This window comes from Lepidochelys olivacea, assembly GCF_965140295.1.
Source record: "Lepidochelys olivacea isolate rLepOli2 genome assembly, chromosome: 9".
NCBI classification, from domain to species: Eukaryota; Metazoa; Chordata; order Testudines; family Cheloniidae; genus Lepidochelys; species Lepidochelys olivacea.
Window position 1 is genome coordinate 77880435 of NC_140419.1, and position 288358 is coordinate 78168792.

Genomic DNA, 288358 nt, shown 5'->3' on the forward strand with positions numbered 1-288358 from the left:
ATTATCCCTATTTTATAGAGGGGGAAACGGAGGCATAGAACAGTGAAGTGAATTGTCCACTGTCAACCAGCAGAGCTGGGAATAGAACCAAGGTCTCCTAAATCCCAGTCCCATACACTAGTCTGCAAGGTATATTACCCACCTCACAGTGGAGGAAGGGGGCTGTGAGGTTTAGTTCATTGTTTGCAAAGGACTCTGAGCCCTTCACATGGAAGGCACGGTGGGCTTGCAGAGTGTTATTATTAATCCTGTCCTGGCTGTTTCAAACTATTGCCCTAAATTGCCAAGCTCTAGTTTGCTCAAACCTCAGGGCACCCTATTGTCCAGGTGAAAGGCACCCTATTGTCCAGGGTCTGAAGGAGGAGTTAGCTAAGGCTCAGCACCTGACAGGTGCTCATATTCCAGCCCACAAACTGAGTGAATATGCCAATGCCCTCCTGGGTATTGCTTATCAGTAGGTATCTGGTGGGAGCTTTTATCCCCTCAGTATCCTGAGCTTCTTCACTGGCTCTCTGTAAAGGCCCAGAGTGCACCTGAATCCCGGCCTTGTGTAATGCAGAGGGCAGTGCTGCCACCTGGTATCTGCCAAAAGGTTCCAGGTCCAGCGGCAGTGCTAAGGTTCTTGTCGTCCTGGACTTGACCTGGATCAGCTGGTTGGTTCAGGATTATACTCTGACATTACACTATGGGCCAGATGGGCAACCACACCCAGCATCATGACCACACAAAGGTCAGGAGAGAGGCTGAGGTCTGAATACAGGGGTGGATAACGTCTGGAATGGCAAACAGCCCCCCATCTCTCAAAGCAGAAAGATGTAGGGATCACTGAGAGGCCAAGCCTCCTGTGGAGAGAACTTCCAGCCCAAAGCCCAGCAGGTTGGTTTTCAAGGCAATTAGGATGAATCTATTAACTCCCGTGAGTCACAACTGAGGGTGTTGACCATTTGAAAATCTGGCCCTGGCACCACGCCAGGCATTGTGACTCCTGTGGAGTTCAAAGTTTGTGCAGGTGTCAGTGACCTGCAGCCTTCCCCCTGCTCTCGAAAGCCTTTGGGGAGTGATTTCAGAGTAGCAGCTGTGTTAATCTGTATTCGCAAAAAGAAAAGGAGTACTTCTGGCACCTTAGAGACTAACAAATTTATTTGAGCATAAGCTTTCGTGAGCTACAGCATCCAATGAAGTGAAGCTCACGAAAGCTTATGCTCAAATAAATTTGTTAGTTTCTAAGGTGCCACAAGTCCTCCTTTTCTTTTTGGGGAGTGAGTGTGCTCAATGTTATTGCTCATGAAAGGACCCAAGAGTGGAACCTAAGGCTTGAGAGACAATATGTAGCAGGCTATGGGTGAACTCCCTCCCACAGAAACCAACTAGTGCATCTCAGACTGAACATGTGGCTATTTCCCCCTCCCCATGATCTGCCAACGTGTCTTTAATCTGGATTTATAGAACATTGCATATTCCAGGCCTGTCTTTATCCTCCCCTAGCTCTGTTGATGCACCTCCCCCCCCCCCACTATTCTACCCCTGAGAGAGAGAATGGTGCAGTATTTTTTTGCCACTTTGTCTTGGAACGAAGACATTGTGAGGTTTATAATTCCAACAATGTGGCTCTGAGCTAGGGAGATCTGACAGGTCTCTGATTAATGGACTTGCCAAGCTTAACAAAAACTATCACCTTCCCTCCCTGCTCCATTCCTTCCCCTGTTAGTGCAGAAAAGCTCAGTTGCTCTAATCATGCTGGTATAAATTACAGTGATGAATGGGGGCTTGGCCCCAGGCACCTTTTGAGGGAGTAGAGTGAAATGAATCACAGGGAATGGTTCATACACTCTGTTTACACGGGGTGCTGATGGGCCATGTGTTATACTGACTGGTGTCAGGGCTTATTTATGAGGCTTCTTCATCTTCAGAATTCGAGGTGGTGGCTCTGGCAGAAGATTTCCAAAGGGTGCAAGAGCTAAGAAGATGGAATGGCTTGCAGGCCTGAAGAGAGCATCTCTCTATCTCACTGTCTCTCTTGCCAGCCAGGGGTCACCTATCAAACTTTGATCTATGTGTAATATAGAGTCAATTTACTGATCTATATTTCCTGCTTATCTCTGTCTGCATGGTCAAGCACTGCTCTTAAATAGCATGGAGGGTCAGAAAAGTGGTGGAGAAGACCAGGAAGGTCCCACTGATAGGTGGGACAAAATACCCTTCAATATGTAGGCATGAAGAGAGCAGTTAGGGCTCAGGTGGGACCTCCAGATGAAGCCTGACCCTAGGAGAGGCACTCTTAAATGAGGCTGTTTGTGCCTATGGGTATTCGAGGGTAGACCGATGGTTTGTTTGCCTCTTATTTAGTAAACCAATACATTAAGAGCATTTGTTTAGCACCTGGACCCTCATGTTTCTATTATTTAGCTGATATGTTCATTTCCTTGGGCTTTTCTTAATCACAAAAAGAAACATTTCATGAAGGGATTCATATTTGCATATTCATTGTGCTGCATTGTGGTCAGATTGTCTCATTTGGACCTGAATCAGTCCCAATGGCCATCTATGAGAAACTCTGGCACATGAGGCTCTTCCTCTGAAATCAGGTACTTGCTTACGAGACAATCCAGTGGAAAGGGAAACCTGGGGATACTTTGGTTTGCTACCATTCAAATGGGGCCAATCCAGTGTCAATCCAAATCTGTGGGAAACCTCAGATTTGACACAGTTCCCTGCTGAAGCCTTCCTTGGGTTGAATGATTCCAGCTGCTTTTGGAGGAGTCCTATCTTAACGGTTCAGAAGAAAACAACGTATCTCCAAAATATTGAAAGGCCCAAGTTTATCCACAGGACTCTACAGCTGACCACTGAAGAAGGAGGTCCCTCGCTGCTGAGAAAGAGCAGGAAACATCAGAAGGCTATGACAATGCCTTTATTTCCCAGGTGTGAGCATCTGGCACAGGGTACTGCCTAAGAGACAGGACACATTTGCTAAATTCCAAACCATTAACAGACATGTATTGGGAACATAGCAACAAAGGCAAAACTGTGGGGTGGGGGTGATGGGTCTATCATAGGTCTGCTTCCAGGTGATGCCCCTTGGCACTACTATTGCCAGAGCTGCTCCTGGGAATGTGTGAGACACGCAGTCGCACATGGTATTACTGGGACTTCTCCTTCTGGAATCCAGACTAAGATCACCATACTCATTTCACAGAAAGCATGTGGTAGGAACTTCTTGTCATTACTGAGCTGAGCTAGCTTTGAACCAACAACCTTGACACAAAAGGCTGTATTATCACTTTCCTAGTGCTCTGAGAAACCCATTCCTGCTGCTGAAGAGTTCAGAAGCAGTCTACAAGATTATTAAATGCACATCCCCAAGCATAGACATGTCAGTGCCTCACGTTTTCCTGTGCATGGTGATAGTCACCCCATGATGCCAAGCCATGACCTCCATTAGTTTGGAAACAAGTCCCACGATTACCTTCTTTGGTTTCAGACCCCAGATCTAACATCTCACACATGAGCTAGAACATTTACAGCACCTGGTGGCTAGCAACATATTCCAGGTTGCTTCCCCTCAGAGCTGCTCCACTTCTGCTGCTCATTGCTTAGGTTTCAGGCCTGGCTTCTCTGCAGTTGCCTCCTACCTCTGCTGGAGGAAACTTGACTCACCTTTCATTGTGCTGAGACCTTCAAACACAGACTCCACCTGGACTGTAGTTAACGGTCTGCCCCTGCTCAGTGCTGTTGAGCGACTGGCAATGACATTGGGTGACTTTCCAGCACTGGAAGCCAGCACCCTTCAGCGCCTCTGTCCTCCCTCTTCAGCCTCTTCTTGCTAGGAACCCGCCCCCAGTGCAAGTTACTGGAGTCCATCACTGCCCCTTTGGGTTCTAGCCACATGTTGCAGGGCCCCTGCATTCCTTTTGGAGCTGTGCATCTTGTAGCTGTCACTGGCATTTAGGCTGTGAGATGGGGACACCAATGCCTCTGACAGCTGCTGGCTGGTGAATGTGCTGACTCCAGCACAATGGAGACCTTAGTGGCATGTTCTGCACACATTAATGTCCCACTCTGGCGGCGGGGGTGGACTGTAGTCTTGGGAGAGACACCAGATCATACATTTGTTTTTAAACAAACAGTGGGACTGGCTATTTCGATAAGGAGTTGGTGGGTGCTTTTTTCTGGGCCTTTCCCCCTTCGTACCAGGCCTCCAGGGCAAACATTCCAGGCATATTTGTCATGGTCGGCTCAATACTGCATCCTTAAAAAAATGCCAATAAAAAGAAAATCCGGTTCTTCCACTGTTCCCTTTATCTTCTCTTTTACTGTTAAGCTTTTAATTCCGGCTCTGAGCCACATTAACTCTTCAGAGGGAGGCATGAAAATAAGCAACAGAAGCCAACCTGAGACCCTGGGGAAAGGTGTGTGAGTGCATAGAGCTGTCCCAGGGCATTGTGTGGTGGTGGGGAGGGACAGATTGCACTGTTGCATATACACAGTGTATATCCCTGGACACATCTCACTGGCGTAGCTTCGGCCTTAATGGGACACAAAATGCCCCTGGCAATCACAAGCATGAGCTCTCTTAGGTTGGGAAGTTGATGTGCTTAAGCAGGTGTGCAATTTATTCTGGGACCTAGTGCCTCCAATGGTGTTGCAGGCTTCCTGGAAACCCAAAGCCAGGGGGAGGAGGAGGATTTGGAAATATCACAAGCGAGAGACAGCAGCAGAAGGGGGAGGGAGCCTGACCCAGAGTTCTGCCTTGCTCACTAATAGTCCTTTCCTTTCACTAAGAAAAATTACGTAAGGAAAATCTGGTTGCATGGAGGATTTATCTTACCTGGAGATCCAAGGCACAGATTCAGAGAGACAGCCTAGTTTAGTAGCGAGGGCTTTAAAATGTGAGTTGGTAGAGCTAGACTGTCCCAGTGCTGTCACTGATCTCCTGTGTGGCCTTGGGCAAGTCACAGACCACCATCTCTGTGCCTCAGTTTCCTCCCCAATGCCATGGGCAGACAAATAAGGGCTATAAGGATGAATCAATGAGTTGTATGTGAATCTCAGATATTGCAGTGGGGAGCGGCACTGATAAGCCAATTTATAGAAAAAGGTGTGACTTGAGCATAGCTCCAGACTTGCCCTTCCAAGAGGCAAATGCAATCCACAGAGTGACAATGAGGGCCCTGGCTCCAGACCTGCATGCTTTTTTCTCCAATATCCCAGGCAGTGTAAAGTTTTGTGTTGTCTCCAGTTAAACGTTTTACATTTCTGATGTCAATAATTTACAAGGATAAATAGTGAGCTAAAGGCAGGTAGGTGGGGCAGAGAGCAGTCAAGCTCCCAGATACGCAGCTTGCCTGGTAATGGTGGGATGGGGGAGGGAGAGAATCTGGTGAACTCCTGACAGTGCCTGGGGGTGAGAAGGAGCCCCAGGAGTGATGCTGCTTATGGAATAAACTAAAAAACTGTCTTGCCTTGCCAGTTCCTTTGAACAAGAAAAGAGTGCTGCAGAGATGGAAGGGCTGGTCTACGTCCAGGGGGTGAGGACAGGGGAGGGAGGAAGGAGGGGAGACAACTCTGTTGCCTTGTTTGGCAACGCCCTCCTCTGCTTCCCCCCACCCCGCCCTTCCCTCCCCGCTATGGCCCACATCTGCTAACCAGCCTTGCAAGGTACAGCCCAGGTTTTCTCCCCACTTTGAGTACATTGCAGTGCTCAGCATTTTTAAGAATGTTTGAGGAAGGAGGGGAATTTGGTGCTGGTGAAAGTTGTGGGGATGACAGTCCTCACCCAATGGTGGTATAGTGTGTATACAAACTGTGACAGCTGTCACCTGCCCTACATAACTCTGCCACCCCTATCCTGACCTGTAGCTACTCTGGCTATCCCACTTGTGCTTCACCCTGTCTCAGGTCTACCAGGGACCCTTCATCCTGCCCTGCAGCACTTCTGTTATTCTAATCCTGTTCCCCCGCTCTGCCAATGTCCCTCAGACTTGACATGCTGTACCCCAGTTGTCACAACCCTTGACCTCACCCCAGCACAGCTAGTTAATCCTGCCAGGCTGTGCAGTGGTTTTGTGTTGTGAGTAACTGATTTTCAGGGACTAGACTGTGGTCACCAAACGCTTTCATCTGTAGCACGATCCAGATGTGAACCCAGGTACCCTCAGGTGAAAAGCCACTAGGTTCAAAAAAGGGCTACAAGGATATCAGGTCTGGCTTGGGAAGTGAAGCAGCAGTGGGGTGTGCTGTGGTCTGATCTGGGGAGCAGGACTCTGATAGTAATGGGGTTTTACATTTGCATTTTTATTTGGGGTGAAACAGGGAACTTCCTGAGTCCCAATCACCAATCTGAGGATCCCTGAATTGTTCCCCACTTTACACCTTCATCCATGTGATCCCCACTTTATTGCTGTCATTGCTTTGGGCTAAAATGCACTGGATGGGACTTACTGTGAAGGCTACCAGTGCTATCCATCAGTCATCCACAGGCGGCACTGCTGGGTTACACAAGATATTGCCTCCCTGTTGCTGCTTCCGCACTAGGGGTATTGACCTAGCTCCTCTTTCTTCCATCTCGAGTCCTTTCATTTCTCAGTTCCATTCCCCCCCAACCCCATCCCCATTTGTTTTCTTTCTTCCAGCAAAGTAGTAAAAATCTCATTATAGCTATACTGTATATTCATATTTAAGGCCAGGACAGAGCAGAGAGTTTCCATTATTCAGGGCCGTTTGACAGCGGCATTTTGAAACTGTCTCATAAATAACCCTTTGATGATGGCCTGTGTCCCTGCCAACCCGTGCTATATCCATGTCGATGTGCAATCCAGAGCTCTCCTCTGGCAGGACATCTTAATTGTATGTTATTGGCCTAGATTCTAGGCCTGGGCTGGGGGAATTGGAGAGAGCCCTTCCTGCCCTCGCTTCATTGCGCTTGGAGCTGATGTTGCCTGCTCAGTTTAAAAGGGAACCTGGGCACTGGGCAATTAATATGGAGTTTCAGAGAGCTCTCTGAGCTTGAGAACAAGCCCCTGAGGCTCTTGAGTTGATCCAGCCATTCACACTTCTGAGGCTTATAGGAGCCCCTGTACCAGATTAGACCATTACTCTAGTGTCCTGCCTCCACCAGTGCTAGCTCCCTCCCTTGAAACAGACACATTGGGCACCTCAGTAGGTGGGTGGAGGGGCGTTAAGAGAGGGAGTGCTGGGTTTGTACAGGTTCTGATGGAAGCATCATCTGGCGGGGTTCAGAGACTGGTACAATGTGCCTCATTCTCTGGGAGACAGCGTGAGCTAATATAGTTATGTCTCTTTACTCAGTGGAACTAGATGTGACAGGGTAAGGAAGCAGGAGGAGAGAGGAGTACCAGTACCTGAAAGTCCCTCTCTGACACTCACAGGCCAGAACAGGGATCCTCAGGGCCAGAAGCAAATGAGCTCCAGCTTCCCAGGTATGCGCTGTGGCTGGCTGCATTTATCCTCAGGATATGTCCCTGGGGAAAGAGGATGTGTGTGCGGAGGAGGGCTTCCTTCTGCAGCTGGCGGTATTCTGTTGCAAGCTCTGGGATGCTCATATCCCGCCTCCCACTCCCTTGAAGGAAAGTGATGTTTTTGGAGGAGAACAAAAGGAAAGACAGCTAATGCTTACTGTGCTAATTCTGTCAGCAAGCCAAAAAAATATGAAGCTTCCCTTTGTTTTTTGAAGCAATTATCCTCTGCGATTTGGCTTTCTGTGTGTTTGTGTGTATGTGTGTGTCAAACTAGTCATTATATCCTCCCTTATCTCCAGGGAGTGCGCCTGCCTCCCTACCACTTTCTCCCCCCACCCTCTCCATCATCCCCAGTCAACACAGGCTGCTTCACGCTTGTCATCTCATTGTGTGGGGTTACGAATTGGGCCAATTCAAACCCAGCTTCCCCTGATGCTTGTAAATAACAAGTCCTCAGAATCAGGGTGGCATACAGTAGATGTATACTACTCCCCTGGTTCTTCTGGCTCAGTCTGTCCATCAAGTTCACAGCGTGCCCCATCCCCATTGTTCCTTTGGATCAGGCCCACCATGGGTGTCCTTCTCCATCTGGTCCTTGCTGCCTTCTATTCCTATCTCCACATCTTGGTAAAGCTCTCACACCACCATTCAAATGACCCCATGAGGAACTGAGCTAGCTGCTGTCTGGTATGCAGTGGTTCCGTCACCTTCCACATGTATCACAGGCCACTGGGAATGGGGTCCCTGGGCCGCTGCATACAGTGTAGTTAAGAATTCCCAGTTTCTCACCTCCCTGGTAGGAAGCCCTGTGAGATTGCTAGCACTTTCTGGTTTCATCTAGGATAGGAACTGGGGCTGTCAATTAATCACAGTTCACTCACGTGATTAACTCAAAAAATTAATTGCGATAAAAAAAATTAATCACACTGTTAAAAAATAGAATACCAATGGAAATTTATTAAATATTTTTAGATATTTTTCTACATTTTTAAATCTGTTGATTTTAATTGCAACACAGAATACAAAGTGTACAGTACTCACTTTATATTATTTTTATTGCAAATATTTGCATTGTAAAAATGATAAACAAAATAAATTGTATTTTTCAATTAATCTCATACAAGTACTGTAGTGCAATCTCTTTATCCGGAAAGTGTAACTTACAAATGAAGATTTTTTTGTTACATAACTGATCTCAAAAACAAAACAATGTAAAACTTCAGAGCCTACAAGTCCACTCAGTCCTACTTCTTGTTCAGCCAATCGCTAAGACAAACAAGTTTGTTTACATTTACAGGAGATGCAGCTGCCTGCTTCTTATTTACAATATTACCTGAAAGTGAGAACAGGCATTCGCATGGCACTTTTGTAGCTGGCGTTGCAAGGTATTTGCATGACAGATATGCTAAACATTTGTATGCCCCTTCATGCTTTGGCCACCATTCCAGAGGATATACTTCCATGCTGATGATGCTCATTAAAAAATAATGTGTTAATTAAATTTGTGACTGAACTTCTTGGGGAGAACTGTATATCTTCGACTCTGTTTTACCTGCATTCTGCCATATATTTCATGTTATAGCAGTCTTGGATGATGACCCAGCACATGATTGTTTTAAGAACACTTTCACAGCAGATTTGACAAAACACAAAGAAGGTACCAATGTGAGATTTCTAAAAATAGCTACAGCACTCAACCCAAGGTTTAAGACTCTGAAGTGCCTTCCAAAATCTGAGAGGGACGAGGTGCGGAGCATGCTTTCAGAAGTCTTAAAAGTGTAACACCCTGATGTGGAAACTACAGAACCCAAACCACCAAAAAAGAAAATCAACCTGCTGCTGGTGGCATCTGACTCAGATGATGAAAATGAACATGCATCTGTCTGCTCTGCTTTGGATCATTATCGAGCAGAACCCATCATCAGCATGGGCGCATGTCCTATGGAATGGTGGTTGAAGCATGAAGGGACATATGAATCTTCAGCACATCTGGCACGTAAATATCTCACAACGCTGGCTACAACAGTGCCATGCGAACACCTGTTCTCACTTTCAGATGACATTGTAAACAAGAAGGGGCAGCATTATCTCCTGCAAATTATAACCAAATTTGGTTGTCTGAGCGATTGGCTGAAGTAGGACTGATGGACTTGTAGGCGCTAAAGTTTTACATTGTTTTATTTTTCAATGCAGTTATTTTTTGTACATAATTCTACATTTGTAAGTCAACTTTTATATTAAAGAGATGGTGCTACGGTACTTGTATGAGGTGAGTTGAAAAATTCTATTTCTTTTGTTTTTTTACAGGGGAAATATTTGTAACAAAAAATAAATATAAAGTGAGACTATACAGTTTGTATTCTGTGTTGTAACTGAAATCAATATATTTGAAAATGTAGAAAACATCCAAAAATATTTAAATAAATGGTATTCCATTATTGTTTAACAACATGATTAATCGCGAGTAATTTTTTTAATCGCTTGACAGCCCTAGGAGGAACACCATAAGATTCACTTCCCTAGTGGCGTTTGGCTCTTTTGCTTCCTGTCTGAAGCAAGACAGGCCAATCAGTGAGAAAACAAAACAAAAACAGTTTAACAAAACTTATCTGAACTGGATACACCAGCCCTGGTGACACAGGGAGACCTTGTGCCTGGTGCTATAGTGCATGATAACTCTCCCCCTCCTCCATGGGACAACTATGCAACACATATGAAACAATAATTGTACAGAGAAATAGAGCAACAGTAAGTACAATCCTGAGCACTTGTGGGCACTAAAGTCTTGGGAATTTTCTCGAGAGTAAGGTTTCTATCTCCAGCATTGTGGCCAAATTCCAGCTTGGTCATTCTAGTCTGTCTCCCTGAACTTCCCCAGCAGTTTTGCATGTAGTTAGGATTCTTCTTCACTTCCTGCCCTAAACATTTGGGTTATGATGCTGTGCACAGCTGCTGCATCCCACCCCAGAGGTGGCTGGCCCTTGATGGTGAATCACAGCTGATAAAAATTGTTTGTTTATACTAGGGGTACAATATTTCTCAGTTACTCTGACCCTTCTTTCTCATCTGGGGAACTGTTGTGGCTGCAACAAGCTGTCTTGTTGCTGAAAAGGATTCTCAGATTAGCTTCCATTCCATCATACAGAAGAGGGTTTCCATCCCTTCTGTTCCTGAGGCTGGAACTTTGGGCTTGTCTACACAGGGACACTCAAAGAAAATTAATCAGAATTAACTAAAAGTGTGAAGTTAAAGTGGATTAGTTAAATGACATTTAAACCCCTGTGTGGACTCTTATTCAGAATCAAAGTAGCCTTAATTTGATTTTGTTTAATTCACCTCCTGAGTGAATTAAGGCTGCTTTAGTTCTGAATAAGAGTGTCCACACAGGGGTTTATTGCAGTTTATCTAATCCACTTAAAAAATTATTCAGATTAATTTTCCGGAGTATTACTGTGTAGCCAAGTCCTTTCTTGATATCTACCTACCCAGAATTAGAGTGAAATGCATCCCATCCAGTCTCCTGCTGACACGGGTGTCAAGGTTTCATTGAGTGACTAGGCCTCACTTGGCTGCCTGGCCTACCTCAATCTTCTGGCAGCTGCTGACAGAGTGGGACTCCTAGGCAGCCAAACTAAACAAGCCCCCAAATTGAAAGAAAACAAAATGACCATGTCTGCAGCATGATAGGCGCATTTACTGTGATCTGAAAGGAGAGCAGGGGTACTATTACACTCAATAATGGCTGCCTAGCAGAGCCCTGTTAGGAGTAGCAAGATGCTTCTCCCTCACCATGTCTTCCAAGATGATGGGTTGACCTGTCTCTTCAAATTATAAACAGAATCCATTTGCTGAGCACCTCCACCCACAAAAACCCCATGAGAAAACATAAAACATCAGTCCTGATCCTTGGCTGCAGCCAAGAAGCACACAGTACAACTCAGGACAGGGATGCAATGATGGCTTGAATCCTGGGCTGGCTGCATGCCAGCATGATATCCCATGGTGTAAATTAGAGCAGCCTAAGAGCTGCTGTATCTTGAGCTGGCTGCCAGTGACCCCATGGGGCTGTTACAGAAGCTGCAGCAGTGTCCTCTTTTCCCAGTCCTGACTCTTACACCAGCAGTCTGCAGGGGAGGTAGCAAAGGTGCCACTATACCAGCTCTACTCTATGGGACAATCTGTCTGTACTGGGCTGATCCTCCTGAATCCTGCTACTCCATGTTTAGGGCCACTTTGTGCCAGTGGTGTAGTGCAAAGGAGACTCCGGCCAATTATTCCTTCCTCGCACACTTTATTATAATCTTGATCAAACACATCACACAGAGATTGAAACTGTGTGTGACCAGCACACTGGGCCAGATCCTGCTATCACTTACCCTGCTATAACACTGTAACTCAATCAACTTGGAATTACTCTGGATTTGTGCTGCCATCCCTCAGGGAGTTTACATATTTTAAACATATTAAGCCACCATCTGTTTCTTCCGTATGGGAATAACGCACACACAGAGGAAACATGGTTCACTGCCCTGTCCATGAGCACTTTCTTTGCCTCTGTTTCTGCAGCTTCCCTACCCTCTCACTCTCATGGCAGAGTATAAATCATTCACAGGGGAAAGAAAACAGATCTACCCTTGTTTACTGACTGACATAATTCCACCTGCACCATGATTGGGAAGAATCTGTCTGGCACATTCCATAGTGTCTTGTAATCCAGAGCCCTGAGTTGTATGAATGGGGTGGGAAGCAGACAGGACCACGGAGCTTCTATGAAATTTTGAATTATTGTACATAGAGATGTACAGAGCATAAAGCGTCCTTATCCATGCCACGCTGAGAAGCCAGTCATGCTTGCAAAGCAAACACTAGTTCAAATGGGACTTGCTTTATTTCTAGATTCTTGTATGATCCTATCTCAGCCTTCCTGGTATTTATGGATTCATTCTCCAAACACCCCTCTGAGGAAGGGAAGATATTCCAATTTTATAGAAGGGGAACTGAGGTACAGCGAGATTAAGTGCTAGTTATATTTACCCATCGAAGGAAGGAGTATGATTTTGTGGTTAAGACATTGACATTGGACACAAAAGATGTGACTTAAATCCCTGGCTCTGCCATAAGCTTCCTGTGTGACTTTGGGCAAGTCTCATGATTGATGTGTACCTTAACTCCCTCTCTGTAAAATAGTGATCATAATAATAATTTGCTACCTCACAGGGAAAGATTGAAAAATAAGTACTTGGGAGTCTCAGATGGTATGGGAGCCATATAGCAACTTAGAAATACTGAGTTCCTTTTGGATAGGTGTTTGGGGAGAACAAGGGGAGGCAGAAGTAAAGATTTATCTTCTCCATGCCACACAAAATCCATTGATACAACCTTAGGGGAATCCTGCCTACATCCCAGCTATTCAATAGAGCAGGGGGATGCGGCTTATAAAACACTATGGAATGTGCACAGTGTGTTGGCTGATTCAGAAGAAGGTTTGATGAAGTTAATGCAGATTAGATATGAATATGGCAAAGAATATGGTCTTGAGTTGAATGTGGACAAGACAAAAACTATGGTGGTATGCAAGGATCCTGGGAAAACATGCAAGATAACAGAAGATGGAGGATCGGATATCGAAGTCAGCATCAGAATAGCTAGAGCAAAAGAGACATTCTGGAAGAATAAACATCTGATGAAGAGGGACATAAATCTGAAGACTAAAGTCTGACTCTTAAAAACTTACATTTGGTCTGTGTTAAATTAAAGCTGTGAAACATGGACATTTAAGCAATGGATAATAAAGAAACAACAATCCCTCAAATTATGGTTTTATAGAATAATTCTGAAAAATATCATGGATAGATCATGTAACAACTCAGCAAATGCTAGTCAGAGATCCTATGAAAAGAAAGATTCAATCTAAAGGGCACGTGTTAAGAGGTTCAGCAGGTGATGCATGTTTACAGGCACAGGAAGGAAAAGATGAGGCAGAAAAACACAAGGCAGAAAAAGACCTTGGATGAATGATGTGGTATCCTAGTCTGATCAAAAGGACTATTAATCTATCGAGAGATTAATAGGAGACCGTACAGAATGGGCTAGCAGGATTGCAAACCTCCAGTAATGGAGATGCCACATAAGAAGATGGAACGTGCACAAAGACCATCTTTTCTCCGTTAATAAGTTCTCACCACAATAGTGAGACCTTCCAGGGCATCTCTAATGTGGGGTTCTTTCTGAGCCATGCACTTCCCAGGATTCTGACTATCTTTTCTCAGGACTGGTACATTTTAAGAGGGGCTTTTCTTTTAAATTTTAAGCAAATTTGGTGCTTATGAAAACGAGTCATTAGAGCACCAGGCAGAGTCATGCTAATGCAGTCAGCTGCTGTAAGAACTTTCCCTATGTAGCTCTGCCAATGTCCCTAAATCCTGTCCTGCTGCACAAGTCCTGGGCTCTCCACATAACGCTGCCAATGCAGATCTCTCCGTATCCAGTTCCTGTTATTCTGTTACTACTCCCCCACCAGCTCTGATAGTGCCCCTCAGTCCTCACCCACAAGATCTCCTGTTGTTCTGTACTGGGTCATCTATGAGAAGAAACTAACAATTATGCCACAGGGTGGGATAATTTTCTCCATTAACCTGTAGCGTGACCAACTCTCCTCACTGTATCAGCCACCAATGCTCCTCTCTGTGCTGCTGAAACCTTATGGTGACTCTTCTATGCATTTGTAATGCCCATTTTGTACTATGTAACACTATCTGGATACTCAGAGGCAAATGATACAAGTGAACACAGCATCCTTGGCCTCAGTGGAGTTGCACCTGCCTAGACCACAGGTGAATTTGGCTATCTGTGCAAATAGTATTAAATGACTGCCCTATTGAAATGGGTTACCTCTTTAGCCCTTCAAGATGAAGAGCTCTAAGTGATTTCCAAATTAACCTTCACAAGCCTTATATCCCTGAAGGGAGGTAAGAAAATATCTTTATTCCCAATTTACAGGTGGCTAATGGAGGCTCAGAGAGGGGGAAATTCCTGCATTTGTGTCTGCAAATGAACTGTAGGTGAAAATAGGTAGTTAGTGACCCAGCTGTTCCTATATGTGCCCACAATCTAGTGCAGGTGCAAAGGGCATCCACACAAAGGGAGGGCTAAGGACCAGCGGCAGCAGGAAACAAATCCATTTTCTGCATGTTTGCTGGATGGGCTGCACATGCTGTAGATTTAAAATACAATGAGTGTATAGGAAATCTATTCCTCATAGGGGATAACCAGTGCTCAGAGTCTGATAAAAGTGAGCTCAGCTAGCATGAAAATTGGCCTCTTTGGCTGCCTTGAGAAATCCTCTGTGCAATAGACACAATGGCCAAAATTGTCCCTGCTGTCACTGCAGTAATGCTAATAAGTTACACCAGTCCTGGGTTTGGCTCAAAACTGCCAAACTGTGGGCCAAGGCAGTGCCTCCTCTTCACTCAGCATTGCTCCCTTCTGTGGGGTTCTTGGATACTGGTCTGTTGATGCCGGAGGCAGGGGCGTGATTCTGTGAGGCTTTCCCACTGTGTCTGTCCATCTGCTGTACACCTGGCATGGGAATTTATAAGCTTGTAGCTCAAGAACTCTCTGAAGAGGTAACGGCTTGAGACTTTCATATATAAATAGATCCTAGGCAACAAGTAAACTGGAGCATTTTTGTGTATCCCAATGCAGAGTTGAGCTGTGGGGGTCTGCGAGAGGGGGAGAGGAAGCAACAGTAATATAAACAAGGCTGGATTCCAAGGCCTACTGCATAAGCCCATCTCCAACGAGCATCATCATCAGAAAAAAACCCTCCTTCTCTCTCAGCTACAGCTGTCTCCTGTTTGCACAGGGATCTGGAGGCCTATAGTTGCTGCCTGTAAACCAGCTGGAGCTGAACAGGATGTGACCAGCTATTTTGGCCTCTAGACACAGCTAGCACTGGGACTGCACAATGACACTGTGGTTTCTCCGGGGGCAGGTGGGACATGACCAATGGCAGAGAAGAGGGCCTTGTCCTCTCAGGCATACCCCAGAGGAACCCCACATGTGGCAAGTTTGACTGTACTTTCAATAGTAGTGACAATCTGTGTGAAGGCTGCTTGGATCTCGGCTTAGCAGAGTCTGGCTACAGGAAGTCTGCTTCTAGGGACCACTTTATCCCTACAGTGTTCAGATCTCTCTCCTGGCAAGAAGATTCCCTTCAAGGGGTCCCATCCCTCTTTCAATCCCAGATGAATCCCTGATGGCTTGGAAAGAGGAGGTAAGGGACCCAGAGGAGCATTTATGTTGTCCCTACCAGACATTGCAATCTCAAGGAGTGAGGTGTCTCAGGGAGAGAGAGTTTTGGCAGGCTGTCACCTTGCATCTTGATCCTAGGTGCTATTCCACATGGCACTGATACTTGGAGAATAAATCTGAGATCCTCATTTATATTGTGGCTTCCTGCAGGTCACTGGTTCCCTTATAAAAATCTGCTACATTCTGTATCCTCCAGTAGTGGCCTAAAACACTGGAGTGACACTCCTAAGGCCTCATTCTCCTCTCGCTCACACTAGCAGTGTCACCAATTCTATTTTATTATGAGTCTCACAATATTTGGTGATTTTCTTAAAGCCCCAGCTCCAGGAGTTGCTTAATTACACGGGAATCTCAGCCTTCATTAAAGAAAATAAAAAGAGAAAAAGACAGTAAGATTTCATGATTGCATAGTAAAGCTTGAAAATGCAAACCCTAGAGCCTGAAAAAGCAGAAAGCATATAAAGAGAACTCAGAATTTTTAAAAAAAAATCTCATGTTTTCTGAGCCAGTCTCAGGTTGTTTTGCAATCTGACTCATGATCTTTGAACTTCTGCGGTTGGTAAAACAGCAGTAGTGTAAATTGGCAGTAGCTTTGTTATGCTGGACTTTGTTAATGGATGCCATCAAGTGGGTCTTTGATCCAGAGAGTACCAGACCCTGTTAAAGCCAATGAATGTGTTAAGCACCCTTCTTTCAGGCTAAATGGAAGAAGCCATTAAGCCCCTTCATGTAGTGAGATAGCTGGAAACAACAGAAGCTACTATTTAGACAACCAGATGCCTGGTGAGGCCTGAGCAAAAACCAACCCTGATACATTAACAGGGGTTTCCCTGGTTGCAAAGGTAGGGGCAGAGTTTGGATTGTCAGGCTGCGAGGGGAGAGGCAGGAACCAGGGATAGCGTGGTGAGTGTGACCTTGGAGAAAGCAGAGACAGAGCTGCCTGGGCACTGAACTTGCTGGACAGGCAGGCTTGGGGATTTCTGTGTGAGGAAACTGCCTGCTATTGTTTGGTTCTACTGGGATCAGGGAACAGGACTTAGTGTAAATTTTTTTGTAAGCACGATTGCACCAAAGAAATACCTGACTTCCTCTCCTGGAGGAACCAACACAGCAAAGCCCTGAATATTGGCTAACACTGGGGCCAAAGAGGTGACAGCTTCACTGAAGACAAAGGGGGTTACACTGATACAAAACTGGTGAGATAGGAGAATCCAGCCTGTAGCGCTTAGCTCATTCCTTGAGAATATTTTTGTTAGAGGGCTTCTATATCAAATGCAAATGTATATTCTCTTTAGAGGAGCAGAGGAACCTATGGCAGGTCTGGTTTCCTACTTAAAGATCGTCCAGGGCCTGTTGAATTATGGAGACTCCCTTCTGGCCACTGAATATCCATAATACTCTGATATAGCTATTCTAATGTACACAGATGTCAGTTCCTGGACTGCATCTGAAGGCAGCTCTGTGTCAGGTTAGGTTTATTCCAGGAGTGTATTCCAGGAGATCCCAGGGGACCTACACCAGATCCTGTTCTAGTTTTCTAATTTTGTTTGATGTAAAGGTGGAAACAAATAAAACCAGCACCTTAGAAAATGGCAAATCTTTGGTGCCTTTTCCCTAGCACTGTGTATGAGGATGTGGGCCTGACTGGCCATTGAGTGGCATTTTGTGTGATTTACAGCTGAACAAAGTGGGTATAAAATGCTCCCACTGGCATGGGAGTGGAGACTTCTGAATTGCTAGCTTTTAGGACCCCCTTGCAGTAGTTTTGGACTTGTGTAAATGACACCCAAAGTACCAGGGAGTGCAGAACCATCTCTCCATTGCTGCCCCTTCTCCTATGGTGTAACAAAAGCAAATATGCGTGAAAGCTGGGATTAAAAAAGGGGAAAAAAAACAATGAGAAGGATAAAGAGTGGGTTTTCAATGCCCAGGTCTATCCATCTGCACTGGTTGTTCCACCTGAAAGCAGTAAGGATTTGGCCTTTTCCAGAGGGAATTGGTTTTATAATATTATGTTTGGCAACTCTCTTGTTTGTAGTGACTGATCGTAATGCAAGACTTGCAAGTCCTATGCCGGGTCCACACCAAATCTCTGTTTTAGTCTTATTTCCAAAGCAGCATTTTTCTTTAGTCCTAGGTCAGAGCTTGGGCAGTGCAATGGGGGAATGGGGTCTATTTATGTAAGCTGCCTTCAGATCAAGAAAGCTTCTCCAGAAGATTGTTGCCGGCATAACTAGAAGAGGGCATTTCTAGCCTCTTCATTCCTGGGAGAGGGTTCCCCAAAAGTGCCCCTGCATCTTGCATAGCCAGTTTCTCCTGAACTGGGCTCTGGGCCTGATTCTCCACTGCTTTGCACCTTGCATCGACCTTTACACATGCACAAATTCAGAGTAAAATGCTGCCACCTGCATGAATGAGCTCCTGACTTGGAAGCACTGTCCATCTTGCTTAATATAAATGACCAGATAAGCTGGGAGGTAGTGGAGATTTGGACTGTGGATGTACTCATTTGGAGTCTACATTTTGGAATGTGTTGCAATATTTTAATGTCAGGTCTGGATTACTTAAGCAGGACCCTGTGTCATATGAGGGCCAGAAAGAGGCCAAGGTACACAAGGAGCTTGGATTGGGTGGGAAGGAAACAATTTCCACATATTTGTTAGACATGATGTGATGAAACATATTTCATTGTTTCTTTGTCTGTAGCAAATTTCTCCCAGAGTTGTTTGCAGTTGCGGTCTATGTGTGGTAAAGTGCATTACACCTGTATTAAACTTACAGAATAGATGGCACTCCTGGGACTGAAACTCTCATATGACCCATTATGAAAATTAGAGCTGGAGAAGGAATACTGATGTTTACCTTGTACACAGGCCTGGACTGTCGTCAGAGAAGGCTCTGGGTTGTTAAATGTCCTTAGAAATCTTTTCCCCTACAGGTTAAAGTTAGGATTTGGGATGGCCTCATGTTTCCCATGGGGGGAAGTGCTAGAAGTGTGGCTAGCTGGCTTTACCACAAGCACACAAATCTGCTCAAGGTAGAATCAGCTGTTCCAAAAGCAATTTCAGGCTTTATTACCTGTTGACTAATAACGGGTACTGCAGCATCCTCATGCCATTCAGTGTTTATTGATATATCTCACTGAGTCTGCTTGAGTTATTCTCCTCTAATCATTCAATAGAGGAGGGCAGAAACTGGCTGTGAGCTCAGCCCAAAGGGATGTTATCCTCAGGCCTTGAAGATATCCAGGCAGCCCTAAGGGACTCTAGGTCAAAGAGGGACAAAATCCTGGCTGAGAGAGAGCTGAATTTGGACTTGCCCCCAGGCTGTTATTTGGTTGAGGGCCAGGCCTAGCAGCTCGTGGACTGGAGCCTAGACAGTCATGTGTACTGCTGTGAGATGAGTAGCTGACTCACTGTGCCTTGCTCACCTCTGTGTACTGCTGGAGCGCTGAGAGGAAGCGCAGCCCACCCTGGACACTCAGAGGCTGCTAAGCTGAGCTCTCCTGGGGACATACATTCTCAGGAGTATTTACCTTCAAAAAACAATTTATCTAAGTGGTGGAGGCATGTGCTTCTATCCCAAAGGTGCTTTACACATCTATGAGTTAGATACCAGCAGTGCAGGGATTATTCTGCACTGAGCAATAACTCACACATGGCTTTGGATGTTAGATACTGTTAGATTTAGAGAAGGGTTGCTGGGCAGGCCAGGACCAGGAGACTGGGAAGGTCTGCAGCCTCTGAGATAAATGTAGGGTTTCTTGCTTTCATCACTGAGACTTTTATCTGGGTGTGTGGGAGCAACTAATTCAAAATTAATTCTGGGGCTGGGGAGCTGAACACATCTGTGAGTGTCCTCTCTCCTGCCAGGGTTACACCTTGAACGGCTGGTTCTGGAGCATGGCAACTTTGGCTTTGCTTTGTGCATGAGGATTTTCTGTGATCTGACTGACCAGTGCCAAGCTTAGTTACCCCACAAGTCCATCTTCCCCTAGTGTCAGGGCAAAAGGAGGGTGGGCAGGGGGACATTCAGGCAGAACTGGGTCCCATTCTGATTCTTGAAGTTGCTTTGCCAAGAGACCCTGGTACAACTGACTGAGCACTTTCACAGAAGGGCAATAGATCCTGGCAACCCTTTGCATCACCAGTGTGAAGTACATGGTAAGACTGCAGCTGTGCTGGGAACCAGAACATCATCACTCCTACTGGGGACAAGGAAAGGGTTACTAAGAACAGGAAGAGGAAGGGAATTAACTCTCAACATTACACATTCCTACAAAACCCTGGGCCTGGGCACCTAGGTTTCAGGATTTCTCAGTGATGATTCCAGAACATGATCAGGGTTACATTAATGTACAGATATACAGGCTAAATTCTGCTCTCAGTTATATTGTTACAAATTCATGGATTTAAGTGTAGCCACTCTGGATTTACGTTGTTTTCACTGAAAAGTGAATCTGGCTCACACAATTCTAGGGGATTCACTTCTTCTTTCTTCACTTTCAGGGAAGATGTGCATCTTTAACCATTCAAGAAGTTCAACAAACTTGAAGACATCTTCCAACAGTTCCCATCAGAATTTCCTTGTGATGCTCATCTCCTGAGCCAGGGGCTTGGGAAAGGGGGAGGAGGAGATAAATATTTAATAAATAGTCACTAAAGCCAGTAAGGAATGGGAATATGACTAAAGAATAAACCTGGAACATATAACACAAGGCTGGGGTGTGTGGGTGTGGGGGGGCAACATCTCCTCCAGATTGCATCAATTCAACAGAATCCACCACCCCTCACCACACAGTTAGCTCATTTTCTGGCCAGACATTCTCGTTCCCATGGTATTTATTTATCTATCCATCTTCTGCTTTCATCTCTCACAGATACTGAAGGCCTGGCTTTGGATTCTACCATGTTGGTGACCCCGAGCTGGATGGTCTGCAAAATGGGGGATGGGGTCTTATCTCTTGGTAAGGAGTGGAGAGTGACTGAGCCAAGGTAAACCAGGGGCTGTTGGCCTGGCCCGGATTTAAGTGTTTGGAGGGGGCTGACTGGCTGTTCACCCTGTTGGGGATGTTTGGATTATAATCAGGAGACGGGGTGACCTCAGCCTGTTTGTGTACTTTAACTCCAGAAGGCCTCCCAGCTCCTCACACGTCCCATGGAAAGGATCCAGCCGAGTACTGTCCCGTATTTTTAGGTGCTGGAACTAGAAGTGCTGGGGGTGCTGCCACACTCCCTGGCTTGCAGTAGTAATAACAACCCAAATACATGGTTTCTGCCTTCAGCACCCCCACTATAGAAATTGTTTCAGCACCACTGTCTGCATTTGGTACCTTCAGAGGATCAGTGAGAACCACAGGCATATCTGTGTACAGGAGCTGGGGGGAAGGTTGGCCAAAACTGCCCAATTATATCTTTCACTGGTTTTGAGAGGTGGTGGAAGATTCCTCAGATTCACTCCCCAGGAAGATCTGTCCCCCAGAAACAAAAAATACTTCAGCAAAGCATTTGTCACTAGGTGTGGCCTAAATGAATTTCTCTACCTGGACCTACTGGGAAATACCTAGACCCAAGGCACAGACCCTGGTCTGGGCCTTAAATGGGTAACTGTAGCATGTGAGCCTGATGGAGTTTTTGTTGTCCTGGGCCGTTTTCCAAGCTGATGGTAACAGCTGACCTGGTTTATGGTTAGGGAAGCACTCTCATCCTATCTCACTTGTTGCCAGAAGGGGTAACTGGATCTTTCCTCTGTTCCCCTCATTGTGATTTAGGACCCCCAGTGTCAGCCTTCCAAGCCACCATCTTTCCAGATAAGAAGGATTGGTTAGGGCTTTTTCTGTGAGCCAGCCAACTCTGCTCCTCTCTCCATGGCTAGGTAGCCATAGAATTATTTGAGCCTGTCATTGCTAGAGGCTAAGCCCCAGTCTGGTTGTTTTGTGACACTTCCATGATGCAAAGGAGCCAGAAAGCAGATCGCTCCAGCTGAGGATTCCCTTAGTGGGGACAGTCCCCAGCTGGCAAAAAGCCAGCATAGCCAGCTTCAATTCACCCGTTGGAAGCTCCCAGATGTAGGAGATGTACCAGAGACAGAGAGATTCCTGAGGAGGGAGGGATCCTGGCCAGATCTCATTGCATTCTAACAATCTCTTAGGGCCACAGAAAGTCTAAATTATCATGGGAGCTGAGCTGGTCCACGACCAACCCCAGGACCAGGGAGATGTAAATAGCTCCCCCTTCCTCAGATGTGCCCAACAGGTGCTAGGTGCAGCGAAGGCCTGAGGCCTCCAAATCCTGGGGTCTAACCAAGCTGTTCTCAGCACAGGGAACAGAGGTAGGGGCCACCTTTGCACTCCCCCAGCCCTAGGGATGGCTGGGGGGCTGGTTCAGTCCCCAGCAAAGTTCGTGCAACTTCAGTGCTTATGTCACACAGGACCTCGATTCCCACCTGTGATTCTCATACCCTGTTTGCCCAGAGAAGTCTTTGCTCACATTGTGCACCTGCCCCAGAGAAAAGAAATGTAGGTGCCTTGACATAAAAGTAGGAAAAAGAATTCTCATTACTGTGAGAAATGGGAACGCACTGACTGTGTGGGAAAATCCATATGTGGGAGAAGGCTGTCACAGGGATAAATGGGCTGACACAAAATTTCACCCTAAAAGACAATAAACAAAAAGAAACAATCCAGGGTATTCCCTTTGGCCTGGCATTTTATCTTATGACTTATCTTGACTTGCCATTTTAATTGTGGCTTTCCTTCTTAGTCGCTCACTCTGCCTCCTGATCCAGCTCTGTGTGTATGCTGATCACACACGCATACAGATAGTACATGCTAATCAGTATATATGTATTTTTCTATTTTGAATGTGAGTTTATGTCCTTCTCTAGAACCTTTCATTTAGGATCTCAGTGCTCTGTATAAACACTTAATTCTAGAGCTCGGTCAATGATGAAAGAATCAGATTCAGGAAGGTGTTAGTGAGTGAACGACTCAAATGTCATTTGTTGCTATTGGTGGTATTGGACTATTTGTAACATTAATATTTGGATAGCTCCTTGTGGCCATGAAAATGTTTGCCTTTACCAAGAGCTCCACAGATTTGTACCTTAAATCCATGATTCATCTTTTGTTATTTTCCTGCTAACAAGGTATGATTATCTAAGCAGAAAGCAGAGACAGGCCATGTGGCCATTCACACATGATGCATTGTGAATAATGAAGAGTGAATAGTTGCGGTGAACACTTCAAGAACTACCCAGATACTAAAAATTATTCATGCCAGATATTCATTGGATCATTACTAATAACAAAGACATGTGCAGAAATTGGGAACAATTTGTGAACCACAAAAAGACCTGAATTGGCCACATTTTTGCTTTGGTGAATATTAGTGGACCAGGTCTAGCTAATTCTCTCTAATTGCTGAGAGTTATTATCCCAATTCTCTAGTTGGGGAAGCTGAGATGCAGGGGTGAGGAAATCAGGTGTCAAATTGCTAGTGTTGTGAAGGGGTAAATCTCACTCACATGATTGCCTTCCAGTATCACTGTTGTGTAGGAATGAGGACTTCAGGAACACTGTACGCTAAACAAGGCAAGCCTTGAATTCAGGGCACCAAACCTGTGAGAAGGTAGGGGAATCAGGCCAGCTGAGCGAGGTAAGGTCTGCAGGAGGCTCCCAAAAGATCCATAGATTCATCAGTTCCAAGATCAGAAGGGGCCATTGTGATCATCTACTCTGACATCCAGTATAATGCATGGCCAGGGACCTGCCCCCAAATAATTCCCAGAGCAGAGCTTTTAGAAAACCATCCATCTTGATTTAAAAACTGTCAGTGATGGGGAATCCACCACGATCCTTGGTCAATTGTTCCAGTGGTAGAGTACTCTCACCTTTAAACATTTATACCTTATTTCCAGTCTGAATTTGTCTAGCTTCAACTTCCAGCCATTGGATCATGTTAGACCTTTATCTGCCAGTATGAAAAGCCCGTTATTAAATATTTGTTCACCCACATAAGTACTTACAGAATGTATTCAAGTCACCCCTTAACCTTCTCTTTGTTAAGCTAAATAGATGGAGCTCCTTGAGTCTATCACTACAAGGGATATTTCTAATCCTTTAATCATTCTTGTGGCTCTTCTCTGAACCCTTTCCAACTTATCAACATCCTTCTTGAATTGGAGGCACCAGAACTGGCCACAGTATTCCGCCAGTGGTTGCACCAGTGCCAAATACAGAGGTAAAATAATCTCTCTACTCCTACTCAAGATTCCCCTCTTTATACATGCCAGGATTGCATTACCTCTTTTGGCCACACCATCACACTGAGAACCCCATGTTCATTTGATTGTCCACCACAACCCCCAAATCTTTTTCAGAGTCATTGCTTCCCAGCATAGCATTCCCCTATCCTATAAGTATGGCCTGCTGTTTTTGTTCCTAGATGTATACATTTACATTTAGCCATATTAAATGTATACTGTTTACTTGCATCTAGTTTAGGCTAAGCAAGCTAGCTCATTCTGAATCAGCGACTTCTTCTCTTCATTATTTAACACTCCCACAATTTTTGTGTCATCTGAAAACTTGATCAGTAATGATTATGTTTTCTTCCAGATCATTGGTAAAAATGTTAAATAGCGTAGGGCCAAGAACTGATCCCTTCAGGACCCAACTGGAAACACACTTGTTCGATGATGATTCTTCATTTATAGTTACATTTTGAGACCTATCAGTTAGACATTTTTTAAGACATTTAATGTGTGCTATATTAATTCTATATTGTTCTAGTTTTTTAATCATAATGTCATATGGTACCAAGTCAAAAGCCTTACAAAAGTCTAAGTAGATTATGTCAACACTATTATCTTTATCAACCAAACTTGTAATCTCATCAAAAAGTGATATTAAGTTAGTCTGACAGGATTTATTTTCCATAAACCCATGTTGATTTGCAATAATTACATTACCCTCCTTTAGTTCTTTATTAATTGAGTCCCCTGTCAGCCGCTCCATTATCTTGCCCTGGATCGATGTCAGGCTGACAGGTCTTTAATTACCCAGGTCATCCTGTTTCCCCTTTTTAAAAATTGGCACAACATTAGGTTTCTTACAGTTTTTTGGACCTTACCCAGCGCTCCAAAGACCTATTGAAAATCAAGGTTAATGATCCAGCGAGCGCCCCAACCAGTTCTTTTAAAACTCTTGGGTGCATTTTATGTGGACCTGCTTATTTTAAAATGTCTAACTTTGGTAGCTTCTGTTTAATATCCTCCAGAAATATTAGTGGAACAGAAAGAGTCTTTGAGACTATATCATCTTTTTTCCCCAAATACATGGTAATATGTATTTAACACTTAAATATGTATTTAACACTTCTGCCTTTTCTGCATTATTATTGATAATTCTACCATTTCCATCTAGTAATGGACCAATACCATTGTCAGGAGTAATTGGTTAATTTGCAAAGCACACAGATGATAAATGCACAGCATTATTATTTGTGACCCCAAAGACCATAGTGACAATTTGGTACGCACTCAAGGACTTAAACTTTTATATTTAAAGAAAAGATCAGTGCATGGAACCCTGTTTACTGGGACTTTTATCTTCCTTGATTGTTGAATAGAAAGTGCTTGTTGGTAGAGTGGACAAGCAATAACACCTGCCCTTGGTCAAGTGTGAGAGACAAAACTGGCCAATGGGCACATGGGCATATAGGGCTCCAGGGGCCGCACTCTGTTGTGTGGTGTTGGCTATATGAAAACATCCAGAAAGACCTACATTTTGTCACCACTAGGCTTGATTGATGTGTATCAGCTCCTGGGGCTCTTTCACTGTGGGCAGAAAGAGACGCTGCAATTCAGGATCTAGGTGGGGTCGAAACAGAATCATTCGGCTGAGGGTCTTGTCCCCTAGCATGCAGAGCAGCCAGGTCCTGGATCCCTTAGTGCGGGGAAATGCAGCAGTCAGCCGGGAGCTTTTCCTGCTAAGCCCCGCATTCTAACAGATTCAGCCTGTGTTTATTTTTTTCTCTAATAAAAAACTAATAAAGGAGAAAATGAAAAAATAATTTTCAGGAATTTGGCTGTGTCTGCCCAGTTTCCTTTGTCTGCTCAGTGGGGGTGCGTGTGTGTTACCGTGTGAGTCTCAGGTCACTGCCGCCTGTCCTACCTCTTTACGACCCTCCCCTCCCTCTGTGAACAGAAAGGACCCTGGGAGGGGAGAGGCAGCCCCTCTTGGCTTCTCTGCTGCAGAGCACTCCCTGGAAAATTCCATGCAGAGTTGCTCTTCTTTGTCAGTAATTTATTTACACAGGGGGCATGTCAGTCATAAATGTTAATCTTCAACACCCTCCCCCCAGTATCAGTTGAGAGGATTGGGGGTATGTGTGGGTCATGCTGAATGAATACCCAAATCTGGCCACATATTACGTGCACTAAAGGATTGAGTTGAGAATCAACACACTCATGTCACTGACAGGATCTTCCAGCTGGACTTGGAGTAACCCAAGTTGGGGGTTACAGCTGAATACCCTGCACTGTTGGTTGCTGGAGCCTTGATCCCATCCAGAGTCAGCAGTGTCACACCCTGGTAGGGCGGGGGGAGTGGGCAGGGGCACTGTAGACACTCCCTCAAAGTGTGACCTTGGAAAAGCCTGACCATACCAAACACTCGAAGGAGTATTTGCATGTAAATTTCTGCCTGCACTGACATGCTGGGCTTTTATACTACAGTCCCTGATCCCCCAGCCTGGGATTCATCCCTGTTTTGTCTTCCACTGTGCATTGTGCTTTGCCTCTTGACTGCTCCTGGGCTCCATGAGCTATGGAATGACAGAAAGAGGTAGGGGGACTAATGTATGTGCATCTTAGATCACTGACTCCTGGACTGTGATTCTACACGGCATTGTACCTTGAGTGTCACTTACATCTGTGCACAGAGGGCAGCGTAGGTGTGAAATGCTGCTGCTAGGGTGTGAGAGTGGAGAACTCTGATTTGACCGTGTTTTTACATAGGGTATGCTCACTTTGTGCATGTGCAAATGAAACACAAGGTGCAAGGCAGTGGAGAGTTAGGCTTGTTGAACAGGGCTCCATGGGCTCAGGTCTCTCTCTTCCCCCTTTCTGTTTCCTCATTTCTTTGAAGAAAGCCTTCAGGTTGGAAGCTGAAGCCCTCCAACGCATAGAGGCTGGATGTTGAGAATGCCTGGAGGAGGTTAAAAACTGGTGGTTTCCCCAGGCAGCTTTCTTGGGAAGACCCTACATTAAAACACACTTAGTAGCAGCATTCCTCCTGCCTCCTTTTTGCTCCACTTCAACCATCTCATTTTGCTACTGGGGCCACCAGCTGCAGGTTTTCTTATTAGTTAGATGGAGCGAGCTGTTTCCTCTATTGCCATGAACTAGCCAACTGAGCTACTCTTCAAGTGATAGGTCCACAACTCCTTCCCTCCAGGATTTCATACCTTACCACATCAGCCATGGGTAGCATCTCCACTGCCCTAGGGGGTGAGTGAAGTGGCCTGGGCTGGCTCTACTTCTCAGCAGCTTTCTAGTTCTTACAATTTATCTTCAGCCCTGTTCCCTTTAATTTCCCGCTGCAGGCCCATTTCATTACCTTGATTTGTCACTGGTTCCAATCTATTTGGACCCAGACAATAATAGCTCTGCACTGATTTAAGGCTTTCCCTCTTCAAAGCACTTTGCAAACATTAACTAATTAATAACCCTAGACCTGCAGTCCTCTGTGGAGTGAATTGTTTGCATATGGAAAGCCATCATGTTGCCTCCCAGAATGCACTGCAGAAACACAGGAAGTGGCATCAGCTTGGCTGTGCGAGCTGCAAAAATGGTCAGGGCAAGAAGTCTGGGTCAACATCTCACAGCTTGTGTGTGAATCCAGGACATGGGGTTCCAGGGCAGCCATAAAACAGGCCTGGAGTGGCATGGGGATGCGTAAACATGGCTGAGCCACAGGGAGGCTGTGTCTTAAGAAAGTAGCCTTTCCATATCTCAAGTGCAACTTGAGGTCTTGGGTGAAATGAGTCTTGTGGGCCCTCAAGCTGGGTCTGTCATCGCCAGTGTAATCTCGTCAATTGTCAGTTGAGCCAAACCCGCTCTGATCCCCAGAAGGTCTAATGAGGTCAGGGAAGAGGTCACTGGCAGGGCAATGCAGCCTGCAGTGGAATCTGGCCCTGCTGCCTGCAGGATAAGCAGTTTCCCTTTTACTCCTGGTTTTAGTTGCCTGAGGTGATTTCCTTTTACAGCAAATAAAACAAAAGTTCAGTCCCCAAACTCCCAACCTGCCACAAAGGCAGCTCAAGAAAATTTAAAACAAAAGCTCAAGTTGGCTTCTGAGACTGGGGCAGAGAGCTGAGCTAGAGACCTAGTTAGAATGAGGGAGAATATCAGCTCTCTCCCCTGAGGGAATGAGGCCAAGCTGTGGAGCCCAGCACCAAGCTAGAAAGCATGGGAAAAAACTTAACAGGGGATTCATCACTACATTGCTGCTAAGGGTGGTACAAAGACAGGTTCCCACTCTCCATAACTTGCAGCCCTGTTGGAATGGCCCTCTGGTCAAAGTGATACAGAATCACCAGGGAATAAGAGGGCTTTTGCCACCCCAACTGGTTCCACATCCCCCACACTCCTCCAGGTGCCCACAGCCCACCTGAAATGCCCCTGGCACTGGGACCTCCTATGAGGGGCAAGCAGCTCCTGCAGAGGCCTCTTGCATCACAGTTATTCACCAGGAGATTGTGGCTCCTTTCCACTACCACAACCATGAATCAGGCCCTCAGAGACCCACCAATGAGCAAGCACCGCTGCTGGGCATTTCAACACAGCTCTGCCAATGCAACTTGCTTCTGTCCTGCAGTGCCTTGCTGTTCCAGTCCTTTCCCCTCTGAGCAGATGCTACTGATCATGTGATGTCTTTGTGAGGTGCACAATGTGGGGCTAGATGGATGCTGCCAACTTCATGTGCCTTTGCACATAATCCAATCTGATCCCCAACCTTCAAATGCTACAGTCTCTAGAGCATCCCAATAGCTACAGTCCATGGTGTGGCTTGTCTAACTGGTGATTGACATAGTCTGGATTAGGCATGAGAGGGAAACATTCGGCTTTACCATACCCTCCATCCTTTTTGGTCTTCTTGTGCATTGATGCTCTCACTATGAAAACAGCATCAGCAGTCAAAACTGATAGAAATTTGGGGATACCATGGGATAGTGGATAGAGCATAGTAATGGGACTCAGGGTACCCGGATTCCATGTCCCTGACTTGGTATGCTGCCCTGAAGAAGTCACCTTTTCCGTGGCTCAGTTTCCTCCTGTGCAGTGTGGATGGTTGGTGATTCTGACCCAGTTTGCAAAGTGTTCAGTGGTCCCTCAATGAGATGTGTGAGGTTATTCTGTTAAAAGGAGGAACCTCTGTATCATCTGCAGTATCTTTTTCAGTAGAAATCAGATGCTTCCCCTTCCCTCCCCAGCCACTAGCAACTCTTCCTCCCCGTGGCCTGTTGTCAGGAACTCATGGATTCTCGGCAGGGCAGCTGCTTTGAAGCTCCTCCTGCTGACCTCACAGCTGTTTTCACATCTTCTGAGCACAGTCGATTCTTACCCCATATGGAAACTTCTTTGCAAAAGACAAGCCCCCTTTGTACTTTCCTTGTTGTTGTTGGTCTTTTTGTTTCTGTAAGAGTTGAAAACCACCCGGTGTAAATCTCTTGGACTGGCCCATCCTGTGTTATTTATGCTCTCGATGGGGCCCTTTGCGCTCTTTTATCCTGCCTCTTTAATACAAACCAGAGATTTTTTGGGCTTAAAAAAGTCTGCTGTGTTCTCTCTCCCCTTCCTCTCCCTCCCTCCCCCCCCCTTCCTTGGAAGTTAAGATAAGGGAAAGATTTATACTGGTAAGGAAGGGGGTGGTGAGCAGGGGGTTAAGAGGGAGCCACTTTTGGGGGTTCTTTGAAGATAAATTTAACTTCATCTTATCTATGTTCTGTGCACTCAGGAAAATGTTAACACTGGGGGATGGTGGGAGTAGGGCCTGGCTGAGTAAGGTGGGGTCTGTTTTTAATCTTCACCCTGTTCCATTTTGGGTTCATTACGGAAACATATATCAGGCTTGATAAATGATGGCCAGGTAAATAACTCTTGGCTTTGCTATTGTCTCAGTTCCTTAGGGCTCCCAGCTCATCAGCTGGAGCATTCGAAGCCTGTTGGCAGATAAAAGTGGGCTAACCCCGCTGGGCGATTGCCCAAGACAGCTAATGGGGTGGTATCAGAGAAGCTATAAGCATTTGCAGGATGCTCTTTTATTTCACATCTCATCCATTAGAGGGAGGCAGGCAGGGAAATGTGGGGTGAGAGGTGTGTATATGGCTCTCAAAGGCTTTGCGGGGCACTAATCTAACACACATACCCATATCCGCTGACAGGCCTGGAGTGAGATCACGGGCTCTCCTGGCCCTGCTGCAGGACCAAAGCTCATTAATGACCCACATGCTCACAACAGAGAACAACAAAGCTAACCAGAGCTTGGCGCCAGGGCTGTTAAAGGGTTTGGAAACTGGGGTGAAGGGAGAGATGTTGAGGGATCATATCAGTAAGAAGGGAATTTTAAAAACTGGTTTATCAAAGTCCCCACATTTGCCTTTCCATAGAATCTACTGACATAAGTTTGTTCCACATGGATGAGCCATATAGCCCTGGCAAGAGATTCCCTCCACTCCCTGCAGGGGCCTGTATGGAAGTTCTGCACAATACAGCTGTGGCGCTGTATAGACTAACCCAGGTAACTTACACTTACGTTTGGCACTCAAGTATTCTGCTTTGCTTTTGAACTGTCAAATGCTTGGAAGGAAACAGACTCTAATAAAGTTCTTTTGGTTAGCAGCCCAATCCTGCGCCACTGAATGGGAGCTTTAATTCTGATTTCATCAGCTGCAGAATTGGGCCCCATGCTGGTCTCCTGGCCAACAGGCCCAGTCAGGGACACTGGACTTCTCTGCCACTGTTAGGGTCCTTTTTGCAGCAATATACCAGCAAGAAGTGCCAAAATGACGATGTCAGTGAAATGCTTATTGTGTTTACGCTCAGTGGGAAGAGCTGTTCCTTACCCTGTGAACTTCCTAGTCAAAAGGCTACAGCTTTCTTCTAAGGCAGGAGTTAGTTCGGCATCTACTACAGAAGAATTTGGGTGCAGTGCATGGAATACTGCCTCATCTTCCTTGCCTCATCTTGGTCAGGCCTCTGGGAACTGTGAGACATATATACTTATTTATTTCAACATGTCAAATGCCCTGATCAGCCAACCCCCTGCAGCATGAACAAGATAAACAATGCATCAGTTAGGAGCAATATCTGAGGCTGTTTTCCATGGGATGCTCAGCAAAGGACAGATGTTCAAAACCTACTGACACCTGGGTTTCCAAACTGACTCCTGGACTCTGCTAACAGAATGGCCTCAACAGCAGTCTGGCTATTAGGACTGACAGGTTGCAATTCCAGAGCAGTTCTTTGACCCTGGGATCCAGGGATGTACTGACCAGGGTTCGGGGAGGGGGCCCTTTTAGTCAGTCAGGTGAAGGATGGTGGTGAATACAGATTCACTACTGCTTAATGAATAACATATTGCACCCTCCTGCATGCAGGATTCAGTGGGATCCTCCACACTTAGGGCCGGATTAACACAGGGGCTTTAAGAGCTGCAGCCCAGGGCTTCGGGCTTAGGGGGCCCCCGCAAAAATAAATCCATAATTATATACAATTCACTGGTCACCAACCCATCGATTGCAATCGACTGGTCGATCCTGGAGCCTCTGCCAATCGATTGTGATCTCCGGGCTGCTAAAAGTCCAGTGGCACAGCAGGGCTCAGGCAGGCTGCCTGCATAATGTGGCCCCATGCTGCTCCCGGAAGTGGCCGGCTGCTGGCAAGTCTCTGCGGCCCCTGGCAGGGGGTGGGGAGGGGGAGGAAGTGGCTCCGTGCACTGCCTCCGCCCCCAGCATCATCCCGACAGCTCCCATTGGCGCCAATGGGAGATGCAGGGGCAGCGCTTGCAGGCATGGGCAGCATATGGAGACACGCTGTCCCCAAGGGGCACGCAGAGACATGCCAGCAGCTGGCTGCTTCCGGGTGCGGCGTGGGGCCACAGCATGCAGACAGGCAGCCTGCCTGAGCCCTGCTGCACTGCTGGCCGGGAGTCGCCAGTGGTAATCACCTCCCGGATGGACCTGCACGCCTCACTCTCTCCTGCACCTCAACCCCCTGCCCCAGGTCAGAATCCCCTCCTGCACCAAACTCCCTCCCAGAGCCTGCACCCCTCAGCCTTTCCTGCACCCCAACACTCTGCTCCAGCCTGGAGCCCCCTCCTGCACCCAGACTCCCTCCCAGAAAGACACTACTGTAATATAACAGGTGTTCTAAGGTAAGAAGTAGGCTATTTTGAATTTACTTAACCATATTCTACATGTTTTAAGACTGAAACGTAACAACAGAATGGCTTTATGTTAATTAAAAGGCAAGTTTAGTATAGTGTTAATAGCTTCAATGCCATAATTGTGATCATTTTGTTTTAAATTGGGAAAAAGACTTGTATATAGGGGCCCCACAAAATCTAATAGCCTTGGGCCCACAGGAGAGTTAATCTGGCCCTGTACACACCCACCTTGTATCCCCCTCATGAGACCTTTATGGAAAGGATTCTTCAGCAGCAATTAACCTTGTCCTGTAATTTAGGAGCTGGAAGCCACTGTATAGTGTGGCAATGACTTCCACATCCCCCTTCCTTTGTTGGTTATGTCTTTGTGGCACTCCCCACCCTGCCAGCTCAATATGGCCATGAATCAAACTCTGAGCTCCCATGTGGCAGCCCAAAGATACGCAGCACATTCTCAGCCAGTTGCAGGTTTGACGGGAGGAAAAGGCCACTGAGAACTCCCCAGGTTTAGTGCATTCATTCTTTTCTCTCATGGAGTCAGTAAAAATCAGAAGCTACCTTTAGACCACGGCTGGGGGTTTCCCCTTATTTTGGTTGCAGTGAATTTTTGCTCACACCATACAAACATCACTTGATTTGGCACAAGTAACAAAGAGCACTGAAAATTGGGATTGAGGTTCATTGTCAGAGCAGGGGTGGTGTTGGCAGGTAGGACTGGAATAGCAGAGGGAGCTGTAGGTCAAGGGTGAGGTGGATTGGACAACCTAAGGCCAGGAACAGAATAGCAGGCCATACTGCAAATAATAAATAACACGGCCCTTATATACCATAGCTAAATTGGGATAGAGATGCCTGCACAATGTCTAGCTCTGGCTACTAGTACCAGCCTCTCACACTTATGGGTACTAAATTGATCCCAAACTTGAAAGGAAAGACCCTTCTTCTCTCTCCTCCCAGATGCCTCAGGAATGGCTGGTATTTGCAGACATGACTGCTCCACTTGTGGGCTTTTGCTTTGAGGAGGCTGGGCTGCAAACTAGACATTGCTTGGCATTACTGTAGGCTACCCCTTAATGCCATGGCTCATGAAGCCATACACAGGCACCCTGGACAGTAGTAAGGAGCTGTTTAACTATAGGCTGAGCAAGTGCAAAATGGTGGTAGAATGTGCATCTGGATATTGAAAAGTGCACTGGCATAGTTTACTGACTCAGTTAGACCTCAGTGAAACCAGTATTCCCATTGTTATTGCTACTTGTTGTGTGCTCCACACTATGTAAGGGGGAGATGTTTTTGGTGGGGTGGGAGGTTAAGGCAAATTGCCTGGCTGCTGTTTACACTCAGCCAGGCACCAGGGTGATTAGAAGAGCACAGCAGGGCGCGCTGCGCATCAGAGAAGCTTTGAAAACCAGTTTCATGACTGGCCAGGCTACGGTGTGACAATTCTGTTTGTTTCTCCTTGATGAAAACCTGCCGCCTTGGTTCACTCTACTTCCCTGTAAGCCAGCCGCCCTCCCCCCTTCGATCACTGCTTGCAGAGGCAATAAAGTCATTGTTGTTTCAAATTTATGCATTCTTTATTAATTCATCACACAAATAGGGGAATAACTGCCAAGGTAGCTTGGGAGGGGTGGGGGAGGAAGGGAGGATGGAAGGACAAGGCCACACTGCACTTCAAAACGTATTGAATGCCGGCTTTCTGTTGCTTGGGCAGTCCTCTGTGATGGAGTGGTTGGGTGCCCGGAGGCCCCCGCACTGCGTTCTTGGGCGTCTGGGTGAGGAGGCTATGGAACTTGGGGAGGAGGGTGGTTGGTTACACAGGAGCTGCAGCGGTGGTCTGTGCTCCTGCTGCCTTTTCTGCAGCTCCACCAGACGCCGGAGCATATCAGTTTGATCCCCCAGTAGCCTCAGCATTGCATAATGCCTCCTTTCATCACACCGCTGCCACCTCTCCTCTTGTTTCCGCAACCTCTCATCTTGCTCGTCCCTCTTCTCCTCGCGTTCATTTTCTACTTTCCTGGACTCTGCCATTGTTTGCCTCCACGCATTGTGCTGAGCTCTTTCAGTGTGGGAGGACTGCATGAGCTCAGAGAACATTTCATCGCGAGTGCATTTTTCGCCTCCTTCTCTGCGCTAGCCTCTGGGACGGAGATGATGGGGGAGTGTTGAAACATTTGCAGCTGCGGGAGAAGAAAAAGGGAGAGTAGTATTGAAAGAGACACATTTTAGAGAACAATGGGAAGACTCTTTCATGGTGAACCAAGCTGTTAATATTACATAGCACATGTACTTGCAGTACAAGGTCGCATTTTGCCTCTTATATTGACAGCCTGCCTGTTTGGTGTGAGAGATCACACACGCAGGGCCGGGCAACAGAATTTGGCTTGCAGGTAGCCATGGTAAGCCACAGTCTTTCGGCTTCTTCAACCTTCCTAACATGTGGGAATGGTTTCAAACAGCAGTGCCCTCCTTTCCCATACCAAGCACCCTTCGGGTTGGCCGTTTAAAAGGAGGGGCTGCAGTTTTCAGGTTAATGTGCAGCACAAACCCAACTAAACCCTTCCCTGACCCAATTCTGTGGGATGATCACTTCACCCCTCCTCCCACCACGTCACTGATATCAGGGAAGATCCCTGTCAGCCAAACGCGAACAGCTTAGCGTGAACGCCCCTCGCCCCCACCGCGTGGCTAAAAGCGGGGATGATTTCTTTTCAGCCACAGGCAAACAGCCCAGCAGGAACAGCCACCTCTGAATGTCCCCTTAATAATGTCCCTGGAGGATTGCTGCTCCATCCCCAGACATATTAACAGACTTTTCCAGTAGCTGTACTGTGCCGCGAATGCATCCCAAGTCTTCAGGGCAAATTAATCATTAAACATACTTGCTTTTAAACCAGGTATTATATTTACAAAGGTACACTCACCAGAGGTGCCTCTTCATGGTCTGGGAGCCCGCCTTGGGAGGGTTGGGAGGGTATTGGCTCCAGGGTGATTAACAGTTCCTGGTTGTCAGGGAGAATGGTTTCTCTGCTTGCCTGTTGTGCGCTATTCTCCTCCTCCTCCTCATCCCCAAAATCCTCATCCCTGTTGCGTGAGACTCCCCCCTTGCAGGTGTCCATGGACAGGGGTGGGGTAGTGGTAGGGGCACCCCCTAGAATTGCATGCAGCTCATCATAGAAGTGGCATGTCTGGGGCTCTGACCCAGAGTGGTGGTTTGCCTCTTCAGTTTTTTGGTAGGCTTGCCTGAGCTCCTTAATTTTCATGCGGCGCTGCTGCGGGTCCCTGTTATAGCCTCTGTCCATCATGCCCTTGGAGATTTTTTCAAATATTTTGGCATTTTGCCTTTTGGAACGGAGTTCTGATAGCACGGATTCGTCTCCCCCTACAGCGATCAGATCCAGTACCTCCCGTTCGGTCCATGCTGGAGCTCTTTTATGATTCTGGGACTTCATGGTCACCTCTGCTGATGAGCTTGCCACGCTGGCCAAACAGAAAATGAAATTCAAAAGTTCTTGGTGCTTTTCCTGTGTACCTGGCTAGTGTATCTGAGTTGAAAGTGCTGTCCAGAACGGTCACAGTGGAGCACTCTGGGACAGCTCCTGGTGGCCAATACCATTTAATTGCGTCCACACTACCCCAAATTCAACCCAGCGATGTCAATTTCAGCGCTAATCCTCTCGTCGGGAGGGAGTACAGAAATCAATTTTAAGAGCCCTTTAAGTCGACAAAACTGGCTTTGTAGTGTGGACGGGTGCAGGGTTAAATCGATCTAATGCTGCTAAATTCGACCTAAACTCGTCGTGTAGACCAGGGCTAATTCTAAAGCTGAGCTGGTGCTGACATTAGCTCCACCCCCATGCAGGAAGCTGGGAATGCTCCTCAGCTCAGGGGTGGCTCAAATCTAGGGGTCTATTTGAAGCTTCCCAGGAGTGAAATCTCAGTGGCCTTGGTTGTGGGGCAGGAGGCTTGCCGTGAGTGTAGGTATCTGGGTGAGGAGGGTTGCAGTAGGGGTGTAGCTAGAGATGTCACAGGAGCCTTGGCAAGGAAAGCTGCAGTGGGCTGGTGGTGGCAGCAGGCAATGCTCAGTAGCTGAGCAGAAGCAATTCAGTTAGTCTTCATGCAGACTCCAAGGGAACTCTCTTTGAAATGGGATTTCAATGATGACACCATCACAGATCTTCTTGCCTGCATAGGGCAGGGCATGTTTGGGTTCACTGTGTGCTGGAATCCCCAGCCCTTGGGGAATCAGTACTGGGGTGTGAGCTGCAATCCCAGCATTGAAAATGGATTCCCCACAGAGAATACAGCCCCACCCAAGGGTATGAGAAAGAAACACCCCCAACACCTTGTGCCATTAATAGTCAGAACTTCCTTATTCTGTCTTGGAATGCCTCGTAGACTGTTTGGAGTCGAAGGCTGTGCCATGGGTCATTGGAAAGGTCATTTCCCCGAGGTTGGCAAGAAGGCCTCCAATCTGACCTATGACCTCCATGTCCGCAGGTATTAACGATCTCCTTATGCCAAACAGGCAAACAAACATACAGTATGGAGAGGAATTTGGTTACTTTACTGAGATGAAACTCAGAAAAGTTCTTTTTTTTTTTTTACAGTAGCCTTTAAAAACTAAATATCCACATTGCTTAGATAGGCAGCACCGTGTGTGAGTGTATGTATGTGTGTGCATACATTACTTCATTCTTAAAGATACTAGATCAGACACCGCCCCTCTGTTGTGTGTGTTGTGTGCTCTGTTGTGTCTGATACAGCATTTCTTTGACTGCCAAGTGGTCTGATGGACTGTGATCCTCACAGCAAGCCCAGCCAGGGCAGGTGTGGGGGCTTCAATATACCCCTCTCCTGTGGAGGTGAGAGAGGAGACAGGGAAAGAGTGGCAGAAGAAACAAGTGAAAGGGAAAGTGAAGCAGACTGGCTCTCGGCATGAAGGCATATGGTCATCTCCATATGTCCATGTTGATCTCTCTGGGCATCTCTACATTATGAGAGACTTTAGCACCAGGCTGCTGTAGTGCAGACATATCCTATTTCGATGGAAGGGTTTTTTTCCCCATTGATATAGGTATCCACCTCCCCAAATGATGGAAGAATTATTCTGTCGAACTAGCTGTGTCTATACTGGGACTCAGGATGGCTTAACTACAGCATTCAGGGTGTGAATTTTTCATATGATGTAGCTAGGTCAATCTAAGTATTAAGTGTAGACCAGGGTTTAATCCCACACAGACTTTACTCTCTGCTTGAGCTGCTGGACTGCAGGGATAGCACATATCTCAGATCTGAATCATTAATTTACATCCTGGGGGCTTTGCTTGCCAGGGTTGCTTTAATTTACCAGAGGACAAGAGGGCAGGGCTCTTCAGTCTGGCCATATATCTGCCAGGGGTTATCTAGGAATTTCAGTCCAGCTATCTCACTTATCTCAGTGATATAGAGCCCCCTCTTCGGTGACGTCTTGCCCTTTCTTAAGCCAGGTTCCCTGTTATCAATGGGATGAAATCCAGCCTCTTCCCCCCTCACCTCTGTCAGGTCAATATATGCTAGCTTAGTGCAAGGTTGTGGGGCACCTTTCACAAGGAGGGTGTGTGTGTGTGTGTGTGTGAGCACCAGATGCCACAGGAAAAAAGGGGCAATGATCATAGTGAGATGGAGGGTATGGCACTGGGTTGGGAAAGGCCAGATTTAAACAAATGCGATAACAGTTTTAACTCCTTCCCTGCTGTATTCCCCTATAGCTCCTCTGCTGCCCCTCTGGCAACTGATTTTCTACCATGCTCCCTTCTCATTCTTGTGTGTTGTCCCTCCTCACTCATTTAGACTGTGAACACATTGCTGTGGTGACTTGTCATTTTATTTGCTTGTAAAGCACTAAGTATGCCTCTCACGCTGCACACAGAATAATTACTCCTCGGGATATGCCATGGATGTTTGGCAGCAGGGGTAGGGATTGGGCAGTGATGTGTTACACATTAGCCAGATACACGCGGAAGATTTCATATACATAGGTCAAGCTCTGCAGGTTAATTCTTCTATTGTACAAGTACTGCATGCTATGAATTCACCTCCCCTACCCCAGGAAATTTGCAGACACTGTGTCTAGTTATGGTAATTTCACAAGGATATTCAGGCCGTGTTATTTCCTGTTCACAAAGTGACGTGGTGGTCAGTGGTTTCCAGGTCTGTGCAGACAGGTATTGGGAGGATTCCTATAGGGGCCATGAACCAAGGCAGAGGAGAGACTCAGTGAAGCTAAGGTGTGGGTGGGGCTGAATTGTTGTAATGTACATCTTCTTCTCCCTGGATTCAGTCCTTCTATTCCTCTGGTTCAGCCCACGAGTCCTAACACACCTCTTTTGAAAGACAAGTTGGATGAGGTAGTATCTTTTATCGGACCAACTTCTGTTGGTGAAAGAGACAAGCTTTTGAGCTTACACAGAGCTCTTCTTCAAATCTGTAAGCTCAAAAGCTTGTCTCTCTCACCAAGATAAGTTGGTCCAATAAAAGATACTACCTCACCCACCTTGTCTTTCTAATATCTTGGGACCAACCACGGTTACAACACTGCATACAACTCCTGTTTTGGTTTAGCTTAAATTTATAGATACACCTGAAAATGCCGGTATCACAGCTCGATTGGGCCAAGTGAATCTTCTTTTAGTAGCCAAGGCAGAATTTGGAAGGGGAGGAAAAGAGAGAGAAGGGGAAGGTGTCTGTCCCAGGACTGGCCAGTGTGTGGGTGTCAATGCATTTGTGCACTCACATTCAGCACTCAGGAGGCCATTTCAGCCCCACTCCCCCATCTGTATGTCTGGCCTGCATTGAATACTTACTGAGGTGATAATCCAGTTTATGCATGACAGAGGTTAACAATGTATCCAACAGAACGAACACAGTTGCCTCAATGAAATGTGACTGTGTGACTTTGGAAGGGTCATGGCATCTCATGGTGTGAGCAGTGTAGATGACAGAACTGAGCATTCTTGACACTCAGGTGCTGCTAGTTCCCTCCCTATAACTCTCCAACAAAAGCTCCCAGCTGTTGTGTCTCTGAGTTACAGTGAAGCACTTGGAGGAAAGGAAGGTGATCAGGAACAGTCAACATGGATTCACCAAGGGCAAGTCATGCCTGACCAACCTGACTGCCTTCTATGATGAGATAACTGGCTTTGAGGATATGGGGAAAGCAATGGACGTGATATACCTTGACTTTAGCAAAGCTTTTGGTATGGTCTCCCATAGTATTCTTGCCAGCAAGTTGAAGAAGTATGGATTAAATGAATGGACTATAAAATGGATAGAAAGCTGGCTAGATCATCGGGCTCAACAGGTAGTGATCAACAGCACAATGCCTAGTTGGCAGCCGGTATCAAGCAGAGTGCCCCAGGGGTTGGTCCTGGGGCCAATTGTGTTCAACATCTTCATTAATGATCTGGATGATGGGATGGATTGCACCCTCAGAAAGTTCATGGATGACATTAAGCTAGGAGAAAGGTAGATATGCTGGAGGGTAGGGATAGGGTCCAGAGTGGTCTAAACAAATTGGAGGATTTGGCCAAAAAAAATCTGATGAGGTTCAGCAAGGACAAATGCAGAGTCCTGCACTTAGGATGGAAGAATCCCGTGCACTGCTACAGGCTGGGGACCGACTGGCTAAGCAGCAGTTCTGCAGAAAAGGACCTGGGGATTACAGTGGACAAGAAGCTGGTTATGAGTCAACTGTGTGTCCTTGTTGCCAAGAAGGCGAACAGAATATTGGGCTGCATTAGTAGGAGCATTGCCAGCAGATTGAGGGAAGTGATTATTCCCCTCTATTCGGCACTGGTGAGGCCACATCTGGAGTATTGTGTCCAGTTTTGGGGCCCCCACAACAGAAAGAATGGAGACAAATTGGAGAGAGTCCAGCAGAGGGCAACGAAAATGATTAGGGGGCTGGGGCCCATGACTTATGAGGAAAGGCTGAGGGAACTGGGCTTATTTAGCCAGACACCAGGGCGATTAGAAGAGCACAGCAGGGCGCGCTGCTCATCAGAGAAGCTTTGAAAACCAGTTTCATGACTGGCCAGGCTATGGTGTAAAAGTTCTGTTTGTTTCTTGATGAAAACCTGCCCCCTTGGTTCACTCTACTTCCCTGCAAGCCAACTGCCCTTCCCTCCCCCCTTTGATCACAGCTTGCAGAGGCAATAAAGTCATTGTTGTTTCAAATTCATGCATTCTCTATTAATTCGTCACATAAATGAGGGGATAGCAGCCAAGGTAGCCTGGGAGGGGTGGGGCAGGAGGGAAGCACTGGGTGGGCTGGGGGAGGAGGGGAGGATGGAAGGACAAGGCCCCACTGCACTTCAAAATGTATTGAATGTCGGCTTTCTGTTGCTTGGGCAGTCCTCTGTGGTGGAATGGTTGGGTGCCCGGAGGCCCCCGCCCTGCGTTCTTGGGCATCTGGGTGAGGAGGCTATGGAACTTGGGGAGGAGGGTGGTTGGTTACACAGGGGCTGCAGTGGCGGTCTGTGTTCCTGCTGCCTTTCCTGCACCTCAACCATACACCGGAGCATATCAGTTTGATCCTCCAGTAGCCTCAACATTCATCACGCTGACTCCACCTCTCCTCTCGCTCATCCCTCCTGTCCTCGCGTTCATTTTGTGCTTTCCTGAACTCTGACATTGTCTCCCTCAATGCATTGTGCTGGGCTCTTTCAGCGTGGGAGGCCTGCATGAGCTCAGAAAACATTTCATCGCGAGTGCGTTTTTTTCGGCTTCTTCTCTGCACTAGCCTCTGGGACGGAGATGATAGGGGGAGCGTTGAAACATACAGTGATCAGATCCAGTACCTCCCGTTTGGTTCATGCTGGAGCTCTTTTGCGATTCTGGGATTGCATGGTCACGTGTGCAGAAGAGCTCTGCATGGTCACCTGTGCTGATCAGCTCACCACGCTGGCCAAGCAGGAAATGAAATTCAAAAGTTCATGGTGCTTTTCCTGTCTACCTTACCAGTGCATCTGAGTTGAGAGTGCTGTCCAGAGCGGTCACAATGGAGCACTCTGGGATAGCTCCTGGAGGCCAATACCGTCGAATTGCGTCCACACTACCCCAAATTGGACCCAGCAAGGTTGATTTCAGTGCTAATCCACTCATCAGGGAGGAGTACAGAAACTGGTTTTAAGAGCCCTGAAAGTCGGAAAAAATGGCTTCGTAGTGTGGACAGGTGCAGGGTTAAATCGATCTAATGCTGCTAAATTTGACCTAAACTCGTAGTGTAGACCAGGGCTTAGAAGCCTATAGAATCCATAAGGAATGATCTCCTTCCTGTAGGTTTGCTGAACCCTCCCACAGAATTTTCCGACAGGGATTTAATTCTCTATTACTATTGGTCTCTCTGTGTTTTTGTTGCATTCAACAGGATTTTTCCACAGATTGCGTCCCAGGTTTGGTCATTACTCTCTGCCTTCTTAAATCCTGCCTGCACTTTTAGTGGGATACACTCTTCTCTGATTCCTTTCCAGCTCTCTAATTCAGAGCCACACAGACCCAGCACAGGACTGGTCTTGCTCTAACTTATGCTGCCAGCACAAGTTCCCTGATATCACCAGGGAATCAGATGTAGGGAAGCTCAGCTTCATCACACCTCCTCCTGTCCTCAATATGCCCCCCTAGTCCTGGCACACTCCTTTCTCCCACATATGCTGGCGTGACAGGTGGTTGGCACAGGCTATGTCACCTTTGTATCAGCAGTGATTCCCTGTACGGAGGGGTAATTCTCTGCTGAACCAGGAGTATGTAGCAACCATTGCCATTTGTTTCATTATTTATTTGTATTACAGTAGCACCTAGAAGCCTCGCCTGAGATCAGGGCACTGTGCAAACATAGTAAGAGTCATCCTCAGCCCTGGGGAGTTTACAGTCTAAATAGAAAAGATGGTGGAAGGAGAAACTGAGGAAATGACTTGCCCAAAATCACACTGCAGGTCATTGGAGAGCCAGGAGCAGAACTCAGATTTCTTGTGTCTCAGTCCAGCGTCTTATCTACTAAACAATGCTGTTTCCTTACATTGCCATGCGCTTTGTGTGCTAAATATCTATGCAATATCTTTTATGAAAAATATATAGGAAACCATTTCCTATCCTTCCTCCTTCCCTTTGGAGGTAAATGCAGCATTAAATGTAGAGAAGAAGGGATTCATCTGGCTAAGAAGCTGTTTTTATGTTTCAGTTAACTGGAAATGAGTAAGTACCTGGGCAGTTGGACTGTGTATTCTGCATTTGGTTGTTGAAATTTCTAGTATATTTGGAGTGGCTTTTGTGTTTTCCTGCTATATTGAAGTCGTATATTATTATGAAGTCCAATTACCCTGTCCACCTAGAAAGGAGATAGGTAGGGATGTTTTTTTTTCTGAATTTGCACAGGCACAGTATAAGGAACTTGCACCAGAATGGCATATGCTCAGGGCCACTGTGTGGTCTTTCTTGCTTTTAGTTCTAAGGGAATTCCTCAGTAGGACTTGCAGCTATGTGGAATTGAATCCTTGGTCATCCAGTAAAATCTCAGTGTCAGTAAAGACATCAGTTTCCAGAGTCTCTGCTGCAGCACAGTGGTATGTGAGTGGTGGGGAAGTATGTCCCTTCTACTGTAGCCCCATCATAGGTAGGTGAAATATTCCCAGGTGGGCTCCCACAAGGCACTGCTTCCCATCACCATTCCTTCTTTGTTGTGGTCAGAAGGAGTAGAGAAATGGGTTATTGCATCCGAATGAGATGTAGGATGAGAGGTGCTGTGGGCCAGGCAAGCAGCAAGCCAGGGACCTCAGGAGCCCACTGAATCAGTAAGTGAGAACAAGAAGACTGGGACAGATGTACCCTCAGGGTTCCATTTGAGATGGCCACATGACCCTGTGATGGGAGATACAGGACCTACCTTCTGGTAGTTGGCAGGTGTCCAGTGTTGCTCCAGAGACTGCTAAGGAGACCAGCCGTGAAGGAATGAGACTGGGCTCAGCTGGCTGGCTAATAGTGAGGAAAAGCAGGAGCAATAACAAGGGAGTTACATGCTGTCCCTGTGGTCCATGACTGAGACAGGAACCACTCTGGGGCTATAAGACACCCCTTCACCCAGCCCTATGCACACAGTTGGAAGGATTGTGTCCTGGGCCTGATCTTGCTGAGTGACCTGTGCCATGTAAAAGTGAAGTGACTTGGCCCTTTGCCCACCTGTGTAAAGCACATTATGATCTCTGGCAAAATGCCTTGCTGTATTATTCTTTCATTAGTGTGATATGGAATGGGTGGGATAGGGCTGCGTACATGTGAGGAATCTGGGCTGTGCCCTGCAAGATGCTGAGCACCTCAAGAGGGAAGCAATTTTGCTTTTGTGTATTTGAGACCCACCTTCTGGACACAGATGTATGGGCAGGGACTCCTGCACTTGGGCCTGCCACAAGTCTCCCCTGGCCCTTGCCTCCTCAGTAGCTCTAGCTCTAAGGAGGAGACTAGCTGAGAAGCCCAGCCCCTACCCAAGAATTATTAGTGACATATGTGATAGACATGGTTCAATACAAGGTGCTATGAGACACATTTGCAATAGTTGCTTATCAGCTTGTCTCGTGATTTCTGTTGTAACCCTGCTCTTTCCAGGCCATTATCCACCACACATCCTTTGTCGTCCCTAGCTGTGCTAAGTCTAGCTTAAGGCCAAGCTCTGGAAGATGTTGAGCACCTTCTACTCCCATTAAAGTCATGTGGCATTGAAGAGGCTCAGCACGTTTGGTCCTAAGATTGTCAACTACTTGGGTCGGGGTCCTGTCTTTTTAAATTGTCTTTTTAAAGGACATTCAATGGGAAATATTAGGCTATTTTTAACTAATTTGAATCATCCAAGTGTTGCTAGAAACTATTTAAAAAAGACAAGCCAGGACCATGCCACTGCAAAGAAGATATCAACTAAATAGGAGATGGATCCTTTGGACTAGACACCAATAACCACCCTGTCACCCCTGGCCTAATCATACATGATGAAGCTCTAAGAAGAACTTGAGCCACCATGACGTGAAACAGATCCATGATGTCCTGCCCGCTAAAAGCCAACAGAGAGCAACTGTACCCCTGTTAACAGGAAAGATTGATAAAAACAACAAGGAGTCTGGTGGCACCTTAACGACTAACAGATTTATTTGGGCATAAGCTTTCATGGGTAAAAAACCACTCACAGACTAACATGGCTACTCCCTGATACCTGACACTGAGGAAAGATTGATGCCTCTTTCAGAGAGGTAAACCTGCCAAACTCACTGATAGTCCATCCGCGGTGATGCTTAACATAAGAAAGGGTGCTGGGAGCAGGTAAGAATTCCTAAAACAGTAAGGAAGCTAGTCAAAAGACCTGAGAGTCAAAAGTGAGGAAATGAAAATCCTTAGCCCCAGCATGGAAGCTACTTAAGCTATCATAACAGAATTGTAGAAGGCATGCAGACCCCTAAACAGAAAAGGAAACAGGATGGGAAGAGAAAAAAACTGTCTGGTTAAATGGCAGATGTCAAGAAGTTTATGCATATAGAAGGAAAAAGACTGCAGAAAATTGGTGCATCCATTCAGTGCCCCCGCCCCCCACCTCCCTGGCAGTAAAGGGAGCAATTGAGGAGAATGAGTGCATTGCAGAAAAGCTAAATGGAAAATGCCAGTTTCTCAAAACCAAAACTTTTCATGGGAAAGGATTGGTCTTGAGGAATTTTTTTACTCATTTTTTTTTAAGTTTAAAAATTGTCAGTGTTTCATTTCTACATTTTTAACTGCAAAATTCCAGCTCTTTCTTTCTTTGAAACAACTTTTTGTTTCAAAACGTAAGGTAATCAAAGTAAAAAAATAAATAAGAAACCCAAAATGTTTCAAAAATATCAAAACAATGTTTCAGTTGACCCAAAATAATTATTAATTATTATTATTATTTATTTTCAGATCACACACATTTTCAAGATTTAAAATTTTTGGCCCATTTTGGGACAGAAAATTTTTCTCTTACATATTGAAAATTTTTGTGGGATGGGAAAGCCGTCTCCCCACCAGCTCTAATACCAAAGCACGAGAGGATAGCACATATACTTATCTTTATAAAAGGTTAAACAAATCCTTTAGTGGCCCTCTTCAAAATCCTCAGGTCCTTGTTGTCATGGTGGAGAGGAGTCGGTTATGTTGGGAGGGGTGTATGGAGAAACAAATTGTCTCAGGTCAGCCCCAAAATTCTCTTACTGTCTCTGCCAGTTAATATTGTCAGCCCCCTCTGAGGTCACAGTTCACTAGGGAAATTCTCAGATGTTTCCCAAAGCCTAGGATGTCTGAGATATAAACAGATCTTAACTCCAGTGCTCTGTCTACCAAGTGCCATCTGTCCTCTGAAATAGAGTGGAAAAAATGAACTTGATAATTATGTGGAAAAATCTGGACATTAATGGAAAAACAGAGCTGCCTATAGACTGGATTAATTCAGTGATTGTAATTGAGAAGGCCAAATGAAGAACAGATATGAATTGCTCCTCATGATTTAAATAAAGCCATAAAATGTAAACAGTATCCTATGAACTGCTGAAGCCAAGGCAGTAAAGCTTTCAGAAGCAAAAGTATTCTTAGAATTAAATGCAGGAGGTGCACTTTGGCAAGTAAAGTTAGATGAGTTAAACTATAATGTGGCGAGTTTTAATGCACCTCTTGAACATTTCAAATGTAAAAAAAAATGCCATTTGGCATTAATTCTGCTCCCACACCATTTCAGAGAGTAAGTCCAAGGTCTCTGAGGTATTATAAGGCATTAAAGTTATAATGGCTTATGTTTTAATTTGGCTTAGGGTCCTTAAATAACTCAGTGAAAGACTTGGGACAGTTTTACAGAGAGAAAGTGAAAGACACCTTCACCTGCATACAATGAACCTATAAAAAGTCATTAATTGGTCTAGCAGAAATTATCTCTATTAGACATAAATTGAACAAAGACAGCTCAATTGCTAATTCAGATAAACTAAAAGTAATAACTGAAATGTCCAGTTCACAATGTAAAGTGGACCTGCAGAGAATTATGGGGATGATTAACCACTTGACAAAACTCATTCCAAATGATCATAGGTATCTAAATGTTACATAAGCCCTTATGGGCATAGCTGGAAAATGAATTTTCTTGGCATTGGGAAAAGAGACAGAAACAGGTGTTTGTGTGGCTCAGAACCGTGATCATGAATCCACCCATTAAAAAAAAATTGTGATTTAACTAAGCCAGTTACATTGTCCTGCGTGCTGAAGGAGGAGGTATATGCCTTATTCAGGAAAGGCAGCCAGTTGTCCTCGTGTAGAATCCTTTAAATGAGACAGAAAGAAACTATTGACAGAGATACTGAAAATTGTCTGGTCTTAATGTCCTTCAATATAGCATAATATACATGGGAGAGAAAAGGTACATACAGAAATTGATGATAAAATACTTAAGTTTGTTTTAAAAACATTTGCTTCAGTTGCAAAGCTATGATTTCCATGTGGAAGGTACATTGGGTAAGGATCTACATATTGCAAATATTCATTTAGCAGTGCAGTAAGCAGATCAACATGCCCTATAAGTCATATTAATGAATATAAAACCCCTATAATGAGGAATACCAGGCACAGTGGTGCATGCCTGTAATCCCAATTACTTGAGAGGCTGAGGCTGGCGGATCGCTTGGGTTCTGGGCTGCAGTGCTCTATGTTGATCAGGTGTCCAGTGCCACTGAGAAGCCTGGCCAGTGAGTGGCTAAAGAAATGGCTTGAATGATGTGTTGTGATCAGTGCTCTCTCTGTGAGGGCTGATGGACCAAATCGATCAAAGTGATAGAGAAATATGATTTATGACTACTTTATAAGTACCAGAATTTCAGACTGAAAGACAGTGAGATCTAATCTGACATTATGAGTTTTGTAGGGCTGGTCTAAAGAAAGAGCAGTTAGATCCCAAACTGGAACCACAATGGCCACTTAGTGAAGGAATTAGGGGAAGGGACAACGTTTTGCTGATTGATTGTCTCAGCAGCTCTGAGAAAAAAGACACTCACTAAAATATATAATAGTGATCCAGATATTGAAAAATGTAAGCAAAGAACAAGGTATATTTTGTTCTGGTCTGGCCTGAATACTCAGGTAACAGAAACAAGACCTTGTTGTGACATAATTGCTTCATGAAAAGAGCCAGTGCAGTGTCATAAAATCCCTGAGAGACCATGGTAAAGGCAAAGAAGGCATATAATTGAGTTTGACAAAGAAATCATTACTGTGCTTTGGTTAATATCCTGAATTCAGGGACATTTTAAAACTAAGAAACACAACTGGTGGTTACCCCTATCAAATCACAGTACACAAGGCATGGGATGCCAGCGGGTCTTGGAACTGACAATGGAACCTATTTCTCATTTGCCGAATTTCAGAAATTCACTAAGATTCACTGTTTGGCCACAACATCTATTCCTCAGGATACTCCAGAGTAATGGGATGGCCAAAAGCATTCTTCAGACAGTAACAAAGCTCTTAACGAAAGCTACCAATGGCAATAAAGAATTCTGCATTTAGCCCTGCAGTATCTGCACCAACAGAAGATTTAGCTTCCCCAGCACAGATGCAAATGGTCAAAGGAATAAAGACTTTCTTTCCCCCAAGACCACAGTTACTCCAACTTACAGAAATTTCACACTTGCAAATTCAGCTGGAAGAAAGACAGAAAAAACACAAATATTACTATGTAAGGTGTACAAACTGCAGCCCAGGCTGAGAATCAATTCACCTGAGCCCCTGAGCTGGTAACAGCTGTTCCCACCACAGCAGAGTCGCAATCAGAGGTTATGGAAACAGATGGTTAGAGGTACCAGAGAAATCAGTAAGATTTACTTTAAATGCTTGAGGCATCTCTCAAAAAAAGGTGAACCCTTGATTCCTCAAGGAGTCTGTCGCAGGGTCTGCAGAATCATTCCAGAGACCAGTGTTACCAAATGTTGCGTCATTACAGACACTAGCTTTGTCCCGGCTGTCAACCCAAGTAGCACCTGGCTAAAGCCACAGCATAATCAGCCTGCTGGGAGAAATGTTAGCAGCTGTGTTTTGAGAAAACCAGCCAGATACTTATTTACACTTTATTTCAGCCCTGTGTGTAAGTGAGGAACTTTGAAAAGTATTTCAGCACCTATCAAGCAGTTACCTTGTGTTATTATTTCAGTGTTAAAGTTGTCAGCTTGAGGAGCTAAGTGGCTTAAAAGGGAGAAGGTTCAAAAAATGAGTTTCAAGTTTCTAGCACGGGAGTGCCAATTCCTATTAAATGATGTGATGTTAGTATGGGAGTGACTAGGCTGACACCTGTTTTAACCTGTGAGCATGCCGGGGTGAAGGAGCTGTAGTTTCCAGAAGCACGAGTGGCTTCAGACTGAGCGGCATGCTTGTGGAGTTAGCAGAAGTGCTGGGCTTTCTCTTTCCTGCCAGATCTGCCTCATGTATAATTCGTTAAACACATCTTTGCATTTTTCAGAGTAACAGCCGTGTTAGTCTGTATTCGCAAAAAGAAAAGGAGTACTTGTGGCACCTTAGAGACTAACCAATTTATTAGAGCATAAGCTTTCGTGAGCTACAGCTCACTTCCTCAGATGCATATCGTGGAAAACGATATGCATCTGAGGAAGTGAGCTGTAGCTCACGAAAGCTTATGCTCTAATAAATTGGTTAGTCTCTAAGGTGCCACAAGTACTCCTTTTCTTTTTACATCTTTGCATTGTTATACACTTGAAAGCCCTATGGGAATGTTAGGATTGTTACAAGTGTAGTAAGGGACAGGCATGGTCACTGTAATTGGGGTGGGAATGTTCTAATGTTGCTGAGTAGGTGAAGGGTTGGGATGGTCTAATTGTGCCAGTCTAAAAGCTAAATACATGCACAATAAGCAAAATTCAAACATTACAAACAAAATAGAGCAATAGGAAAACAGTTCTGTGCCTTCCAATCAAACTGTCCCCATTGAGACTGTCATACCCAAGTGCAATACCCAGTCGGTTTCAGTAGGCTGGTATTGTATTTGAGTGTGTGCATAGGCTGGAGAGATCTGGAAGGGTGAATAGGCCCCCTTCATGCCCCATTTCTCTGCAACCCCCTTGCCTGCCTAGTAGAAAGTGAGGGCAAGTTTCAGCAAGCATCCTTGTCTATTAATATGGCAATGTGCCATGCTCACACACTTTGCTGCTAGACACAACACTGGCCCTTTTCCATAGTAATGAGATGTGAGATGCCAGCTCTTGAGGGGAAAAGAAGAGAAGAAATATGGAAGAGACGAGCAGCAGGGAAAGGAGAGCAAGAAGCTGAATGAAAACTAGAAAAGCTTCTGAATGGAGAGTGTAGAGATGGAGGGCCAGCTTGGTCCCCCCTGTGCATACAGGCCAGGGAGGCACTTAGATGAAGTGGTGATGTTAACAAGGATGGTCAGGAGGAACTGAAATGCTGTTTGTTAAGGAGCACCTAACAACCTGCAAAGTGCAAGGTCACATGGTGTGACCCAACGGGCCTTTTCTGGATCCCCATCTCTGGTTTTAGAACCCAGATTCTCCCTTCCTTCCCCTTCAGAATCTTAACGTTCAGACTTTCTGGTTTTGATGCCCTGTTTGGGGCCAGGAATTGCAGCTGATAACAGTGACTCCCAGCAAATGCTGAGAGCCGTTTGAGACCTAAGAGCAGTGGGAGTACACACCCTGGAGCAGCACAGCAGGTCTAAACCAACCAGCTGAACAGGCTTGGAGATGCAGCATGCACTGTGCTGAGCCACAGCATCTGCTCTCTCCAGAAAGAGTAAGATCACAGCCATACTGGGAGGTGAAAGCAGATTGTTTGCAAGGTGTGTACAAATTTGGGATTTCCCTCATTTCTACCAGTCACGGTCAGAATGAAGGTGGCAAAATTCATTCCCCTCTGAACCTCCCTGCCCGTGCAGGTACTGGTCATTTCTCCTGAGCGTCTCACCATTTTGGAGTCTATTTTGGGGAGACAGCACTTTCTTCTCTGTGGAAATCGGAGGCAAGTCAACCAGAAATGTTTCACTTCCTCATGAAATCAATTTTCTCATTGGCAGTGAGAATTTTTTCACGCTGCTATAGCAATAATGCTAACAGATCCAGGCCTACCCAGCCATTCCAGGGCTTGGTCCAGTTCTCTCTGGAGGTGGGGGAAGGGGACTGTGCTATAGCCTGAGAAGAAGCTCACTCCTGGTTCCCAACACCATTGATCCCTCCCTCTGAGACCTGTTAGCCTGTTTATTACTCACTAAGATGTGTTAGTGTTTGCATAGGAACTGTCACCAGATCCTATAGGCTAAGGATGGCAGATGTACAGGGGAGACTCAGACCTGATGAAATGCAGCAGTCTTGTTGTGTAATAAATGCCCTGGGAGTAGTGAGAAGGGTCCTGCTTTGCTAGAGGCTTGTTGTTTTAGACACTGATTGCTCTGAAGTGCTAACCTGACACCAACACCATGTGTGGAATGAAGCAGAAACAGGACAGGGGTCACATCTTTGCAGCTCTGACAGTGGGGGATTAGAGAAGATCTTGGGACCTCTGAACCATGTCTGGAACCATTTGTAATGCCTCAGCTGGGAATGGGCAGATGGGTGTTTGAAAAGATGCTTGTGAGGTGGGGGGGAAATGAAGTGATGAGATGAGCAGCATGTGTGCGGGGAATGCACAATTTAGCTGGAGTCATTCTTCCTGCTATGCTGCTGAGAGGCCGAGCGTAGCCTTCTGTACACCAGTGACCTGTAAGGGAAATACCCATGGCAGAGAGACAGGCCTTCACAAAGATTCATGGGACTGGAGCTAACGTTAAACACTGGTGAGCAGATGTGTGTATAGATGCATGGGTGGGGGAGTGCATGGGCGCATGTAGTTTTCTGGTCATGTGTGTATCTGTCTGCCTCTGTACTAGGTGTGTGCACTGGGCAGTTTGTGTATGCTGATGGATGCATGTGTGCTGTGACCGTGCATCACTGGTTTTATTTCAGAGCAGAAATGTAAGACACTCACACAGGCTCACATTACACTCAGTGTCTGAGTCCATATTGCAAATAGATATAATTTCTAGATGTACCATGGACACTTTTTTTGTCAACTTGGCATCTAAAATCTTTGCATTCTGATTGCTTCTTGAAAAATACCCATTTTGCAGGACCTCGTGCTAACCTAGTTTCAGTTACTCAGAGATGCTGCTGATTCGTTTGCTGCGAATAGCCTGAAATTCTGAGTGTGAAGTCAGGAGCTGTCTCCTCCAGGGCAATTGATAAGCTTTGCAAGTTTATACTTGTCTGACATTAAACTGATAAGATTCCCTGGTGCTCTGCAGACTACAAAATGCCCAGTAACGGAGAGCCTTGTTACAATGCAATAGATGGAGACGAGGCCAAAACCCCACAATTGCTCTATAAATGGGGTATATCTTGCAACATCCAAACTGCAGGGAACTAGCATAAGACAGTTATTTCCTATTTACTCTTGGTTCCAACAGAGTTTTATTTGTTTCCTATTAAATGTATATTTTGGAAACAAGCTTGTTTCAGTGTGTTAATCTGTACAGTCAGGCACTCAGGGTATGTCTACACAGCAATTAAACACCTACAAGAGGACGTTGTGTGTGTGTGTGTCCCAGAGCCCACTCCAGCCCAAGCTCAAACCTCAGCAGTATTACAGCCCAGCAGCCCAAGCCCTGTGAGCCTGAGTCAGCTGACATGGGCCAGCAGCAGGTGTTTAATTGCTGTATAGGTCATACCTTCAGTACTGAGTCAGTTACTCCTTCACCTAGACTGAAGAACTGGGTTATAGCTAAACTGATACTGTCTTCAGCTGTATCTCTTCAGCTAAACAGAAGAAGGCCTAGTCAGTATTTGGATGGGAGATGTCCAAGGAAAGCCAAGGTCCCTGTAAGCAGTGAGGTTATTCAGTAGGCAGTGCTCTTCCCTCTGAGTCAGTCTTGAAGCAATGCCGCAACATGGGGGTAGGGAGTGCTGTGCTGTGGGATGTGCCCTCTTTTAGTTAACCAGAGTCCTGTTGACATATTTGGGCCAGTTTGTTTATCTGCCATGTCTGCAGGTTCAGCTGATCGCGGCTCTCACTGGCCACGGTTCGCCACTCCAGGCCAATGGGGGCTGCGGGAAAGGTGACCAGCATATCCGTCGGCCCGCACCGCTTCCTGCAGCCCCCATTGGCCCGGAGCGGTGAACTGCAGCCAGTGGGAGCCGCGATTGGCCGAACCTGCGGACGCAGCAGTTAAACAAATCGGCCCGGCTCGCCAGGGGCTTTCACTGAACAAGCGGCGCCCCTAGTTTGGGAACCACTGCTCTAAGTGCATGACTTTGCAAAATTAAATTTTATCTCATTTCTATTACTCCAAATTTTCAAGGTCATCCAAATCTTCTTATATGACATTCTGGTCCTCCTCTGTATTGGGAATGCCTCTCAATTTTGTGTCATTTGCAAGTTTTATTAGCACACTGACTTTTTGTGCCAAGATCATGAATGAAAAAGTTAAATAAGATTGGTCCCAAGACCAATTCCTGAGGAACTCCACTAATAACCTCCCTCCATCCTGACAGTTCACCTCTCAGGATGACATGTTGTAGTCTTTAACCAGTTCCTTACCCATCTTTAGATACTTTTATTAATCTCCATCTTCTCCAATTTAACTAATAATTTCCCATGTGGAACTGTATCAAATGTCTTACTGAAATACAGGTCTACTGCATTTCCTTTGTCTAGAAAACCAATTATCTTCTCAAAGAAGGAGATCAAGTTGGTCTGGTATGATCTACCTCTTGTAAAACCATGTTTTATTTTATCCCAATTACCGTTTACCTCTATGTTCTTAACTTCTTTCTCTTTCAAAATTTGTTCCAAGACCATGCATACAATTAAAGTCAGACTAACGGGCCTGAAGTTTCTGGGATGACTTCCCCCCTCCCCCTCCCCTTCTTAAATATTGGTAATTTATTTGCAATTCTTCAGTAATAGGATATGACCCTTGAGTTTATACATTCATTGAAAATACTTGTTATTGATCTTTTGATTTCATGTGCCAGTTCCTTTAATATTCTTGGATGGGGATTATCCAGGTCTCCATTTTGGTCCCATTAAGCCGTTTGATGTCCCCCTTGGATGTGGTAATTTCTATTTCCATATCTTCATTCCAATTAGCCACCTTGCCACTGTCCCCCAAACTCCTCATTACTTTTATTAAAAACTGAGGCAAAGTATTCATTTAGGTTTCAGACCAAGCCTAGATTAGCTTTCATCTCCACCCCATCCTCTGTATTTAGTGGTCCTACTTTTTTTCCTTATTTTCTTGTTATTTATAGGGCTAATGAACCTTTAACTATTGGTTTTAATTTCCTTTGCAAGGTCCAGTGCTGGTTGGCTTTTGGCAGTTCTCATTTTTCCTCTACACTTTCTGGCCTCCAAGAGACCCTTGCTGATCCATCCCTTCTTCCATTTCTTGTAGGCTTTCTGCTTTCTCTTAATAACCTGTTTGAGATGCTTATTCATCCAATGTGATCTGCAACCCTTTCCTACAAATTTTTCCCCTTGCTTGGGATGCAGGCTTCAGATAGAATTATTTTAAGTTGAAGTTGCAGAAACAAAGCCTCCTCCACATTCAGACCCTTGAGTCCTTTAGTCAAGTGCACTTCCCTAACTAATTCCCTTCTTTGCTCTTTTGAAATCAAGGACCCTAGTTGCAGACCTACTTTGTTTATCCTTCCATTTAGTATAAACTGAATTAATTCATGATCACTCATACCAAGGCTGTCCTCTGCAACATGTTCTTCCATGTTCTTCTCACTAACCAATACTAAATCAAAAGTGGCATCACCTCTTATTGGTTCGGTGACTATTTGGTGAAGAAATCTGTCAGCTATCACATTCAGGAATATCTGGGCGCTACTTTTATTAATAATGCTCTGCTCCAGTCTAAATCTTAGAAATTAAAGTCTCCCATAATCACACAATTCGCAATAGTCTTTATTTCATTACAAATATTAGAGAGGTCTCTATCCATATCCAAATCAGATTATGAGCGTCTATTGTGGACCCCTAGTAGCACTATTCCAGTGGAGCCTCTGTTACCTTTCTTCCCCAAAGTGATTTTGACCCAGACAGATTGCTTTATGAATTCCATCTCTTCTAATTTCTTTATAGCCTACCTCATTATTAATATAAAATGCTATTCTACAACCTTTACTTCTTTCTTGACTACAATTCTAATATGTTTCCATTATTCCTACATCTGGTTTTACTTCCTGCACCAGTAATTCTAGTTCCTCCATTTTGTTATCCAGGCTCCTTGCATTGGTGTACAAACATCTGAGTTGTTTCTGCTTGGCTTCGCCCAGATTCTTCACACATTTTACTGCCAGTATTGCCTGCCTGACTTACTGTCATTGGTATTCGCACTGTCTTTCCTCTTGTTGTCCATTCTCATATCCTCTGTTGTTCCTTTCTCCATTGCTGTATCCTCAACCTCATTTTCAGTTCTAAATTGTTGTCATGGCATTATCTGCTGTTAAAACAGCTGCTGTGTTCCACCCCAGAAGTGGCTGCATTCCAGTGGATGGTAAGTGGGAATTTCCAGCTTCTAACAATCAACTTCAAAATACAGAGAATAAAATCCACTATCTCTACAGTGTACCTTATTCCATCCCTGTGCAGGGCAATTCCTGCCCAGGCTTGTACTGGAAAAGGGTGAACACATCCTTATCTCCTCTGAAATGAGACCAGTGTGATCCTAGCAGCATCATGGCTTGTACTGGGGAGCACGGATGTGGGGTGGGAATTCATTCTCAGACAGTAGAAGTTGGAAAGTTTGATTACCTAATCCAATATGGCAAATCCGATGGGAGTCCCATGATAACATGTGATCATAGGATTTGCCATATTGGATCAGACCAATGGTCATTTCAGTATCCTGCCTACTCAGAGGACAATAGCTGATGTTTCAGTTAACAGGAATTGTGCATACAAGTAAGCCTACATGGTGCCCCATCCAGAATGTTGCGATGGGAATAGGCTACCTTGTGCTCTAGGAGTATAGGTCACCAGGTAGATTATGGCAGAAGACATTTATGATGGGTGCTGCTACCCACAAATTAACCAAATTTATCCCTTCCTCCATCTTGGCTATAGCATCACAGCCCCTTCCATCCCCACTCACCCTAACTTCCTGTGAGGGCTCAGTGTGTGGGGTGGAAGGATAGGCTCTCTAGCCACTCTAGCAGGAGCACTTGCCCCTGAGAAGAACAGTCCCATTTTGGTGAGCCAGTGTAGCAGCTGGGGCACATGGGAATCGAGTGGGCTCAGAAACCTAAGCACATAATGCAGTGATGCTTTCTCCCTACAATGACTTGTTACGGGATTAGCCCCATGTGGCAGATTCCCTATCAATTCCTGCCTTCAGTGGCACATTCTCCAGGTAATGTGATCATGTTCTGCAGCAATAGGTGAGGCTGAGAACAAGGGATGAAGCTCATTGTGACAGGAGTGAGAGAGAGCAAGAGAGGAGTGGGACTGGGAAGTCTAAAGGGACAATGAGAGAAGGGGTTCAGAGAAGGCAGAGGGGAAAGCCACAAAGGGCAGGTAATAGCAGGCACCAATGTGTAGGAAAACATCGGAAAGCTCACTGCATGGGAGGGTATCGGTACTCAGTATATGGCCACAGAATGCACAGCAATTGTTTCTCAGTGCTATGGAACAGAGAGAATGAAGAGGTGAGAAAAACTGAGATACTGTGTGGAAGGGGCAGATATGGAGGCTCAGATTCTGGGGAATGGGGGAATGGTTCTGCTGCCCCCAGCACAGCTGTAAGCCAATCCATTTCTGAGGAACTAATTAGAGCAGCCTCAACCTAAGTAGTACCAGCAATGGCAGCCAAGGATGACCAGAGTGCAGCAGTGCTCTGGCCATGCTCCTGATGCTACAGCCTGATGTTTCCCCTATTCTTTGGGAGTCCCCAACAGAAGGGTTAAGGTGGCTTTCTGCCTGCTTTGTGCAGCCAGAGCAGCACATAGCAAACAGTACTGGGTCCCAGAATACCTAAAAGTTATCCGTGCTGGTTGTATCTAAAGCATCAGATAAGAGCAGGTTAGACAAACACCTGTCGGTGGTGGTCTAGATAAGATAATATTTAGTCCTGCCATGAGTGCAGGAGACTGGACTAGATGACCTCTTGAGGTCCCTTCCAGTCCTATGATTCTATGAGGTTATGGTTCCTGCTGAAATGTTCATCCACAGCCCAAACCCCTTTGTTCACATAAACAATTAATAGTATCAGGGCCAAATTATGCTCCCGCTTACACCAATGTGGAGTAACTTCAGGGCCATCAGTAGAGATACTAGGAAATTTACTGATGCAAATGAGACCAGAATTTGTTCCATCATTTTTAACAAGGTGCCTAAAAACTAGACTGCAACATTTTTGTCCCATTGAACAAGTAAGGGTGCCAATGAGATTTTATTTTATACAAGCCATATAACAGCTAAGATGGAGGGGAAACACCTTCCTTTGGAAGCCCCTAGGAAAGTGGTTGATAGACTGAACATGTAGAGAGGGAAGAACAAGCAAGTCTCAGATTTATTACAATTTATCTTGATTCTGACAGTGCCCGCAGTATATTAAGCACTGTCCACACATACAAAAAGATACAGTCCCTGCCCCAGAAAGCTCACAAGCTAAGAAGACAAACAACTGAACAGTGGTAGAGAACGACTAAACGTACAATCAAAGATGTGTCATTTTCGCTTCTCTTCCTAAACAATATCAATTGGTTAATTTCTTGCAGGTAGATGTGTGTGTGTGGGGAGAGGGGTGAGGGGTCCTGAGAAGAGGAGGAGAGATCAGATCAGATGGAAGATGCTGCATGTGTAAGGAGTGGCCTGGAAGAAAAAGCAAAGAGGTGGTCATATAAGAAGTGGACAAATCTGGGTTGAGGCTAGCAATACTGGCAGGGCAGAAGGGATGGGAAGTTAATGGGAAGTGAGATGCCCAATGTTTGGTTCTGAATTAAGCTGGTGGGGAAATGGGTTTAAGTTAAATAAGTAAGTTGTTTGTCTGATTGTCCTTTGACTGTTCTATCCTTTGCATTTTAAACGGGGTAATATTCTGAAGTCCTTTCTTACCAGAGCTGATCAGGAGGGGGAATTTCCAATTAAAATTAGTCTTTTTTATTAAATGAAAAACTTAATGGAAATGTATTGTTTCTTTCTATATTTCATGTTTGAAAACTGAAACTTTTTTTAAAATCAAAACTTCCCCAACAGTACCTTGAAAAATTTTGAAATTTGTTTCCCCCTTTCTTCCTAATTTTTCAGTGGAAGATACTTAGGTTTTCCAACCAGGGCTATCACCCCTCTTTTCCCAGGCTGCTCTCAGAAAGACTGGGAGTTTTGCCAGTACACTGAGAGATCTGACCAAAAACTGAGGAAGAAGCTCAGGATAAGGCTCACTGTAGAGACAAAATCTGTAAACTATGGAGGTGTGAGAGTACTTTGGAATAGTGAGGGGTTAATTAGGATTTACCCAGGAATGTGATAGAAGCTGGGAGAGGGTACAGGTGGGTATTAAGAAAGATCAGCCACCCAGCTGCAATACAAGGTCAGGGATGTCTTCCTACACCATCCCTGCTTATATATAATGTATGTACTGATATGTACATATGACTTACTAGTTACCTTGGATAAAGATCATCACCCTCCTTCCTGGAGCTATAAAAAACTTGCTCTGCCTCACTTTATGCAGACGATGCAGCTTCTAGGGTGCAAATACCGGTAGGCTTTCAGAGACAATTAGATACTCTGGCATCTCTGTGTGATAGGGCTGATCTCAGAATAAACACCAGTAAAACTAAAACGATGGTGTTTGGTGGAGAGAAAACAAATGGGACGTGCAGGCTGAAGGGAACAGGGCTTCAGCAGGTTGCCCAGCTCTGTTATCTCAGGAGTCTGTTTACTCCTAGATTGAACTGGAGTCTGCAAGTTACAAAAAGCTGAGCAGCGAGCCAGCATAGCTAGCAGCTCCTCAGTAGCTTTGAGGGCGATGCAACTCAGGAGGCTTGTGCATGACATTAATGTTAATGAGTGTTAATGCCATTGGGTTTGGGGATGTGGGGTTAGGAAGGAATTGTATGTATTCCTAAAAGGACAGCATGGTATGGGTTTGGCTGCCCGAGAAGCATTGTTCAGGGCCTGAGCCAGTGTTTAAAGTCTGATCAGATTGCTGGGCTTGATTTATGATTCATTATACCTTGCAGTTAATGAGCAACCAGAGGTCAGCTAGGCTATGGTGGGGTGGGATTACTGTGAGGGTGGCTCCCGAGAGGTCAGACTGGGGTGTGTGTGTGTGCAGATTAAAGCCCTATAGACTGAATGGGGTTCTCCTATGATAGTGAATTCTGTGTTTCTGTCTCTTCAAGAGATGAAGTGTTTCTTAAACAGAGAATGCGAAGTATTGGATCTCACACGGATAGAGCCATTTTACCGAAGACACAGTGCAGCCCATCATACAGTATAAAGAACTCCAGAAGTACTGAAAACTCCTAGGCTTTTGGCAGCATGTACAAAAACAAGTATTATATAGATGGGGAAGCTGAGGCACGGAGCGGGGCTGTCACTTATTTAAGCTCACACAGCTAGTCTGTAGCAGAGCCAAGGACTGAACTCAGATCTCCTGAGACCTGACTACAAGGCTGGCCCTCCTTCTGGCAGCATGACTGCAGCCACTCCACAGAACTATAAAATCTGGGGTGAGGGTTGTGGGCGGGAATGAAATCCTTCGCTGTCTGCTCCAAGAGGGGATGAACGGCTGCTCTGGGGGGCTGGCATATTCATGATACTAATACAGTAGGACAAAAAAGATCATAAATCTCTGAGTGGAGGTAATGCAAGGGAGCACTGGGGGGAATATTAATAATAATGAGGGGGGTAGTAAATAAGCTTTGCTTCATTAACTCCAGTGGACTACAGCCATCAGCACCAGTTGAGAATTTAACCCAGTGTGTCCAAACACTGGAGCTATCTGCTGCCATAAGGGGAATTGTACAAAGCAGAAGTAACAAAATGCAGCTTCTACTACAGAACAGTAGACGGAGCTGGGGGACAGAGTCAGGGACGGAAGGAGAAGCCGCTGCTGGCCTGATACAAATGGGAAATTGCTTAAGCAAAGAATGCAGTTTAATCCTAGCGGCTGCTGCTCACTCACACCCTGCCTGCCCCTTGCACAAGCTCAGCCGTAACAGCAGGGCCTACACAGGCAGGAGCTCAGCTTGCCTACGTAGCTGGGATTGGACACTGTAAGTAGAGCTGGGTGGGAAAAGATTGTTCGTTTCATGGAGCATTTCGACATTTCAAATGTAGTTTCATTCTGATTTGGAATGAAAAGCAAATATTTCAAAATTCTCCCTGAAAGGGAAGTCTGCCTGGCACACTGCCCTGGAGCTGTGGATCCTGAACGTTCTGGGATCCCCATCTCAGAGGCTGTTCGCATGGTGACTGCTGTGGAGCCAGGTGGGCAAACTGGCAGGATAGTTGCTTGATTCTAAACCTGCCTGGCACGCAGGATCCAACTGCATCTGCCTGGGTTTTGTCTGAACTTTGTTGAAATCAAACCATCTGCACAAAACGGTTCAGTATTCATCAATTGACACATTTTGAGAGAAGATGTTTTGGAGAATTTTTCTAACAAGCCCTGAGTGCAAGTGTCTCATGTGAAGGGATACACTTCATACAACGAAACCTGAAGCAATTAAACTTCCCTGCCTGGGCAGAAGGGGAGGGAGGAATAGTGTGAAGAGAGAGAATGCTGAGGATCGGGCAATAGGAAGGAGGTGAGAGGGAGGGAAGGATGGATTAGTGACGAGGGAGGGAAAGCTCCATGGGCAGCACAGGGCAGGGGAGAGGCAGTGACCCTTTTGTGGAAAGGGGTTGCCTGGTTTTGATTTCAGTGACCCTTGTGGCCTTTGTAGCCACAGGGCCCTGTGATAGTTATTTACAGGCCATCTGGCCTAGGGCTTTCTTTGGTGCAATGGCTCATGTCATTCCAGAGAATACACAGTCACTGCAGGAGGGGAATGACCATGTCCCACAAGGTGAGGGAGGCCTGGATGACTCTGAGTGGCTGTGGTTCAGCAAGGTTCATTATGGGTATGGGGTAGCTCATCCAGAAATATGGCTTCATCCAGCACTGGATGGTCTGGGCCCAACATATCTAGAACTCTAGGATGAGAACCGTGGTTGACAGTTCTGCTCCTCTGGCACAATGGACCACAAGAGCAAGTTCATCTGTGCAGGAGACAGAGCTTTCTCAGGGGCAGGCCTGAGATTAAAGACCATCCCAAACCTCACCACCTTGTGTTCCAAATGCCAGGCACATTTCTTCGGCCTCCCTTCTCAAACATAAAAACAGAGTAGTGTGTACATTTAAAAAAGCCTGCATCACAAAACACTCCACTGCACACACAATTCTTCATCTGGGGAGAGATTGCAAGAGAGAATGACTCATACGTGACAGATGTTAGTCACGTTGCTTAATGCACTTCTGGAAGAGGCTAAGACACGATGGTGCGGAGGGCAGGACCAGAATCTGTACAGAACAGAATAGACAATGGAAGAGCCGCTTTAATACAGTTTCTGTCCAGAGCGCCCCAACTACCTGCCTCAGAAATGCATCATGCTATTGTGCCCTGTGGGCTGGCAATGGGCAGTCACGGCTGAAGGAAGATACCACAAGCCACACTGCATACACATGCATATGCACATAGGCTCCCAATTCAGCCTGTGGGTAACTGGTCTGTCTCTTGGCTCCTCCAATCAGGAAGCGCGGAGTGTAGCAACTTCAGCTAGAAGGGCTGCAGCTGCTGGGATGAGTTCTCACCTCTGAGGGCAGCCATTAATGTTGCTTGGTCAAAGGGAGAGGCCTGTATGTGCTTGGGTATGGGGGAGGGACTATGGTGTAATTTCTCTACATGCAGAGAATCTCTGTGTGTCACTCCTGATTGCATGTGCCTCACAATGGCAATAGCACTGGCACATCCTATCCTGCTGTCCAAGCCTGGGCTGCTCGAGATCTGTGGCGGAGACTGACCCTTTAAAGGGTCTCACCGTGGCTTGACCTCCAGTCCTTCTGAGTGACTCTGTCTGGGTGACTAAGCTGCACCCTACCTAGGCAGACAGCACTGCTGGGGGGAGAGCACGGGGCTCACATTTCTGCCTTTAGGTTCTCTAAGGGACACTAACATTATCATGGTGACTTGCTACTCTAGCTGCCCTTGTTCCATCTCCAGGCTGTGTCTGGAGGGCCCATCAGCTTTGATTCGTGCCTTCCAGTTTGTATTACAGCGACCCCTGACCCCTGGCCCTGACCCAGCAAGGCGTGAGGTGGGACTAGCATCCATTGGCTGTGGAACAGATGTTCACAGCATGTGTTGGACAGAGATGACCATGAATCACTCCCCAGAATGGATCTGCAGGCCTGAGCCTTCTGAGGACATGCAGTGGCCCTGCCTGCCCTGGCCTCAGAGGGACACTGCTACAGGTCACTCATCATGGGAAAAGGGCACTGCCCAGGGCTCTTTCTGTTTGCATTAGAAAGTGTCTGTAGAATAATAACTCCTGTTGAGATATCAGATGAACCTGGAACTCAGTGTGTGCAGCTTCTGCACCTTCTGGGTTCTACTGTTACAGCCAGACAAGCAACACCACTCATTTCCAAACTGCAGCCTGGATGAATATATCTGCAGCTAAGCTGCTGAGACCTCCCATTTTTGCCCAATAGCTACGCAGTGAATCAGTCAGTGCATTTGCTTCTTCAAACTTTTGGTGCTTTCTCTCACGGCAAAAGGCATTTTAACCTCAGGCTGTGATTGTGCCAGCTCTCTCAAGCTAAGCAGCATCCAGGCTGCCTAATACTTGGGTGGGAAACCTCCAAGGAAAGCACAAGTGTTGCTGCCAGTGCTGTTTGTAATGCGTGAAGGGCAGAGGGGGTACTCTTCCCTCTCTGATGGTAGTAACCCCAGTGTTCCAGCAAAATGCTACAGGGTACGTGCTGCCAGAGATACCATCTTTCATGTGCAAAGAAAACCAGGGTCCTGTTCTTGAAGGATTTTGTGGCTCTTGCAAGAATCGGGGTGAGTCCAGCATCATGGCCAATTGCTTATGTGTACTGTGGTGTGGTCCCACTGCAGTAGGCACTGTACACTCATAATAGCAGGGACACACCCTGCCCTGCAGGATATACAATCTAATAAAACTCTAATCTGCGTAATTACATTCTTTGGTGCATGTGCCACAAGGAGGAGCTCCTGTGTGGTACAGGGTTGGAACTGGGGGGAGCCCTCTCACTCTCCATTGAAATCCTGGAGGTCTCTAGTCTTCAGAAAGAAAAGATGGTATTGAGTATATTGGTCTCTTTACAAATGGTACAATCCAGCCTGGGAGGTGAAGAGTGAGCTTGTTAGAAATCACTATTGAATTTCCCGTGGGTGAGAGGTTGTGGCTACGCTGCCCACACAGAACCTCATGTCCGGCAGGAGCAAAGTATGGGTATGGGAGAGGTTCACTCCCTGGGATGCCTCCAGAACGAGACCCCTTCTGTGCCAGCATAGGCATTCTCTCCTCACAGGAACTCTGTGCCCCAAGGGCCTCGCTTTGTGAATCATAGGCTCAGCCTTTCCCGCTTCTCTGTGCAAACACTCCCAACCCTGCCATGCAGTGCCAAGGAAATGCTGTGTGTGTGTCCCTGGACCAGTGCGCAGCTCTGGTTTGGCCTGACGCCAGGGTGCTGATGATCGCATGAGTGTTTTCACGCTAACAAAGTGTATAGTAAATAGAAGCTTCCACTTGGACATGATGTTTGAATCAAATAATTGTTTTATTCTCCTTATAAACTGGAGCTTGTTAACATTTGCCCGTGAACTGTTTTCATTAGTGAAGTTCTATAGAATAAGCCATTGTGATGCTGGAAAACAATTACAGACAACACGTTTTCATGTCAGACAAGCAAAGGAGATGGGAGGATGGAGAGTAGTTGCTACAATAATACAACAGCTTTGATTTGTATGAGATTGTGCCTGTTATACACACAATCATCCAAAGCATTTGGGCTCTGCAGAGATCAGCTAAGGGGGAGGCTTAAAGCTAAAGAGGGGATAGAGAGGGTTGAGCAAGAGAGCTTTCAGAGAGATGGGGCAGCATGAAAAGTGAACACCTGCCCTGTAGCGATGAAGTGTCTGGGAGAGAGGAATACACAGGAGGCTCAGCCTGGAGACGTGCAGGCCAGATGCAGGTAGCTGTCTGAGGGGGAGGGTGGCACAAGTCCTCAACAGGTTCAAAACCCAATAGGGCAAATAGATTGCAGTTGGTTTGGAGGTGCCTTCTATTTTAGTTTGCTGTCTGCGCGGGTTCAATGTTGTACATAGGGTGTGGAGAATGGGAAATCCTGAGCAAATTCTGGCTTTTCAGTGTCATTACCAGATAGTGACAATGCTTCACATAAATAACACTGACACTGTGCTTAACTGGCAGTCATGTATGTTCCCCTAAAGGGAACAATATTTCAGGGTACTGTAAATGCATCATCTGTCTTTTTTTTCTCCTTTGACCACAACACTCCTAGTATTCTCTGGAATAGAATATTCAACACTCTGTCCATCACTGGCAGGTTTGGAAGCTCTACTGTGAAACAGGTCTGGGAGAATAATGTGGCTTATGAAAGCTATCGATAAGGGCTGCTCCAGCCTCAGTTTCCTACCTACAGTGTGCTGAGTGCCCAGAATATGGTATCAGACTTCTTTCTGAGCAGAGAATGAAGTCTGAAATAAAGGAGCAGTATTCCACTTCCAAATTCCTCTTTCCTCGGAAAAAAATGCAATTCATTAATTAGCTGGAATCTTTGGGGCAAGTGTCTGAAAGCAAAGCAATACCCAAAGCAATGACTGTTGGAGGGAGAAACGGGGGTGACGGTGAGGGAGAGTGTGTGGAATAGTTAGCAATACGTTTGAGGAGATAGTGAGTGAGGCTGGTACCCAATTTTCCATAACAGGCAATTGTTTAAAGGTCAAGTGCATGTTTCAGCATAGTGAGGGTTGTGTGTTGTGCTCTTAAATCAGATGTAGTTCCACATCTAAGGGATCTGGAATGAATGAAAAGCCCTCTGAGCTGGCTGCTTTGCTCTCTGCTCTCTACAGTTCCAGGGCGCATGGGAGAGATTTGATTGTAATAGACTCCGAAAAACAACTTGTGTGCTTTTTTCCTTTCAAATTTCTGTTGCATTACTGTTTTTTTTAAAAAATCAGCACAAAACCCTACAACTGACCTGACTGCCCAAGCAGGAGCCCCTAACTCCAGCCAAGAGCCATCAGCGCATAGGACTATCCTGTACAGCTAAGGGGGATATGACAGTGCATCCCATTTCTGCACTTGCCTGTTTACCCTTTAAATACTGGACTCTACTTCAACCTTGGTAGGAAAGGCAGTTTCTTGAAACAGTGACATTTCACATAACTCAGGGCGAAGGGATGGATATTTCTGTTTGATGTGTTTGAAGGTTTTTCCATGGCGCTAATGTCCCTTTCTCAGGGCTTTATGTTTCAATAGACTCCACTGTTTTAGGAACACACAGGAAAGCGGGTCTAGTGCTTAAGGCACTAGCTTGGGACTTAGGAGTTTCCCTGCTCTGCCACAGACTTCCTGTGTGACCTTGGACGTGTCACCTAACCTCTCTGTGCCTCAGTTTCCTATCTGTAAAATGAAGACAATAGAACTTCCCTATCTCACTGGGTGTTGTGAGAATAAATACGTTAATGATTGTCAGGTGCTCAGATACTATTATGATGGAGGCCATATAAGTACATACAGGGAGGGATAATACCCAGGAGAGTGGTTAATTCCCCATCCTGTATCTTTGAGGTCAGCTCTCTCTGGGTTGCTGCCTCTCAGCAGAGGTTGGCAGCTTTACATAAAAGATAATACAGTAAAATACAGGAGAGCCCTGCAAATCTATTCAGGCCTAACTCCCAGAGGCCTGGACTGTACTAGCTCTCAACTAGCACTACTTCCACCATTGGTCCAGCTCCAATGTTAGCAACAATGGTGGAAGTGCTAGTGTGGAAAGGATGAAGTCATTTGTACATTCTGACGTCTCTAGACTTGCCTGGAGGAAGGTTAGATGACAGGGTGGTAACAAGGCCTGTGCCTTGCATCGCTCTCTCTACATCAGTGCTTCCACTGTTGCTATCACTACTGGAGCAGTGCCATTGCTAGACCAACAGTGGAAAAGGGCTGAAGATTCCCATTGGAGATTTACCTGGAATGATGATAGGAACAGCACAATCATGTCCAATCCACTAACACATACTTATTCAAATAACAAATTACTGGTCCTAGGACAGGGAACCCTCCAGTAAGTGTATATCGCACGGTCCATGTAAGTTTGAGAAGGCAGTCCAAGCTGCCTCTATAAAGCCCACGGATCCTGTATGTTTTCTTCATGATACATATTTAGGGAAACGAGAGAAAAATAGTTGGGGAGGGACCAAATTCAATTAAAGTCAATGACAATAACTCAGGGTTGTATTTGGCCCAAGGGTTAGCCACAAATAGAGCCTACAGGAAGGCATTGGCCTCAGAACTATTGGAGGAGTTACTATTTCAGAGGTCTGGCTACAACAAACTATACTTAATAACTGTGAGGAATTAGAGGGGATTTGGAGAGAAAATGTCCCTATTTTAAGTTAAATAGCAGTTTGATCTTGGCATCATTAAAAATCTTTCATGGGCTGCTGGGTTTTTTCTTGGCTACAAAAATCACTGTCAGAATGAAAAAGAAAAAGGAGATTTTGCAAGTTGTTTGTATAGTTGTTTGTATAGTGCAGATGGGAGCCCAAATTAGAGGAGACATGAGTGAATAAGTAAGGGTGGAGGGGAATCAGTGTGAGCTGTGAGCATTAACATCCCCCTTGTGTCTAGATGCCCATGATGAGGTGGGAGAAACAACTGGGCAGCACAGTTCTCTCTGGGGCACTTCAGTAGTGGTTCTGTTTCTGAGTATTTTCAACCTGGGAGATCAATACTGAAGCTCCAGATGCCTCAGAAAACCCTGGCCTTAGTGGGATGCTCACTTAGTGTGATTTGGTTGCAAGTTTTAACACCTTCCTGACAGAAAGGTGACATCCCCCTTTGCTGGGCTTCTCCCCTCCCATCAAGGAATCAGGGAAGAAACAGAATCTAAATCCTTGAGTTTCTCCCCATTCTGCTTCTCAATACCACAAGATGCCTCCATATCAATTCCCTTTAAAGTATCTCTTCTCCTTTATTCATAGAAAGAGAAGAATGAGATGGGAAGCCCTGAAGCTAGACCAAGAACCTCCCCCCGACCCTTTCCATCAGGAATCCATGGTCCATGCTGATTATCGTGATCAGAGTAAACACTCAAAGCCATCTTGATGAATGTCTGCCCATCCGTTTGCTGGGAGGCTGCAGGGCTCCCTTCACGGTATTGGGCCCCCTTCCCCTTTACTTGAATATAAATATGGAGTTCACTGGTGTGCTGCTTTCAGGTAATTCTTCTGGGATCAAGCAACCCCTGTGGACTAGCAATGGAGGATGGAAGCACAGAGCATCTGAAGCACAAAACATCTGTTCAGTACCCTTACTGTGCCCACCAGCCCAGTATATGGACTCTGGAGAGGAGTCATTCTCCCCAGAGTTGCTGCTTTCCCAGTGTCCTTCTAATTTTTTTTCTGTTTTAGAAAATAACCAATCTGAACATCCAGTTGGTTAAATATGAATTAAGAGGAGAGCTGTGACTTTGAATCCACTTGCCCCAGAGAAAATTCCTTGTTTTCCACAAAGAAACCCTGCCACCCAGAGAAAGATGAGCTTTCTCAATTGTACAGACCACCTGGCCTTTATGCAAACACTCTGAGGCCCATATGCTGTTCAGGCAGTGATGAGATCAGGAAGAGAGCCAGGTTACCCCAAAGTGAGGATGAGTCCCTCCACCCCCCAAAACAAGGTGGTACTCAGTTCCCCCCTCCCACATATGTGATGGGGAGTCTCATATACAAAAGTGACAGTAACTAAAAATACAAACGTTCTTTCAATCTCCTCCCACCCCTGCTACTCTATGTGTGTCTGGTTTTGAACCCACAATACTGAGGAGCAAGACTGCAGCATAGCCACCTATCTCCCTGCCCTGCACCCATCTTCCACCCATCAGGGTATTGTACACAGGATCTTTCCCTGAGGCTTTTAACCCACACTTGCTGGACTCCTGAAGTTTGGTCCCAATTCCCACACAAAAGAGAAACACTCCCAGCCTATGGTCCCTACCTGTATTACACTGCAGACCCAGAGAGTGTTTCAAATCCAGCCCTGTGCACATTGGCTCACATATTGATGTCCCTTTGCCAAAGTCAATATGATCCTGGCTGCTTGCTTAGCGAAGTTTCAGTGCCAAAAATCCTCCAAACCTTTATCAACAGGTAGGAAATAAATAATGTCAGAAAGATAAACAGAGTAAATACAGCTCCAGCTATTTTATTTCAGAAATACACAAGAAATGCACCCGTCTCGCTTGGATTATGAATCAGCTGCTAGGAGTTGGGTGTGGCTGTTTGTGTGTAGTGGTGGAGAGATGCGGCAGGGTGGTACCTTCTGTAGCTTAGCTGTGGATAGTCGTCTGTTGACACACTGGCCTGAAGTTTGGACTCCTGGTTTCTAACTCTTGGCTGTCTCACTGACTTGCTTTGTGACTGTGGACAAGTCACCCACTCTGTACGTACCCCAGTTTCACCTGCTGTCACAGAGATGCAAATTCATCAATGTTTGTAGGCACTTTTAGATTCCTGGACAGAACTAGTAGAGACAGCAGATTGTGATTTAGTCTGACTTCCCATCCTCAGATGTTCCTATGGTCCTACCATCATTCTATTACTCAGTCACAAACTTTGCAGTGTAGTATCTGGACTGGCCAATCTGAGTTGAACTAGTCTTTAGTTAGCCAGTCCCTAGCCTCGTTTGTTATGGATGGAGTGGGAAATCAATTCAGCCAGCTGGCTGGGTAGGGCAGCTGAGTTGTATTACATCTATTTTGTTATTGGTTACTTTAAGCACCCAATTTCAACAATTTTGGGCAAAGTTATGCATCTAAATCCACATTAAACACTTAGCTAAATGGTATGGTTTCCCAAAGGCCTGAGCACCCACAACTTACATCAAGGGGAGTTGTGGGTGCTCCACACCTCTGAAAATCAAGTGACTTATTGAGTGCTTAGGACCCAGGTTTGACAACGCTGTCCTTTGTATTTTTGCAGTTAATCTCAGGGAATAATGACTGTTAATTAGGGGTATCATTTGCTATGGGACAAGGGGGGCAGCTGCCCCCAGACCTTGGTTTGCCCGACCAGATTTTTCAGAGGTATATATACTCGATTACATCTTTCACTTTTTGTCCCCCTCCCCCCAAAACTTTGGAGGATAATATAATATAATAACATATAATGTTCTATATGCTGACACAACTTTGCCCCTTCAGAATTTTTCTAAAATGATGCCCCTGCTATTAACTTTCAGCAATCTGACTGGATGAGGGATATTTTTCAGGGAAAATAGTGACTAACATAATGATTTATCTTTCCTTTTTCTTAATTTTGCTTTTTCTTTCTCTCTTAGCATCTGACCACATGTGTTCTGTCACAGCTCCTGCTGCCAGCAGAGTCTCTGAGCCCAGAGACCATGTGTGCCCTGGTAATTGGCCATGATGAATGAGAGAAGGAGTGGAAGTGTGGCTCATGTCCCAGAATTGGGTCTCGGTGTGACAGTGACAGATGGGTCTCTCTGGATCAAGTGGGGAGGGTAGTCTGGGCTGCTTGTACAGATACAGCCTTTGAGACATGGAGAAGAGATTCCACAAAAGCATCAACCCCCTTACCCCCCATGACTCTCTTTGGGACAGACAAGAACAGAATCCAATTTGCAATGGCAGGTTGTTAACGCTGAAAAGATGATTTCCCAACTCACTTCTAGCTCTCTCTAATATGTGGAGTAACCAGTTTTGTAAATTAACCCCTTGGTGCCCAGCCAATATCATGCATATCATCCCCAGTAATGATCTGCATTACAAGGAATCCCCTTTTACAGCATTTGGAATGTATAGCTGCTCACTCCATTTGCCTCACAGCCATGTTCTGAGAGTTCATGGAACCACTGAGTTGCTGTGTCTCTTGGAAATAGAAGATTTTGTGTAACTCAGTGGGCCAGATGCTCAGCTGATATAAATTAATATAGTTTCAATGAAGTCAATGCAGCAGTGCTGATTTGCACTAACTGAGGATCTGACCCTCCATTTCTTTAATCTCCTGTTGGACCAACATCAGAGTTTTCATAGATTCCAAGGCCGGAAGGGACCATTGTGATCATGTAGTCTGACCTCCTGTATAACACAGGCCAGAGAACTTCCTTAAAATAATTCCTAGAGCAGATCTATTAACAAAACATCCATCTTGATTTAAATATTGTCAGTAGCAGAGAATCCACCACGATCCTAGATAAATTGTTCCAATGGTTAATTACTCTGACCATTAACAATTTACTTCCTATTTCCAGTCTGAATTTGTCTGGCTTCAACTTCCATCCACTGTATCGTGTTACACTATTCTCTGCTAGATTGAAAAGCTCATTATTTAATATTTGTTCCCCATGTAGATACTTATAGACTGTAATCAAGTCATCCCTTAATCTTCTCTCTGTTAAGCTAAATAGATTGAGCTCCTTGAGTCTATCACGATAAGGGACATTTCTAATCCTCTCATCATTCTTGTGGCTCTTCTCTGAAACCTATCCAATTTATCAACATCCTTTTTGAATTGTGGGCACCAGAACTGGACAGAGTAGTCCAGCAGTGGTTGCACCAGCACCAAATACAGAAGTAACATAACCTCTTTACTCCTAATTGAGAGTTTCCTGGTTATGCATCTTAAGACTCCATTAGCCCTTTTGGCCACAGTATCACACTGCAAGCCCAGGTTCAGCTGATTATTCACCACAACCCCCAAATCTGTTTCAGAGTCACTGCTTCCTAGGATAGAGTTCCCCCATCCTGTAAGTATGGCTTACATCACGGGTCGGCAACCTTCAGCACGCGGCCCATCAGGGTAGTCCGCTGGTGGGCCGCGAGACAGTTTATTTACATTGACCGTCCGCAGGCACAGCCTCCCGCAGCTCCCAGTGGTCGTGGTTCACCGTTTCCAGCCAATGGGAGCTGCGGGGAGCAGTGCAGGCCGCAGGAACATGCTGGCCGCTGCTTCCCGCAGCTCCCATTGGCTGCGAACGGCGAACCATGGCCACTGGGAGCTGCGGGGGGCCATGCCTGTGGATGGTCAATGTAAACAAAATGTCTCATGGCCCACCAGCAGATTACCCTGATGGGCTGTATGCCGAAGGTTGCCGACCCCGGCCCACATTCTTTGTTCCCAGATGTACACACTTACATTTAGCCATAATAAAATGCACATCATTTGATTGTGTCCAGTTTAGCAAGTGATCCTGATTGCTCTGAATCACTGACCTGTCTTCATTATTTATCACTTCCCCAATTTTTGTGTCATCTACAAACTTTATCAGTGATTATTTTAGTTTTCTTCCAGGTCGTTAATGAAAATGTTAAATAACGTAGAGCCAAGAGCCAATGCCTGCAAGACCTGACTGGAAACACACCTGCTCAACAATGATTCTTCCTTTCAAACTTACATTTTGAGACCTATCAGTTAGCCAGCTTTTAATCATTTAATGTGTGCCATGTTAATTTTATATCGTTATAGTTTTTTAATAAAAATGTCATGTAATGCCAAGTCAAAGACTTTACAGAAGCCAAAGTATATTATTGAAACACTATTACCTTTACCAAACTTGTAATCTCATCAAAAGAAGATATCAGGTTATTTTGACAGGATCTATTTTCCATAAACCCATGGTAACAGGATGGCTCAGGTGACTGGGGTGGGCCAGGGGAGATGGATCTTTTCACATTATTCCATTCTAGCTCAGGTTGCTTAGTATCCAGAAGACGTTACTATCCCAATGGCTGCTTGGTGAGCTGTGTTAAATTAAACAAGGGTCTCAGTGTAATTCCTAGTGGACAGGCATCATCAGCACAACTGGCACTAACTAGACCCCTTGTTTCTAACCTCAGTAGGGAGGCCAAGGACTGAATGGACCTGGACACTGAGTTCTTCTTATAGTTTAAGGTCAGATGGGATCATCTAGTCTGACCCCCTATGTACCACAGGCCAGGCCACCAACACCATCCAGCAACCACACACGAAACCCAATAATCGAAATTAGACCAAAGTATTGCAGCCCACAGGAGGCTAGACAATTATGTGATGCCACGGGCAGATAATAGGATGGACTGAGGTGTGTGAGTGCTTGAGGCCCCCTCAATGGCAGGGAAATGATTAATAATCCTAGAAATGACCTGCACCCACACACTGTAGATGAAGGCAAAACACAAGCAACCCCCCCCAAAGTCACTGCCAATCTGATCCAGGGGAAAATTCCCTCCCAACCTCACTCATGGCGATCAGTTAGACCCTGAGCATGTGAGCAGCAACCGGCCAGCCAAGCACCTGAGCCAGAGAATTGGTCTCTCCAATCAGGGCTGTCCCCATTCACTCTTTAGGGCTCTCAAGCCATCACTAGTTCCAGTGTGACCTTTATTTTAAAATAAAAAAAAAACAACACTCCCCTTGCTCTTATAAATATCCCCATTTCAAAAGGAAGGAGCTATGACTGTTGCATAATCACCCCAGTCCAAGATTTCAGCAGCAGGAAGCTGATGAGCCTTTTACCTGATTAGTTAAGCTTGTATTGAGATTTGATACATTGAAGGCCCCTGGATCCTAGGTGTTGTGAGGGAGGGAGCAGGTTAGCTTCTTTTAGCTTGTAATGTGCCAGAGCAGCACACCTGGCAGAACTCCTGAAGGTGTAGGCTGCCTAGTGGTTTGGCTTTTGATCTTCTTGCCCTTTGCTTTGCTGTAGTCACACAGAGATGAGTGGGAGAGGCCCTGCCTCTCTTTGTTCCCATTGCACACATTGATTCATACCTTTTGTTGTTCTTTCTACACTTGCTTACATACTTTCCCACAGCACAGCAGCACTGCACACATTCTTTCTGCTTGCCTTGGGGTTTCCCCGCCCTGCTGATAGCTTTAAATGTTCTATTGCCTGTGGGTGACCACAGAGTCTTTTCCCAGCTCTAGTTTGTGTGATATGTGATTTGATTTCCACTGGTCATGTAGGAATTCAGCCACAAGTTGGTTTGGGGGGTATCTGCGCTCTCAGAGGTTAGTCTGATTTCCTGCCTTGAGGCTTCTATTTGAAATAGAAGAGGGAGCATGGTCCAGTGGTTACATCATGGTATTATGAGTCAAGGGCTCTAGGTTCTGTTCCTGGTTCTGCTACTGACCTTCTGTATTAACTTGAACAAATTGCTTTGCCTTGGTTTCCCCATCTGTAAAATGGGAATAATGATTCTTACCTGCCTCACAGGTAAGAATTGTAGGAAATATTCAATCAGTTTTCTAAAGTGCTTTGAGACCCTTACTGGAAAAAGGTGCTATAGAAATACAAAGCATGAATAACAATTCTATTATTTATTAATATCCAGTATTAGTATTCATGTTTCTAATAGGTTTTACTACTGCACTCAGGTCTTCCACTCAACAGGGCAAAGGCTTCCTTTACCCAGTGCAAGAGCACTGGCGTGGCTAGGATTAGTGAGCAGGAACACTGAGTGGGTGAGTAGGCATTGTTGTGAGATTGAGCTGTTGCAGCAAGGCTAGAACAGAATAGGCAGGGAAAGCAGAAACGACCCAAGACATAACAGCACCCAGTACTGACAGAGTGGAAATGAAGGAGACCATTTTGCTTATTTTTGAGTTTAAAAACATATTTACTTCTCCTGAGTAATTCTTTCTGTGGCTGCTGAGAATATGTGTTAACTGAGCACAGGAGGGATAGTAACAAGGATATAAAGCTGATTGCATGGTAATTTGTGCTTTATTTGCACTGCCTCTTTAAAACCAGAAGGGATTATGGGAATTCCTATCACATACAAAAGGGCCTGGAAAGCCACCTAGCTTCATTTTGGCTCCCAGCCTAGTAGGGTTCCTATCAGGTTAAAGACTATTCTGAGTTTAGCAGATGCTAAGCTCTCAATGGCCATGTAAACCATGCTGTTTCCTCTGATATGTGCCTGACTGACTGCAATGCCTGAGATGTTTATTAATGAAAGGTTTTTGTTTTTAATTTGTGAATGTTTTCTGTTAAATTAGCAAATGTTGCTCTGTGTGTCTGAATGATGATGAGACTAAACACAGTCAGTTGTTGCAGATCCCTGCTGTTTTCAAATGTCTCTGTTTCCTTCACCCACACTCATCCCCTCATTATTCCCCCTGAAAAGTTGTAGCCACCACATTCCACAGATAGTAGAAAGCAGAGTGTGCTTCTTCTCCCTTGTCTTTCCAGGTGTCCTCAAAGATCAACAGATTCCCAAGGTTGCTCCAGAAAGGGTCTGTCACTGAGAAGCACAATATGTGTAGGTCAGATGGGCTAAGCCGTGTAGGCTGGAACTGAGTTCAAGCCTAAATCCTCCTCCTCCTCTAGAGTAGGGGTTGAACATGGTATTGAGATGTTCAGTGTGGCCCCAAGAGGCCAGATTCATAGTTGCCCTATGGACATTTTATGTTAGTTCTGATAGCCTTGAGAGCCCACTGGGGAATTTCCCCCCATGTAGTGGAGGTAGTGGAGTACATTTGTAGGAGAAAGGAGGCATGGCTGGGGTATTTCTATGCCTTGATATTCCTAGCAGCTGGAATGGCCCATAGGGGCTGTTGGCAGGCAGGATCAAGTTAGGGAAGCATTGTGGCTGCTCTTACCCATACCAGGACTGGCCCAGGGTAGCCTGAAGATAGGAGTGGTATACGGTCACCTTGGTCTCTCTTTGGTCCCTGGGTTGAGTAGAATATAGACACAGGGATGAACTGTCCTCTAGTGCACTGGGAATACCTACTTTAAAGGTGTGTTGATCCCCTATCAATTTGTAAATGGTAATGTAGCGGTGTCAGGATGGCTGAGTGGTCTAAGGCGCCAGACTCAAGGCTTAAAGTGCCTTCCTCTGTTGAGGGCTGGGTGTTCTGGTCTCCGTATGGAGGCGTGGGTTCGAATCCCACTTCTGACACATTTTTTGGGGGGGAGGGATAGCTCAGTGGTTTGAGCATTGGCCTGCTAAACCCAGGGTTGTGAGTTCAATCCTTGAGGGGGCCATTTAGGGATCTGGGGCAAAAATTGGGGATTGGTCCTGCTTCAAGCAGGGGGTTGGACTAGGTGACCTCCTGATGTCCCTTCCAACCCTAACCTTCTATGATTCTATGATATGGGTAGGGCTTGACGGTGGAGCTCTCGTGGTATGCACCTTCCATGGATTGCTGAATTTTTGAGAAGACCGTGATGCAGCCTGATCAATATCCATGGAAGGCACCCCTTGTGTGAATGAACTGCCCTTGCTGGCTTTCAGATGTTGTCTATAGCAGCATCAAGAAGCCTCACCAGGCCACCCTTGTCTTGGCCTTCTGTCTGGACCTGCAGCTGCTGGTATTTCTGCCTTCCATTGTTTTTTAATCTTATCATTATCAGTGCTGGGACATGGCCTGGGACAGGAAAACAAGGAGCAGCAGTGTGCCTGTGTATGTATGTGTGAGGAATTGCAGCAGGGTGAGACCTGGCTGGGAAAAGCAGCCAACAACCATTCTAAGCCTAGTGAGAAATAATAAATAAGGGAGAGAAGAAAGCTGTTGTGGCTGCTGTCTGTAAGGGTAGAGGGTGCTGTGGGGAGGGTCCTGCAGAGATAAGGAGTAGGCAGATTTTCTTTCTACTCTAAATATCTACTGAGAGTTGGGGTCAATTACTCTAATTGCATTTGTATTACAACACAGCCATGTGTAAGAAGAAATTTCCAGGCACAGGCCCAGCTGCCCCTCAGCAGACTGACAGCAGGGCACAAAAAGGGGACAAACCCACTACAGATGAGGAGCAGAGTAATGCTGGAAGAAACAAAATAGGCAGATGCTGAGCACCTCTGGCTCACAATGACTTCAGAGAGAATTGCTCAGAACCTCTGAAAATCACACTGCATTCATTTTGGAGACTAAATATAATTTAGGAACCTAACCTTATACATTTAGGTTTGGCCTTTACCTTTCTGTGCCTTACTTTTCACATCACCTTTGCTTGTTCTCCCTCTCTCTGCTACACTTATCCACTCTGTCTTTTCTTTCTCTCCTCTTCCTCCTTGGATTCCATCTACCCCCACTGCCCTGCCACAATCCAGTGCTCACCTGTGATGCATGAGAGCAGAACTGTGTATGCTAGTTCCCAGTCTGGGACAGTGGGTCTGCGTAGCATGCTGCCAGTAAGCTCACCACTCACAACAGTGCCCAGAATCTTTGACTGTGTGTATAGGCAGGTGAGCTTGAGAGGAGCTCACTAGGAAGCTTCATGGAGACAGTGGTGGTAACTTTATATGACTGACCTGGCGTGATCCCCAACATGCATAAGTGCTCACTCAGCCAGCTATCAATGTCACCAGCAAAGCTAGCCAACAGCCCTTTTAGGTGGCCAGTCTGCTGGGATTTGCAAAAACCAGAACAGACCATTTTCTATAAAAACCCAACTGCAACAGGCACTGAAAATGGGGGCATTCTTGGTCTGCAATTAGCCTGTAAAATTAAAAAGTAGGAGTTATTCATTCCTATTAATATACGGCGTGTGGGCAGGGGCGATTGAATATGTTTAAAGGTATTTTTGCAGAAATAGTAGGACAGGAGTCAGTAAAAACAAACATGTGGGTACCAAGCTGGCAAAATATTTTGCAGAGCTGACAGAAAATGTTAAATTTGGCCATGGAGGCAAAAAATGTAACTGTGGGATCCTGGTTGGCATTTTTCAGGATCCATAGGATGTTAGTTTTCAGAGTTCATCAAGATTCTCCTTCTGTGACGCCCAAAGATGTTTATGAAAGAGATACAGGAAGGGAGGAAGATCAAACCTGCTTTAGGGAAGCCTTTCTCATGTTATCTGTAGTTTATGAGGTGACCAGAGCTTGGCAGCTCTGTTTGAACTTGTTTTGAAGCCTGGCTGCGTTTTATGACTATTATTCTGAAATGTTTTGACATGATCAGCCCTCGCCCATTCTGGCTTCTCGGATGGAGCCTCTTTCACCCATTGTGGGGAATGTTAGGGGCACGAAATGCCTAGGCCTTCTCCCCTTCTGGGAGTGAGGAGAAAGACTTAAAGGGTCTGGGCCTAATTTGAACAATAACTGAGCTGGGATCTCCAGGGCTATTAAAGAAAGTAATCAGGAGAGATGGCACTGGCATAGAAATTATCCTAATGGAACAGAATAATGATCCATATAATCCATCTCTTGACGTAGCCCAAGCCTGATGACGCCTAAATAGACTGATGTAGTGAGGTGATTGTTGTGTAATAGCAAAAGAGGGGACAAGTGAAAATTAATTTGTAATATTTAGCTTTTCCTTCTCTCATTTGTATGGAAGGAGTTGGGGACTAGAGTTGAGCGCTCAGCAGAGCAGGTCAAACTGGAGCAGAATATCCAGGTTTATTTCTATTTATGTTTCCTCTTCCCTAAGGCTGTTTGCGTGACTCCAGTTACCTACAATTACTGAAACTGAATGACTGTCAAGATGGCACTGACAAGAACCAGGTGTCATGGAGGCAAGAGTTACATATTAGAGGTGTAGATCCCCTGCTGTAGAGGCTCCTAAGAAGAAATTTTTGGTGCCGCCTCTATGAGAAAAAGAGGAACTGAACTGAATTTTTACTAGTTTGCATCTGCAAGGCATGGATGCAACTATTTTGTAGATGACAGGATTGTTATTGCTAATTAAAATGTTTGTGAACAGGTGCCATGGAGTGTCTCTGGCAAGCACTTGTTACTAGGGCTGAGTGAAATATTTCCAACAAAGCTCTTTTTGATGGAGAATTGGGTTTTCAGCTAAACTCTGTGTGTGTTTGTGTGTGTATACGCTGCGAGAGAGAGTCTGTTTTTCATGGAAATTTTCACCTAAAAGTTTTTTCAGCTGAAAAACAACTTTTTGGCCAAAAGCCAATTTTTTTTGTTTTTTCCCCAACAAAACAAACTTACAATAGCAAATTTAAATACAAACTTTGTATATTTTTGGTTGAAATCTTTTGTGGAAAAAACAAACATTTTCCAACCAGCTCTAGTTGTTATTAGCACTGGCTGAATAGTGAAAAAACAGATTTGGGCATACTCATGAATAAACAGCTTAAACTGATTTCCTGCTATTGGTGGGATCAAATGCTTTAATGTTTGTGAACATTTGGATGGCTGCTGGAAAAATGTTCATGACTCCTGCGACTTTGCAGATTCACCCTGAAAGCCCACAATTTGCTATTCTCATGTTTGTCATCCAGTCAGGGAACAGAGACAATACCATGTGCTTAATCATACATTATATGCAGAATATAGTCACATGCAACAATTCCCAAATAACTGCATCCTGCAAATTACTCAAACTATTAAACAAAGTCTTACAAATACTGATTCAATTTTCAGCTGACACGGGAGGTTCTTGAATGATTTAGATGCAATGATGAAACCAAAATTTGTCACATATCATTTGACTAGCTCTAGTTTTTACTTAATTAGTCACCACACTTTACAAAAGGGCTCCAGGAAGATGCTGGCAGAGTCCTCCTCCCTGTCTTCAATTGGCTCAAGGCTGGCAACTTTAATCATATCATAGAATATCAGGGTTGGAAGGGACCTCAGGAGGTCATCTAGTCCAATCGCCTGCTCAAAGCAGGACCAGTAAACTGCTCTGGGAGAATTAGGAGTACACTAAGGTTGCCCAGGGGAGAGAAGCTAGACCAGACTGGAGTTATTTTAAGAAGCCAGATCAAGGTGTCTGTGGGTTACTTGGGAGAATGGGAGGAGCCAGCCCCAGGGCAACATGTCAGGATGCTCGTGGGACCAATGTGCCAGTAGGAGGTCTATACTTGAACCAGTTACTAGCAATCTGACAACAAGATACTGACTTAAGTACCAACTGCCTCTAGACCCAGTAATTATGGAAGTGTTCATATTACAAGTCTAATATCCGTAGCTTGTTTAAGGATGTTTATTGAATACAATGATCTGCTTTGTTATTAACCTTACATAGTGGTCAGTGCTCTGTGTAAGGGGTAGTTAGGACACAAGTGTACTTTGTGCCTGTCTTATGCAACCTTCTTTCCCTTATTTGACATTGTATGAACAGTGACCAGACCCCTCATTCCAGTTCCCCAGTATATAGCCCTGCAAATACATTTCAATCCTCACCTGTAGCACTCCCTGCACTGTCAGCCCAAGGGGCCCCAAACACCCTAACAGCTCTAACCATGCACCTCAGTCCTGATGTGCATCTTCTACTCTTCCAGTCCTCCTCCTCCATTAACTAGCAACCCAGTGCACCTCAGTTCTAGCCTGTGACAATCACATGGGATTAGAATGTTCCTTTCTTGTACATCTTTTAGGAATGTTTATGGGAAATTATCATTCTCTGGTTTGATTTTGGAGGGGAAGGGTGTGGACTGTACAGAATTAACGACAATTATGTTAATTTCACAGTGATCTTTTCCATGCACTTGGGGAGTTATATTTTGTATCCCAGGGATGAACTCTTCAATGAAATTGTGCATTCTAGGCTTCAGTTGAATTTGGCATATGGGTAACCAAGCCTGGTATATTGTGCTTTGGGGTTTGGTGGGAAGAGAGAGTGCTTGTGAGGAAGGGTGTGCCTCTTCCATCAAGTAATATGGAAAGATAAGTCCGCCATCATCAATTCTGGGCTCCAAGGCAGAACAGTGAATGGGCCCCCTAGAAAGGGATGGCTGAGGCTTTTGGGTGGTGCTGTGCCTGTACTGGCTGGTGCCCAGGGAGCTGCTGGTGGCTGCGCTGCTGGTGCCCAGTGAGCTGCTGGCTGAGCTGCTGGGCACACTCTTCCACCATGGCCAGGGTTTCCACATGCCCACCCGACTGCCTTCGCTGCCGCCGGTACCACCCCACATGAGCCTAGGAGCCCTGTGGCCCACCTGGGCAATTTAAAAGGGCCTGGGGGCTCCTGGTTGGCAGGCCCTTTTAAATTGTCCGGGCCCCTGGACAATTGCCCCCTTTACCCACCCCTGTCAGCGGGCCTGTGGAAGGAATACTGTCTAAATTAAGAAAACAGCAGCATCTGCCTTTGTCTCTCCTTAGTGTTTTCTTTATTAAAATGTTGTATATACAGATTCTCTGTCCTCGCTCAATATTTATTATTATTGAAATGGCTGTGCAGGTGCTTTTCTAAAGTCAATGAAAGGCTCCCTCACTTCTTCATGTACTTTCTGCTAACATGCTGCTCTATAAGCTCTTAAAGTGACAGTCCTCATGTGACCACATCTACCTCCTACAAAAACAACAAGGAGTCTGGTGGCACCTTAAAGATTAACAGATTTATCTGGGCAAAATCTACCTCCTACAGCAACAGTGGAAGAAAGCTCTCTTCTCAGTCTGTGATGGAGGAAGCACACCACTGTCACAAAAGGTTATTAGCTCTTGATGCTTTACACAGAGACCAATAGGTGCTGTACTCAGCAGGCAGGCTTTAAAAGGGCATCTCCTGACCATTAGGCAGGAGTGAGAATGTACCTGCTGTTACTGATCCAGCTGAAGTGCCCAGATATCTTAAAGTTTAATTAGACATCTGATCAAGTCCTTATCCGCTTCCCATAATGTTATAGAGAATCTGACAGTGACAGATAGAGCTTGGTAATGGGATTATCGGGTTTTTTTAGCCCTTGTACATGTGCAGGGCCAGGAAGAGGGAGGGATAAGGATGTGGGATGCGCTATTTTTTGTATTAAGACTAAAAGGTTTTGGAAGAAGGGCAGAGACCATAGGAATGGGACTATATTAGGCAATGATTCTGAACAACAGCTTCTAAACCCTGTTATCTGTGACTGGTGAAAGAGGAGGTTTCCCTCCGAGATGGTTACCGAGGCTTCTACCTTAGGCAGAATATCCCACAAAAATGCTGGCAGTTAGAGAGCAGGGCTTCCCTGATGAATTAAGGTGGGTACGATGCATACCTAGAGTACACCCCATTCTTGCCCACTTACATCTGTTACCTGCTGGACTCTGCTGCAGTCTTGGTGGACTGGGTTGAGCAGAGTTTCTTGAAAGTGACAATTCATTGAACTCAACAGCAATGAAAAATGATGGGTGTTTGGTGTTCCAAGCTGGATACATCTGAGTGCTTTTCCATGGTACTAAACTCCCTCTTTCATGGCTCTATTTTTCAGGAGTACTCACGAAAGCTTATGCTCCAATAAATTGGTTAGTCTCTAAGGTGCCACAAGTACTCCTTTTCTTTTTGCGAATACAGACTAACACGGCTGTTACTCTGAAATGTATTTTTCAGGTGATTCTGTAGTTTTACAGACAGACATGTGGGGAAGTGCAGGTACCTAGGGGATTGGTTTGTTTAACATCCTGTGCTTGTCAGAGACCCAGCTGTCTCTGGGATGCTGCACCTCAAAGAAGATTAGCACATTAAATTTTAGGTCTTCCTTTTTGAAAGGGCTTTTTTGCATTTCAGAGTGTGCATACATAGGCCGGGTGCTTCATTCTTTTCACAGGTCCAGCCCTCTGACAGGGTCTGGCTTTTAAGTGAGCTTCTCTGTATATGAAGTTAATTGTCTCTTTTTATCAAGGAATCCCTGTTTGTATTTGTTACTTATGTTCCTAAATCAATCTCGCTCAGCCATTCCTCAGATTCACCTTATCGCACTCAGCATTACTTCCCAGGCAATGGCTGTGGATAGATTATTTGCTAGTAATTACCATCTGCCTCGCAGATAGAGCCCCCTTTGATCTGCTGCCTCACTGGAAAGAACAGGTCTCTTTTTAAACATCATTTATCATGGAAATGGTGCCGTATGGTGAAGGGGTTTTTGGTTAGCAGGAAAGCACTGTCTTTGTCATCATCAAACCACCAGCTTCTCTCCTGTACCCACAAGCAGTCTCAGAAGGTATAACTGATAGACAAATTCATATTCAGAGTTTATGATCCCTTCTCCTCCCTAAAGTCTTTTAGAAAGATACACATACATCAGGCAGCATCTTTCTGGGCCATTAGAACTGGCCTTGCGGCTGAATGATTTTAAGTACCTGAGAAGGGAAGTAATTGGTGATAGACAAATATCAAAGGATTTCAAGTTTTGTTCAGAGAAACATCCCGAAGTTCAGTTGCTTCTCCAGACATGTCCAGACGGACTCAGTTTAAAAACTGCGCTACAAATCCCAGTGAGTTTAATATTTCCTGGGTCTGTTCAGTTTGCCAATAGCTCAAACAGTCTCGACTGCTGAGAAGTCTGGTTGAGGCGGAGACTAGCAAGTGCAGGATTGGTGGTAAAAGCAAAAGACCTTTTCAAATCTCCAGGAAAGGTTGGAGTTCTAGTTATATGCTCAGGTGGTTTTTCATTTTCTTAAGGTCGCTTCACTTGCTTTTGGTAATGATCAGTTCTCTATAGTATCTTAGTCTGTGGCCAGATAGAAACTTCATGGTTGTCACTATGCGGCACACTAACCCCTTGCAACTTCATAGCTATAGATAGGAAAAAAATTGAGATCCTCCTGCCCCCCCTAAGGTACCGTTTCCTGCCATTTCAGCTTGTGGAGAGTCTCCTCGAACTGTTAGAGATATAGGGCCTATGACTCATAGCTGAGCAGTTCTGATGATGTCCATTAGAGAGCAGGGGGGCATGGGTGCACACATGCCAGCTCATTACAGTATTTTCCTCAGTACAGCAAGCAGGAGTGTGTAAGGTAATGCTCCTTTAACAAGAGAAGGTTCTGTGGCAGTTGATGTGGGGGACCAGAAGGTTCTGTGGCAGTTGGTGGAGGGCCCGGAAGGTTCTGTGGCAGTTGGTGGAAGCCTGGAAGGTTCTATGGGAGTTCTAGAGAGTTGGAGGGGTCTGAGGAAAGTGCTGCGAGAGCAGCAGGACCCCCTGAGGAAGGGAGGGAGGGTTAACAAGTGTGTAAAGTGTGTGAGAAGAATTGTGTCTGGCAAGCTGTGAGGGAGGGAAAGGGAAAGGTGAAAGGGGCAGCCAACCAAACCAGAGAGTGAGAAAAGAGAGAGATGCTGAGTGAGAACCCCCTGAGAAGTTAAGTGAGCAGCCTCTGCTGATTCTCTCAGTGCAGGACCACATGCTGGGTTGTAGCTCTATAAAAATAACAACTGCATGTTTGCTATATTGTACAGAGATGCTGCTCCCATCGGTGGGTGGCTGCTTAGTCGTGGGCGGGGCAATATTGCTCCTGAGGCAACTGGACAAGTGGCGTGATGTCTCTTCATACATATACCACCAGCCCTGGTCTGCCTTCAGCTTGTGTTACCTGCTCCCTCTTTCTACCCTTCTTTTAGGGAACATCTCTTCTCAGCTGGATGTTCTTCAGGAGGTACCGTCAAAATAGGTGCTGCTCACTGATCTCCTTAATTGCTTTTAGTTGTAGATATATTAAAGAGCAAGGTTTAAATGTCAGGAAAAACCATACCAATTACCAGGGTGAGATAAAAGAGACTTTCTCAGGCTAGTAATAGAGGAGAATTGTAGAAAGGAATCCTCAGTAAAAGACTTCTCACATAACAAGCTCTGGCTTCCTGACGGGTTTGGATTTCCTAATGTTCCTCTCAAGGCTGTTTCACATCTAGAGTTAGGCAAGTTCTCAGAAGAATGTCCATAAATATTCACATAAATGAAAACTGCATTTACTTCAGCTTCCCACAAATATCCGAGAGGAGGAGTTTTCTGGCAGAGATGGATGAGAAAACCTCAAATTTTAAATGAATATGAAAGAATATTCAGGGAAAGGGCATTTGGTCTTGTAAAAGTTAGTGTTCATACTGAAAACTTGTTACGAAGAGTTATGCTCATCTAGTCCTGAAGAGGAAACAATGCCATGTAAGCTATATCTAGTCAAAGCAAGTGGTGTTTGTTAGAACAGCACATGCTGATACCAAGTACTCACAACAATCTGCTAACATCACAAACCAGCTGAGAATTCCTCTAAAAAAATGTTCTGGCATATAATTTTCACTGGTGACTAGAACTGAGAAAATCCTTAGATGCTTGAGGACAATTCACAAGCAGAAAGAGACCAAATTTTTCAAATGACTTGTTCTACCCTAGTCACAAATCAGCACAATCTGAGGACACGCAAATACTGGGTGAATTATGGGCACTGATTGGTGGAGGGAGGTCAGGAGATTCCTACTGACCAATCATGCTGCAAAGGGCCTTAGGAGGAGTGCTCATTATTTCCTTTCTCCAGAGTGATAACTGGGGTTAGTGAGTGCATTTTGGGATGGTGTCCGTTAAATCCAATGTGGGTCAATGGTTGGAGACTAGAACTAACCATAGACTAGTGAACAGCAGTGTCCAGGTGACAGGGTCTCTTTTGTAAGATGATAGATCCACACTAGGTCTTGAAATCCCTTTGAAGAATTGTCTGTTCCCACAGAAATGTGATTGCTGTAAATCACGTTTTCAACACTGGAATTTATGGAACTTGATGGTTAGCTGGATCTCTCATATCCTGAAACCTAAAACAAAAGAAGCAATTGGCCTTAATTATCTCCCTATGTCATAACCACAGCCACTGTATGTGTGTCTATCTGTCCATTTGTCATATCCGTTCAACTAGAGTGGGGGGGGCCTAATGTCACTTAAGAGGAGAGCACTGTGCAAATTACTTAAGAAGGAGGAAATGCCGGAGATGGACAGGAGAAGTATTGATGTTACCTCCAATAATGTCACCAGCCTACCACTTGGCAGTGAGCTGAGTTGTTCATAGGAAGGCACTGGCAGAGGGAGGAACCTGTGATGTCACAGTCTCACCACTTCACAAAGTACAGCTCATAGACCAGCAGTGGGTGGGAAAGGGAAGGTGTCAATGAGAAAAAGAGAACCAGAGAAAGAGGAGAATCACATGAACAGGGGGAGACATAGGCTAGGTAAGCTAAGAGACATGGAGCACTCATGGGACAAACTCAGTAACTGTGCCATTCTCCTGGGTAAAGACTAGCATCTCTCTAGTTCTCAGGTGAACATTAAGTTAGATGGAACCTGATGAAGATGCTGGTGGGCACCCAGTGATGTGGTACCACTCAGCGTCACTGCCAATAGAAAATGTAGCTGAAATTCAAGAGTTTTTGTAACAATTGGCTAAGCTCTAATCCTAGGAAAATTGGAATCCTATCGGATACATGCACAGTGGAACCCTCAACAGCCAGCCAGAATCTTTCTTTCATAATAGCCTTTTAAGAAATGAATATATCTGTCACAAATTCTCCCCTTCCCTCTGGTAACTAGGGTGAGTCATAGAGACTCTTGAGCACTCCCAAAATCCATCCAGTCTGACTACATAAATGCTTCAGCAAGATCGTTAGAGTTGGACAAGCAAATAAACAAACAAAGAATGGGACAGCCCAAGGAAAATGCATCTTAGAATCTAATTTGGATCTCTCTAGTTCCTTCTATATTCAAGCTGCCCTAACAAGATTGGCGCCAGTCCTAGAGGCCATAGCTGTGTTTATAGGAGCAAATGCAGCAGCCCCTCTGTGCTCTTGATAGCACATATGTTACAACTCTTCATATTTCTTATATATACTTCCCTTTATATTACAAGCTACTTCCCAGAGATTCAGCCATACATAGAGTAAAAAGTCAGGCATCTGGAGAGACCAGAGGGGAAGAAACAGTGGTTTGGAGGGGGTGACGCATTGTTAAAGGCAGCTTTGGATCTTAGAACCTGATTTTCATTGATACAGGATTGTAGGTCAGGACACTGGGTTGATCCTTACTCTTTCTGGAAAGAGCCATGACATGGGCTGTTTAACTTTCACCTGAACCACTCCCAGGAATAGGCAGGAAGGGTCTGGGTTTAGTGTCTCCTCTAGTTCAGACTGCTATATACAGCTAGCTAAATGACTGGCTGGAGGATAGAGAGACAGATCATTTGATAAAGATATAAAACTAAATAGAGAGTAAATACAGTAATCTCTAGAACTTCCCACTGGGGTGTTAGCATTAAGCATTGTAAATACATTGAAATCAAAGAGCCAATAAAAGATGCAAATAGCTGTGTCTCTGTCTCTCCATCCTGTCTTGCCTCTCTCTCCTTTCCTCTGATTATCCTTCTCTCTCTCTTCCTTCCTGTACCTCCTCTTTTCTCTCCTGTGTGTTTGTCCATGCAGGGGAGTGATTTTTTAAAAGGCATTTTTGTGGTTCTGGTCAGCATATCAAAAAATCTTCTTTTGTTCTGTTTGCCCCTCTGTCCCCCTGTTCCAAACACGTCATCTCAAACCTATCCAGCCATCAAAATAAACACTAATTAAGATAGGTTTCAGAGTAACAGCCGTGTTAGTCTGTATTCGTAAAAAGAAAAGGAGTACTTGTGGCACCTTAGAGACTAACCAATTTATTTGAGCATAAGCTTTTGTGAGCTACAGCTCACTTCATCGGATGCAACCGATGAAGTGAGCTGTAGCTCACGAAAGCTTATGCTCAAATAAATTGGTTAGTCTCTAAGGTGCCACAAGTACTCCTTTTCTTTTTACTAATTAAGATATTTTCAGTGATGTTCAGTGTCTGAAATTATCAGCCCCACAAAAGGGATGCTGCTGTGCAGCGATTCATGGGGTCAGTTGATCCTTTTGTGATTGTTGTGAGAATATATACCTTTTTCCGCAGCTTATGTTCTGCCTTTCACTCTATCATGCTCAGCTCTGTGGGCTGAGGCCCATATGGAAAAGTACTATAGTTTCTGTAGACTCTTCTCTGTATATAGATGAAAACTGTGACAAATAGAAACTGCAATGAGAATGTTACGTAATGATTCAAATATAACGTTACAATTTATTTTAAAATACATTAAAGTATCTCATATCCTCAATCCCACATGGGGGATCTGAGATCTTGCCTTGCCCATTGGGCCAGCAGTGGTGGGAGGATACATACATGCCCAAACCTCACAGTGGGAAGGACTGCATCATTCTTTGTTCCCTCCTAAGGCCATGCATAGGCTCTAGGAATCTGCATTCAGCTCTTCTCATCTGCTCTTAAGAGTATCCATGTTCTATCAAGTCTGTGTATGTGTGTGTGTCTTTCAAATGAGTCCTTACACCTTAAGGTCTGGTCTTCTCAGTGTGGAGATTATCCTTGAATTTAAAGATGGAAAAAGCCCTGCTAAACCACCCAGTCCATCACTTGGCTACATGCAAACTAGTGCTTTGCCCAGTCCAGTTTAAAATCCTAAGTGACATAGACTCCACCTCTTCCCCAAGGGAGACTATGTTCCAACCTGATACAACACACTGTTAGGAAACTGATGCTGATATTCAGACTTCATTTTCCCTTGAGAAAAATATCATCCCATTCCTCCTACTTACACCCACTTGTATCACCCTCAATAATTTCTACCCTTTGTGCCAAAACCTTTCAGATATTTGTACACCATTATCATTTATCTTCGTCCTTGCTAACCCAAGCAAGATTGATCTCATTTTTTAAATGTTTCCATATAAATTTTGAAGCCCTGATTCATTTGTTTGGCTCTTTTTTCTTTCAATTTGTCAGTATCTTGTTAATAATGAGGTGCCCAGAAGTGAACACAATATTCCAGATGGATTCACATCAAGACATAAAGGATCACTGGTACCGCTCTGGTCTGTGATGACTGTATATTAAGCCTAAATTATATTGTCCTTTTTTGTTGCCTTATCTGTCATATTGAAACTCTTTTCTAATTTGCTGACCACTACCGCTCCTAAAACTGTCTTGCTATTACTGCATACTTGGTTTCTCCCTCCTTTGTGATGTGTGTTTTAGATTACTTTTCTCCTGGGTAGGTTAACTTATATTTTTTTCTACTAGGATCATTTTATTTTCTGCACATTTCTAAGAACATAAGAACAGCCATACCGGGTCAGACCAAAGGTCCATCTAGTCCAGTATCCTGTCTTCCGACAGTGGCCATTGCCAGGTGCCCCAGAGGGAATGAACAGAACAAGTAATCATATGGCTTAGACTACATGATTTGTATACAACCAGATTTTCTGAGTATTGTTTTATCTGCTCTTTATTGATAGTTATTTTTACAAATTCTTCCCTACTTCCTTGTCCAAACTTATTTTGTCTTGCTGAAAACAGATTAAAATAATGCGTTCAGTATCTCTCATCCATTTGTGATCATTAGTTCAAACCTCATTAAAGACCTACTTTCTCTCTAGTACTCTTCCCCCAGTATATTGGCAAAAGTGTCTCTTAGGTCTTGATGCAAGAAAGCATCCTTATTCTGGACAGAATTTAAGCACATGTTCAATTCTCATGCAAGCCATCATGTGCTTAGAGTTGCATATGGATGAACATCAGCATGTGCTAAGTGCTTTCCTGAATCATGGCCCTAGACCAGTGGTTCTCAACCAGGGGTACATGTACCCTTGGGCGTACGCAGAGGTCTTCCAGGGGGGTACATCAACTCATCTAGATATTTGCCTAGTTTTACAACAGGGTACATAAAAAGCACTAGCAAAGTCAGTGCACACTAAAATTTCATACAATGACTTGTTTTATACTGCTATATGAACTATACACTGACATGTAAGTGCAATATTTATATTCCAATCATTTTATTTTATAATTATATGGTAAACATGAGAAAGTAAGCAATTTTTCAATAATAGTGTGATGTGATTTTTGTATTTTTATGTCTGATTTTGTAAGCAAGTAGTTTTTAAGTAAGCTGAAATGGGTAGTCTGGAAAGGTTGAGAACCACTGCCCTAGACTCCTTAATCCCTGTGGCGTTATTCACTAATCTTTTTTTATGCTGCCCGCATTTTTTCTCTGGAAACTCTAATCGACTATACTCTTGTTTGGTTGTCCTTTCTCATTTGCTTTCTCTGATATGGACATTTTTAATCTCAAAGTCATGAGTGACCCCTTGTGAAGCTGTCGATTCTTGTTTCTTGCATTCTTCTTTTTCAATAGAATTGTAACTAGCTGTGCCTTAATCATCCTGTCTCTGAAAACTGCTTATAGATTTTGATACTTCCTCCCATTGAGCGTTAGTCTCTAGATTTCTCACGTCCATAAAATATGCCTTGAATCTAATACCCTCATATTCCTGCTGCATTTGGTACCCTCTCCATTCCTTACTTTTGTGATTCAAATAGCACATAACTACTCGTTCCAACGTTCAGTGTTATTTTCACCTCTTCGCTCAGTTCCTCCCTAACACTCAGTAGATGATCCAGAAAGTTTTCTCTTGTGGTTGGAGTCTCTGGGCCAAATTCAGAGATGATGAATAAGGTGGTGTGGGTTAAGCTTCCTTAAATCTATCTGCACCCACTTTATCAATATGTAATTGGCATAACTTACATGGCAAGGAGCCGGGAAAAAGTGGACATTAACTTAGGATGTGGGCCATTTTAATTTACATCTTCTTCCAGTTAATCAGCGTGTAAATTACATCATCTTTGATATCCAGCATATCCATGGGGAGGGTATCAGTAAGTCTCAAGGAGTCTTAATGCCAGAAAGTTTAAGTTACTGTAAGGGAAACTTATTTATATCACCTTACAACTCTGAATTTGGTCCTCTGGTTTTGGGTCATAGGTTTTCTGCTGCCTTTTTGGCTGGCTACACTTGTTATCTAGCAAGTACCTAGGTAGTCTGAATCTCCACAAGTCTTTTGTCCAGGAATGTTAAAAATCCCATGAAAGATGGTGGGGTTTATAAAGTGTACTGGTCCAAATTCACCTTCTGTCCCATTTGTACATCATATGGCATGTCAAGCCCCTTTTCGAGAAGCTATATTTTAGAGATGTGTGTTGTGATTCCTCTCTCTCTATACCATTGACTGAAAAGTGACATTGGATCAAGTGTACTGTGTGAATTATCACTAGAAAGGTTCAGGTGTGTTAGGTCCTACCCATTTCATCACAGAAAACAGCAACTGGGAAAAACCTATTAAGTCCCATCTAGTTCATACTGTTGGGACCAGTTCAGGATGATTCCCTAAAGTGCTGTGTCTAAGTGAGCTTTAAATAACACAAGCAATGGGCTTTCTCCATTTCCCTTGGGAGATTGACTGGAATAATCTACAGATTTAACAATTAAGCAATTTCCCCAGGTATGCAGCCTAAATTTTCTTTTGTTCAGTTTTATCACATTACTCCCTTACTATAAAATTCCTCAGGTAATTTAAATATGAAGTGATTTTGGAATATATTTCTTGATGCAGATCATTACTTGATGGGAAAGTGTTTGTTCATTATGGGAAACAGTGGGCTACACAATGCTGGAGGAGACAGAGAGGCAAGTTACAGGAAAGCAGAGGTATGTCACAAGCATATTGAAGTCCATTGAAGTGTGTAAGGGAGCTCCTTCCCTTTCCCTTTGGAATGAAGTAAAACATTTCAGGAATAATAGAAAGGCATTTGGGGGTGAACTTCCCCACTCTGTACCCAGGAATAGCAGTGGAGTTTTTTATTAGATTAAAAGGAGAGGAATGGTACGGGGCCATTGTGTGTATAGAATAGTGTGACACAGGACAGGTCCTAAACACAAACATTCTGAGAAACATGGCAATAAAGTTACTGCTCTATCTGTCCTTATAACAACCCTCTGGCTGTAGAAAAAGTTTCTGGATATGTGCAAGAGAAAATCCCCGGGCTGGATTAAAGAGACTCCTCAGATAGAAAGAGGGCACTGCTATGTTTTACAGACTTTGTGAAGAGGAGCTGAGACCCCCAAAAAACTCGTTACTGATTTATATATATATATATATATGAAAGATTCCAGGATTGTCACTGTGTGTCACTTTGAAGCCTAGTGTATCTGTTGAGTCAGTGTGAAGCAACAGAAACAGCTGTTGAGAGTTCTTTTTGTTCAGAATATCAGTAGGTTCAATTATCACTGGGATTTGAGGTGTTACCATTCACTTTTTAAGTTCTCAGCCATTTTGACTTTACAGATTAAATCTGTGTATCAGCAAGGTATGTCTCTACCTCATGTCAAGAGTACTAGGTCACTGTGGTATCAGAGGTAACTTAACCAATCACCACACGTACTCAACAGTTAATTTGCATACAATGATTTTGTTGGTGTATGAAGGCGAATACACAGATGGCAGATTACTTCTTGGTCCATTTGCCACACCCATGCGACAACACAGGCTTTCGACTACTAGTTTAATATATAAACCAGCTGTCCTGCCTCAAAACTTCATAGGCAAGAAGAACAGCCTTTTTCTGCCACAGCAGCTGAGAGCTGGCTACATCCTGGATTGTTTCTTTTATATCTAACATCCCCTATGCTGTACACATGCTGTGTACTTGTGTTTTTATCTGTATTCCATGCATATTTTTGCATCTGTGAAACATAAGTATTCCTCTTACATAAAATTCTGTATCTGTGTTGTGTCTGTTTATATTTGCACTCCATGCACACGTGTTGCATCCATCCTCTTGGCATGGAATCTTTTAAGAATGGTTTGTCCTGATGTGTGGCATGTGAATCCTTTGGACAGGTGGGAGGGCTTGTTGCATCACAGCTTGAGCCTCTGATCTCTTGCTATCATGGTAAAATGTATGAACTCTAGCTGTTGCTCCTAACAGGTGCTCCTGAGCCATGAGCTATCATAATACTATAGAGGATGGAACACAGCAAGTTGGTCTCCACTTTTGGTTAATGAGGAGAATTGAAAATGTGGATGCTAAACAAGTCACCAAGCTTCTCATTTATCCCTTTACTGTACTTAAACGTATTGGCTGAAGAAGTCACCAAATTGGAACTTCACAGACAGAACCTTAAACTCCCCCTTGCCCCCGATTCCAATTTAGGACCCTCTTTTTTCCCACTGAAATGTATTGGTGTAAAGGACAAGGCTAGAGTGACCATATGTCCCGTTTTGGCTGGGCCAGTCCCTTTTTTAAGCCCTGTCCTGGCTGTCCTGACTTTTTTGGCAAACGGGACAAATGCCAAGTTTCGTCAAAAAATGGGGCGCAGAGGAAAGTGAGGAGGGGGAAGGAGCAGCGATGTCAGCCCTGAGCAAGGGGGAAGGTAGGACTCGGGGAGGGGGTGCAGGCAGGGGTTGGGCGAGCAGTGATACCAGCTCCAGTCTGAGGCAGGCAGAGCGAACGGTGAGTGGCAACACCAGCTCTGGTCTCGTGCAAGGGGGGGCAGGCAGGGCTCAGGCGAACAGCTTGGGCCAGGCCCGCGCAGTGTCCTGTTTTCCCTTTCAGAAATATGGTCACCCTAGACAAGGCCCCAAGGGTGTGTGAGTGGTCCCATGCTGAAGTGTGTGTCCAGTGGTAAAACTGCAAGTGAAGTTAAGCAGAAAGGCAAAGAGAGTGAGACGGCAAGGAAAGGATGATTTAATTCCCACCCATGTTACCAAGAGGCACTGGGCAGGACTTGATGGTGTTCATGAATATTAACTTCATTCACACTTCCAACTGCTTTTTAAATCCTGAGAAGGGCTTACAAAACTTTGGATTTTAAATGTATTTTTCTGAGGAAGGGTGGGGGTTCCATTTCATTAGCTGTACCTGCCCAATTAATTCGCCTCCTGGCAATTACTTATAAATCCTCACTCCCGCCCCCCAGCCAAATCAAAAATAGCAAATCTTTTCTATTTCTGCTAAATAATAGCTAACATCTTTCCTTGGAGATGGTTCAGTTGTACTGTTCTCAGCCCAAAAGTGAGATTTTATTTTTTCCCAAGGGGAAAATTTAGCAGAAGTCATTCATTTTGAAGCAACAATGAAGATATACTTTCTTGTTTCTGTGACCTCCTTTTCTCCCCTCTATGCCAGTGGTTCTCAAACTTTAGTAACCTGAGGACCCACATTTTGATTTAAAATTTTGCCATGGACCCCTAAGCCTCCTGCTTAGCCCCAGGCCCTGTCCCCACTCCACCCCTTCCTCCAGGGCCCCATCCTTGCCCCAACTCTTCCTGCCCCTCCTCTTTCCCGCCTCTTTTCACTCCCTGACATACAGGAGGTGCTGGGAGGGAGGGAAGAAGAGAGGGCGGGGGAGGAGTTGATCATCGGGGCCCGCGGACCTCTGGAGTACCCTCCCGGACCCCCAGGGCTTTGCAGACCCCAGTTTGAGAAATGCTGCTCGATACAGAGAATTCTGATCTTTCACAGTTCAAGATGACATTGACATAGTCCTCGAGTGCCAGTGCTTCTGCTTGGTTAGAGAGATATGACTTTGCATTTGTCCATCTGCTTGTCAGAAAAATTCCAGTAGCAGGAGAAATAGTAAAAATCTGCTGTTAAGCTGCATATTTATATAGCACATAAATACACAGCTATGTTTTTGTGTAGGTCATGTATTTAGGGTCTTTGATAACAATAAAGATGTACCAGCTGGCCTTTGATTGCTTGTTAATGACTGATTGTACCTTAGGCCCTCATTTTCAGAAGTGCTGAGTATGCACAACTCCAGCTGAAATTAGTAGGATCAGCCAAAATTCAACACCTCTGAAAATCACACCTGTAATTTTCCTGGGTTATTTTGATATGCCAAGACTGGCAGATACTGGTAAATTCTATGGCTGCATGGTTTGAGATGGATATACCAAGTGCACATGGGTAGAAGAATGCACAGTTCAAAGACTGTTGGGAAGCACAAGTTGGCCCACTTTTTCTTCTCTTTCCCTTTAAAAAAACAAAACCTAATAAATATATATAAAAATTATTACTACAACATTAAGATTGAAATCTGCAGTGTTAAAATCAAAGTCAGGAAATGCCAAAGTTAATATACCAATGATTGTATATTGTAAACCAGCTAAATTGCAGAGATATAGTGTGTGCTAGTTCTGTTTTTCTTTGTAATGTGTAGTTTCATACATTACTGTGTATAATAAATATTAAGAGCCATCCACAAGAGATACAGGATGTGCAACACTCCAGATGTTCCTATCACTGCTGCTGGAATCCTAACTTTTGCATTTCTATAGATTGGCTTTTTCAGTGCATCCTTCATGTAATGTTAAATTACTTTCTTTAGAAATTATTCTGGTTCCGTTGGATCTATTTTCTCTTTCCATTGTTTATTCTTTTTCACAAGGGATGTTTCTTAAGAATTCACCTGCTGCTTATTTTCTACCTGAAGTATCATCCTGTGACACTGGTCATCTCCATGGAAACCAATTGTGTTGTCATGTGCAGAGATTATTGGTCAGGAATACTTGATAAAAGTCTGCCAGTTTCCATGGGCACTTCATGCAGGTCAGGAAAAGTATGAATTGCTAGTTTACTTCCCCCATTGCTTAGAAATGGGATATGCAAATAGAAAGAATGCAAAAAACAGGTAGCTTGTACCTGTTAAAGGTAAACTACTTCCTGGCACAAAGGACAAAGGGGTTATTAAGCTTGTTGTGACGTGTCTGATAAAATCTCTTGTAAATGTGTCTCTGTTCTTGATGTTATTCTTAATTTTCTGACTGGAAGAAATGATGGAAGACACAAGAGGAAGTCACTGATGCTATAATGCAATTTTCTATTCTCCAGCCAACTTACTTAGAATAATTACTTTTGTTGCAATATAACTCATTGTTGTAAGTTATAAATCCTCCCACCTAAAGAGAAAATAACTCTTTCTTCTTTTCCCCCAACATTTTTCTTCTTTTCTGAACTGATATCAAATAAAAATGGTAAGTGGCCTCACTCATTAGCTTAAACCAAATCTACAATTTCAACTTGTGTTCAGGATTCTAACTTCTCCTTAAGTGCCTAACAAAATAATTTAGCTAGCATGGGAATGGGTAATACAAGACACTGCTATATCCCTGTGTTTTCAGGGAAATCTCTGCAGAGCTTCAGTTTAGGAGTATTTTATCTTCCAGTTTGCAAATACCAAAGGATCTCAGACTAGGTTACTTCCAGGTTTGTTAAATGCCATACTTATAAGAGGCTAGAGTTTTGGCTTGAATGCTATCTGTTTTTAGCATTCAGCTCAACAGCAAAAAGAAGTGGCTCCACAGGTCTGCTGCTGCTTCTCCAAACTCAGGCCTGAAGTGTCATCTTTCTCACATTATCCATGACTTAGGCAGATGTGAAACAATGAAAGATAACTTGAGAACTTTGCTTGAAGCATTTTCAAAATGAAGGAAGAAGTGAGGGAAAGAAAGCTACCGTTTACCTCTTGCTCTGAAGGGACCCTCCCATTCTCTTAAGTGGAGAAATGGAGTTCTCTAGATTAGAAGAATATCTAATGGAGAAAATGCCTGGAGGACTGTCTGTAGCCCAAGAGTTTGATTTAGTGCTGACAGCTGCTCATCTCTTCAACCACAGGACTGCAGCAGCAGCAACAGGAGGAAAAGCTGAGCCTGCAGCAATCTTTATAGACTCTCACTGAGGCATATCAGGCTATGGACTGAAAGCAGGATGAGAGAACTGTCTTTCAGAGTCTGTTTATCTCTAACAGTTAATAGGGACATCATACTTAAAAATCAAGGTGAGCCATTTCAAGCAAGAAGCAAGCTATGGATATGAACCAAACAGTGAAGTTATTAGCCAGCAGGGGGAGATATTGGTCCATATTTGAATGCTGTAGCTGCCATGTCTCAGTAATTTAGAGGGGGAAAACGTAATACAGGAACCCTAGGGCAGTATTATTGGTATTGAAACACAGATAAAGATCAAAGTTGTACAAGAGTAACTGATGAAAACAACATATTACAAAAATAATCCCTTTTTTTGTAACAGAAGAAAAAACAAATTTATAAAATCCAAACCCAAATCCTAGGGCTCAGAGTACCATAATGTCCTTGAAATCATTCAAATACCACCCCAAAATCAGAGAAAATCCAATCAAACGGAAAACCAAACAATATTAATGCTCAAAACTCACAAACCCTTTGTAAAAACAACAATAAACTGTATGGCAGAAACAAGAGTGACAGAGGCTCAGGCAAACCCAGAGATCATTAGATACATAGCAGGTAATCCACTCCAGTTAGCACTATGACAGATTAATTTTAATCAGGATTTTATAATCATAATCCCAATGAAATAATGCGCACACACAGTATGACTTTTTCCCCCCGTTTTAAAAGCAGGTTATCTTGGACATGTCAAGGTTATGTAAAGTAAGAAAGATGTTGCGTAGGGAAATAGCTGAACAATTTGCGGGGTTCTAGAACTTGTTTCGGACTTTTATTTTATTTGTGTTGAACAGGGCGACTGTGTTTTATGGGAAGACGTCTACTATCCGTGATTCAGCAGGGAGGGAGTAACGTTTGAGACCTTGTGGATAAAATGTTGTATTTAATTTTACACCAGTAGAGAAGACGCAGAAATGTAACGGAATTATTCTCAGGGTGTGGTGAGGCGAGGAGGGAGAACTGAAAGAATAACCCCACTCTGCCTGCCCCATGAAAGAAACGGCTGAATGTTATAGAAGCGGGAGAGCTGCTGAGTAAAGAAGGGGGCGCCGCAGAGCGAACCCCTCCGCAGTTTCTTCCACCCAGCTCTTCGAAGAGCAGTACTGTTTGCAACACCTCCGAAGCGCTTTGCAGATCCCTGTCGAGTGGCTCAGAGACAGAGCAGCCTGTACACCAGATAAGGCTCAGACATTTCCTTCTGCAAACAGGGCTCACCCCCCAGCCCTACTCTCACTCCGCTCCGCTCCTTTAACTAAACAGGGAGAGTCTCCTGCAATTCTTGAAAGCGAAGTGAGCCCTCTTTACCCGCCTGCTAAGAACTGCATGGAGTGTGAGCTTTCGGGCCAGGGCTTTAAGTTATCTGGGTGCACCAAGCCTCTGTACTCAGGGCGGCTTCTCCTTTCCAGACCCCAGTGTTGTCCCCACACACTTCGCTTTGCAAGGGGGAGCGCCCGAGCCAGGAGCTAGAACCAGAACCCTCGTGAAGAGCAGCAGCCGCCTACCCCCAATTATTGCCAAGGTTCTTGGCTCAACCAGTCTCCAGAGCAGGAAGAGGCTTGGCCTAGGAGAATAGCCCTAGCGAAGTCCTGCACAAGGATCCTAATGCTGCAAAGGCTACAGCGCCCCAGAACAGCTGATTCATCCCCCCCGTGTAATCCTGTGCATTCCTCACAACGCTGCCTACTTCACTACAGCCGCGCACCACCGCGCTACCCTCTTCCCTCGCATGCACCAACCCCAGCTCTGCGCGCCGGCAGCCGTACACATGCACCCCATCGGTCACTTCACGAGCCCGCTCCACGGGACAGACATTCTTGTACCTCGAACTCACAGCCCCACGCGGCACTGCGGCTGCACCTCCCTTTAAGAGGCCGGGCTGCCCCGCCCCTCTCAGCCTGAGAGGCGGGGTGAAGGCGAAGGCCCCACTATCCCGTGTCGCTATTGGTCGCTAGGGTGGGGCTGGCCTTGCTGGTGCCTGCGCTGGGGAGTACAGAGAGTGGCGGGGCGGGCTGAGGCGCTGTGCAAGTTAGGCAGCTGGAGGGGAAGCGCTAAGCCGCCGGGACGGGACGGGCTGAGCCCGTGGAATTACAGTGTGGAGCTGGCAGTGCATGGGCGCGTTGAGCCCGGCGGGACCCGACAGCGGAGCCGGGAGACCCGCGGAAAGCTGGACTCCAGCCGAGGGGACCCTGAGGAGCTAATCTGGGGCGAGGCGCGGGGGGGCCCGGCTCGTAGGGACTAGCGCGTGGGGGAGAGGGGCGGATTTCTCCAGGGGAATAGCCCGTGCAGCAGAGCCTGTCTGGGGGAGCCGTCGCAGCTGCGCGGGGAGCTCTGGATGCGGGCGGAGTGAGCCCTGCTGCCGGGGGACGCCAACCTCAGGGGATGGGAGCGTGAAACCGGCTGGGAACTAGGGCAGCGGCCGGCGGGATTTACAGCACCGGGAGGATTAGCGGCTCCCCGGCCCCGGCGCCCCCGGGCGAGGGGGAAGATGGCCCTGCCGGAGGGGCTCCCCAGTCTCTGCAAGTGGCTCCTGGGCGTCCTGCTCGCCATGTGCCGGCTCGCTGCGCCGGCCAAGAACCTGGAGCCGGTGTCCTGGAGCTCGGCCAACCCCAAGTACGTGCCGCATCTTCGGGTGCCCCATCGCCGCCGCGGGCGTCTCCCCTTTCCTTTTAGCGGGGGCCGGTTCTCTGGGGCGGGGGCATGGCAGTGTGGTCTGGGCGCCTCTGTCTGGCGCAGGAACTGGCGTCCAGGGCGAGGCAATCCCTTGGCAATTCACGACAGGCTAGGGCCGTTCTGAGCCGGTTGAGCTCGCCCCGAGTCTGCGGTGCCCGCTCCTGCCCTGGTGCTCTCCCCCGGGCAAGGATCGAGCTGGGCTCGGCTGCTTAGAGTGGCAGACCAAGCTGTCATGTTCCTGCGGGTCGCCGCGCAGCCTTCCCTCCTTCCCCGGCCCTTTGAAGTGCCCGGCGAACGCGTCTGGAGTCTCCGCTGCATCTGCTGGGGAAGCTCGTGGGAGGAGAGAGAAATTACAGAAGTTTAACGCGGCCCCGGTGCTTAAATCGGGCCCGTTGGGCTGTAACGTGGTTCGGAGTTCAGCGTTGCTCCCGCGGACTTTGCCTCCCCGTGGCCGATCCTGCCTAAAGGGCCGGCCCCATTGTGTCTGTTTTCTTCTTTCCCCCAAATACATAGCTCTGCCTAGATCCAGCGTTTAGAGAGCGGGGAAGATGACATGCACCAGGTTTTTAAATAGACTAAAATGAATATTTTATTAGCTTTTCTAGCTCTGGATAATCTAGGGTTTCATCTCTTCCACCGAAACCCATTTAGGAAACTGGCAAGGCATCCCGCTGGGGACTCCGTAGGTAACACACATATACGCAGATGGACATAAATGATTTATAGGGCGAGGCGAGAGCCCGAAGTGATCACTGATGAAGCATTTTCTCTCTCTCTCTCAGATGAATTTAAACACATATATTTTTACTTCTCCCTTACCCCCTCTATTAGGCTATCTGACTTGATAAAGCTAAATATATTCACTTAATCTTACCGTCCTAATAATGCATTTTCTATTCTAATCAATCATAACCTGGGGGAGATGCTCCCTGACTATGCCCTCAAAGAAGGGTGGAAAGACTGATGATATGCCCTTGCCTCTTAGAGAAATACCACAGGTCCCTTATTTAGGGACAATGATAATATGAAAGGAGCATGTACAATGTATTAGTAAAAGAAGATTTTCTTATTTATCTAATTTGATTTTTCAGTTCATGCTGGTGGGACAGTTAATACAGTGGGAGAAGAACATCTCTTTCTCTCTCCTCCCGCCCCCCCCCCCGCCCAAATGGTTCAAGAAGTACAATATTGGAGTCCCATCTGTTTCTTTTATGCCAGTCTGTGTTCAGTCCCAAGCTCTAGGCATTACTTTTCTACAGGAGAATATTCCAGTTTTTGGATGTGCCCAATTAAAGTGGTGTAGAAATATTGTATTTTTAAATCTTGCATCTCACTTAATTGCTGCTGTTCAAATATTTTTGTGGGAGCGTCTCTTTTCTTTCACGAGGATTCCCTGGCTGCATTTAAAACATTACCTAAATTGTTCCTTCTTTTTGCAGTCTTATGACCACACTTTCACAAGATTTCCCCCATTTTTTTCTCCCCACCTCCTTTTCCTCAGGGGAAATCGGTGTTGGCAAAAGTGGCGTGGCAGTGGGGTAAATTTCTTTTTATTTGTCATGCAGACTTTTCTCCAGATCTTTGAACCTTTAAGTGTATTATGATTTTGTCCATTCTATTCAGAAATATTCTATTTTAATGGCTCACAAGGGATTTCAAGTTGAATTTGGATTCCAAATTTTAGTGCCCCTCTTTTGCCAGTTACTTGTAAAATGTAATAGCTATATTTGGAGATTGGGTTTTTTTTTTGCTTGTTAAAAATAGGTTACTGAGAATCTTACTACTTAAGCTGTAGATATTGGTCTGGAATTGCCAGCAGATGGCTTTCAATTCACATGTTTTGTGAAAACTTGGGCTAGAGGCAAAAGAACTGGAGGTTAATATATCAAAACCTCATCACATCTCTGTCAGTTTATGCCAAAACAATGTTCCCTTTGCACAAAAAATTGGGTGAGAACTTTTCTTTTTTTTTTAATGTGTGAACTTACAACTTTCTGGCTGCTTTTGCAGATACAGATGAGATCTTGGAATGTGTATCAAGTTATTTGCAGTCTTAACAAGACTTCAGTTTTATTGCGAACAGGATTTCTGTTGATATCTTTATTAGATCACCTAAAAGTAATCTATGCTTTTTACCCTGGCTTTAGAACTGCACAGATTGCCTCTCCATTGTGCTAGGTTCTGATTGACTCTAGGCCCACTCTCCATTTTTTCTTCTTCTTCCCCTACTGTGCTAGTCTGTAAAGGATTTTTTAACACATTTTGACCAATGAGCAAATATTAAAAACTGGCCCCTGGTTTCTATCATTTACCTGAACTCTGCAAGCTGGTGCCAGGGAGACCTCTGCCTGCAATTCACATTCCCATTGACTCCAGGAGCCAGCATCCAGGGATATCAACTGGCTTCACAAGAGAAGTTTGTAAACTTTGGTGCCAGCCTTTATTTAATAATGCCTCTGGCTGGCACCTAGTAGCACATACCGTCTTTAGGTGATCTAGGATACACAGACATGGTAAACACTTTACACCTAGTTGTAGAAATATTACTCTTTATATGTACTTTAATAAAATACCAGATATGCTCATCTGCCTGCTTCTTTGGAGCAGATCCTCAAATTGTCCTTGATTCTAAAATGGCTTGGAAGTACTATTTTCTGAGTCAAAAGCTGGTCTTCCTTTGCTCCTGGCAAATTTGTTGTTGCCTGTTTGTTTTACCTGGTGTAAAGTGGTAGGGACTTTCCTATCTGTTTCTGTAAATGTCTTTGTTTGGAAACGTTTGTTGTTCAGAACCTAATGGAACATGTTGCCTCTTTGTAAATTGTTTTTCATTTATATTTAAGGCACCCAGAGGCTGTTAGACATGAGTTGCCCGTAAATTAAAGATTGTTAATAGTTCTGTCTTACCAGTTCAGTACTGGTGTACTTTGATATGGAAAGGCTGGTACGGCTTGTTAAAAAAAAGTAGATATTTTTTGAAGATTTCTGAGAGGAAGGAATCTTTCTTGCATTAAAACATGAAGAGAGACGTAAATCTTTGCTTCTACATCCCCGGTTTCTGAAATCTAATAGTACTGATTCTGTTACCAGAAAAGCTTTTGAAACAACCAGAATTTAAACAACCCTTATCTTCAGGGTAGGGTGACGGGGAAGATTTAAGCACTTCCTTTAAATCCTACTTTATATATCTGATGGGATTCCAGCATTCACTCCTTTTTCCCTCAAGTCCTTATTGTAACGTGGCATTTACAACTTCATGTAGAATACGTTTGGTAGAATCCCAGAACAATTGTGCTCTTAACTTAAAAATATTAATGATGAAAGTTACTTTTTCAGCATGTACTTTTGGATTAGAAAGTAACTGAACGCTTTTAAAAGACGTTTAAGAACCCAACTTGGGTACTAATAACATGTAGGCATTTTGAGACCGATTACATCAGGATGTTTTTGGTAGCAGTCTTGCTGAACTTTATCTTGTAAATCAAGTTTATCTTATCCCCATCTCGTCTGAATTTTTAAAAAAAAAAGGCTTTATCTTGATAACTTTCTTTCCAAATCTCTTAACAATCAAATGAGTTTATGGCTTTTCTGGGAGAGGGAGGAAAGGGGAAAATGAAATAATATAAAACAGTTTGGACATTCTGTACAGCTGGACACTAACACTTAAACACCAATTTATGTTGCTATCAGCATGCGAATGTGGATGTAAACGCTCCCATTCTGATCCAGAGAAGTTACAAAGACTAGGAAAGAGACTTTTTCTGGCCAATAAAATCCAAGTAAATGATTGCCTCTATTAGATTCTTCCCTCTCTTCTTCCCCCCCCCCCCCCCCCCGCCCTTGAAGATACCGTCATGGGCCTGGAGCTCAAGAGGAGCCCCTTTCCCCAAGAAGTGACCATCTGCTTTGTAAATCTATCATGCGGGCTTTGAGGGGGATTAAAAAAAAGTAAATTGGTTCCAGAGACCACCTCAGCTTATTTAAAAAAAAAAAAAAAAAAAGAAAAAGAAAAAAAGAAAGGTGGGGAGGGAAGAGTGGCTCTAGAAATCATTTGTAACTGATTGCATTATCTTGGGAAGTCATAGGTGGATGTACCTGGCATGGGACTGATGTGAGATGCCATTTTCTTAGTGCAGAGAGCTTGCCATTCTCATTTGTGCTGGGAAGCAAAAAGAAGACTCCCTCCTTCATTATGTGATGAGTCGTCTTTTTCTGAGTTAGCTGATACCCTTGAGCTGCATTTCTGGTACTTTTCCATATCTGGGTAATGTAAAATGTTCACTTTGAGTAGACAAACCTGACTTATTAAATTGTTTTTAGTGTTAAATTGTTAATGCCTGCAAGGTTGGGAGGAGGTTTATAAATAATTACTCTGCGTGTTTGGAGTATGATATTCCTTTAATGCCCCACCCAAAAGCAAGCATATGGCAATGAATTTTCAGAGTGCCTAGCTGTCACAGGAAAACTGGTTGCCCTTGTAGTCTAAGTTGTTGCAGTACTTGCCTTAGAATGTAACACTGAAAGGTTAAATTAAAAGAATGTTTCATTGCTTATGAAGATCAATGTGTGGGTGGATTTGGAGACATCCTCTTTAGTTAAGATCCTTGTTTTCCTTCCCATACAGAAGGTTTTATGAATATGTGCAATAGTTACCCAATGGAGGGTAATGGTCACTCCTTGATGCTTGTGGAATTTGTTTGGAGTATGGTGGAATTGCTGGTCCTACTTCAAAGTTCCCGTAGTATGGATTTCAGAAGCTAAAGTTTGTAGGAACATTTGCTTATGTAGAACCTATATCTCTGATATATTCATATTTCTGTTTCTCTTCACTTTTCTGCCAGCAGGTCTCTGGTGTCAGCAGAATTTCCCTTTTGAATAGCCAGAGTAGAGTGCAGGACTTGGGTGAGGACAAAGGCACAGCTCCATTGCCAGGCGTGTACTGGGGTCTACCAGAGTGAATAGGGAGCAGTGTTGAAAATCATTTGTTCTCCTTCCCCTCTACAAATTAACCTGCTGAAGCAGCGCCAACTAGATAGGAATTAAAGATTGGCTGGTTATTCAGTGGTGGTGAAAGGCTGAAATGAACGTGGAACTTCTGCATGATGATAGAGTTCCCACACAGAAAATGTTCAGTTTTTGGTTTTCTGTCTTCTAGTTATGGATAGGTTGAGTTTTTTGGGGTACTTGGTCTCACAGCATTTCTTCTCTGTTTTGCAAGCTTACTAGATAGAACAGATCCACCTCTATGTCTCTAGTATCACTGTAAGTTTTCTGTATAGAAGGCGGCTGTGGATACCAGTGAAGTTTATCAAATTCTGTCTAAGGCTTGGACCCTTGTGGAATATCCTCCCTTGCTCTTGTGTTTTAATACATATGTGAAAATCAAATTCCTAATTTCCAGACTCTGGTTTTTCAAGGTTTGCCACAACTAAATCTGTGGAACCCCTCTCTGGTACTTTCTTTTGGGGTTCAGGTCTCATTGGAGACGACTGGTTACCAAACAGAACACGCTACGCTTTTTAATCTTGTGTTAGAGCTTTTGATTTTTGCAAGTTCTGATCAATTAGACATGTCCCCCTTTTCACTATGTATTGCTCTCGCTAGCAAATGCAATTGAATAAACATATTTAAAAAGTGGGGTGAAACCTACATAGCCCCCATCACACTTTGCGCCCCCCAACCTAATAAAAATGAACAATTTGCTTTTTGTTACATTACAATTATTTCCTCTGTGTAGATGCATTTAAAGACCAGTCACTCACTAGGATTTTTGAAACACAAAAAATGTTTTCTCTTGTGCTTCTTGGAAACATAGAACTGCGGTGATTCCTTATCCGTTCTCTATCCAATTGCACTTAACAGTGCTTAGAATGAATACTTCTTTTTAGAAGAAAGAGTGAAAGCCTTTAAAAATATCATGTGGAATTTTCTAAGAGATACAAGGGAAAAAGGATCACACTTTAGACTGGCTGAGCTTGATAGTGTCACTTTAAAGTATGTCAGTATTTTTATGCCCTTTTCTCCCTGCATCCCGCTACTGTTCATATAAAGGATGAATTTATAATTTTATTTTTGTTACACAAGCAGGTTTCTGACTCTTCCGTGGGGTGAGAGAAGTAGCTGTGGTTACCCTTTGGAATTAAGTGGACACTATCGGGTTAAATATTGGATGTAGAAGGGGAACTTCCTTCTAGATGAACAAAATGCCCTAGCCTTTTAAATCTTTCATTTAGACACATAATTTACTTTCCACTGTGCCAAATATTTTACTTAGTTCATGTTGAGTGAGAAATGCGGAAAAATTCTTTTGTTTCTAGTCAGTTTCATTTTTGGCCTTTGCACTAGCACATATTACTGTATTTTGTATTGTGAAAAATGCAGGATAAGGATGTGTATCTGAAAAATACGATGATGATTTTGATGGGCTTGAGCTTTTAATGTGTATTCAACAGACATTTCGGACAAATTTTGACTGGATTAGTGCCCCTTTAAGTGAGCTTTGCATTGGAAGTGAGCAGAGTTGTTCTACAGGGGGCTCAATGAACCAATGTGGTTCTAATTTTATCACATCATCTCTGAAGGGGGCTCTTTGAAAACTGCTTTCTGAGTTTACAGGGGGACAAAAATTGAAGTGTGGTTTCAATGATTTAATCAGACTGTGTGTTATTTAATAGATAGTGTTTTTGATCATTGGCTGGGGTGTACTATTGTTAGACATCTTGGAGTTATGCAGAAATTCTGACTAAATCTTAAATCCCATGAGTGTAATCTTGGAGAAATATTGACCCTGGTGGGCTTCTGTGCTGAATGCTGAAAAGAAACATTCCTAATAAAATATGGTTTGGAAAATTCATTTCAGGCTGGAATTTGGCTTTCCAGAAAGCATTTTAATAGGGAGGAGAGGGAAATGGGACACATCATCCATGTAGCTTTTAAGAATTGATTATAACCTACTATGCTTTTCTTTCCCTCCCCCCTGAAAATTTTACTCCTAGACTTGCTCACTTATTAGCTTTTTGTAGCAAGAAAATTACGGCCTTAAAAAAACAAATTAAAAAAGAAAGTCTGCCAAGAACAAAAATGTCTTATCCTTTGTGGTATTTTTATTCTGTATTTAATGACATCACAGTGTCCTATTTAATTTTGTAAGCATTGGGTTTGAAGACTGGTGTCTCTCTGCTTTTTTTTAATGTCTTTTATGAGGGACAAAGTGCTTGTGGGAAAGCTGTTTTTGATGGGAGTAGTTGGCCTGGAGCTCTGCATCAGTGGGCTAACACTTGTAAGAGCAGATGTAATTTAATTACCGTACTGGGGGTGCATGAGGCGCTTCACAGTATAAGAAGTTGAGCAATATTGAATACATGCTGCTTATTTTTAATTAAAAATGTATTTTGATTGTAGAACCTTTTGAGCCTTCCTTTTGAATAAGAGTGATTCTGCTGGTAGTAGTTGGCTGTTATCTGCTGTGGTTCCTTGCTAATCTGAGTGGGGGATATCCAGATGGCAGCGTAACTGATCTTATAGCATGCATGCACCTTTAACTGGTACATCTGAAGGGTTTTTCTTAATCTCCAAAGACTGGTTGGGATTAACTGGGGCTGGGCAGCTTGAATCCTGGTTCATGTTTCCTGCTGGAATGAAAGAACTGTTCTCAAATGTGCCAGGAAGACAAGGGCGGAAAAGGGGCTTCAGAGCATTGCATGCTTTGGTTCGAATAGTTCAGATGTAAGCTTGGCCTCATGATTCTGAGCATAATGCTAGTTCAGTTTTATGCAGGGTTGTTCAAAGTGCATTTTCCAGGTTGGCTAGCTTCAATTTAAAGTGCAAGCAGAACATTGTTTGTGTGTTGTGATTATAAGGGTGCAACAGTCTACTAACTACTTTGTAGTAAATCTGCATAAATTTGTGTTCGTGCACGATGGAGGGGATTTTCATTACACTTTGCCTGTCTCTCCATTCTAGTGAGGATATGGCAAGTTTGGCATGTCTTGGCGTTATTCAGGGAAGAGATGAATAAATGTAACCTTCAATTTCGGAGAAAGAGGAAATGGCTTTCTTTCTAAGTCCTGTTTCCTTTCTCAGTACCTTTGCCAAGAGGGAAGAAGCACCCAAGGCTCACTGAATGTCTTTAGGGAATGACTCTTCTGTTGACTTAAGAAAATTAAAAAAAAAAAAAAAAAAGAGGTAACTGAATTTGAAGCTGCGACTGTTGCAGTAGCTGTGTAAATACCACAGAATTCTATAAAACAGATTTAATTGCTTCCTTAAAAAAGAGCTGTGATGGGGTGACTGTGAAAGGAGCTGTAGTTTCATGTAGCTAAACAGCTGCTAAAGTACCTTAAAACACGGTCTGGAATTATGACAGAATCAAAGCTTTTGTTTCTTTGGAAGAGGTTTTTTTTTTTTCCCCCTCTTTCAGCGTTTCAGATGAGAGGGTCCCATTTCATATTTGATCTGAAGGAATTAGTGACTTCAATATATCCTCTACCCTTTATATTTTTTTTAAATATACCATTTCAGATATACATGACACTTTACATAGCGGTTTAGCAAACAGAAGATGAGTCTTGTCCAAAACAGGCATAGTACAGCAGATGCAGGTAGTGTATCCGTGGAACGGTGTGTGGATACTAGCATGCATCATGTAGGCCTTTCCCGTAAGGAGACCTCATCTGCAAGAGACCTATCCTCATTGTGTTAGTTATGAAGACCAATGCTAGTATTTCAGACTGTCTAATTAAAGCTTTTTGCCCCTTTATGGGATTAATATTGAGTGGAGTTTAGAAAGTTCTCTGGTTTCAGAGTAGCAGCCGTGTTAGTCTGTATTCACAAAAAAAAAAAAAAAGGAGTACTAGTGGCACCTTAGAGACTAACCAATTTATCTGAGCATACAAAAGCTCATGCTCAAATAAATTGGTTAGTCTCTAAGGTGCCACTAGTACTCCTTTTCTTTTTGAGAAAGTTCTCTAAAAGTCTTTGATTATGACAGCACTATTATTCTATAGGATTTTTGTGTCTTAGGTGGGTAGTATTCTCTCAGTGTCTCCTTCAAAGGTTTCAGAGCTGCTAATATCTAGCAGAGTAGCCCTTCTACAAAGTGTTAAGAGTCAAAGAAGCCTTGGTGCTTGGAAGCAAATCTGCTTGAGAAGTGCAGGAGTCCTAGTGGAGAAACATCTTGTACAGATCAGTAGCACATGCTATTTGGAATCTGGCAGCTGAAGCAGGGTGTGGAGAAACAAAGCTGAAATCCACTCTGTGTCTAATTAATGATTCCTTGTATAGGAGGAAACTGGAGGGAGTAGCCATCATGTCACATCTGGGCAAGGATGCAGTGATGTGGTGGTGCTTTTATTATACTTATCTTATTTCCTCTAGAAGGTTAGTGCCTTTTGGCTTTTTTTGGTCTGTTTCCCCTTTGATTAATTTCTTTTAGGCCTTGTCTACATAGGGAGGTATTCTAGATGAGCTATTCTGAATTAACTCCATGGAGTAAAAATGTTTTATTCTGAATTAATCAACCCACTCCTCAGGTTAATTTGGAATAAGGCACTTGTATTGTGGTGGGGGAAAAGCGTCTATACCTGGGGTCAATCAGGAATAGTCAATCCACTTTAAATTCTCACACTACCTTATTCTGGATTAATTTTCATGTGTAGACGAGACCTTACTAAAGTTTGTATGGCTAAGAATCTAAACTCTTTTCGAAACAAAAACAAAAAAGCCGCCTTCTGTGACCTTACGCTTGGCAGAGGTGCTCGAGTATCAGGGACTGAGTTTTAGAAGCTGAGCCTCTTTGGTCACAAGGCAGCTCCGCAAGGGTGGTCGTTTCCCACACCAATCCTTCAGGGGACTGTCCACGCTAATGGGTGCTCATTCTCTTAGTGAAGCTTTATCACTAGCTGTCTGTGTTGGTCATTACAGTTGAGACTCAGAAGTCCACAGCCTCGCATGGAGGGCAGAGTCTGCTACTTACTGGACAGCCTTAAAAGCTGTGTGTACATGAGCAGTTTTTAACATTGCCTGCTACTGCACTAGCACCAATGCAGTTCCAGCAGTAGAAGTGCTGGTCAGAGTTGCAGACAGGGCATAGATGTTTTTATCTTGCCCTGATCCCAGTGGGGCGAGACAAGGTGGTGCTGAACATCTGTCCTGTCTATGCTGACTGGCCCAGCCCCTGTGTTGCCACCAATGGAGCAAGATTTACAATTTTTTTGCATTATAGCAGCATCTGGGAGTCCCAGACAAGATCGGGCTCCTTCATGGTAGATGCTGTTCAAACACGTAGGAAGTGACTTTGGCTTTGTCTACACTGCCACTTTACAGCGCTGAAACTTTCTTGCTTAGGGGTGTGAAAAAACACCTCCCTGAGCAATGCAGGTTTCAGCACTATAACGTGGCAGTGTAGACAGTGCACCAGCACTGGGAGCTACTCCCCTTGCGGAGGTGGTTTTATTACAGCCTTGGGAGAGTTCTCTCCCAGCTCTGGAGCCACGACTACATAGCCACGTTAAAGCGCTGCCGCGACACTGCTTCAACATTGGTAGTGAAGACATACCCTTTCTCTGTCCTGAAGAGAGTGCGGTCTAAAACAAGACAAAAGAGGAGAAAAAGGAAGAGTTATCCTCTTTTTAGAGATGGGGAACTGAGAGACAGAGATTAAATGACTTGTCCATGGCCCCCGGGATGTTTGTGACAGAGCTGGACTAGGACTCTGATTTTCTGAGTGCCTGGGCAGTGTCAGAGTCACATAGCTATTCTGCATTAAACAAAAATGCTGCTGTAAGCAAGGCTCAAGAGTTATGATGGTGGTGGCAGGTAGGGCTTTGCTTTGGTTAACGATGACTTCTCCTCAGAGCTCTCTCCATTTACTCCCCAGAGCTGGATATAGAATTATTCAGGTGTCAGCATGGCAAGGCCGCCAGGGCCCTGGAGCTGAGCAGCTGCACTTAAAAAAAAAAAAAAAAAAAAAAAAAAACTAGCTATTTTTAACCCTGGCTTGTCTGTTCTGCTTGGAATAACCTTTCCTGACTACAGCTTGCCCTTCACAGGTGCTCTGTCTTCTCTCTTCTCTTCCCACAGCAGTCTTGTCAGCTTTTGTCTGTGGTGCTTGCTTTGGATAGTAGCCAGGTTGTGCCATGTTGAGGAAATACCAGTCTGTGGGTGAACAAATCACTGTGTAGGCTATCAGGGTAGGGAGCTACATAAAGGCAAATATGTACAGCTTGATACTGATGAGATAAACCTGTTTTCAAATGAAGTTGTAACAAACTGGATTTCTTTTTTACTTTGCTTGCTAGCTTGTCTTTAATACCTTCAGAATAGCAAATCTACATCTGGCTCTATGTACCGTGACCCTGGCTACTGAATTGATGGCTTGTTCCCCTTCTGCAGTAAAAGATAGGGATGGGCAAAGCTTGCATATTTGTCCTACTGGTTTAAATGAAAAAGGACAAAGGAACAACTGGAAACTAATCAACCACAATTCCAGCAGGCTTCTTCCAGCATTGTAGCTGTGTGGCATGCCTGACTAATTAACAAGCAACTTATTAGAGTGCAAGATATTGACATGATAAAGCATGAACTAGATTTGTGATATTGTCATGTCAGAGTGACTGCTACTCACAAAAACCCTTATGAAATGTTAGCATGTGGTGTAGCAGTTTGAAAGGGTGTTGGAGCACCTGCTCCAGAACTGTTTTTTTCCAAGCCCTTTTTAGTTTTCCTTTTTATTTATTAGCCCCTTTCCCCCACCCTGAAATCCCAGATCTGAGATGCAGCTTTATGGGCTAGCTAGTGGCTTGCAAAACATCAGTGTAAACATCCTGAGGGATTTCAGGAGCCTGAGCTGCTCTCACCACAACTTTTCAGTTGTATTTTCTCTTCCATATTATGGAAAAAGCAGATTTGCACCAACTTGTGAAAACTAGTAACACAAGAGGATTTAAAATGTGTCATTCTGTCACATGATCTGCAGCTGGGATTCCCACTGACTATGGCTTGGTGGTTGCTGTTCTAGTATTGGGGAACAAACTCCTTTTTCAGCTTATTCAAGGATATAGTTACTTGGAGAGTTGTGTTTTGGGAGCTTGAATGTGGGCTCTCCTCCCTTGACTGAGGAAGTTGAATACTTTACTGAGGCAAGATACTGGGGTTTTGTATACTGGGGTTTTGTAAATCAGACTGGGTAGATTCTTAAGCCTGTATGTTGCTTGTAATGGTGGCTCTTGTGTGGTGGTGGGTTGCGGAGTGAAGGGGAAGAGGCTCAGATCTTTAGTTCGTATACTAAATATGCAGCATGCATGTATTTTCTAACAACTGGTATCAGGTCTGGACATGGTAAGATTTCTCTCTCTCCCCTATCCCCCCACCCCCAGCCCCTATACTAACCCTCCCACCCCAGAGTGGAGTGGGATTCTGCCCTTAATGCTTAATCACTGTAAGGAATTGGGGACAGGATGCTATACAAGCTAATCATCTCTATCCCTGGAGAATATCATTGGTAGTGAGTTTGGGGAATACATTCTTCAAGAGCAGATCAAGTGTCACCCCCTGGTGGCTGAGCTCCTAACTCAGGTGGCTGGGGAAAGGAATGGAAGAGACCGAAATGAACCTGACACATTCCTTCGCTACCTAGAGCATGTGAATGTATTTTTCCTGCTGTAAAGGGCTTTACTTCTTTTTTTTTTTTGTAGTGACTGAAGTTCCCTTCTTTGCAGCTTCATCTGAACCTTGGAGAATATGATCTGCACTGCTTGATTTTATTTTTTTTTAATTATGCAACAGCTTCTGGTTCAGTACTTCAGAAAAAACAAAATGTCTTTGCCGCTTATCAGCTATAAATACACTTATGCCATTAGTATTGATCACTGAATATTTGCATATTTTATTTCTCATTAAAGCTGAGAAGTCTGTTTGTGGTTGGACCCGTTAAATGTGACTGCAAGACTTTACGTTTCATTCCTTTTGCTACCAATTTCAGTATTTTAATGGGTTTCTAAAGTGTGTTTGCATGTATGGTATTGTGTGTGTGTGTGAGAGACTATTAAATGAAGACATTCAGCTCCCCGTTACAGCAGCACTGAGACAAACGAGTGCCCAATTTGGATTGCGAGAACTGAACTGAAGGATGTCTGCCTGTAAATACAGTTGCTGTAAGGGTTGGATGCAATTCCTTTGTTTAGCTTTCTTGTAGTAACCCAACTGAACACAAAGGGGAGACCTGCTGTTTTCCTACAAAGCCTTAGTATAAGTCCATTCCCCACCTGGAGTTAAGAAGCAATTTTAGATGCAGTGTTCGTGAACGTGGGATCTGTGGAATGGTGACTCTTCCCCATTAAAAAGCAGTATGATGGCTGGAGTTTTGCAAAGGGGGACCCTTGGGCTATTGTTAGGCATCTTTTGGCATTTTCAGGATTATGGGATAGTGGGCCTCTCTTTTAGGGGAGAGTGTGAGATGGTTTGTGTTGTGCAGGGGGAAATTCCCCTGGAAGCCATGGGAGGGATTAAGGCGGTACCCTGTCTACCGCCGCAAGGGCAGCATATGGAAAGGATCTGAGTGTAATATCCCAAGCTGCAGAACAGCTTTACTGAAGAGGCCACTTCAGCAGGGGACGCAGTGTGGTTAGTCCTCACCGGCTGACACATCCCAGGCCTTCCTCAGACTTGAAAGAGCTTGAGTTTGCCTTTGAATCTAAGGATTTATAGCCCTTTTAGGCCTCTCCAATAAAAGCAAGGCTCCCTTCTCAGATAGAGCCCACCATCTCCCTCCTCTAGACTCATTATCCTGGGGATTTGTGTTGCTTTCTTTCTCTTTCTCTTGCTCTGTTGTTCACAACTGCTAGTTTCTTCTTCACACGTACAGCCGAGAACTTCAGAGTACAAAAGCAGAGTCAGCAGGCGCCAGGAGACCTGCAGATAGAACTAATGTTGCCAGACCATGGCCCCCACCCCATAACTGAACACCCTCCCTACAGGCCAGCAGTCCACTGCAGAGTCAGGCTGAAGCTGCAGTGCCAGGGAATCTAACAAAGACATCTGCTCCAAGGCCATCTCTGAGCAAAGACCCAGGGGTGCAGACAGTAAGTGCCTCCTGATTTTTATACGATTATGTAAATTAAAAAGGTCCTGAATGGAGAGGGGCACAGCTTAGAATTGGCTCAAGGCCGGTTTATTTTCTGTTTGGGGGAGGGGAAAGGGAGGGGCTAGTGAGACTTTATCATCTTTGGAGAAGAATCCATCTTGCAAATGTAAAATGCAACATAAATATAGAAAGATTTTTATACTTTTCACACTGCCTCATGACTTACAGCAAACTGAAGAGACCAATGTGCTTCTGTGTCTCATTGCCCATCAGATGCCTCCTTGTATCTGTGGGTTTGGGGAAGAGTTGGAGCTGGCTTCTTGGGTGCTGACCATGCAAGGAGCCATGGATGATGCTTTCTGATGTACAGTGAGATCTAGCCCAGTCTACAGACCATATTGTCCCCAAAGCTGAATATAAAAATATCCTGATAAAATGTGTCCACTCATACAAAGAGCTTCTTTTCTGACCTCCTGCTGTTTTAGCCTTGTGCTGCCTCATCCTTTCTGTGTTACATTGAGCAGTTTGCAGTCTGCAGTCAGAGTACAGACTTGTCACTACAGAGGTCTTTAAAGCACCATGCCCACTTGGGGTGTTATATAAACTGTACAAATCCAGCTTCCAGCAAGCAGTGCGAAGCTGCTTTGGGAACAAAGGTCCAGCCTCCTGGTAGCTCTGTTCCTACTAGCGTGTTTGTTTTTCTGCAGGGTTTTCAGAACCCATCTCAAGTCTGTGATTAGTGGCCTGTGACTTTGCTTTTCATGCATCTATGGCTGTGTCTATCTTAGTGTCAGGGGTGCTGGATTACTCACTCCTCTTGGATCCCAGGGTTATTAGAGCTTACCTCTGTTTTGAATTCCTGGGCTGTAAGACAAGCTGTACCCCTCCAGGTGTCTGCAAATCTTATTACCGACCGCTTTTCGACTTGCCTTGGCTATGGTCTTTAAATTTCATCTGTTTGAGTGCTTATTTGTCTGGTTCTGAATGGCCAGGACTGTACCCTCCCGCATTCAGACCGAGGGAGTGTTCAGCTGCTCAACACATGCTGCCAGATTTATTTGGTGTCTTGTCACGCCCCTCTCTCCCCTCCCCCCCATATATATATATATACACACGCACGTTCTTGCTTAGTGCCAGCTGAAGAATTCAAAAGCTCATAGTGGTCTTGTCTCCATGCAACAGGGCGTGGGGACAGTCCGGCACGTCTTTTTGCCATTCCCCATGGTCCAAGATGCACATTATTGGGGGTACTTGTTTTGCCCTCTTGCAGCATATATCAGTGGGGTCTGTAGTCTGTCACCTCAGTGCCTAGCAATATGAGGAGAAAGCTCTTTCCACATGAGTCTCTGACTCCATTTTCTGGCCCACATGAAGCCATGTTTACAGCATCCGTCTGATATCTTCTGTGCAGGGCTGGAATTTATATTTGGGTCTGGGCTGCAAGGAAAATCATGGATGAGTTTAAAAAAAATCTGTCTCCTGTCTTTGGTCAAGTAATAGGTACAGTTTAGATGTAATAAAATGTTAGTGCAATTCTTTGAATGTCCTCTGCTATCCTACTCCTTTCTATGTAGGAGCTGTACACCCAGGAAAGGGTGGGATGGCTCACTGGACACAGAGGGAGGGTTTAACACTGCCTCTCCCTGTGGCTACATTGCAGCTCCTGGGTTTAGCCATTGTCTCATCTGAGGCAGGTAGTGGAAGGATGTGACTTGCTCAGCCTGTCATGCTGTGTCTATGCTGTAAGCTAGAGGTGTGATTTCCCCTGTTCGTGTACACGTACCCAGCTTAGCTCTCATTGAGCTAGCATGAGTAAAAGCAGTGTAGTGGTGGTAACCAGGGCAGTGGCAGTGGAAGTGCAGCTGAGCCATGCAGAGTACATAGCCGCTGGTTTCAGGCAGGTTTGTACTCTGTAGCTCAGCCGTGCCTCCGCTACCCAAGCTGTTGCTGCTATACTGCTATTTATACTCATGCTAGCTCAGTGAGAGCTAGCCTGGGTATGTGTAATGAGCAGGAGAAATAGCCTATATTATCTGTACACATGTAGGCACTACAGACCATATCTGTTTTATATATGCATGTCAAGGCTCTAGCTGTTTAAATAGAGGTTTAGGAAAGAGTCCACAGAAAAGACCTAATGTATTACATTTTTTTTCTTAATGGGCCCTGTCGGATCGCTCAATCTGCTATACGCATTGTGCTCTCCTCCACCCTAAACTCCTGCCTTGCCGAACTTCCAACAAGCTTTTTCCACTGCTTCATGTTTCTGCTTAAGAACCAAGCCCCTTTGGAAAATTCCTTTACTTTGGAGCCTCTTGGAATCCTAATGAGGAGACAGTTTGCTCAGGGAAAGACAGAGGCTTTCATGGGCTCATTAGCCTGGCCTAAGCTGTGAAGGGGCCCAGCAGGGACTGAATGCCTGAGTATAGCGGAGGTGAGTGCATACTGCTATTGGTTGGGACATGAATGGTGGTGGGGCAATTGTGGCAGGCTCTACCCTGGGGTAGGCCAAGATGGGAGGAATGCTTTAGTAGAAGCACATCCAATGAAGAGAGAGAGGCAGCTCCTTGGGCAGGAGTGCCCTGGGCAGAAACCATTCTTCAGGCAAAGGGAGGGCAAGGGATTTCTTATGACTGGCATTTCTTCTGTAAAGCATCACTGGTGGGACTGAGTCATTTTTGACTGCTGCAGGTGCAGAGAGGCCTTTTGGGACTGCCTCCTGCAGCAACCAATGGCATCATATGGGTGTCTTGTTGAAGCTTTAGCTAGTTGCACTCTTAAGTGAATGGCCTGGTTAGTCTGGATGGCCTGGGGTCTTAAGGGCTGTTTCTAAGGAGCTGGAAAGTTCCTCCCCTCCTCAGCATCCAGCGGTATCTAATGTGCCCCAAAGACTGGAGAGAGAGGAGCAGTGCCCTGGTTTCCATCTTTTTCCTCAGAATGGGCATTTCAATTGGCTGTTTGTCTCAGGTGTAGGCATCTAGATCTCCTCCTCTTCCATCCAATTTTCCCTTCCTGGTAAAACCAGCTTCCAGTTCAAATGTCCATTTCCCCCCTGAATCTACCTAGTTTGATATGGTGTTGAGCACCTAATCGTGTTCATTGTTCTGGCCAGTTGTGGGGTATGTTACCAATCTGAGCTGCATCATGGCTTTTATTGTGAGAGGTAGGTCAGCACTTTCTAGACTTGCTTTGTACCCTGTTGTTGGTCTGCCACATGTGTTCCATTTGGGTGTCTGGCATAAGTCATGCACTCACACTGGTCATACTCCCGTTCTGCCATTGAGAATTAACCTTAAAGCAGTTCCATTCCTCTTGGGCCACAGGTTTGCCTTGTTTTTGGTGTGCTGGAGCTTCACTCCCCAATGTGCACAGGGGAGTAATAGGACTGAAATATGGCCCTTCTACCTCAAACCTCACTCCATGGGGCATACACAGTTCATCCTACGCAGGTTTTTGGCAGCTCTCACTTGCAGGGGTGTAGACTGTAAGCAGAGGGAAAATGTGGTGAGTGACAGTGTGTGAATTTTTTCTTTGCCCCAAAAGTAAACATGTTGGAATTAGGGAGCAGGTTATGTTTCTCCATTGATGAGCATCAAATATGTTTTAAATTTGACAGCAGGGAGCAAAGAGTGGGTGGGTGAAACTTTCCAGGTATTGCGTTACATTTCCCCCAAAAGGGGTCTGCTAAAGTGCTTGGGATTAAAGGAAAGCAAAGGAGAGGGAAGGCTAGCCTGCAGTGCAGCCAGGGGATGGCAGCCTCCTGCAAGGACAGGAGTGGGACTGCCTTCCTCCTCTCCTCCTGGATGAAAACTCTGTTCACTGCCTCTAGGGGTTAGGAAAACCATAGCCCCTTTTAAAAGCTCTCTAATAATAAATAGGTGCACCGACTGTGAGAGCAGTCTGCCTTTACAGGGCACATTCCTAACACGCTATGAGGCAGCATGGTTAAGGCCCTACTTAATTCACAATAATGTGGAAAATTGTGGATTCCGCAATATTAGGCTTCCACCACAGTTTTGACGGTAGGAACTCCTGCTCTCAGCCCTTCTCCAAATTACTGCAAATAATAAGGTCCATTATTATTTTTCCGTGATTTTTTTCCATGGCTCATCTGCAAGTCACCTGCAGTTTTTTGACAATCATCCCGTGTTTCAAGTAGGGCCTTAAGCATGATCTATTTGCTGGAAGCTGAGAGCCCCTGAATTTCATTCCCAGCTGTAACGTGGGCTCCCTGTGACTCTGGACAAGTTACTGCTCATCTGTGCCTCAGTTTCCCTATCTCTAAAATAGAGATTATATGGAATTGTGCTTGTCTCCCTTTAGGCTGGCTAGACCCAGAGTGACTGCTGAAAAAAATCTGCATGCTTTGCAGTGAGAAGCTACTGCATGCACTAACCAAGCTTCTCTCTTCCCACCTGAGCTTTGTACAATTTTGTGGGAGTTGTGTCCCCTTCTGGAGCTGTTCATTGAGGCACGTGCCCCTGGCAGGGGTTGGGTAGGAAAGCCCCAGGAAATGTGCATGCTTGTGAGAGCTCCTTTCTGTATAAAGTTTTGTGGTGATGGATTGAAATTGAAAAGGGGGCCTTGCTAGATTCCGCCCCTTAGAAATGGGCTTTGAGGAGTAATGAACTCCTGTCCTTTGAGAGGCACCAAGTCTGTGTGGGCTGTACTTGTGCTGGGCTTGCTCAACTCTTTTTTTTTTATGTGCAATACAAATGTAAAGAGAGGGTTCCCCTAGAGATAAAAGCCGGGGTGGAAGTAACTTAAAGGACTTGCCGGTACTCCGGAGTCCTGAGGAGAGGGGCTGGGGGCTCAACCAGAAGAGGCGTGGCCTCTATCAGAAGGGGCGGGGCCTTTAAATCAGGATTTAAAGGCCCAGGGCTAGGGCTGTGGTAGCAGCAGCTGGGAGTCCGGGGCCCTTTAAATCAGACCCTGAGCTCCCAGCTGCAGAGGTGGCTGGGAGCCCTGGGTCTCGGGGGCAATTTAAAGGGCCCGGGGCTCTAGCTGCCGCTGCAGAGCCCCAGGCCCTTTAAATTGCCTACAGAGCCCTGGGGGTCTGGCAGCAGGGCCTGGGGCTCGGGCTGCCACTACACTCCAGGGCCCTTTAAATTGTCCCCAGAGCTCTGCTGCTGGAGCCCTGGGGTAGTGGTGGTAGGGCTCTGGCAGCTATTTAAAGGGCCCGGTGTGGTAGAGGCAGCGGGAGCCCCCGGACCCTTTAAATAGCCACCGGAGTCCCGCTGCCACTACCCCAGGACTCCGGCAGGCTCCGAGGGCTATTTAAAGGACCTGGGGCTCCCGCTGCCTCTACTGCCCCGGGCCCTTTAAATCGCCACCCGAGCCCCACCGCCACTACCCCGGGGCTCTGGTAGCAGTTTAAAGGGCCCAGGGCTCCATCCATTGTTGGGACCCCCAGGCCCTTTAAATTGCTGCCTGGGGAAGCCGGTCTGCCCTGGTACAGCACACTGGCTTTTGCTGGCAGGGGTGGCAGGTTTGTAGAAATTTCGGTGGTGCCCAGAACCTACCCCTGCCCAAACTCTGCCCCCCCAACTCCCCCCACCCCCCACCTGCCCAAGGTTCTGGAAGGGAGTTTGGGTGGGGGAGGAGATCTGGGGTGCAGGCCCTGGGCTGGGGCAGGGGATTGGGGTGCAGGATGTAAGCTCTGGGAGGGGGTGCAGGTTCTGGGAGGGAGTTTGAGGATGGGAGGGGTGCAGGGGTGAGGGCTGGGGATGGGTTTGGAGTGTGGCTGGGGATGAGAGGTTTGGGGTGTGGGAGGGGGCTCAGGGCTGAGGCAGAGGGTTAGGGTGCGGGGGGGGATGGGGGCTCTGGCTGGGGTTGGAGATAAGGGGTTTGGGGTGTTGGACAGGCTCAGGGCTAGGACAGTGGGCTGGGTTGTGGGGGGGATGAGGGCTCTGGCTGGGGATATGGGGTCTGGAGTGGGGCAGGTCTTGGGTGCAGGCCAAGGGACTGGAGCCAGAGAGGAGGACCCCCCCATCCCTCTCACTCCCAGCAGCAGCAAGCTGTGGGGTAGGGGCCCCCTCTCTCCCCCGGCAGCACACTCACCCCCACCACTGTCACTGCACGTGCTCCTCGGGCCCCTCTCAGGTCCAGGAATCTTCCTCGCCTCCCCTGTGGTGGATGCCCTGGCAGTGGTGGGGTCTGCCTCACTGTAGCCTCACTGGGGATGGGGCTGCCTCTTGCCCAGCATGGGGCAGGAGCCGTGACTATGGGCAGGGGGGCGGCTGTACTGGTGGAGGGTCATGCTGGAAAATGAAAGGGTCTGAGGGGGAAGGGCAGGGTAAGGGCAGCCTGCCCTGGCAGTAGTGGATGGGGGACATTAGGACCCTGTGGCGGCAGTTGATGCAGGGAGGCAGCATGGAGCTGCAGGGGAGAGAGAGGGATGCTCTGCTGGGACCCAGGGAGACATGTGGGGGCAGCAAGGGGTGGGGCAGGGGAGAGGCCCGGTCCCAAACATTGGTGGAGCCGGGCCCCCGGGCCCTCAATGTTGCTGGAGCCACGAGCCCATATAACTCGCCTCTGCTTCTTGCCCGTACCGGGTGGGGGGGGTACCAGCTTACTTTCACCTCTGGATAAAAGGACAGTTCAGGCTCCCCTTCATCTGATGGGCTGCCAGTTGCAGAGCTTATGAGCTGCTGCCTTCTGTTCTTTCTCACATGAGATTGCTTCAATCATCTCATCTCCCTTCATAGTACTCCAGGGTGGGTTTCTCTGTAACAGGCTCTTTGGACTCGAAAAACAGGGACAGGATTGGTAGAAGATGTAGATCAAGGTTGAGATACATTGCTTAGCCTGCACAATAGGTATCTGTACTTGATCTGACTCGAATACACTCCTACTCAGGGCAAAAGTGTATTGTGGGCTATAACTGGGACTAACCTCAGGCTTTCCTCTCTCTGGGTGCAATGGAAGTTTCCATCCCTTGGAGTCTACTCCTGGAGGACACCACGCAGTTTCTCTGGCTTGCGTGGTGTTGATTTATTCTAATCTCTAGCTCCAATGTATTTAATAAATGTTTCATGCAAGAGTGAACCTGGAATTCACTCAGAGAGCACAACTGGGGCTCGGCCAATTAGTCAATTATTTTAGAATAAGTAATAAAAAAAGAATTAAAATCTTTCTTGAAGTGGGGAGGGGCTGATCTGGCTAATGCATCAGTGAACAGCCTCTTTCCTCTGGGAACCACTGGGGTCAGAGTGAAATGAAATTCATGGTAATAAAGGTTGGTCCAGAGCATGCAACTGCTGCGCACTAGTGATCTGTTCAGAAGTGTGGGACTCGAGTGGTAAGAAGTGTTGTGCGTCAGGACTGAGAGGCACTGCTGCGTTGCAGGGAAGCCCGGGGCAGAGTTGCTCAACTTTTTTTTATTTTTTTTTAAACTCCAGCTTGAACAACTCACCTCTCAGTAGAAGTCTGAATTCTAGCTTGTGTGTTGTTGACTGCTGCAGAAAAAGGCAGAAGCTGAACATTGGTAGGGAACATCTAAAGCCTACAACGTAGGCAGTTGCTGCTCCTTTCTGTGTCCCTCTCCCTCTTCTTGCAGCCCTGCCACTTTAAAGGCTGCTGTTCAAGTGATGCTGGGGAATAGGCAGTTTAGGTGCTGTACTCATCTCCTTTTTCTGGCCCTGGCCTCAAAGGAGCTGCTCTTCTTCCTAATCCCTGCAGAGCTGGGAACAAGCTGTACCTGGAGGAGTGAGGCTGATGGAGGAAATGGCAGAGGGGGATGGTGTGTGTGCATGTGCTGCAGAGCACTAGTGTCTTGGATGTTGAAGACTGCCTTGGCAGCAGGGCCTGGCTGAGGTTATTGTATATGTCCTGTGATCCGCACCACCCTCCCAGGCAGACACACAAAGAGCTGCTTTCTGAGTGTGATTGGAGGCCGAAGCAGCTGATGAGGGAAAGGCTGTTGTGGAAAGCTAGGCCTGGTTGGGTTAAAGTTTCAGGAAGTAGTTTGGAGGTGCTAAGAGCTGAAGGTGGCTGGAATTTCCCCTTCAGCTGTGTTTGTTTTAAAACTTCTATTATTCTTATTTTGTATAAACTCAGGAGACACGTCCTGATCGCGTGTGCACCAGTGCATGTGCATCCAGAACAAAGTGCTCTTAGATAGGACTCTTCCCCTCTCCTGTTCTCCACCATTAGCAGTTTGTCGTCTATAACTAATTGCTGAAATAATTGGGGCAGCTACAACCTGTCAGGATAATTTTGCTGGGCCAGAGGTCAATGGAGAGCCCATCGTACAGCTGTGCCTTTCAAGCTCTGCATTCCTGTGCAGCAGCTCAGAGTGATCTAATCATTAAATGAGTCTCTCGCCCTGTGCACGTGCCCTATCCCACCCTTAGTGTAAAAGCTCAGGGTACTGGCTCTCACTCCAAGGCTGGTTGTGTGCCCTTTCTTCTCCTGTAGCTTCATCTTACAGTCAATGCCTGGGTTCATTGAAGAAAGATGTCCCAGTGCAATATATTATATGAGAGTAAGGGACGTTGGAAGTAGTTACGGGGCCCCTGAAGGAAGGAAGAAAGCCAGCCCAGACCTCTAGCTCAAACTGGTCTGTAAGTGGGAATGCTAGTGTAATGCTGACAGACCTTGGTTGCCAGCGGGCAGGATTGAACCTGGGATCTCTGTAGCTTAGTGCCTGAGCTTGTAACACATTAGCTAAAAGCCAACTGCCTGTTAGCTAAGGCTGTAGAGCAGACTCATTTTATCTCTCTCTGTGGTCTTGGTGCCACTAGATGGGACAAAACACCACACCCAGGAGGTATGTTGGTTACACTAGCTCATTAGATGTTCCCTGATCTCTCACTTGTGCATGAAATGTGTGAGAATAGCCTTTTCTAGAGTGGTGGGTTGCTGTCAGGCAAAGGCTAGTAGGGAAAGGATAAAAATCCTCTCAAGGCTTTCAGAGAGGAGCTGTTTCTCCTCTTCTAATGGTCTTAGTCCAGGGGGAGATGCTCCCATGTATGTGAGCTGACTGGCCATATATGGGTCTTTCCCCTTTCTTCTTGATGGGCTTGGGAGGGGAGAACTCTGTGCCTTGGCTTTAGGGCAGAGTTATTTCAAAGTTCCCATGAGAAGTGAAATCTGTGCAAGTTCCCTGGTGCCTGATGCCTCACAACATTAAGGGTGGCTGGGATCTGGCAAGTGTAACCTTTACTACTACTGTGGCATTGGGGCCAGTGTTGCACCCCAGTAGCTTACAGGTGGGGAACAATGTGCTCAGAACTTTCCTGCCAGTGAACAATGTATAGATCTGCCGCTCCCTCCTTGTGTTGGTGCAGGCTCTTCCCTCCCTAAGATGGGCTTACTGGCTGATCAGGAACTGGACTGAGCTGCATTTCTTCCTCTGTCAGCTTGGGCAGGGACTGTGCTGGGGACAGAACTCCCAAAAAGAGGCCCTTAGCTGTTAGTTTTCAGCAGCTTGCAATGGGAGACAGACCCTTGTTTCAGTGGGGTGAGTCTAACAGCCAGTATTGTGGCTCAGCTCCTCTTGGAGAGAGTGCTGTTAAATTATCACTTACATTGCACTTCTAAGCTTTGTCCATGCATTGGTTGGGAGCAGCAAAACTAATTCTCCTTTGTGACTGGAGCTGCTTCACTAACTGCTCCTTGGGGTAGGGCTGTTCTGGGTGTTTATGCTTAACGTGCTTTTTGGAGAAAAATTATTTCTGGAAGGAGAGGAGAATGAGAAATAAACTTTCCTATATTTCAACTGGAACCTCAGAGCTCTGTTCATATAGCCCTTGCTGTCCCCATCCTCTTGAGGCAGCTTCTTGTTGCTCTGCCGGTTTCATAACATCTAGGAGAGGCATAGAAATCTTCCCAAACCACCTGCCTTTGCCCTGTTTTGGAGGAGAAGCTATTCTGAAGGTGGGTAGTCTTATGTTCATCAGGGCCTGTGTGCACCCTAGGCTCCGCTGTCCTGACAAGAAGTCAGTCAGTCAGTGATAGCTAGATTGAACTTCAGTCAGCAGTAACTGGCTTAAAGGGTGTGGGGAGGAGATGGATCCATTTCACATGATTCAGAACCATAAGATATGTTCCTAACTAATCTGTGGAAATGATTTTGCTCTACCCTAGTCCTCCCTCTCCCTTCCCTTCTGTTTAACACTTGTTGCATCAGTTTCAGTTTCGATTGTAAACTCTTCAGGGCAGGGACCTCATCTTTGCTTTGTGTTTGTACAGTATTTGAGGCTAAGTGCAAGTCTGAGACACAGGAAGCCTGGATTCCATTCCTGGGACTGCTGTAGACTTGCTGTTTGCCCTTGGGCAAATCCTTTCCTTTCTCTTTGCCACATTTATAATATGGGATAGCACCAGCTTGCTTCCCGTGGGAGTTGTGAGGGTTAATTCATGTTTTTAAAGTAATTTGAGTGTTTTGGAGAAAAGGGTAGCCAAGTAAAATATTAACAAGCTGCAATTTTAGATCATAGCGAACACTGAACAGAGCAGCGCCCCTTAATTGCTATTAGTAATCTCCAACCTCTCCTCTCCATTTATGCAAGTATGTCCTTCTCTCTTCACATGATTGTATCTACCCTGTTCCCAAGATGCATCCTGTTCACATGCCCCATATGCTTTGTGACTGGCAGGAAAGACATAAGCCTTTTTAAGCCTTTGCAGCCTACTTTCTCCAGGGAGAGAAGGAATCACTTTCTTAGTTTATTAAAGATAAACAGGTTGGTTTATCTTTAATAAACTATTACAAATTATTTCCTTACCCAAATACAAAGAGGGTGACAAATACAAAAAGTAAGGGGTTAATTACTTCCAGACAAACGCTTGCCCCATAAAATAGCATGGACATCTATGCTTGTGTGTGTTCCAAATGGTTGTCGGCTCCAAAGCTTAAAAATCTTGAGTCAGGCCTAAAAGAATCATGAGATGGGTTTAGAAAAAACATGCTTGAAAACAAAATAATTTTGGGTTCACTATGTCATAGTATTTGAACCTTTAGGGTGTTTTCTGGTCACATTTCCAAACTTTTCTCCACAACCATTGGTGTTAGAAACTTTTTAAAAAGAGAGCTGAGATTCTCACAATTACATAATCTGAGTGTTGGGGCTTTATAAAAAATATCAAATATCATGGGCCGTGTGATCATGAGTAGGCAACACTGATTCTAGGTGAGAGTCTCTTGTATTTTAATCTTCTGATTTTCCCCAACCCAACTTCCTGTCTGTGGGATGCTTGAATTGTGAGAGAGACCACATTTCTTTGGCATCTTGGCACAATCTTTTGCAGAAAGCATCAATTTAACACTAGTATTAGGAGGTTGAAAATACCAAATGATTTAAACATCTGGCTAATGGAACACAAATGTTACCAGCATAGAGTAACACAATACAGTCACCTCTGAGGATTTAGGACACTGGCTTAAACTGGCAACGTACTTTTTTGAGCATTTTCTGAATCCGTCTAAGGGGTAGTTGTTGCTGTTGAAGATGGGTTTCGTTTTAATAAACTTATGCTGGGATATCAATATTTAAAATATTTCTTGCTTACCTTTTTGCTAGTTGTAGTTTTGCAGCACTAAAGGCATTACCTCACTTTCAGCCAATTGGATCCTTTTATTCACTGATATTCTAAGTTGTCCTACCTTAACCTGGGCTGTGCTGGGAAAAGAGCAAGTTAATTTTTGCAGAGGCTTTTAAGTATGTTCTTGTATTTACATATAACATCTATTTTGTTCCCAATGTAAACTGCTCAAAACACACTTCTCAAGTGAAACCTTAAATTCACAACCACCATAACTTATAAATAGGACCCTTCATTTTCAGTTTTCATTTTTTTTAAATTTTCTCAGGAATTTTTCGGTGTTCATTACTACAGCAACAAAAACAGGTGAAAATCAGTGGAAAAAACTATTAATTTTTCTGGGTAAATATCAGGTTTTATTTTGATGGATGGAAGGACGGGACAAAAGTATTCAGTAGATTAATGCTTTGCTCAAAGGAATTCAGTGTGGTTTGCTGCAGAACTAAAACAGAACTCAAAACACAATGCTACCTCTGAGTTTAAGAAAACACTATATCTCTAATCCCCAAATAAAACTTTTCATTTGAATAAACAGTTTACTGTTGTAGACTTACTATCAAGCTATAAATATTTACATTTAATAATTAGGCCACACCATTTGCAGTGCATACACTCAACTTCATCCTTTTCTCAAGTTTTTGTTTTTTAAAACTTCCTTGTGTTGTGCAACATATTCTGATATAGATTTTTGTTTTCTTCCCATTTGAGTGTCAGATCTTTAAACCGTTATCTGCTAACAGCTTAAAATGTGTACGTGGTAGGTGTGAGATTCATCAGTACTTTGAGGTGCGCACATATTTCAGAGCTTGTGTGCATGCCTCTTTGTTGTGTGTATATTCCAGATCAATACATAGCCTTACTTCAACTGGCAGCTTTGCATAGACACACAGACTAATGTATTATCATAATACATACATCTCCTGCATTGTATTGTATTTTCCTAATAAAACATGTTACTTTTTATATATTTGAATGATACAAAAGTAGGGTGAAAATCAGGAAAAAATGAATAATCTTTGTAAAACCTGGGATTCATGACTTATGAGGAGAGGCTGAGGGAACTGGGATTGTTTAGTCTGCAGAAGAGAAGAATGAGGGGGGATTTGATAGCTGCTTTCAACTACCTGAAAGGGGGTTCCAAAGAGGATGGATCTAGACTGTTCTCAGTGGTACCAGATGGCAGATCAAGGAGTAATGCAGTGGGGAGGTTTAGGTTGGCTATTAGGAAAAACTTTTTCACTAGGAGGATGGTGAAGCACTGGAATGGGTTACCTAGGGAGGTGGTGGAATCTCCTTCCTTGGAGGTTTTTGGGGCTAGGCTTGACAGGGCCCTGGCTGGGATGATTTAGTTGGGGATTGGCCCTGCTTTGAGCAGGGGGTTGGACTAGATGACCTCCTGAGGTTCCTTCCAACCCTGATATTCTATGATTCTATAAAATCAGTTTAAACTGAAAACAAAAGGGCTTACTTATAAATTGCAACCACACTTACAATCTTGGTAGAAGCACCCTGGCTGTAGATATTGTGACTTTTCCCAAGGAAATGTCCATGCAGAAACATCAGGCTTGCTGGTAAGAAGGGTACAGAGAAAGGGAAGGATGCTGGATGGCTTGTGCCCTTTGGCATGCCCATGAATGTATGTTTTACCTCTCTGCAGTTTCTCTAAACGCTGGCACCAGGAAAAGCTCAGTGGAGAGGAGAGGAGGCAGGAGTGTTGGAACAGTTTTTATAATGGCGGTGCTGAGAGTCATTGAACCAAACTGTAAACCCTGTATATAATGGAAAGCACTTCAAGCCAGGGTGTGCGGCAGCACCCCTAGTTCCAGCACCTATGAGAGGACAGGTGAATGGAGAGTAACTTATTAGTCCCCTGATTTCTGCAGTGCTTCTGAAGGTGAGACTTGAGTCACTTTGACTTGTACAAGCTCAGCAATTCTGTATCCTCCCCAGAGAGTTACTGAAGCCATGAAGGGAGACATAATGCATGGGGTTAAAAATAGACACTCAACAATAGGAAGGAATGACTGAAAAAGCTTTTTTAAGGGAAGTGGACAGAAGCCTGGCAAAAGGCATCTGAATTATACTGCACCTCTGAGGTTTGGCTTTAACGCTTTAGTCCCTAAATTAAACATAATTTGTAATAGTTATCTGACATGGAAGGTACTGAGAAAGAGGTTTAGATGTCAAGAAGCACACAGAGGGCTACTGTTTTTGTAGGGGCAAGAGCAAAACAATGCTTGCTCCCTCTGTTGGCTCCACGTTGGCACTTAACACTGAGTGCTGTGCAACTTGCTGGGGCACAGAGAGGTTATAAGAATCTAGATGGGGAGAAAATGAGAACCTCATTAAATCCTAATTGTGTAAGGAGGGCAGGTGGGAAATACTTGGTTTGCCAAATAGAAAAGGAGAACTTGGCAGAGAAAGAAATGTTCCAGCTTCTCCAATGCTTTTACTACCAATGGGGAGGGAGGAGTTCAGATCAGATTGGGGCCCAACTAGGCATCTAGGTCTCACAATGGCATTCGCAGCTAAACTTGTACCTGTGAGATGGCCCTAAAACCTCTGTTGTAAAATGTCTCCTTGTCAAGCTGTGCCAGCGGCAGAGCTCTTACCTTGTTAGGAGTGACCCTGCTTAGCCAAACTGTGAATTGCTGTGTGATTACAGAATTACATGAAGCAGCTGCAAAATGAATGTTCCTGCTTCCTTGAGGTTGGCTACTATATGGGATGTAAGTCCTGGGATGGGGTGTCTCAGAGGCAGTTTAGGCTCAATGCTTTTCAGCAAAGCATCTAGGGCTTCCTACGGGAAAAGCAGCATCAGGTTATTGGGGGAGTTCCACTGACAAGGCAAAGAGCCACATGACTTCTTAGCAAGAGGCCATGCCAAGGAATTCTTACACCAGAGGTGCAAAAAATGGCTCTGTACAAAATGCAGAAGTGTTAATTCTAAAATCATTGCTTGAGGCTTTTGTTAAAGCTCATTAAAACCATCTGTGGTTACCAAAGCCTGACTAGGGAGCTGGAGTGACACTGTCAAGGAAGACTCTATGACAGCACAAATCTAGGACTTTGTCAGCAACGCACAGTCTCACCCTTCCACAGGCAAATCCTGAACAATGGAACCCCCTTGGAGACTTGGGAGGGAGGAAGAGAGGAGAAAAAGATCAGTGCTCTTGCTATAGGGAAAACCAAGAGTGATTCTGGTTTCCTGACTGGTTTTAAGCTGGATTCTTTGTTCCATTTCTTTTACTCTGGCAGCTTTCTTGGCCTCATCTCTTGTGTAAGATGCCACAAATGCTGTGTGCACAATGGTTGTTGAAGGTGGGGGTAGGGAGGGAGATAAAAGAGGAAAAGTAAAATTGAGCATCTCTGGAAGAGCATTTTGATGTAAATAGGACTTTTTGATAGACTTTGAGAGACACCAGCAAGAAAGGGCATCAGTCTCCTTTCAGTTAGGAGAGCTCCCTGGGACTCTGTGCTGAGCTCTTGGCCCTTTCATTCTGTCAGGAAAAGGGCACTTTTTTTGTCAATGAAATGGGTTCTTCTGTTGGGTGCACCTAAGATTATCTAATGTTCTTCCCCATCTTTATAATCTCCCATGTCCGCCTTAAAGGGCGCTCTTCCCCTCAGACAATGGAGGAACAGTAATTGGATTGGAGCCGCTCTTGCTCCCTCACAATGGAGGAGCCTTTGAGTTAGGGGCCTCTCCCATCTGAAAAGGTACAGGACAAACCTTTGACAGTCCGCTCTCCACCTCCCTGCCTTTCTGGGAACAGACTAGGGTTTTAAAATTAAAACTTTGTGCAGAATAGTTTCACTGAGGAAGAACAGAGGCCTGGTTGGCTTAACAAATTTGATTTTCTTCTCCAGAGACTCGCGTTCAAATGAGACTTTGCAAAATCAATTTTCTCTTAACAAAGACTCTGCATTGTTGGTGTCACCATTACAGGGCTAGCTGCACCCTGTCCCCTCTGTGGTTTCTGAGTGCACACCCTCAGGTGATGGGCCTCGTGCCTTCCCCTCTCCTGGGGTGGAATTCTTCCACTCTTAGGACTGGGCTGTAGGCTACAGTATCTTGTGTATCCAGTGTGCTAACCCAAGGGGTGTGGCTGGGCTCAGCATGTGAAGTTCTTTCTTGTTGGGAGTCTGACTAAACAGCCTTCTTAACACTAAAATATTGTTTTGTTTTTTTAACAGTAGGAACCAAACATTTACATAGAGGATTTTGAAATAAGTCTGCTCATCTCTGTCTAACTTTAAGACTTCTCATCCCCTCATGGTAACCTAGGCAAGCCTGACTTTTTCAGGCAAACCAGCAGATTGAGTTCCTCTGAATGCCCACACCTGAGGGTCTGTTTTTAAAATGCTGTAGTCCTTTTGATTTCATGAACCTGGTCCTTTTCCTGTCCCTGGCATTCTTTTAACCCTCAAGAGACTGCAGGGAACTGGCTTGTCTTGAGTCATACTTTCTCTTTCCTGGTTGTTTTCCTTATGCTCCTCTATTAATTAAATCAATATATTCATGCAGTAAACATCACAATAACTAGGTCAACATACTAGTAAATTATTACAGAGCAGCTCTGATTCAGTCACAACTGGTGTTACAGCTTAGGAGAGATGAAGGACTTGAAAATATAGGGAGTTGCATGGCAGGAGTGAGGTGCATCTGCAGAGCTGCATGGGGACCCGAGACTGGAATAGCTAATGGAGTGGGGAGAGCTACATGTCCGGAGTGAGTGGTGTTGGGAGGCCAGCCATACATTGCTGCTATGCTTCCTTATTGGTCATATGCTGCCAGTTTGGACATACCATGGGCAGTGGAAAGCTGGCCAGGAGCTGCAGCCAGGGAACTGTCTTTACACACTGATTTGGCTGCGAAGTGCAAGTAACTAGTATTGCTTGTAATTAGTTTTGTTTTCTTTTGCTGATTGCAGATGGAAAATGACTTTTTTACTCCTGAGGGAATTCTGTGCCTAAAAATTCTGCACCAAAAAATTTAAAATTCTGCCCACAATATTTTAAAATTCTGCAAAATTTATTTGTCAATAAATAAATGTTCCAGCCTGGCAGTGGGGAACACAGGTTACTGACTGCATTTAGGTGGGAGATCACCCTGAAGCCCCCACCTCTCCCGGTACAGGGACTCTGCAGTGAGGCTGCACCTGACCCTGACAGTGCAAGGGCTGGCCTGCCCCAGAAACACTGTGTGGCCCTGCCCCTCTGTGCCAGGCACATCAGGTGTGGATGGGCAGGCTCAGCCCAGTGGGATCCAGGTGTGGGGTGAGAGGTTTCTGTGTGGGGCCATCTGGGTGCGGGTGGCTCAGTGGAAGATCTGGATGCACAGGGGCTCATGGGGGGGTTCTGGGTTCAGGGGCAATGGGACTGTGCAGATGATCCAGGTGAAGGTGGTTGGAGCTCAGCGGGGGGGTTCGGGTCCTGGGGGAGTGGGGCTTGACGGGGTGGGGGTCCAGGTGCAACTGGTTGGGCATCAGTGGGGTCGGGGTCTGGGTGTGGGGAGCTCATCAGAGGGGTCCAGGTGTAGGTGGGTGGTAGGGCTTGTCAGGGTGAGGGTTCGATGGGCCTGCTTAATGGGGAAGCCCCAGCTGCTGTTGAGGGGATGCTGCATGCAGGACTCCTGCTTCCGCCCACAATTCCCCTTTCTTCACCATCCATCTCCCCTCATTCCCACATTCCCCTCCCCTGCCCTATTCCACCACCCCCTCCTTCCCTACTGCCTTCCCCCTTCCCATAATCCCCCCCCCCCCGCAGGATTTACCCAGCCCCAACATGGGCACTCACTATTGCACAGAAAACAGGAAGGCTCCCAGGATACAGAAAGAGCACGACTGGCACTAGGACCTAGGAGGCGACGTTCAGCTACAGAGGCAGGGGAGCTGAGAGGCAGCCTCCTTCAGCTGGGCAGCTCTGTGCTTGCAGAAATGGGGGTGGGGGGGCAGTTGAAGTAACCCTGTGTGCCACCCCCATGTCTCACCTGTGTTTGGGGGGAAGTCCCTCCCCCCCCCCAAAAAAAAAACTGCACCCATGGTTGTCCCACGGTCCTTTGAGGCTTCCCTGCAGTTTTTTGCGGGGAAGCATAGGAATTTGCGGGGGGGTGGGTGTCACACAGAATTCCCCTAGGAGTACTGTTTCAGGTTTGCTTCTCTGCCCCTCCAGTGCTGAGAAACTGAGGATGCTAGTCAGTTTCCTTTTGTTACCTTTCTGTGTGTTTACATGCTTCTGTATGGCAGCTGCTAACCTCGGAAAGGCCAGTAAAGGGGGGTGGGGGGAGAGGAAGTGTAATAGGACAGAGATATTCCCAGGGAGAGACTTGAGAGAGCTTGGGATAGAGAGGCTAGAGGGAAGGGTAAGGGAGGAAGAGAAACCAGAAAAAGGTCCAGTAGTTGTGGTTCAAACTCTAGTGTCCCACACTTAACTGCAAGTACATGGAACTCTATTTCTGGCGTACGAAGTTACTGTATAGTGAAATTATTTCTTCACCTCTGCTAAGAGGAAACTGGGGTTGTAGCTGGAGAGCTGGCCTTCCATGGCCCTCCTGTTTTAATGTTGTGCCATTGACACTTGGATGGCATCTACCTCTTTTCTGTTCCAAACGCCTCGTAGAACCAGTGCTTTGTTTTGTTGTTACATTTTTATGAAGCTGTTATGAAAAGTTCCTCAGTCGCCATAGGATTTAATCTTCAAGTTCCTTATGCTGTAGCAGTGATGTTGCATGCGATGCTGCTCCAGATTCTCTATTGGGTCACTTGCTGTGTAGCAGTTGTCCTTCATGTCCACATAATGCTTGGCAGACCTGTAATTTTAAATAGCTTTCCTGCCAGAAATTACTCTGATGCTTAGCTGTAGAAGGTGGAGGAGCTTTTGGTCTGTGGTTTGTTGCAACTGCCTGATGAATTTCTGTTGTATGGCTTGCCTGGTTTTCCTTGTCAGTGGTACTCTTTCCCTCCACAGTATTTTGAACTTCAGACTTTTTCTCCAGGTGCTGATGACTTGACTCTGGCTCTTTGACTTGGCTACTACTCCTTCCAACTCCTGCCAAGACAGCTTTCTCCTACTGCTACCAGATGCGGGAACTGCTTTCACCCCTCTTAAGTTGCTGTCGCTACTCAGTTGCCAACAGTTAGAAAATTTACTGCCAGTATAAAACCATCAAAAAACTGACTGTTGGTAGAAGTAAAAAAGTCAGTAAAAATTGTCAGCGAGCTCAGGCAAACTAGCTTCTGCCTCTGACATAACTTTCTTTGACTCAGTCTTTTAATCTCTAATCTAGATTTATGGTCATCGTTATTGAAATGCTGGGTTCTGTAAAATGTTGACATGTATGAACATCATAAACAGAAGTTATAGGAATCCAAAATTGCTTTGATAGTCTGTCTGGAGGAAGCACTTTTAAAATCTGTAATCTGGATTTATTGGCCTCTGTGTCTGAAACAGTCAGTAGAAAATAGAATAATCGGTCCGTGTTTTTTCAGTTTGGCATCTGACTCCTCACTTCACTGTCTCCTTTGTCTGACTTATCGCTTTGAACTCATGTCTGTTCCCACACTAATTCCAATATCTTTTTTTACTTCCACTTCCTTCACTTGAAGTATTAGGTTGGGAAAAGCCCCATTTCCACAAGTAGTCCATTTTAAAACCTTTTCTTTAGCCTGTTCCTGGCTCACACTGTGCATCTTCAGTAGTAGTGACCAGTGCTGCTCCTACTCAGGATGCTTTCCTCTGCCTCCTGCTATTGAGGCTCTGCAAGAGTAGCAGAATGAAACTGAGTGAGATCAAGTTTGTTTCACACTGTTGCAACTTTTGGTCCCACCACACATGAAATGTGCAGGAGAAGCAGCAGAAGCACTGTCCATAGTGACAAAAGAACCCTGTAGAATTTTAAAAACCTGAGGACACGGGACAACATGTAAGAGCCTCCCCCTGCCCCAGAATAACGACGTCCTGTAACTGAAATGGGTTAGAGAATAGAGACTGTGTGTTTCAGGAAGGAAGCTTTAAATACATCCCTGTTAAGCCAGTAGGAAAGTGATAGAAGTGTCATAAATCTCCTGCCACTGCTGTCATAACTCTTATGACATTGTTGAGAGAAGAGTGGAAAATGTCCCATGCATGTTCCTGGCCTTGCTGAGCCCATGCTTCCTATGTCACTGCACTTTTCATTTATGTGTGGTATGGAGGGGTATTACACACAATGAATATACATAGTCTGACCCCAAAATATCCTGTCCAATGCATCCCAAATAGCATGTGTGTAAACTATTAAATACTGGAACTGTAGCTTTTCTAGCTGCAGGGGAGAGTGCAGTCCTGGTGGCTAGTGGTTTCTGCACCCTGCCTTCCCGAACAAATGGGCTGTTAATGTAGTAAAGGGGAGACCTGGGAGTCTTGTTAGCATTTCTGTGGGATGCCTAGGTTACAATGGCATCCATGACTAATATAAAAGGCAGAGAGACTCTTCCTCATAGATTCATAGAGTTGAAGGTCAGAAGGGACCACTATTTATTTGTATTTCCATAGCGTCTAGGAGACCTAGTCATAGATCAGGACTTCACTGTTAGGCACTGTACAAATGCAGAACAAAGACCATCCCTGCCCCAAGGACTTTACAGTGTAAATACAAGACGAGACAATATATACAGTTGGGAGTATTAGGTCATTAGATTATCTAATCTGACTTCCTAAATATAAGGCCATTAAATTTCACCTCATTACCCCTCAGAACTGTTTGGCTAAAGCATATCTTCCAGAAAGGCATCTAGTCTTGATTTGAGGACTCCCCAAGCAATGGAGAATTCATCCGTTCCGTTGGTAATTTGTTCCAATGGTGGTTCATCTGTTCTGTTAAGAATGTGTGCCTTTATATCTGGTTAAAAGAAAAGGAGTACTTGTGGCACCTTAGAGACTAACCAATTTATTAGAGCATAAGCTCACGAAAGCTTATGCTCTAATAAATTGGTTAGTCTCTAAGGTGCCACAAGTACTCCTTTTCTTTTTGCGAATACAGACTAACACGGCTGTTACTCTGAAATATATCTGGTTAGAATTTGTCTGGATTCAGCTTCCAGCGATTGGTTCTTGTTATGCCCTTTCCCTATGGATTAAAGAGTTTTTTAGTACCTAGTATTTTCTCCCTGTGAAAGTACTGATACATTGTAATTAAATCACCTGTCTTCTTTTTGATAAGCCAGACAGATTGAGCTCTTAGTGTATAGCAGTGAGAGACATTCTCCAGCTCTGGAATCATTTTTGTGGCTTTTCTCTGCACCCTCTCCAATTTTTCATCGTCCTTTTTTAAAATGTAGACACCAGAACTGTACTCAGTATTCCAGTACTGGTTTAATCAATGCTGCAGAAAGGCAAGATCAACTCGCTTCTCCCCATTTATATAGTCCAAGATCACATTAGACCTTTTCACCACCACCACAGCATTGCACTGGGACCTCGTGTTGAGTTGCTGCTTGTCCACAATGACCCCTAAAGCCTTGGCAGTGCCACTAAAGGATACAGTCTTCCATTCTGTAGGTATGGCCTGTATTCCTTGTTCCTAGATATATACCTTTGCATTTAGCTGTATTAATGCATTTTGTTTCAATGGGCCCAGCTTACCAAGTGATCCAGATCGTGCTCTGACTGCCCTGTCCCCCTCCACTCCACCAATCTTTGTCATCTGCAAATTTTTATCAGCAATTTACTTCTAGATCATTAATAAAAATGTTGAATAGTGTCAGGCCTACTATTGATCCCTGGAGAACTCCACTAGAAATACCCTCATTTGATGGTTCCTGATTGTTACTTTTTTCAGATCTATCCGTTCTTAATCCATTTAATATGTGCTTTATTGATATTGTATGGTGCTAATTTTTAATCCGAATATCGTGTGGTACTAAGTCGAACACCTTATGGGAGTCTAAGTATATCACATGTCACAGTTACCTCTCTTAACCAAATTTATAATCTCAAAGAATTAAACCAGGTTTGTTGTTTGAAACCTATTTTCCATAAAATCATGTTGAGTGGGGCTAGTTATACTCCTGTCCTTTATTTCTTTATCAATTGAATCACATATCAGCTTTTTTCCATTATTTTGCTTGGGATTTATGTCAGGCTAGCTGGCTAATTGTAAGCGGGATGACCTCTTGTTGTTGTTGTTGTTGTTATTATTATTATTATTTTGGCACTGCATTAGCAGTTTTTCAGTCTTCTGGAATTTCCCCAATATACCAAAATTTATTAAAAGCTATCCGCATGCCAGAGATCTCCTTAACCAACTCTTTTAGGACTCTTAGGTGCAAGTTAAGTGGGCCTCCTGACTTAAAAATGTTTATCCATAGTAGATGTTGTTTAACATCCTACTTAGTTACCAGTGAACTGGAAAGTACTTCAAAGGGCAATGGTTGACCCTGGAAGAGAATGCTCTAATAGCAAAGCTTAATTTCAGTTGAGGATTTCCTGGTGCTGGGGTTCTCTACTGGCCTAGCCTCCAGGTTGCAACCCAAAGAGAAGGTTTGGCTGACCATCCTGGCAGACTTAACTTGCAATCCCCTCTTGCAGGGGGTCACCCTAACAAGCTTTCTCGCTGACTTCAATTCAGTATTGGGGTGAAGAGGACTTCAATTCAGTATTGGGGTGAAGATGACTTCTCAGTTTACACTGTGTAGCACCAGAATGGTGCACAGCACTTTACATAAGGAGTAAAGGAATCTAGGAAGCAAGTAGCAGGCCTCTAACAGTTGGTGAGCCCTGCTTTCTCTTCTTCCTGAGCTCCAGATAACTTCCTATGTTGTAGTTCTTGTCTTCAAAATCCCCTTACTTAGGAGGGCTTGCTCACAGAACTGCCCTGGTTGGGGGAGTAGTAGGGTGATGTTTTAGCTGGGACAGTTGCTTTTTTAAGCCCTGTCCCAACATTTTTGGCAAAACACTGCATTTGTCCAGTTTGCTTTTGTCAACTGGCTCAGGCCAGACCTGCATGCAGGGAGGAAAAGGGGACCTCAGTTGGGCCCTGTGTGCCAAGGGGAGGGAGAACTTGGACCAGCTCCGTGCCGGCAGGATGCAGGGTGGGGCTCGGACCAGCCCCGTGTGGTATCCTGTTTTCCCTTTTGGAAAATATAGTCACGCTAAGGAGTAGCAACTCTTGAGATTTGGGGATGGCTCTTCCACTCGGTATGCCCCTCCCTCCTTCAAAGATGCTGGGGAAAGTTTTTCCCATTTGCTGATGAGTTCTATACAGACCTGGAGTAATTGGATGCAAATTGGAACTGTTGGAGGCTGGGAGACCGTCAAAAGAGCCTTTCATGAGCTGTGAGAAGGAGACAGAAAGAACGGAAGGCTAAGGATCCTGGGGAGGAGGAGGAGAGGGGCTGTTCAGAGCTCTTCTGCAGTGAGGAAAGTTTTTGTGCAATTTCTAGGCTTTGTCTGAAGTTGGAGAGTTCTTTTCTGCTCCCCTCCCCACACGCCCCTGAGCTGGGTTGTCTATCCGGTGTTGTTCTTGTTCCCAAGACAGCTGTTTGCTCAGTCTTTTTCTTAAAGGGCATTAAACTCCCTTTCCTTCCACTTGCCTCAAAATGAATCTGTCTCCTACATTTGTATCCACCTGTATGTGAGTGTGAACTGTAGCAATAAGAAAAGGAGTACTTGTGGCACCTTAGAGACTAACCAATTTATTTGCGCATAAGCTTTCGTGAGCTACAGCTCACTTCATCGAAAGCTTATGCTCAAATAAATTGGTTAGTCTCTAAGGTGCCACAAGTACTCCTTTTCTTTTTGCGAATACAGACTAACACGGCTGTTACTTTGAAAGCTGCTCAAACAGTTTCATTTTTGTTTCTACTGCCTGTCCCTCCCTTCTCACATTTATCTCCAGACTTCTCCTCCTTGTCCAGAGCTATTCTGCCCCCAACAATCTTCTATTTTTTTTAAAATTTTGCACTTTTAGAGAGAAGTAAGGGATTGACTCTGTGTACACAAATTTGCAGAGGACAATAGGATTGAGGTCGGTTATTTCTCACCTCTGTATGTTTTATTTATTTAAAAACATTTTTTGCTGTTAACAAGCATGTTCTCTCTGGAGACACAAATCCACAGTTTGAGAACTGCAAAACTAAGCATCTCTGATGGTAATTTTCTAGACTGAGTACTGAGTCCCGTTGGGTAGATAGAAAGATTATCCTAAATAATCTATACAGAAGCCCCTGGAGCCCCATAAGATTGGGTCCCTAATCCATGAACTATTGGAACTAATTTACAAAATTTTTCTTAAACATTACATGAATGTATTGTCTCATACTATGGAATTAGAATTTATAATCCCTATTCCATGATGAGATATCTTTGAGCTATAATTATCTTAATTAAAACGATCCTTAGGTAGGATTTTTTCCTCAAACATTTCATTTAAAAAAATCTGATTTATTTTATTTTTTTAAAATAATTGATTTTTATCCAACCGGCTGTTAAGTATTTCAGAATAGTCAGTCTGCCCTCCTCCTCTTAAGTTGCAACTCCGGGTTCAGGTTTTTTCTCCACTCACTGCCATCATAAGTGAGGGGTCTGTCCCGAACAAATGTCTGTTTAGCATCATTAATGTGCATAGTGCTGTCAGTTTCTGCATTGTGGGCAATGCGTGCTAGTTACTGTGATCTTAGCAAATGGAGGCTGTTGCATGGAAACTGGGGAAGGCTAAGTTGCTTTGTACAAAACCAATGTGGGGGAGGAGGTCAGGTGTGATGTGGGTTCTGGAATGCCACGCTCTGGGATGAGGAGAAACAGCAAACTCTGTGGGAGCCAGTATCCCAGGGTAGAGTTCCTGCAGTACTGTTTTAGTGTCATAGCATAGCTGTTGGCACTTCACCAGGGTGGGAGTGGTTTGGGGTGGTGTTGTAGTAAGACAGTTGGAGAGGGGTCTCTGGTATTCATTAAACACACACTATGGCAACAGCTTGGTTAGCCCTCTTTGTGTGAGCCAAAGTCCTGTTACAAGGCACTGCCTACATTGCTGGCCCTGTGTGTATATAGTGGGGGGATGGAGGTGGGTTAGCAGCTTCCGATCATAACTGGTGGCTAATGTACATGGCTCTACAGTGGAGTCTTCTGAGGGGCATTTTGGTTAGGGGAGTTCCCTGACTTCACTCATTGGCACTGTGAGAGCTGATGCTTAACCTTTTAGTATTCTCCATATATTTGCTTAGAACCCCTCACTTTGTGGTGCACTGGACCGTGGTGGGGGTGTGTGTGTGCATGGCAAACCTTGTATTTGCCTCCCAATGTTGAGCTCTGTGCAGTTATCGGACTGCTTCCTTGTACAGTGAATGTCCTGGCTTGGCTCTTAGCAACATTATCAATACCCTTTGAGATCAATGGCATTTTTATCTCAGGGTACTTTGGGGTGTGGGTCCCTAGGCTGCCACTCCCATGGGCAGAGTCAGAGCCTTCTAAAGGCAACAGAGGAAAAATTGGGAATTAACTTTATTTAATGCACTTCTTTGAGCACTAACCACTTTGATCATCCACCTTTGTTATTCCAGGTTCGTTGTTGGCAGGAGTCCCATGAGAGATCTCCCTCTTAGTTTAGTTATCTTGGCCTTTCACAGACCCTTGGAGTAGTGAAGGGATAGCATAAAATCCCTGGTACTGACCCAAGGTACTTGGGGAAGTGCAGTAGAAATGTTAGCCTGTAACCACTGGGGGAAACTGACCACCTGTAACAGGAAGACAGTGTCTTTCTGCCCTTCACCTCCCCTCAGGCAAATAAGGAAGGGCTTTAGAAGTAAGAAAGCTGGTAGCTTCTGATGACTTTGCTATTCACATAGCCCCTGAGCAATATAAGTTACATTGACCTAAGCCAGGGGTGGGCAAACTATAGCTCGGGGGCCACATCCGGCCCTTCAGACGTTTTAATCTGGCCCCCGAGCTCCTGCCTGGGAGTGGGGTCCTGGGCTTGTGCTGTTCCAGTGCTCCAGTCAGGGAGCGAGGTTGGGGGCATTCCCCACTCCGCGCATGCCATGGCTTTGTGTGGCTCCTGGCAACAGCGACATGTCCCCCCTGTGGCTCCTATGTGCAGAGTCAGCCAAGGGGCCTGCCCCAAGTGCTACCCGCACTGCCGGGAACCACGGTCAATGGGAGCTGCGGGAGCAGCGCCTGTGGACGGGGCAGGGCGCAGAGTCACCTGGCCGTGCCACCACGTAGGAGCTGGAGGGGGGATATACTGCTGCTTCCAGGAGCTCCTTGAGGTAACCTTTGCCTGGAGCCTGCACCCCTGGCCCGCTTCCATGCCCCTGCCCCAGCCCTGATCCCCCTTCTACCCTCTGAACCCCTTGGTCCCAGCCAGGAGCATCCTCCTGCACCTCCAACCCCTCATCCCCAGTCCCACCACCAGCCAGAGCCCGCACCACCAGCCAGAGCACCTCCTCCCGCTCGCACCCCGACCCCCAATTTTGTGAGCATTCATGGCGCGCCATACAATTTCCATACCCAGATGTGACCCTCAGGCCAAAAAGTTTACCCACCCCGACCTAAGCGCTGGTGTGCACAGCGCTATATTGGCCACTCTGGGAGGTGGAGTAATTGTGCTCTCTCCTGTCAGCATAAAGCATCTGTACTAGCAGCGCTAGAGCAACGCAGCTACATCGGTACAGCTGTGTCACTGTAGCAATTCTAGTGTAGACTAGCCGTAAGAAAAAGCCAGCCAAGAGGCGAGATTTATGGTGTGGCTTGGGGAAGAGAATATGTTTTTTCTGAAGTGATCCAGCCCCTCCTAGATCAGTGAGAAATTTGTAGTCCTGTTTAGTGTGGCCTAGGACATAGACTTGAGTTGACATGCAAAATGTGACCTTTACAGGGGCCACCAATCTTGCAGAACTGTGAGAAATGTCCACAGGGACTAAGCTAAGAATACCAAACTCATTACACTTTTGTGTACAATAGTCCTGGCTTTGTATACATTAGTCCCGTCTCCAGAGGGTAAAGCTAATGTATAACCCTATGTACTGCCCCTCAAAGGCTATCCCGAGAGCAGGTGTTACCAGTGTGGAGATAGGAGGAGAGGGTCGTGGGCTCCCAAGATCACCTTGTAGAATCTCTTGCTCTATTGTCATGCACTTGTGCTGGCAGAAGGAGTAAATCTTTGATACTGGGAAGGTTTTGAGCCTAAGTAACTACCTTTGAGAAGGAAGCAATTTTAACTCTTCATTTATCAGTTGCTTCATTTTGAGTGTCAGGAAGGCAGGATCCAGCTTAATAAAAGTTTCCAATGCAAAAGTTATTTTTATTAGTTTGCATAACACCTTACAGTCTGCCAGGCTCTTGAGCTCTTTTGCTCTCTCTGATTTTTAACCACTTTTGCCATGAGCGGGAATAGCCCCAATGTAACTTGCTTCCAGTTTGGTGGTGAGCAGATGGTGCGATTTGATGTTCACAAAGAGTGTAAGCAACCAGTGGAGGAAGCCGTGGAAGCTAAAAAGCTGTTGAGGATAAGTGCTGTCATTGGTTTTGCTTTGATAAAATGATTGCAGTGGGAGTTAGCCAGTGGGGTATACTGTGTAGTTTTTGTATTTAAACATGATAGAACCAGAGCAAATGCTCCAAGTTGCCATTAATATCAGTTGCTCTGCTTCCCTGTTGTCTTGCATGTGGTGTTGGGCACTGGCCAAGCTTCAACTTTTTTGCTGGGTACAGAGGGATAGCAAGTATTTTTGTGCTGTCTCTTTGGAACCCAGTCCTCTAGGATTTGTCTCAAAGGGACTTTTCTCAGAGGAGGTGGTGTATGTGCTGCGTCCCCAGTCTTTCTATATGCTGCAGTTAATAGGCAGTCTTCCTCACTCACCTGTGCTTCTCATGCTTTCAAATGATGACTGTAGGTTTTCATAGACTTCAGGTATCTGTCTGTCTGTCATCTGGTTTAAAAACAGAAAAGCAAGAGTGAATAAGATCTTGTTCAGTAGGAGGTGGGTTGGAACATGACACAAAACAGTGAACTTGTGTCTCTTGCCTCTTTGCTGAGGCTGCTGAGTTCTTCATATTATGATCATTATTCTGACTCACATTTATTAGCCAGGGAAACTGGGGGCAGTGCAGGAATACATACGGGGGGCAATGGGGTTCACTGCTGCTTAGATTGCAAGCTTCTTGGGGCAGGGGATGTCTCTTTGCTGTGTTTGTACAGCGTCTAGCCCAGTGTGGCTGTAATCTCTTGAGTGGGGCCCCTAGGCGCATTGCTGTAATACAAATTGAGTCCCGGTCCATGAGTAAGGCCCCTGCATGTATGATGATACAAATAAATAATAAATGCTTGCTGCTCCCCACAACGGGAGAAGGCTTTGGGAAACCTTTTGTTTCCCACTTAGTGATCTTCTTGACTTTTAGGAACAAGTCAGTGAGCGAGAAGGTGGCTTTATCCTCTTTCTCAGGGTGCACATTCACCAGGCTTTAATTTCCAAGATGCAGAACTCTTGAACTCCTAGTTTCTTTTTGTGCATGGAGGGATGGGGGCAGCCTTCTGAGTTATTAGGAGTCTGATGTGGCTTTTCTTCCCAGCCCATCTAAAACAGCCTGTTGTGAAGGGCAGATAGGTCCCATATGTATGGTGTGAAGGACATGTGGCTGATTTGTAATCAATGAATGTTGGTTTGGTTATTGACATGGTTACTGTATAGCTGTATTGGGCTACTGGAATGTTTACTGTGCCTACACGTTTATTTAGCATAATAGCAGGGCTGTGAAACTAGCAGGAAGTCAAGTGGCTCTAGATAAGCAACTCCAAGTAAACATGGCAGAGGCCATTAAGAGACAATGCTGAGCTGTTGGTTGGAGTATAGAAGTAGCATTTTCCCAGCCAAGTTAACAAGAATTGTTTTGCGAAGGCTAGGAGCCAAAAAATCAAAAGGACACCAAATAGTTAATCACTCTAGGGAAGGATATGGGAGACAGTGGCCGGAGATCTGTTTGAAGAACGAAAACCTGTGTGACCACCTATTACAGGGTGGTAGGGCTAGGGTAAGATAGGATGGGTGTAACCCTCATGTTTTAAAACCCTTTTCTCTTATGCTTTATCTTCCTCCTACTGTTAAGATTAAACAGTACTTCAGTTTGAGAGAGCTGTCAGGTCATCAGTGTACTGGTCACAGGCACCTGAAGGGAAGGTTTGCAGGTGCTGAACTCGGTTGGACCTGCTGGTTGAGCAGTTAGTATACATATAGGGTACTGTAGCCTAGGCCTGGCTTAAGAGTGGGAGAATTGTGGGATTCCACTGTTGGAGAGGGGAAGGCACTAGGCCTATCACCTGAGAAGGTGTACTCGGAGACCATCAGAGATGCAGCTAACCCTGTAACTGTGGCATATGGTTTCCTGAAAAAGTTCAGTGAAGAGTCAGCAAAGCTCTAATCCAGTGTGCATCATGAACTTGCTCTGCCATAGAGGATGAGTTTGGGCACAGTGGATTGGTGATCACATGCCTTGGCATTTGAATCCATGAACATGAATCCTGTTCCTTTCAAGGTGTGAGAGTTGCCTTAGAAACTCTCAGGCTTGTTCAGCCATATTAGAATCACTGATAGGATGACAGTTTGGAAGGCACAGGGCTGACTGGTGAAACTTTGTTTGAATTAAAGGTGGAAAGGTTTTCTGCTTGGCACTTCCAGGAAGTCTGGCTGAGATCAGAATGCTTGAGTGAAGCCATAGGTTATAAGTAGGTTTGTGTTATGTTCATTGGAGTTCTTGTAAAGATGGATTAGACTTGGTTCTGCATCCCTTTCCCATCTGAGGTGGCAATGTAGTGGAGGTGGCAGTGGTGGGAAGGGAAGAGGGCCTATTTCTGTTCCTATAGTTGTGTGATGGTGGCATGACTTGCTAGTGTGACTTCTTGATCGATATCATTTTACGAATGTTTCCTTGTACCAGTTGGTGTGTAAAGAATGGTTTTCACCATGGTGCTAACCATTCCTCCCTCCCACCCATGTGTTTGAAATGCTGGGACCTGTAGAGCCCTCACCTTCCCTGCAGGGGCTGGAGTGTGTTAAAAGGAGTTTGACTGAACAACTATGCCTTAATTATCTTTGTATTTTGGGACCCTAGCTGACTGAAGGGCAGGGTGGGTATAGGGGCAGATGTAACTGCCTTCAGATCCAGAGGTGTGGCTCAGTCTCACTTGGGGTTCTGTGTGCTGTCAAGTCCCTAAATTGTGCTACAGAGATTAAGGCCCATGGAGGAAACACGTTCTTCTGGCCCCAAAGTGATTAACCATGGCCTGTAATTTTCTCTTTGCTTTTGTGTTTTTAATTAATTCTTCAAAATGAATTTTTGGTGAGAGCAGGAGAGGGAGGGAGTCTTTGGGAGATTAAAGGACAAAATACTACATTTGGTTTCAGATCTTTGACCAAACAAAGGGTGCTTCCTCCTCTTTCCCCCTTCCAGGTCTCCTACTCTTGGTGGGGGGCAAGGGATGTTGTAGCAGTGAACACGAAGTCCATTCATACCAGTCCCTCCACCAGGCTCTGGATTTCCTGTGTAATGGTCCACTATGACGTTGTAGATGGCTGTAATTTGCCTCCTCTGTGTTCTCACTTGGGATTAATCTGCATTACGATTAGTGGGGTTTGGCTGGGAGGTCTTGCTCTCAGGTTCCCTGGGTGTATTACTGCTGCTGCCATTTTTCCCTTCCAAGTGGGCACACAGCCGCTGCTGTGTTCCAGGCCAAAGTAATTCTTTGCTTTGGAACGAAGAGACAAAATTTTCTCAGTCTTATTTCCAAGGGGTCAGGGACGGAGTGGGACACCTGCTGATCAAATCTCATTCCCTTTTAACCTTCTCCCTATTTCCCCCATCCTCCAAATGAATAGAGAAAGAATAGGGCTGCAGCATGAACGCAGACACAGGCATTCATGGTCCTCCCCCAAACCAAAGGAAAATAGAAAAGCAAACTGAGTCAAGCAGGGAATCTGATCTGCTTCCGTCAGATCATTTAATATCTGTGGCATCCAGGGGTTGGATTTTTGGTTCATGCCGTTTCTGATGAATTCTAGCTTTTGAAATTCCTGGTGGTGAACAGGGCTTGGCCACTGGAGGTTTTTTCTGGCTGGGCTCCTGCAAGAAGAACCTTGGATATTTGGAAGGCAGGAAGCCCCCTGGCTCAGAGTGAGCTGTGTGTGTGTATCAAGTTCTATTGGGCTTGGTAAGTGGGGTTTGCAGAAGGAGCAGAGATCAGTTGATCAGCCAGGTGGTCTTGCTGAGCTTTGAAGTTCTATAGAAAGAGAGCCCCTTGGTGCTCTGCTTTTACTGCTTTCCTGTTTTCATGGCTTTTTCTCTTCTTCAGCTTTTCTGCATTTTGGGGGGTGTCTCCTCTCTCTTCCTGGCTCAAATCCAGACCACTCCCCTTGCTGCTGGGAGAGCTCTTGCGTAATGCTGAGCATACAGCTGTCGACCCCTATCAAACTACTTGAGAAACCCCATTAAAAAAAAAATCCTCCTCTCTCCTAATTATAAACAGAAGGGGAGGGGGAAGTGCTTTCTCCCACCCTCTTCTGCCCATGTCAAGGCAGCCCCCATCTAGTACAGCCTTGCCAACTGGGGCCCTGCAATCAGAGCCTGCGCCTCATTGTCTCACTTTTCTCTCCATTCCTACGCCAATTAAAGCACCGTGTTGCCATTCATAGCCCTTATGGTTTTGTTCAGTTGTCTGTCAGTTCTTGTCAAGCACTGTTCCCTTCCCCTCCCCCATTTAAAAAACAAAACCTCTTACAAACCCCCCTTTGAATTGCATCTTACCTCATTCCCAGCATGGGGGCCCATTGATGGAGATATGAGCACTGACATGCCGGAGTGGGAGGAGGCAGGGAGACTGGTCCCCGGGACTCCATTGTGGTGGTCTGCCTGGCAAGCCCCTCTGGGCCAGCGGAATGCCAGGTCAGGCGCTTGGTGGCAGAGACACAGCAGTCCTTCTTGACGGCATTAATTAGATAACTTTTGGTTTGCCTTTGTCTCTTTTGAAGGGAGGTGGAGGCAATATCATTTCTGAGGGAAAATATATCATTTTTCAAAACTCTCCATGCATGTTGCCCCTCTCTAATAGCAGAGTTACTCGTTGTGCCTGAAAAAGAATTAGTTTCTAGGAGGGTCTGTGGGGTGGTTTTGTGTGGCTAGAGAATGGGGGTTGGGAGCTTGGACTTGACAGTCTTGGTTCATTAGCCCTTATTCATTGCAATATGACCAGGCATTTGCATTGCAGGGTTGAAAAGAGGCACTTCTAACGTTAAGTTGGGGAACCATTGTATAGAATCTCAATCAGGTGGGGTAGGGGAATCAGTGTGCTTAGCCTGTTTTGAGCAGGGTCTGGAATACTGACTTGTTTCACCACTGCTCTCTGCTCATGAAGGCAGCTCTTTGTTCGAGAACAGGGTGAACAATAACATTCATGAAACTAGTAGCAGTAGTTATGTTGAGAGGTCCTTATACTGCACCTGGACTCTTATTACAGTAGCACCTAAAGGCCCTGTAGCAAGGCGGTGTGGTTCTCCACTGCCCCGGAGAGGGACGAGCCCCTCCTGACACCAGAGTGGGCGGAGCCAGCAAGTCCTGCGCCCGTCCCCCAGAGGTCAAGGCGCAGGACTGGAAGTATAAAAGCTCGACCCCAGAGCTCACTCGAGGAGCAGCTGCCAGAGAGGCCAGACGCCTCCAGCCTAGCTTCTGGTTGGGAGACCCCGGTGACTTACAGCGGACCCGAGGACTGGCCTGACCTGCCGACACCCAATATCAACCAGAAGCTGGAGGAGCTGCCCAGCCTGCTCCTTGCCAGTTACCCAGAGGAACCCATGGTGCTTGGGCCCCTTCCCTCCTCCCCCCCAGAAGACACTGTCTGGACTCGGGTCCCTTCAGAGGGGGAGTTTGGAAGTAGCCCGGGGGACACCCAACCCTAGTCTGGCTGCAGCACTGCCAGAGCCTATGTCAGCGTGTTGCGGCCAGGATCCCAACTGACTCAGCAGCACGCCTGCTGCTGCTAGGGACCCGGGCTGGGACGCAGTCCCCCCTGCCACCCCAGCTTGTGGGTGGTAGTCTTTCCCCTCTCCCAAGCCATTCTGAGCCAAGAACCTGTGCTTGTTGTTTACCTGCCTTTGCTCAGCTCCTGCCTGAGGGCCTGAGCCATTGACTCTCTGCTCCACCCTGACCCTGGGCCTGCTAATTATATAAACTTGCTCAGCTCCTGCCTGAGGACCTGAGCCCTGGGCTCGCTATTGCCTGCTGATCATGGGCTGGGCGCAAATAACTGTCTGCCTCTATTGCTGCTGTGGCGAGAGACTCCAGCGGCCAGGCTAATTCCCCGTCAGCAACTGGAAGGAAGTAGCGAGGCAGCGTGGTTCCCTGCTGCCCCGGAGAGGGACGAGCCCCGGCCAAACCCCTCTACAGGCCCCAACTGAGATTGAGGCCTCATTGTGCTAGGTACTGCATGAATGTAGTGGGACAGTCCTTGTCTCAGAGCTTAAAGGTCTAAAAAGACAAGGCAGACAAAGGATGGGAGCAGAAATAGACACCGAGAGTGAAGTGATTTGCCACTGACCTGTGTAGCCTTGAGCAGACAGAGCCAGGAATCGTCTAGTGCCCTATTTACTGGACCTCAAGCCTCTTTTGAATGGATATAGAACATGTCTATTAGAGGCTGAGACAATCAAACTTGCTTCAGCTGTGACCTAAATATAGCTTGTGCCCTAGGTCTGTAGTGGCAAAAGGTTATTGTGTTAGTCATAGCCCCACTGGAACTGCCCTTTCTTTCACAGCTACCGAAAACACAGCAGGTGGCAGCACTAGCAGCATGCTGAGGTAATCAAAGCCCCAGTTAAATCTCCTCCCAACGGCCTGACTTACCAGTTTTCAGTGGCTATGGGCTAATGTTGGTTTCTTATGTGATTTGGGTACAGGGTGTTATGGACATCTTAACTTGTTTTGTGCTGGATTGGGATCTCTCCTAACATTTAGAATTGGCTGCATTAAGCATTTAGCACCAGAGACATGCTCTTGTAACTTCACTGTATGCTATCTGCATCCATCCATGGGATCTGGTGAATGGCGAGAACAATAACCAGTCTTCTCATCCAGCATTGGAGAGGTGTAAGTGGTGTAAGCTCCCAGAAAACCTTTTGGCTCTTCCTTTACCATGAATAGAGGAGGAAAGGCTGACAGTGTTTCATTGTTGGCTTTAGGTTAACAGCTTGCTACTTGTAGCAATAGTCAGGCAAGTCTCATACTGGCAGTAGATCGCACTTCAAAGCCCAAGAGAATTCTTTTGTATGGCCTTGGCACCACACAGGGTTTGCTCTGACTAGTCTTTCTGCTGTGCCACTTCAAAAAGTAAGTATAATTTAGAGGCACTGGTTTGAGGATCTGTCTGGTATCTTCCTCTGCTCCCCATCACCTCAAGCCCATGTTGCCTGACAGGAATCAGGAGCTGCAGAATAAATCCAGCCTTAAAGAGAAGGTCTGCATAGGACCTCCCAGTGCAGACTGAGCACGATCCATCTTTTACTCTTCAGTTCCATTCACATCTAATCCTGCATTTAGGCAGTCCTCGGAAAGGGGTCTTCCAAGGCCAGATACCAAATTGTACAGCCTGAATGAAAAGTCACCCCCATCCACTTTGCTGACCCCCAGAGTGGTATATAGTGTGCTCACAGTATAGTGCTCCATAGTCAGCAGCCCTTCTGTGATCAAGGGAAACAGACTTAAGCACTAGGTAGACAGACAAGCATTTCTGTTCTTCCCATGGCTGGAGATAGCTATTTCTGTGTCTGCAACCTAATTTGTATGTTTGTAAACAAACCACTGTCACATCACAGGGTTTAGAAAATAAAAATTTCTCTGTAAATGTCAGAGTTGCCCCTATGCAGTCTCTGTATAGCTCAGAAGTACAATGCAGACTGTAACAGAAGCCTAGAGCTTCTTGGGTGGAATACACGTGTGCTCAATTCAGTTCCAACTACACACAGTCTGCTTCCCAACTCTTTTTTGGAAACTGTACCACTTCACTCAGGGCCCTGAATTGGTGGTTTCGGTAGTGTCTCACCAGGCCCTCACCTTCTAGTCAGATGCTCCTGCTCCCTCTAACTTGCATAAAACTGAAATTGAAGCAGCTCATGCTCCATTAAAAAACTATTAGAGCCTCCCCTGGGATAGTGCTTGGGGTGTGCTATAGACCACCGGGATCTAATTTGGATATGGATAGGGTCCTTTTTAATGGTTTTAATAAAGTAAATACTAATGGAAACTGTGTGATCATGGGAGACTTTAACTTCCCAGATATAGACTGGGGAACGAGTGTTAGTAATAATAATAGGGCTCAGATTTTCCTAGGTGTGATAGCTGATGGATTCCTTCATCAATTAGTTACTGAACCAACTAGAGGGGATGCCATTTTAGATTTGGTTTTGGTGAGTAGTGAGGACCTCATAGAAGAAATGGTTATAGGGGATAATCTTGGCTCAAGGGATCATGAGCTAATTCAGTTCAAACTGAACGGAAGGATTAACAAAAATAAATCTGCAACTAGGGTTTTTGATTTCAAAAGGGCTGATTTTCAAAAATTAAGGAAATTAGTTAGGGAAGTGGATTGGACTGAAGAATTTATGGATCTAAAGGTGGAGGAGGCCTGGGATTATTTTAAATCAAAGCTGCAGAAGCTATCGGAAGCCTGCATCCCAAGAAAGGGGAAAAAATTCATAGGCAGGAGTTGAAGACCAAGCTGGATGAGCAAGCATCTCAGAGAGGTGATTAAGAAAAAGCAGAAAGCATACAGGGAGTGGAAGAAGGGGGGGATCAGAAAAGAAAGCTACCTTATTGAGGTGAGAACATGTAGGGATAAAGTGAGACAGGCTAAATGTCAAGTAGAGTTGGATCTTGCAAAGGGAATTAAAACCAATAGTAAAAGGTTCTATAGCCATATAAATAAGAAGAAAACCAAGAAAGAAGAAGTGGGACACACTGAGGATGGAGTGGAGGTCAAAGATAATCTAGGCATGGCCCAATATCTAAACAAATACTTTGCCTCAGTCTTTAATAAGACTAAAGAGGATCTTAGGGATAATGGTAGCATGACAAATGGGAATGAGGATATGGAGGTAGATATTACCATATCTGAGGTAGAAGCGAAACTCAAACAGCTTAATGGGACTAAATCAGGGGGCCCAGATAATCTTCATCCAAGAATATTAGAGGAATTGGCACATGAAATTGCAAACCCATTAGCAAGAATTTTTAATGAATCTGTAAACTCAGGGGTTGTACTGTATGATTGGAGAATTGTTAACATAGTTCCTATTTTTAAGAAAGGGAAAAAAAGTGATCCGGGTAACTATAGGCCTGTTAGTTTGACATCTGTAGTATGCAAGGTCTTGGAAAAAATTTTGAAGGAGAAGGTAGTTAAGGACATTGAAGTCAATGGTAAATGGGACAAAATACAACATGGTTTTACAAAAGGTAGATCGTGCCAAACCAACCTGATCTCCTTCTTTGAGAAAGTAACAGATTTTTTTAGACAAAGGAAATGCAGTGGATCTAATTTACCTAGATTTCAGTAAGGCGTTTGGTACCGTGCCACATGGGGAATTATTAGTTAAATTGGGTAAGATGGGGATCAATAGGAAAATTGAAAGGTGGATAAGGAATTGGTTAAAGGGGAGACTACAACAGGTCCTACTGAAAGGTGAACTGTCAGGCTGGAGGGAGGTTACCAGTGGAGTTCCTCAAGGATCGGTTTTGGGACCAATCTTATTTAATCTTTTTATTATTGACCTCGGCACAAAAAGTGGGAGTGTGCTAATAAAGTTTGCGGATGATACAAAGCTGAGAGGTATTGCCAATTTAGAGAAGGACAGGGATATCCTACAGGAGGATCTGGATGACCTTGTAAACTGGAGTAATAGTAACAGGATGAAATTTAATAGTGAGAAGTGTAAGGTCATGCATTTAGGGATTAATAACAAGAATTTTAGTTATAAGCTGGGGACGCATCAATTAGAAGTAACGGAGGAGGAGAAGGACCTTGGAGTATTGGTTGATCATAGGATGACTATGAGCTGCCAATGCGATATGGCCATGAAAAAAGCTAATGCGGTCTTGGGATGCATCAGGAGAGGTATTTCTAGTAGGGATAAGGAGGTTTTAGTACCGTTATACAAGGCACTGGTGAGACCTCACCTGGAATACTGTGTGCAGTTCTGGTCTCCCATGTTTAAGAAGGATGACTTCAAACTGGAACAGGTACAGAGAAGGGCTACTAGGATGATCTGAGGAATGGAAAACCTGTCTTATGAAAGGAGACTCAAGGAGCTTGGCTTGTTTAGCCTAACTAAAAGAAGGTTGAGGGGAGATATGATTGCTCTCTATAAATATATCAGAGGGATAAATACCAGAGAGGGAGAGGAATTATTTAAGCTCAGTACCAATGTGGACACAAGAACAAATGGATATAAACCGGCCACCAGGAAATTTAGACTAGAAATTAGACGAAGGTTTCTAACCATCAGAGGAGTGAAGTTTTGGAATAGCCTTCCAAGGGAAGCAGTGGGGGCAAAAGATCTATCTGGCTTTAAGATTAAACTCGATAAGTTTATGGAGGAGATGGTATGATGGGATAACATGGTTTTGGTAATTAAATATTCATGGTAAATAGGCCCAATGGCCTGTGATGGGATATTAGATGGGGTGGGATCTGAGTTACCCAGGAAAGAGTTTTCTGTAGTATCTGGCTGATGAATCTTGCCCATATGCTTAGGGTTTAGCTGATTGCCATATTTGGGGTCGGGAAGGAATTTTCCTCCAAGGCAGATTGGAAGAGGCCCTGGGGGTTTTTCGCCTTCCTCTGTAGCATGGGGCACGGGTCACTTGCTGGAGGATTCTCTGCTCCTTGAAGTCTTTAAACCACGATTTGAGGACTTCAATAGCACAGACATAGGTGAGAGGTTTTTTGCAGGAGTGGTGGGTGAAATTCTGTGGCCTGCATTGTGCAGGAAGTCAGACTAGATGATCATAATGGTCCCTTCTGACTTAAATATCTATGAATCCATTGTATGCTGTGGATGCAACTGAATAGGAGGGTGTGTGGCCATTGGGAACGGAGGCTCACGGAGGGGCAGCTAGAAGTAGCGGTCTCAAACCTGAGAGCAAATACTAGTCTCTGTGCCTCTTTGGTGAGAGCCATACCCCCTATATCAAACCTTTCTCCTTGGGTTCCTTTCCTAGCATGACTGTTATTTTAGCAACTGACTCTGGACTACCCATAGTTTATTATCTCCATTACAAGGTCATTCCTTTTAGTAATGTATGCACACACACAGGTCTCCTAGGCTCAAAGTGCATAGCACAGCCCCAACTTGATCCTGCCCCCGACACTTTTATTGCTCATGTAACTCAGGGAAGAATCTTCTTTTCCGCGACATTGTCACTGCACAGTTGGTCAAGAGAATAGTTGTGAATAATGAGGTTCTTGCGCTTGCCAGAGGCAGAATATCAGACAAGGGGGATTAATAGCATGATCCAGTTTCAGTGGCATCAGAGGGAAGGATGTGGGTGTTTTTGAGGTGTGTGGCAGGAGCCTGGGGTGGTGTGAGTGCAGTATAGGTGGTTACTTGTAACTTTTTAGCCTCAGCAATTTTTCCAAGATCTTGCCAACTTTGAAGCCTGGATTGTAAAACTGCCAGATCTTTCTCTTGTTTTCCCCTTTCCCTGCTAATGGCCATGGTATAACTGTTATATCCCTGCAATCTGGATGCATGGTTAGAATTCAGGCAGAAATGTGAACTGGCAGAGAGACACAAGGTTGAAGGGAGCTGGCCTTTTTGGCTGATGCTCAGTGTCAGCGTCTTGTATCTGAGCTTCCTCTGCCATTTCCTCTGATCCATTTTAATTAGGGCTGTCAAGGGATTAAAAAAATTAATTGAGATTAATTGCATTGTTAAATAATAGAATATCATTTATTTAAATATTTTGGATGTTTTCTACATTTTCAAATATATTGATTTCAATTACAACACAAAATACAAAGTGTACAGTGCTCACTTTATATTTTTGACAGGTTTCAGAGTAGCAGCCGTGTTAGTCTGTATTTGCAAAAAGAAAAGGAGGACTTGTGGCACCTTAGAGACTAACCAATTTATTAGAGCATAAGCTTTCGTGAGCTACAGCTCACTTCCTCAGATGCATATCGTGGAAACTGCAGCAGGCTTTATATATACACAGAGAATATGAAACAATACCTATTCCCACCCCACTGTCCTGCTATGCAGGACAGTGGGGTGGGAATAGGTATTGTTTCATATTCTCTGTGTATATATAAAGCCTGCTGCAGTTTCCACGATATGCATCTGAGGAAGTGAGCTGTAGCTCACGAAAGCTTATGCTCTAATAAATTGGTTAGTCTCTAAGGTGCCACAAGTCCTCCTTTTCTTTTTATATTTTTGATTACAAATATTTGCACTGTAAAAACCAAAAGATTGAAATATACTATTCATCTAATACGAGTACTGTAGTGCAATCCCTTTATCAGGAAATTTGAACTTACAAATTTAGAATTGTGTACAAAAAATAACTGCATTCAAAAATAAAACAATGTAAATCTTTAGAGCCTACAAGTACACTCAGTCCTACTTCAGCCAGTCTCTCAGACAAGCAAGTTTGGTTACAATTTGCAGGAGATAATGCTGCCCACCTCTTGTTTAAAATGTCACCCGAAAGTGCAAACAGACATTCACAGGGTACTTGTGGCACCTTAGAGACTAACCAATTTATTTGAGCATAAGCTTTCGTGAGCTACAGCTCACTTCATCGGATGCATACTGTGGAAAGTATAGAAGATCTTTTTATACACACAAAGCATGAAAAAATGTACATTGTAAGGAGAGTGATCACTTTAGATAAGCTATTACCAGCAGGAGAGAGGGGTGGGGGGAGAGAAAACCTTTTGTAGTTGTAAACACCCATTTTTTCATGCTTTGTGTGTATAAAAAGATCTTCTATACTTTCCACAGTATGCATCCGATGAAGTGAGCTGTAGCTCACGAAAGCTTATGCTCAAATAAATTGGTTAGTCTCTAAGGTGCCACAAGTACTCCTTTTCTTTTTGCTAATACAGACTAACACGGCTGCTACTCTGAAACCTGTCACATGGTACTGTTGTAGCTGGCATCACAAGACATGTATGTGCCAGATGTGCTAAAGATTCATATGTCCCTTCATGCTTAAACCGCCATTCCAGAGGATGTGTCTATGCTGATGACAGGTTCTTTTCGATAACCACCCAAAGCAGAGCGGAGCGACGTATGTTCATTTTCATCATCTAAGTCAGATGCCACCAGCAGAAGGTTAATTTTCTTTTTTGGTGGTTTGGGTTCTGTAGTTTCCGCCTCTGACTGTTGCTCTTTTAGAACATCTGAAAGCATGCTCCACACCTCCTCTTTCTCGGATTTTGGAAGACACTTAAACCTTGGATTGAGTGTGGTATCTATTCTTAGAAATCTCACATTGGTACTTTCTTTGCATTTTGTCAAATCTGCTGTGAAAGTGTTCTTAAAATGAACATGTGCTGGGTCATCAAACGAGACTGCTATAACATGAAATATATGGCAGAATGTGGGTAAAACAGAACAGGAGACATAAAATTCTCCCCCAAGAAGTTCAATCACAAATTTAAGTAATGCATTATTTTTTTTTTTAACGAGCACTATCAGTATGGAAGCATGTCCTCTGGAATGGTGGCTGAAGCATGAGGGGGAATATGAATGTTTAACATATCTGGCACGTAAATACCTTGCAACAACAGCTACAAAAGTGTCATGTGAACATCTGTTCTCACTTTCAGGTGACATTGTAAATAAGAAAGAGTCAGCAGTATCTCCCATAAATATAACCAAACTTGTTTGTCTTAGCGATTGGCTGAACAAGAAGTAGGATTGAGTGGACTTGTAGGCTCTAAAGATTTACATTGTTTTTTGAGTGCAGTTATGTAACACACAAAAAATCTACGTTTGTAAGTTACATTTTCATGATAAAGAGATTGCACTGCGGTATTTGTATGAGGTTAATTGAAAAATTATTTTTTATAATTTTTACCGTGCAAATATTTGTAATAAAAATAATAATGTAAAGTGAGCACTGTATACGTTGTATTCTGTGTTGTAACAGAAATCAATATATTTGAAAATGTAGAAAAACATCCAAAAACATTCAATAAATTTCAATCGGTATCAGGGTGGATTTGATTTAAATAAAATTGATTTAAATCACTAGTCAGGAAGACTTGGATCATGGATTTCTACATAAAAGTGCATTCTTGTTGATTGTTATAACCTTAATATTCTTCACAACTCAGAGATAGATGTGTACCTTCTGAAAATGGAACCTACGCTGTACATTTTTTTAGTGTTTTATTTTGAAAACTTTTCAGATTAGTTCATAGAATCAGAATATCAGAGTTGGAAGGGACCTCAGGAGGTCATCTAGTCCAACCCCCTGTTCAAAGCAAGACCAATCCCCAACTAAATCATCCCAGCTAGGGCTTTGTCAAGCCTGACCTTAAAAAGCTCTAAGGAAGGAGATTCCACCACCTCCCTAGGTAACCCATTCCAGTGCTTCACCACCCTCCTAGTGAAGAAGTTTTTCCTAATCTCCAACCTAAACAGCTATAGTTCTATAGCTCTATCAGAGAATGAATGATTGGTTATTTCATTTACGACAGGTAATTGAAGCAGTTATTTATGAAGTCATTGGGAGGTGAACTATCTCCAATTCAACAGGTTAATCATTAATATTTGGAGGATTTTCTTACCATGCTGTATTAGGAGGAGAACATCACCAGACAGACATTTAAATTGTTTTATTTAACTCAAACAACAAAGTTATGTATTCTGCATTTTTTTCTTAAAAAGCAAACATATAATACTTTTTTTAAAGGAATTTAGTTAAACATTCAAGTATTTTTTTTTAAATCAGGTTTGTTTTTGTTAAAATTGTTAACTAAAATAGTTAAATGAAATATTAAAAAAACCCAAAAATTAAATACTGTCAGGCAGGTCAACTTGAGAAACTTAAAATATTGGCTTGTGCAACTAACTCAGTCATCTTCACCTTCATTTTCCTGTTTTCATAATCTGGAAAAGAAAAACAAGCTTTCCTGCTTTTTCAGGTTTCAAACGATTTCTCAATTTGGAATGAATTGGTCCAAAGGAAGAAAATATTCTTTCTACACTGGCAGAAGAAGCTACTGCTGTTAAAAGTGAGATGATCACTTCAACAGTGTCTGAATCCAAGTGCTTAAGTGACTTCCACCAGTTCACTGGTGTGACTTTCTTTAAAACATTATCAGCAAACATATATTTCTTGAGTGGTTCACCCTTAGCTCTGAAGTATATTATAGTTGGCATTATGGAGGGATGATTGCTGGATGTCCATGCCATAGCCAAATCCTCTTCTTCAGCAGTTAAGGTTTGACCATGGTACTGAGTATTGAGAATATTTGCAAGAAAATGAGCTGAAGATAGTGCTTGTCCCATTCATTTTTTTTAATGCTTTTAACTCAGTCATTGCACATTTCTCTTTTTAAGATCTCACTCAGTTCCTTCCAAATTTCAACAGCGTCAGTAATAAAACAGCTATTCCCCTGCATTTTGTTTAAGGCCACAGAAATTGGCTTCAGGGTACTCAGCATGTGTTCAACATTTCTCTTAAGCCCAATGTTGAGAACTCTGGCTGTGACAGCACCATCTATTTTTTTCACGATTTTGTTCACAAACTCTCATCAGATTAGGCCAGTTCTTGATCTAGTGCTCAAAACAGTCCACTACCGAGTTCCATCGCATGTCTTGTGGGAGAGTTAGCTTAGTTCCTCCCACTTTTTTCAGAGCAGCTGCTGCAAAGTGGTTGTTAGGGAAGTATTTTGCAATTTCAACAACATTAGCCTTTATTTCTGGAACACTGAAGTCTTTGGCGAGGAGGTGCATCAAATGAGCACTGCAACTGTATGTTGTTAGATTGGGACTCTCGCCTAAATAATTTCTTCTCATCTTGAATACATTCGCAGCATTGTCTGTGACCAAGCTGCGTACTAGACGTTTGAATTTTTTTTCAGTTTGTTGCAGCTTTTACTGCTGCTACTTGGAAGTATTCTGCTGTCTGTGCATTTCCTGATGTATCAAGGATGTATCTTCCTGATGTAAGGAAGACATTCCCTTCTTCTGTTGTCTCACAAGCACATACAACAGGATCATTGTGGACATTGCTCCACCCATCAAGACTCAGGTTAACGGTTTTACCCTCTAGACCTTTTGCACACTGCTCAATTTCTCTTTCATACACTTTATCCAGCAATTTGCCTGCGACATCTGCTCTGTTGGGTGGACTGTATCCTGGTCTTAATGACTGAACAATGTTAATGAAGTGTGGGTTTTCAATCAAATGGAAAGGAAAGTTTGTTGCATAAACAAACCAGGCAATTTTTTCATCAATTACCTCTTTTTGTAATTTGCTGATTCTTATCACAAACTTATCTGTGGTTGTTTCTGGATGATGGAGATTTTTTTTTTTCTTTTTGCTTCAGGTGATATACTGTGGCTACATGACATACATGATGTGACTGAAACACTATCATTGGCAGATAGCTCTGAAACTATAGAAAATGATAGTAATCTTGAAGGTGGATAGTCTTCAGAATCCTGTGTGTTGAGGATGGAGTCTCCTAAACAAAATAAGTCAATGCAGTTATTTAATTATTACTATACTGCTTATTTAGTATTACTCACTGCATTCACTGACACTCAGTACTACTTTAAAGGTGAAATTGTAAAAGGAAGATCTGCCTATTTCAGCTATTTTTTTTTTCACAGCTGCATCTAAAATGATAGTACCATAGAGTAATAACCATATTTTTGCTCAAACATGAGAATTCAAGAATAATCCAGAAGGAAGACAGACAGTCCTTAAGAAAGAAGTATGAAATAAAAAAGTTTACCAACCTGAAGATCCTGCATGTTCAGACATGTTCCTTTCATCGTCCTCAATGCAGCTTCCTCCTTAGAAGGAACACTTCTCATGATGTTTCATTCGGGCAACCAGGCCTTGCATGTCTTTGTTGCACTGTTTCGTTTTGCACTCATGCCCATCTTTCTCATAGTTAGAGGAACTTCATTAAAATATTCCCAAACTGGGTCTCTTTTACAGCCTGCTGCCATTATAAGTTTTCCCTTCTAGTGAGAGAATGGTATGGTAGATCTCAAATCAATGAAGGTTACACTCAGAAAGACCACGAGTTCTGGAATATGCTGCTCAAACAGTTTCATTTTTGTTTCTACTGCCTGTCCCTTCCTTCTCACATTTATCTCCAGACTTCTTCTCCTTGTCCAGACCTATTCCGCCCCCAGCAACCTTCTATTCTATTTTTGAAACTTTGCACTTTTAGAGAGAGGTAAGGGATTGACTCTGTGTACACAAATTTGCAGAGGGACAATAGGGTTGAGGTCTGTTGTTTCTCACCTCTGTATATTTATTTTATTTATTTATTTTAAAACATTTTTGCTGTTAACGAGCATGTTCTCTCTGGAGACAAATCCACAGTTTGAGAACTGCAAAACTAAGCATATCTGATGGTATTTTCTAGACTGAGCACTGAGTCCCATTGGGTAGATTAACCTAAATAATCTATACAGAAGCCCCTGCAACCCCATAAGATTGGGTCCCTGATCCATGAAGTACACCTCTACCCCGATATAGCGCAATCCTCGGGAGCCAAAAAATCTTACCGCATTATAGGTGAAACCACGTTATATTGAACTTGCTTTGGCCTCGAGCATTTCTGTTATTAGTCACTTCCCACCCCCTGACTGATCCCTCAGAATCCCCAACCCATCCAACCCCTCCCTGCTCCTTGTCCCCTGACTACCCCCTCCAGAGACGCCCCTACCCCTAACCACCCCTCCCAAGACCCCAGCCCCTATCTAAGCCTCCTTCCTCCTTGTCCCCTGACTACCCCCTCCAGAGACACCCCCGCCCCTAACCACCCATCCGAAGACCCCACTCCCTATCTAAGCCCCCTACCTCCTTGTCCCCTGACCGCCCCCTCCAGAGGACCCCCCCATCCCTAATCACCCCCAGGACCCCACCCCCACTGCTTCTTGTCCCCTGACTGCCCCAACCCCTATCCACGCCCTATCCAACGACCCCATCCCCTGACTGTCCCTCCCCCAGAACCTCCGAACCATTGAACCCCCCTGTCCCCTGACCGCCCCTCCCTCCCCCCGAGACCCTCTGCCCCTTATCCAACCCCTCGGCCCCAGCCCAGCATCCTTAACACGCCGCTCAGAGCAGCAGCATGTCGGAGCCAGACATGCTGGCGCGCTGATCCACCAGAGAGCGCAGGCCCACCCTCCCGCCCCAAGAGCGCTGCTTTACCACGTTCTATCCAAATTTGTGTTATATCGGGTCACATTATATCAGGGTAGAGGTGTATTGGAACTCATTTACAAAAACTTTTCTTAAACATTACATGAATATATTGTCTCATACTATAGAGTTACAATTTATAATCCCTATTCCATGATGAGACATCTTTGAGCTATAATGTATCTTAATTAAACCTATCTTTAGGTAGGATTTTGTCCTCAAAAATCATTTAATGAAATAAATCAGATTTAAATAAAAAAAATCTGATTTTTTTTAAATCACTGATTTTTGTCCACCCTGATTGGTATTCTATTGTTTAACAGTGTGATTAATCATGATTAATTTTTTAAATTGCAGTTAATTTTTTTGGGTTAGTCTCGTGAGCTAACTGCGATTAATCAACAGTCCTAATTGTAATGTATGATGAGTCTGCATTACACCAACACCTCATTGTGGTAGGAGGGGGTGGTCGTCTTTGTTGGGGAATCTTGTTGGCTGAGACAAAAGTGAAAGATGTAGGAAAGAACTTCCTTTTGAAAGACTGTACCAGGGATGATCCTAATGCATTATCACGAGTGAATCTGGATACAGTATACTATTGTGCCACCCAGAACTGCCTGTGGGGTTTTGAGGGTGCAGGGGTGGGACAGCTAGCAGCTCCTGGTTTTTCCTTCTCGCACTCTCAAGTATGGTTTTGCAGCCGTAATTTGGTGTTCCATTGTGGAAATCTGGGAGTGAGTATAATCTTTTAAAGATAAATTTCTGATCTCATTTCTTTTGCTGATTAGGTGCAGCTAGGGTAATGGAGAAATCCCACTTGGTTTCCCCCTTCTTTAGTGTGAATGCCTTGGTCTCAGACCTACAATATCATCTTCCCTTGTCACTTCCCAAAATTGACTTACCTATTTATAGGTAAGAAGTCAGTGCATCATGTAGGTGTTGAAATACAGTAAAATGAGGGAGAACCTTAAAACTAAAGTGGGTGTTGGTTTCCCTTTCCAAGGACTTGCTTGCTTGTACTTGGAATTTTTTAGTCATGCTCTTAGGTTTTGTTATTGTGGGTACCTTTTGGCAAAGAAATGAGTTCTTCATTGGGCACTGAAGCTGGTCAGTCTAGAACGCATGATGCTGATCTCCCCTGGTAAAGTGTTCGAGTTTAGGGCCTAGCACTAGAATGGACTTTTTCTCATTCCTAGTTCTTTATCTATCAGGTACATGAAAAATTAAGTGGTCTCGGAAGGCTATAATTGAGGTGGCAGGCACAGAGGTACCTTGTTCTTGACTCCAAAGATTAGGCCCAGACCTTGAAGCCAGAAGGGATTTGGGAATGGAAGGTGTGCAACTTGTAAGTGGTCTCTACAGCTTGTTCAGCCTTGTTGGCTAAATGAGGCAGCCTTCTGTTGGATAAACTGGAGTGGCTGCTTGGCTTTTGAATGATTATGCTAATAAAGGGCGTTGTCCTGTCTTGAGGTGCCCATTGTTACTATGTCCTATAGTGAGAGAATGAGCATAGTCTCCAAACACTGAAGAGAGGGGAACACTGTTCTGCCTTCCTGCAGGTAGGAGTCTCATAGGTCTCATTGCTCCATTTATCTGTACTGGGGGCAAACACTGAACAAGGCCCCATCTAGCATGACCATCTGTATGTGCAGTAGATTACAGAGCAGTGATGGAATTGTAGTGCCCATGTTCATGTGAGTGGTTGGTGACAGGAAGCCCTTGCTGCGTGCCGAGAGACAGAGCTCTGTCTGAGTAGGGAACTTAAACTCCTGCTCTAACCTGATAGGGGGTCGGGAAGGAAGTTCAAGTACCATATTTAGGTAGGAATAATCTGGCTGTATTGGAGGCTACTGAACGCATTTACTAGACCACCAGGAAGGTAGTGGGTGGCTGCTACTGGTTAGAAAGCTTAATGTATGAGTTGATGTCCAATGCCCAGGAGCACAGCTAGCAAACTCCCTCCATTATCTATCAGAGACTACCTTGCTTTTAATCAGCTTAGCACTTCCCAGGTTTAAGGTTAAAACCTCTTTCCAGGCAATGATGGTTTTCAGGAGTTGGGGTTCACATGGGGTTTTGCGTAAGTTTTAGCTTAAATTTGATTATAAACTTGAGAATCAGTCACTGGTACAAAAGTAATGACTTATGTATGTGTATATAATAAACATTACCTTTATTCCAGCTCTCTTCAGTTAGAAAATTTCAGCCCTGATTTGAGGGTACTCAGATTGTGGTTCCTGAAGACCTAAACTGCAGTCCTCAGGTCTGCTGTATCTGAGATTCAGAACTCTGGCGTGTGGATGCTAATGATTTCTTTTTTTTAACAGGCAAAGCTTTAGCATGCTGCTCTCCTCCAGTAGCCTTAGGATTTGTCCCTGCTGGTGAACTTAACAAACTAGTAACTTCTATTCCCCTACTGTGGAATATGCAAATAGAGTATTGCTGGTTGTTTTGATAATATCATATTTGATTATATGATTTACAAACTATATGATGGGCACAATGGAAATATCTTAGCAGAAATTAGATGTATCCTTCAGGCTCCAAATAGGGGCCATTCTCAATGTCAGAGTTTGTGGTGGGACCTAACATTATTTATGAAGTCCTCAAGAAAAGCAAAGATTTTTTTGCATGCTTTGCCAAAAAAAGAGAGAGACAGTTAGACTTCTGTTTCATAAACCCAGTGCTTTTTATGCAGTAGGACTTTTAAGAGGAGAAAGTGAGTCTTAATCCACAGTACGTCAACCAAAAAGGGGATGTCCTCAAATATTAGCAGCCAGCCTTGCCATGTGATACCAGAACTCTGATGCTGGAACAATAAGTACATTAAAAATCTCAGGAGGCAAACAAAACAGGGACTGTTTTCCTGCTTTGTCCCTTCAAAACCCTCATCCAGGTTTTCTTCAGAGAGGTTTAGGGATATGTCCGACCAAGGAAAAGTCCTAAAATTTGAGGCACTGGCATCTTTAATATCTGAATAGCAAAAGTTTGATTGTGCTGGAAAGAATGTTTCCATAGTGAGAACATTTCCTATTTGGGAGCATGAAGGCCTCTTGCTGTGTCTTAGGAATCTTCCTGTTTACAGGCTGGTCTCCTTCTTTAATTCTTAATCAGTAAAGATGTCTGCAGAATACCATGTATGTGGCAGCACAGTTGGTTATTGTGAAGATGACTGTGCCACAGATGGGATTGTGATCTTAGAGGAAGGATAAACAACCGTAGTAACTGAACTCTTGAGAAACTGAGCCCATGTTCATCACAATATACTGCTGGTGCTAAAGAACAAAAGGGAGCAATAGACCCTTTGGAATATAGAGGAATTGTCTGCAAAGGGAACCCTTTCTAGGGAGGTGGTGGTAACTCCAACTGTAGTTTACACCCACAGACTGGGTTTGAACTTCCATCTGTCTGTGTGTGTGCTCTTAGCATTTCTTGTACAGGCTGAGGGGAGCTCTCCCATAGCTCCATTGCATGGAGTATCAGTAGCTTATTTCCTTTTTAGCTGTGGGCTTCACATCCTCTTTCCTGTCTCTCTTGGCACCAGGAGAGAGAGGGGGTGTTAATGGGGTTTAACTTTTTTGTTTTTTCCCCAACTGATTGGAATGTAAAAGCCATACCTAACACAATGGGAGAGTGTTGGAGCAATGGAGATACAAAATGGCAGCTGTTGAAGGAGGATGGGGCTGAGAGTTCAGGGGATTGGAGCTAACCGTGACCATGGACTTTATCTGTGGAGGTGGCTTCTCAATTCTCAACTGTTCTGTGTTAAGCACAGGAGAGAGGAAGGGGACTGCTTTGGGGGAGCTGAGGTTACCATGACAACCGTTTATGCCTCACTGATGCGTTGTGTAAATCCATTTAGAAACGAGAAGGGCCTTTTGTCTTTGGGAGGCTTGAATGGGCCTCATTAAACCTGAAATGTGAAAAAAATTCCCTTAAAGTGTGTCTGGGAGGGGGACGGGTCGAGTGGAAGGAGTGAAGAGGGCAGCCAACAAAAGCCCTCAAGTTGCTGCTTATCTCTCAGACTTTATTAATAGGGGCCTTTAACCCCTGGCAATTGATGTGGGCTTGCTTCCATTGGGGGTGCTAGGAGAGGAGGGGCCTTCTCAGAGCATCTCCCCATGGTGCAGCACCTGGTAGGATTTTACATAATTTAATTAAAGGGAGTTCTCCCTGCAGTGAGGAAAGGCCTGGTCACTTGGGCCTTATTAGATTATTCCACCACTCCAAACACTGGCAGCCTCTCCCATTAGGCTTTCTGATTGGGGAAGTTGTCAGGGGTACAAGAGAGCAGGCTGGTCTCTCTCAGGAATGTTGGTGCTGACAGACCATGAGCTGGACTGTCATCCTTTCAGTTTTTGGAATAACACAGCATAAGTGCTCTATGCCTCCACTAACAGGGGTTACTTCATTGTTTTAAGGCTTTTGCTGCCAATGGCTGTTACTCTAGCTCTAGATGCCCAGTTTATCCTCCCATGCTCTTCTCTATTTGCAAACATGCGGGAGGGATGTTATAAGTGGCTGGGGTGGGTGGGGCATTTTCATTCTTCCTCTGGAAGAGTTCAGGTTCGATATTAAGGAGTACTTTCAAACTCCATGAAGAACATGGGGCAGCAGAACAAGCACCTCAGGGAGGCTGTGGAATCTCCTCTCCTGGAAACATTCTAGGTGGAGAAATGGAGGCTAGCTCTCAGAGTGGTTTATGTATAATGAAATTGATCTTTCCTGATGAAGAGTGAGAGCCTGGATTCTTGCCCAAATAACTCTTCACATCTTATCACAAATCAATGGCTTCTCTGTCCAAGTTCTTCTCTCCAGGCTTGTGTGCCAGCTCGGTACTTTCACAGAGAGCATAAAAGGCGCAGCTACTCCTTGTGAACAGCTGGGTGTTTTCTACATGATGAAACATTGGACATTTATAGCACTCTTCACCTGAGCATCTCAGTGCCTTAGAAATGGGGATAAGAATTATCCTCATCTCTCAGAGGGAGAAATTGACACAGGGTGTGCTAAAATGATTTGCTGAAAGTCACATAGTGAGCCAGTGAGAGATGTGTGAGTAGAAGCTATATTTTTCTACCTGCTAACATGCTCTCAACTAGACCATACTGCCCCATATAACGAATTAGGGATGTGGTGCTCTCTAGCAGTACGAATCTCCCTCGAGAGCTTATTGCCTCACTGTCAGCAGCTATTCAAAGACTCTTTTTATCTCACATCTTTGTGTGCTGCATTCTTTGTCCGCTGCATGGTGCTTTTACAGAATCTTCCCTCCCTCGTTTCAGCATGTCTACCTCTTCTCTTGTAGCTGTGGAAAGCAGGTCCTGTCAATGGAGCCTAGGCCTGGCTGAGCTCCCTGGATCTCATGTCTCTCTAAATCACCCTGCATTGAGAAGTGCCTGGCACGTGACGTTTACATTCTGTGTTTATTGACATCTGCTGCTCAGATTAGCTGTTTATCAAGATGAACATAAAATCCAGGAGGCATAGCTTCTAAAATGGGCTCCAGGGTGGGATCTAGGGAATGGGGGAGGAGTGGAAGCTTTCCTTTGAGCCACCTTTTGTATGCAAATAAGGTGGTATTGTGGTGGTGGACTTGGAGCAAAGCGTGTAAAGAGATGACATATTTAAAGTGCTCTATACAGTATGGCATGAAATACGGTGTGTGGGGATTCTCCTCCCTTGGACATGAAAAGATTAGACAAGCTGAAGGCATCTGTTTGAGTCTGTATCCCTCCCCCTCCAGCCATCACACATTTTCCTTTTAGGGTTACATTCCCAAGGCCATGTGGTTATGCTAATAGGGCTGATTAATATTCATGAGCTTGCTACATGCACATGGTCACCTGCTGGGTAGCTGTAATTTGGGGTTTGTGAGGATGTTAACTTCTTTTGTGGGAGGGGATGGATGGAAGTTCCCAATTTTGGTATGGTAGTGACAAAATAACCAAGGAAACGAGGAAGCTGGCTAAAAAGAATTTAACAGTAAAAGTTAAGTAATCAAAATTTTGGAATTAGCATAGAGGCCTCAAAACCATACAGTAATGTAAGCATCTTGGAGGCAAAACTTTCCCCTAGACAAAAAAGGAAACAGGAGGGCAAAGCAAAGAAAAACAGCATGGCTAAATGACAATATAAAAGAATTAATTTAAGCCAAAAAGTCATCCTTCAGAAAGTAGAAATCCATCCTAAGTGACAGCAAAAGACAGGAATAAGGGCAGGCAAAACATAGGCTGGAGTAAAAGTAGTAAGAGGAAATTTGAAGACTAAGTAGTCATAGACACACATTCCTTGAGTACATCAGAAGTGGAAAGCCTGTGAGACCTTTTGGCTGATCAGGGAGTAAAGGGAGCAGTTGGAAGAGTGATGGTATAGAGACGCTATATCAGTCTTCATAAAAAAGGATGCTGGGGAGGCTGCCTATCCTGGACCAGCGCTTTGCAGATAATAAAGATGAGAGACAGTCAAACAGAGGTGTTTGTGTATATGTGTATAAAAATGTACTGGAACAAACTCATGGGTTAAACTGCAATAAGTCAGAAGGAGCAGATGGTATTCATCCAAGAATTTTGAAGGCATTTAAAGTAAAGTGGCTGAGCAGCTAACAAGATGTAATCTATCATTAAAATCAGAGGATTGGAGGATAGCCAATACTGTGCTTATTGTTAAAGGCATTTGGAATGATTCTGAGAATTACAGACCAGTTAGTCTTACTTCAGAACTGGGTAAACTATTTGATAAAATCAGTTACAATAGGGACAAGGCATCACAGCTTCTGTTAAGGAAAATTGTGCCCCTTCAGTCTATTAGAATTCTTTCAGGGAGTCAGCAAACTAATGGGTAAAGCAGAACTGCTGGACAGAATCTGTTTGGATTTTAAAAGCCAGTGATAGATTTCCTCCCAAAAACTTACTGGCGGAATTAACTAGTCATTGGGTGAGAAGTGATGTTCTGTAATGGATATAGAACTGGGTAAGAGATGAAAACAAGAAGTTATAGTCAGAGTTCAGAATGGAAGGAGGTTAACACTTAGGGTGCTCCACTGTTGTGTGGTGTTAAGTTAATGTTTGTGATCTGTGAGAGAGGGTGACCACTGAGGTGGTAAAATTCAGAGTTATCCCTAAACAGCTTAAGGCTGTCAAGACAGGTTTGTGAACACAAGTTTGCAAGGCCCTAGCAAAATGAGGTGATTGCACAATACTGCAGCAGATGAAATACATTGTAGACAAGTGCAATGTAATGCATGTTGGAAAGAACAGTTGCAGCCACTCTGGGGAAAAAAACCTAGATGGCATTGTGAATAGCTCAGAAAAAAATCTCCTCTGGGCCACTGAGGCCAAAGAGCAAACAAGATAGTATTTTTTAAGAGCGGCTCCTCTTAAATACTGTGTTCAGTTCTGATTACCTCGTACTGTATCTCAAAAAGGATAACATAGCAGAAATAGAAAAGGTCTATAGAAAGACAATGAAAGTAACTAGATGCTCTCAGGTTAGAGGGAAAAGTGCTGTTTAGAAAGCAGATAAATGAGAAAAGGGAACGTGACAGAAATATATGAACTAATAAATGGTATAGAGATGGTGAATCGGGTGCTGCTATTTACTATTTCTCATAATGAACAGCTCAGTCTAACAAATAAAAAGGCAGCAGAGGTAAAACTGATTAAGATTTTTTTTACATGATGCATAATTATCTTGTGGAACTCACTTCCACAGGATATCATTGAGTTGAAGAGTTTAAGATTCCACTCTGGTGTTTCTTGCATGTTTCTCTAAAACATCTGATACAGGACATTGACATCCAGGATACTGGACTAAGATGGACTATTAGTCTGATTCTGTATGAATTCCTGTGTCCTAGTTTATTGGCCCTTTTGAGGCATAAGGGATGGTGGGAGACTTATGATATGACAAAAGCTGTTAGCTCCATTGAGGGGCCTTCAAAGTAAGGGTATCTTGTAGGCCTTACTGGGGAACCACCTTGTAAACTTGTCCTTGTGAGCAGAACTGATGCACCTTGTAATTCTTCAAAATAGGTGAGGCAGATGGGCAGGGCTTTCCATTTAGCTTGGTACTTCGGATTTTGGTTAATTTGTGACTTTCTCCGTAAAGAAGGAACTTGGGTGTCACAAACCAAACTGCAGGTTACTATGGGTGACAAAAGGACCCTCTGGCCCCATCATTCCCCTCTGGTTTGGTCTAAGTCTGTTTATGCTGGTGGGTTGGTTTTTTTTGTTTGTTTTTTTGTTTTTTGCCAGGGCTGTCATTCCCAGTCTCTACTTGACTGTGCTACTGCCTAATCTGATGTACCACAATCTGCTGATACTAGCCCCTTGATTTTAGTAGGCCTGAATAAATATGCTTGCCAAGGTTGCGATGACTGCATTGTATAGAGCTGAGCAGCAGTTGTGGGCTCCAGGGGGAGCCCATGTCCTCTGGAAAAAGGAACGGTCTCACAATGTATGCAGATTCTGGAGGATTCCTCCCTCAGTAGGGAGGAAGTGAAGAACACTGAAGTTTCCTGTAGCCAGTGGTTGTGAGCTTGGGGAAGCAGGGAGTGATTCTAGAGGTGGGGAATTTATGGTGGAGTAATAGCAAAGCCACAGTTGTTATGGTTGTATCTGTTAATTGTTTTTAACAGGAGAAAATAATAAAAATAATTGCTAAATGATTTATTCTAGGAAAAAAAAAAGCCTGCAAAATAGTGCAGGACGGCTTTTAATTTTCTATGAAGCTGGAGGTTGTAGTGGAGTAATGTATTTTACAAATATTTTGGATATAAGAACAGATGGTTTTTTAAATTGGGTCTCTAGCATTTCACTTTTTTCAGAACCCTTTTGCAAAAATAAATACACGTAGCGATCCTGCACTGAACTTCCAGTTTAGTATGTAGATATTTAGTAGTTACATTTCTTTTTTGGAATTTGAATGAGGGAAGACTATTTCATAACTGATTTGAGCTGTGCCAATTTGAAAGCACCACATTAATGATATGATGACACTGATTGCTAGGCATTGACCTGTGTCTGTACATTGCAGCAGATTTGTCAAATTCCAGTGGCTTCATTCTCTCTAATGTTGATTTCAGCATTGCCAATTTGAAAGCTTTGGTTAACTCATGACAACATTCTTTCCTTGGTAATATCCGGTCTCTTACACATGACAGCAGATTCACCAAGTTGCAATGACTGTGTTCAATCTAACGTCAGCATTTCTTCAGAGTTGAACACCTGCTTCAGCTGCTGGTTTTTTTCCACTACATTGTTGTTCTTTATAAGACCTGTTTGCTTGTTCACTTCGGTTTATAGTCTCTACATTAAAAAGCTAGCAGATACAGTTATTAACAGCCTCACACTTCTCTCTGCCTACAGCGACATAAAACATATTCACTCTTACGACTATCCTCCTTCCACAACACATTAACACCCAAGACTTCCTAAACTACCATGCAGCCTTAACTGCACATATGTACAAGAACTAAAAGTAGATATCCTTTGGTGATATACTACTGGTTTGGGATTTCTTTGAAGAAATTAGAAGACCATATATCATCTTCTGTGCATGCCAGAGTTTGAACTGTGTGGCAGTTTATACAAGGAGACGTATATTTAAATGCTGATCTGTTTTCTTCAGAGAAGTGCAAATGTGGGAATACATATACTATCCGTGAATGTGCCCTGCATTTCAGACCTGTAAAAAAACAGGTTCCAGCCCCAAAGAGCTCAAGAACGATGTGTGTGTTAAAATTAAACACAGGTTAGTTGTTATGGTCACTCTGGGATCCCTCTGAGGGCTGATTCCCTGATCAGTTGGCATTTTTCTAAAGATGAGGTATCCTTTTTGTGCTACACAAGTGTTTAAAAACACTATTTAAAACATGCTGACTAGGTCATGTTAAAAAAGTGTAGTGTGTTCGTAGTCTAGACATGACCATACCAAATAAAAAGGGGTCTGGGTGTGGGGGAAGGACTCACTCACTCTGCAGATTCCTTAGTTAGCTCTGGGGTTAAGCAAACCTATTATCTTAGTTTGATTCTTAGCTCCTTTCTGCTTTGTTTAACCCTTGTTAAGTCAAGTTCCAGGCAACAGACAGAATAGTGCTGCTTGCACCGATCACTTCCAAGTCTTTTCTGAGAACTCATTCATGTTAGCTGGGCTTGATTCTTTTAGTGCTTAAGAACTCAGGTTATTGTGTGGCTGGCTCCTGGTCTGGATATATGCCAAGTGCCATGGCAGCCTCTAGCATTTCAAATGTAGGGACTCAAGGCTGGCCCAAGCAGGGGTTTGGAGACAGGGGGCCCCCGTGTTCACACATTCTGTTCTAGCTTGCTGTTCCTGTTTCAGCTTCCTGCAGTCTGTGCTTGAGCTATGGCTGCAGTAAGCCTTGTGGCTGAAGGAACAGATTATTTCTTCCAGAGGGAGACAACTGATCTGTTTGCAGCAAGGCTGGAAAATAGCTGACTGTATCCACCAACTAACTTTCCCTGTCCTGGGACAGAGGAAGCAGGGCTGTGCTTGGAGGCACCTGCTGGGTAGGGTCCAGGTTCTGAGCTCGTGTTAGGAGCTATGCTGTCTGAGATTTGCTCTGATGTAGTTGGATAGCTGATCCCACCAGTGAATTGGATGGACCCACATCTGCTCAGTCATGCTTGCTGCTATGGTCTGCTTGAGTTGGAGAGGTGGTGATCACTCTTGGGCATGTTTCTCACATGCTAAAGAGTGCCACCTCCATAATTTGCTCTGGCCCCTTGCGCAAGAGCATACTTACCCTTGACTCTCTCCCACATGGCTGTGCCGGACAGTTTCCACCAGCCTCTCTCTGTGCACCAGGATTCCCTGTCTCCTCCTTTGGAGAACTAAGCAGGGATTATCTATCACACTTGGATTGGCATATGTCCCAAACCATTCCCTAGGATTTTCAGGTGAGGGCAATGGACAGTCTGCGGTCCATCTTAGTCTTCCACTTCATGAATTCACTGTGGTGGGTGACTGCTGTTTTAAATCCATGCTCAGATGCATCATGCTAGGACCAAGGGGCAAGCTACTATTTAAATCTGGCTACAAACTCCAGCAGCATGTTTCGGGGGAATATCCTTTCACCACCCAACCCTCTTCAGTCGAATTATATTAGTGGCGTTAGAATACTCACAGCACCGTCTATACTGGGCACTAGTGGAGCCAGAGGATTAACAGGCCATTTATGGTACTCATGCCATAAGGTCAGGTTCCACTTAAGCCTTTTGAATCTTTAAAACTCTGTATAGAGAGCCTGGATTAACCCTGCATTGGTGAGTGCACTTGTCAGAGGTATTGGTGTCTCCTGAGCCAGGCAGAAAGTATTGACTGGTCTCCTCCTGCCCATCTGCCATGCTGACTGGCCTATGCAGCCCTGTCTGGTTGCAATGGAAGCCTTTCATTTTGAGGCTCTATTTCTGGGGGGCCACTGAGGCCCCTCTCTCCCAGAGAGGGGACTGCTCTTTAATTTAGTTTCTCAGCTCGGGCATCTTTCTGACTCCCTGAGGCCTGCTGCCAACAGAGCTCTCCTTGTTTACCCAACTCTGAGGAATCGGTTTACAAGCCTCACAAATACCCTTTTCACCTTTCCCATCAGAAAACACCTCCCGAAACAATGAGGAAATTGGATGCTGCCACCTGATAGCTCCCAAGGAACCTGCAGAGCAAGGAATTCACTCAGCAAACAGACTTCTGTATGTGCCCTGCAAGAAGAACCACAGCGAAACCTGCCTTTGTACTCTGGCCATTGAGGGCCAGCTGGCTGGCATACTGAGGCTTTCAGTGGCCCAGCACGGGAGAGGCTTTGTGGGTCTCAGGGTGGAGGGCAGTAACAGGAGTTCTATCCAAAAATCAACTCCAGGGCCTTAGAGTAATCAGTCCTCCTGCTAACAATGCAAATAAATACCATGAATACTCCCATCCTGATGTGTTTTTGAAAACTTGTGCAGCTTGCTGTGCCAGTAAAGATTTTTTGAACTGAAATGACTTGCCCCATCTTTCCCACAACCAAGAAAAGGTCTTCAGTAGCTGTCTCAGTCTGTGCTATCTTCAGTTAATGACTAACTCCATTACCTGACGGCAAAATTAAAACTAGACATCCTCCCTACCTCCCTCTTGTGGTGTGGTGAGAAGGCTGGGCTGGGAGAGGAGCTTCAAGGGAATCCCGGATGTGAGAGTTGAGGGGTGGATCTTCAGTGTGGTGCTAAGGGCAACTGGGAAGGTTTTATTATCAATGATGTACCAGCCTTTGTGGCATAAACTGCAGTGGAATGGGGTCCCACACTGAGCAGCTATCTGACAGCGAACAATCTGGCCCATTGCCTAATACTCCAATCACAAAAAAACTGGTAGTTGGGGGCAGATGAGGGACTTATTTAACCATCTCTTGTGGTTGTGAGGCTCCAAGTTCATAAAGGACTTCATTTTTCAAATGAAAGGAGATCTAGCCATGCGAAGCATAAGTTTTGTGATTTGCATCAGTTGAGTGTTTTCCTCTTTTTGTAGTAACGGGAATTGTTCTAGCTGGTGCCCTCAAACTGTTAGTCCCTCAGGGCAGAGATTTTTGTGCAGCACCCTGTACTTTTACATTTCTCTATAAATGTTTGCTTCCTCTGAAGTATACTGGCCCCCTGAAAGCCAAGCAAAACAACTACGTTATTTCTGCACCCTCTCTTCACAGTAGAGCTGGCCTAGAAGCCAGCATTTGCTTTAAGTCTGGTTTATGGAACCAAATCTGGTGGGACCTGTAGGGAGGCTGTTGGTAACTGCATGCCTTTAGAGTTGACAGTCACTCCCAGAACACACTTAACAGGAGACTGCTCTACACCAGTGTTTGCCCACCCCAGCCTGGTTCCTGCTGCATTTCTGCATCCCAAGTTGTAGTACCACAGACTGCCTCAAAGGGGGTAGTGTGATTTGGGAGGTTGTGGGGAAATTAAGGGGGGAAGTAAATTGTGAATGGAATGAGAGGATTTACGCTGGTCCTTTGCTGTGTGAAGGAGAGCCAAGAGAGGAGGAGCGGGGACTGTAGCTGAGGACATGCTTCAGTCTTCTCTGGATTCTGCTTTAATTTGCTTGATTGGTCAGAATATCCATCTGGTCATGGTACAAAGAGGCTCTCTGATCAGGGGGATCCTGCGTCAAGAAACCACCCCTTCTTGTAAAGGGATTGCATGTAGTGGGTAATCAGTGTCTGCCGTTCTCTTCACTACCTTGAAATTTGATGGGTGGCTAACAGATCCTGCCTAATACCACTCTGCGTCTGTCCTTCCCCATTTTTCTATAACTCCTTTTTGTTGCAGGGATGAATGAATATAGATCTTCTGCTAAAGCTAGGGTAATCACACTTAATCTCTGAGCCTGTTTCCCCATCTGCAAAATGGGGATATGTACCTTTAAGTGTCTTGAGATGAAAGATGCTGTATGTTAGTAAGAACTACAGTAAAGGCCTCACTTTCAATAGGAAATCTCCTTAGAAGGCCTCTCTTTAAAGAATTCTATAGTTTCCAATATAACTTTGTTAGGCCAGCCTCTTTTAGGCAACTGACTTTTGTTTTGCTAGTCCTGGTCCCTTGGATGGCTGCTGGCAACAGGTGTGTGTGTTTTTGTGTGTGCACTCTACCTCAAAACAAGAATAACTGAAATTGCCTGCTGGGCTGGCCTGTTCATTGGTTTCCATGGGCTGTTTAAGGAATGCAGCAGCTCAGCAGGTGCACTGAAGGATTAGCAGTGAAAGGGTTAAGACTACAAGTGTTCTTCGGTATCATTGGCTGGGGTTATTGGATTCCAGGCCATCTCTCACCGATTCACTGCCAGTTTTGTTTGTGAGGGGCCTACCAAGCTCCTGGGTCTCCTTGGTGCTGCAGTTGCATGTGGCAGTGCCTGGCTTTTGCCCTTCGGTTAGTTTGGGGGATCCAAAGGTAGTAATTCAAAGCAGGGAAAGCTGTCAGCTAATTTAAGACTTCTCTGTTAAGTCTAATGGAGAGTGCTTGCAAATTCTAAATACGGGAAGATAGAGTTAAAAGCTGCCGTGTTTTGGGAAACTGGATTAAAAAATATTGGGTCTCTGTGCTGGGCCCACTCTCACTGAGAACCCTGTTTTCTGCTCTGACTTTGCTGACATACCAGACTGTTCTCCAATTGGCTGATAGCACTAATGTGCATCAGCATGGATAGGCAGCCAGAGGGTGCTCTTAGGCTTTCCATGCTTGTTGTCTTCTCCCAGGTCCTTCCAATTCAAATGTCACAAAAGAGTGTAACCATGTGGAGAGGAGACGTTTGTAGATCACAATCCAGATCTTTGATTTTTCCATGGGGCCATAAGGTGGGCCCAGTCATATTGCCAGAGCTAGTCTGTACTGGTTGGTGTCATTTGAGCCATATCCTGGATGGGTAGGTAGATTAGCACTTCAAGCAACTGATCTGTACTCTCCTTGCTACCCTTCTACCCAATGCTTTGCCACTTTTACTGTTTTCTGAGGTGTCTGTCTTCCATGGTTTAATCTACTTTACCCTAGTACATACTACCTGCATCCCAAAGAGCTTTATTATGGAGGTGCATGTCATGGCTTCATAGTTAAGGTTGAATTGAGTTGTGCATTTTAACGAAATGAACTCAGTCTTTATGTATGAAAAATACAGCAGATCCTCCTGAGGTTACAGCACATGCTCTTAGGGCACAGAATGAATTTTCTGTTAATTTACGAGTAGATCTGGTCGTTAGTTTTAGATCAGATTAATTTATAAATGGGTCATTCAAGAGACTGGGCACCGGCTGTCAGATTCCGCCCCAAGTGAGCTTACTAGAATAATGCACTCTTCATATGCATCATGGTTAAATGTCACTACCATGTTATGTATAGGCCACATATGAAGAATTTCTTTAGGACTAATAGTACATTTTTTTTCTGCTGTTCACAACTGAAAAACTTCAGCAGAACATGAAGAATAACTTTATTTCAGAGAATTCCATAAAGAACTGACCTCTTCCAAAAGGTCTACCATTTGTTATTCTCAACAGAATGGAGACTACAAGCTACCCTTAACAAATGTAGTTCCCACAGGTTGCCTGTTTTTCTCTGCCTTGTTATAGATTAGGAGCTGCAATCTTCCCTGAAAGCAACTTGGGGAACTGCTACTGGAACAATAAGAGTTGGTGGCCGTTTTGGAAAAGGGCATCTTAACTGATGGCAACCTGTGGTTTCAGTTTTTTTGAGAACAATGGAAGTTGGCAGCCATTTTGAAAGTATTCAGTTCTTCATGAATTTCTCTGAAGATTTTGTCCGTTTTTGTTTGAGAGAGAACGGTTATGAAAAAGTCAACAAATTCCCATTATTCCTACTTATTTAATTTTGAAAAAAATACCTTTTGTGCCAGATCTACTCGTCAAAGCTTTGGGGAAGTATGATGGGGGCGGGAAGGAGAAGAAAAGTGAATGCATGTGTATACAGGAATGGGCGGGACAGGACATGAGGCAAAACGGGTATACACACGGGCAGCTTGGTGGCAGTCTGATGCTGCAAAGCAGATGTAAACCCAGTTTCTGTGGCCACTACAATTTGGCTGATTTACATTACTTGAGTGAAATAAAGTAGCTAGAGCAGAAGTGGGCAAACTATGGCCTGTGGGCCAGATCCGGCCTGCTAGCTGTTTTAATTGGGCCCTCGAGCTCCCGCTGGGGCTTGCTCTGCTCTTGCGCTCCAGCTGAGGAGCAGGGTCGGGGCGCACTGCATGTGTCTCCCGGCAGCGACATGGCCCCCCTCCAGCTCCTATGCATAGGTGTAGCTAGGGGACGCTGCCCCCACCCCAAGCGCTGCCCCTGAATCTCCCATTGCCCGGGAACTGTGGCCAATGGGAGCTGCAGGGATGGAGCCTGCGGACAGGGCCATGTGCAGAACCTCCTGGCCGTGCCTCTGCGTAGGAGCCAGAGAAGGGACATGCTGCTTTTGGGAGCCGCTTGAGGTAGGCGCTGCCTGGAGTCTGCACCCCTGAGCCTCTCCCCATGCCCCAACCCCCTGATCCCCCTCCTGCCCTCCAAACCCCTCGATCCCAGCCTGGAGCACCCTCCTGCATCCCAAACCCCTCATTCCCAGCTGGAGACCTCACCCTACCCCGCCTCCCCCTGCACCCCAGCCCAGAGCTCTCTCCCACACCCTGAACTCTTCATTTCTGGTCCCACCCTGGAGCCTGCACCCCCAACCGGAGCCCTTACTCCCTCCTGCACCCCAACTCCAATTTTGTGAGTATTCATGGCCCGCCATACAATTTCTATTCCCAGATGTGGCCCTCTAGCACCCCTGAGCTAGAGCAAAGTGGTGGATCTGGATCTAGCTCTGAAAGCTGAAAATCTTAAGTGTTCAGGTATATACTGTGTAATGTCTTGATAACTCCGTTTAATCTTCTTTGAGACCACACCCTGTTACACCTTAATCATAATTATACAGTTATTGCATGGTGTCATTTGGGTATATAGGGTATTGTTGAGGGGCTTTGTATCATTGCAAAGACCCCTCTGGATAAAGTTATGCTGGGATCCCACTGAGGTGGGAAATGTGTAGCATTCTTCCTCCTTTGCCCCAAAACCTCAAGACATCTGCTTTGCTTTGTCTGTAGCTTCCTATTTGGAATCTTTTGGTTAGGAAGGAGCCAGCAGAGGCTGAAGCCGGGAATTTGGAGTTATCTCACCAGAAAATGTGTGAGTCAGACGAGCTTTGGAGAGGTGGAGGTTAGATCCTGCTTCCTGTTAGGGTGGAAACCTGTGTGTGTACAAGTGTTTACTTGTTGGACCAGATGTGCACACCTGTGGCTTGTCACAGGGTGGATAAAGAGGGGGCAGTTCTGTACAAGATGTAAGCATGTTCAGGGGATTGCATCAAAGCTCAGATGATGGGTGGGGAAGCCTTTATCACTTGCAGTACCTTGGAAAAAGCATTCTGGCTAGCGGACAAGTGGCATAGCTGTGAGGTGACCCCTTTGAGGGCCAGATCTAGTTTACATGCCAGCAGCTCTGTTGAGTTGGAACACAGCTGCATCATTCACTTCATGCCTTGTGAGGCACTGGAAACTCTAGTGCAATAGTCATTTTCCCACCTTCTTTTCTTCTCTGTATTTGCAGTTTACAGTGACAGAGCTCAGTCACTTAGGGGTTAAGTTTCATGACCTTTTAAGGTTACTGTGTATCTTTTGGTCTAGGAGTCATGGCTTTTATTAAATTTCATTACTTCCCCACAGCTTACATGGTAAAAGTGCATCAGCTAAACTGATATGTGCTATTGGTATTGGAATCGGACAGGTGAGATAACTTGCTCAGTCAGAGTTCCAGAGGGTGACTGACTTCCCATGTGCCTGATGGTTGCCCTGTAGTTAAGCATTGAGAGCTTGTTAGCTACTGAGTTAAGTTCCAGCTGCTGCTGAGCTCTGGCTGCTGGGAAGAGTTTGAGCAGATATGCTACACCAGATAGCATGCAAATACTATATCTGAATCAAATTCTAGAACAGGGAGTGGCTCTTATCAAAAGTAAATGTTCCTGCTGCCCCATAGCCTCACCCTGTCTTGTTGGGCTAGTTGAGGTATGGGGGGAGGGCAATGGCAATTAGAATCAGGGCTACTCCAATCTCTGAAGCAATTGATGCAGGTGAGATCAGTTTTGGCTGTCTTTTGCCTTAACTGCAGCTGGAATGTAACTTGGAATCTTTGCCAAAAGTATGTGGGCTCAGACTCCACCTTTCCTGCCGGCCTCCTCTGAGCTTGGGCTGTCAATCCTCTCTGTGGAGCTCATGTGATGGGAATTTTGAAGCCCAGGCTGCTGGCTCTGGCTTCAGCCCTTTGGCTTCTTGCTAAGACTTGTATGAGAGCCACAGAGCAGGTTGATCTTGTATGTCTGATCTTGTTTCTTTGATGCCTATAGTTTTGAGTTGTGCAAATCTCTTTGGTATGGAGGAGGGGACAATAAAATCTGCTGGGCATATCCTCAGAGTGATGTCTTCTGGTTAGCAATTTGTTGGGGGAAGGGATTTGATTACATCTGGGAGGGGCGGGAGAAATGAATGGAGGTGTAGCCCATCTGGGAGCTCTATCCAATTCTCAAAGCACCCATATTGCATCAAGGGAGCCATGGCTGCACAGCAGAGAGAATTTTTGGTTATCTTCCATCAAGAAGAGATTATGCTGTTTATGCTAGGTAGATGTTTTGCCCTTCCCCTCTCTGCTGCCCCAGTTCTCTAATTGCTGTTGTTTAAAATTCAGCTGAGTAATTGCCCTGTAATAATGGAGCCTAAGTGTTAGCCACATTGCCTTCCTTCCTTTTGCTTAGTAATGGCCTGCCTTCCAGCCCTGAATAGATTTTTTTTTTTTTTTTTTTTTTTACCCCTCCTTGCCATTTTCTGTCCAGTCCTCCCTTGGGCATATTGCCAAGTTTAGGACTTCGAGGCAACTGCTGTGTTGGCAGGAGGCACCCTGCTGAAATAGAGCTCTTCTTCCCTTTCCTATTCAGCAATTCCGTTGGTGGTGAGGGTGTGGGAGGGATCTCTCCACACTCACCAGTTCTCATGCTCCCAGTTAATCCTCCTTTTCTAAATGAAACCCAGTGGCAGAACCTCACCTTCCCAGTCATGGAAATCTGGACAAGGTACTCTTCCCTTCACTTCCCTCTGTGTTCCGTTCCTGGGTGCAAGGAGAACTGTCTTCACGGTACTCTAGTCCATGAAGAGAGTAAGTGGTCCCAGCAGCAACAACGTAGTTCTCTCATAGGCTAACCATATTGTGGCACTTCCAGATTGGGGCGTGGTGAGAGATTGAGACTTCTCCCTGGCACCTGTGTGAGACTTAACTGTTCAGGAAGGTTAGAGTGAGGAGAATGAGGGACTGTCGCCTGAGTCTCCATTTAAAAATGGACTGAACCGAGCCCTGGGTAATGTACTGTAGGCAGCAAACTGGCTGTGACCCTGGCATAGGGGATAAGTGTCTGAACGTGGGGCTGAAAGGGAACCTTCAGACAATGGCACTTTCCATCCTCACTGCTGGCATTTGTCATGAGAAGGAAAACATGTTTCAACATAAAAAATGTTTTGTGGCATGGAAATGGTGGGAGTTCCACCTGGGGAAAGTACTAGGTTTCCCTCCAGGAGGGAGGGGGACACAGTTCTGGTCAGGATGAAATTTGTGAATATTGCCCCAGCCAAGCAGAAACTTGTCGCTGCCCTGGTGCACAATGTGGAGCTTCCCTGCTCATCTGCATCCAAATAGGGCACATGAATCTAATCTCTTACTCTCTCTCCTCTCTAGATTCATGGCGGGTAAAGGGCTGGTCATCTACCCAGAGATCGGGGACAAGCTGGACATTATCTGTCCCAAGGCAGAGCTTTCCAGACCTTATGAATACTACAAGTTGTACCTGGTGAAGCGGGAGCAGGCAGAGTCCTGCAGCACTGTCATGGATCCCAATGTGCTGGTGACTTGCAACCGGCCGGAGAAGGAGATCCGCTTCACCATCAAGTTCCAAGAATTCAGCCCCAACTACATGGGCCTGGAGTTCCAGAGGCAGCAGGACTACTTCATCACATGTGAGTCGTCCTCTTCCTCATTGCCCCAGTTTACAGCTGTCTTTCCATGTACTTTCAAAGCCTTTCATTGGCCTGATGGTTGTTCCCCCATTAAACTCCCTTTTAGTAGCTTTCTGGGCCAATGCTAGGGCATGTTTTCACTTCACCACAAGAGGGCATACTTCATTGTCTTGTTTAGAGGATCAAGAGGAGGCTTACAAACACGTTTAGCACATAGGGATGTTTCTGGTTTGGGCCCTGCTCATGGCTGACACTTATGGAAACTCTCCTTGATCCTGTCCTGTGGGGGATCATGGGGAGGAGAACAGTGGTGAGGAGTGGAATGTAAGCTGCCTCTTGGGTTGGTGTATGGTTCTTATCCTGCCAGTGTGCTGAGTGAGTAAGCACCCCTCATCTTCCCTCCATCCCCTCAAAAAAGCCACAACACACTCTTGTTTAGTTAAAGGGGCAGGGAATATTTTCTCAAATTCCGAATGGACCAGGGAGGGGAAAGAGCCATGTTCAGTTACTTCTTTGCAGCATCCTTGGAGCATGTGTGTTCAGTGATCTCTGTGGGGCAGGAAAGAGGTCAGTATGTGAGACCTTTTTTAAGGGCTTGTTCTGGAAGTAGGAAGAACTTTGTAGGTATCGGATCTCAGACTAACCGTGAGAAATTGGCCCAGTGTAGGAAACAGCTGTTCAGTTTCCCTTCTGGACAGAAGTTAAAATTAAGCCTGTTGGCTGCTTGGAGCTGTCCTTGTTGAAACTGACCACAAAGTTGCCTGCAGAAGCAGCCCTTGACAAAGGATCTTGGTATTTAGACAAAACGTACTTGCAATGTTACTGACACTGCCTTAGTTTTGACATTGTTTCATTGCTTCATAATAGATGACGAGGGGGAAGGACTGAGATTCTCCAAAGCCTGGAGGTCCTCACAGACACAGGAAAGTGACCATGTTGGATGTGTTCAGCTGATCGTGCCTCTTTATTGCTGTAGAAGGAGACACCTATATCCTGTATAGATAGGACTCCTTTTGATCTGCCCTGAAGAAGGGGAGGGGCTCTTTCCATGTGTTGACTTTTTTTTTAAAGCAAGGGCACTGCAGTCACCTCATCTCCTGCAGTCAGTTTGGTTGTGATGGGGGTTCAGTGTGCCGTGTCTGGATTCTGTTAGGTAGGCTTCTCTTTCTTCTTTCTTTTCTCCTGTGGATTCTCCTGAACCTTGCCACTCGACTTGGTGCACTGCACGAACCCAATAGCAAGAAAGCAGGAAAAGGGTACAGCGGCCCCGCCACAACTCATCTGTCACCTCATGCATCATTGGCTCCTTGTTTGCTTGCTTGCTGTCACATGCTGCTAACTTGCCCCTCAGCAGCCTGGACCAAAGATCAGCCTGCGGTGCCAGGATCGAGCTCAGAGACATGTAATTGGGCACACCTTATTCAGAAATCTATTCTAGCCCACATATCTCATCTTGGCAGTCGGGTGGGGACGGAGTCTACCAGACCAACATTAACTGTATGCTACAAGTACAGCAATTGCCTGGTTACAGTGACTGCCTTTGTGGTAGGTGCTTATAAGCCCTTTGTGGGGCTGCGTTGCTCATCTTAGCTAGCCAGATCCAAATCTTCATGGAGTGTCTGTATTTTGCTTTGGGTTAAACTGAACAGAACCTGGTGCCCGGAGAGCAGTAGAGATGGGCTCAGGTTACAAGATTCAGAGCCAGATACAGATTTTCAGACAAACCCACTTTTGGGACTGTATGAATCTAGACTTTGGCTTGGGCCCATCTCTAATTCTTGGTGGGAGCAGAGGCTGGTGTTGGAACTTACAGAAAGTTGGCACTGTTGATGTGACTAGCAAGCAGAAACTGAACTGGTCATATGAATGTGCCGAGTGTGATGTCTTTGCAGCCGTGGTTTGTGCTGGGAAGGCCTGAAACAATTCATCTACAACCAGCTCATTATGGTTTTAGTTTTCAAGAACAGTTCAAAGTTAGGGGTGGAAGGAACCAGATGTTGGCAATTCAGCATCACCAGTTTTTTTTTTGACCTGCCATCCTCAATCTCCCCTGAGAATGGGGGGTCATTAGAGGATCTGCCCCTGCCGCACCCCATTCTTGGGTAGACCGGCGGATGTCTCCCAGCTCAGCACCACACTTCTTTGGTGAGGCTTAAGGTTTGGGAGTCAGTGATGAGACTCAGTTGCTCCCACCCCTTTCCCATTGTTATACGGGTGCCAAGAGGAGTAGAGGGGTTTTGGCAACAATGATAGAAACAGCTTTAAAACAGGGTGTTCTTGGTATGGGGGTGGCAGCATTGAGAGTTGTCCTTCCTAATATTTCCAACAGCAAAGTAGCCTGCCACTTGACTCCCGGACTAATCTTCATCTTCACTTCCAGTCTCACCTTCTCGGCTGGGATTGTGGTTCCATTGTCTCACCCTGAGTTAACTCCCCTACCCACCCACTCACACCTGCACATGCTTTATTCACATGGTTCTTAATTCCCAACCACCGCTTGCTTCTGCAGGATGTTGTTAGCACTTTGAATGGAGAATCCGAAACTCATTCCTGGGGCCCCCATCATGTGCAGCCAGCCGTTGCTGCTGCATGCTGTCAAGGGCCCCAACGCAGATTGCCTTCTCCAGCATGGCAGCTGTCAATCTCAGCTAGGTCACACCTCAGTCCTTTCCACAGCTTCTCAGCCAAAGGAAGATTTGATTGAGCTGCAAGTTTCCCTAAAGTGAGCAAAAGAGGCGGGAGGTGAGGGGGCTAAATGCAAAGGAACGAGTCAGCCTTTCATATCCCGGGCAAACATCTTGAAGCACTCGGTCACTGGTTTTTCCAAGTTAAGGGTCACTGCAGGTCAAGTTCAAGCAGAAGTCGACTCTTCAAACTAATGAGGATTGAAAGCAGGGGTCCCAACCGGGGCCTCTGTGTTACACCCCATGGGACATCAGGGATTCTTGTACCAGAGCTGACTCGAGCAGTTCTGAGCAAGAAACCTACCGACCTCTGTAACTGTGGGGCGGAAAAAAGACTGAATGACAATTCATGCACCAGAACAAGCCCGTTAGCTAAGGAGTTCTCAAACTGGTGGTCGGAACCCCTCAGGGGGTCGTGAGGTTCTTACATGGTGGGTCATGAGTTGTCAGCCTTGAACCCAAACCCCACTTTGCCTCCAGCATTTATAATAGTGTTATAAATTTAAAACATTTTTTTTTATATTTAAGGGGAGGGTCGCACTCAGAGGCTAGCTATGTGAAAGGGGTCACCAGTACAAAAGTTTGAGAATCACTGGTCAATAGTTCCCAAACTTTTTAGTACTGCAGTTCCTATACAGATATTTTAAAACGTGGTAGCTCCCCAGAACCAATGCTGTTTATTTAACTGACTCGGGACATTAGATTCAAGTGTTCAAGAACAGTAGATTCACAAGGGACATTAGAGTTGTGGTGATTTTTCAACTTTATTCAACTATATACAGTTTAATTATATAATCCAGTCTAATCCCGGTTTCTAAAATTATAATTTGAAAATATGAATTGTTTGGCATGTTCAGACACATTTTTAAGATTTTAGTGAGCAGAACAGGCCTGTCTCGAACTGCACAGTAGAGCAGTGTCTGGTTGAATCTCTTAATGGTGCCAGATATAAGTTGTTCTCCAAGTTTAAATAATTTCTGAGTTTCGCTTTCACAGAAATTGTTGCTGAAAATAGAGAGACTCAGAGATAAGTGGAAGTGACTGGAAGCAGCACTTCATAGCTTTATCACTGAGTTCATCTTACTCTCCTTTAATGTAAATCCAGAATTCCTGGTTTGTTAAATTTGAAAACTTGGTCTTTGGTGTGTGATCATTGGGTAATTCTAAGATTTTCTTGAGCCAAAATACTTGATCTTGAAATGGAATCAGCTGTTACCAAGAATGATTTTCAAATACAGTTGGCATCTGAAGGTTCATGTTAAACTCCAGGAAAATATTCCCCAAAATGGGAATACAATCCAAGCAAATTAGTTTAATACTTGGCCTTTAATAACATTTTGATCACTTTCACCTTTTTCTTTCGTAAAAGTCTGATAACAGTGAAAACATCTTGGTAACTCATTTTTCAATGTGGCATCTCCAGAAACAAAATGTCTTCATTAATCCACCGATTTTTCTCTTTGATATCTAATATGTTTGTATTCCTGCCTTGACATGTTAGGTTTGCCAATCATGTCCACCAGCTAACATCATCGTGGAGTCCACACTTCCCATGTAACCTTCAAAGCTTGTTTTCCCAAGCAGAAAAATCCTGACTTTTGTCATGCAATTCAAAGACGCCTTGTAACACTTTTCCATGTGACAAACCTTCTGACTTCACTGTGAAACAAAAGCTGAGTGTGGTCAGAGTCCATCTCTTTGCACAGCATATTAAAACATACTCAGTGCCAAGGGTTTTACAAGATTGACAGTTTTTATAACAATGTTGAGGGCTTTGTGTACTTTGATGCCACAGCTTGGCGATGAGTCGTGCAGTCTGTCCAAATGGCTGCTGATGCCACTTCTCTACTCGTGCTGCAACCTCACTGTTCCTTCTGGTCCCGGCTGCCGCACAGACGTGGCATATTTAAGACCTTCGTCCACTACAAATTTGAAGATCTGTAATATTTCCTCACCAGTGTTTCAGTTGGACTTTCTTTGCAAAATAAACATTTTTAGGCTGTTGTACCTGCTTTGACAAATCTCACATAACACAGAAGCTGAGCCACGTTGGCTGAGTCTGTGGATTCATTGAGGTTCAGTGCAAAATATTTACTCTTCTTAACATGCTCTGTCAGCTGGTCCTGGGCATTTTCTGCAAGGCCATCGGTGCATCAACAGAATTATTATTTGACACAGGAATGTTTTTAGTGCCATTGTTGCTTGTTACCCAGTCATAATTTTACATGTCTGTTGGTCCTGGAAGTAGATGGGTCTTGCAGATAGTATGTACTTATTTGTATTTTGCAATTCGTAAGGCCACAGTGTAAGATGCTTTTAAGGAACAGTTGCTTCTTCAGATCTGACTCTTTTTTTTTTTTTGGCTGCTTTAATTCTTTTCCTTTCTGAAGGAAAACACTGCAGTTCTTATTTACAAATTCTGGATGTTTGGTTTCTAAATGTCTCTTAATTTCTCTGCCCTCATACTTTCTTTCACGAACCCTTGAAAAGAAATGACACATTGGGGTTGTAGACTTTTTGCCATAATATTGAGAAGTGAAAATCCAAACATCAAACTACTATCATTGTGCTGTCTATTTTTCTTCCTTTTCTGTTTAACTTCATTAAAATCCTCTTCAGTCAATCGTTTGTTACCTGTAGGCTTAGCACTTCGTAAAAATTGTTCCATTATAAAGATAAGATGCACTGTCTCTCCCTAAGCCTCCTTCCCCTATCTGCTAGAGCAGGTGTTGCTGCTGCTTGCACCAAGAGCCTCCCTGTGTCCTCTGCTTGAGCAGGGAGCTTTCAGTACAGAGATTTCCCACCCACTGCTTCCCCAGCAGGAAGTCTCCCTGCTGAAGCCCCCTGCAGGGGCAGAGACCACAGAGAGGTTCCCAGTGCCAGCAGCCGCATAAGACGCAGACCCATAGGTAAGATGCAGGTGATTTTTAAGCCTGGTTTAATACTCTTAATTAGAAAAAAAACCAAACAGCATATGGATATTTTTTCTGAGATGCTTGTGGCTGCCCCATGGAGCCATGTCTTAGTTTGGGAAGCACTGCACTAGCTTAACATCTTGTACTCCCAAAATCGGAACTGATCAATGCTTTGATTTCCATTCTCTGCTACTGATCCTTTCCAAACTCTCAAAGGAAAATGCTCTTGCTCCTGACACCCCCAGATTAATGAGAGGAAACCAGAGAGTGGGGGTGGGTCATCCTTTCCTTTTCACGGGGGGAGGAAAATACAAATTTTTGAGGTTCTGGATTTCACAAATTCAAGGAATTTACTTGGTGTTTCATATCACAGAAGCATGTTGCTTAAATCATTTGCCTTTAGCTCTAAAAGGCTTTTTTTCCACAAACAGTGATGGAAAAGTGTGCTGCAAAATATAAACACTGTTCATGAGGGAGGAGTGACTTTGAGTTTATCTGCCATCATGCAGGCAGGATCCGTGTTGGCTCTGCCAACACATCTGTATCACTCCAGCTCTTCCAGACCTGGGGCCCTCTGCAGCTTTGCCAGTATCCCTCAATCCTGACCTGTTGCATCACCTGTTGCTATTGTACAGTCTGCTGTTTTCATAATCTGAGCACGTACATAAGTCAGGAATTAGGCTCAAGGTGCTAAACTGATTTAATTTTGACCTAACTGGAGTCCGTTACCCAAAATTTGAATCATGTATCAAAGAAAAAACGGTGTCATATACTGCTTTTTACCAATGTCTGGGATGGCCCCAAAGACCTTTATAAAATCAGGCTTTACCTGTAGGTGCAAGTGGTAAATATAGCTTCCTGGCTTCTTGATCTATTGTTGCATAGCCCAGTAACTCACATCCAATACAAGAGCTTTCTTGCAATAGAGGAATGTTGGGGAGCTTGAGAATCGGGGCTTTGCCTCTCAGCAGAAGTGAGATTTTGCCAGTGCCTCAATTCTGTTTAAAGGGCCTTCGCTTAATATGCTATTTCCCCCTCTCCAAGAGCCCCTAACAGGGGAGTTAAGGAATCCGGGAGAGCCCTAAGCCTGACACCCCCTCTGGCCCTAAGACCATTTCTCACTTTAATTTCTCTTGACTTCTCCACTCTTTGAAGCAGCCTCCTTGGCTCCAGGATTGTGTCTGTTGTGAACTGACCTTTGGCCCTTGGGTGGGCTGAAGATGCTCCTGCGATCTGGCTGTACCTTCTGCCAAGAAGCCCCAGGAACTCTCTCTGCCAAGGAATAAAATAGCCAAAAAAACAAAGTCAAAAGTCTCCCATGCAGACCACCCACATGTTGTCTCTTTTCTTTTTCTTTTTTTTTTCTTTCAAACTTGCCTTGAGACACAAAAGGTTTTTTCTTCCTTTTCATTTACTGACGGCTTTAAGCCTTAGGGAAGCTGTGTTCAAACGGAAAGGAGCATGGACAGCAACATGATGTGGGCTGCCCAGGCACTGGCTTCCCAAGACCAGCTGAAAAATCCTCGCCATTGGAGCGAGAGAGCTTCCTGGGGTTCATCCTCATTCAGTGGCTGCTCCCCCTTCCTTACTCCCCTCACAGCCGCATTGGATATGCCAAGCTTCATTTAGGGCCACTTTCATCATCTGGGGGCTCTGCCCCAGGACTGGGCTTAGACTGCTTAGCAATCAAAAAGGCCTTTGAAAGCTAACATAACCTCTCCCCATCCCTCAGACTCCCAGCGCCAAGCACTTGAATGCCATTTTAAGGCTTTCATTAAAAGCATCTTTTCTCCAAGGGTTAGGCAGAGAAGAAGATTCCTCTCCTAATCCTTTTCTGAAAGAATAAAGCATGAGAACCCTTGTCTGCATGTCCAAACTTTGGCCAGGGTCTCCTTGGGCTGCAACAGGAGAGTAGCACCTTGAGCTGAGCATCTTGGGCCCAGCCTATAGCACTGGAGCCTTGAGAACAAACATGTACCAGGGTTTTTCGTATTCCACTTTGTTCTGTAAGTGCTTCAATAAACAGATGGCACAACACTTCTGCATGTGCTGGGCTCGAGTTTATGGAATGTTGGATTTCTGTTGGTGGGTTGAAGGGGGCATGCAGCTCTTCAACACCTGCAAACAAGTGGCAAATTCCCAACAACTGGTGTGGGTGTGGGAAGCTGCCTTGGCAGGAAGTTCTTTGTTGTCTTGTGTCTTGTCCTCTCCATGCCAAATCACTCTAGTTTCCACAGGGTGGTAATGTGTGAGTGGAGACTGTTCTGACTCCTCTAGCCATGGGTCAACATTTCTAGCAGGTGGCTTTTTGGGAAGAGTTGAAGGGCGTGGCCTCGGTAGCTGTGATTTTCCCCCTCCCACCCCTTCTTGTGGAGGATGCACAGACAAGAAACACATCTGTTCTAACACCACCTCCTGTAGGGTATCCATGTGTCCAGTGAGGATAGAGGCCCTAGTGCTGAGATATACCAGCAAGTAGGAATGAAAGAAAGGGACCCCCTTGGGATCCTGTGTGGGGATTATGGTAAGTGGTCTGGCTCTGAAGGAGGAGAAAATTCCTCAAAAGGCCATGCCCTACAGTAGAGCATACACCACTCACACCACCTAACAGCAGAATGAAAGATATGGGTGCAGCTTTGCTTGTGGCATTTGCTAATTTCCCCTGTCCCAGCCCCTTTCTCCATTGTAACTGGAAGGTAGGACCTGTAATCCAGTCGTGATTAACTCCTGTCTTCTACTTGTAAGAGAATCCAGACGGAATCTGTAAGATGTGGAGGGAAGTGCAGGATCCAAAGGAAGCTGTAGAAGCGTATGGCCATCTTGGTTCTAGCTGCACGGCAGCTGGCTCTGAATAACATTTTTACTGCTGCGGTCCCAAATAATGTATTGGCAAACAGGCCCTGCCATGCAAATGTTTGGTAAGCCATTTTGGGAGCCAGCAGAGGGGTTAGATTCTGCTGCAGGAGCCTAAGGCAAATACTAGTGCTGTGGTTTACTATTACACCTGGATTACACCACCTAGTTTGGGAGACTGTATTCCACAGCATAAGAGATCTCACTCTCGGGAACTTTTATATTCAGTCTAAATTGTGTCTTGTTAACTCCAGCCCACCTCATCTACTGACACTGACATCTACTGTATCAACCTAAATAATCTCCTCTGGTGTTTACATCCTTCAAGTATTTGTAGACTCTTATGGTTTCCTCCTCCAGTAAACACCTAGGTAGCTTTTCAGTTTTAGTTTATATCTTACTAACTTACTCCAGGTCTTAATTATTTTTTCTGCTCCTCTGAACTTGCTCCAATTTGGAAATCCATGTGCCCATAAATAAGTGTACTAATTCACGTGTATTGGCACCAAAGCTGTATAGAGAGAGGAAATACTCGCTCTGTCCCATGATGCAATGTCTTTGTGGATACAGCCCCAAAATGCATTGGTTTTGTTTGTTGTCATATGCATTTGTAGGGAGATGGACTAGAGATGTCCTTTTGTTATATTCATGGCATACAGGTGAGTCGCATCATACGTGCATTTAACTTACATGAATTCAACTATACGCGCTTGGCAAAAAAAAAAGAAAAATAACAATATCTGTAAATAGTGCGGGCGATTCTACCCACCATTCCACTCAATGAGCATATGCCCCAGAGTGAGCGCTGTTTCTTCGGTTGAGCATCAGATGATCTGTTCCAACGCTGGGGGAGGAAAAACTGGCTGTGTTGGACTTATTGAGAGATGGTATGTCGGTCTCCAACGTGGCTCGTAAATATGGCTGCAACGAATCTAGCATCCGTGTCATTAAGATTCAAGAGAGAGAAATTCTTCAAGCCGTGGCATCAAGTGCTCCAATAACTGCTAAGGTGATGAGCCAGGTGCGTGATAAGACTTTAGCGAAGACTGAAAAGGCATTAAACTTATGGCTGGAAGACATGAACCGTAAACGTGTGCCTACTGATGGCAACACGTTGCGAGAAAAGGCTCTTAGCCTCTACGCGCTGTTCAAACCTCCTGCCGAAGAGGGACAGCCTTCTGATGAGAAGGAATTCAAAGCCAGCCAAGGTTGGCTTAACAGTTTTAGGAACCGCTTCAATCTCAAAAATGTGCAGGCTACTGGTGAAGCTGCATCTGCTAATGAAGAATGATTTAATTTCTGAACATAATCCTTCTGTGGAACGAAGCCTCAAAATCACACGTAGTATTACAGAAGATTTGAGACTGTATCAAGAAATGTTTAAGCAGCTCAAGAGACAACAGTGACAGTTGCCCATCACCATGTTTTTCAAGGAAAAAGAGCCAGCTTCAGATGAGCCTATGCAATCAACTTCTCGAGCTGAACCAGAGCCAGCCACTTCATTTACAACTCGCTCTCCGTCACCGAAGCTCTCCGTCTCCTGGATCGACATCAAGCCCTGTAATTACCCCCTGTAATTAATAATACAGTACTGTAAAATTATATTTTGCATATGTACTCTTCATTATATACTGTATATTACTATATAAATTATACATTTATAGATATTACTGTACAGGGTTGTATACACACAACTTTGTACAGTATACTGTACTTTATGGGCGATTTAAGGGATTTTCAAGGGTAATTTTGACTATACGCGATTTTAGCCTTACATGCTGACTTTAGAACCTAACCCCTGCGTAAGATGTGACTCCACTGTACTTTCAGAGAAGTGAGACAGAAACATCAAATACTCTTGTTGGAAGGTTCCAATATAATGCTATTTTCATCCTTAGAATCGAGAACGATAATACCCAGTAACCAAAAGCAGACAAGGCAAAGCAGGCTGCTCCATTAGGCAAAGAGAGACAACTTACCTCACCTTGCTGGAGGCCAGGTTGTCTGCAAAACTGACTGCTAAGTCTGGAATCACACACCTTTCTACAGATCCCGGAGTCTGCAAGTGAGGCTAGGAAAAGCCCCATAGCCTTTAAAGTGATAGATTACAATTTGGATAATTTTCCATGTACTGCATCTTTTCAGTCTGTAATGTCTCTTTTTAGCTTTAGAAGTATTTGTTTAATTTGCTTTCCGCTTTCACCCGATCTGTTTATTTTTAGTGTAGTATAGGAATTGTGTGTGGTGCTGTACAGAGTCAGACAGTTCTTGGTCTGATGCAGGCCTCTTTCAGCCTTTGCTACTTTCCAAATTTTTCCTTATCCCTCAAGTATTTGAGTTTAGAATTATATTCTAGAAGTATTAGCTGCATTTCCCCAGGTTGAATCTCTTGCTTTCTCCCTTGTATTTGAGTGTCTTAAGTACTTCTGTGTTATATGTTTGTCTTCACTGGTGTTTACAGCTCTTCTCAATTTAGTATCAATCGTAAATGTAATTAATGTGACTTGCCTTCTCTTGCATTGGTTCACAAAGGTTTTAATCAGCTCCTTTAGCATGTTAGGATTTGGTTCCTCCAGAAAAACTCATTATGTTAACATTTTCCCAGGTTTCAGAGTAGCAGCCGTATTAGTCTGTATTCACAAAAAGAAAAGGAGTACTTGTGGCAAATTAGAGATTAAACAATTTATTTGAGCATAAGCTTTTGTGAGCTACAGCTCACTTCATCGGATGCATTCAGTGGAAAACAGAGTGGGGAGATTTATATACACAGAGAACATGAAACAATGGGTGTTACCATACACACTGTAAGGAGAGTGATCACTTAAGATGAGCTATTACCAGCAGGGAGGGCGGGGGGGAGAAAAACCTTTTGTAGTGATAATCAAGGTGGGCCATTTCCAGCAGTTGACAGGAACGTCTGAGGAACAGTGTGGTGGGGAATAAACATAGGGAAATAGTTTTACTTTGTGTAATGACCCATCCACTCCCAGTCTTTATTCAGGCCTAAGTTAATTGTATCCAGTTTGCAAATTAATTCCAATTCAAGGAATATTTCCAACACACCTCTGAACAACATACTAACCCACAAAGACCTTCCTACCTAGACTACAAAAAGAAGGATTCTGGGTGGACTCCTCCTGAGGGTCGAAACAATAGACTGGACTTCTACATAGAGTGCTTCCGCCGACGTGCACGGGCTGAAATTGTGGAAAAGCAGCATCACTTGCCCCATAACCTCAGCTGTGCAGAACCACACCACACAAAGTAAAACTATTTCCCCATGTTTATTCCCCCCCCCCCCCCCGCACCCACCACTGTTCCTCAGATGTTCCTGTCAACTGCTGGAAATGGCCCACCTTGCTTATAACTACAGAAGGTTCCCCACCCACCCACCCCTGCTCTCCTGCTGGTAATAGCTCACCTTACCTGATCACTCTCATTACAGTGTGTATGGTAACACCCATTGTTTCATGTTCTCTATGTATATAAATCTCCCCACTGCATGCGTCCAATGAAGTGAGCTGTAGCTCACGAAAGCTTATGCTCAAATAAATTGGTTAGTCTCTAAGGTGCCACAAGTACTCCTTTTCATTTTCCCAGGTATTTATCTACCTGTTTTTAATCAATATCTAATCTGTAAACATCTTACTTCTCTTAACTCTTTTAGCTACCATGAACACTTTCTTTTATGCTTCCCTAATCCTTTCCCCTGTAAGTCCGAACTAATTTTGTATTCTAATTCAGTTGCCTGCACTTGTTTCTATTTCCCATATGTGTTGGGTTTTTTTCCTCCCAAATTTTAAACCAACCCCTCATGAAGCCACTTGAGTCATTCTTCTTTTTTTCAGACAAATTGTAGTCTCTACCTTAATGATAGCCCAATATTCTGCACTTTCACATTTCAGTACTACTTCCCATCACATCTCACTAAATTGTTTAACTTACCCCAGATTTGCTATCCTGAAAAATTAATGCACAAAATGAAGCAATGCAGGGGTATCCATTCTTTCTTGTGGTGATGTAAGTGGCTCACAGTCACTGATACCAATCTTGTGTATTATTCTCAATTGGTTCTTCCTTATCAGCATTTATCTAGGTGGGTTCTTCTGTGGCTGGAGTCTCTGGAGTACAAAGTAGTCTTTTGTACCTTAAGTACATTTTGAGTATGTTTGGCTGTTGGAAAACACAAACAGCTATCTGGATAGTTAAAATTCCCCATGAGAGTAGCATTGCAGCTTTGAGTACTTCTAGAGCTGGGCCAAGAATGTTTCGTTCTTGTTTTTTATAGCCCTGATGTTCCGATGCCTCTTGTTTAATTTATTGTGTAATTATCAAAACATCACAATCATTCCATTCTGTTTCTGAATCATCAGTATTTTTTACGCAAGTATGTCTTCTCCACTTCCTCTTCCTCTTGTTCAAGACATCTAGACAGAATTGTGTGATGCTGGGGAGGAGCGGTGATAGTGGTAGGCACCAGTGACATAGAGAAAGGTAGGAGAGCGGTCCTGGAGGCCAAACTGTGCTGCTAGGTAAGAGATTAAAGTCCAGGTCCCCCATGGTAGCATTCTCTGAAATGCTTCCAGTTCCACACACACAGCCAGTTAAACAGGCAGAATTGCAGGGTCTCAATGAGTGGGGTGAGATGATGGTGTTGGGAGGAGGGATTTAGGTTTATTAGAAACTGGGGAACCTTTTGGGAAAGGAGAAGCCTATACAGGATGGATGGGCTCCATCTAAACCAGAATGGAACCGGATTGCTGGCATGTAAAATTAAAATGGTCATAGAGTTTTTTAACTAAGGGCTTGGGAAAGCTGCAGGTGTGGAGAAGCACAGGCTTCAGACAGACACAGGGAGGATTTATTACAGGAGACATTTCTATATCGTAAGAAGAGGCAAGGATAGAAGTTGATGATGTACAGGTAGGAACTGAAGAGAAGCAGTCAAACAAAAGGGTCTGAAGGCAGACAAATACTGACAAATTTTATAAGTGCTTGTATACAAATGCAAGAAGTCTAAATACAAAGATGGGTGAACATCAGTGCCTGGTATTAAATGAGAATATTGTTATAATAGGCATCACAGAAACTTGGTGGAATTATGATAATCAATGGGACATGGTAATACCAGGGTACAAAATATATAAGAATGACAGAATAGGTTGTGCTGGTGGGGAAGTGGCTGTGTGTGAAAGAAAGCATAGAATCAAATATAGTAAAAATCTTAAATGAATCAAGCAGTAGCATAGAATTTCTATGAATAGAAATTAAATGCTTGAATAATAAGAGTATAGCTGTGGGAATATACTACTGACCATCTGACAAGGAAGGTGACAGTGATTATGAAATGCTCAGAGATTAGAGAGGCCACAAAAACAGAAAATTCAGTAATTACGGGAGATTTCAACTATCGCCATATTGACTGGGAACATGTCCTCTCAGGACAGGGTACAGAGATGAAATTTCTAGATACCATTAATGACTGCTTTGTGGAGCAGGTAGTCCTGGAACCCTCAAAGGGAGAGGCAATTCTTGTTTTAGTCCTAAGTGATGCACAGAATCTGGTCCAAAAGGTGAATATAGCTGAACCGCTCAGTAATAGTGGCCATAAAGTAATTAAATGTAACATTATTTTTTTGGGGGGGGGGAATACCAGTGAAGGCCACCATAGTAGCATTTAACTTCAAAAAGGGGAACTGTACAAAAATGAGGAAGCTAGTTAAATGGAAATCAAAAGGAATAGTCACACAAGTGAAATGCCTGCGAGATGCATGGAAACTTTTTTAAAACCCATATAGTTTGAGCCTCTTATGTGTACTCACGTTTTTGGGGTTTTTTTTAAATGTGAAGAGGGCCAAAAAAATCTATGGCTAACCAGGGTAAAAGTGGTAATTAGAGACAAAAGATATCTTTTAAAATGTTTAAATATATCAGAAGCAGGAGGCCTGCCAAACAATCAGTGGGGCCACTGGATGATCAGGCTGCTAAAGGAGCCCTCAAGGAAGACAAGGCCATTATGGAGAAGCTAAATTAATTTTTCTGCATCGCACTGCACTGCAGAGGATATGAGCGAGATTGCCACATCAAGCCATTTTTTTTTAGGTGACAGATCTGGGGAACTGTCCCAGATTGAGGTGTTGATAGAGGTAGTTTTGGAACAAATTGAGAAATTAAATGGTAATAAGTCACTAGGTCAGTTCTGAAGGAACTTAAGTATGAAATTGCGGAATTACTAACTGGTGTATATAACCTATTGCTTAAATCAACCTTTGTACCAGATGACAGGAGGATAGCTAATGTAACACTGATTTAAAAAAAAAAAAAAAGCGGGGGAGGGGGGGCCTCCAGAGGTGTTCCTGGAAATCACAGATCAGTTAGCCTAACTTCAGTATCAGGCAAATTGGTTGAAGCTATAGTAAAAAAATAGAATGATCAGACAGATAGATGAACATGATATGTTGGAGAAGAGTCATGACATGTTTTGTAAAGAGAAAATCATGCCTTACCAATCTATTAGAATTCCTTGAAGGGGTCAATAAACATGTGGACAAGGGGGATCCAGTGGATATAGTGTACTTGGATTTTCAGAAAGCCTTTGACAAGGTCCCTCACTAAAGGCTTTTAAGCGAAGTAGGCAGTCATGGGATAAAAGGGGGTCCTTTCATGGATCAGTAACTGGTTAAGAGATAAGAAACAAAGGGCAGGAATAAATGGTCAGTTTGCACAGTGGAGAGAGGTAAATAATGGGGTGCCCCAAGGATCTGTGCTTGAATCAGTGCTGTTCAACACATTCATAAATGGTCTGAAAAAAGGGGTTAACAATAAATTTGGAAAGTTTGTAGATGATACAAAATTATTCAAGATATTTAAGTCCAAAGCAGACTGCAAAGAGTTCCAAAGGGATCTCACAAAACAGGGTGACTAGGCAACAAAATGGCAGATAAAATTCATTGTTGACAAATGCAAAGTAATACACATTGGAAAACATAATCCCCAACTATAAATACAAAATGTTATGGAACCATTAGGAAAGGGATAGATAATAAGAGAGAAAATATCATAATGCCACTGTATAAATCCATGGTACTTCCTACATCTTGAATACCGTCTGCAGTTCTGGTCATCCCATTCAAAAAACGATACATTAGAATTGAAAGAGGTACAGACACATGCAATGAAAAATTATTAAGGCTATGGAACAGCTTCCGTATGAGAAGTAAAAAATAAATAAATACTGGGACTGTTCTGCTTAGAAAAGAGACGACTAAGGGGGGGATATGACAGAGGTCTATAAAACCATGCCTGGTGCAGAGAAAGTGAATAGGGAGTGTTATTTACCCCTTCACATAACACAAGCACCAGGGTCACCCAATAAAAGTAATAGGCATCAGGTTTAAAACAAACATAAGAACGTACTTCACACAACACACAATCAGCCTGTGGAACTTGTTGCCGGAGGATGCATTGAAGCCTGAAAGTATAACTGGGTTCAAACAAGAATTAAATAGGTTCATGGAGGATAGGCCCATCAGTGGTTATTAGCCAAGATAGTCAGGGACACAACCCCATGCTCTGGGTGTCCCTAAACCTCTGGCTGCCAGAAGCTGGGACTGAGGATGGATACATTGGCCTGTTTTGTTCATTTCATCTGAAGCATCTGGCACTAGCCACAGCTGGAGGACAGGATACTTGGCTAGATGAATCATTGGTCTGACCCAGTATGGCCGTTCTTATGTTCCCTTTGTCTCTCCTAAATAGATTGCACCTGTTTATATCAATATTCAAGTTACATAGCATCAACCCAGCAGATGGCAGTTTGTCATTCAGTGACAGTTCTCCTTGCTTGTTTTCCCATTCTGATTACATGTGTTTACATACCTTAATATATCAGTAGTCTTCATTTTCTATTCTACAACAACTTGTTTGATATGGTGGAGGTACATGCCAGATTAATTAAGTTAAAAGCTCCTAATTTTCCAAGTTAAAAGTGGAAGTGCTTAGAGTCTATTGTAAATGGAGATTTCTGTAAATAAAGCCCCCCTAAGCAGCTTGACCCTAGGAGGTTGGCACCCTATTGAAGTGCAGACTAATCTAAAGTTACTACTTCTCTCTGAAGGCATTGCAGTGTTGTGAATCAAAATCTCTTTTATGCACCAGTGGCACAATCAGTTGGTTTCCAGTATTGGTTTGTATTCACTAGTGCTTGGGCCCAGAGGGATTTCTCCAGGTCATTTTAGTTTTTTCTCTAGGTTCCTGAAACCCGTTCTTGATTTAATTGAATCTTAATGTACTAGTGGTCATTTCCACAAGGCTTATGACCATTGAGTTTCTCCAAATACTTCAAGATATCCACTACCCTTATAGTGTTCGGTACCTGGGAGATGACACCGTTTTCTTTCTCACTATGGACCTTGCTATGGAGTCATTAATGAGGGTTGCTACCCCCCTTTTTTCCCAACAGGAGGACTCTAGAGAGTAGAGTAGGAAGAGTATCTGTGTGGTGTTGAATGGATGGACCTGCAGCCTTTCCAGTTCCATCAGGAGCTGCAATAGGGAGTGAGTGATGGAGTGTTGGCTATAGGATGCTTGCAACTTCTCCTCTCCCCCAGGAGGTGCTGTGATCGAATATGTGGGAGTGCCCAATCTACTGTTATGAAGACAAATGGCCTGTAATAGTGTATGTCTCAGAATTTCAAAGCCTATGTATGCGCTGGATGTGTCAAACCCAAATAATGGCTGTTAGGTGACACATGGTTACTTGTCTTGGAAGCTTGTCTGAAGACCGTGACCAGAGTAAATGTGATTTTATTGAGCCCTGTCCTTAAGCCTCTGCCTCTTTTCTCTTCTCCGCTTCCCTCCTGACCTTTCCAGCTCAGAGTTGTCCCTGTACAGCCCCTGGCAGCTGATCTCATAGCTGAGCCTTTCATAGCACTAATAGGGATGAAAAGCCCTATCAGAAAGGGACTGTGTCCTTGCACCCAACCAGGAGGTAAATACCCAGAACTTTGATCTACTGCTTGGGGAGGAGGGGAGGCTTCTGTGCAGAACAGAGTGAATGGTAATGGCACCATCATTTTCAACTTTTTAGGAGCAGGGCAAATTTGACTGAGTTTTCACTCGCCCTTTCCTTCACTTACCTTTGCTCTCAGGGGAAGCTTTTTCAGTATGATATTTGTGTAGGCTCCATGAAATTCCTGTTGGGGAAACCTCTCTTCCTGATTCCACAATGTTTGGTGCAGTTCTAAGTGAAAGGAAAATCTAACTAGATTCAATTATGGGTGCAGACTCTTCTCGGCTCACTCTGGAGCCTCAATGCTTTCCAGAAAAAATGCTTCCAATTTGCAGCTGGGGCTCTCTGTAGACTGAGCTGATGACTTATCCCATTAGGTAGAAAAATAAAATTTTTAGTGCTTATGACAGCTGAGATGACTCATAGCACTTTGCTGTAGTTCGGCATAATGCAGCAGATAGGCACTATGCAAACTTCAGCCAGTTACCTCTGATCTGCTCTCCCCTGCTATTTCAGTCTTGAGCGGAGACTCAGCTCTGTACCTCAATCCGCTCCCACTGCTCCTTCTGCTATTCCAGTTGTGGGCTTCTCTGAACCAGAAATTACCAACTGCATGGCTGTTTCATGATGAGGACAAAACTGAAGTCACCAGAATAATTGATTGTGGTCCCTTAATTAAACATGAAAATTCACAGAAACCCTTTTTAAACTCTCACTACTTTAGGAGGACTTGATTTGATTCTCCAGGTGCTTTTCATGCTCTTCAGAGCCTTCTGAGTAGAACTGGAAAGGTTAAAAAATTACTCCTTTTGCACTAGTATCAGAGGGGTAGCCGTGTTAGTCTGTATCCACAAAAAGAACACATCTGAAGAAATGGGTTTTTTACCCATGAAAACTTATGGCCAAATAAATCTGTTAGTCTTTAAGGTGCCACTGGACTCCTCATTGTTTTTGTCCTTTTGGACTGAGCTTCTAATGTTTTTTGGGCTCCTGTAACATTTACAGCCTCAAGATAAAAGCTTGCAGTTTTGAAGAGGCTTTCCAGGGGAATTTATGGGGAAATATAAGTGTAGACAGCTACTTGGTTAGTGATAATTTCTGCTTCTAGCCACAGAGGCTGACAACACTGGACTTCACAGAGAACTTCCATTCTTCAGTGCTGCCTCCCTGGCTTCCCAGCACCTAGATATTCAAGTTCCTTTAGTCCTCCTGGCTCTATCCCTTTCCTGCCCTATGCGACTATCACCCCTTCATCTTGTGGGGGCCTGTGACAGGTCAGCACAGACAGCCCTGGCTTGGTGTACCTAGTATGGTCCATCAGAGTAGGGCTGTTCTCTGTAGGAAGTTTGTCAGAAAAGTTGCCCTCTTAGCAGAGGAGTCTCTGCTTGTCAGATGATCACCAGAACAAGGCTGCTCTCTATGCCAAACTCTTTTAGACTCTTCTTAATTTAAAATGTCAGGGGTATTCCCACACAAACATGCTAATGTCCAGTTGTAGTAGTAGAATTTTATATTTGTATTTTGTATAATTTAAAATAAAAAATAATAAAATAATAATGTAGTATGTATTACATGTATTGGTATATGATTTAATCATATCCTGCCAGCCACCCTTTTTGAATAGCAGAAAGGAATGGCCTAATGGACCATTTGGTAAAGATGACGGAATCTGTGTCTGGGCTAATTTCAAGGCAGTAACAGACGTTTTAAGGTCACTATTTTGTTGTAGGTTTAGCATTTTAAAACAAGTAAAAGAATAGCCATGATTGTTTCGTTGTGCATTGCAATTTAATGTTCCTGTTCAAAATGTTCTGTGTAAATTAATTCTGTTCTGTGTGTGAATAAGGAATGTATGTGTAAAAAAAAATAAGTGTGAAGGCCATCGCTGAGCCAAATATACAAGGAAGAAACCAAAAATAGACATAAGGGCGCCAGGAGGCTGCCATACACCCCTATTGAAATGTCAGAGGAGGGCAGATTAACGACTCTAAAAATAAAACAGGCACCTATCAATGGGGACAAAATAGCTGGCATAAAGAATGAGAAGGACAATTTAAAAAAACAAGCACTCGTCAAACAACAATTAATTACAGCATGACGGTGCAAAACTCATTGGTCCCAGTGAAGAAAAATCACAATATAAACAGGGTGTCTTACCATGAAACTATGGGTTCGTCCTGCCAGCGCTTCCCCGGAGCATCGTGTCATGGCCGACAGAACCCAGCTCTTCCCTACCCGTGATCAGCCTCGCTGGCCACTAGATTGATCCGGACTCTGGACTAGTAACTATAACATCGACTAGCAGGATAGTGTGTGTGTATGTATGTGGTGTGATTGAATGCATATATTAATTGTTGTATCTTCAATAAATGCGGCGTATTGCCTTTTCCCCTGAAAAAGATCCCGTGTGCTTCTTATAGGCATAACACAGCTAAAGCTAGTCAGTTAAGATGACTAACATCTTTAGTTGGGGTTGGTCCTGTTTTGAATAGGGAGTTGAACTAGATGACCTCCTGAGGTCTCTTCCAACCCTAATCTTCTATGATTCTGTGATCTTCCCCATCCTTGATTCACAAAGCAACACAACATCCAGATAAGCACTCTGATTCTTACCCTCTCTCGACAAACTTAATTCGGTTTCACCGCCCACAGTGCACACATCTAGTTCCTGAGAGTCTCACTCAAAGGCCCAACCTTAACCCTGACCTCAAAATTCCTTATATAGAAATGGCATGCTTTACAATAAGTTGGTCTTCTGAGATCTGTATCCTTCTGAGGTTTGTGTTAAGGGGGTGTGTGTGAGTAATTTAGGGAAATTGGATGTGTGCATTGTGGGTGGTTGCGTGTTGGAACTGAAGGGGTGGTATGGGACCGAGGAGTCTTAACACATTTGGAGGCTGGCTGATGTGGATGCTAATGTGGTGTGTGACCAAAATGGGTAGAGGCTATAATCTATATTTTGAAATCCTCTCAAACTGTGTGAGTGTCCTGCTGAGGACTCTCCAGTTTGTATGCTCTGCCTTTAAAAGCTTGTCTTTCCTGCGAGAATTAGTCCTAGTTGCTTTTTGAAGTTCCTTTGCCCTAGGAGTGATGATTTTTTTTCTCCTGCTGCTGCTGTGTAATGACTGTGCTCTTTGATCCAGGCTCCAAGCTCAGAGCTGATATTAACACAACTAACTGAGCCCCAGTTATGGCAGCAATGGCTGTCTGCAGAACAGCAAGGTTAATGGAGGGATCGGATGAAGGGCTCCCTACATTCTTCTGAAAATGAGCACAAGACAGGATGAATTGGGTAGTTATATTCTCCTTCCCATAAAATATCCCATATGCCCTGGAGATCTTCTGGCTGACCAAAAGAGAGAAGGAAAGATTTTTTTTTTTTTAGTGGTTTCAGGTATTAATTTTGGGAAAGAAGCAGCCTGTCTCCTCTGTCCACCATTTTCTCTTGCTTTTCAGACACAAATGGCAAGTGAGCTAGTTCTGTTCAGGTTAAGTACACCCCAGGAGCTTGATTAGGGCTGATTTAAGAGTACCAATCAATTCCATAACACAGAAAACGAGGTGAAGGTTGCAAGTGTGTTGTTGAGTCCATACCAGTGTAGAGTGCCCAGAGTGCTCCCTGGGGGGAGAGTTCTCAGCTGTGTTTTTATTTAGTTCCCCAAGGACCACCTTGCACAGCCCCTCACAGTCAAGAAAATAATGCCTTGATGCTTTAGGTATCAAATATATGACCAGTTCACCCTTGGAGTGTAAACACTCCTCATGCTTACTCTGCCTGTCTCCCTTCCACCAGTTTTCAGGCCCAAGCGTTATGGATGTTACTGTATAACATATTATCAAGATATAAACAGAACACTGCATTATGGGGAGGATAGGATGGGTGTTGACTTCCGCCTGAATGATACACTCGTCCTGTTCCACTCGTGCAGGACTGGCTCCAACAGCACGCTTTTGTATGTATCATCCAGTCTAGTTTCAAATGTCCCAAATTAGGGGATTGCCAACCCTTCCCTTGGGCAATGATTCTTCAAATAAATCATTGTCACTAAGTGGTTCTTGATATTCATGCAAAATTTTCCCTTTAATTATAATTTGAATCCTCCTTATTGTGTCCCCCCTCCCCCCTAAATTCCTTCCCCTCTCATGGTTTACACCCTTCAGAGCATTGCATGCTTTCTCCCCCTTATTTGTCACTTAGCCAAACTAGACAGACTTAGCTCTTTTTGCATCTCTGGACATAAATCAGTCTTTCCCAGCCCCCTGATAACTGTGGTTGTTTTCTGAATACCCTCCAGTTTGTTGGTATCTTTTCGGTAATGAGGTGGCCAGACCAAGCCCAGTATTGCAGTTGCAGTCTCAAAGGGGAGTGTCGCTCATGGTTGGTATGTCTGCATCTCCTTCTATGCAGGCTATTAACATAAAAGTGAACAAAGAGCAGTCGTTAGCCTAACTGGGGGATTGGCAGTATCCCCACATGAATCTTTCTGTTCCCTTAATAGCAAATTTCTTATTCACTGTCTTGGATGTTTTGCTACCTAACTGGAGAGATTTACACCCTGTGAAAACTCAGTAAGTGCTTTCCTCCTCTTCTGGTCCCTGTGGGGCCAACAAATGACTCCGGCAGAGCATCAGGTGGAGAATTATATGGCACTTTATTCTGACATATAACTGTGCAGGGCCACCACAGAGCTTTTGTGAATGACCTTTTCCTTTAGTTGATGTCTCTTCTCTTGTTTGTTGTTTTTTTTTCTTTTAAAAAGACAATAAAGGTTTTATTTTTGTGTCCCTCTCCCAGCAGCACTTTAAAATGAACGGGTACGTGCAGTGCTGCTAGGGATAGCTCGGCGAAGATTACAGGGACTCCTCAAGGCCTTTTTTGCCCCAGCCTCATGGACTTTTCTCCTACACTGAATGTTGTGGAGAACTCGAGTTTGAACAGAACAAAGATCCCAGAGCCAATTAAAAAAGAGCCTTTCTCGGTTTAGTGAGAGTACAGGCAGTGTAGCTGTTTCTCTTGATTAGGGTTGGTCAAAAATTCTCCGTCTAAACTGTTTGTTTTTGATGGGAAATGGGGTTTTTGATTAAACAAGAATCTCTGTGAAGTGTCTGATTTTCGGACCAAATGTCAGTTTTTCACCAAACAGCCAATACCAGAAATATTTTTATTTGAAATGCTGTTGTGGCGCCTCCTGGGAGCTGTAATTCAATTACCTCATGTCCCTCTTTTCTTCTTTGGGCCAGGCTCCTGGCTAGACTATAGCTCCCAGGATGCATTTATGGGAGATGTGGTCCAACCAGGGAGTTTAGCACACACAGGAGACTGGGAACATGAGGAATATCTAATGGTAAGGCTAGGAAATCAAACAAGAAAATTTAATATTTTGGTATAAAATTAACTCTTCCACATTGTACATACTGTGCAGTTTGTGGCTGATATAAAATTCTAATCCACGGTATACCTGTAACAAAGAACAGCAACAGAACATATCAGAAATGTGACAGAGTTAATGTATGAGAACTCCAACATTTTGAATTTCCTGACTTCCTTGTACATGTGTATACAATAACATTGCATTAATGGTAACTTTTGCATTTCATTCCTTCTTTTAAAAGGGGAGGTGAAATAATACTTTATACAGTATACTTCAGTATTTTTAGGAATGTCTTCAAAACTTATCTAAAATAACTTTTCTGTAAGTTAGGCTACTGTGACTTTGTGGGATGTTTTGCAGCTTGCTGAAGCTATAAACACAAGCTAGAAAGAAAGCCTGGATTCTTAATGGTGTGAAGCAAATGATGTGTTTCTTGATTGTCTCACCCTGACTATTCCTATTTCCTTCATACCAAAGCCGTTCCTAAGCAAGAGAGATGCTATTTTGTTAGGAAGTAGTCTCCCAATGGAAGGAGTTGGGAACCCAGTTGTTGGGCTCTGTGTGCAAATCACTGAAGGTTACGCCACAGGAATGAGCGTCTCTTCGTCTCCCCGTTACTGAGGAATGGACTAGGTACAACCTAATAGTCTCTTCCATCTCCATCTAGAATTTGTTGTTTTCTGTGAAAACAAAAGGGAACCACTTTTAACCCAAACTGGAATCTGTGCTTTTGGGTCATCTCCTTATCACCATGATCAGAGAGCCCAAGCTGAGGTGGCACACCTCTCACTGCAGATACACACTTGTAGAATTGGCTGTGGTGCTACATAGTTGGGGACTGGAGGGAATTAAACTATTTAGAAATAGTGGAGGCAGCAGAAGGCCACTTGCATCTTCATTCCTTGCACAGGGATGGGGCTGTACTCTGTCCCTGCACTGCAGGCCAGGAGGCAGTCCATCTCCATATGTCATAAAAAGCAGGCAAGTTTAACCTCCTGTTTGAGAGGTGCCTGTTAAGGAGAGCCAGCAGCAGCTCCCAGCCAGTGCGCATACTTCAGGAGACCCTCCAAATATTAGCCCTCTTGTGAAGGAGGGAACTATATCCACTTGGAGCAAAGGGGTGAGCACACCAGGAGTTCAGCAGAGCCTAACCTGCTTTCCAGAACACTGCTAGGAGGCTGTTGCTGGAGCCCTCAATGAAGTGCAAGTTTCATGGGTGTCCTAGTACCTCTGTTGCCTATCCCCAGCTCCTCATGAACCAGCACTGTTGTTGTGTTCTGCCCTTCCCCACCACACTCTGGATTTTTTTATGTGTTGTCCTTAGACCTCTGCTGAGGCACCTCTAACTATTTCTCTTGTACTGTAATTGATTTTCAGTAGGTGGTGGTGATTTGTAGTGTTTTCCATGAACAAGCTAGGCAGATGCCACCAAATTTAGTTCAAATGTGCCCTAAGCAGGATTTATATTGTATGTAGGTTATTTCTAATGAGCCTATTATCCAGTGCCACACAACATAGAGTATTAATTAGTATAAAGGGCTTTTCTCTCAAGTCCATCCAGTCTCTTGAAATATTCAGAGATCTTTATTTTGGTTAGTTTAAATTTCTGTGTATTGGTTCAAGTGCTAGAGTACTTGAACGTTGGTCTCTGGAGGTAAATGGTTAATGCACTAACTGTATATCCCCAAGCCATGCCACTATGTCTGTGCTCAGTGAAAATTTGCTGTCCCTGTAGTAAGATACTGGCTGTTGCTTAGCCCTTTGTGAGAGAAACTGAACAATATAAAGACTTGATGGAACCTCCAGCACATGCATGTTCACATGGCATCACTGACTGCCTATACCTGTTCCTGCACAGCATACTCATGTCTTCCTTGTTAAGAGTGCATCTTCCAAGTGGGGCCCATATGGAAACAGGATATATGGGGCTTTTATGGACAAATAAGGAGGTGTGGTGATATCATCAAGCAAAGGTAATGTTAGATTGAATATTGGGAAATAGCAGTGTGGCCAGCTCTTATAGTCAGTGTTTTTAAAGACCTCGCTTTTGGAGTCCTCTGATTTTGAGAGTCTCAGCTTTCATTATCCCTCGTGGCTGTGTAGGAAAGCCTGAAAATGTGAACCCTGAAAGCAAACAAAAAGAACCCAAAACTTATTCATTTTAAAAACTCATGATTAAGCTAATTTTTTTTGGCTGTTGAGGGGGAGGAGGAGGAGGCTGATTCATGGTTTCTGAATGCTTGGGGTTGGCAATGTGGAAACAGTTTGTAATAGAGTGCTTAGACTGTGGGTCTCTCAAAGGAGGTGTTGGAAGGAGTGTGACTTGGGGATATTTAAAACTAGATTGGTGAAGACACTGCAGGTAACAATCTTGCCCTGTTTCTTGAGTAGGAGAATGAACTAGTTTAGTGTACCAGGTCTTTTCTGTCTCTGGTTGTTGAAAAGACCCTACTTGCTTCACTCTGCAGCATCTGTATTGAAACTTGATGGTGCAGTGACTGTTTCTGCTGACCCATTTCTATAGTAAGTTTCCTTTTAGCATCTGCAAAAAGGGTTATTGGTGACAGGAATCAGGTCAAAAGGGCAGCTGCCCCGTGCTGTTGTTGCAATGGAGACTAGAGGGACAAACTGTCTGGGAACCTGTGTGTGTGCATCGTGCATCTTTACTATCTGCTCAGGACAATGGGGGAGTGCAGAATGTTAACTCGAGTCTGGCTTGCAGCCACCTGCTTCAACCTGGAGCCAGTACCAGCTCAGCACCAGCTTTCACTCCATGGAAGCTTGGCCTGTGATTAAAGATCTGAAAGTTCAGGCATTTTAATCCAGTAATTACATCTTCCCAAAGGGAGCCCTTAAATGTCAAGGGTTATAGTGTATGGAAACCACTCAGGCCTGTGGCATCCCTGTTCTGAGTCTCTGTGCACGGGCCTGTCCAGAGCCCTCCAACCCTGAGAAATACTATTTGAACCTAGGGATTTCTAATCTGTTTCCACCAAGGCAAGTGCAGACTAGTTTACAGCTTTTTTCTTTTGAGGAGCCATAGCATTTTCAGTAACTGGCATGTCAATCACACACATTTCTTTTTGGGTCTGTCTAGAGCAGAGATTTGAACCTGGGTCTCCCCCATCCCAGGTGAGTGCTCTAACCACTGTGCTAAAGACTATTATGGGGTGGTAGCACCACCAGTACCATCACTGCTGGTCCTTTTGTGAATGGCCAATTTCTTTGTGTCAAATTCACAAACAGTTTTGAGTCGAATCAAAATTGCATATTTTTTTTTGGTTGAATAAACTATTCATCCAAAATTATTTTGCTCATCTCTAATTGCCACTCAGGGAAGTCCCCTCTCTGTTTGAGATGCACCGTACCACTGGAAGAAAGAGCACCCTGGGGACCTTGGCAGCTATGCTTTGGGGTGAGATTTATAGGCTAGGTTTGGTCTGTAGCATCTTTCCCTCTCCCACCAGAGTTCATCTAGATGCAGGCATCAATTTAATTTCAGGCTATTCCTTTTCACTTTGCCATCCTGTCCAGAACTAGCATGCTCTGGAATGTTTGTAGTCTCCCCTGGATTAGATCAGACAACTACCTTTGTCTTTGCTCTGAAAGGGTAGGTCTACAAGCACTGCCTTTGTCAGGCTGCTTCCTACTCAATGGGATGTTGCAGGCTGGGATCTGAAGACCCCCAGCCTGCCTCTCTATATTTAAAATAACAATAAAAGGCTATAGTCTGCTCTGTTTAACATACATTAGATACAAGCCTTGGTCACTTGCTGAGCTGCTGATGCTAGCCTTGACTACGGAAAGCTTAGGGTTCCCAAGTGAGTAATGAGGTAATTGCGTCTTGAGAGAAATGAAGAATTTGATGTATTAAATGTAATACACATGCTGCCTGGTGCAGTTCAGGATTAGCCTTCTTGAAGGTGACAGAGGCTCTTGGTTACCGTACTGATATGGGGCATGTAAAAAGCTAGGTAGATGGAAGCAGAGAAAGAGAGAGGCTGGCTGCTCTTTTCCTTAGATTCCCAGACTGGAAAGTGAACTTGGATCCTCTGCTCCTGAGATACCATGAGGGTGTGTGGAACCCTAGCCTTTCCCATGCTGCACTAATATGGGGTTGGGACAGGGCTGGACTGGCTTCAGTACAAATTTCTGTGGCTTTAGAGTCCCCTTCCCAGTGCAGCTGCCTCTCCAGTTTGAAAGGTTGTTCACAAACTCCTTGGCAGAGTGACAGCTCAGCATCCTAGTCCCCTGCCTGCCAGACCCTGCACAAACCTCCCCGTACTTGCTCTGGCAGGCAGTTGAATAACTGTTCCTGATCTGATGGAAGGGGCTTGTGTGCATGTGTGCTGCAGGGGGAGGGAAGACGGGCGGCAATGTCGGGAGAGGGAGAGCAAAACATCAGTACACATCAGGCTGTTACCTTACAGCAGGGCTCGGCAACCTTTCAGAAGTGGTGTGCCGAGTTTTCATTTATTCACTTTAATTTAAGGTTTTGCGTGCCAGTAATACATTTTAACGTTTTTTAGAAGGTCTCTCTCTATAAGTCTGTATATTATATAACTAAACTATTGTCGTATGTAAACTAAACAAGGTTTTCAAAATTTTAAAGTAGCTTCATTTAAAATTAAATTAAAATGCTGATCTTACGCCGCCGGCCCGCTCAACCCACTGCCAGCCTGGGGTTCCATTCACCTAGGCTGGCAGCAGGTTGAGCAGGGCCCATGGCTGGGACCCTGGCTGGCAAGGGACCAGCAGCCAGGACACCAGACCAGCAGTGGGCTGAGTGGCTCAGCCCGCTGCTGGTCTGGGGTTCTGTCCGCCAGCTCCTGCCAGCCAGGGTCCCGGCCGCTGACCCCGCTCAACCCGCTGCCGGCCTGGGTTCGGCAGTGGGCTGAGCAGGGCCGATGGCTGGGACCTTGCCGGCAGCAGCATGCCTTAAAACTTGGCTCGCTTGCCGTCTTTGGTACAGGTGCCAGAGGTTGCTGACCCCTGCCCTACAGCATAGCCCAGAAATGAAATAGCCTCTACAGTTATTGCTATGTGCAGTAAAGGAGGGGTAGTATCACCCAGGTAACACTGGGGAAATGGGACTCCATCTACAGGGGTAGAGGATGCAATGCCTTCTTGTTCAGCTATGCTTTTCAAACAAGGCTTTGTGGTTGTGGTTTCCTGTACACATGATTGGCTCTGCTTTGTGACCTGGAAACATCCTTAAAGATCGCACCATGGCTTGCGGAGAAAGCGACAAGTAACTTGCGTCATAGGAACTGGAGGTAGAGAAACCATTTAATCTCTTACCCTGGGCTCAGCGGGAGTTTGATAGCTATGCTCTGGTCTCCAGGCCATGGAGGAAGTGTCATGAAAGAAAGTGCAAAGCCAGAAGTGGGAGGAGCAGGCAAAAGGAGTGGCTAAAAAAAATGCAGGAGTTGATTTGTATCTAAAACCCTCCCACAGTTTGTGGGTTTGCATAGAATCCTGTCAGCATGTGCCTCTGAGACATTTAGGGTATGTCTTCACTGCAGGGTTAACTTGGGCTCTTACCCGGGTGTTGCCTCTAACCTTCTTCCCTGTCCACACAGATGTAACCCTTTCACCGAAGTTTGGTGCTTTGACCCTGGGGTAGCTGGCCTGGCTGGAGCTCGGGTGCTGTTTTCAGTCGGGTTAGTAACCTGCTCACTTCGTAGTGAGAGCACAGGCTAAACCTTCTGGTAGTTCTCTAGTGCCTCCCACAATTTCCCCCCATGTGCCCAGAAGGACAGATAAGTTCCTCCCCAATTCACTGGGATGGAAACAGAGCAGCTCATCTTAGTGCAATACAAAGAGCAGTGGGATATGCCCCCAGAAGTCCTAGTGACACACACACATGAGTGCAACACCAATGAGGACACAATAACTCAGGCAGAGCTTTGCGTTTGGCCACTCGCACTCAGGTTGGATTAACCCAGGTGCTAATACCTGGGTGCTAGATAAACTCTGTAGTAAAGACACAGTAAAAATTTCCCTGCCTGATAGAGCTTTCGGAAGTCTGGGGAGGACCTGGGAAGGAGAGGGAAACTGGTATGATGGCCAGGACTGGCACAGGTGAGGCGATGGGGAAGGTGGGGGGAATCTTAATGGGTTGCATGGGACAGAAGGAACCTATTGCTGAAAGAATAGTCATCTGTGATAATTTAGTAAAAATGTAAAGATATATTCACTAGACAAAGTGTGTTGGTTCCACTTCCCTCTGGATGTTGGTGAGGGGCTGGTCTCCATCTTGTTGCCTTGTCCTTAGCTCATTAGCTGCCTCGTATAGAGAGGCCCAGGCTTTCCTTTTGAACCGATGAAGCATGTGTATGGATTTTCTCCCAAAGAGGGCAGAATTTCAATCCTGACTCTCCCTGATCCTGCAATTACAACAAAACCACAGCCCAAGCTCTTCTAGAGGGTTTTGTCCTTGTCTGGGTGTAGTCGGGAGTCACGTCTTTTTCTTTTTTTAAATTTCCCATGATGTGCTCTTGCACTGTTCAGAACAACCAATGGAGAGGGAGAGTGCATGGAGGAGGCAGGCAGTGGGGTTGCTGTGATGCAGCTGTTTTTTCCTTTAACCATGAGATCAATAGGAGCTAAGAGTTGGGGAATCTACGTCTTTCTTCTTAGCATCTGGCTAGATAATGGCCTTTTTCTTGGAGTGTAATTGCCCCAGCCTTCCCTTCCCAAACTGCAGGGCCACTTGTGGCTGAAGAGCCTAATGTTCCTACACTTGGAGCTTCTCTTAAGCTCTCTGAGGTGGGAGCTCATCAGATCTTACTCTGCCCAGGGGAGGGGGAAATCATCTTCTTGAAAAGAAAAGAAAAACATTGTGACTGAAAGCAAAGGCCCTAACTGAAGGCTATATAAGGGTGTTGGACCCACACAGTTCTGGAGAAGAGGAAGAGGGATTGCAGAGCCAGATTGCGTACTGTATCTGTGCTGTGTTTGGCTGCACCTAGCGTCAGGCTGTTGTACACAGATGGCAGAGTATTTAAGAATAATAAAAGAAAAACTGTTTGGATTTGCAACAGTCTCAGTATGTTGATTGTGCATTGGGGCCCAAATCATAACAGAGATCTGCTAAAGGGAATCGTGAGAGAAATCAAACATCTTATTCCATCCAAAGTTGACCAGTTAAAAGACCCCTGCATCTGTCTGCCAACAGGTACGCCTTCCATGGCTTCAGATCCTCCCAAATCAAATTGTTGTACACCATTTAAGCATTTACACTGGAGAGTAAGACATGACCAGCTGATATGAGGGAAAGGCCCCACACAGAGGATATTCCTGCTGCTAGTAGCTAGACACAGGAAGAATCCTGTGTATCTGGATTCTCCTAAACCTCCACCTGGTATGTTAATACCCCATGTACTAGCCAATTGGTGAGCTTCAGCCTTCTCTCAACATTCTATTTGTCGTGTGCTTAGAAGCCATAAGCATGCTCTATCAACAGCTCAAGCTCTGCTCACAGCTCTGTATTAGCGGAGTGTTTCTCCTAAATTGATTAGCAGTGATGTAGTTAACAGCATTGACATTACATTCTTATCGCTGAGTCCGAGGGTTAACTCTCCCTTGAGATGAATGGAGACCTCTAACGACTCTCCAAACCGAATGCTAAACTCATGAAAAGAGAGTTTGCACAGGGGAGGCTCCCACTCCCTGTTCTGGCAAATGAAGGAAAAATCCTGCAGAAATTGATGTGGCTACAAGAAAATGCTGGTATGGCCAGTGCCACTAAGGCTGGCTTTGCTGAGCTCCTGCTTATACTAATTAAGGGACCTTTGCCTTCTGCAGCAAAAAGCATGGTGGGGCATGATACTAATCCAATCTCCTCATCACAGCTGCTGCTGCTTTGGCTTGAGGATGTGGCACTGATACTCTTGTGGAGAGGGCATGGTGGTGATGCTCATCACAGCAAGGCCATACAAACGGACCATGTAGCTGAATGTCTACACGACTTAGAAATACTCTGTGGTGTGCACTTCCCTGCCATAGCACTAGCTCCTTGTTGTGGTTTACACTGGCACGTCAAGTTGATCTCCTTCCGGTACTGGCTGCTGATGGTGCTGCTTAGGAAGGGAGTGGGGCAATTTGAGCTCTTGCTCCTGCTTTCACCATGCCTGCCAATGTTCTCTTTGGTTCCAGAGAGATAGCTTGCACCCATCTTTTCCGTGAGTCTTTTTCTCTGTCAGGAGCCACTGCCTTGTCTCTGGTCGGTGCAATCTTGTGCAGCTTTCTCTGGCTATTGTGCTCCTGTTTCTAAAGGGCTAGATCTAAGGACCAGAGCAGAGCACCCCATGGACCTGGATGGTTTTCTCTATAATAGGGTAAAAATTGATAGATGGAGAAAGGTATCCAACAGTTTTACATTTTCTTTTGTTTGTAATCCCCCTTTCTTCCCATAAACCAGTCACAAGTGGGGCAGGGGGAAGGAGGAGTGTTCCTTGATTTTTATCTTACAAAATATCTCGCCTTGTGCCCACCAAAGATGAACTGACTGCTATGGGTGTATGGAATGCAGTTTACACTTGCCGCGTTCCCATAGCCCCATTGCTTGTAACGGTAGGCTAGGGTGTGTGTAGTTTCCTGTATGTGAAACTGTTTTAGAATTATGCTTTTGGCCATTAGTCAGTTCTGTTTTTATTCTGGACCCTAAACACAGAAGAGTGAATGGGTGTGCGGGCATCTTTCCATCTCCATGGCATCATAGAGTCTGTTAGGGTGCCCACTGGCTTGTCCTGTACCCTCCAGCCATCTAAATAGGGTAACTGCCCTGTCTTCCCACAACAAAGGGGAAGTTCAGGATTTGTAGGTCAGATGATTTCAAAGAAACCTTTTTGCTGTTTCTGAGGGGAAATGAAATGAACTCGCCTACACCGTTCTCTCATTTGCCTGCTCGTCAGTTCAACGAAGAGTCCTCATTATGGGCCTGCTTGTCTCACTAGTGATCCTTTGTTTTATTGGGAACCCTGTCACTCCTCTGTATGGAACACAGGATGTTATTGTGTATGTTGATTATAATTTCTGATACGCAAAAGTTGAGTAGTGGACTGAGTTGACAGTTCTCAACATCGATAGTAAATTGGTAAGAGTGGGCTAGAGGCCGGTAACACTGATAGTCTTCTAGAAAATCTGAAGCAGATAAAGGCCTGACCTGAATTTACATGGCAGGGTGAGAAGGCATAGAGGGAACCATATCTCTTCTTGATCCCATAGGTGCTGGGACTGGGGGTGCTGCTGCACCCCTTGACTTGAAGTGGATTCCATTATATACAGGATTTTACTGTTCGGTTCAGTGGCTCTCAGCACTCCTGCCATAAAAATTGTTCCAGCACCCCTGCTTGTTCTGGAGCTACCCATTTCTCCTGACAGAGGAATTATCTCCCTAAAATGCTGCTGTGAGGGGTCTGAGTTCAGGGCCTGACCAAGAGATGGAAATTGTTAGCATGGTTCTCAAAGGGAAACTTCCCCGGCCCCTCCATCCAGTTGACTTAGGTCTGATGGTGACAGAGCACTTAATGAAACTAACAGCCTGTGAATCCCAAACACACAGTGAAATAAGACTTCAGGCAGTGACGAGTTGGTCGTCTGGGAAATTGGTGCCACAGGAGGGTTATCAAGGCACCCTGTGGCTGGATAACTTTCTGATCACTTATAACATTTGTGGTTATTTCATATTAAGGAAGTATCTGATCACCTGCTTCAGAGTATCAGCAGATTCCTGTGGGTTCATCAGGCAGTTCCCCTTCTCTGTGCAAAGCATTGCACTGTTAACTAGGTATACTAAGGAAGGCCTGTACCTTCCTGTGAATCACTGTTTATTGATTCTGACCAAGGCACCAGACTGAACAATCCTGGAACCCTATTTGTTTGGGTTGGGTCACTAGGAAAAAGACCTTGTTTCAGGCCCTTGCTACTACCCATAACATCCGAGCTGAGATAGAATCAGATTTGTAACCCTAAAGATTCCCTTGCGTTCCTGATGTGTTTATTCCAGTCAGCCACATGTCATCAGTTTCCTGTGTTTCCCCTTAAAATAAGACTCTTTGTACTACAGAGGGAGGGAAGGGCTCAGGCCTTTCACAAACCTCCTATCCTCTTTTGGCTATTAAATATGCCATGGTGCTCTGTGCAGGAGTTAGGGATGGGAATTAGCCCAGATATCCTGGCCAAATTCTGTTTTGCCCTAGTATGGCATCATCCATATAACGGACGGGTCGGGGATCAGAAGGCAAGGCGAAAAGATCCGTATCAAGGGACTCCATTTCCCACCCACAGCATCCACTCTTGGAGGGCCAGGATTATCCTGGGGCACTATTCTAAATTCAGAGACACAGCAGTTTCTCTTTTGATAATTATATGGTGCTTGTTAGGGTGGTATACAGTCTAACCAAGCACCTAACTACACATGACTCCCAGTCCTAGCCGCAACACAGGCAGGCATATCAGAGCTGCTCCAGTCACGAGAGGAGGCTCTTGAGCATGTTGATATGTCATTTTCTTCTCCGTAACAGCAAGAGGTGTGTGGCTTACTTCACTCCCACAGGAACAAAAGAGACTTAAAATCTGCACAGACCAAAAAAAAAAAAAAAAAAAAAGTTAATGTGAGTTTAGCTGACTTCTGCCCTGAAATTATAGTCATTCGAATCCATTGGGGCTCTGAGTTTACATTCTTTGATGCACAGTGTGTAATTATATATGTATAATTTATACTGTGCATACATACATGTTCCTATCACACACCTCAAGCAGTAAGGGGAATTATCTACTGGCGGTAGAGGGGGCGATGAAGGGCCCATAAGCCTTGAGGATGAGGTATGGGTGATGAAGGGCCTGATTCAGAACTGCTTCCTTATCATGGGAAACACTGTCTTTTTAAGTGGCCCTGACGTTGCTGTTAAACAGCCACTTTCTCTTCTGCGCTCAGAGATGAGTGCATTCAAGTGGTCTGTAAAGTAATTCCTGTGTGTACTGTACTTTATTTGTATGAAATGGTTGCGAAACAAAAAATAACCAGTAAAGCTTTATTCCTGGCAATAAAAATGTCTCCCAGATTCTTTTATTTATGATTTGCTTTATGGTAGAAATCAACTGTAATTGGGGCCTCGTGCTAGACACTGAACAAATATATAGTAAGATACAGTCCCTGTCCCAAAGAACTTGCATTGAAGATAGGCAAAACAAATAAAAGGTGGAGAAAGGAGGTGGTATTGTCCTTGTTTTACAGATGGGGAACTGAGGTACAGAGAGATCAAGAAACTTGCCATGGTCTCTCAGTCTATGTGGCAGAGTCTGGGTCCTGAACCCAGATCTTCTCCATCTCAGTCCTGTGATTTAACTGAAAGACCATCCTTCCTGACTGTATGCTGAATTGTCTATACTTCATGTGTGGAGTGCCTCCCCCAATCCTTCTTTAAAAAAAAAAAAATAAGGAAAAACTTGGTGTAATAGCATCTACTGTGACATGCTCTCAGGTAAACATTTTCAGGGCTGCAAGTCCTCAGGCTTCAGAGCATAAACTCAGCAGCAGCTGGGGGCAGGAAGAAATCCCCCCTGAACCTTCTAGTATGGGTGGGAAGAGGTGAGTGAGTGTGAGCGAGAACTGTCTCCTTCCTCTGCGGCATCTTCTTGAAGCCATGCTGCACAGATGGACCAGTCTTATCAAGTGAGATGAGGAGGAGGAGGGATAATCCAGTTCTAGACAGACCACTGGTCTGTGCTGCTGTAGCAGCCCATATTCCAGACATCATCTGAGCTCATCAAGTGCTGTGCTGTGCCTCTTGGAGGAGAAGCTGCTATGGGGCTGGAGCTGGGGACTGGGTCAGAAGGAGACAGCGTAACAAGGAGGGGAGAGAGGACTGTAGACCCCATTCCATGAGGCAGCTGGGGTCTGTCCATCAACTGCCACTTTTCTGAGCAGTAGCAGCCCCTTTAAGTGTTAGGCTAGTGCCCCAGGCTGCTCAGAAAGCCATTAACCAGCCTTAAGAGGGGGAGGGCGACAGGTTGGTGAAAAGAACATTTCACGTTTTGTCCTCATGGGGTTAACAAGCTCCCTATTAAGGGGAGACAAAGTGATGGAGAGAATCTCTCTGGTTTATGGCTTGGAAAGTTTAGCCTCCGGAGCATTCCTCTCTTCCAGTACCCTGCTGCCTCTCTGCAGCTTTTATCCTCATTGTGCTATGGCTGTGGAATGGGAGCCTTGGCCTTTGTCAGATTCGGTTTCTCATTTTTCCTTGGAGTACAATCTAATTAGCAGCTCAGCAACCAGTTCAAGCAGCAGGATAACTATTTTAATGGGCTGGAGGTTTGAGTGAGTGGAACTGGGGGGTGGAGCAGCTGGGATTTGGAGAAGACTACAGAAGACTAGAGTTCGGTGTATTAAACATTTACTGTGTGCTCAGGACTATAGAATGAGGAAGCCCATAAATATCCTGACCGAAGGCTAGAAGTGGGGAGGGAGGTGAGAACATTGTGGAATGAATGCGCACATCAGGAGAGAGATGGAAAATGTTACTAGGACTCATATAATACTATTTTGTAGCCTAACTGGCTCCTGCTCTCAGGAGGTTTTCCTGTTATGTTTTCTGAATTTCTTTGTTCAGTTTCATTCTCTTACTCTGATTGTAAACAGAATTTTGCGACGGTAATGTTAGGAGAAACCCTCAGGGTTTTTCTTGGGACCTTTCTGAACAGCTAGCCTGAGGTGACCAGCCACTGAATAAAGGTCTAAAGCACTGCATCCCACTGCTTAGCAAAGAGAACACAGCTGAAGAGACATGGAGCCCCCTGTGTTTCTGCAGCGACACAAGCAATCCTCTTTAAACTGCTCCCCATTCCTTTAGGTTACCTCAGCACAGACATGAGATCAGAGTAACTCTTGAACCACTCTTTTTGGGGCACCACCCCCATGTTAATCTATGCCTCTTTCCTTGCCTTCTTGAAGACCCTTCCATTTAATAAATGCTCTTTAACTGAGTCTTCTTTTTCCCTGTAGCCACTTCCAATGGGACTCTGGAAGGCCTGGAGAACAGAGAAGGTGGAGTCTGCCAGACACGCTCTATGAAGATTGTCATGAAAGTGGGGCAGGGTGAGTCACTCCAGTCGTCTGGAGTTTTCCCATTGGACATGAAATCAGTATTGAAATGAAATGTGCTACGTTTTACATAGCCGCTGTGCAGTCCAGGCTTGCTGAGATGTGCTAGCAAACCCTTCTTGGGAGCTTGACAAAGTATCATTAAAACAGCAGGTTTGCAACTCCCAACACTACAGGAGGCTTCTCATGAAGGGACTGAGCTGGGCAGGACTGAAGAACTGGTGTCTTTTGGTTGAGTTGTTTATCTTAATTGTGACATCATGTGGGGAGTGGTGAGGAAGGAGCTAGTTTGATGTCTTTGTATTTGATCACTAACTTATGTTGATCAATTCTATAATAAATGTTATGGTGCCCAGAAGCCTGTGGCTCATTTGATGCTGTAAAATACAGGTGATGATGATGCCTTTGGGTTGCTCCATTTTTGCTCCAGGCATACTGAAGAAACTGAGAGAGAAGACGACCTATGAAGTCCCCTGTAATCCAGGGGACAGTGCAGGGTTGTTTCCTACACTTTATTTTCCAGTGCCCCAGACTTCCCACTTCTGACTGTGAATACCGCCCACCCCTGTCCCATTTGATTAGAATGTCATTTAGATAATGAAGAGGATTAAATCATTTGAGTTTAATGAAGAGGATTAAATCATTTGAGTTTAGCAGCCAGTCATGGTTCAAGATTCTGAAGCATTCATGGCCTTATCTGGGAGGGCCCATGCAACAGATATTCTGATTGGCTGCTAATGGAATGAGCTGTTTCCATCTAATTAAATGTTCCATCATTACTTTCCCACAAGAGGGTGGTCTCTCCAAAACAGAGATCTAATTGGAATTATTTTTTTTCCCTTTTGTGCTAACACTTTAGAAAGTTCAAGCAACTTTTTATAGCAGCCTCTTCCTCTCTAGGCCCAAAGTGGGGTTACTGGCTATAGTCTGGCATGTTGATTAGGGAGTACAGGGCAACTGCTGTTTGAGCAGTGACATTTCCCAATTGTTCAGCAGAGTTTGAGTTTTAGGGTCCTGTTTTGGCCAACATTTGTGCACACACAGCATTATGAGCCCAAGTTACAGTAAGTGTCAGTTCCACCCCACCTTGGTTTTATCACTTCGCTGGAAATGAGCTCAGACTCTGAGATGGATGGTCAACTGAAACTGGTTTGATCTGTGATCGGGCAGAGTCCTCCAGCTTCCTCAGTGCCATACATAAAGGGGGTTGCCATGTTCCCCATTGCTGGGAGAACAAATCTGAATGTTGGATACTGCAGGTCCCTAGAAATAGCTGAAGTTGTTTAGCCTGTGCTGAATTGGCCTGTTCTCAGTTCCTGCCTAATATATAAACTAGACACAACTTTCAAGTCTGAACTATTCTGCACCAAAGTAAGATGGCAAAAACTGCTTTCTGCAAGAAAATCCAGTTCTTAAACTAAAATGGGGGCTTCCTGTCTCTCCCCACCTGTCCCATTATTGAAGTGAGCGAGAGATGGCCATCAGAAGGGAGAGCTAGAAATTAGGGGCTTCCCCTCTGAAATAGCTCAAAGTCCAATAGTTACTCCTAGTTTGCATAAAATGGAATTTATTGCAACCAGTCAGGAATAGAGGTCCTAGAAGCCACGTTGCCCAGACTAAGAATTGCATTCTAGCAGTTGCAGTTTCTGCAGGCCATCCTCAAGGAATCCATGTTCTGCAGATAGCCGACTCAGGGAGCTACAACTAAACCTTGGGCATTCAGCGTCAACAGTTCAGGTCACTACTGCTTGAGCTAACAGAGATCTGGCAGAAGCCTTATCTTCTCTCTGGGATAGATCCTAAAGGGGATAATGCATCTACCAACACAATGCACTAGATGCTCATCAATATTAACAATGAAGGTGGCTGTGGGTCTTGTTGCAAAACCCACTGCATTGCATAGGGCCCTGGGCACCCAAGGCACAGATGGCTGTTCCTCCATTGACTCTCCTTTGAGCAGCCCCCTGCATATTTGTAGGCAATATCAGTCTGTCGTTTTGTGGCCCTGGACCTTTCAGTGTGTTCAGGGGAGAGTGATTTTGCCCCTAATACTAATGAATTTCACCTTCTGTGCTTTGAGATATTCTGGGAGTGATATCACAGCTTCATCCAAATGGCGTTTCTGGAGCTGCAATTTAATTCCAAGAGGTACCACATGGCCCAGTCTCTTTGGCCTTCTATGAGCTTTCCCAGTGCATGCTGGGATTCTACAAGGAGGTCATGGCGAAGGGGCAGCTGTGGGAACAGGGCTGAGGCACCGAATTCTTTCTGACATCTGATGCTTCCTTGGGAAATGCCCCCAGAATAAGGGATTGTAGTACAGCCATGACCTATCTGAGTCCTTTAAATGTGCTCTGCTGTGTAATTTTTTCTGATGGCCGAAGCTCTCTGAAAACATCCTCTTCCCAATCTGTGGAGTTCTTCTGGGCCCCAGTGATGCCGCAGGCCTGACTCCAGCTCACTCCCTGGATGCAGAGCTCAGAGTGGCTGCTTTTCGTTATTTTGTTTGATGTTGTTGGAGCCAGTATTTATAACAAAACAAAAGGAATAGTGCTGCTGCCCTGGAAAGTTAGATTCCTTTGTGTTCGCTCAGCTGCCTTTGTTGGAAATATGCGCAGACCCATGCACTGGAGCTCAGAAGGAATCTTAAAAAAACCACCAACAAAAAACTGTTTCCCCCAAAGTTCTGAAATGTTCCAAGCCTGTGATGTCCCCGAACTCCTCTCTCTCAGCCTCCTGATGCCTCTGCCCTCCCTTAAAGACAGTGCTACCTCATCACTGCCCTTTCATGTGTGCTTTCTAGAGTGATGCCTTTCAGGCAAAGAGGCAGACAAGGTCCCTGTCCTGAAGAGCTTACACTCTAAATAGAAGACAGCAAACTAGGGGATGGGAGGCAGCAGCAGGCCACTGACTGAAGCTGAAGTTAGCATATGGCTTGTTAGTTCAGTGGTTTTCATTTGGCAGTTAGTCTGGTTCTGTTGCCTGTTTTGTTAATGCTCCTTTGCGGAGAGGACTAGCTTTGATGTTGCTATTTCAGTAACTCCTGTGGGTTGGCCTCTTTCCTTTCTGCATCATGTCACACTTCCCAGACCAGGGGAGCAGTAATAGGAATTGCTTGGCTCTCAGACTGTTGCTGGTTTCCCACACTCAGTCAAGTCTTATGCATCCCTTTGGTCTGCTTGTAAGCAAAGTTCCAGCCAGAGTAGGTGAAGCATCTTTGCTCCCTGTGTTGTGTTTGATGTGGTCACTTTAGAATGCAAAATTGGGCACATAATCAGATGGACGTGAAAGGGAAGGATGGGGGATATGGCTGCAGCTAGGGTGAAGCTGGCTTGTCTGTGTTGCCCGTCCCCTAGTGATGCTGAACAGACCATGGTCTTGCCAAGGAGGCACCAAGAAAGCCATCTTGTTCTGCTCTGTCAAATGCCCTCCCTGCTCTGTGACATTTTGCTACCACCAAGGGAGCTACTTGCATTATTCATCAATGAGCAACAAATGCCTTGGAGGCGGCAGGAGGTGGGTCTGGAGCTCTGGGTTCTCCCAGCAACACCCATGACAGGCTCATTTCTGTGTGATACTCACAAAGGTTTAGAACTCCATGACTATGTTAAACTGGGAGTGGAGGGACACATTTATTAGCTCCCTTTCTGGGGCGGGTAAGAGGGCAGCCAAAATACGCCAGCTTCAGGTGGTTGTTCCTAAACCCTAGGTGGAAACATTTTGGGGGAACAAAATATCTAATGGGGCTTGTCACATATTGTTAGTGTTTAAGTTGAAGGCCTTACTGTGGTCCAAAAGGCCCACAGGCAACAAGCCCACACAAGCTTCACCCAACTAATTACAGTAAAATGCAGTTTGTAATGTTGTCCAAAGGGGAGATCCTGGTGTGTATAGGATTCAGCTAGGAATCTACCTCTGCTTCTTGTTTATCTGACTCTCACTGCTGTTTCTGCTCTAGTACTTCTAGCCTTGAAGGGGATGGCAGGACTTCCCACCCACCGAGCCAAGGGAATTGCCTAGACTCCCCCAAACTGAAAGCAATTCAGGCAATGTCAATCCTAATGGTCTTAAAAAGAAACAGATTGCTAGTGCTTGTCTTCAGCTTGTCTCTCTTGCATACCACCAAGATTAGAGGTCTGAGGGTATCATGCAAAAGCAGCACAGACCTTTGGCTCAAGACGGAGCGTTACCAGCTATGATCTACAGTGTCCATACTCTCTCTCTCTAGGCTCCATATCAGATTCAAAGTCTCACTCTTATATTTGAGGTCCTAGCCCCACCTATGTCTTGTCGCTGGTCACTGGCTTGCCCTCCTATTTGGACCCTCTGCTAATTCTGTTTCGGTGTAAAAATTCCTTTGTGCCGTTTCCAAGGCTGTCCAGGGAATGTTTTCTCTCAGCCTTACAATGCGCAGCCTCATTCCCCTCCTGCAGATCCCTCCTTCAAACCCATCTTTGCTCACAGGGCCTCAGACAGTGACCCATATAACAGATACTACTCAAGCCAACAAAATTACTTTAAATATGGCAGCTGATGCGATGCTCCCTGTGTCACTTCAGCAGCCATGACCACATTTCAGCTTTGTGCGCCTTCCTTCTTTGCTTGCTGTTGTTTTCCGAGGATTGTGTCTGCCATTCTCCTGTTAGATTGTAAGTGTCTCAGGGCAGGGCCTGTGCTTCCAGTCCTGCAGTGTTCTGCAGCACACTGTGTATGTCTGGGGCCAAACTGAACAATTGTATTACTTGTGAAATGAAGCTATCCATGAGCTGCACTTAAATCTAATGGAAACGCCTGCATTCTGGCAACAGATAAGGATCTTACTCCTTAATTCCCTGCGCCCTCCCGTGCGCGCACCCTCCCAGGCACACACGCTCCCCATAAAACTCTGAGCTGCTCCTCTCTTCATCTCCATTTGGTGGCCAGTTTCATGTCTGGTGTAGCCCTCTGAAGTCAGTGATGTTACCCCAGGGGTAGATATGGCCCAATCCAGTCTTGCTTCTGCAGCATGTAACCCCTTGATTTCCTGGGCCAGCCCTGTGAGGTGCAGAACCGTCCAGGCGGAGCTGGGTTCCAGACGGAGTTCAGGAGAAATGTTTGTTTTTGAGTGTTCTCAGGAAACGCAACCTCGCTCACAGTCCTGCCTTTTAACGTGTACTGCTCTTGAGAAGGGGTGCCTGTGTGAAACCACCTTCCACCACCCTCTTTCTGTTCCTGAGACAGCTGATACTATTTTGTATTGTGGTCACACTGAGAATCCCCAATAGGGATTGGGGCCCCATTGTGCTGGGTGCTTTGTGCACACTGGAAGATACAGTGTTGCCTTAAAGAGCCCTCCCTGTAAACAATTACTGAATGTAAGGGACGATAAGATGAGGTGAGGGAGGAGCATAATGAAGATAAAATCATGCCTCACATTAGGTTAGTGACTTGTGCAACTTGGTGGTCCTGATTGTTCTCAATTGTCTTAAATTTCAATCAAATCACTCTCCTTGACTTACAACTAAATCATTGTTGGCTGGTTAGTTTCTTGCGGGTGTCACAGCAGAGGTGAGTCTACTGGAGGGATTAGAAAGAGGAAACAGTAGTAGCCTTACAGATTAATTCAGGGAGGGCATTCCCTGCATAAAGGGGTAGTGTGGAGGAAACCACGGAGACTGATTAGAGAATGACTTTCAAATGTGGGACTTAACCTCAAACCATCACACATCCTCTAGTTAAAAGGAAATGCCTCAAATGCAAAACCAAGGCAGGACCTGTGCCTGCCTCCAGGAATCATGCTTGCTGGTGCAATAGAACGCCAGGGGCTGTTTTGGCCCAGAGTCCTGAACACTGGTTATTTGAATGAGGGAGAGAAGCCTTGTATCACTCTGGTTCACCCCGACCCTTTCTCTATGTGGTTAGCCTAGCACTCACCGTTGGAGCTGGGGGACATGAGAATCAGAGTGCACGTTTAAAACCAAGGGGAATGCTTGCTCCTCCATACATAGTAGGCAAATGTACCCAGTGTTCCTAAGCCTCTTTGCCAAGCCTCCCACTCTTACCCATCAATCCCTTGCCCCATGCCTCTGATTCCTTCCTCCTGCCCATACAAGCATGTAGACCTTGCACAGGGCCAGCCTGCACTTGTGCACACGCAGCATGTTGTGCTGCACCACCTTTATGAACAACGTTTGACATGGGCACTCAGATACCAGGGTAAGGAGTGAGGTTTAAGCGATTGACGGTGGAGGAAGAGCTACAGCTCTTGATCTTGTAATCTAGCACCTGGAAGCAGATTTCTCATTCCGTCTTTCTTTTTCCCAGATCCAAATGCTGTGATCCCAGAGCAGCTGACAACCAGTCGGCCCAGCAAGGAATCTGACAATACAGTGAAAATCGCCACACACAGTCCACGCCACAAGGTCCCTGTGATGGAGGATCCTGGGAAGCCAGGTAGGTTTGCCTGTGCATTTTAAGAAAGAGAGGAAAACCAGTAGTGCTCTTAGTGGGTCCTGGACCAGCTATTGATTGCCAGAGGAGCCAGGCCCAGTTCAGTTCTAAGAGTCCAGGGAAATCGAGATACCTTAGAGTAGGGAGTTAGACATCTGCAAGCTCTCTGCACAGGTTTCTGCAAATTCATCATCTGGGGTTCCCTCACCATGCATCTCCTGATGTCGCTGCTCATAGACAGTGAGATGCTGCCAGAGTCCAGAGCAGTGGCAGAATGGACTTGGACTCTGAAGGATAGTACCTGGAGCTCCCCGGTGTCTTAAGCAGGGGGAGTTTTCCTTTAGCACTCTCTTGCTCCTGTCCTCTGTATTGGTTGTTATCTGTCAGTTTACTGAGGCAGAGTTGGGGGGGTCAGAAAAATAGAGGTTGCCTGGATTTTTGAGCCAAGCCTGGGTGAAAGGCCTTTGAAGGTGGTTTCCTGAGTTCCTGTCAGGAAAAGTGGAATCCGATGAAGTGGGGGAAAGTTGCTCGTTTCTCCATCTGTGATACAGACAGGAAGCCAAACTGCTCCCCTCATGGGTCTTAGACCTGCCTTGTACTTGGGGGTTAGAGGGAGGTGGGGGCAGTAACAGGATATGGCAGGTCTACAGGCATCAGAACCACTTTCAGTAGAGCTTTCTAGTCTTCTGGGGGGAGCAGGGACTCCTGGGGTTCATCTGATTACATACTGGATGTGAACAGCCATCTGTCTCCAGTCCAGTCAGGTGAACGTGAAAAGAGAGGATGTCAGATTAGGGTGAGGAAAGGGGGCAACAATGGGACGACAGTGTCTGTGAGTGGCCAAGGTTTCTCTCTTATGGTATGTCTACACTGCCAGTGAAGGTGTGATTATAGCATGGGCAGGCATACCTGCGTTACCTGTGCTAGCTAGATTAAAGCTAACAATAGTTGTGTAGACATGGTGGCATGGGCTTCAACACAAACTAGCAACCAGAGTACAGGCCCTCTAGGAAGCCTGGGTAAATATTCTACTCTAGTTGCTAGCCTGTGCCACTATGTCTACACTGCTATTGTTAGCTTTAATCTAGGTAGTTTGGGTAACACACAAGTATTCTTACCCATGCTACAAACACATCGTCACTTGCAGTGTAAACATATCCTGAGATTGCATTGCTTCTTGAGACTGAGTAATTGGGGTTACGTACATGGGGAATCCAGTACATGCAAAGTGAAAGAAGATATGCTGTGGACACTGCTGTGCTGGGGTTTCTCCAGAATATACCCATTCCTCCTCCTGGAATCAATGGGTCTCATGTTCCCACTAACTGGACTGTTGCCTCTGCTATCTCAGTTCACTCGGAAGAAGGGCTTTGCTGCTGACTACCATCTGTAAGGGTTGGAGATGCAAATATAGCAGAGTGGGGGCCCTTGGGGTATTGCCAGCCCCTTGGTGTGTACTCAAATCTGGGTGTGGTACTGGAACCAGGTACTTAGGCTCCATAGTTTAGACATAGCCTGTGTCAGCATAGGGTATGACTCCACTATGGGGACTATACCAGGCTAGACATAACCTACACCGGCAGATGGGTTTTCTGTTATAGGAAAACTACCTCTCAGAACGATGTTAGCTATATTGACAGAAGTACTCTGCTGTCGACATAGCTGCGTCTACACTGGGGGCTATGTCAGCATAATTATGTTGGTTAGGGATTTTTTTCACACCCTAGACCATTGTAGCTACGTTGACATAACTTTTAAGTATAGACCAAGCCTTAGACTGAACTTCAAACCCTACCCCCTGAAATCACCTGGTAAACTCTCTTCCTCTGCCTCTTTGGGTTATGCCCAGTCTTGTATCTTAACCTTTTCTTCTGTCCCATCCTATAATAGCTACTTTTCAGTTGCCATTGGAGTACATTAGTGAACTGAGTTTCCTTTTCCTTATGCAGATGGGTGAATTTGGAGCTGGGCCAAGTGCTGGTAGCCGTACAAGCTTCTTCCCGAGAGCTCTACCAGTGTACCTCATCCCTGACTTGCAGTTCCCCCTGCTATTCCCGTCCACCACTCTTGCTAAATTGGGTGTGGTGGCTTTGCAGTGGAGCAACAGGATTAGGCTGAGACCATGTAAATTCTTTTTGTGGCTTAAGCAAGAGAAGAGCCCAGGTTCCCCGAGGAGGAAGGGAGAATGACTAAATGCTTGGGCAGGAAGGTCATTTCCTCACTTTAATCCATCTTGTTTTCTCCCCCATGCCCCAGGCTCCGTTAACCAAGATGGGCAGAACACCCAAGGTAGCAGTGATGGATTCTTCAGCTCTAAGGTGGCAGTATTTGCTGCAATCGGTGCAGGCTGTGTCATCTTCATCCTTATCATCATCTTCCTTGTTGTCCTCCTGATCAAGATCCGCAAGCGGCACCGGAAGCACACCCAGCAGCGGTCAGCAGCCTTGTCACTTAGCACCTTGGCCAGTCCCAAGTGCAGTGGTAATGCAGGTTCAGAACCCAGCGATATCATCATCCCCTTACGGACTACAGAAAATAATTACTGCCCTCACTATGAAAAGGTGAGCGGGGACTATGGGCACCCCGTCTACATTGTCCAGGAGATGCCCCCTCAGAGCCCAGCCAACATCTACTACAAGGTCTGAGGCCTACTACAAGGTCTGAGCCTCGGCATCCTACCAATGCAAGAGCACTAGAGAGCTGAGGGCCCTGGGGGCAGCCGCTGGCTCTCCCCACTAGTGTGCTCGCTCTGTGAGGGAGGAAGTGAAAAGAACCACATGCCAAGACCAGGGGAGCGCAAGGGTCTCGCACCTGATAGTGGATCACTCGCACGCTCTCGCTCTGTTTTCCCCTTTGTATTTAGTTTTGTAGTTCTCAGCTTTTGTAATCCCAAAACTCGAGGGTGGACCTTCAGCATCCTCCTCCTGCTTCAGACTGCATCCTGGCTCTAGACACATCTAACCGTGATGTGGCCCTAGCTGCGCACAGCAGCCATTGTGCGTGGGCGCTGTGCCTTTCCTCACTCTGATGCCCCTGGCGATACCAGAAAACTCTGCCCTCTCTTGTTTTGGGGATGTCCCTTTCAGCTTTTCCATCTATATTATGTTAAGTATTCTTGTGCTTGGGGCTGTGCTGGTTGTTGCTTTGGTCCAGGATTGTCCTAGGAGTCGGATTAACTTGTGGGCCCCAAGAAGAACCTCCACTTACCTGAGGAATGAGCAGCTTGCGGCAGCACTTTGCGTAGGTGTGCCAAGGACGTAGACCCTGTGCAGGGAGGAGGCTGACAAACCCAACATACTATTATTATTATTATAATTATTTTTTAACTTTTGTAACATTTTTATTTTTGTGAAATATTGGTGGGACTCTGAGCCACCACCTACAGCCTTCTGGCATACTCTTCTCCCTCTGCCATGCCAATCCCCTGGCCATGCTCTGCCAGGACACAAACTCTCACCTTCTGCTGTCCTTGCCATTTTAAACTTTTGTGTTAAGTTTGTAGCAGTCAACTCTTGTTTACCTGCTTAAACGAGGGGGGAGAGGAAAAATATAACTCAAATGGTCAGTGCATGAGAAAATCCAGGGTTCTACCCCATGCCACCAGAGCCAGGAGCCTCCTCCCTTTCAACAAGACAGTAGCCTTTGTGGGAACTCCTCAGAAAGGCATGTCTTCCTCATGGCATGCCCCTTGCCTGATCTCTTTTCCTAGGACAGAGGCTGAGCTACTTTCTCCAACATCAGGGAGAGGGCAGGAGGACAGCATTCACTGATCGCCTCAGTCAGGCTGGATCTGGGACTGGGCTGAGAGAAAGGGTGGGAGCATTCAGTAACTTAGTCACAGGGTTCATTCTTGGCTCTGTCGTTTCCGCAGATCCTGAAGTTGGTTTGCTCTTTGGGTTCAGGCCACAGGGCTTCCATTTGGACAGGAAACTAAATGAATCATGCCTGCTCTGAAGCCCGTACTTGACATGTTCTCAGGAGGCTAGAGCAAATGTTAAGAGAGCAGGAGAAAGCAAACTGCATTGATGTTGGGGGTGGGGCAGATATTCAGTGGCCACAACAGTTAGGTTGTTCTGACCCTGGCTGAGCTGGGGTGGTTGGAATTCTGAGTAAACTCAAAGGCCATCTAGGCCCCCATGTACCCCAGCATCCTCACCCCTTCCACAAAGAGCAGCTGGGCCTCTTCTCCCACTGACCCTTTCATTTCTAGAACTCTTATGTATGTTTGATCTGTTTTCCCTAGTGACTGCCAGGCATGAGCCAGTCATTCAGCACTAGAAGCTGGGCTTAGCTCCTTCATGGCTTCAGCAAACCCTATTGATTGCTGTTGTCATGGCATGAACACCAGTCAAAGACCCTGCTCCATCCTCCTGATTTACTAGGTAACAGATCACCCTATCTGGCTCCATTCCGTGAATGCATGCGTCCCACCTCACAGGGCAGGAATGGCTGTGTCCTGCACTACAGAGGAACCCATCACAGGAATACTGCAGTTCCTTGCAGTTATGGCCCCAGATCTAGTAGTAACATGACTGAGTGGCAGTGTTTGAGGGATCTTGGCACGTCTTTGAGAAGGTCCTGCCATGCTGACCTTGTGTCCAAGGGGTCGGTGGCTACATTCCCAGTCTGTCCTTGGGGTGGGATTTCCCAACATCTCATAAAAATGTAGGGCTGAAAGGGACCTCGAGAGGGCAAGTGTAGCCCCCTTTCATAGAATCATAGAATATCAGGGTTGGAAGGGACCTCAGGAGGCTTTGAGCAGGACCTCCCTGCTCAAAGCAGGACCAATCCCCAACTAAATCATCCCAGCCAGGGCTTTGTTAAGCTTGAGCTTAAAAACTTCTAAGGAAGAAGATTCCACCACCTCCCTAGGTAACACATTCCAGTGTTTCACCACCCTCCTAGTGAAAAAGTTTTTCCTAATATCTAACCTAAACCTCCCCCATTGCAACTTGAGACCATTACTCCTTGTTCTGTCATCTGGTACCACTGAGAACAGTCTAGATCCATCCTCTTTGGAACCCCCTTTCAGGTAGTTGAAAGCAGCTATCAAATCCCCCCTCATTCTTCTCTTCCACAGACTAAACAATCCCAGTTCCCTCAGCCTCTCCTCATAACTCATGTGTTCCAGTCCCCTAATCATTTTTGTTGCCCTCCGCTGGATTCTTTCCAATTTTTTCACATCCTTCTTGTAGTGTGGGGCCCAAAACTGGACACAGTACTCCAGATGAGGCCTCACCAATGTCGAATAGAGGGGAACGATCAGGTCCCTCGATCTGCTGGCAATGCCCCTAATTATACATCCCAAAATGCCATTGGCCTTCTTGGCTACAAGGGCACACTGTTGACTCACATCCAGCTTCTCATCCACTGTAACCCCTAGGTCCTTTTCTGCTGAACTGCTGCCTAGCCATTCGGACCTTAGTCTGTAGCGGTGCATGGGATTCTTCTGTCCTAAGTGCAGACTCTGCACTGGTCCTTGTTGAACCTCATCAGGTTTCTTTTGGCCCAATCCTCTAATTTGTCTAGGTCCCTCTATATCCTATCCCTACCCTCCAGCGTATCTACCTCTCCTCCTAGTTTAGTGTCATCTGCAAACTTGCTGAGGGTGCAATCCACACCATCCTACAGATCATTTATGAAGATATTGAACAAAACTGGCCCGAGGACCGACCCTTGGGGCACTTTCCTTTATACCAGCTGCCAACTAGACATGAAGCCATTGATCACTACCCGTTGAGCCCAACAATCTAGCCAACTTTCTATCCACCTTATAGTCCATTCATTCAGCCCATACTTCTTTAACTTGCTGGCAAGAATACTGTGGGAGACAGTGTCAAACACTTTGCTAAAGTCAAGGAACAACATGTCCACTGCTTTCCCCTCATCCACAGAGCCAGTTATCTCGTCATAGAAGGCAATTAGATTAGTCAGGCATGACTTGTCCTTGGTGAATCCATGTGACTGTTCCTGATCACTTTCCTCTCCTCTAAGTGCTTCAGAATTGATTCCTTGAGGATCTGCTCCATGATTTTTCCAGGGACTGAGGTGAGGCTGACTGGCCTGTAGTTCCCAGGATCCTCCGCCTTCCCTTTTTTAAAAATGGGCACTACATTAGCCTTTTTCCAGTCTTCCAGGACTTCCCCCGATTGCCATAAGTTTTCAAAGATAATGGCCAATGGCTCTGCAATCACATCCGCCAACTCCTTTAGCACTCTCGGATGCAGGGCATCCAGCCCCATGGACTTGTGCTCGTCCAGCTTTTCTAAATAGTCCCAAACCACTTCTTTCTCCACAGAGGGCTGGTCACCTCCTCCCCATGCTGTGCTGCCCAGTGCTGAAGCACGACCAAGTAAACCTAGACCATCCCTCACAGGTGTTCAGAGGCTATTAGGAACACATTAGACCAGGGGTGGCCAACCTGAGCCTGAGAAGGAGCCAGAATTTACCAATGTACATTGCCAAAGAGCCACTGTAATACGTCAGCAGCCCCACATCAGCTCCCCGCACCTAGCCCCTCCTACCCGCTGGCAGTCCTGTCGATCAACACCTCCCCTTCCCTTCCCACGCCTCCTGATGGCCATGATCAGCTGTTTCGTGGTGCACAGGAGGCTTTGGAGGAGATGGGGGAGGAATGAGGGCATGGCAGCCTTGGGGGAAGGGGTGGTGTGGGGGCAGGGCCTGGGGCAGAGCAGGGGGTTGAGCAGTGAGCACCCCCAGCCCACTGGAAAGTTGGCGCCTGCAGCTCCAGCCCCGGAGTCGGTGCCTAGGCAAGGAGCCGCGTATTAACCTCTGAAGAGCCACATGCGGCTCTGGAGCCACAGGTTGGCCACCCCTGCATTAGACAATGATGGCAATTTCACAACCACCCGTTATAATAATTCCACAACTATTCCAGAGTTTAATTACCCTGATGTTAGAAAGCTTTTCCTAATATTTAACCTGAATCTCCCTAGATGCAGTTTAAGCCCATTACTGCTTGTCCTACTTCAGTGGACATGGAGAACCATTGTTCCCTGTCCCATTTATCACAGCCTTTCACATATTTGAAGACTGTTGTCAGGTCCCCCTCATCCCAGCCGTCTTTTCTCAAGACTAAAGATGCCCAATTTTTTTCACCTTTCCTAATAGGTCAGGTTCCCTAACAACTTTTATCCTTTTTGTTGCTGTGCTTTGGACTCTCACATCTTTCTTAAAGTGTGGTGCCCAGAACTGGACACAGTTCTCCAGCTGAGGTCTAAAAGAAGCATTGTCTTAAGTGAGTGTGATGTGATAACAAGGTGAGAGCCAGTGTTTCTGTGACCTTGTGTGGCTGCCTTCACGGCTGTCCCGGGGAGGGGGGGTTTTCTGACCCTTCTGATGCTGCCTCCGCCTCAGGCGTGAGAATGGGTGGGGAGTGAGAGAGTTGCTTGTTTGTTCCTTGCCTTTTCCTTTGGGAAGTGGCTGCTTTGGAGGAAGTGCAGTGTGAGGGATAAAATTTGTGGGATAGACATTTCCTTAACTCATCCTTGAACCAAATAGTGAAGATATTTCCAAGAGACAGAAAGTCCCTTCTCCCTTCCTGTCCTCTCTGTAAGATTCAGGTATGGAGCAGGGGAAGAGTCATCACTTCTCCCATGCAGGTCCTGCTTTGCTGGGCACAGTACTTAGGAGTCATTCAGTCCACTGGACTCACTCTGAGGCTGCCATCTGCCTTTCCCAGCCCTATTTCTGGGCGGGGATTAGTCATCTCTTTAGTTTACTGGATCCCATTTGTAAATCCATGAAAGGGATTGGCTACAGCACAGTATCTTAAACTATCTTGGGAACCAGAGGCTGTCAGGACATGACAGGGGCCCACAGCACCCACATCAACCTCCAAGCTGGGTTCTGCTTAAGGAGCTGGGCTAGTGCCCTAACCGTCCCTCTGTTTTCCCTGCATGTTTCTTTGGTGTGTATTCAACTGTTCACATTTACTGGTGGCCCCAGAATTGGCTTTTTGGAAGTGCACGGCCGGAGAGCACCACCATGCAATGCAGCTGGGTGCAATAAGCACATGCCTGCAGGCTGCAAGGGGAGATGTGGCCCAACTCCAGGTACAGCCCAGTAAGTAGGGAGAAGGAACACAAAGCACAGCATACGGTGGGGGACTCCACTGTCCTGATCTCATTACAGGCAGTCTCTCCTGAATCCTGCCCTTGTGCCTTCTCCCTCTAACCCAGGGCACTTATTTCCATAAGGCGTATGTAAAACCAGGAGGGATATGGGGCCCACTGAGATCTAGAGGGGAAAGCGGGCACTGTGCTCTGTGGAAATGGCCTCCTGCGGGCTGCATCAAAGAGCAATTGTTCAGTTTTTTAGAAATGAAAAAATGAGAGCTCAGGGTTGAGCAGAGCACCATTCTCCTCTCCCTCTCCCTCCAATCCCAGACAGGGCAAGAAGCAGGATGCCCCCCACCCTCCACTTCTCAGCACCGTGCAGGGCAATAAACCGGCTAGAGTCATGGCTGCCTTTACGGTGGGAGGAGAAGAGCCTTAGAATCACAGGGAACTTAAGCTGATCCCATTGTCCCTCCTTGTGGGCTCTGGGCTGAGGCACAGCGGAAGGGACACTGTTCAGCTGCCAGCCCCTGAGAGATGTCAGGATTGCAAGAGGTTTCATTTTACACCTTTCAGTTTTGCTCCCTCCCCAAATGCACCTTTACTTCCCCGCTGTGGGGGTCTGTGCAGGATGCCGTGCTGTGCCGCATAGCTGCCAGGCTGGGCAGTGTTTTGCCAAGGTGTTTCTAAAGCACTTAGACAAAAGTGCACTTTGAGGCTTGCTCGGCTGAGGTCGTTGGCCAAGGTCCAGGTTTTTCAGGACTCCACAGAGGATTGACTGAGTCTGTTGTGCAAAACTGCGAAAAGATTCTAATCTTAGAGATATCCCCCCTCTCCAAAAAATCAGCATCCTGTTTCCAAGTGCAACTAAAACAATCGAGATTGCTAAAACTGGAGAAGCAGCCCAGCCTGTGTGCATTGTTAAAGAACCGTTTGTTTACAAGGAGTTTCACCTCCCAGCCTGGAAAGGAGTGATTGGCAGTGGTTTGAGACTTCGATGGTCAAGCTGGAGGCATGCTTGATGGGAAGGGCTAGGAGACACAAGGGGCTTGGGCTGGCCAGATGTTTAAACCAAAAGTAGATAAATACAATTGTTCCAACTTTTATTGTTAGCTCTCCAATGTTTATTACTGCCCCCTGAATGCAGTGACTGTCCGCTCGCCCCTCCTCTGTTTTTCTGGGATTTTTAAATCTTAGTAGTATACTGCTAATGAAAGGGCAAAACCACCCATCATCAACAGAATGTGGGTTGCTTGGTAGTAACCCCCATAAACGTAACTAACTCCTCTAGCTGTGGGCAGCTGAAAAAACTTGTAACCATGTCAAGGGGTGAAATCTGAACTGTAATCTTGCTGCACACCTCAGTCTGCTGGGTCCTATAACTGAGTGTCCCTTTTGTTCTTTTCACTGAAAGAATTGAAGGTGGTTTTTGTTTTTGTTTTGTTTTTGTGTGTAAATACTAGTCTTTTTTGGAAGAAATAATGTAAAGATGTTTTGTATAAACTCTGAATTATTTTCTGGTTGCTTTTTCTTAGAAAAACAAATGAGAACTAAAAAAAAAAATAACTGCAAGAACGGGTGTAAAACATTGTCATACCGCAATCAAATTCAGGAGGCTCATCGGCGAAAGGGTGTGTGTGCGCGGGCACTTCGGTGGAGCTATGGAGAATCAGGGAATGGGGTCTTTATTGCACCGCGATGCCCTTCTGACAACAAAAATTACTACATGGCCCCAGGAGGAGGGACTGAAGCTTGAGCCCACCCAAGCCCCAGCACCCCACGTGAGGGGCCAAAGGCTTCAGTCCAGGCAGGGGGCCTGTAACCTGAGCCCCACCGCCAAGGGCTGAAATCCTCGGGCTTTGGCTTCAGCCCCAGACAGTGGGGCTCGGGCTTCGGCTTCAACCCCAGGCCCCAGAAAGTCTAAGCCAGTCCTGGTGACCCCATTAAAATTGGTTCGCAATCCAGAGTTTGAGAACCATTGCTCTAAAGGCTCTAAAAGCAGTTGGTAAATCCCTCCCTCCCCCCCACACACACATTTTAAAAAAAAGTTTTTAAGCCAAACTCATGAATTTGGGGGGCCTACCTCGTGATGTGTGAGTTGTCAGTGCTGGGGTGGGATGTTAACCCACCCCCTCTTCTTTCTAATTGATAAGAGAAAGCTAAACTCTCCCCACCCCTCCTTACTGTGCCTGATGCCTTCATGTTAGAGAAGTGCACTTTGCCTAACTAAAGTGAATGAGTGGGGAAGCACCAAAGGTTAGTCCCATGGGGGAAGGTGTGCACGTGCCTCATGGAAACCATTTCCAGCTCTGCTGTCACATCACGAATGGCAGGTGGTTCAGAGATGGAAGAGGCCTAGTACGTCTGTCTCCGAGGACTGAGTCTGTGGTGATTGCCCTGTGTATTAAAGCTGCTGGTCAGTTAGTTATGCCAAAAACCTTCTGCATTATAGCAACACAGTGAGTTCATGTGAGGTGATTACTGCAGTGCCAGGTTCTCTGGAATGTTAAGATAAGTTGATGAGGTGGAAAGGGTCAAGAGAACCCATTGTCTCCATGGCAGTGCACGCGCAAACACACCCCGTAACGAGGCGTGCACCCACATTTCAGAGATGTAAACAGGTACACGTTCGTGGGGGGTGTACACACCGTGTGTATGCAAATACACCCTGGCATGACAGATGAGCCCATGCATCACAGCCATGTGCACATTTGGGTCATCTCATTAAATACCACAATCCAGTATTCTGCAGCAAGTTAAACTTCCTTCCATTTTCCTAAGTTGGGGACGACCTTAAGTCATGTGATCAACCAGTGGCGCTGCTGCCTCGGCCGCCCTTGCCCGTCTGTGCTGGAGCAGTAACAGTCAGTTATGGTCTCACAGGCATTCTGGCTGGATCATGCTCTCGCCTTTCCTTCCTGCACCTCAAGCTCTTTCTTGCCCCTACAGCTGATGTTGCCAGCAGGGTACTCCCAACTGTAAAAGATCTGAGGTAGCAAGTATTCCTCATACATTTCTGGAGTGTCAGTGAACCAGACAAAGGAGGGTGATTCACGAACACTTTCTGGGACAAGATTAGTGGTCAGGCTGCCAGTGCTGTGCTGCCCTGCTGCTGTAACTGATGTCCTCATCTGTATGCAGAGAGTACAGATGCTCTCCAGCCACAGGGCTAATGAGTGTTTACACATTTTGCCTTCATTAACAGAATTAAAGTACTCACCTTCTCTCCAGCCTCTCCACAGAGAGTCCATCCACTCAGGCCTCTCCTTGGCAGGCAACAGATGACTTGGTCTGAGAAACACTCCAAAATGAGAGTGCCTCTTCTCATGAACGATTGTTCCCTTCCCACCCTCATGATGAAGTGTAAGGTGCAGAGTATTTCTCCTTGCCCTAGAGCAAGATAGTCAGTGGGCAAGCATCTCACTGGCTGGTTGATCCTCTCTTGGTTTCTAATCATGTTCCATCCATTTGTTAAGTTTTGGTTTGGCTTCTGGGCCACAGTCCAGAGTCCTGGAATCCTATTGGCCATGCTCACCCAAACCATGTATTCTTTTGTTCTTGTCATGTTCCTTTTTTTTTTTATTCCTTTGCCTTTTACACAGCTGCTTTCACCCAGTATCATATCATCAATAATCAGTAATATGGAATCTGAATTCCATGGAGCCATGATGGAACCTGATATATTGTTAAATAAAAGATTTTTTTCCTATGGAAACTTAGCAGTCTTCTGTGTGTTTTTGTTCCTGCCCCAAACTCTTTTTGGAAATAAAGTTGTTTTAAAAGAACCAGGAAAAGGTTAACTCAGGGAATTGATAATGGACTACGAAGCAGTACCTTGAGGTGCTGAGTGCTAGACTGAAAAGCATTCGGAGAGAGTTTATTTTGACTGTTAAAAAATGGTCACACATTTGTAACCCCCTCTCACTTGTCTTGTTTGACTCTTAGCTCCTCAGGGCAGAGATCTCATGTTCTGTGTTTGTACAGCTCCAAGCACAATGGAGTGCTGAGCCTGATTGCAACCTTAACTGCAACGTGAAACTGCCACTGCTTTGAATCAGGCTCAAGTTAGAACCCACCAAAGCTTTTCTATCTGCCTATCAGTAATTGGCCCTCTGGTAAATAGGTTTGTTAAGGGGTTTTGATCCTGTGCTAGTGGGGTTGGGACCCAGATCATACAAATGGCCAGTGTAAATGTTTCAATGGATTTTTGTCTCAGCCAAAAAGCAAATGTGCCATGACGGAACTCTCCTCTCTCCCTGAGGTCGGGCTACAGGACCTTGGCAGAGGGCAGCCAGAGGGGGAAGCTCGTGTTCTGTAGAGACACAGAATTTTAGTCACTGGGGGTACGTCTTCACTACCCACCGGCTCGGCGGGTAGTGATCGATGTATCGGGGATCGATTTGTCGCGTCTCGTCTAGATATATCCCCAAATCGATGCCTGTACTCCACCTCAGCAGGAGGAGTAAGCGGACTCGATGGGGGAGCTGCCGCAGTCAACTCACCGCCGTGAGGACGGCCAGGTAACTCCAACTAAGATACTTCGACTTCAGCTGTGTGAATAGCATAGCGGAAGTTGCGTATCTTAGTTTGAAAACCCCCACCCCACTGTAGCCCAGGCCTGGGACTGTCAGGCCAGCATCTTCCATCAGCACTGAATAGTGCCCTTAAATATTAAACCAAGTCGCAGATGCGTCAAAGAACTGGGAGTGATTTTTCCATTTGGAAACAAGTCAGGCTTTCTGTGTCTCGTTCACTGTCCTAGGGATGCTTTTGTGAAATCAGGATCTTTGTTCCTTAGCACAAATACTTTACCAGAGATCAGCACCCTCTGCCAGGGCCATTGTACTTGGCTGCTGTGAGGAAGCCTTGTGAAAGCCCAGCCAGCGGAATCTGCCTGAAGTTGGGGGGTTGGCAGCAGAAGCAGGAACCACGAGCGCCATGCTCCTGTACTGAAGACAATGCCCTGAGATTGTACCTAATCTCTGGGAGTATTGCCCAAGGGCTGGAAGCATAGGCCCCCTTTCGCTATTGATATTTATTTAATCATTCCTCCATATAACTTAATAAGTTATTAAAAAGTCATTCTGGGAAATGGCAGTAATAAATCCTTAACAGATGGTGCTATAACCAGCTCTGAAGCAGGCTCCACCATAGCTGTTGCTCTGCCTATTTATAACTGCTTTAAAATAGGATTTTACATGACTATAAAGTACCACAAAATGCAATAAATAATAGATGAGAAGCATTAGCAAAATGGATCCCCATGCCACTGAGCGTGGAGCCCTTCTGCTTTGCTTGGTCATTTCTCACGGCAAGTTGGGTGGGTTTGGAGGCCAGTAGCTGCTGCTCCTGTGCTAGTCTATTGCCAAGTGCCAGTCTGTGTACTCACTGCCGATGCATCATCGTGGCACATCTAAGACATGCTGTTCCCTTCCCCCTGGGTGGAGAATAGGGAAAGCAGCTGCACAATGAGCTGTCTATTCCTGAGTGGAAAACTGTCCAGGACTTCCCAGGTGATTGGCTTTGGTAGTCTTTAGTTCCTGTCACACTGTGCTGTGTGATGCTGTGAACATGTATTTAAGACTTTCTATTCAGCCAAGTTCCACTTTGGAGGCAACTGTACTTCCATTAGTTGGGACCCTTTGGTCTGCAAGGCACTATAGAAATGGAAGATCCCTCTCTCCAAGTGGAATGGAAAGTGTAAGGATGTTGCTATCTCCCTCCACCCACTAACCTGCAAAGATGCCTTGCTCCCTAGCAACTCTGAAGAGAGCCCCTCTGCCATTGCTCCGCTTGCCTCCATATGCTAAATTAAAAGCCACTCGACATGTGAAATACAAAGACTGTGATTTATGTCAGATAGAATCTTTGCAGAAATGATTCAAGAGAATGTGAAATGTCGAATTCATTTCCTGTGAAGGAAGTTCCTGGTGGGGAGTGTTTAATGCTCTCCAGACAGATGCCTGTGGGATTCCATAAAGCAGAAGCCCTCATAAGGGAAAGGGCTCATTTCTGATTCTTTATGGATGAATCCAAACCTTAGAAGAGGGTCTCTTGTATATTCCTGGGGTTTGGACTGGGAATCAGGACATCTGGGGTTGGCCCTTCTTACTGGGAAAGATGCCATAAGCAAAATCTGCTGGCTCAGCAACCTCCCAAGATGCAGAGAGGATGTCAGGGTAAGTGAAGGGATCCCTCCATGTAGTTCATATGGGACTTAACGTCTCAAGCATTTGGGATCATGTGGGATGAAAGGTGCCACAGAAATATAATGTCCTGATCAGAGATACTTCATGAACCAGGCAGGAGGAGGCTGGTTAGAAAGAAAAGGGCTGTTCTTTATACATTGACCTTGCTAATTAGCAATGAATGGGAAAGAGGGTCTGGGGGAGGGCAATCAAAGTGCACTAAAACAAGATTGACGTGAATTTCATGCTGTAGAAAGATGCCACTGTGAACTGCAAAGTCCCCTTTACACTGCATAAGTACAAGATGGACTGTGGAGTGCAAGCATCCCTCACATCAGTGGTTCCCAGACTGGGGTTCGTGAAATGTTACAGGGGGTTCTCGAGAAAAAATTCCCTAATGGTGGACAGAGCTGTCCCCAGGGACCCTGGGCAGCACAGGGCCAGCAGCCCGGAGCCCCTGGACTTCCAAGAGCTAAGCAGATCAAAGCAAGCATATCTATCACACTGAGGAGATTTAAACTTCAAGACTACTTATAAGAAATGGAAAGGGAGGTGGATATTTTTTGCTGTTTTTAAAATTAAATAGGCAGCTAGTATTGTTTTAAAAATTATTATAAAGAACAAGTTTAAGCTTTGTTGTAACGTGCGTTGTTTGCCTGGACGGCTCAAGACCTGAATGCTTGTGTAGGAGGAACTCTTTGAGTTGGCTTCTTAAAAACCTTCCTGCTGTTTCACATCTGATACTCCTTGATGAAACATAGGAGACTTGTCTATAACAGGCTTATTCAAAGTGATACAAGCTACGAAAGTGAGATCTTGGAAGAGTGTTGCCATTTTCATAATATAGTAAAAATACTGTAATGATTAATAATAATAAATAGTGTGTAATAAGCATGTCACAAAAACAAATTTTATATTTCCAAGATCACTGCTTTTATAATTTATTCTTGGGTAAAAGAGAAAATCCCTGGAAATATTCATTTTTAGGAGGGGGTTCATGAGACTTGACATTTTAGTGAAAGGGGTTCGCACGTTGTTAAAGTTTGGGAATCACTGCCTTCCATCCAACTCCACCGACGTGCCTGACTTCTCCCTGCAGTGATCACCTCTAGGGTCGGTGGTGAGAAGGTAATCAATATATATTGGTTTAAAGTTTGTTCAGTTGCCCCCTTGTAAGTGTGAACAATTTCTATTCTAGGGATGGAACTTTTCTCTTGATCTTCTCTGTGGTTCCTTAGACAAAGTATCTAATGCAAAATGAATCGTTTTCTTATTTTCTTTAGCTTCTAGGTGGAGTTCAGAACTAGGTGGAGCCTATTTCGGTTTCAACGGAGGTGGATAGTTTTTCTGATTTTTGAGGGTCAGGAGGAATTAAGTTATTAAACATATATTCCAATCATGCTTGTCATCTATACCTCTCATCCTGTAGATCCATGTATGTCAAGAAAACTCCTTGAGCAGCTGGATCACTGAGGGCCATGATTCATTTCCTAAAATTGTCTTTGAACCCCTGCCAAGGAATTGGACTGACCTCAGAAGGTTCCTTCAGCACAGAAACAGAGCTTAGGGGGACCTCCTGAAGTCCATCTCTGACCAGCTGTTGCTACAAAGCATCGTAATTCCAATAAGGCAGCTAACTCTGTCCAGTAGATCAGCACTATTCTCCATTTATCGTGACCACATGTTTTCCTGTGGGCCATGAACTCCACTGTGGCTCTGCTCTGGCCAGGTCTGACTCAGCAGAAAAGTGTCCTCATGAACACATTCATGAATGGATTAATTAACTGACAGAGAGTTCTCTTATAGAAAGAAATGAGAGTGAAACCTCATGATGTCACCCTAATGGAGCCTGTGGGAGGCCTGGCCTTGGAATTTCTGTGCCTGCAGTCACTGTCTGCTCTGGGTCCCTTTTAGAATCTGAGCTGTATTTTCCTGGGATGGGTTTCAGAGTAGCAGCCGTGTTAGCCTGTATCCGCAAAAAGAACAGGAGTACTTGTGGTACCTTCTTACTATATGTTACATTCTATGCATCCGATGAAGTGGGCTGTAGCCCACGAAAGCTTAGGCTCTAATAAATTTGTTAGTCTCTAAGGTGCCACAAGTCCTCCTGTTCTTTTTTCCTGGGATAGTTCTCCCTTGGGGAGGGATTCTTCCACTCATAGAATGTATGTGGAATGTAGCCTTAGGATGTACTGGAGATCTAACTGCAGAGGGAGGGACGGCAGGCAGTGTGGCGAGGGGGGAGACTGTATCTCATAAAGAAACAGCCATTTCCCAGTTCCTTTGCTAATTTAACTGCCTCCCACTATGTCCAGGGTAAACATGGATCTGACTGAAAGGAGCATGGCTCTGTGGAGTGTCAGAGAGGAATGTGGAGAAGCAGGAAGAGTGAGAGTCAGGGTCAGGGTATGTGTTGGGAATGCAAAGCACTTGGTGTGAGCTGTGACAGGACCCTGGGGTGGGAGCAGCTTGGGGTTCGTGGTGGCTGGATATTAGCCAAAAGAGGAACCTGCTGTGCATTCACTGTGCACGGTTGTGAAGCAACAGGACAAGCCAAGCAGCCCATAGGGGCTTAAGGTCATAGGATGTGGGCTAAGAACAGAGCTTGCTTATTGTGTGTGGGAGTCCAGGAAGGGGTGACCCCAGGCAGAGATTCTTTTGGAAGCATCCTTCAGGAGCAGTGAGTGCTAGTTGGATCTATATTGGGGTTAGAGGGAGGGGATGTTTCTTGGGCTGAGATTTCCCTGGACTGTCCTGCATGAGCAGCATTCCCTACTGGAGGCTGTGCGACCAATGGAGAGTCTCTGACAATGGAGAGACTGAAGTGCAAACTGTTTGTGTCTCAATGTTCAAAATACAAGGAGCGCAAGAGAGAGACATTCCCAAATTATTAGGAATTGTAAATGGCTTGTCAGCAAAAAATGAATGGGGGAAAACTGTCTGATCCCAGGGAGAAAGGAGCGAGAGAACAAAAGTTTTGTTCTGTGTAATGCTAGCAATCTGCACCCTGATCAGGGATGGATGCTGCTGACAAATGGACACAGGAGTCAAATCCCCAACCACAGAGGGTATAGGGTAAGTTGTATCAACTTCTAACCAAGCAGCTCTGTAATAATTTATTAATACTGTATTGTTGTTGGTGTGTTTACTATATGCATATATGTGTTTAATAGGGGGCTATAAGAAAAAACAAACAGGAAGGAGAAACAGTCGTTCAAGATAAGCCACTTCTCAGCAAACACTTGAGGGTTGTTAAGAGACAATACCAGGTAAAGGGCCAAATGCCCTGAAGATCAAGGGGACTGTGGCAGATTTTTACAGGGACACTTTCAAGAGGGGGAAGAGGATGGGGAACCAGACAGAGACACAGGACCCTGGTAGGATATCTGAAGAAATTAGGCCTGCCTAGGTTACCGTCCGGGAATGATACACTGTTAGGTAAGATAGATGTGTATAGACTGTTTAAAATTCTCTTTCCAAATTCTTTGCTCCAGCTGTTAAAACCAAAGTACTGTTAGTTTTAAGAAAGCTGTCTGGTCATTCTGTTTGCTGCTGGTTGCAAGCTCCTGAAGGGAAGAACTGCAGATGCTGAATCCAGTTGGACCTGTTGGGTATACATAGTAATATATAGGGTCCAGAGTACTGTATGCCCAGGGCTTGGTCTGACAGAGAGACAGAATTCTACCCCTGATAAGTAATGGCACAAGGCCTGACACATGCGGAGGTGCACTCAGGGAGACCACAAAGGGCCCTGTGATAGCCCTGACTGGGGTAAATTGTACCTACCTCTAGCCAACACTTGAGCAATCTGTCTCCTTTATGCTATTGGCATGACAAGCTATACAACTGTTGTCAAAAGGTCTCCCTCAAACTGGGGAGTCAGATGGGGCTGCGGCTCCCACAGGCTGTTCATGTCATTTGAAAACCACTGGGCTCCCAGATACATTTTTACCTCTGAGTTTGAGATGAGAGTTGCTTTTCATGCCCAGCATGACTAAACCTGGGATCTGCTGGAGGAGTCACCCTGCACTGTCCCCTCTCCGCCATCCCCAATTCCTTCACATGTAGCTTGGCAGAATTAACTCATTTCCATGTTCTCCCATGCCGCTGTGTGTGTTTGGGTATTGCAATGGCAGCCAAAGTGCTGTTCTTGACCACAAAACTTCACAGCAGGCCAAACCCCCGAAGCCAACACACAAATTATTGATCGTAGATATCAGGGATAAAAATGTCCTACATGGCTCCATCTAAACCATCTCCTGGCCTATGCAGCATTATTATTGGTTGTATAGTTAATAATGATTTCTACACTAGTTTTCAACATCCCAGGTAATGTGTCTTTCCATCCTTTTTCTTAGGAGACAACTTCATCCTCAGCCTGATACATCTCACTCACAAGGAGTTATTCCTGATATTCAGCCTAAATTTTCCTGTTCTAAATTCCATTCCTTTACTTCCAACTACAACCACTTGTACCACAACAAATGACTCATCTCCTTCCTTTGTGGTTGCACCCATCAGATAGTTGCAGACTGTTTGTTTGTGGTGTATTGAAAAGTGTGTTAAAATCACAAGCTATCACTTTAAGTTTGCAAGGGGTTTCCCAGTGTTGCTTGCAGGCCTGGAGGCTGTGTGACATCTGGGCCTTGAGCTTCCCATCTGCAGAGCCATCCTAGAGCATGGTGAGTTGTGCATCTCTGCTTTTGGGAGCAGTCTGCTTTGTCTTTCTGTGTTTTAGGGTTCTTGTGTGGTGGTGCTCTGAATTCTCAGATACTATGTAGTGTTACATTGCAACTTCCCAGCAAGGGTATTTTATGTTTTTATCTAACGTTTCCGTGTATGCTGTAAACATAACACTGTTCTCACATCCCATGTACCCAAGATGGACAGTTACAGCTCTTTCAATCCTTCCTCCATAAATCAATTCCTCCAGCCCCTGGATAATTTTTGTGGCTCTTCTCTGAACACACTCTAATTTGTCAACATCTTTCTATCTTTACGTTTCTGGTGATGAAGTGCCCAGAACAGAACCCACTGTCTAGCTGAGGTTGTGATATCATGCCTCTGCATTTTCAGCCTCTAAATTGAAATGTGTTGTCCCAGTGTGGGGCTTAGTGGTTTACTTAGTGTTCAGTGCAGAGTTAATGGTATGGCCCAGAATGAGAAATAATTATATAGGTTAATTGGACAGTACTAAGTAACCAGACTAACGCATGGTTGAACTTGGGGTGGGAGAGAATAAGAGTGGGCAGGGTGCATGAGCGCACAACCAACCAAGCATCAAACCAGTCCCTAATGGCCCACAGACTATCAGAAGAGTTAAGGGAGAATTGGAGATCTGCATTTCTAGTTTCCATTTGAGAAGAAACTGGGCTAAGATTTCTAGTGGCTTGAGGCCACACCCAGATTATGCCTAAAGTGTTCCTTGAGACTCCTCTTTGTCACAGCAGAGATCATGCTGGCTCAGACTCATTAGAAATCACCTTTCACTCCCTCGGGAAGTACCAGCAAATGTACTGACTGAACCCTGCTCACCTATGGCGCGTGATTAACAAATAATGTATTAATACATGTGTCAAGCAGCGGAGATATGTGCAGTATCTTGCAAGCTGAGCATACAGGTCATATCTGCTGCATGCAGAGTACACAGAGGAAGCTGAGGGACAATGCAGAGTGTACTCTTTCCGCTGCCTACCTAGTCATGTTGCATGCATGGCTCATTTACTTCGCTGCTGTAGCACGCACGCCCTCGCTCTTGTTGCACATGGGGTGCATACCTGCACTTCCATAAGGGTCAGGTTATTATGAATGCAACAGATCCAAGCAGAGAGCTTTCTCGGGCCACCTTTGGCCCTGCCTCCGTACACTCACATACCAGCAGATCCATGTAACCCAGCCGTAACCTCCCTGAATCGAAAGCAGACTGCAAGGAGAGACTTGATGTTTTTCAGATGTTACTGGTGTATTTTGAGCTTTCCGTTTATGTAAGTGCCTCCTGAGGAATACTCAGTTTACTCAGAGAGGTGTGTGTAATTTACCGGTCCCAGATAGGGAAGCTACACTCAGAGAGGGTGGCTTCGAGTAGTCAGGGGTGTAGCTGTGCGTCACCAGCACTGTTGATTTTGTGGGTGCAGGGATGTCCTGGCAAATGTATATGTGCACCCACTTCAGCCAGGGCTCACAGCGCTGCGCCTTCCATAACTCGCAGGGATAAGCTCTACATGATGTAGATGAAGCAGACTCCTCACACGTGGTGTGATGCAGTCAGAGTGGAACTGACAGGCTCACCTGGTCCAGTCCCCTGCATCATGAAACCAGGAGTTTTTTCACTAGCCTCTAGTGTGGCTTCACCCAGGGTCTATTTTCCCTATATGCTTTGAGCAACAACACGGCCTCCCGTGGAGATCCCATTAGCTTGTGTCAGTTTCCAAAATGCTTTAGCCCAGGACTGACAGTGCTGCTTGGAACCAGGCATAGTGTGGGCAGGTGCTCTGCGTTCCTGACCAGCTCTGCCAATGCCCCTCAATCCAGACCTGTAACAGGCCCTGTCACGCACAGATGCTGATCATTCTGAAAAGCTCAGCTGACAAATATCTACCAGGCACCTGACTTGACTCTGAACTTATGCCTCCAAGAGTTGAAATATTGGCACGTTCTTCCACTGCCCTGCACCTTGATCTTCCCCGGCGTGCTGTCTCCACATGATGGCCAGGCATTGGGTACACAGGGTATCTAAATTCTCACACACCTCAGATCACTGGCTCCCCTGACAGAGTGAGCAGTGGAGGCTGGTCTATGTCTGCAAGAATAAACCAGACCCTAAAGAAGCAGCAGCAAGAGGGCAGAAGAAAGGCAAATCTCCTGAGGTTATTTAGTGAAAGTGTTGGTATGTGAGGCTGCTCTGAGCAATGACTCCTGACAGCTGTGTCCCAGGGACAAAGCCCTCCTGAGGGCTTCTCCTTTCTTTGTTTTATTCTTCAGCTTCTCGGGTTCTGGCGAGGGCCCCAAAGGCAGGTGAAGATTCTTTGTTGGATAACACAAACCAGTGGCAGGAGTGCCACAGAATTCTGGCTGTGTGCCCCACTGAAGCTGGCTTCTGCTGCAGCAGGTGGAGGCCCTTACTGCCCCCAGCCCTTGTCCCACAGTCACCTCCCTCCGGGTGCTGAGGAGCAGGGGGGAAGGTCTCTCGGTTCACTGGGACAGCCTGTGTGGCGTTGGATGTATAAAGGTTGAGTGGGTCACCATAGCAACCTGTGTGCAGCCACTGACCTAAAATGCTTTTCTAATCTTTAGTTAACAGGGAGGTTCAATGTTCCCTGTCTCTCTTTTCTCTCTTCCCCTTTCTGCTTCATTCCAGTCTCTGGGGTATTGAGGGTTTCCCTCCCCTCAGTCACATCATAGCTAGCCTAGTCCTCCTGTCTCCACCCATTTCCACCCCCTCACCCCCCCCCCCACACACACTATCTGCTTTTCCATGAAGGCGGCTGCCTTTCGTAACCTGTCCAGCCACCTCTTTGAATGTTTCCACTTTAGCTCAAAAAGGAACATTAGAAAAACCCAAACTGCATTAGATTATATAATAAAAATGCCATCTAATAAATCTTGCCTGGGCCAGCTGCTGCAGTGGGGATTAAGAAGTTTATCCTTGTTTTCCCTGAGGTATCTCCAGAATAAATAACAGGTTCCACTGGTTGAGGCCATGTGCCTTTCCCACATGCAAAGCCTCTTATAACCTGCACCAGCCAAGCTGCACCTGGTTTCCAAGCTCGCACAAGGAAGAACCTGGAAGATCCATTAGACCTGCCATGGTATGCAACTAGTCCCAAAGGCCAAGTAATTAGAGTAATAACTACAATTCACTGGTGGGCTATTTTTCATAGGCCCATCTGAATATTAATTTGTTTAGGCAGTGGTGGCTGCAGGAGACCCAAAGCTCAGAAGCTGCCTCCTTCCTGCTGCTGGGTTTCTGAAGGGTTCCGGAGGGAAGGTGCCAATTGAATGCCCTGTGCAAATGGCTGTCGAACAGGTGGCAATTCCCAGAGTGCTGCTGGCATTGGGCTACACAGAGGCTGCCTCCCTGTTCTCTAACCTGGAGTAAGAGCACTATGATAGCAACAGTCGGACAGGGGAGAGAGTATTAGAAAGGAGCCTCGCATAGATGGGGAATGTGGTGGAGAATCTATGCTGAAGAAGCTCCTAGGAAATTACTCAGAATACTTTTATTGAACCAGCTTCAGTTAATGAAAGAGACAAGACCTGAAGAAGAGCTTGTGGAGCTCAAAAGCTTGTCTCTCTCACCAACAGAAGTTGGTCGAATAAAAGATACTACCTTACCCTCCTTGTCTCTTTCATATTCTAGGACCGACATGGCAATAAGAATACCTTAGAAGACCTTCTCCGCCAATAAGGCCCTCACCAAAGCCAGCACTAACTCAGTCTCCACCCACTCTGCCTTTGAGACCCTCCACATCCCAGCAGCCCATAATGCTGGAGCCACAGTGAACACTGCTAAGGATAACACTTTCTCTAACATCACCTTGGCCAACTATCTCCACTACTATCAGCAAAGACATCCACGTTTCAGCCCATAACACCAGCCTCCACAGTCAGCTGGTACAAGCACTTCGTCTAGCAACACCCCCACCAGGCAACAATCCATCAGCACGAATGCTACTGTCTGTGATACCTCCCGCCACCCCCAACAACACCGACAGTGCCATCAGGGATACCTCTCCACTAATGCATGGTGGGAGAAGGACGTGGCCAGGAGAGGATGGAGGCAAGGCGGTAAAGAAGGGGGAAGGAGGAAAGGGCAGGACAGAAAAGGCCACCACATTAAAGAATTTTGGGCCCCTGCACTGTGGAAATTGGGGGCCCCTTCACCTTCACTCAGATTTGGACTGGGCACCACCAATCCTCCCCTACCTCTCTTCATGACGGAGGAACGACCAGGTTAATCTAGGCCTAGAGAAGGGACAGAACCTTCCCCTTTGAATTCAAATGGGATGAGATGTCTCAGGCTTTGCTGTCAGGAAAGTTGCAGGGCACTATGTCTTTTACATGCCTGATTCCCTTGCTGTCCTGCAGGCTCTCTCAGACCCTTGCTGCTGGTAACTGGATTTGTTGGTGGTCTCTACCCAAATTCACAGAACAGCATTTGAAAGTAGGGAAGAGAAGGAGAGGAGATCAGGATACGCTAAAATCAGCAAACAGTGTTCTACAATGTGGCCCAATGACTTACTTGTGTGACCCATGCACCACAAGTCCCAGCATGAAATGCACCATCGTGTGCTGAGTGAAGGCTACTGGCATTCCAGTTGCAATGTGCTCCGTTTAGTACAATTAGATGTGGTCCTTGGCCACTTGGAAAATTTGCCAGGTACCCCTCGCCTAAGCAGTATTTGGCCACCCTTGATTTAACCTTTCAGCCTTCCCTAGTCCTTGTCTCTCTTGGGACTCAGCACTGGTAAATTCCACACATATTTATAAGCCCCAGAAGAGCTGCCGTTTCCAGAGATTTCTGTCAGAAGACAAAACCTGACCCCCTGTGCAAAGTCATGATGCCCCCCACAGGCATTCCCCCTTCCCTGTGATTGGGGATTTCAGCACCCTGCCAACAGGACAGACAGTGCCATGGCAAAGGGGCCCACCCCATAAAATGCAGGCTGGATGGAGCTCTCCAGTGCTGGTGAAGGCTGTGTGGCAGGCTTGGGACATCTTAAAGCATGGCCCAGCTTAACCAAATCCCCTCCAGCTTCTGTAATAATGATTCTGCTCAGCTTTCTCTCCCTCTGGATTGAGTTTTACAGCCAAAATGCCCTCAGGAAGCTGAAGACTAATCTCAGGAGGTGAAGGAAACAACCGGGACTGCGGCCCATCCACCTACACCTCAGGATGAGTGAAAACCAGTGGCTTACAGAATGAGTGGAGACCATGAAATATTGCTGCCACTATTTCAGAGCTGTCTTTGATTCACCTCAGGCAGGGGGGGACGTCAGCCATGGAAGTGGACCCCAGCCCAAGGGGTTCCTCCTGAGTCACCATCAGCTGATGGTCTCTTGTTTCCCTTCCTATATTCCTTGTTCACTTGATAAGAAGCCAAGTCCGCCTAACCTTTCAGCTGTGAGGGGAAGGCTGGGTAACCCAACCCCAGAGCCAACCCTGCTGCTGCTTCTGCTGGATGGCAGCAACTTGTGGAATCTCCTTGCTCTGTGGAGAGCTGTCTGGGAACAGCCATTGTGTGAGGCTGAAGACTGACAGAATCAGGCATCCTATGGTGGTTAGGCCACTGGGTGTCCTTGGCCTGCCTTAGCTGAGGTAAGGAGAAGGCTGGGGTGGAGGTTCTCTTTCTGATGGGCTTTATGTCCAGAAGGGTGTGGGGTGTGAAGTAGTCAGGGAACAGATGAGCCCCAGCTGAGGGGGAAATGAATGGATACTCCAGCTTCTGCAGTGCTGGGGATGGAGAGCCTGGTACCTTTCTGGTCAGGTCTTTGTGTGTAGGCAGTATGTAGGAGTGGTGAACAGAGGGATGGGACCTCAGGGGTGAGTGCACCTTACAGATTCTGGGATCCTCAATCAGGCTCCTTAGGGGATCCCACAGAATATCCTTATTCCCCACAATGACCTCCCTTTAGTCCCCCCTCTCCCCCATGGTCTTGCATCAGATAAACCTATCCATCTAATCAAAAAGGGCTGGATGTGGCTTAGAGCAACTTGGATTGGGAGCAGAGAAGGTCACTTGAGCAACATGGGGTGCTTCCCTTTCCTTGGGGATGAGCATATCACTCCATGCCCCTTGCAGTCTCTGCTGGCCTGGGTCTGGGTTACTGAGCTCAGTTTCCCTATGAAGCGTCCTTCAAGCAGGTGCGCTGGTCCTAGTGAAACATACAGCACATAGAAGAAAGCCCTTCTTTATCACCAGTCTACAGTGCTTTATCCCGCGCTGTATGGCACAGGGTACCATGGAGCCCCGTGGGATGTGATGCTGTGATTGTACCCTGTGTTCCTGGGTACATACACCTGCAGATTGACACCCTCAGCAGATCAGACGTGTCCATGTAGTGTGCTGTAATGATCCACTGTGACATTAGTATTACCTCTTTAGCCATAGCCCTTGCCTCCTCCCTGCCAGTCTGAGCAAACAGGCCAAGGACAGATGGGGCCGTGGGAATGGAGCTCCCCTCTCCTAGTCCACAGGGGACAGGAAGCCACCTTAACAGCTTGCACTCTGGGGCCATCTCGTGCACTAAAATGTGTCATCATGCAATGGTCTATAGACATGTTATATGGTGGTGTCATGATGCAATGTTGAATGCTGTCTATGGACATTGGTATCTTCATGACCATGGTAACCGAGGGCCTATAAGCACCGCTGGCAGGAGGCAAGAGATCACCCTCAGAATCAAAACTGACATGCAATACTGACATCAACACTGACCCAGCTCAGCGGTGAGGTACGTTGCAGAGGAATGATGTTTGTGGGAGGCTGGCCATACCACTGTCTGTGCTGCACCTGCTCTGTGGGTCCATCCAGTCAGCAGGGCTGTCAATCTGGCATCTTTCTCCAACATGGCACTCCCTTTAATACAAAAAAATAATCAGTTTGTTGTGGAGGCAGCTCCTTGGAGTGAGAATCCCCCCACCTCTACTTGGATATGGGCTGGGCAAGGAATCTGTGGAGAGGTCAGGAGATGGTATGTGCAGCCAGCCCATAAGCCAATGGACTGACTGGGGCCCCACTCCCAGCAGCCTCTATACCTGCAATGAGCACGGGGGGAAGGGATGGCTGATGTCAGTGGTGCCAGCAGGCTGCCGTGTTCTGTCTTTGTTATTGCCTAGAGCTGGTCAAAAGTTTTTCAACAGAACAGTTTTCCAGCAGAAAACGCTGATCCACAATGTTTTGCAGGAATGTATTGATTTCAGTGGAAAAACTTCAAAATGTTCAGGACTGAAGTGGAGTATTTGGTATCTGCCTTCTCATTTTTCTTTATCTTAATTTTTTAAACTTTTAATTTATTGCTAGATACACACAATTCCTATTTACATCTAAATAATTCAATCTTATTATTGAAATTAAATATTTTGATGGTTGTTTCAATGTTTCTGAAATGAAATATTTCAGATTTCCATTCCATGATAAATTTTGCAATTTGATTTTTTTTTTCATCCTGATTCAGAATAGAAGGAAATGTTGAGATGTTAGAATTCCACTTCCCTACCAGCTCTCCTCGCATCCAGTTTGATCACCTCTGCAGTTCATGCTTTCATACGAATGCTAGATGTGTGTCACTAGAAGCAAAAGAGCTGGGGCCAAGATTGGGAGGAGGCCTAGTAGGTTGGCATGGGGTGTATATGTGTGGAGGGAGCCATGGTATATATGAGTCTCATTTCCTAGAGAGGAAGGATGATCCAGCGGCTGGACACTAACCTACTGTGACGTTCCCCTCTGGTGTTATCTGGACCGGTGATCTGCTAGGTCACTCCAATCCTTGACTCTGGGAGCCAGCCTTACCCTGCTCTGCTGTGAGAACCCCCACTCCTGGGCTGTTCACACACAGCCTCTGGCACGTAAGCTGCTCCTTGGATTGTGCAACCAAATGACACTAGCCAATATCTCCGGGCCCAGACACAACCCTAGGAACCTCCATCTTGCAGTGTCCAGTTATGCCCGCTGAACGCTGCAAGCTTATATGAGTTCGTCAATTTAACAAAGAAATTGATATGTACCAGGCTTGTTATCCCAAGGGGAGTCTCTGACACGCTTCAAACCAAACACACTGCTTCAGGTAGAATAAACAAACAGATTTATTAACTACAAAGTGATTATAAGTCAAAGCACAACAAGTTGGATTTGGTCAAATGAAATAAAAGCAAAACGCATTCTAAGCTGATTTTAACACTTTCATTGCCCTTACAAACTTAGATGCTTCTCACCACAGGCTGGCTGGTTGCCCTTCAGCCAGGCTCTCCCCTTTGATCAGTGCTTTAGTCGCTTGGTGTGTTGTCTGTAGATGTAGGTGGAAGAGAGAGGAAGAGCATGGCAAATGTTTCTTGCTTTTATCGTGTTCTTTCTTCCCTTTTGGCTTTGCCCCCTCTCTCCCCTCTCCCGTCTTCAGAGTCAGATGAGCATTACCTCATCACAGTCCCAAACTGACGAAAGGAAGTGGGGGGGGGGGTGACTCACTCAAGAGTCCAACAGATCCTTTGTCGTTGCCTATGCCAGTGTCCTTTGTTCTGTGAGGCTGGGCTGGGTTTGTCCCATATATGTCCTGATGAGGTGTGAACTTCCCCTTTGCTTCTGGAGAGTTTTTGTCTGGGCTATCTTTAAGCCAGGAGGACACATTTTCAGCTTCGTAACTATATAAATGAAATTAAAACCTATAATATTACGGTAACAATGATTACTGTAACATTACCATAACAACAATGCTCAGTACATCATGAGCCTTCCGAAGACAGCCGGCATGACAAACTTTGCATTAGATACCACACAATCACATTATAAGGATGAACATGGGGGTGCTGGATGTTCCCCCGAGGTACAGAACGTCACACCTAGGGCTTAGGAGACCCTGATTCAATTCCTTGCTGTGCCAGAGACTTCATGTATGATCTTGGGCAAATCACTTAGGCCTGGTCTACCCTACACAGTTAGGTTGATGTAAGGCAGCTTACATCGACCTAATTATGTCAGTATACACGCTACAGCCTTGTCCTGCTGATGTAAGTGTCATACTACACTGACATCATAACTCCATCTCCCTGAGAGGTGTAGGGCTTATATCGTTGTAATTAAGGTGACACAGTACCTACACAGACTGTGTCTACACAGACACTACATTACTTACACTGGCTGCTGACTGTCTCATCGAGAAAGCTGGGCAGCTAGATCCCTGCTCCCAGCTGGGCTGCGCCCTCTCAGCTCTCCACTCTGGGAGGCGAAAAGCCCGGGCTGCTGCTCACCCCCCACTCCTGCTCCCAAGAGCCTGGGGGTGATCTGGGCTCCCGGTGGGGAGCTGCGTGGAGCTGAGAGTCCTGGCTGTCAGCCCCACACACTGCCCCTTTTCAGTGGGTGGAAGTGTTCCTGGTAAGGCCTGTCAACTTAAGTCTGTAGTGAAGACATGCCCTCAGTGACTCTGAGCCTCAGTCCTGCATCTGTAACTTGGGACTAATGGCACCGCTCAACCTCACAGGTGTGTCATGAGGATAAATACAGTAGAGATTGTGGGGTGCTCAGTTACGACAGCGATGGGGGCCAGATAAGTTCCATAAATAGATGTCACTCATTCTGGGCTGCAGCTAGAATGTCCCTCTGATGCCAATCTCCTGCTTAGCTTTGTGGCCATGCTTTGCCCGGAGAGATAAGGGCCTACTCTCCTGAACAGGCTAGGGTGGCCTGTTGTCCCAGCACACAGCAGTTTCCAGCCAGGATACCAGCTGTGCTTGCCTATGGGTGGTCATCATGCAAAGCCTCTCCTGAGCTGCTTCTCTGATGGCCTTTCTCCACTCCCTCTGGGTCAGAGCACAGCCACTCTCGTACCCAGAGGTTGGGGCACAGTTGTGAAGGGCACTTATTTACCTGGGCAGCACCCAGATTCCAGCTCAGGTTTTTTGCTCCCAGGGGTGGCACCCAGAGTCCATTCGCTGGGGGGAAACAAATCCATCTGGGGCTGGTCTTTGTTGATGTGCAGGGTGGAGAAGGGTGCAAGGCTCAAATAGCTGTAATTACCCTGCCTTTCTTTGGACTCAGACCCTCCCCAATCCTGGTGGGAAGCACTGAAGGAGTCTTAGATTTCAGCTGGGTTTTTTTCATTTCTAATTCTTGCAGGCTGGTGTAATCCTCCTGAGTGAGCCGAGCGCCAGGTTCTTGCTGGAAATTGGCTCTTGTTGCGGCTCTGGGGTCTTTGCAACATTGCTGAGCCAGAAAGAAAAGAGAGACGGCTATTCAAAAGGAAATGGCATTGGGGAGGCTCCGGTCTCTTTCATCAGGGTTGGGGGGAGGTAGGTGGGGTAGCCCCCTGGGCTCTAAAACAGTCCAGACAGCGTCTAATGCGGGTGCAAATAGCCCTGAATCCTGACAGTGAGCTAAGACTCTGTCTGAACCCATCCCAAGAACGTGTGTCAGGGAAAGAACTGCTGCAGGGGACAGCTGCCACTCCTCAGAAGCTGCCAGAACAGTGCTAAGGGGAACGGAGATGTTTCTCACCTTGGAAACTTGGTCTGTGCTCGTTCCTGGAATAAAGCAATGGGCCCAAGCTGGAACCTTTGATCTTATTCTCCCCTCACCCAGGCGCCCTATCATGGTTCAGATGAAATGGAACCTGGATCAGAACCATCCCTGGACCAGAAAAAGCAAAATTCTATTGAGATGAGATTTTGCAAAACAAAAAACAATCCCCCATCCACTGTACAAAGAAAGCAGGGACAGACAAAGGGAAATTCAGAGCAGAGAGCAAGGGGGAGAAATCAAGAATCAAAGGAGAGCAGTGTGTGTGTGTTGGGGGGTGGTTAAGGAGTGAAGGAGACAGATGATGAGGAAAAATCAGAAATTGAATCCAGCCTGAAGAGATTAAAGTAAAAGGAGAGAGAAATGGCAGTGAAATAGAGAAAAAAACCAAATAAACGAGTGTGTGTATGGGAGGTAAAGCGGTTGTGAGGGGGAGGGAGAAAAAAGGGGACAGAATAGAGAGAGGGAAAAAATCGGGGGGAGACAGTGGTGGATAAGATGGGAGAACTCAGCCATAGCCAGAAACGCTACGGCAGCCGGCTGTGCGGTTTATTTCATTTTGCAGTAATGAGAGGAAAGGTCCTGGAAGCCTTCCTGCAGTTCCTGGTCACTGTGTGGATGCCAGTGCCCTGCTGCCCGTCACTCTAGGAAAGTGGCTTTTAGTGCCCTGCATGAAACCATGATCTGCATTTTGTGCATGTGTGCGTGTGTGTGTGCGCTTAGTTCCAAAGGCACAGAGTCCTCCGAAATCAGACAAAACCACAGGAACCCCATCTCCTTTAGGATGGTCTTTGCTCAAGTGTCCCTTCTGCAAGACAGGTGAGTTTGTGGCAGGATTTTCTACCTACTATTGCTATGCCGATCACCATAGTATCTGGGCAATGATGAAGTCCCCATCTGGGATAAAGGTGAGTCTGTGTGTCTGTAGAAAATGTGTCTAGTCACCTGTCAATTTGCTTGGCCTTCCCTTAGCATGCAAGTGAATGGAGACTCTGGGAACTCACCTGGGACCTGGACCTGGCAATAACAGTCAGGAAGCTGCCATGTTCCCAGGCCTCAGCCAGCAAATGTATTACTTCAGTGTCCAAGGATCTGAGGGCAAAGGTGTCAGGTGAAATGCATCCTGCCTCCACAGAATCCAGCCAGCTGCCCAGTGGTGATGCCACATTCCTTGTTCATGAACTTACTAATCATTCACACCCAGGGCTGGCTCCATGCATGTGGAGGGCAAACATCACCACTGGTCCATCAGCATTGCTGGTAGTTCTGAAATACAGGGACATACGGAATGTGTACTGTGTTCTTGGGTCCCTGGGTGCAACATCCTATTGTTCTGGGGGACAATCCCATTGCCCTCACCAAAGTCCCATGGCAACAAAATGGGCACTGAGCGCAATTGGGGCACACACCAAACCATGCACATCAGCATCTTAGCCTTTCTGAGCAGACCCAAAGTAACACCGATTAAGAGTTTAGGGTGGGAAGTGAAGCTGCAGAGGGCACTTGAGGCAGAATGAATGTGATCTGCCCAAGACACTAATGTGCTCTTCCGAAAAGTGCCAACTCCCATGACGACCAGTTAGAACCTGAGTTTTATATCTAAGACAGCATCTCCACTAGCCAAATGTCACCTCCCCTCCTCCCCAAATTCCACAGCATAGGGCTGGGGCACTGGGGTCAGCAGTAACTCACAGGGAACAGGGACGCCTGCTGAATCGTCAGCACCACTCCCTTCCGCACCCTTGGACTTGTTCTAAATAAAATACTGACTTACAGGAGTGACATGTAGAATTAATTCCACAATTATGTTATCATATTATGTAGCAGGAGTCTAAAAAAGACATGACTTGGAACCTCTGATCAGCCTAGCAAAGAGCTGCTTAATTCAATAAAGAATTTGGACTCCTGTAATTATTTACTTAAAAGGCAAACTTGCTAAGGGACCTTGAGTAATGAATGAATGCATCATGAGTGGTGCCAAGGAACAGAGCAAATGCTGAGCGAGGGCAGGATACCCCAGAGGAACAAAGAGAGAATACAAATACCTACCCAGCCAGGCCTTTTGCTCCAGTACGAGGCACCTGCTGGCTAAGCAAGGATGAGCTCCCCCTGCGAGGAGACTGTGCAGGGTTGCAAGAAGCCTTCACAAGGGAATGGTTCTGAGCTCTGCCCCCTCCTCCCAGAAGAAAGGAGCCAGCGAGTACGGAATGGGCCTAGGCCTTTCATTGCAACGAGCCCAGCCCCGCTTTGAATTTGTGCCTAGAGTGAAATTGCAGTATATTGAAAGGAGACTGGCGTCAGGCTCATGTAGTGTGTTCTATCTAGTGCCATGGGCTTCATTTCCAGCGCACGAATGTGGGCCTGTGTCACAAATGCTCTGTGCTGGCCATTGGGTGAAATGGAAATGAGAAACGTGATCCTGGCTGGGTGTGAGAGGGAAAGTCCCCTCACCAGGCTCAGGACAGCTTGCTGGCAACAAAATACAGGACTGATGGGTTGGCTGCTGAGCTCTCCGTCTCCCCTCACACTATTCTTTTCCCCTCTGTCTCTATCCCCCCTGCCCCTATTCTCTCTCTCCTCAAGTCACCCCTCTCTGAGCCCATCTGTCTCTTCTCCCTTCTGCTCTCTCTTTCACACATTCTCATCCCTCTCATGGTCTCTGTCTTTTCCTCTCCCTCTCACTGCTCCTCTCTCTCTCCTTGCTTCCCCCTTCTCTCCACCTCATACCTACTCAAGCCCCCACCCCACATTCCCCTTAGAGAAGACCCATCAGAGCGACCCTGCGAAAGCCTGATGCCTCTGCCTTCTCCTCCATTACTTTCAATAATAATCCTCCTGCCTGCTGGGCTTTGCTGCTCTTGGAAGCCAGGAGTGGAGCTGGAACTTTTGACAAGTAAGGCAATACTCTGTCAACAAACCCAGCCTGCGCAGCTGAACAAAGCCTGTACTGTCTCCATCAATGGCCGGCTCTCCCATTGGAAGTGCATCGCCTAGCATGGGGTCAAGGGGAAATTAATCCCAGGCTGGGGTGAAAGGGTTAATGAATGCTGATTTTACAAACATTGGCAGTATCCTTCCCCAAACTAATAGAGGGATAATTAGACCTTAATAAAAAGGGAAAATGAATCCTCTAGTCTTTGGCAGAGTTGCTGAGTGGAGCAAAGAGATGGCTTTCCTAAAGTTCTGCTGGGGCCTCAAACCAACCCCCTGAGCTGCCTGTGTCAAGCTCCAAGCCCAGGGCCGGCTCCAGGCACCAGCGTTCCAAGCAGGTGCTTGGGGTGGCAGTGTTTCCACGGCGGCAGCAAATCGGCGGCAGCCCCTCTGCCCCGCCGGTGGCGGCGGCAAATCGGCGGCAGCTTCTCCCTTTTGCCGTCCACAGCGGCAGTTTTTTTCACTGCTTGGGGCCGCAAAAACTGTAGAGCTGGCCCTGTCCAAGCCTATAACGTATTGCAGACTTGGTGGGATAGAAAGGTTAGTTCTTCTTCAAGGCTAGGTGATAAGGTTGCTGGATGATTTATTTCATGCCTTCAGTGCAAACTAAGATGATAAGGGCAATGAAATATCATGCTTCAGGGCTGATTGTCTGTGGGGTCAGGATGGAATTTTTGCCTCATGTACTGCAGTGTCCAAGTATTAATGGGGATTTTTCACCTTCCTTGGCAGCATCAGCTATTGGCCTCTGCTGGAGACAGGTTTCAGAAGCACTGGGTCAATGTCCATCCAACGTGGCCTGAAGCTGAGACTGGATTAATGACACATTGCTCTTCTCTAATACCTGCCATCTAATCTAAGGATCTCAAAGTGCGTTACAGACACTGAGGCATTTGAACTAATCCTCACATGCCTGTCCTGTGAGGTAGGTATTATTAGCCCCATTTAAAGCTTGGGGAAAATGCAGAGAGATGCCCCAAGTGTCTGATGTGGCCTGGCATCTCCATTACTCCTGTTATTTCAGGCCCAAATAGACAGTGCACAAACAGTCCACTGTTTTTTGGAAGAGGCCTGCTGGGCTGATTTTGGGGAATGGAGGCTGGTACCTGTGTTGGGTAGAGCAACAACATGAGCCCTGGTGTGGCAATCCTGAGCTGGAAAGAAGAGTCCTTTAGCGTCGTGGAGACTTGCATGTTCCCCCACCTCAGGGGGCCTGGTGTAAGGAGATTCTCTAACACCCAAGCCGCCTGGGGGCCTAAAATAGAGTTTGAGGCTGTCATGATGAACACAAACCATCTTTTCGGCTGTGCACCATCCCCATGTTTTTATTTTTAATCCTTCCCCCTTGCAGTATCATATCTGGGCGGAGAGAGAAACAATCTTTTTCGCTCCAAAGTGAATAAAAAATCCAGAATAAAGTAAGATCAAAGCTAATTAATTTGAGTTGATTGTAACTGGTAGCTTTTTTGTTACTGTACAGTGAGGGCTGTGTTCCTCTCACTGTAGGAATTTCATACCCTATTATCTACTATCCCATCTCCAAATCCAGGGGGGAACCTATGCCCCAAAGAAACCTGGGCAATGTAGGGTCTCTGAGCCTGTCTCTTTAAGGGCATCAGGCAGCTCCCCTGTTCCTCTGACAGCCATGAAGTTCTCACTTAAGGATCCCCCCTGCCCCGCCCCCAGATAGCACACAAGCAATCAAACGCATATGCCCTGACCATTTGTAGCTCACCGTGAGACAAACTTTTTTCCCTTCCCCACTCCAGGAAGAGCCTGCTCTGTGTCTAGGATTATTTCTCTGGGATATTCTCTCTTTGTTCTTTGGGGCTTTGCAGTTTGGAGGATGATCTGAAGTGTCTTCAAGGATCTGGCATTGGGGCTGGAGGGAGCAGCTTCTCTAGGAATTTCTGTGTATTTCAGCTCTTCGCCTTCCATGCCAGTCTGTGACTCAGGCACACAGGCTGCCGCAACAATAAAAACATACCAGGGCAAAATGAAGTTCCCCAAATGCCTGGGGACCTCACCAGAGGTTTGGGCTGAAAGAGAGATGGGCCCAGCCCTAGAGGCTGAGGAATGTGGATCTGCTGTTGTGGTTCAGAATCACCGAGCGGAGATGGGCCTGAGGCACAAAGTTTGGATCCAGATCCAGACCTGTATTCTCCCAAAGTTCCAGCGCTCTGGATCGGGCCCATCTCTGCTCTGCTTATCGTCATTCTTTGAATCTGCAAAGCCAGTGCCTGGGTGTTGAGTGACTCTCCTCCCCTCCAGCTTCTGGGGCGGTTCTGGAAACCAAACAAATGAGAGAGAGGGCTCCAGTGTGAACTGCCAATGCTCAGTGTCGGTTTCCATTGTAAAAGCCAGTCAGGCATGGAGTTTTGGCAGGTTCTCACAGGCTCTCCAAGACCTCGACTCCCCCCTTTCCCTGCAGCCTGTCTCACACACTGAAGACACTGGCCAGACAGCAGGTTGTTTCATTGTTGTTTGCACTGTCTCGTCAGAGCTCTGAACCAAGTGAATTCTGAATCACTTTTAATTTGTAAAGTGAGTTTCAAAATGCTGCAAGGCGAATCCTGCCAACTTTACCTCCCTGCCACAGTATTCCCCTGGGGTACTAGCCTTGAGGTACACAGCACAGACTGCTCTGATGGGCCTGGGAGAGTTGGACTAGACAGCATGATGTCCCAGCCCCACACCTCCCACACAAACACCATAGCACGTGTATACACAATCATACTGCTCACTCTCTCTCACATAAACAGCTTGCTCACAGCCCCAGCAGATAAACCATTCCCATGCACACAGTTGTCACACGCTGACACCCACACGTCCTCTGCTCCTGGGCAGTCATGTCTCCCAAGAAATGGAACTGCTCCTGTGCCTCTCTCAAGGAAAAAGGTGTTGAGAGGGAACTACAGAGCAGGGGTCTAGCTGTGGTGTATGTGAGCTGTGGAGAGGACCCAAAGGAGTCCAGCCTAGTCTGTTTCTCACAAACAGGAAAGCAGACAGCTGAGAATTTATCCTGTTTGACCCCCTTTTCAATCACTATGGGCTTTTTAAAGAGACACTGTCACGTTATAAATCCTATATATTAAAAAATCCAACCAGTTTCCTTTCCCTGTGTCACTAACCACCTCAGTAAAGCATAAAGAGCTGATTTACTTCCCAGTCTTGATGCTGTCTGCATACTTTTTTCATTTCTCTCAGGTGGGATAACGAAAGTTTCTAGTCAGTTTTCCTTCCAGGTTCTCTTGCACTAACCCAGCGCTGCCTGATTTAGGTTGCAAACACTGCAACGGGAAGGTTATTTGTTCTGACTGTTGTTTCCACTGGAGTTTTCTTTTTTTAAGAAAAAGGCTGGATGTACATTTGTTAGTGATAGTTAGTTTTGTTCTTACTTCGTTTGCACAGATTGGACCTTATTGGATCTCCTGTGCTGGGCACTAGCCTTGCTGTGAGTCAGGAGGGAGTTTGTTTTTACACCACCACTCCACCCTGGATTGGCTGTAGGGTTATGGCAGGAGAGGGGATTTTGCCTGCTCTGGTGCAAAACATTTTTATAAACTTTGAAAATGTTTTTGTGTCCAAGTTTAACAATGCAGGAGAGATCTTGTGATTGAAGCAAAGGATTTGGAGTCAGGCCTCCTGGTTCCATGCCTGACTCCTCCACAGACTTGTTAGGGAGCCTTGGGCTTAATCCCTCTGTGCCTCAGTTTCCACATCTATAATATGGGGATAATGGTACTGACAGGGCCTGCAAGAGGGTGGTGAGTTTTAATCATTAATGTTGTAAAGCACTTTGTGATCCTCCAATGGAAGGCACTAGAGACAGGTAGAGTGATATCATTTCCCAATGCCCTGCCCCCAAAAGGCAGGACTTCTGGATGTAGCCAATCAGCATTACTGTGGGGCTGTCATATCAGGACACATCATTCCCCATGGGCGTGGCATCAGACAGCAGGGAAAGGCTTGATGCGTTATTGTGACTGCAGAAAGACTGTTGCCTTCTTTCTTCTTGATTCTAATCTGTACCTGCAGGGCATCTGACCTGTAAACCTTTGTCCCTGGCCTCTGCAGGGAGGAGCTTTGGGAGTGGTGCACCATCTCCTGGCCAAGAAAAACCCATGCAGCTTTTGAGCAGCAATGCAGTGGTGTGAGGGGGGCTGAGCAGGGGTACTGCTCCCTCCAGGAATAGGGAGGAGAGTGGCAGGTGGGGCGACTCGCTGGCTGAAAACAAGGGAGTGGAAATGTCAGTGGCACCGTGTTTGGCCGTAAGACCCCAAAGGAGAAGGATTCAGACCGAGATGAAGCTGCCCTCCCCTGCCCTGGGCATGGGTCCCCCTTTCCTTAAGTCCCCACCCCCTGCTCTCTGCCTTCGTCTTCTGAAGCTCCCCTAAGTGCATGCAGTGCTGCCTAATGTGACTTGGCAGCTGCTGATGCCTCCTCCCTGGAGGGAAGCCGTGGTGCTCGCTGATGTGATTCAGCCTGACATCCCAGCCATGTTATATAATGGGGTTGCTTAGGGTAAGTGCAGCGGGCCAGAGCTCCCCATCCCCATGCCCCTCACTCTTCTGTGCTAGCTGCAGGAAAGATTCATCTGCTGATGGCTCTAAACAATGAAAAGGGTCAGGGATGGGTGGGCCAGTGCTCATCCCTTGTGGGGAAGGGGAGGTCCTTCTGCTGTATGACCTGGCACTGTGAATGGGAGGAGCTTGTTCAATGGGTCCTGGCCAACAGATATGAGCAGCTGGCCCTATGGCCTGCAGGCCTCCCCCCAGAGCGGGGCAGCTCGGTCCCAGGCTAGCATGGCCCCTGGGGTGGGGTTATCTGAACCCAGTCTTGTGAAATTCACCTGCTGCTGACTCTCGCCTGACCTGGCATTTGCAGAATGGTCTCAATCCTCCCAGCTGGCTCCTTTGCTTTCTCTCCATCCCATCAGGCCTGCAGGCTGTTCAGGGAGCCCTAAGTTATCTTTTGGTAGGATGATGTGTGACAGCACCTGGTCATCATGGTGGCTGGGTTGCCACTGGGTGGTGATGTGATGACTCTGTCAGGTCAGATTAAGGGAGATGGTGATTGTGGGCAGAGCGATAGGGCAGGGGCTAGGAAACGCCTCTGCCTGCTCCACCAATAGTGACTATCTTTGTCCGCTGCGATTCTGAGAGCGGAGGGGGAGTCTGTGGGACAGCTGGGGGGAGGGGGACAGGGTCTCCCATTGTCTCCTCTCTCTTTATTCTGAAGTTTTTTCTTATCCCACCCCAAAACTCCCATGAAGCCACCTCATGGCATCTTGCGGCTGGAGCTTAGCACCCGGTGTCTGGAATGTGAGCCCCGCTGTGGACTGAGAGGGCTCTGGCTTGCTTCTGGAAAGGACCTGCAGTTGGGCACATGGCTCTGGCTGCCACGGCTGGCTCTCCCAGCCAAAAGCCTGTGCAGTGAAATGGAGCCAGCATGGGACAAGCCAGGCCCTGAGGTGGCACAAAGGACAGGCATATTTACTCTCTGTGCATGTTTAACAAGTGCGATGCAGTAATGGCTTCTTTACAAAGAACTGTCACCCACCCAATCCCACGGCCCCTTCTACCGCCTGTCTGCTCTCGGCTCCTCCATGCTGGTGTGCAACCCCTGCTAAAGAATCCCCCTTCCCAAGGAGCCTTGAATGTAGCCCCTCAGTTCCTCCTGGGCTCAGTACCTGGGCCTCCTGTGCACACTTTTTACTGGGGCACTGGATGTGTTGCCTCAGCATCTCTCTAGTAAGTCGCGCTCCCTCAGGGTTGCTCTGTTCACAAAGCAGACATGACTATTGCAGCAATGGCAGGGCTACAAACTGTGAGTTTTCGTAGCATTTGTGTGCGTGCGTGAGCGCGTGTACAACTTCTAATTGCTCTTGTGCCGTGCATGGGGAGCCCCGCTGGCCGGGACTCCAAACACCACTGCCGAGGGCACAGAAAGCCAGCGATTTGTCTCTATTGTTTAATACTGACAAGGTGCTAGATCCTTAACGAGGAGAGAGCTCTTGCCCCAAGAGATCACAGTCTACAAGCCTAGAACAGTTCAGGTCCTTCCACCAACAGGCCAAACCCAGCATCTGTTGCAGAGCACTGGGGCCAGATGAGGGGAAGAGGACCAGGGCTCCTTGCCACCAAGATGACAAATGAGCACCAGTTTTGCAGGCTGATTCCAGGTGTGGAAGAGCATCTCTCCATCTCTTTCCCTGCCCCATGACCTGCCTCCTTTCCTCACCCCCTTAACGGAAGGGATATTGAGTCTGAGCAGGAGTCTTGCCTGAGAAATGTTACAAGTACTGAGCTTCCCTGGCAGGGGGAGGGAAGAGGAGGGGAAGGGGCTCTGTGACAGAGACATGTCAGGCCAGCAGGAATGCCTCTTTCGCTTGGCTGGCAAATGAAATGGGGTTGTTGGAAAAAGCAGCTGGTACCACCTGGAAAACTAGGGGAATTTGCCTGGTTTGGAACAATTAGGCTTCTGTTTCCCACTGTTTCTGCCTTTCTCTCTCCATCGCACCATAGACAGGAGACATGGACCTAAAGTGAACCCCAGCTGCAAACACTCCTGGACATGGGGGAGTCTTTATAGCTGCCTCATTGCTTGTCATTGTATCTGTGCACTGGATCCACACTATCTCTGTGGTGAACCCCAAAGTAGGACCCTGGATGCTGATTAAGTCAGGCCTGTCTCTAAGTCATCTCTTTCTGTGGCTCATTGCCTGCTTGTGGCATCACAACTGGTGGTCATGGAAACTATTATGAGTCATACCCAGTACAGGAAGTCACACTGCATCCTACCCACCCAGCCTCCTGTCAGGCAGCTGAATGTCCCCTAAGTTTGGGGATCCTGGCACATGCAGTGGGTCGCCCAGCTTGGCACCTCCCCCATTCAGAGCCCTCACTTATTTTCCCTTGTGACTCTCGAAGATGGCCCTAGCTAGGGGTGAAATCTAACTACTCTTGCAGCCTCACACATTCAGTAACACCCCTGAAGAAGCCCCTGGGAGGAGTCACTGGATTCTCCTTGCCAGCCCAGTGAGACCTTGGGCAGCATTGAGATGGTTCATCAGGGAGGATTGGCTCTAGGTGCAGACCATGGCCTAGGAACTAAGAGACTGCAGGGGTGGGTGCTGGATAAGGAACGTAGCCCTGTGTAGGGTCCAGGCCCCAAGTCTGAAAGAGGTAGGCAATTCCCAGAACACCAACGACCTCTGCTCCAGGACTCTTGCTTGTTCTGTGCTAAGGTGTGTCTATCTCCAGGTCCATGTTGCTCTTGTGCCTATAGCAATGTTCATACTGTCTTATGCCTCTCTGAGTCTGTCCATGTCTGTGCTGTTCCATGCCCAGAGAAGCCAGGCAGGGAGGGAGACCAGCAGTGACTCAATATGAAGATCAGAAATAACAGCAAATAGAGTCAGGAGGGACTTCGCAGCCCAGTAAATGGCTCTTTGTGTAACCCTGGCCCCGTCCCTCCAAGTTTGCTCAAGTCTGAGAGTTGCACTTGAGAGGGAACCCACCCCTTCTGCTCAGCAGAGCAGCTTGAAAGTGGCAGGAGGGGAAGGGGGCAGCGCTTCCTACCAGGAGTAAACTGTGAGAGGGGCTGGGGGAATAGGGTCTTTTTTCACAGTCCCCTGCTGGAGGCTTCCACCTTCCTGAGTGGTGACCCCGACAGTGTTTCGGGGGGGGGGGCTCCCTCAGGGTCAGAAACTGGAAGCCTTTTCCCCACTTTGCCTTTAATTTTGGGTTAAGGGTCAGATGATGTTATTTAACGCTTAGCATTTACAAATGAAACCTTTTGTTTTCATGGGAGACTTTATTCTTAAACCAGTCCCACCACTGCAGTGTGACTGGGAGAAGTGATATGCAATGAGAATCATGTACAAGTCACAGCTTTCCGCACATGAGTGAGCGTCAAGATGATGGATGTGTCTGTGAGCATGCACGAAAAATGTAGTTACGTGAAATCTGCCCCATGTTAGTGTGTGTGTTACAAAACAACCCTCCATGTCATTGAACAGGAGTGGGTAGATACATAAAATCACCCTGAGTGTGGAAATCTCTTGTGTGACATGACAGGAAAGATGCTCCTGCGCTGACCTAGTGACTGGCTCCCAAGCCCTGCCATGCCTGCTCTCTGTCCCTCCACTGCTGGGGTCAGACGTGACATCACCTTTCAGCAAGATGGCCTAAGGGAAATCATGGGACCTACCAGATGGCACCATATTGCAGCTCAGTGACTGGTTCCTGTACAGGCCCTTGCCAGTGCCACAGGTAAGACTATGAGAGTTACAGCCACATGTCTTCAGCATAAATCTCCAAGCACAAAGAGAGCTGCAGAGGAGAAATCATCCATGAGCCACAGCAGGTGGTGAAAAGGCTGAGAGGATTGGAGGGAAGGGAAGAGCCTGTAGAAGGTCAGAGTAGCTCTCAAGCCCCATGCAGTGCTGTACATGGTGTGCAGAAGACGGTTTCCAACCTGTGCTTGCTTTTAAAGCTGATGCAAACGGCCACCTTTTACAATGATTTATAGGCAGGAGACTAGCATTATAACCCCCACTTCTTTTTCCTCCTTTCAGGGTTTTGTGTGGCACCCTTTAGTCTTTAGGAGCACAGAGATGATAACACGCAGTGCAATCCATGTGCATCCAACAAACCCTGTGCCCACTGCTCAGTGTTGTGTCTCCACAAGGCTTGCTTTTGATAAACATTGATCTTCTACGGGCCCTGAGGTCCTCCACGTACACATGGAGAGAACAAGCCATTCTCCATCATTGGTCAAAGGCAAGTACCCCTGTTTTCTGTGTTTCAAGCTGAAAAATGTCACTATTTCAAACTGCTCCCATAAAACAAAAGCTCTGTTGGCAATGACTGGAATGAGAGACACCTGTGAGCTGCTCTGTTGCCAGTCTGTAGGAAAGAGCCCATGAGGGTTCTAGTTCTGAGCAGAAGTGGGCCCAGGTCACCTTGCTCGGAGGCAGGCTATGAACTCCCCAGGAGTTATGGGAGGATGGAGATTCAGATCCAGGGTTCTGACTCACGACTATAGTTAGCTCTCATGTGCTGGACAATAAGGAGCTCCAGGGAGACCCCAGGCAAGAGCATGCCTCTATTTCCTTAGGGGTGGGGCCATGCTCACACTCCTAGTTGGCTCTGGCTGGGCCTCCAAACAAGGTAGATGATGTTCCATCCTGGGTTAAGACTGAAGGCCACAGTGTGCAGTCACCCTGCACAAGAGCCCCAAGTGAGACACAAACAGAGAGACTCCATAATGTAGCATGTCCAGGGATGTGTGAGAGCATGTGTGCATAAACAAATGGTATCTGTGTATAGCTGTATATGTCTGTCAAAGGGTCTGGGTGTGAGGCTCTTAGGGGACTGTTGTGCTCTGTTTGTTTGTTTGTTTTTAGTCCATTCTGCAGAATTCAGTGGAACCAACTCTGTACCCGGTGCCAGGTGTGGCTGCCCGCAGAGCCTGCTGGCCTCTTTCCTTGAGGAAAGCAGTTCAGCCTGCTGGCCACCAGCCCAAATGCTTGTGATTGTGGACTGACCCAATGGGCTGGACACAGCCGCTCCTACACAGTTGGCTTTTGGAGACAGCACACAGACCCCGGGCTCAGGAACGGCTGATTCAGGGATCTGCGGCGAGTTGCTTGTTTACAACATGGATTGACATTAGGACAGTTTAGATTTCCTGAGCGCTGATGCTCCTTTTACTGCTGCCCACGAAGCCCAGCTTGCAAGCCAAAGCTAGCCAATAGGAGATGCTGATGTCAGAGGTGTGTGCTAAGCCCTGCACCTCCCCCAGAGATAGGCCCGTAAGTCTGGGTTTCTAGGTGGTGCCTAGCTCTGTGTGTGATTCACAAACCGGGGAAGATAGGCAGCCAGATGCCTGTCCTGGGCAGGGCCTGAAATGATAGATGTGCTCAGAGGCTGCCTAACTCCACAAAACAGCTGGGTTGGCCAGAGAAGGAGCTCCCTTATAACTTCTAACCTAGTGGTTAGTACACTCACCCAGCGTGAGAGACCCTAGTTCAAGTCCCCCTTTCCCGCTGCCTGATGGTGCTAAGGGATTGGCCACCACCTCTCAGGACAGTGCCCTAACCACTAGGGTGTAGAGTTATTCTAGCTATCTTTGACCCAATTCACACTTAATTATTCAATTATATATTTAAAGTGGAATAACTTACATTATGTTCGCTATTACCGAGTTGTTCAGCTGTATGCACCTCTTGGACCAGATCCTGCTCCATTTAGGACTGAATCAAGAATTGCCTCTCCCCTGCTGGTTCCAGGACTAGCTGCTCCAAGAAGTGGTCATTAATGTGTCTAGAAAGTTAATCTCTGTGCCCCGTCCTGAGATATTACATAAGAGGGTGAGCTGTAGGGCTGAGGGCTCACAATATGAGTGTCTTGTAAATGAAACAAATTTGACCTGGAAATCTTTAAGGGGTTTTTCTAGTCACCTTTCAGAGGATAGCTACATGTTTATCACAGTGTATTGTACAGCTGGGGCTGGGAGATGCTTAAACCCAAGTGGAGCCTGAATTACCCAATCCAATAGAGCTTCATTCTGAACAGCAGTTTTCATCCAAACTTTAAGTTTGACAATACAGGGCAGACACTGTATGGTGTGAGTCACAGCAGGCTGCAGTGCAAACTAGGAGAGTGTATGTGCGGTGAACAAATTACAGCATCCTGACCTAAGGCCAATCAGAGGGAGTGAAATGAAGGCGGGCAGGATGTGTGAGAGAGGAAAGATCTGATGAGACTTTACATAGATGGAGTGGATAAGTCAGAGAGAGAGATGGGGATAAGGTTGTCCTGTTCCTTGAGGCAGGAGATGCAGAGGAGAAGGCTCTCACCTTTACAGAGGGGAGATTGTGGGAAGGTGACAGAATGTGAGGACAATACATAAAACCCCTGACATCTTGAGTGAATGTGAACCCACACCGCCAATGAGTCTCTGCACCTGGGAAGGCGGATGGAGGCATTCTCTTGGCTGGATAGCAAGTGATGGAGGAGAGCTTGCACTCAGGGAGCTGGGGAAGGAAGGGCCAGGTGCATTGGTGCCCCGCGACTAGAACCTGTGATTCTGCAGAGGATTAGTAGGTGAAGATCATAACCCTTCTGGAAGACTGTCAAAGAAGCTTGGCTTTTTGGTGTCTGCCTTTCTACCTATCTATCTTTTCAACAACACCCGTCTGCTCCAGCTCAGCCCTCTGCTGCTGTGTTATGGAATGTTAATAAGAGCCGAAATGAGAGAATAAAAATATAATTGTTCCCCTCTCCAAAGCATGTCTGCTGCAGAGTTGATGTAAAGACTTCTTTGTGCTGAGTCGGGAGCAATGTGAGCTCTTCTGTCCTCCGTGCTCGGAGGCGCTTTGCCTGGTAATTGCAGGTGTATCTTGCTTTCTGACTCTCCAGAGATGGTAATTGGAAACACTTGCAAGGATTCCTTCCATGTACAGCGTGGCTGCAGGAGGGTGGGGTAGGGGGAAGCTGTGCTGCTCTGATCTTCAGGAGCATGGGATTGTTTGCAAAGTCCCAACATTCGCTTCATTTGCTGCTGATTCACACTATGCAGAAAGCAGGGGAGTGTCTTGTCGGCTTCTTGCATGCACACACGATTCCTTGTACTTATTTGCATGTTGGCCTAGGGGAAGGGTATTTCACGACCAACTCGATGCTTTCTGCACAAATGAAAATCAGATTTTTGTGGGTGGGAGAAATCTCCTCATGTGGGAGGATCCTTGCACCATGAGATGGTTTAGTTTGGCTCAGCCCTGCAGTCTATTGGGAGGCCAGCAGAGGCAGAGTGCATTGGCATACAGCTGGGTTGGAAGGATGAAGGCAATATGTCCAGAAGTGTGTGTTAGTGTTGTCCTGCCCCTATTAGGGTATCCCAGCAAGCTGCTGTCTTGCTTTTGCCTGTTTGTCAGTGGTTTGGACTGTGGTGCTTTCTGTGGCACCAAAGCTGAAATGGGACAGGCAACAGCCCAGCTCAGCCTTTTGCCAATATTTTGGTTTTAGACCCAATGTTGCTGAGGGGGGTCTGGCTACAGGTTCAGCCTGTCATGAAGGGGGAGAGGGTATGTGTGTGGGAGAAAGGATGTCTGGGCTGGTTTGGGAAGCGATTCTGTTAACTAAAGTGTAACAATGAGTTTTTAGGAATGTTTAGAACCCTGTAAATTAGAGTTGGGAAAGTCCTCCAGCATGAATGTCCACGTAGTCCTCTCTGTATCCAACCCTTCCTGTCACCCAAGGGCCAGTGCAAGATTGGTTCATATGGAGCATTCTCTCTTCCAGACTTAAATGCCTCAAACAATGTGACTTCCAATATGGATGAGGTTCTTTGACTCCTTACCATTCTCCAGGGATGGTTTTTCCATGGGCCTTTATGGGTTTCGCAGGGCAAAATTTCACATGATGACTCAAGCTTTCTCTGTACTGTGAGATGAACCTGCAGGGCCGTCACCTGTTACTTACCTCCCTTACCATTCTGACTGGGTTATTTGCTTGCAGGGCCCAGGAAGCTGCCTTGAGGTTCATAGCTCAGCATATGGGACAAGCATCTGCTTTGGCAAGCAAAGCTCCCAGACCGGTTAGTGCTTGTGCTAATGGGGAGCAGTCAGTCCCTTTGCACAATCAGCCCATGACCTGCTGATCTGTGTACCTATGCTGTATACTACGTACCTGGATAGAAAGCTGGAGGCTTCATGGAGAGGTGGGTTCACAGCCTAACCTTTCCCTTCAGCAGACAAGAGTTAGTATCTTGCCTTGGCTCAAAAGTGAAAAATGTTCAGAGACCTCAATTTATAAGTCTCTAGTGGACATCTTATTAAACCACAACATGAAGGACATCTCTGGTCAGGAGATATTTCCATATCCCAGAGCCTTACATTTGGAGAACATTTAGATCCAGGTGTTCTGCTATGTTTCACCTATAATCATTTTATTGGAGGCCTATCATCTAATGTGAGGAGGGAACTAGGTATGTGCAGTGCTCTTAGTCACGCCTCCTTAGATAGCTCAAAAGCTGTTATGGGAGATTCTGAGAAGGTCTGGAGGGTTACAGCTGCAGAGCTAGGTTGGGAATCTCAGGAGAATGCGCTTTCTTATAAGGTCTCCACAACTTCCTATCTCAGCTGGTTGGGAGATACCAGGAAAGCAGCTTTTCGTGGCCTGTTTTGGGATCAGAAAATGCAGAAGCAGCACAAAAATGAACAATAACGACATTCCGAGTATTTGGAATCCCAAAGAACTTCCCAAAGTTTCTACAAAGCTCAGCACAATAGAGACCTGATTCTGCTCAGCGCTACCCACATCCAAATACTAATTGTGACCATTAATCATAATGAATATGGTTCGGGACTGGAGGTTTGGGTTGGCTCTTATTTTATACAAACAGTTTGGTCTCATTTGTACTTCAGTGCCTCTGCATCTTGACACCTTGCAGCAGATGAAGGAAGTCCTGCTCCAGAGCCACAGTCTCTCTGGAATCAGATGCCCAATGTTGTTGTTTGTGATGCCCGGAGGTCAGAGCTGTATGCGGGCCATAGCAGATGCTGCACTCCATGGCTGGAAGGGACACAGTCAATGGTGGGGCACAAGCTGTTTGCTCAGAGGCACCTGCCTGGGCAGGAGCAGGATCCTGCTATAAATTCCACTAAGAAAAATGACTCCTGGGGTCTCCTTCTGCTCCCTCTCTCCTAAAGCAGCCTGGTCTCATGTCTCCTAGTTTCTCTAGCTCATCCCGCCCTTCGTGTTCCATTTCAGCAGGAGCCCGTTGATTCAGGGAGGGAGGCAATAGCCGCCCCTCCTCCCTAGCTCCTGTACTGCTCTTGTTCTTCCCATCTCTCTCCTAGCTCGCCCCTTGCTGCTCTGGGATTCCATCCTGCTCTGGTGCATCTCACACTCCACTGTAAATTAGGCTCAATTCCAGAACGTGTGAGCTTTCATATAGACTGTGGGCCATGATTTACCATTGGTTAATAGACACTAACACTGCTACCGGCGTGTCCCCCCCCACCCCTGCTCGCGCACCCTTTCCCTGCAGCAGCTTTAGTGACCTACTTTGAATCCTGGGGCTGGGATAAATTAGAGACAGAAAAGGGCTGGGAGAGGTTTTGTTCAGCCTCTCTGTTTTTGTGGCTTTGAGTAGCACATCTGGGATCCCCCTTCGCACTTGGGGACTCTTAAATCCACCTCCTTGAAAGACTCCCCCAAACAGTTCCTCTCCCGTTCTCTTTATTTTGTGATTGAGCTCCCCTCCCCCTGGTATCAAATCCAGCTGCAGAGCTGAAGAGATTCTTGGCAGGAGACGGACGACAGAAACAATACTTCAAGTGTGGGGGGTGGGGGGGGCCTGGGCCAGAGCTCTTCCCAAAGCCCCTGAGAGCTGCAGGGCTTCATTAAGGGGATTTTTGCAGCCGATGGTCAGAAAATCCTTTAACTTGGTAGCTATAAAAAGTACATTTCTATAATCTGTTTTGCCCAAGCAAATTAACATGAGAGTTTCACAGCTGGATTCTTAGCTGTATTGATTTTTGGATCTGCTGAAATGCACTAAAGTGAGCACCCGAGTAAGGGGGTCTCACTCTTACAGGGTACAGCTGGGCTGGATAATGCACTTGCCTCCCACCCTGTGAAACCCCAGCTTCAAATCTCACAATGAAAATAAGTTTATCCAGCTCTATTCTCAGGCATTTGTCTGCATCAGAAAACCCACTTTGCAGCCTGGCTAGGTTATCACCAGCCTCCGCTCAGGAGGGTGCCTAGCATGGAAAAATAGGAGGTACTGTGATCTGGATGGAGAGCTGTCAGATGGAAGGCTCAGGCCCGGAATTACAGGGGGTCTGCAGGTCAGGACTAAAGTGCTTCAGTGGAGCTGGGTGGTGGCTTTTGAATGGAATAGTGGAGGGGGCTGTAGGGAGGGATTGAGGGGCACAGGCAGAGCTGTGTGGGGCCGAGGACTGGGATAGCTTTAGGATACGTGCCAGTATTGATCCAATATCTTTGAACCTTATTTCTTGCTTGCTCACCCCATCTGGGGAGGGCTAATGATCCCTGAACTCCCCAGTGATTTGCTCCCTGCTCATTTCTGCTGCTTAATGAATACTTGGGCTCTAATAACATGCCTTGGGGTACAGTTTATTATGCAAAGTGGTTTTGCTGTAGCTGGATAACGGGGTCACTTGGGGCTTTGCAGGAACCTGAGGAGCGCAGGGAAAGTGCATTCATTTCCCTTGCCAGCAGAGCAACACTGCGGGGGGTTCCCACACACATAGGCCTTTGGGACAGGGTAAATGTGAATGAGAGTCTGGGTTTGATTTGACTTGGTTCACACAGAGAGGATACCAGGAGTGTCAGCAAGCAGGGAAACAGGAACTGGTGTTTGGTGGGGAGAGGCAGGGATTCCCAAAGCTGCTTGGGGACTTGGCTTGCCAAGGCTGGTTCTTGTCCCGGATGCTGTGTCACTCCAGAAGGGATGATACTTTTTATTCATTGAGTTAGACCATCACTGGAGAGCAGTAACAGAGACGGCCTGGTAAAAGAACAGGAGAGGGTCGACAAGGTAAGGCAGCGGGGTGTGTCCCTGTGCCACTCTGCAGGTGCAGGCTTTTGGAGAACAGCAGCAGTTGCTCATCTCTCTCCAGGTCCTGTTGGAGAGGAATAGTCAGAGCCACTGTATGGCTGGGCTAGATACTTCAGCTACATAGAAATGCCTGCAGCCACTGGTATCTAAATGAGCCTTCTGCCTGGAGTTGCAATGGCAGGAAATATTTGGTAATAAAGCCAGCAGGGTGGTGAGTCAGCAGAGCATGCAGGGGATAGGGCAGGTTGATTGGGGGCTGGGGGGTGCTGTGTCTGGGAATGGGAATCAAGCCTTTGTCTCTAATGTCTCTTAGGAATCATTTATTCTGTTGTCTGTGTCCTATGTCCCTGGGCTTTCAAGGACAGTGAGTAGGGTCTCTAATGGCAGCAGAGGTCAGTCGTTTCTACCTCTGGAGACTTCACCCTGACATGGGCCAAAAGGAAGAGACTTCTGGACATATTACCCTCATCCTTCCCACCCAGCTGTACTCCAGTGCAGAGTAGCTGGAGTGTGCCCATTCTGGGGGGCTGTAATGTGTGAGGCTGCCTTAGGGAGGAGGCGCCCCCCATGGGAAAATGAGCTCCAGCTCAGGAATGAATGTGAAAAAACCAGATTGAGCTCTGGGTGGGGAATCTCTGGGGGATTAAAGGTTTAATAAGATCAGAGGGACAAAGCAATAATTAGTCTAAATTATGCTGTAATTTACAAAATTAAAAAGAAAGCCTCTAAGGTCAGAGTAATAACTATGCCCAATAAACAGTAGAGACATAAAGGGGAGCGGAAGACTGGCAACTGGGGGAGAGAATCAGATGGGAGAGAGAAAGTTCAGATCGAAGAGGGAATGGAGCAGTTTGGCTTGATTGGGGTTATGATTTGGGCCTATCTCTTCTCATTACCATTTGCTGGCTTCCACAGTCAGGCCCATGCATGCGTGTGTCAGCACAAAATGCTGGGAAAGAGGCCAGGTGTGGGACCTTTATGCTAGTCTTCCTAACTGGCTGATGCTGGTGTCTCTTGTGTAGTAGGGCCTCTGGAATAATGAGCTATATGATTGGGCCTTGTTCTTAGACTGACACCATTGCACCAAGCTGCAGGAGGACGATTGGTCTCCACACTTTCATAACAAGCCTAGGAGGCTCATCAGCATGGCAATGACACTGGAGTCAGGGTGGTTTATTTACCTGCCCTAGAGCTTAGCGTTGAACTCTCCCTTGAACTTCACTCCGGCCACTGTCTTTCCCTTCTGTATCGTTGTCTGAGGTGTTTTCTGAGCAATTAAATACCCAACCAAATTTTGAAAAGTCCACCTGCAGGGGCACCGTTCACACTCCTGGTTTTACTAGCGGAGCAAGGAACAGATGAATTCCCTCCATCTCTGTCCTACTTGCTGCAGCAGCGGGTGCTCTTTGAAGCCTGCTGAAGTCCCGTACTCTCCAGCAGATGGGAGAAAGGGAACCAGGAATAGCTGCCTGCCTGGCTGGAAGCAGAATTTTCACTATTATTTAAGAATTTGCCTCTGGAGACAATCAGCTCAGACCCCAGACCTTAGCTCATTATACTAACATCAAGATTAAATAGGATACAGAAAGCATCTGTCCTAAAGCTCCTTTTCAGCAGATGTAACAAAAATAGATTCATATTTATTATGTTCCCCCTCCCCCCTAACATTTAGATCACTTGGGTATTTTATTTCTGTCTGGGTCTCCCTGACTCCACACAGATCCCAATCCCATTCTGAGAACTACAAGCATAGTAGCTACTGGGAGGGCTGGAGATGAACAGAACATTTGGTTTACGGTAGCTTTTGTGTAAAATGCCAGGTCACTAATCAAGAGCTGGAATCAGGTAACTTGCAAGAGAAGAATCTGAGCAGAATGATGCTCAAAGCTGCCCAAGCCCCATTCTGCTCAGGGCACATTCACCACCCCAGACTGCATTTTCTGTTACAAATGCTAACCTTGCTGCTGCATGAACTTAACAAGCAGCAAATGTCCTAGATCCACCCTCCCATACCCATTTGTGTGCACACATGGCATAACTCTGCTGATGCCCTTCATCCCTGACCTGCAGCCCCTCACCTGTCCAGAGCTCCTCACACAACTCTGCCTTGCACCTCAATCTCGATCTGAAGCACTCATCGTGAATCCCATCCTCCCCAGCCCCCTGAGTTCTGCCCAGGGCCCCAGTCTCGCCCTGCAGCCCTCCTGCTCTTCCAGTCCTGGGCTTTTCTGGAGCAGAAAACTGCAGTTGTGCCTCACTGTATGGCCATGATTTTGTGAAACTCTGATGCAAGAACCTCTCTCTCCCACATGCAACACAACTCACTGAGCACGGGCAGAAAGGCTGGGGAAAGTGGGCAGCCACCAAGCACTCCGCTTATCTGGCACCTGATAAAGATCAGGAACGTAATGAGGCAGGTGGCTAAATCCCACAGACCCACGCAAGGGGAGTATCGCCACTGATCACAGACAGCACCAGTCACTGCGCATTCACAGCAGGCTGCAGCTAGATGTGCTTCCCGCCATCCTTTGGTGACAAGGACTGAACTTATAAAGGGCAGCGGCTGTGTGTTCAGGGGTTAGTGCTACATAATCAGTGAACCCAAATCAGAGTCTCTCTGGAGTGAGCAGGATGTTGCTTGCTGCTTTCTGTCCTGCCCCACGGGTCTCCACCATGGGAGCTGCCACTTCCACTGGCAGAGCTAGAGCTGAGTGCAGGTGTGAATGATTGCCATGGTGATAGCGAGGGAGACAGGCCTTTACAGGCCTTCGCCTGCAAGTGGCCTCAGGTCTCTCCATTGCTTTGCAAGCCAAGTGGGGCAAAGTAACCACCATCAGCCCCCCTCCCGCCTCTCCCTCGCTGCTGTATTTTCCTTTCCTCTCCCACTAGCATCCTTCTCTAGTAGTTTACAGCAGCTGCAAGCCCGTAGGTGTCATGGAAACCTAGATGGGATTGGAGAGGGGCCCAGCCAGCTCCCTCCATGACACTGTTGCCATTACAGCTATAACCAAGCCAGGGGACAAGGTAAGACAGGATTCAAAGGTGCAGTGGAGATGAGAACTTACAATGGCTCTGTAACTAGGTTAAAACCCAGGACCACTGTACTGTAAACAGGTCTCCTGACTCTGTTATAACTATAGCTGATGCATAAAAGGAGTGGTGTTCAAAGAGGACGGTTCAGGAAGTGAAGCCTCTTGAGTGAGACTCAACTTGAGTAAACTCTCACTCTCCTGGAGATAAAGGCATGATCTTGAAACCCAGCTTCTAAGAAAGCTGCCTTTGTAAGAAACCTCAGCCAGAAGCCAGGCGCCCCCCCCCCCCGGCCCCTTGGAGAGCTAGATCAATATTAACTGCAACTGAAGAACAGGCCTGGGATTTTGGACTCCTGAGCCTTAGTCTTATCTCTGCAACAGACTCACTATGTAAGTTTGGACAAGTAATTTCCTCCTCTGCTCAGTGTAGTATGGGGTAACGAGGGGAGATTTGATTAGCTTGTGTGTGTAAAGTGTTTTGACCTCCTCAGATGGTGGGCACCAGAGTCAGGCAAGGTATTGGGCAGCACGTTTTCCCCCAAGCAGTTTTTAGGACTATCCATTGCAGTTTCATGCATTTTGTAACTGTGTCTGGTGCACATCTCTCACAGTGGGAGCTGCCATTTTACTAATTTTTCCCAGCAGAAAGTCAGTCTGATGACAACTTGAGAAACAAGCAGTTCAACTCAGCACCCATTCCTGTTGATGGCAAAACTCCCGTTGTCTTCAGTGGTGCAGGAGGATCAGGCCCTTGAGTGCTGCGTTGAACTGCTTGGCCTGAGGGCATGGGGGAAAGATGGGACTGGAGAGGGCCCCAGCCAGTCAGCATGTGAACTGACAGGGATGGTGGTGGCTTCCAGCATTGGTATAAAGTCTGATTTTTTAAAGAAACTATTTTCATCCATTTCCTCCCCTAATAACAGAACTTTGAAAGTTGTTTTACGTCACAAAGTCTTGTGCACTTTCTATGTGCTGCCTTTTCTCTTTGTCTCTCTCTGTGCCTTTTCTCAATAGCCTCTCTCTCCTCCCCTTCTCCCTACAGAATGCTTCCCCCTCCACATCTATCAGGGCATCTCTGAGGTAACTTTTGGGTGCAGCTTGAGATGCTTTTGTTTTCTTTTGAGTTCCTTTGTTTTGGGCTTTTATGTTTATTGTAACTCTCTGGCTTTGGTATTTTTATAGGCATATGGCCTCTGTTTATTAGAATTCTATTTTCAGCTCATTTTGCTAAGGCGCCAGAGGGCTTTAGGCATGAGGAGCCCACAAAATAACATCTATCAATGTCTTTCTTTCTCTAGCTTGCTCATAGGTCTCTATTAGCTTCTCTCCTCTGCCTCTCTTACCTTTTCATCCCACCCTTTGTCTCTTTCTTTCTCTCCCTTTCCTTCCTTTTTGCAGTCCTCTTTCCCACTTTCCTTCCCTCTCTCTCGTCTCTTCCTTGCTTGAGGGGTTATCCTTGCTCTGACCCTCTGCATTTATCTCACACACAGCCGTTACCCCAGATCCTTTGGTGGGATTCATCTGTTGCTGGAGGATCCACAGTGTAAATTGCTTAGATGGGAAACCAGCACCTGGTCTCATTACGACTATCACGTCTAGTACAATGTAATTATCAGCTTGCAAAGGAACTGGGCATAGGACCTGACAGAAGAAGGAAAGTGGCACCAGTGACTTTGGGCTTGCGTGATTGTAAGAGCCAGTCAGAATTAGAATCATAGAATCATAGAATATCAGGGTTGGAAGGGACCCCAGAAGGTCATCTAGTCCAACCCCCTGCTCAAAGCAGGACCAATTCCCAGTTAAATCATCCCAGCCAGGGCTTTGTCAAGCCTGGCCTTAAAAACCTCTAAGGAAGGAGATTCCACCACCTCCCTAGGTAACGCATTCCAGTGTTTCACCACCCTCTTAGTGAAAAAGTTTTTCCTAATATCCAATCTAAACCTCCCCCACTGCAACTTGAGACCATTACTCCTCGTTCTGTCATCTGCTACCATTGAGAACAGTCTAGAGCCATCCTCTTTGGAACCCCCTTTCAGGTAGTTGAAAGCAGCTATCAAATCCCCCCTCATTCTTCTCTTCTGCAGGCTAAACAATCCCAGCTCCTTCAGCCTCTCCTCATAACTCATGTGTTCCAGTCCCCTAATCATTTTTGTTGCCCTTCGCTGGACTCTCTCCAATTTATCCACATCCTTCTTGAAGTGTGGGGCCCAAAACTGGACACAGTACTCCAGATGAGGCCTCATCAATGTTGAATAGAGGGGAACGATCACGTCCCTCGATCTGCTCGCTATGCCCCTACTTATACATCCCAAAATGCCATTGGCCTTCTTGGCAACAAGGGCACACTGCTGACTCATATCCAGCTTCTCGTCCACTGTCACCCCTAGGTCCTTTTCCGCAGAACTGCTGCCTAGCCATTCGGTCCCTAGTCTGTAGCTGTGCATTGGGTTCTTCCGTCCTAAGTGCAGGACCCTGCACTTATCCTTATTGAACCTCATCAGATTCCTTTTGGCCCAATCTTCCAATTGGTCTAGGTCCTTCTGTATCCTATCCCTCCCCTCCAGCGTATCTACCACTCCTCCCAGTTTAGTATCATCCGCAAATTTGCTGAGAGTGCAATCCACACCATCCTCCAGATCATTTATGAAGATATTGAATAAAACCGGCCCCAGGACCGACCCTTGGGGCACTCCACTTGATACCGGCTGCCAACTAGACATGGAGCCATTGATCACTACCCGTTGAGCCCGACAATCTAGCCAGCTTTCTACCCACCTTATAGTGCATTCATCCAGCCCATACTTCCTTAACTTGCTGACAAGAATACTATGGGAGACCATGTCAAAAGCTTTGCTAAAGTCAAGAAACAATACATCCACTGCTTTCCCTTCATCCACAGAACCAGTAATCTCATCATAAAAGGCGATTAGATTAGTCAGGCATGACCTTCCCTTGGTGAATCCATGCTGGCTGTTCCTGATCACTTTCCTCTCATGCAAGTGCTTCAGGATTGATTCTTTGAGGACCTGCTCCATGATTTTTCCAGGGACTGAGGTGAGGCTGACTGGCCTGTAGTTCCCAGGATCTTCCTTCTTCCCTTTTTTAAAGATTGGCACTACATTAGCCTTTTTCCAGTCATCCGGGACTTCCCCGGTTCGCCACGAGTTTTCAAAGATAATGGCTAGTGGCTCTGCAATCACAGCCGCCAATTCCTTCAGCACTCTCGGATGCAACTCGTCCGGCCCCATGGACTTGTGCACGTCCAGCTTTTCTAAATAGTCCCTAACCGCCTCTATCTCCACAGAGGGCTGGCCATCTCTTCCGCATTTTGTGATGCCCAGCGCAGCAGTCTGGGAGCTGACCTTGTTAGTGAAGACAGAGGCAAAAAAAGCATTGAGTACATTAGCTTTTTCCACATCCTCTGTCACTAGGTTGCCTCCCTCATTCAGTAAGGGGCCCACACATTCCTTGGCTTTCTTCTTGTTGCCAACATACCTGAAGAAACCCTTCTTGTTACTCTTGACATCTCTGGCTAGCTGCAGCTCCAGGTGCGATTTGGCCCTCCTGATAACATTCCTACATGCCCGAGCAATATTTTTATACTCTTCCCTGGTCATATGTCCAACCTTCCACTTCTTGTAAGCTTCTTTTTTATGTTTAAGATCCGCTAGGATTTCACCATTAAGCCAAGCTGGTCGCCTGCCATATTTACTATTCTTTCGACTCATCGGGATGGTTTGTCCCTGTAACCTCAACGTCCTCTTGGGGACACCATGAGCAGGGCTAACATGCCACGTCCTCTTGGGGACACCATGAGCAGGGCTAACAAAGGATGGATGTAGTCTTATTGACAGGCAAGTACATAATAAGACCGTGAAAGACTGGCAAAGAAACAAATCACAGGAGCAAATGCACGATGTGCTGCATTTCTTTTTTTGTGGGGGGAAATCTGAAATCCTGACCCATCTCATAGGCTGATCCCATCCTTCCAGCTAAAGCAGGATGAATAGTACAGAAAGCACTAGTGAGGATTCAGTTGAATACAGAACATGAATTCACGCCAGCTCTATCCCATTTTATTCATGTCCTATGAGCATTCTTGACAAGGATCTCTTACGTTTTTGAAGGATTATTCATGAGTGGAAGTCTTGTGTGAACACAGATTTGCACAATGGTTGCAATGTGAAGGGTTTGCACAGCCACCTTGAAGTCTCATTGATTTCCCTTCCCCTATTTGTACAAGTTTAGATCATCCAATCAGGGAACAGAAACAGTCTCATGTGACTTGCACCAAGTTACTGATCACATCCTGAATAACGAAGAGTCGAAGATGTGTTTGAAAGGGAATAATTTGTGAGGAATCCATAGGCTGAAATATATCAACACAAAGTATTGGGCCACATTGATTATTCATTATTGTTACCACTCCCAGTGGTGTGCTAAGGTAACTTACAGAAGAAGCAGAAAGACATGAGGGTTCATAAAAATATCCAGCAGGAAGCAAAGTACTCGAGGCCCCAGTGGATCACTTGTGTTTGGGCCAAAGGGAACCCTTTAACGGTGAGTGGGTTGCACAGGCAGCATGAGTCACGATTCCTTGCTCTTCTCCTGTCATGGAGCTGGGAGAGCTGCTTCTCACTCAGTGTATGGCTGGTACAATGGCCAGCCTCTTCCGAGCCCTCATTCTGTGATCTACAGATTGGATGAGACAAAGATACCATTGTGCGGAGCCATGCAGTTACTGGGCAGGCTTTTTAATCACAGTCTGTAAACATAACCCAAAGCATTGTGCAATTTAATCCAAACTGCTCTGGCTTGTAAAAAACTGGATTAGGGGAGCTACAAGAAACCCAGACTGTATCCCAACTTGCAGAAACCTTATAACCAGCACTGAGAAAATTTAGAGCAATTGCACTTGCAACCAGTGTCTTCTTCATGCAGTACAGACCAGGTGATGCCTTGATCCAGCCATACTCTCACTGTTGTTTGGATCACATGGGAGCTCTCTGGGAGTTGCTCAGAGATATGAGCTGGCAGGACAGCTGTCTCCTCACCCTCCAAGTTCTGTGTAAGCAGGGTAGTCCTGGTGCAGTAGGGTGATAAATGGGGAGGCAGGTTAGTTCTTGAGTCGCCAACCACCATCACATAATACTTGGGCACTATTGCTGATCTCCTTTGGCAATGACAGTAACTATCTGGTAACAACTGTGTCCATCTTTGCTGAGGTGGCGATGAATAATCTTCATCTCTGCTACACAGATCAGACCTAATGGAGCAAGAATATGTTGCTCTCTCACACAGCTGGGAGACTGCCCTGTTGCATGTGATTTAAACTCTGACCCGAGCCGAAAGCAGCAGGCACAGTCAGCTGGGGTCATGGGATTCAATTGTCTTTATTCACAGCTTTGTCAGCTTGATGTAAACGACACCAGCCTGATTCAACCCCTGCAGAGAACCTATAACTACCCTTGAAGTTAATGGGGGATGGGGGAGATTCAGATCCCATGCTGACATCTCTATGCTGGAGCAGAGAGCACTGTGGACTTAGCTCAGGTCTCTTCTTAGCTGAAGTGTCTCTGTTTCCAAGTGAGTATCAGGGATCTTTCTTTGATATATTTCTAGAAACTGGAATGTGTGTATGTTGCGCCTCGCCATCCACAAATGCATTGGGGAATGGGGCAACTCTGATGCTAGAGTCATAAGCATAAAGGAACTACCTAAAAAGAAGTGTGAATAGATAAATCCGGCTTCTGGGGATTGTCCCTCCCACACATCAAAAGCCCAGTGCAAACCTGACCCTTACCCTGGTATCACCAACACTGTCTAGTGTTTAGAGCAGGGGGTTGGGAGTTCTGTTCCCAGCTCTGCTACTGACTCGCTGTGCGGCCTTGAGCCAGTCATTTTCCTCACTTGAGGGCAGAGAGCCTGGGGGAAGGGGGAGATGATCTGGTTCAGTAAATTCTATGCAAAAAGACTCCTCTGAGAAATGGCTATGATCTGTACCAGGACAAGGCAATGTCACCAGACCTCAGGCGGGGTGTATTCAGCCATCGGGCCATGGGGATGGTCAATACTTATACATTGCTCTGGGGGCAGGGGACAACTCAAACCTAGCCCCTATTCCATGAAGCAAATGGGGAACAGTTCCTCCTCTTCCTCTGCTGAAGCACATGCCAAAGGTCCCCTCATTCAGTCTGGCTACACCTGCTGCTCTCCGGAGCGAGGTTAATCTTGCCTACCCTTTCAGTGCATTCAGGTTGGGAAAAGCCGCCATGGAAAAGCAGTCTGAGTGACAGTACCCTAAGAGCTTCCGGCATTTGTTTTATAGTGCCAGGACCCTGGCTCCTGAGGAGTCAAACGGCTCTGTCATTAGCCCCATGGCTGCATGCTCCTGGCCCCGTTGGATCCTATAACACTATGACCCTGAAGTGATCGCATCATACACCTTGAAGAGATCAGGCATTTAGTGGTCAGGTCCCACTGATCTCTGAAGTGATGCTTGGTCTGTTTGTATGTTCCTGAAATAACGATACCCTATGGGTACCCGCATGGCCCCACAGTATGCCAACATTTTTATGGCTGACTTAGAACGACGCTTCCTCAGCTCTCGTCCCCTAATGCCCCTACTCCATTTACGCTACGCTGATGACATCTTCATCATCTGGACCCATGGAAAAGAAGCCCTTGAGGAATTCCACCATGATTTCAACAATTTCCGTCCCACCATCAACCTCAGCCTGGACCAGTCCACACAAGAGATCCACTTTCTGGACACTACAGTGCTAATAAGCGATGGCCACATAAACGCCACTCTATACTAGAAACCTACTGATCGCTATACTTACCTACATGCCTCCAGCTTTCATCCAGACCACACCACATGACCCATTGTCTACAGCCAATCTCTAAGATACACCAACATTTGCTCCAATCCCTCAGACAGAGACAAACACGTACAAGATCTCTATCAGGCATTCTTAAAACTGCAGTACACACCTGCTGAAGTGAAGAAACAGATTGACAGAGCCAGAAGAATACCAAGAAGTCACCTACTCCAGGACAGACCCAACAAAGAAAATAACAGAACGCCACTAGCCGTCACCTTCAGCCCCCAAGTTAAACCTCTCCCGCACATTATCAAGGATCTACAACCTATCCTGAAGGACGATCCCTCACTCTCACAGATCTTGGGAGATAGGCCAGTCCTCACTTACAGACAGCCCCACAACCTGAAGCAAATACTCACCAGCAACCACACACCACACAACAAAAACACTAACCCAGGAACCTATCCTTGCAACAAAGCCCGTTGCCAACTCCGTCCACATATCTATTCAAGGGACACCATCATAGGACCTAATCACATCAGCCACACCATAAGAGGCTCATTCACCTGCACATCTACCAATGTGATATAAGCCATCATGTGCCAACAATGCCCCACGTACATTGGCCAAACTGGACAATCTCTACGCAAAAGAATAAATGGACACAAATCAGACATCAAAAATTATAACATTCAAAAACCAGTTGGAGAACACTTCAACCTCCCTGGTCACTCAATTTCAGAGCTAAAAGTCGAATTTTCAAACAGAAAAACTTCAAAAACAGACTCCAATGAGAAACTGCAGAATTGGAATTAATTTGCAAACTGGACACCATTAAATTAGGCTTGAATAAAGATGGGGAGTGGATGGGTCATTACACAAAGTAAAAACTATTTCCTCATGCTAATTCCCCCCTCACTGTTACTCACACCTTCTTGTCAACTGTTTGAAATGGGCCATTCTGATTATCACTACAAAAGGCTTTTTTTTCTCCTGCTGATAATAGCCCACCTTAATTAATTGGTCTCGTTACGGTTGGTATGGCAACACCCATTTTTTCATGTTCTCTGTGTATATATATCTTCCTACTGTATTTTCCACTGCATGCATCCGATGAAGTGGGTTTTAGCCCATGAAAGCTTATCCCCAAATAAATTTGTTAGTCTCTCAGGTGCCACAAGTACTCCTCGTTTTTTTGCTGATACAGACTAACATGGCTACCACTTTGAAACCTGATACCCTATGTGATTCCTGACTTCCTGTCCTGCATGGTGGCATTAGAACTAGCTGCATCTCAGACGACTGCTTAACATGGATTAACACCCGCACACATCTCTATTTCCTTTCTGGGGCTGGCATAGTTTTTCACTTGCCTTGGTCAAGGGGGAGGCAGGGGAAGGTATCCCTGGAAAATGCTACTGCAGTAGTGGGAGATGTTAGTCCATCTCCCTTCCTGCAAGTGACTGACAACCTCACCTCAGAGAAGTGCAGCTGCCCTGATGCAGAGACCTCCAATGAGCTAGTGCCCAGGTGAGCAGGCAGAGACTTAACAGGCCCTGTCATTCCTTTGCCATGAAGACAGGGCTAAAAGTACCTGGCTGACCTTTTGGCTCAAAATCGCTTTCAGGAACCAGATAAGATGCTCGTAGCTGTCGTAGCTGTCGCTGAGATCAAAAAGCTGTGACTGTTTCTGTTGAAACAGGGCCAGGGCAGTGACAGGGAGACCTTCTGCAGAGTGCTGCTAACAAAGAAGCTGAACTGCATGCCCAGCAAAGGCCCTTGCTGGAGCGCTCCTTTCATGCCTTTTGCTATTACCCCTTCCCACTTGTGTGAAGTTGCTGTGGAGTCACTGATGGCTTCTCACCTCTGTACTCAACTCTGCTAAAGAAGGTTTCAGAGTAACAGCCGTGTTAGTCTGTATTCGCAAAAAGAAAAGGAGTACTTGTGGCACCTTAGAGACTAACCAGTTTATTTGAGCATAAGCTTTCGTGAGCTACAGCTCACTTCATCGGATGCATCGGATGCATACTGTGGAAAGTGTAGAAGATCACTACACTTTCCACAGTATGCATCCTATGTAGTGAGCCCACAGCCACTGGGCACCACAGTATGGTGGCAGCACAAACAGCAAGAACACTACAGATCACCCCTTGCCAATGTGCCCCAACGCTTTCTTGGAAGCACCAGCTGTAGGAGTGAGCGTGACGTTTACTCACCTCTCAGAGACTGTCAAGAAGGATGGTGAGTGAGTGCTCATGCTGATGGTTGTTTGTATGACAAACAACTCTCCTTTCCTCCAGCCACTGGGGTAAAATTCCTGTTCATTTCTCTACAAAGCATTGCCAGATGGTAGCAACTTCTGCTCACTACTGATCTGGACTAGATTTGAATTGATGAGTTTGAGATGAAAGGCTCCAAATTCCATTAATAAGCCTACGAGCCATCCAGTGCCCCAATCTACAGCTGTGCTGACAACCAGGTCTTCATTACTTCCTGCTCCTGACTTTCATAAACCAAGGCCTGAGGACTGCACCTACTTCTGAGTATGCAGTGTATTGCCTGGGCCTGTCCAATTAGACCTTTTGGTGTGTGCATACAACTAGGCAGACACTTCTCTGGCCATGTGGATGCACAGATCCCTAACTGCGCCCGCACATGGAATGTGTTCACACAACAGGAGGCGTGCAAGCTGACACCTACTTCTTAAATAGCTACAGTCATTGTTCATGCCTCTGCTGTTTTAATAACTCAGTTATATTAGAATGATTAGTAAATGATTCTCCCTCCCTTATGATCTGCTTTCTCTCTATGTCCTTTCCCTCTAAGATACTTGTCAAAGCTCTTTGTTCCTCTTCACCCTTTTCCCATTGTGCATAAAGTCTTCTTCCCCGCTGATCTTGGAGCAGCTCCTTTTGAAGACATACTGACCATTTCTGCTTCTTTTGCAAAGGGACTTCATATCCCTTTATTGGGGTGTCTTTTAGGATTCTCCAGACTGTTTCCACACTCATAGATTTTAATATTTCCTCCAACTGCTGCATGTTCAGTAGGTTCCCTGTGTCCCCTAAACCGGCTTTCTTGAAGTCTGGCACCCCTGCATTACTGTGCTCTGGGAGCCTTTCTTAGTCTCAGGACTTCAAATAGTCCCTTCTTGTTGTTACGTACAGTGAATCCGACGTGATTTCTGTGCATTCTGGATCTGTGTTGTCAGTTCACTGAGTCACCAAAGTGGTCAGACTTCACCTTGGCTTCTTTACCTCTACGTTGTGGCCTGCCTCACGCCTGCTGTCTGTTTTATTGCCTTTTAGATTGTAAGCCCACTGGGGCAGGTCTTGTGTTGTGTTTTATACGTGAGAGGTGCTATACGTGTTTTATACATGAGAGAACATTGTAAGGATATATTAGTAGTATTAGTTGTAATGAAATTAGCCTGAATTGACATAGGAACATCTTTGACCTCTTTAGCTGTATTTGGCTCACCTTTCAGAAATCTGGATGCTTCAAATCCCCACTGGGCCCCACTGCTGTGACCCCTACCTCTCTGTGGGGAGAGAGGGGACTCCATCTGCTCCTGAGGGGAGTCTGGAGCCGGAAGTTCCAGGAGTTAGAAGGGAGACCTCTAGAGCCACCCATGCCTCTGGGGTATGCTTGTGTTATGGGGTGGGGGTGGATCTGCAGGGCTAAGTCTCAGGGAACTCCATTTCATAGTGTGTCTAGGGCCCCAGACTGCCTTAATCCAGCCCTGCCTGCTACTCCCCAGCTCCGCTTCCTGTGCCTTTTGGGTGCATTGTAAAATGCAAGTTACACCCACATTCCTTGTTCAGAAAGGCCAAGACACAGACTCCTGATAAGTCACATTCTGCCTGAATCTTTAATTTAAGTAGGCCCCTGGGGACACATCTGCAAAACACCAAATTGTAAAAATTAGGGCCCATTCCCCACCCTAGGGTCTAGTGCAGGTTTGGCTCTGACAGACTGTCTTCCAGCACTTAACCTAAGCACTAGCCTGGTTTTAAAGGGCTCAGCGGTCATAGCAGTTCTTGCACATCAGGCTCAGTTTAACTAATTCACTTGCAAGATTTCCCTGGATTTCTGAGTTCTGTGATTATGCCCCTGTTATACCCCATCTGCCGTGAAGGCAAACCCTTTGTACCGCATCCTGTGTCTCTGGATGCCCGTTAGGTGTCCTGTGCCCTGTGAACCCATGCCTAAAGAGGCAGAGCATTGGCAGGTTCAATCCTCCAAGGGAGGGTGCACCCCACACATTCAGCAGCCAGTGTGCAGCCAGCATTATCTGATGCTCCCAGCCTCGGAGGCGCCGTTGTAACACAGCTCCACTCTGTCAGCAGCACCACCGGAGCAGAACGAAAGTCAGGGGTACGAAAGAGAGCGTGAGCGAGAACGTAAGCACAAAGAATGCTGGCAGGGCAGAAACACTGAGGCCTCACTGTGCAGCTCCCAGACAATAGGAAGCAGAGGCTTCTCCCCTTTGCATGGTCGTAGGCTTTTAGCATTCCACAAATCCTGCTGCTATGAATGGGGGAAGGGGAGAAGGTTAACTTCTAATGTGGTTGTTATCAAATAACAGGCTTTTATGCTGAACATTTCTTTCTGTCATTGATGACAGCTGCTAAAAGACTTCTAAGCTCAGGTGGTGCCGAGTGCTCTTCTGGCTCTTGCTCTTTTAGTAAATTTTTCAGGACCTTCTTCCATGGGAATGGTGGCTGCGTTTATGATTTTTAAATTAGTAAGGGATGAACTTGATGCTTCTGAAATGGAGGGGGATCATAGCATAGGTCACGGAGCAGCAGGCTTTGTGCAGGGAACGAGCTCTGCCGGGCACTCCCAGCCTGGCTCACAGCTCCCTCCTCCTGCTATTCCAGTCCTGGGTTTTTCCTAAACTGAGATTTACAATTATTATTTTTTAATTGTAAAATATTGGTTTTGCAGTAGCTCCCAGGGCCTCCCATAAAAAATGGGGCACCATGGTGTTGCACTAATGTATGTGAAGACATGGTCCCTGCCCCAAAGAGCTCACAATCTCTGGTAAATTGTGCCCCTTTTTGGTGCTTTTCTCAGACAGGTCCCCTTCGTAGCCATGTTGCCCTAGGGCATTGGGGTTGCCATGGAGCAGCACATTAGCTTCTCATTGCAAAAGGTCAGTGTTCAAATCCTAACTGGGTCCCAGCAAGATGGGCGGGGGCGGGGGGAGGGATTGACTGTCTTATTTCAGTCAGTAGTGGCTGTTTGCCCATGTTCCCTAACATAGCACACAGCAATGCATGGAAGAAGCCCAGCACTGAAATAGCAGCTCAGGATGGAAGTGCCCTGGCAGAGCAGTGTGAAGGGAAGACAAAGGTGGTGTTCTCTATTCACTCGCAGGAGCACTAGAGTCAAAACCCAACAACACACACAATATTGTCTGACCTCAAAAATCTGCTCCCTGCATACAGGGAAAACCTCACTGGCCAAAACTCATCATGACTATCCGTGATGTCAGAGTAGTAAGGGGTTCCAGCTCAGGGCTCCTTCCTAAGGGTGTATACACTTTCTTTAGTGACTCCAGCAATTGTCACTCAGGAAGAAATCTTTCCAGGGTACCAATAGCAACTATCTCCAAGCAGAAGGTGCTGTGCCCTATGACTCAGTGACTTCTCAGCATAATGTAAAAGGTGCTGGGACAGAGTAAGGTTTAAAGCGTTGGATAGTAATGAACATTAAAAGTGATAAAACTATCAGGAAAGTATTGCAGCCAGCAGTGGGCTATTAAATCTTCTCTGCAAATTCTGGCCCTGTGAGCTGTGTTGGAAAAGCTGAAGTGAGTGAGTTTGATGGCCTCATCTCAGTCTTTCACATATAAACTCAGTACACATGATGACTTGGTAGAATAGGCATTGGCTGTGCTCATGGGAGGCATAGCGGGGACTGAGCTGCTGTGAAGATTGAAGCCCCTTGCACCCTAGGACAGGGTGGTCCCTCCAAGTCATTAAAGGGGCAACAACAAGGCAGGAAGTAAAGGGGCCTATTGATAAAGAAAAAGGGTCTCAGTTTTCATCCTTCTCTCTGAAGCTGACTTGCCCTCCTTCCTTTCCCAGCCCCCTGCTTGCGTCCCTGCCCAGCACGCTGCATGCATGTTGCATACCACCAATCTTTCAGCTCCTCTCCCAGCGCCAAGACATTCTTCAGCACCAGGCTATTCCATGGTGATGAAACAGCTACTCAGCCAGCTTCAGGCAAAAGACAGTGACCTTGTGTCTCCCCTTTGAATCTCCTGAAACTGCAGTTGAAAGATGGGGACAAGGTCAGTGACTCCTGCCGGCAGCTTTATTGATGGGGAGGAGCGAGGGCTAGTCTCCAGGTTTACATTTCAGCAGTAGTGCAGCATGTTCCCTAAGCCTCTACCTGGCTGAGGAAGGAACGCAGAGAAAGTGCAAACTAACTGACCATGCTGAGAGTTAGAAATGCACCTCAGCTGCCAAGTTCTACTCGGGGTCCAAAATGTCCCCAGGTTCTAGGGGGCTGGGGTTAGAAAGTGGGGCCAGCTAGAGAATTAGCGGCTGGATCTGAATGTTCAGAGGCCAAGCTCCGGGGCAGGCTCCTCTTTGATGAATAAAGGATGCAGCGGTAAGGGCTGTAAAAATCCATCACATTCCCCACCCCCTATTTCCACTGTGCTTGACAGGCTCATCTGAGGTTAAGTCCCCTCACCTGATCATGATGGTCCCTTCTGGCCTTAGAGTCACACTGCCAGTCTCCCTTCTTCTAGTTTTCAGTAATCATTATGTCACTCGTAGTCCCCACTCCTGTCTGCAGCATTCAGCTCCTTGCCCCTTTTAGGGCTTGTCTCCACTTAGTGGTGCATTGACGCTGCAGCAATGAATCCACCGGGAGTCGATTTAGAGGGTCTAGTGAAGATCTGCGAAATCGACTGCAGATCGCTTTCCCGTCGACTCTGGTATTCCACTGGAATGAGAAGCGTAAGGTAAGTCGACGGGAGAATTTATCCTGTTGACCCAGAGCAGTACAGACACCGCAATAAGTCGACCTAAGGTACGTCGACTCCAGCCACGTTATTCACGTAACTGGAGTTGCATAACTTAGGTGGACTTAACCCCGCAGTGTAGACCTACCCTTAGATTCCAACATGCAGTCTCACCTCAATTGAACCTTCCTCCCTTCCATGGCTCTGAGTATATCTCATCCTGCTCCACTGCCCATTGTTCTTCATGCTCTCTGAATACCTTGCTCCTTCCTGCCCATTATCCCTCATGTCTCCCTGGAGAGCTGGGAAGATAGGTGTTTACTTAGACAAGTTAGATATCTTCAAGTCACCAGGGTCTGATGAAATGCATCCTAGAATACTCAAGGAGTGGACTGAGGAGATATCTGAGCCATTAGTGATTATCTTTGAAAAAGATGCATCCGATGAAGTGAGCTGTAGCTCATGAAAGCTTATGCTCTAATAAATTTGTTCGTCTCTAAGGTGCCACAAGTACTCTTTTTCTTTTTACGGATACAGACTAACACAGCTGCTACTCTGAAACCTATCTTTGAAAAGTCATGGAAGATGGGAGAGATTCCAGAGGACTGGAAAAGGGCAAATATAATTCAGCTTGGGCAAATATTACTAATACTCCACCTCACACAACCACTGTTTTCTTATGGGTTGTCCCCAGTATCCACGTGGGGATCTAGGGAACTTTATAGCTGGCCTCTCCCACCCCTCCACTTGGTAGGAAGCCAGAATCCGTGGCCTAGTCAGGGAAGGGATCAAGGACTCAAGCCTGATTACATGACTTGCCCAGGGGTTTGAAGCATGTCAATGGCAGAAATGGAAGTAGAGGCCAGGAGTCCCTTTCCAGCATGGATCCTCCCACAGAAGTGTTCCATACTCACTCTTCCGGCTTCTGTTGAGAAAAGATTATTGGCACTGGCCTGCCACCCACATCAGCTAGTTCCTGGCGTACCGGCAACCTGTGGGTGTGAGCCCCAGCAGCTCAATACTCCCAGCGGCACCTAGTTGCCATCTGCATTTGCCAGCACTGCATTGCTTTTGCTGCACGGACACTAGGGAAGACGTGTGCATTTGTGAAGTAGTCTGTGTGCTGCCTTGTAGGATCATGGGGAACTGCGAGATTGTGGGATGTGATCTCTCCAGGTGGGTAGCTCACTTAACAAAGGGAATGCTGGAGGCACTGGTACTTCTCTGGGACAAATCACCTGTTAGCTGTCACTAAGGATGTTTTTGGGAGAGCTCATCTCTCTCTTCAGTTGCAAAAGCTGCTGGAGCAAATGACAGAGCAATGTTGTATGAAAAGCATGTTGCTTGGACATTTCCACCACAGGGCGTTCTAGGTGAGATAGCCCTAAGAAAGACTTCAGCCACAGGGGAGAGCCAAGTAAATGCTCTCCTGAAGCTAATATAAGCCAACATTTCAATTTTCACCACTTCCTTCCCCTTATTTTGTCTTAGAGCAATTTGATTCTGGTATTTCCCTCCTCACGGGCTTGTTTTATGGCTGCAACAAGAGGATGATGGGTTGTCATCTTGCCAGATCTAACAAGCTAAGCAGGAGTTGGGTCAGCCCAGCATCAGGATGGAAGGCCAGCAAGCAGCATCCAGGGAGCTGAGGGCACTGGTGCTGGTGATTCAATAGGTGGTGCTTTCTTCTCTGAGTCCAAATTAAACCAATGCCTCAGTGCGGTGCTAGGTGTGTTATGCTGCTGGCTTTTGGATATAGTGGAAAACTAGGGTTTTGCCTAGTTGTGGCCATTTAAAGAACCCATGCAACTTTACCCCAGAGCAGGCCAAGTTCCAGTTTGGGAAACGCCTTTCTCTCTCCTTCAGTCTCCCTTTCTTTACTTTCTGCCCTACGCTGTTTGCTATGTGCTGTTAGACTGGAATGGGCCCAAGAGCTGGGTGAATTGATTCCTGGGTAGGTATATTATGTAAAGTGAGCTGCAATGAAACAGTCCATGTATCTATAGCAATCTTATTACTGGTAGGATCCTGGGCTGGAATTTACCCTAAAGTAGGATCATTATGGACTCAACCTCATTATGGTGTCACTGAACAGGAATTCTCTAGAACGGGACTTCCCTCACTGGAGTTACCAGTTAATATCTATCAGACAGATGCAAGCAGGGACATCGCACTGACAAGGGCTTGGAAACTAAAATGCTGCTTTCAATAAAATCCTGCTTCAAAGCATTACCACAACTCCAGTGATGAAATAAGAACTCGACTGTCTGTAACAGTTTTAAATCCATCACAGGGAGATTAAATTCTAAAGGGATTTTAGCTTTCAATATAAACAGCAGACTCTTAAGTACCTCTTCATTTTCCACATTTGGAAAAGACATAGAAAGGTCTAAAATCCTTCAAAAGCCCTCAGTATTATTCCAGCCCTGAGCAGAGATGGGCTAAGTGTTCTACAGCCTGTGGTGGTTTTGTACTGTGGATAAACAGCCCCTGTAGACTAGGATGCCAGGAACCTCCCACCTCATATCCAGGTTTTTAGCTGGAGATGGGCCTGAGCCAGCACTCTGGCTCAAATATCGCTGAGCATAAGGGGTGTTTCGAATCCAAACCCAAACCTGGAGCCTAATTTTGCAACTAGCCCCATATCTTTATAATAGGCTAATGCAATTCCCCAGGTCTGAACCTTGGGGAATCTGAGATCTGGATGGTTCCTTTGTGGCTTGAGTCTCTCTCTCTAGTTTGAATCCCAATTTCTAGCAGGGCAAGGCATTGTCTGTGACAGTCCCTCAGTAATTCTCAGTTAGACCAGAGATGTTGAAAAATGCCTCTAAAATTCCAATGCAGGGTAACTGCCAGAGAAAGGCTGTGTGAGGTGCATTATTGAGGGGGTTCAGAGCCATCTGATGCTCACTCAGAGGCATCAGAGGTCACTAGGGGATGGAGGGAAGGATGGCTCAGAGAGATGGGGAATGAAAGATGGAGTGTTTCATCTCTAGGCTACTAGTTAAAATTGAGGTTAGTGCCTGAAAGGAAGTGAAATTAGGTTGGTCTCAGCCCATCTCCTAGAAAGCAGTGTCCACATCACAAAACTTACTACCATATTGGCTCTTATTGGATCATCTGGGAGAGAAGCCAATGACTGAACAGGCCATGGAACCAAGGGGGATCTGTTCTGGATAGGATGGAGGGACACTGGCTGAGAACGTTGTGGGGACAGCTTGGACTATTGCTGTCCAGGCTGTATCTCAGTCCTCAGTCTGCAGGGATGCAAAGGGACGGCTGCTCAGGCAGCAGCTCATTGTAAGTATGATGGAGTCACCCGTGCTCTCAAACAGATGCTATCCAGTGAAGCCTACTTGTGTCTGCTCTGCCTGCAATTTGTGTTGTTTTAGCATCTTTCTATAACTGCAGTGTTGCCAAATCTTGCAACACTAGAGATATTTGATGTTTCTCTTAAAGCCTCAGCTTCTGGAGCCAAAGGAATCTCAGCCTTCGCCACCATTGTGGTGCACAGACAAACTTGAAAATGTGAAGCGAGACACCCTAAAGTCTCAGAAACTCATCAATAAAGAAGACCTACATTGTACTTTAATTCATTTTAAAAAATCTAGTGATTTTTAAGCCAATCTAGTAATGGGGGGGGGGCAGGAGGGGAGGTCTGACCAATAATTTTTGAGTACTTGGAGCTGGCAATGCTGAAATGTTTTAACAGTCGCTTTTTATTTAGTTTTCACTTGCTCTTTGTGTCAGGCAAGGCTAAAACAATCAAACCTCAGCCAGATAGTGAAAAATTTCTCCTTTTCTGCCATCAGTTTTGGATTGAAAGGAACTTCCAGCCCTCCCTCCTGGCATCCCCACATGTCTCTAGCCCCCTCCCATCCTCAGAGCAGGAAATTCCCAGCTGAAGTGTAGTTAGTAAGTGTTTTAACTGGCTGAGATGACTGGACTGAATTCCTTGACTAACCACACCTGGAACAGAACTGGGAAGTCCCCAGAACCTTCAGGGCAAAAAACACATCCGATACCAATAGCATTACAGCTGCAATCCTGAAACTGCATACAGGGGTGGGAGTGGGAGACGGGAAGGATGCTATCAGAGTTATAAGGAGGGATGCAGAAGAATACAGGATCTTAGTATGGAATGCTCCTGGGACAAGAACTCGGATGTGTTGGTAGAGCAACTCAGACTGTTTTCTGGCTTACCCAAGCTAAAGCTTCTTTCCTGTACTTGTGTGAGAGGCAGCACTAACTGGGAACTGGATGCCCTCTGGTGATCTGGCTGCTATTCTGTTTGGAAATTTCTCCTGACAGTTGGGTGCTTCTCTTGCCGGCACCAGACTGGACCAGACTGCTTAGGCCATGATGAGACACCGGCCTCCAGCCAAATTCCTTCCCCAGCTTTTTGTCTTTGTTTGGGCACGGCGTTGGCTGGAAACCAAGGTCTGGGTGTGTCAGCAACATGATGTCTGGGGTCGATTCAGTCAGACTGCTACTGTCTAGTCACCTCCTGCCTCCAGCTACATTCTCATGAATTGAAGTTGGTGAGTGGGTTATCTCATGGATTATCTGCATGGGACAACCCCTGCATCACAGCCTCCAAGACAGAAAGATTCCAGTCATTGCACCCAAAGGTGCAAGGTGAGGAAAGGACAGCTTAGTACTTACCGAGTCACCTTCCATCTTCGGATGTGAGCTGCTTCTGACCTACTCAGTTATCAAGCCTGGAGAGAGGCCCACTTGATTTTGGAGAAAAAGATTATGGTGGGCAGTGTTGGTTTCTGATTGTCTCGCCTATCTCTAGACTGGCCCATGACGATGTTGAATGGGGTCACACCAGGAAGTTCCATACCTGAAAGGGGTATTTTCAGGAAGTGATGTCAGGGTTTTGATTGGCTGTTGCTATAAGTGATGCCAACTTTTGTAATCATATTTTGGGGAGTAGTCATTCCCCAAATACTCT

General features: G+C 45.7%; 1 protein-coding gene and 1 long non-coding RNA gene across 2 annotated transcripts in view; one reads left to right on the forward strand and one right to left on the reverse strand.

Annotated features, from left to right (window-relative positions):
* LOC311526774 overlaps positions 1–4046 on the reverse strand; it is a 10898-nt gene extending 6852 nt beyond the window's left edge. Inside the window, exon 1 of the long non-coding RNA XR_014713128.1 lies at positions 3658–4046. This is a non-coding gene — a long non-coding RNA (uncharacterized lncRNA). The remainder of the gene's footprint in view (positions 1–3657) is intronic.
* A 91284-nt stretch (positions 4047–95330) lies between these two features.
* EFNB1 (ephrin B1) lies at positions 95331–230207 on the forward strand. The gene is made up of 5 exons (XM_084639378.1): positions 95331–97493; positions 175886–176163; positions 212007–212099; positions 218409–218537; positions 220791–230207. The coding sequence occupies exons 1-5, from the start codon at positions 97369–97371 to the stop codon at positions 221177–221179; spliced, it is 1014 nt and encodes a 337-aa protein (XP_084495504.1). The 5' UTR covers positions 95331–97368; the 3' UTR covers positions 221180–230207.
* The last annotated feature ends 58151 nt before the right edge of the window (positions 230208–288358 follow it).

Bases quoted from the DNA above. Each gene is read 5' to 3' on its own strand.
- EFNB1 (XM_084639378.1), top strand. From the start codon at position 97,369: ATGGCCCTGCCGGAGGGGCTCCCCAGTCTCTGCAAGTGGCTCCTGGGC. The intron at 212,100-218,408 runs GTGAGTCACTCC...TCTTTTTCCCAG, and splicing joins TGTCATGAAAGTGGGGCAGG to ATCCAAATGCTGTGATCCCA. The intron at 218,538-220,790 runs GTAGGTTTGCCT...CCCATGCCCCAG, and splicing joins GGAGGATCCTGGGAAGCCAG to GCTCCGTTAACCAAGATGGG.